General features: G+C 53.2%; 7 protein-coding genes, 4 long non-coding RNA genes, 1 other non-coding gene and 2 pseudogenes across 44 annotated transcripts; 10 read left to right on the forward strand and 4 right to left on the reverse strand.

Moving 5' to 3' along the window:
* The first annotated feature begins 9,282 nt into the window (after positions 1-9,282).
* On the forward strand, positions 9,283-28,939 carry PEAR1 (platelet endothelial aggregation receptor 1). 2 transcript variants are annotated; one of them, XM_077901161.1, is made up of 24 exons: positions 9,283-9,413; positions 16,480-16,606; positions 18,032-18,176; positions 18,776-18,880; positions 19,191-19,291; positions 20,169-20,261; positions 20,498-20,741; positions 21,386-21,506; positions 21,690-21,826; positions 21,907-22,119; positions 22,368-22,542; positions 22,618-22,738; positions 23,505-23,668; positions 23,778-23,880; positions 24,014-24,160; positions 24,290-24,415; positions 25,472-25,600; positions 25,695-25,823; positions 25,989-26,201; positions 26,407-26,495; positions 26,601-26,736; positions 26,915-26,989; positions 27,093-27,326; positions 27,775-28,939. In XM_077901161.1, the coding sequence occupies exons 3-24, from the start codon at positions 18,079-18,081 to the stop codon at positions 27,924-27,926; spliced, it is 3,105 nt and encodes a 1,034-aa protein (XP_077757287.1). In that variant the 5' UTR covers positions 9,283-9,413; positions 16,480-16,606; positions 18,032-18,078; the 3' UTR covers positions 27,927-28,939. The 2 variants fall into 2 exon arrangements, with proteins under 2 accessions (XP_077757287.1, XP_077757288.1); XM_077901162.1 differs by lacking the exon at positions 18,776-18,880.
* A 745-nt stretch (positions 28,940-29,684) lies between these two features.
* Positions 29,685-40,197, forward strand: LRRC71 (leucine rich repeat containing 71). 6 transcript variants are annotated; one of them, XM_077901181.1, is made up of 15 exons: positions 29,685-30,028; positions 32,860-33,009; positions 33,309-33,434; positions 33,508-33,583; positions 33,756-33,833; positions 35,483-35,551; positions 35,761-35,920; positions 36,150-36,233; positions 36,302-36,391; positions 36,819-36,968; positions 37,096-37,189; positions 37,507-37,595; positions 39,182-39,296; positions 39,604-39,725; positions 39,926-40,197. In XM_077901181.1, exons 1-15 carry the CDS (start codon positions 29,869-29,871, stop codon positions 40,043-40,045), a joined length of 1,683 nt encoding a protein of 560 aa, XP_077757307.1. In that variant the 5' UTR covers positions 29,685-29,868; the 3' UTR covers positions 40,046-40,197. The 6 variants fall into 6 exon arrangements, with proteins under 6 accessions (XP_077757307.1, XP_077757308.1, XP_077757310.1 ...); XM_077901182.1 differs by having other exon boundaries at positions 39,185-39,296; XM_077901187.1 differs by lacking the exon at positions 29,685-30,028 and adding an exon at positions 30,151-30,286.
* A 1,343-nt stretch (positions 40,198-41,540) lies between these two features.
* Positions 41,541-128,040, reverse strand: ARHGEF11 (Rho guanine nucleotide exchange factor 11). Of its 17 annotated transcripts, XM_077901164.1 has the most exons (44): positions 127,677-128,040; positions 126,126-126,223; positions 85,959-85,991; positions 84,933-84,947; positions 84,525-84,613; positions 83,829-83,927; positions 79,133-79,182; positions 78,416-78,473; positions 77,473-77,651; positions 76,664-76,735; positions 72,012-72,131; positions 70,079-70,124; positions 69,491-69,567; positions 68,042-68,179; positions 65,501-65,575; positions 65,185-65,286; positions 64,312-64,410; positions 63,311-63,353; positions 62,182-62,278; positions 61,894-62,016; positions 59,840-59,863; positions 58,672-58,816; positions 58,322-58,421; positions 57,517-57,546; positions 55,031-55,157; positions 52,382-52,561; positions 52,250-52,297; positions 51,886-52,073; positions 51,514-51,660; positions 51,145-51,224; positions 50,895-51,020; positions 50,238-50,355; positions 49,367-49,545; positions 48,665-48,740; positions 48,414-48,581; positions 47,947-48,037; positions 47,304-47,429; positions 46,926-46,987; positions 45,901-46,116; positions 45,325-45,651; positions 44,300-44,392; positions 43,412-43,644; positions 42,972-43,170; positions 41,541-42,598 (listed from the first exon to the last, which is right to left on the reverse strand). In XM_077901164.1, exons 2-44 carry the CDS (start codon positions 126,155-126,157, stop codon positions 42,540-42,542), a joined length of 4,689 nt encoding a protein of 1,562 aa, XP_077757290.1. In that variant the 5' UTR covers positions 126,158-126,223; positions 127,677-128,040; the 3' UTR covers positions 41,541-42,539. The 17 variants fall into 17 exon arrangements, with proteins under 17 accessions (XP_077757290.1, XP_077757299.1, XP_077757289.1 ...); XM_077901173.1 differs by lacking the exon at positions 85,959-85,991; XM_077901163.1 differs by lacking the exon at positions 127,677-128,040 and having other exon boundaries at positions 126,126-126,579.
* On the forward strand, positions 65,838-74,512 carry LOC144315892 (uncharacterized). The gene is made up of 3 exons (XR_013381633.1): positions 65,838-66,130; positions 66,235-66,496; positions 74,186-74,512. It is a non-coding gene; the product is annotated as an uncharacterized LOC144315892 (long non-coding RNA).
* On the forward strand, positions 101,080-105,948 carry LOC144315888 (uncharacterized). The gene is made up of 3 exons (XR_013381632.1): positions 101,080-101,177; positions 101,786-102,031; positions 103,286-105,948. It is a non-coding gene; the product is annotated as an uncharacterized LOC144315888 (long non-coding RNA).
* On the forward strand, positions 113,521-114,491 carry LOC144315173 (thymosin beta-10 pseudogene; annotated as a pseudogene).
* Positions 128,041-131,916: 3,876 nt separating the features above from the next.
* Positions 131,917-151,749, forward strand: LOC144315894 (uncharacterized). The gene is made up of 3 exons (XR_013381634.1): positions 131,917-132,153; positions 143,380-143,480; positions 147,570-151,749. It is a non-coding gene; the product is annotated as an uncharacterized LOC144315894 (long non-coding RNA).
* On the forward strand, positions 133,641-133,785 carry LOC144316634 (U4 spliceosomal RNA). The gene has a single exon (XR_013382569.1). It is a non-coding gene; the product is annotated as a U4 spliceosomal RNA (small nuclear RNA).
* On the reverse strand, positions 147,141-154,037 carry ETV3L (ETS variant transcription factor 3 like). The gene is made up of 5 exons (XM_077901188.1): positions 152,587-154,037; positions 152,256-152,493; positions 151,856-152,045; positions 151,350-151,452; positions 147,141-148,576 (listed from the first exon to the last, which is right to left on the reverse strand). Exons 1-5 carry the CDS (start codon positions 152,840-152,842, stop codon positions 148,098-148,100), a joined length of 1,266 nt encoding a protein of 421 aa, XP_077757314.1. The 5' UTR covers positions 152,843-154,037; the 3' UTR covers positions 147,141-148,097.
* A 16,993-nt stretch (positions 154,038-171,030) lies between these two features.
* On the reverse strand, positions 171,031-185,693 carry ETV3 (ETS variant transcription factor 3). Of its 3 annotated transcripts, none has more exons than XM_077901189.1 (6): positions 185,561-185,691; positions 183,730-183,788; positions 182,886-183,123; positions 181,517-181,632; positions 174,633-175,691; positions 171,031-173,927 (listed from the first exon to the last, which is right to left on the reverse strand). In XM_077901189.1, exons 2-6 carry the CDS (start codon positions 183,773-183,775, stop codon positions 173,830-173,832), a joined length of 1,557 nt encoding a protein of 518 aa, XP_077757315.1. In that variant the 5' UTR covers positions 183,776-183,788; positions 185,561-185,691; the 3' UTR covers positions 171,031-173,829. The 3 variants fall into 3 exon arrangements, with proteins under 3 accessions (XP_077757315.1, XP_077757316.1, XP_077757317.1); XM_077901190.1 differs by having other exon boundaries at positions 183,730-183,785; positions 185,561-185,673; XM_077901191.1 differs by lacking the exon at positions 171,031-173,927 and having other exon boundaries at positions 175,106-175,264; positions 185,561-185,693.
* A 12,620-nt stretch (positions 185,694-198,313) lies between these two features.
* Positions 198,314-203,268, reverse strand: LOC144315174 (uncharacterized). The gene is made up of 3 exons (XR_013380934.1): positions 202,892-203,268; positions 202,115-202,349; positions 198,314-198,540 (listed from the first exon to the last, which is right to left on the reverse strand). It is a non-coding gene; the product is annotated as an uncharacterized LOC144315174 (long non-coding RNA).
* Positions 203,269-218,134: 14,866 nt separating this feature from the next.
* LOC144315896 (uncharacterized) lies at positions 218,135-227,396 on the forward strand. Of its 3 annotated transcripts, none has more exons than XR_013381636.1 (7): positions 218,135-218,271; positions 218,903-219,031; positions 220,602-220,994; positions 222,147-222,443; positions 223,935-224,066; positions 224,259-224,350; positions 224,621-227,396. XR_013381636.1 is itself a non-coding variant. In XM_077901192.1 (7 exons), exons 4-7 carry the CDS (start codon positions 222,230-222,232, stop codon positions 224,711-224,713), a joined length of 555 nt encoding a protein of 184 aa, XP_077757318.1. In that variant the 5' UTR covers positions 218,135-218,271; positions 218,903-219,031; positions 220,602-220,994; positions 222,147-222,229; the 3' UTR covers positions 224,714-227,396. The 3 variants fall into 3 exon arrangements, 2 of the variants coding, with proteins under 2 accessions (XP_077757318.1, XP_077757319.1); XM_077901192.1 differs by having other exon boundaries at positions 223,932-224,066; positions 224,600-227,396; XM_077901193.1 differs by having other exon boundaries at positions 224,600-227,396.
* Positions 227,397-242,932: 15,536 nt separating this feature from the next.
* LOC144315897 (SLAM family member 9-like) lies at positions 242,933-249,896 on the forward strand. Of its 7 annotated transcripts, XM_077901200.1 has the most exons (8): positions 242,934-243,066; positions 243,699-243,827; positions 243,969-244,067; positions 245,402-245,794; positions 247,119-247,415; positions 248,897-249,031; positions 249,223-249,314; positions 249,581-249,896. In XM_077901200.1, exons 4-8 carry the CDS (start codon positions 245,485-245,487, stop codon positions 249,671-249,673), a joined length of 927 nt encoding a protein of 308 aa, XP_077757326.1. In that variant the 5' UTR covers positions 242,934-243,066; positions 243,699-243,827; positions 243,969-244,067; positions 245,402-245,484; the 3' UTR covers positions 249,674-249,896. The 7 variants fall into 7 exon arrangements, with proteins under 7 accessions (XP_077757325.1, XP_077757326.1, XP_077757324.1 ...); XM_077901199.1 differs by lacking the exon at positions 243,969-244,067 and having other exon boundaries at positions 242,933-243,066; positions 249,229-249,314; positions 249,586-249,896; XM_077901198.1 differs by lacking the exon at positions 243,969-244,067 and having other exon boundaries at positions 249,586-249,896.
* An 11,956-nt stretch (positions 249,897-261,852) lies between these two features.
* Positions 261,853-261,915, forward strand: LOC144316644 (U4 spliceosomal RNA; annotated as a pseudogene).
* The last annotated feature ends 16,443 nt before the right edge of the window (positions 261,916-278,358 follow it).

Here is a 278,358-nt window from a genome sequence, read left to right on the forward strand (position 1 = left end):
GAAGAGAGAGACAATGCAGAGACACGGCAGGACCTATAGACGTGGAGACAGCCAGAAAGGCTGTCCAGGGGGTGTGGGGACAGAGGAGAGAGACAGAGACAACCCAAAGAGACAGACGGACATTGATGGACAGACAGGGGACAGATGAGCAGCTGAATCAGAGAATGTTCTGGAAAACACCATGGGAGCCAGGGGCGGGGGCACTTTCTCTCTCATCTGCACTCCCATTCCCCCCTCCTCTAGAGCCCCTCCTCAGGGCTGGGGGGCGGGTAGAGGCAGAGGAGACCTTCACCGAGCAGGATTTGGGCTATTATTGAAGCAGAGAGGATAGAGGTTGGCATAGAAGGGACCTGCCAGAGCAAGAGGACCTTTCCAAGGTCAAGAGCATCAGGACATCAGAAACTCTAAAAACTACAGTCAGAGGTATTGCTGGAAAAGCTGGGCAGGTAAGGTAAGAGGTCCTGGGAGCAAGGTGAGGACATGGAGGTGGATATTTTGCAAGAGTGTGGGAGAGGGAACCGGACAGCTTTCATCCAACTGGGAACCAGAGCTGAAACCGATCACTCAGACCCCTCTAGGCAGCCTGAGCCTGGGGCCCGGTCCTGGCTGGCGAGGAGGGGGCTCATTTGTACCCATATGGCCAGTTTCATGGCCTGAGAGCCCCCCACTTGTATGCAGATGCGTCCACCTCCGAGACACACGTGTGCGATTGTGCATACACACCCCCCTCCCCTGCCCTAGCTGTCAGGTTCCTCTGTCATTAATGGTGCCCCCTCCCCTCAGTGAGCACATGCCCCTCCCTGGTAATTACCTCCTGGCTGTGCCAAGTCCATTAGCTGCTGCCCCCCCCCCCCAGCACCAGGGGCTAAGCACCAGCTGAGAGCTTGCCTACAGGGGGATCAATGGAATGGGACCCTGAGGACCCCACGGGGAGCTGGGACAGGGACAGTGAGACTGTCCTAGGCTGTGGGGATCAGACATCTGGGTCCCCTAGACCTACTGTAAGCCCCTCTCTCTACCCCTCCTTCTTGGGAAAATCTGTCTGGCGTGGAAGGCAGAGGCTCAGGCGTAGTGGTGGGCTCTGCAAGCACACCCGGCATTGGAGAGAACGTCCAGAACTCTCCTCTTAAGGGGGTTGTTGCCAGCTCCTTCCTTCCCAACTCTGCAGAGAGGGAATCAGTGGTACAGGAGCCAGTGGGGCTCCCCCAGGGCCACCCCAGTCAGGGACCAGGGACGGGCTCTCTAAAGAACCCAGGGGTCGGGCAGCCCTGGTGGCGCAGCAGTTTGGCGCCGCCTGCAGCCTGGGGTGTGATCCTGGAGACCTGGGGTCGAGTCGGGCTCCCTGCATAGAGCCTGCTTCTCCCTCTGTCTGTGTCTCTGCTCCTCTCTCTCTGTGCCTATGAATAAATAAATAAATCTTAAAAAAAAAAAAAGAACCCAGGGGTCCAAGCCATCGGACCCCCCTCCGCATTTGTAAGCAGCCTCTGCCTCCTTCCTGCACTGCTGCTCCCTCGGGAGCTGGGTTCCCGACAGGAGACAGGGCAGAGGGGCATCTGTCCAGGTTTCCAGGAACAGCATGGGCAGAGGGCTGGGGCAGCCAGGGGGTGGAGGACGTCCTGACTGTGTCTCTGTGAACCCCCGAGTTAAGGGAGACCTCAGAGAGGATCCCAGGCTCTGCAGGCCTGGGCTCTCTGTGTGGCAGCTTGTCTTGCCAAATTCCTATAATCTATTTTTTTAAAAGATTTATTTATACATTGAAAGAGAGAGAGAGAGAGAGAGAGAGGGAGAAGTAGGCTCCATGTGAGAGCATGACGTGGGACTCGATCCCGGGTCTCCAGGATCACACCCCGGGCTGCAGGCAGTGCTAAACGGCTGCACCACTGGGACTGCCCTCTTGCCAAATTCCTAAAGTGGCCTTGGACGGGCTGCCCAGGGAGGGAGGGGGGGGCGACAGTCTCTGGAGGAGCCAGGACCCAGGAATCCCGACTTTTCAGCCAGGCTGAACCCCCAGGCCATACAGCCAGCCCCCCAGCAGCTCCAAGCCTCACCATTTGTGCACCTCAGGCTCTGCAGCCATGGGGAGAGAAGGATCCAGAGCCAGGGAAGACAGGGACAGGACAGCCATGGCTGCAGGAGGAGCCCACAGGAGCCGAGTGGGAGGAGCCCCCCAGAGCAGAGCAGGGAAACGCTGTGCTCTGTGCACGCATCCTGCATCCTGCATCTCCTCCTGCATCTCCTCGGGTGGGAAGAGGCAGGGCCTGGGCTGCTGGGCAGGCCGCAAGCCGGGAGCAGCGCTGGGTGGGTGTTGTGCCCTGGGCCCTGGCTCCTCCAGTTGAGCCCTAGACTGAGGCGCTGCAGCCAGTCCCCAGCTAAACTGGGTCCCTTCCTCTTCCACCAGGTCTGGGCTCCCCCGACATTAGGCTTCTAGACTCCTAGACTCCGGAGCCCTAGTGGCAGGTTCTGCTGTGTGATGTTGAGCAAGTCACTCCACCTCTCTGTCCCGTGTGCCCTGGTCTACAGAACAGGGGTGACAGCAGCAGTAACCTCCCAGGGCTGTTTGGAGGTTTGAGCAAGTCCTCTGTGTGTGTCCCTCCCAGCAGAGACTGGCCAGAGGTGCCAGTTGGTTCCATTCCTCTCCGTCTCCTCTGACCTGCTCCTTCTCTCCATCCTTTGCATGGTTGCCAGGAGTGAGGTGGACAGGCTGGTAGGAGCCGTGTCCTGCGGGGTCATTGCTCACAGAAGACGAGCTCTTGCTGCCTGGTCCTGACCAGCCGTCTGGCTGCAGCTGTTCCAGAGAGGACTCAGGCGGCTGTGGGGCATGGGAGGTGAGGAAGGGGCTTCTTCCTCCCTCTGAGGTCCCTGGGCTGCCCCAACAGCCCTGGTAGAGGGAGGGAGGGCCAGAGCGACCCCTACTGAGTGACCCCATCAACTTCAACCCGCCGATTTTCCCCAGGGAGACCTCCCTTCCCTGTCTGCCTCCTCCTGGCAGCCCTCAGGGATTAGACATGGACCTTGGCTCACCTGTGGAGTGCTTTGGAGGTCACAAATCCTCACTGATTTGAGTCAGGTCTCCAATGTATCCATCTAGGTGTTAGGAACATGCTTCAGAGGCTTTCTGTGTCTTATCCCCGTGGCATCCCATTCCTGAATGTCAGGAAGTCCCTCTTGCTGTCTAGCCTCTTGCTTCCCACCTGGATCTGAAGGGGTTACTGAGCTCCAGGCCTGCCCACTGCAGGTCCCAGCTGCCCGGGCCTGTGGTCAGAGCTAATGTAGGCAAGAATCTGAGGACAAGAGGGGATAAAGTTATTAGCATCTTCATCTTTGAGGGATATCGATTGTCAGGTCTCCAGGCTCGCTTGGTCTTATAACGGGGCTCACGGGGGTGTTGAGAGGGACTCAGAAAAATCTCATGGAGCCTCCACCCCATATCCTTGAGTGGGAGCTAGGGTGCCTGTGTCTTCCCTGAGAGACATACGCAGAAACAGGATGTGGGACACAAAGGCTATGAGGAAGCCGGGGCTGGGGGCCTCCTCCCAACTTCATTCCAGCAGGGCAAGGAGCACACTGGGCAGACTCGGGCTTTGCTTTAGAGTGTGTGTCTGTGCATGTGTGTGTGACACGGGGGTGGGGAGGGAGGAGGAAAGGAGGAGAGAGGGAAGGAGGGGGAGAGAGGGAGGGAGGGGAGAGCTGGAGAAGGAAGGAGAAAGAAGAGGGAGGGGGAGAGAGGGAAGCAGGGGAGAGTGAAGTTGGGCTGGGGACATTCAAGGTGGCAGCTCAGAGGGGGAATACCAGAGGCCCAGGTGCACCTGCTGGAGGTCCCATCATGGGGGCGGAGCCTCCTCCACTCGCTCTGGGATGATCTGGGACACCTCGCTGCCTCCTCCTCTTCCGAGCCAGCAGCACCTCCTGCTCCTGGTAACCCGATGTTGCTGGTGTGGCCCTGCGTGTGGCGCTGGGTGGTGCCACGTGAGGGAGCGTGTCATCTCCTCACCCCCAGGGTGGCTTTGCTCCTGGTGTGTCTCATTTTATGTTTGCCGGTGACAGCCTCTGGGAGATTTGTGTAACATTCGCTCTCTGCACACAGCTGTGCGAATTCCTGTTCCAGAAGGTGGAATCAGAAAGGACGTAGGCAGGGGAAGGGGCTCTGGGGTTGGGCTGCCTCCCCTTGTCCAGCCGGAGGTTTTCCAGCCCCTGGCTGAACACCTCTAGGAGTAGGGCTCGTGCTCAAATTGCAGTGAGACTTGCAGGGGTGAGGGTCTGGGGGGTGCGAGGTGTGCTGGGGACAGAAGGACACTCTCCTCTCTTCCTTCCTCAGGATGCCTTCCTGCCTCTCTCCTTCTTCCCTTTGGAAGCGGGGAGGAGGGGGCAGGAGCAGCTTCTTGGGCAGGGGGTCAGACTCATTCTTTTTGCCCCCAAGGAGCTGGCTTCCCCTCTGCCCGGGCAGGGAGAGGAGGTAATTAATGACAGCATGGCCGGGGCGGAGGGTGGGTGGGGAGAGCATTCAGGGCTAATGTTGGTATTAATCAGGAGTTGGTCCCCAGTGAGGGATAGAATTCAGCTGGGGCAGTGTGTGTGTGTGGAGGGGTGGGCACGCGGGCATGTACACGCACGAGGTGGGGGTGGTGGTGGCTGGTGGGGGCGGGAGCTCCTGACTCACCCTGCCAGCCTCTCTCCCTCTCCATAGTGTTCCCCTCCCCCGCCATCCCCTCCCCCCTTGTTTTGCTGGAAGTCCCTCCTGCTATCTGTCCTCCACCTCCTGCTGACATCCTGATGGAGGGCCAGGTTCCCTCCCCAAGTCCAAGCATACCCCTGACCCCTCCCTCGCCCTTGCTGCAGGCTGGTGCATTAGGTGATTCCTGAGGCTGCCGGTCTGCTAATTGCCTCTCTCATCACCAGGGCGGCCCCCCACCAACTCCATTAGCCCCCCCTCTCCCCTAAATCAGCCCCAATTATTCACAGGAGGGGGTCTGGGCTGAGCTGTGATTACAGCTCCAGTGCAGGGGTGAGGGCTAGGAACTGGCGTGGTCAGGGCTGGGAGGGGCAAGAGGGTGGGGGCCTGTGGGCACATTCAGGCTGGGGGACCACCAGGGGCAGAGATCTGGGAGCCTGAGGAAGCAGGGGAGGCCAGGCCAGAAGGCTGGGGTTGTAGCTCCTTTTCCAGGGTTCCCTTCCCACTCACACCCAAAGACCTGGGAGGGCAAGGGAGGGGGCAGGTGGGCACGACCCCTGGGGGGGAGCACCATCCTGGCCAGTGCCCTCAGCACCATGGCTAAGCACCTAAATGAGCTTGATGAGCAGCAATGAGGCTCTGTCCTTCTGGGCTTTCCTTTGAGGTTCCCCCTACCCGCCCCAGCCCTACCCTGGATGGCCGCTGCGTGGGTCGCATGGGGCAAGGGCCTCTGTGCATCTGGGGTGTGCGGGGCATCCAGCCTGCGGCGGTGAGCTGTGTGCTCAAGAGGCCCAGAGCCCAGTCTGATGCTCAGCTGGCAGCACATCAGGGCACTCTCTACAGGCCTCTCCGATGTCCTCGATGCAGCCCCTAGGGCTCCTGGCAGCCCCTTCCCCACTCTTCAGCCCTTTCTCTCCGTGAGCACTGTCCTGGGTCCTGAGCCACCCATCACCCACTGCACAGCACTTCCCCTGGCAGGGCCACCACCACTGCACCCCCGGCTCAGTGTGGTGGCCTCCTCCCGTTTTCCTTGCTTCCACTATGCTCCCTGCATCCATTTCAGACCAACTCAACCCACAGTTATTCTCTTGAAGCCTGAATTGGATCTTGACCCTGCTCTGTACCAAATCCCCTAACGGCAACCCTTCTCAAAGAACAAGCCCCAGCAGCCCTAGCACAGCCGACAAGGCCCTGACAGGATTTGACTCACCCACGTCCCTGACACCCACCCCATTCCAGTCTCCTAGCTGGTCTCTGAACATGGCATGTGCTCTGGCCTCAGGCCCTTTGCACTTGCTCTTCTCGTGGCCTGGATGCCCTCCCTGCAGAATCTGCGTGGGTGCCTCCTTCATCTCCTCTAGGTCTTTACCTGGAGGTTAGCTTTTCAGTGAAGCCTTCGCAGACCAGCTTTCCAAAACCAGCATCCCCAGCTCTATCACCCCCGCCCCTGTGTTGCTTCCCTCTATTTGTTTATATTAGCACTGGTCATGGAATGCCTCACAATTTTACAGATTTTGTGTGTTTATCATCTCCCCACCAGCCCCACCACTAGGGTGTAAGCTTCATTTCTCCCTTCCATGTTTAGGCAGAGATTTTTCTCTATTTCGTTCATAGCTGTAGCCCCGATGCCTGCACACAGTAGGTACTCAATAAATCTTTATTCCACAAATTAATGAATAATTGCATCCCCAACTAGCTTGTGAGCTCTTGAGAACTGGGAACTTATATTCCTCACCTAAGTAAGTTATAAAATATAAAGATCTTAGACCAGTGCCTGGAAGTCAGTGGGATCTGTCCAATAAAAGTAGCTGCCATCATCATCACCATTACCAGGTAAGCACATGACCAGTGCCTGTGGAACAAAAGAATGAAGGAGCCAGGGCACGTGGGTGGCTCAGTCGCTGAAGCAGCTGGCTTCTGCTCACATGGTCCCCAGGGTCCTAAGGTCCTGGGATCGAGCCCCATCTCCCTTCGGGCTCCCTGCAGAGCTGAGAGTCGGCTTCCCCCTCTGCCCTTCCCCCCTGTTCTGGCTCGCTCTCAGTCTCTCTCAAATGAATAACTTCTAGAAAGCCTTAAAAAAAAAAAAAAAAGAAACACTCAGGCCAGGTGGGGCAGGTTTAACGTTCAGATGCAAGAGTAGGGAGGGAGGGAAGGAGTCGCTGCGCAGGGTCCTGGAGAAAGCGGCTTCGTGCTGAACCTGAACGTGAAGGGAGGAGAACACCTGCGCAGTTGGAGGAGGGCGGAGCGCAGGTCCCCCGTTGGCCCCTAGGAGGTGCTGCATCCCAAGGCTGAATTTCAGGGCCCCTCTGGCCTCAGGTGTGCTGCAACTCTGTGATCTTGGGCCTCCGGACCGGGAGCTGCGCGCGGGTCTCTGCTGCCCCCTCCTGGAGACTTTTGGTCTACCACCCGCAAACCTGTTTCGCGTCCTTTCTTGCGCCAGGTGCCAGGGGGAGCGGCGCCTGCTGGCGGGTGCCCTCCCCACCCCACTGGCCTCCCTCAGACAGGAGCCCCGCAGGTAGGAAATATTCTCAGGACGTATTTTTGGTAAAGGACTCGAAACCAGAATACATAACGGATTCGTCACTGTTAAACCCCACAATCCCACTCCAAAGAAACCACCAGGACGGGGGGCGCCTGGCTGGCTCAGAGCCTGCGACTCTGACTCCTCACTGTGGGCTCATGGGCTCCAGCACCACGGTAGAGTTTACTTAAAAAAAAAAAAAAACCTACCAGGACAAATGAAAACACATTCACATAAGACTTGTGCACAAACGTTCAGAGTACCTTTACTCACAGTAGCTCAAAACCGGAAAACCCAAACAGCCAGTCCTAGCAACGGGGGCATAAAGATAAGGCCAAATGTGGTATATCCATCAGGGGGATGCCACTCAGTGACAAAGAGCAATGAACTATTCAAAAGCCTTATGGTAAGTGAAAGAAGCCAGAAATAAATGAGTAAGTATGGCGTGCATGCATTTATAGGAAATTCTAGAACAAACAATTCTGCAGGAACAGAAAGCAGATCAGAGATTTCACAGAGCTGGCGGTGGGGGTGGAGCATTGTCTGCAAAGGGATGTGAGGGCAGAGGTAGAGAGACTCTGGAGCCCACTCCTCTGTGAGCGCTGAGCCCCAGGCAGGGCTCCATCCACCACTGGAGACCACCACCTGAGCTCATAACGTTGTGACTGAGACACCCAGGTGTCCCTGGGGACTTATGAATTATGTTGATGGCACCCAGCTGGCTGAGCCAGTGGAGCATGCCACGCTCGATCTCAGGGTGGAGAATTTGAGCCCCCCTTGGTGTGTAGAGCTTACTTTTAAAAAGCTATTTTGATGGAAGGGATGGTTACACAGGGTAGCACATTTGTCAAAATTCATTGAAGTAAGACATCAAACCAAATGAATAAGTCAGACACAAAGGACAAATATTGTGTGATTCCACTTAGGCCACCTACCCAGAGTAGTGGAACCCATAGACACAGAAAGTAGGATAGAAATAACGCAGGGCCGGGGGAAGGAGGCATGGGGAGTGTTGAATGGAGACTGGGTTTGGATGATGAAAACGTTATGGAGAAGGATGGTGGTGCCCCACATGGATGTATTTATGCCACCGACTGTACGCTTTAAAATGGTTAATATGGTAACTTCTGTTATGCAGATTTTGCCGTAATTTTTAAAAATCTTAAGAAGTGTCATCAAACTGTACACTTTTAAGGGGGTACGTTTTTTATTGTATGTCGTCAGTCATACCTCAATAAAGTTGATTTTTAAAAATCTTCAAGGAGGGGGTGTTCCTGCCCTGCTCCTTCTGAACTAGTGTGGCTTTTGCTGTGGCCAGTGGTGCAAGTCCGGGGAAGGGGGAAGCACAGAATTCTGCGAGGCCGCTTTAGTGGCATCCCAGCCGCGCAGCACAGCCGTCTCGTCCCGTAAGTGAACCCGATCTCGAGTTAAGGGTCCGGTGACGCAGTCCGCCCGAAGGGCTAGCGAGGATGGAGGCAGATGGTACTTGTCACAATAATGGTCGGTCCGCCCAGACTTTGGTCCCAAGCCCCGGGGGTGGTGGGGGGTGGTGGGGGGTGGGGTGGGGGGTGCGGGTGCGCGCCACGGCCGGCAGGTGGCGCCCGGAGCAGGCGGGTCGGCGCAGGGTCGCGGCGGGGCCCGGCTCCTCTGGCGGGCGCGGAGCCGGGGACACTGGGCAGCGGCCTGCCTCGGTCCCGCGGTCGCCGGGCCGCCCGGGGAAGGTGCCGCCGCCTACGGGCTCTTTGGCCCCTGGCACAGCCCCACTTTGCAGACTGGAAGGCTGAGGCGCGGGAGGCGGAGCAAGCCCGGAAGCTGCAGCTGCTGGGGAGCCGAGGGGGTCCCGGGTCGGGGACCCCTTCCCACCCTCTCCGCTCCGCTCCCGGCCAGGCTGCCACCCAACAGCGCTCCCTCCGGACCCCGGCGCCCCCCCTCCGACGCCTCCCGCCCCCGGCGGCCCCCTTCCCCAGCATCTCCAGCATCTCCCTCCCGGGCGCCCAGAGCACCCCCGGCCTCCTCCCCCGCTCCCCTCCGGCCGGGTCTCCCCCGGCGCCCCCTCCACACTTCCTGCCCCGCGGGGGCCCAGGGGCCCGCCCCCTTCCTGCCCCGCCCCGCCCCGCGGGCCGCGGGCCCCGCCTCCCCGCCGTCCAGCCGCCCCTCCGTCCCCTCCCTGGCGGGCGCCGGCGCTCCCCACCCCAGGCCGACGACAGCCCGAGTGAGAGGCAGGTGAGTGACCTGCCCCGGGGAGGGCCGCGGCGCGAGTTCTGCGTGAGGGTGGGGGCAGCGGAGGGGCAGGGGGCACCTGTGTCCCCCCACCGCGGACCGCACGCAAGTGGCATGCCCTGAGGCCTCTTCCCGAGCCCCCGGAGTGCCTTGGGGGGCGGGGGGCTGCCCCCCAGCGTGACTCCCGGGGGAGGGGGGATGCTGGCGGGAGAGTGGGGCACCGTGTCCTTTTCCTGGGCTGAGGGGAGCCTTTGGAGCACCCACCCGGGAATCAAGGCCGCTTGAGTGCCAATCTCCGCTGTGCGCCATCCTGGCCATCGTCCCCTGTGCCTCCCCCACTCTTTCTAGGCGAGGACTCAGAACACGGTGCCTACCCATGGACTGTTGGAGGCACAGATGGACAAAACTCACCTCCTGGTTAGCACAGCGCCTGGTCAGGGCTTTGTTAGTGCCCCGGGCTCCCAGACAGGCAGGAGGGTTAGGGAAGGACCCAGGTGTGCAGCGCCCTGGCGCTCATCGCTTGACCAGTTTAGGGCACAGGAAATTGGCCAATGGTCTCCTGTATCTGTAGCCTCAGAAAGCCTTGGGCTGGGCAGATCATTTGAGGTGGCAAGGCTGGGGTGAGGCTGGGGGGTGGTCACCCCCTAGAGCGGGGCCCCACCAGCCCACCCCCAGCCCCACCCTATTGCCTGTCTTCAGTACTGGGTTCTCACTCTCCTGTTTTGACCTTTACAAGTGGCCTCTCCCAGGGCTGGGCTGTGACCCCAATCCCCAGGGAGGGGAACAGCTTGTGCTGGGCCGAGGTTCCCAGGCTCGGGCTGAGCCGGACCTCTGCTCCAGGCAGGACTGGGCAAGGGGTCAGCTCTCACCCCTGGCCTCAGCTGGGCCTCAGCGGGGGGCTGGTGCAGGCAAGGGGCTATTCTCAGAACTCCACCCCAATCCATGCTCTAATATCTGTGTGTGTGCCCACATGAGCCAAGTGTGGGGGCAGCTCTCCTGTCTCCTTCCTCTGTCCCTAGCTGCTCCTCTCTCACTCCCAAAGTCCTCCAAAGTCATCCCAGCACACTCACCACTGTAGTTGGGGCTCCCTTCCCAGCACAGAGGAGCTGGGTGGAGGCCAGGCTTGCCTCTCTGGCCCCCTGTCTTCACTGGGAGGTGAAACCAAGGGTTGGCATCTGCTTCTTCATTCCCCCTATTCCATCCCCTATCAGACTTTCCCAGAAGAGGAAATGGGCTCTCCAGGCAGAGATAGAGGTCACTGGGCTGCTGTCTGCCTGCCCCCACCCCCAGCTGCTGAGGAGGGTGCAAGAGTCAGGCAGCGCCTCCACGCTGTGCTCCCCAGACTCTTTAGAGTGGCCTGGGAAACACTGAGAAACAGCCTCCCTGGATTCATCCCAGCCCCACCAACCCAGCCCCGCCATCCCAGCCCCAGCCCCAGCATCCCAGCCCCCAGCATCCCAGCCCCCAGCATCCCAGGCCTCTCATCCCAGCCCCGGCCCCATCCCCAGCCCCCTCATCCCAGCCCCAGCATCCCAGTCCTGTCATCCCAGCCCCGTCATCCCAACCCCACCATCCCAGCCCCGGCCCCATCCCCAGCCCCAACATCCCAGCCCCCTCCTCCCAGCCCCACCATCTCAGCCCTGTCCCCAGCCCCCTCATCGCAGCCCCGTCCCCAACCCCAACATCTCAGCCCCACCATCCCAGCCCCCTCATCCCAGCTCCACCACCGCAGCCTGGCCATCCCAGCCATCCCAGCTCCACCAGCTAGCTTAAGGAGGATGTTGATACCAAACCTGGCACATAATTGGGCAGGGAGAGGCCAGCAGGAGGAAGGGGAGACAAGAAAGGAGAGACAAAGCTGGAAATAGAGACAAAAATAGGGGAACAGAGATGGAGTGACATGGCAAACAAGAGCCAGAGGGAAGGAAAGGCAGACTTAGGAAAACAGAGCAGAGACCTAAAGAAAGAAAAGAAAGGGATGGAGAGAAAAGAGAATCCAGTCTGAAGACCAGAGGGGAGGCAGAGGGAAAGGAGGGTGCAAAGGGGCAGCATGGACTTTAGGGTTTGGTAGCCCTGGTGCCAATCCCTGCTCTGCCCTCACTCGGCTGTGTGGCCTGAGGCAAATTACCTAACTCCTCTGGGATATCTTTATCTACAAAATGGGAAGCATAATGGCACCCACTTTTCAGGATTGCTGAGAGAATGACTAGAAATCAACTAGCCCACAGCACACATTCAATAGGGGGTGGTGATAGCTATCACAGCACTCACATGTGTCAAGACAGAGATCTCCAGAGAGACCCGCAGGTGGGGGGCTCTGACACGGGGCCTTCAGGGTCCCCTCCCCTGCCTCGGCCTCCCACCCCACCCTCACAAGGCGCATCAGGAACCCAGTCCCTCTGATTTCAGGGAGGGGGGAAGTGTGGGGCTACCCCAGGGCCCAAGGCCCATGGCACAGGGTAACAGCTCAGGCGTGTGGGCACACCTCCTCTTCCCCAGGTGACTCAGGGCCTTGCACCATGGTGCACTCATCCCTTAGGAACTTGGAACTCCCGCCATGAGGGTGGAGGCTCTATGACCTTCAGGGCCCTGGAATGACGGCCCAGTTCTGCTGACCGAGGAACTGAGGTGAAGCCATGGGCACCAGATGCCTCTCCCTCACCCACGGTGTGCCCCACAAAGTAACTTCAAGGCTGGCGAGAGTCAGCAGGGGCTTCAGTATTCATCTGGCTGCCTGCCTGGCTGCTCAGTGTGTTTTCTGGAGCTGGCCGGTGCTGGGGACAGTGGTGAGAAAGGCAGGAGAGTGCACGAACCCCACAGAGCTCTATTCCAGTGGGGGAGACAATCCTTAATCAAAAGTGTCATGGCCAAGGTGTGTGGGGGCGGAGGGAAGGCCCTGGGAGAGGAAGGAGATGGAGGGTCCTGCAGCCTGCGGGGAAGCCAGGGCACAAACCTGCAGTCCCAACACTGACCCCAGATCCAGCCATCAGGCTTGAAGGTTTCCGGGCTAGGGACCCCTGGACTGGCCTGGGTCAGTCCCACATGCCCTCCAGAGGAGGGACATGTGTGCCAAGCCTTTGGCTGGGGTCCAGGGAGGTGTTGGTCTGTGTGCAGTTTTGAGCCAGCCTGGAGTGGGGGACATGACTGGCCCATGCCCTTAGGCCGGGAGGAATGGGGGAAGTATGCTGAATCCCGGAGGTGGTTGGAGGGTGGACACCTGGCGGGCCTGGCTCCTGTGTGCCCTTTCCGAGGTGTGGGGAGCCACAGAGGGCGTCAGAGGGTGGCGGTGTGGGGGCAGGCTGGACGGAGTAGCTCCCCAGCCTGTGTCATCTGGGGCTTCTCTGCCCAGTGCTTCGTTCTTTGAAATCGGTTCTGATCCTGCTGCAGCTGCTGACGACCCCTTGGCCCTGAGCACATCGTGCTCCCCAGCGCTTCCATAGTCCTCCCTTGGTGAGGACAGCGGTGGCTGGCACCCGCAGGCAGTGGCAGGGCTGGGAGCGGCACCTGGCGCCAGCCTCTAGTAGGCATGCGATGGATGTTGAGTGAATCAGAATCCCCACAGTTTCCCTATTTCCTGATGAGTAAACAAGTCGGGCTGAGGACCCTCTAGCTCCTGTTTCCTGAGCCACAGAGAACACAGGGCCAGCCCCTCACCCCTGCCCCCTTCCCGCCCAGCCTCTAGTGAGCACACAGGCTTCCTGTCTCTCCATCCGGCCGACATGCCTGGCGTGCCGGAGGCCTGGCGGCCTGGCTGGAGGCAGGAGGGGCCATGTGTGACATGGACACATGCACACGAGTGGCGGGAGGCACAAAGTGGCCTGGCTGCTGGTGCACTGGGGCAGGATGCGTCCCTTTGTGCAGAGGCAGGGAGGGGCCTGCAGACTGAGGTCTACCGGCTGAATTGGGGGGACTAAGTGATCCTGTCTCCGTAGCAAAGATGGGTTTGGAAAGGGCACGGAGAAACAGGCACAGAGACAGGAAAGCAACAGAGAGATAAGGGAGATAGATACAGGGCAAGGCACCCGTGGTTTCCGCTGCACACCCAAGGGTGCATGCCCTAGTGCAGTGAACGTACTACACAGCCCTACTATGCCTGGAAGCCTTGACTTAGGAAAGGAGAGAGAGGCAGAAATTGATGGAGAAAGGCAAAAAGGCAGAAGCAGAGAGGGCTTGTTTGTTTTCTTAAAGATTTTATTTATTAGAGAGAGAAAAGGGGCAGAGGAAGAGGGACAGAGAATCCAAAGCCAACTCCACACTGAGCATGAGCCTGACGTGGGGCTCGATCCCTGACTGTGAGATCACGACCTGAGCTGATCTACTGGCTGAGCCCCCTGGGCACTGTGAGGGCAGAACATTTTTGATGAAGCACAAAACAAAAACAAAAAGAGGCAGAGACTCTAGAATTTAGGGGATTCCTTTGTGTAGCAGCGCAGCCCCACCGGGCAGCTTCCGGGCTGAGGTCACTGGCAGTAGCGGTCCAACCCTCCCTGTACCCCAGGAGACGTGGCGGTCACACTCCCATTTTACAGGCAAGGGAATGGAGGCTCACAGGGCTAACTGACATGCCTGAGATCACACAGCTTTGAGTGACAACCTATAAGTCCTGGAACCTAGGGACTCCAAGATGGGAGGGGGACAGAGATAGAGATGAAGGGTGGGGGCAGTGGCACCAGGGGTTGGTGCTCAGGCTGGGGGCTGCAGGGGGAAGGAGAACATAGGCGTCCTGTCTCAGCAACTGCCTTTGGCTTAAGGATGTACCTGGCGGGCAGCCCATTGTTCTGAGGGATCAGGTTTTGTGGGGGGTCTGGCCCCCTCCCACTCCCACTTCCCTTCTCTGTGTCAGCAGCTAAGGCCCCATTCCCGGATCATCCTGGGGGTTCTTCAGAAAAAAACAAGAAACAGCTTTTCTTGGAATTAATACCCAAAGGGTATGACAGTGCCAAGGGCAGTGGGATGGGGATGGGGTGCAGGAGGCAGGGAGGCCCATCCTGAACACAGTGGATATTAATTGAGCACCTTCATCTGTATTAACTCCTGTATTGATCTGCAGGGACAGACAGTCCCACAGAGAGAAGTGCTACTGATCAACCCCTTTTACAGAGGAGGGGACTCAGAGCTGTGAGTCACTGCCCCCCCAGGGAAAAGTTACAGAGGGGAGCTGGTGGGGAGGCCCTCGACTCTGCCTCCTGTCCACCAGGAACTCTACCCCATTCCGCAGATTCATTTTCCTCCTCCTAAGAGGCTAGGGCACAAGAGGACAGGACTCCCCGCTGGAGGGAATCGAAGAAGAGCTGGGGCCAGGCTGTGGGTGGGCCTGGAGGCCGCGCACTCCGCACTCCGGCCCTGGGGGCTCTGGGGGCTCAGGGCCTGGCCAGGGGCCAGCTGCCTTGCATCTTGAGGTGGAGGAGAAAGCTCGACTCATTCCCGACTGCAGACACATCCCAGTTCCCACGCCTCTGATGTGTTTTCTTGGCAGCCCCCCTCCCCTCCCCTCCCCCTGTCCGCCCCCACTAACGGTAGGCAGGCTCTCCCCCTGCTTAACTGACACTGTTACAAAGAGATGCAAAGCCCCTGGGATTCCCCGCCAGGGCTGGGCTGCCGAGAACCACTGGGAGCATGTGCCAGCGGGTTTGGGTTCCTGTGGGCTGGGTGGCCCTGGGGCCGGGACCCACTGCTGCCAGCATCCTCACCTGTAAAACAGTGCTGCTGGCCACAGTGGATGGAGGTCAGCTCCCAGAGACCCGTATACATTGTGGGGCTCCCCCCCTTTCTGCACACAGTAAATGATGCCAGGGGCTATGGGACATTCTCGGATGGGAAGGTGACAGGCAGGAGTCTATGGTGAGGGGGATGGGGCGCCCCCCCCGCTGAGTGCGTTGTGTACCCCTGGGGCAGGACTAGGTTGGGGAGCCAGAGCTGTCTGATTCAAGCCATTGAGGGGTATGTTTAAGCAGGGATGCCCCAATGCTGGGGACCTTGGGGTATCAGGAAAGGATGTCTAGGACCTCAGATTCCCCAGCCCCTCAGGGAGTCTCAGATGGAAACAAGGCGGTGGGGGTGGGGCTCCGGCTTGGATCTGGTCTGGGTTCCTCCCTCCTCAGGGGCTGGGGTCAGTCAGGCCCTGCTGGGATTCACCTTCACCTCTCCCCTCCCTGCGGACCCCCTACCCCTGAATGGTCTCACAGATCCGCTGGGAACCCCATGCATTCCCTTTGGGAGAATATGATCTCCCCACCCCTCCTGCCAGCCAACTGATCACCAGGGTCAGCCCTGAGATGGGGGGGTGGTCAAGCCCTCCTCATACTCCCCTGCCCACCTCCTGAAGCCCCCAGGTGAACCGTTTCCCCTAGACGTTGGCCTAGGAGGCAGTGACTGGCTGGAGGGGCCATGTGAAGGGTGGCCACCTGCTCTCTGCTGCCCTTCACCCTGCCCCAGGTTCTACCTGCCACGGGGTGTGTGTCCCACTACAGCCTCACGCTCTGGGGACACAGGTCCCGGAGAGGGGGGCACGAGGGGGTGATCTGGATCCATTCAGACTAAGGCACAGTCTGAGGACAGTTGGGGGCTGGGCAGAGGACAGGGTAGAGATGGGAAGTGTGTGAAGGCTCAGGATCCTGCAGGGGCCCAGTCAGGGGTGGCCCTGCAGGGAGGAGGTCACCTGGGAGCCCACATGGGGGGGCCATGGAGGTGGGCCCTGGACCTGCAAAGGTGGCCATGCAGGGCAGGGGTGGAAGGGATAGTTTGGGGATGGTGGGAGGAGGAGCCAAGTCTGTTCAGGAGGGGAATGGGGGGATGCAAAGGTTGCTGTGGGGTGGTGCCCTGGAACAGACTGGGGACTGTCTGAAGGATGCTGGTGACTGTGGCCTGGCTCTCTGAGACAGGTTGAACCTCCCCCTCAGCCCTGCAGAGGGGGCCAGGGTGCTCAGCTCAGGAGGCAGCTCCTGGAGGAAGGCTTCTGGCCCTGCCACTGGCATCCCACCTTCTGAGGACATGGTGTCCCACGACCCCACTCCTTGCTGCCCTCCCCCACGTATGTTCATTCTAGCCAGCCTCTATTTCCTGTTTTCAGGCTCCATATCCTGAGCACTGGGATCCCCCAGGACACTGTCTGGCCCCCCAGGCCCTGGGGTCTGGCCGAGCTGCCCTGCCCCCAGCTCATCTGAGTGGCTCAGGCTGCAGGAAGCCGCAGAGGCCTGGTGAGTTACCTGAGGAGTGATGGAGGCTAGAGGGGGACCTGTGCCCTGGGCCTGCAGTAACGGGGCCACCGGCCAGGGGACTGCAGGGTGGGAAGCCGGGGCGACAGCAGCAGGAGGTGGTGGGAGGCAGTGGAGGGTGATACAGGTCCCATCAGGCATCTCTCTCACTTGGACCTGGAGGGTGGGTAGAGGGGTGGCTGCGGGGACCCTGGAAGTGTGTGGGTGGGGGGCAGAGGGTGGGGCCAGGCAGCACGCATTCCAGAGATTCTCAGGGGGACAGGGGGGCCAGCAACCACGACCTCTTTCTCTTCTTAGGGAAAATCACTAGCAGATGTGGGCGCCTCAGGGAGGCAGGGAGCAGGGAGCTCTGAACACAGAATGTGAGCTGCGGGGGTGGGTGCTCAAGGAGCTCAGCCCCTCCCCAGCTCAGGAGCAGAGCAGACCCAGCTGAGGTCCTGACCCGCTGCCTGCCCTCCCGGTGGGCTCCCCACCCATTGCGTGGGCAGGCAAGGCCGGTAGGAGGCCGGTTGGAGGCCGTGGGGAGGGGAGTGGCTTCCAGATGGTCTGGGGGGTGGGGGAGGTGCAGGAGGGGGGCTCTTAAATCTGAGGCAGGGTTGGGGACCTCCTCAGGCAGGAGATAGCCCTGGGACTTGGGGACCATGGTGTTCTGGCAAGTGCCACTGCCTCTGGCCAGGTGGGGAGGGGGGCTTGCCCCTGGTGTGTCTGTGTCCCTGGTGTAAATCACCCCCAGCCTGATTTCAGGCTGCTAGTGCGTCCTCTCTGGCTGGGGACTTTGGAAGAGGTGGGCACAGTTGGCTCCTGGGAGCCCGCTGAGCTACAGTACCACCAGCAAACCCCTCCTCCCCACCGGGGCTAGGAGGCACCCCTTCAAGGTTGTCTGGACCAGCCCTCCTCCCACCCATCTTTGCCATGGGCTCCCAGCTGCTTCAGAGTGGGTTTGGCCCCGCCTGCATGCCTGCAGTGACAGGAAGCTCCCCCTGCAGTGGGGTTCCATTATGGACTGCTGAGAGTGTGAATTCTCACTCCAGCTGAGCCCCAGTGGGCTTCCCTCACGACATCCCCACCCGCTGCAGTTTGGTACCTGGGTATACCAGTGGCAGAGTGCCGGGGGAGGGGCTGGGCTGCGCCCTGGGGCTCAGAGGTACAGGGCAGGAGCCCTGCCTCCAGAGGCATTGGGCTGGGTGTGAGCGAAGGGTGCCGGAGGGATGGGGGGCAGTCTGCAAAGGAGGGGCATCACTTGAGGGAGACTTTCAGGGGTGAGGAGTCAGGTGAAGAATGGAGGGAGGATGGCCAGGTGGAGGGAACAGCCACCTGGTCAGGAACAGGACCTGAGGGAGCAGAGCCCACGGGGCATGGGGCCAGGCAGCCTTGGGTCTTCTGCACACCTCCTGCTGGTCCCCCCAGGCTTGTAGCTGTAGTACCTGTAGCCCGCCCGGCGCCCGGCCTCCGCGATGCCACCACCTCTGCGCTCCCTCCTCCTGGCCCTGGGCCTGGGGCTGGCTGGTACCCTCAACCCCAGTGACCCCAACACCTGCAGCTTCTGGGAAAGGTGAGGGGCCCTCGCTGCTTCCCCAGCTCCCCTGTGGCCTACTGGGTCTCCTCTTCCCTCCTACTTCTGCCTCCCCTCCTCTGCGCTCTCTGCCCCCCTCATAGGCTGCCTCTGACCCTGTCCTTTCCTGTCCCCGTCCCCTGTCCCTGTGGGAAGCTGGGTGTAGGACAGAGCACAGGGTGGGAGCCATTCACTGTGGAGCAAGCAAGGGGGCTGGTCCAGGGGAGCAGAGAGGACAGAGTTGGGGGAATGAGGCCTGGTGGGAGGCGGGGGGCGGGGGGTCGACCCTTCTCCATCAGCTGGGCCCAGAAATCAGTTCTAGCTCAATCTCCCATGTAGGGATGAGGAGGAGGGCAAGATGAAAGGCTCTGGTCCTATAGGGTGAGGAGGGGGCAATGATAGTGGTGTCCCTGGAACATTCCAATCTGGGAGGACCCCCTCCAGAAGGAGGGGGCCAGGATCAGGGTTCACCCTAGGCTTAGGGCAACCCCAAATCTAGGGGCAGCATGCCCCACCATGGTCCAGCCCTCATACCCCTGCTTTCTGAGTGCCCTGTGTCAGCCCCCTACACTGGCCCCTTACCCCATCCTGTCCTGCAGCTTCACCACCACCACCAAGGAGTCCCACACCCGCCCCTTCAGCCAGCTCCCCTCGGAGCCCTGTGACCGGCCCTGGGAGAGCCCCCACACCTGCCCCCAGCCCACGTGAGTGCACGTCCGTTCCCTTCAGCTGGCCCTGGCCCTGGCCCTGCACACCCTCATCTCTTCTTAAGACTCTGGAGTGCAGAGGACACTTCTGGCTTCAAAGCACTCAAGGGGTGGTTTGGGGAGCTCATGTGGGGTGTGTGTGCATGCGTGGGGTATTGCATGCCTGTGTGTGTGCGTGTGGTCAGGGAGGGGGCAATGAGGGAGCGCTCCTGTGCTCCCCTGGGCCTTCCCCAGTGCCACACTGTGATGGGGTGGATGGCCTGGCCTCAGCGGGGGCACTGAGGGCCACCGTTGGGGTCTCCCCTAGAGTTGTCTACCGGACAGTGTACCGCCAGGTGGTGAAGACAGACCACCGGAAGCGCCTGCAGTGCTGCCAGGGCTTCTATGAGAGCAGGGGCACCTGTGTCCGTGAGTCCTGGGTGGGGGCAGGGTGGTGGTAGCTGGGGCCGTGGGGTGTGGGGCCCTGGCCCACCCTTCCCAGTTCTTCCCCGTCCCCTCTGGGTTTGTCCCCCTAGGACAGCAGCTGCCCTCTCTGCCTGGCTCTCCACTGTGTAGTCTCTGTCTCTGCATGTCCGCCTGTCTCTGGGCTGCCTGTGTCTCTCTGTCACCATGGGTCTGGGCCCATCTTTGTCTCTTCCTGGCCCTGTCTCTCTGCTGCTGTCTTTGACTTGTCACTGCCCAGGCTCTCCAGCCCACCCCGAATCCCCCCCCGACCAGAATCTGCTTGGGCCCTCTCCCCTTCCCTCAGTCCTGTAGAGACCCCTGCCCACCTGCCCCCTCTGCCCACCCTGCTCTGCACAGCAGCCATGTCTGGTCCCTACCTGAGTGTCCCCTCTCCATTTCCTTAACAAGATGCTTGGAGAATGTCACAGAGTGGGCCTGGGGAGCCTGCAGTTCTGAGCTCTGGTCCACTTCTGGCCTGAGATGTGGGCCCTCACTGTTCTGTGGCACCTCTTAGAGGCAGAGGTGCTACTGGTGTGTGTGGGGTAGCTGGGGGGCTCAGTTGGTGAAGCGTCTGCTTTCAGCTTGGGTCATGATCTCGGGGTCCTGGGATCTAGTCCCCCATTGGGTTCCCTGCTCAGTGGGGAGTCTGCTTCTCCTTCTCTTACTACCCTTGCTGTCTCTGTCAAATAAATAAAATCTTAAAAAAAAAAAAAAAAAAAGAAGAAGTGCTGGGGGGGTGATTACCAGGCCCCATGCAGAGGAGGGTGGGGTCGAGCTTCCAGGGAGGAGAGGGGGTTGGGAGCAGGGAAAGCGCTTCTCACTCGCTCCATCTCTGCCCCAGCACTTTGCGCCCAGGAGTGCGTTCATGGCCGCTGTGTGGCGCCCAATCGGTGCCAGTGTGCGCAGGGCTGGCGGGGTGACGACTGTTCCAGTGGTGAGTGCCTGGTGATAGCAGGGACAGAGGACCCTGGGCAGCACCCTCCCCACTGCTCACAGGTGCTTGGTCCCCTAGGACAGGTACCCCAAGAGCTCCATGGTAGCTAGCTGCCTCTTCTGGGGGTGTGGTACAGGGCATGGGTTAGGGGGCCAGCTGGGAGACAGAGCAGGGACTGAGTGGACGCTGGGGAGGGGGCAAGCCCCTGGTGACATCCTTCTACCTTCATCCCACAGCATGTGCCCCAGGAATGTGGGGGCCACAGTGTGACAAGCCCTGCCACTGCGGCAACAGCAGCTCCTGTGACCCCAAGAGTGGAGCGTGTCTCTGCCCTTCTGGCCTACAACCCCCACACTGCCTCCAGCCCTGCCACCCCGGCCAGTATGGCCCTGCCTGCCAGTTGCGCTGCCAGTGCCATGGAGCACCCTGTGACCCCCAGACTGGAGCCTGCTTCTGCCCCCTGGAGAGAACTGGACCCAGGTGCACAATGGGTCGCAGGGATACATGGGGATATGAGGGGACTCAGACTGGGTCCCAAACGGGACAGAATGGAGAGGCCAAGGTCCTCATCCCAACTCTGCCACTAGCTAGTTGAGGGACCTTGAACAAATCATTGACTGTTCACGTGCTTGCTTCCCATGTGTAAGAGGGCAACAGTGTCCTCCACCTAGAAGGCTCGCTATGAAGATGGCCTGAGCGTGCATGTGTGTGAACATGTGTCGCCAAGTGGGGCTGAGACAGGGTCCCACAGAAGCCCGTTGCAAGGAGGCGTGGGCGGTGTGAGGGAGAGGCACTAGGTAGAGATCCTGAGGGGCTCCTCTGGGACAGAAAGGCTATGGCAGGCAGAAGCATTCCCCCAGAGGTGACAGCAGGAGCAGGGGTGCCCTACCCCATTTGGTGCTGCTGGCTGTTCTGCGCCATTTCTGGTCCCAGAAACCTTTAGCTTTCTGACTCCTGTGGTCCCCAACAGGGAAGGGGGAGGGGACCGGAAGGCTGGATGCCTCACTGAGCTCTGAGGCCTCTGGATTAGCTCCCAGAAAAGCAGGCAGGTGGCAGCCCTTGGAGGCAAAGGGGAAGCAGGTATTGCTGTGGCACATGCTGACCTCGGCTGCTTTGCCCAGCAGCTGTGAGGTGGCCTGTCTTCGGGACACCCGTGGATTCTCCTGCCCCAGCACCTATCCCTGCCACAACGGGGGTGTCTTCCAGGCCTCTCAGGGCTCCTGCAGCTGCCCCCCCGGCTGGATGGTGAGAAGGCTGGGCCTGCGGGTATGGGGTGGTTCTCAGCAGGGCTGGGAGGAGGCTGTGTGAAGGGGATGGGATCCCTGACCCGCAGAGGTTTGGGGTTTGAGGTCCGGGGGAGTCAGGGGGTCCCCTTCCTGTTGGGAGGGTCGGGGCGCCTGGGGCTCTGTGCATTTTCCACGTCTCCAGGGCACCATCTGTTCCCTGCCCTGTCCGGAGGGCTTCCACGGACCCAACTGCTCCCAGGAGTGCCGCTGTCACAACGGTGGCCTCTGCGACCGGTTCACCGGGCAGTGTCGCTGCACTCCAGGCTACACGGGGGATCGGTGAGTGGCTTTGCGGTCGCGGGAGCGGCGGCGGGCGGGTGTGGTGTGGGCGCCGCCAGGCTCACTCAGCGGGCGCCCAGGTGCCAGGAGGAGTGCCCCGTGGGCCGCTTCGGCCAGGACTGCGCCGAGACGTGCGACTGCGCCCTGGGCGCTCGCTGCTTCCCCGCCAACGGCGCGTGCCTGTGCGAGCACGGCTTCACCGGGCACCGCTGCGCCGAGCGCCTCTGCCCCGACGGCCTCTACGGCCTCAGCTGCCAGGAGCCCTGCACCTGCGACCCGGAGCACAGCCTCAGGTGGGCCGCGCCCGAGGGTCGAGGGTCGGAGGCCAGTGGGAGCCGCCACGGGTGCTGAAGCCGCGGACGCTGGCCCGGGGGCGGGAGGGGCCTCGGGCACGGGTGCGGGGGCGCGCTCAGGACGGCCCCCGTCCCCGGTTCGGTGGAGTCCCGCGTCCGCAGCGCCGAGGGCCCGAGGGGCGGGGGACCCCGGGGAGGCCGGGCAGGCGCGCGCCGACCCGGTCCGACGGCGCCCGCTCCCGCCACAGCTGCCACCCGATGAGCGGAGAGTGCTCGTGCCTGCCGGGCTGGGCTGGCCTGTACTGCAACGAGAGCTGCCCGCAGGACACGCACGGGCCCGGCTGCCAGGAGCACTGCCTCTGCCTGCACGGCGGCGTGTGTCAGCCCGACAGCGGCCTGTGCCGGTGTGCGCCCGGCTACACGGTGAGGCCCGGCGATGGCCCGGGGGCGGGCGGAGGGGCCGGGCCGCCCCCTCACGGCCCCCTCCCGCGCCTTCAGGGCCCGCACTGCGCCAGCCTCTGCCCCCCCGACACCTACGGAGTGGGCTGCTCCGCGCGTTGCTCCTGCGACAACGCCATCGCCTGCTCGCCCATAGACGGCGCCTGCGTCTGCAAGGAGGGTAATGGGGCGGGGCCTCCGGGGAGGGGCGGCTTGGGGGCTGGGCCACGGGGACGAAGGAGGGCCCAAGGGCAGGGGCGGGCCCGGGGCAGGGGAGAGGCTGCAGGGTGAGGGTGGAGCCCCGGGCAGCAGCTGGACGGTGGGAAAGTAGCCAGGCTACTTCCTTCCTGGAATATCCACTTTGCTTTTCTTCAACCACAAAAATCCTCCTGGTGCTTAAAGGCCCAGTCAGAAGCCCCCTTTCGGGCGAGCATGCCTCACCCTCGGTCATCTAGAACCATACAAGGGCAGGGCCGGGAAGGGCTTCTGAGATCCGCCCCGGGCCCGCTGGCCACCTGGAGGCTGGATTCTGACGCGGATTTGTGGTACTTGGCTGGCTCTCTGTGATATTTAACCAACCTCCAGTCCCCACACCTCCCCGTAGTCTTACACGTGATCTGCGTTAACTCATTTAGTTACCAGGCTTGGGATTTGCTCTAAGCATTTGGATTTTCTGCCAAGCCTCCCCATTCTGCAGGAGAGGCAGGCCGCAGAAGGGGGTGATGCACCACGGGCAGCCACCTAGCGTCTTCGCAGCTTCAACCGGTGCACATGCTTGCCTCCTGCCTGGGCCCTGAACTTCCACTTCCCACTTCCACTTCCCACTTGCACTTCCACTTCCACTCCCAGCTCCTAGCACAGAGCCCCACACAGCCGATGCCCCGTATGTGTGCTTGTTCAGGGTCCGGGCTGGATCCCCATGCCTACCTGCAGGGCCCCTCTTCCAGGTTGGCAGCGTGGTAACTGCTCTGTGCCCTGCTCGCCTGGAACCTGGGGCTTCGGTTGCAATGCCAGCTGCCAGTGTGCCCACGAGGCAGCCTGCAGCCCCCAAACTGGAGCCTGTACCTGCACCCCTGGGTGGCATGGGACCCACTGCCAGCTCCCCTGCCCGGTAAGTGCTCAACAGCCTGGTCTGCCTAGGGGAGGGCAGGTCATAGCCACCCCCTACCCCAGCCCCAGCTGACTGACTGGCCTGCCCTGCCCTCTACTCGCTCTCCTAGAAGGGGCAGTTTGGAGAAGGCTGTGCCAGTCGCTGTGATTGTGACCACTCTGATGGCTGCGACCCTGTTCATGGACACTGCCAGTGCCAGGCTGGCTGGACAGGTGAGAATTGAGGGGTCCTGGCCCCAGTCCCGCAGCAGAATTGGGGGATATATCCTACAGGAAATGTATCCAGAAGAGCCCCTGTGGAAGTGGGGAGGTCTGGCCAGGCTCATTCTCCCCTTCTCTCCCACAGGTACCCGCTGTCACCTGCCCTGTCCCGAGGGCTTCTGGGGAGCCAACTGTAGTAACACCTGTACCTGCAAGAATGGGGGCACCTGCATCCCCGAAAATGGCAATTGTGTGTGCACCCCTGGATTCCGAGGCCCCTCCTGCCAGAGATGTGAGGCTCCCTCTCCTTCCTCCACTTGCCAGCAGGAGGGTGCAGTTCAACTTCAGATGCCAGAAGCCCCCTGAGGGTACCCCTCTTGGTTTCTTCTACCCCAAGTCACCACTGGCCTCTTTCCCCCAGCCTGTCAGCCTGGCCGCTATGGAAAACGCTGTGTGCCCTGCAAGTGTGCCAACCACTCCTCCTGCAACCCCTCAGATGGGACCTGCTACTGTCTGCCTGGCTGGACAGGGACCAATTGCTCCCAATGTACGTGGCGGCTTGTGTGTGAGAGCGCATGTGTGGGCAGCCGACAGGTAGGCTGAGGACCAGAGGCTTCTGTTCTGCTGCTTTGGGGTATAAAAGCCTCTGGGCCCACTTTGATTCAATAGTTTATATAAACAGTACAAGCATTATATAATCACCTGAGTACTCGGGGTACAGCAGTGAACAACAGGTCAGGAGGACAAGTCTTCTGCTCTTCTGCAGGGGAGCCTCGGAAGGGCATTATTTGGATATGGGGAGATCCCTAAGCTTGGTTTTGGACATGTTCTTTTTTTGCCTCTGCATTTTTTGATTTATATTTATTTTAAAGATTTTATTTACTTATTTGAGAGAGACAGAGCATGAGCAGGGGGGAGGGGCAGAGGGAGAGGGAGAAGCAGACTCCCTGCTGAGCAGGAAGCCCAAAGTGGGGCTCAATCCCAGGACCCCTGGATCATGACCTGAGCTGAAGGTAGACGCTTCATCGACTGAGCCACCCAGGCACCCCTTCAATTTATATTTGTATGTGGCTTCTTCCTCATGTAAATATATAAAGAACATCATGGAACAGATTAGTCCAAAAACCAAGTACCACAAGCATTAGAAAGGAGAAATGAGAAGCTGTGACCCAGAAAAGGCTGGCTGTGGGCTCGGAGGTGGCGGGCGGGGAGGTCGCCATAGAATTCGCTTCCATTGACCATTAGGGGATTCACTAATGTCAGGCATACCAAGGTTATACCTCAGATAGTATGGGTGCTTACTTCCCTCTTGTGTTAAAGAGAAAAAAAGAATCCAAGGCTAAGCAACGCAGGGTCGTATAGAAGAGTGGTTGTCTGGCCCTGGCCATGGGATTTTGAAATGGCCATTAGATAACCAAGTGCAGGTTTCAGTGGGCAGCTGGGCACATGATGAGCATCTGTGAATCATCGGTGTGCAGCTGTGGTTCAAAACCTTGGTGTCCCAGAGAGACCAACCCTGAGCAGATTCGGTGATGCTGGGGGCCGAGGATTCATCCAGTAGGGGCTTGCCCTGCCCCTCCAGACCATCACTTGTCTTCTGCAGCATGCCCTCGAGGCCGCTGGGGAGCCAACTGTGCCCAGCCCTGCCTGTGCCGCCATGGGGGGACCTGCCACCCTCAACATGGGAGCTGTTCCTGCCCTCCAGGCTGGACTGGACACCTCTGCTTGGAAGGTACCAATGGAAGGGGAACTCATGCCCTGCACCCAAGCCCCAAGACTGCAGGTTTCTGCCCCTTACCCCACCTGCCTCCTTGTCCCTCTCCCAGGCTGCTCTCCCGGGATGTTTGGTGCCAACTGCTCCCAGCTCTGCCAGTGTGGTCCTGGAGAGAGGTGCCACCCGGAGACTGGGGCCTGCCTGTGTCCCCCGGGATACAGTGGTGCCCCCTGCAGGATTGGTGAGTTTTTTGCTAGTCCCCCTCCTCCTCCGCGGTGTCCCCAGGGAACCAGGACCCAGATCCTTCATCTTCCCTGCCTCCCTACTGGGGCCTCTCCTCTGCACACGCCCTATGCTCACCAGCAGAGCCCAGACACCATGTTGAGTGGCCGTCCTATCCTCCTAGGAAGCCAGGAGCCCTTCACCATGATGCCTACCTCTCCAGTGACCTATAACTCGCTGGGGGCGGTGATTGGCATCGCAGTGCTTGGGTCCCTGGTGGTGGCCCTGCTGGCACTGTTCATTGGCTACCGCCATTGGCAGAAAGGCAAGGAGCACCAACACCTGGCTGTCGCCTACAGCAGCAGGCGCCTGGACAGCTCTGAGTATGTCATGCCAGGTGAGCTGGCCCGGCAGGGCACACGTGAAGGGCTGGCTTATAGGCTCCAGGAGGGTGGGGGCGGGGGGGATATGGGAAGTGGGGACTTGGAGGGAGAAGAGAAGTTGGGAGAGACCAACTGCTGATCTGCTGGGACAGCAGCTCTCCTGGGCTGAGGCCTGTTCTGCCCGGCCAGGTCACCATGCATCTGTATCTCTTCATGCAGATGTCCCTCCAAGCTACAGCCACTACTACTCTAACCCCAGCTATCACACCCTGTCACAGTGTTCCCCGAATCCCCCGCCTCCTAACAAGGTCAGTGCTGGTGGAGGGGATGCACTGTGAGGGGTGGGCACAGACCTAGTTCTCTGGAAAGTTCCATCCTGGCATGTTACTTTCCCTATCCAACCCTTCCACTAGGTTCCAGGCAGTCAGCTCTTCGCCAGCCTTCAAGTCCCTGAACGGCCAGGGGGAGCTCATGGGCACGAAAACCACACCACCCTGCCTGCTGACTGGAAGCACCGCCGGGAGCCCCCACCAGGGCCCCTGGACAGGGGTAAGAGCCTGGAGGCCGGGGCCCCTGGTGAGGGTGGCCAGGGCAGCCCAGCCTCCTGCCCCACTTGAATGTGGATCTCTGAAGAAGGGGTCTGGGCTCCAGTTCCAGAGGATGTGGGAGCCTGGAAACGAGAGCAGAGTCTGATCACCCAACGCTTCCTCCTCCTCCTCCTTCTCAGGTAGCGGCCGCCTGGACCGAAGCTACAGCCACAACCACGGTAGCAATGGTGGCCCAGGCCTATTCTCCAGCAAAGGTATGGGCACAGGGGCGAGGGAGGGGGCTGAGCTGGGGGTGAGGAGCCATGGCCTCCATAGAGCCTGACTTCCTTCCTCTCTCTTTATGGCCTGTCTCTGAAGAGGAGCTGGGGGCCAGCGTGGCTTCCCTGAGCAGTGAAAACCCCTATGCCACCATCCGGGACCTGCCCAGCCTCCTAGGGAACCCCTGGGAGAGCAGCTATGTGGAGATGAAAGGCCCACCATCAGGGTCACCCCCCAGGCAGCCCCCTCAGCTCCGGGACAGCCAGAGGCGGCGACACCCCCAGCCACAGAGAGACAGTGGCACCTATGAACAGCCCAGTCCTCTGACCTACGGTGAGCCTCCCTTCTCTGCTGGGGCAGGGGCTCGAGGTAACCAGGATGAGGGAGGGGGAAGGAAGGGTCAGAGGAGGAGAGCCCAGCAGGGGGCATGGTGTGGCAGCAGGAGCGTGAACTTTGGGCTCAGACTTGGGTTCATACCAGGCAAAGTCCTGGTTCCTAGGAGCAGTGGTTCCTACCTCACAGAGCTGAGGATTTGAAATGGTGGTCCTACAGGACCTGACTTGTAGGATCAGTACCCAGAAAAGGGGAACACAGTGACACAGGTTGGTGGCACAGTGTCCTCATCCTGTGAGGGGGGCAGGTCAGGGTGAGGACATGAACAATTGGCCTGCATCCAGGCACCATCTGTCTGTCTGTGGGCAGGAGAGGCAGCAGAGGGGAGGAGGGGGGAGGGAGGAGAAGGGAGGATCCACCTCCCATCCTATCCCCTCTCTGTCCCCAGACCGAGACTCTGTGGGCTCCCAGCCCCCACTGCCTCCGGGCCTGCCCCCTGGCCACTACGACTCCCCGAAGAACAGCCACATCCCTGGACACTATGACTTGCCTCCAGTACGCCATCCCCCGTCACCCCCACTCCGGCGCCAGGACCGCTGAGGAGTCAGGGTGGCACGCATACCATTCTTTGCTGCCCAAGGCTGGGGACAGAGCCTGCCATCCTGCCAGGAGCAGGGAGAGGACTGGCAGGCCGTGAACACAGACACGTTTACTAGAGGCAGTGGATGCTGAGGAGTCAGGGCCTGGCTCCTAGGTTACAGGATGGGAGACCCTGGTCCACGGGAAGCCCACATTCCCTTTCCTGTGTGTCCGGGCCTGCTGTTTCCCAAGGCCCCAGGGCCCTCGTACATAAACTGCTGGGATGAATGTTGCTAGAAAAGTCTGATTGCAGATTAATGTAAAAAATGTATATTGGGTTCCTTTTCTGTGCACTCCCAGGTGGGGCTGTGTGTGTGTGTGTGTGTGTGTGTTTTCAGAGGGCTTCTCGACACACAGCCTGTCCTGGGGGCACTCAGTGTGTAGTCGAGAGGCAGCCCAAACCCAGCTAACTGGCCTCCCTGCATCACTTGGTACCTGCTCCAACGCCTGCTCAGAGTACAAGGTGGTTAGGCAACCTCTGTCTGAAAGTCTTCATGAGTGGGCGCCCCATGGCTCTCTCGCTAGAGTCAAAACAGCCAAGGGCTTTAGGGGCTCTGCTGGCCGGGCCTGTTTCTTCAGCCTCACCTTGAACTGTGTTCGCTGTCACTCCATTGCAGTCACCCTGTGCTCCAGGTCCTCCTTCTAGCCACACTCCTTCCTACCACAGGGACTTTGCACACTCAGTCCTCTTCTCTTCCACTTACCTGTTAACTGCTGTTGGTCCTTCACCTCTCTCCTCATGGAAGCACTTCTCTTACACAGCACAGGTCGCACCTGAATGCATTCGTGGATGCCTGCAGGAGGCCTTCAGGTACTAGCCCTCTCTGGAATGGTGGTTTCTTTATGTGATCTTTTGATTAATCTCTGCCTCCCTCACCAGACTGTAGGTTCTCTGAAGGCAGGAATCATGTATTATGCTCAATATTGGTTCCCCTTGCCACACAGTAGGCACTCAATAAATGTTCCGCAAAAGACTGAGTGGTTGAGCGATCTGAAAATACCAGTGGAAAGTGCTGCGTAAGTGCTCCGGTGCGGGCAGACTGTGCACTCTGAGCGCATAGACCGCATAAGTCAGGTCTTCCCCAGGGGTGGCCTGTCCACGCGCAGCGTTGCAAAGGCCTGGAGGAGGGCAGGTGCTGGGAATGCCAGAAGGTGAGCAGAACCAGCCGGCTGCGGAGGCTGGAGGCGGCCAGGCAGAGAGGAGAGGGGGCCTGCCCATGTGGGACAGACTTTGATTCCGGATCCACCAACTGCCCGCACCTCCCAGAGGCTAATTCGATGGGCGGAGAGTAGAAATCCAGCGCCACACCTTTTCCAACAGGAGCCTTCTTCTTTCAGGACAGGAGGGCAGACCCCAGAAAGTGGATCTGCCCCCACCCAACTCTCCCTGCCTAGATCCCTCCGACTGACGCGATCTTTAACAGGATTCCCACTCTCTAGGGCTGTAGCCTCCTGCGTGCATTTGGAGGGCTCCCGGCCCCGCTCCTCCCTCGGGCTCCATCCTCGGCTCCGCTCCCGCCCCGACTGTGGCTCCGCCCCCGGGACGCCCCGCCCTGGCCCCGCCCCCGGGATGGTCCACCCCCCCTGCGGTTCCGCCCCGCCCCCGCGCAGCTCCGCCCCCTGCAGCTCCGCCCGCCCCGCCCCCGACTGTGGCTCCGCCCCCGGGCTCCCGGCCCCAGCGGAGGCTCTGCGGCGCCCCCAGGTGGCCCCGCGCGCTCTGCAGTTGCTCCCGCCCGCCAGCCCGCCGCTCACGGTTGTCGTGGAGGGGGACGCAGACGCGACGCCGCAGGGAGGGGCGGAGTAGAGATCCCCAGTTCCGCCATCCCCCGGGCGAACCCCACGGAGCCCTGTCTCGCCTCCTGGCCCCCTGGGCCGTCCCAGAGGCGCTGAGGACCGCACCGGCATGTCGGGGGAGGCGAGCGCGCCGGGGACCTCCCCCAGGGCACCGCGTCCCGGGACCCAGAAGGCGTCCGGCGCAGTGACCAAGAAGGGGGACCGCGGGGCCAAGGAGAAGCCGGCCACCGTCCTGCCGCCAGTGGGCGAGGAGGAGCCCAAGAACCCTGGTAGGCGGGCGGCGCGGCTGGGCGCACCGCCGGTGGGCGCGGTGGTGGTGCCGGGGCTGCCCCGGTGCGGAAAGACGCTGTGGTGCCGGGGGCAGCCGAGCCGGGACACGATCGAGGCATCTCTGGGGCTAAGGAGCGCTGTGCTCAGCGCGGGCGCGCACGAGACAGGGTGCTCTGCGTGGTAACCGTCCCTAGGAGTGTGGCCTTGCGCACCCTCTCTCTCTAGAGTGCGGAGATGTGGGAGCGGTGGAGACGCTGGTGAGAAAGTGTTTTGTAAACTTCAAATCCCTTTGGTCCTTCACAAATGCACGTTGTGCAGCTCCCGTGTGACCAGCTCTCTGCTCCATCTCAGGAAGCAAATCACACAGAACCCCAAGCCTGGCCCCCGAAACTCAGTTTGATAGATGTTTGAATTGAGCTTGATCCCAGAGAACTCGCACTGGGGTTTGGGATACTGACAAATACAATAAGATGTGATAAGATGTACTGAGAGAAGAAGAGAGAGTGATAGGACACCTGATAGGGAACCTACCAGGAGGTGTCTTTGACTTTCATTCACTCACTCATTCAACAATCACTTTCTAGATACGGAGAGAACAATATGCACACAGTCCATTCACATTTTCTGGGCAAAGAAAATCATTGGCAGAGTACAAGTAAGCATGTGGCTCTCTATTACTGCATGTGAAAGAACCCCAACCCAAATGGGTGATCCAGGCAGGGGATTTGTTGGAAGGCTTTTTTTTTTTTTTTTTTTAAGTAGGCCTCACACCCAATGTGGGGCTCGAACTCAGACCTGAGATCAAAGGTCACATGCTCTACCAACTGAGCCAGCCAGGCACCCCTATTGGAAGGCTTCTGGATTCAAATCCGTCTGCTTTGAGAGGGAAAGGGTTTGAGGTGATGTCAGCTGGACAGCTGGACACACAGATCGGGAGCACTCAAGGGAGGATAGGGCTGGAGATGTCGCTTTGGGAGCTGCTGAGGTCCGAGCCTATTTAAGGCCTGGGGAGGAAAGAGATTCCACTGGGACAGGAGGAAGTGTAACCAGAGAAGAGCAGAGCATGCAGGACCAAGCCTGGAGATATTAGGGGAGGCACAGCTGGCAGGGAAGTCCTATTGGCCTGGGGGTCTGGGCCGACAGGTGGGAGAGAATGGGGTGACCACTGCCCAGGGAGGCTGAGACAGGGCAACAGGACAGTCAGGGCGGCATTGTGTGCAGTGGGGGGGGGGGGGCGGTGATGCAGGGGGTAGAGGGTGATGGCAGCTGTAGAAGGGTTTATGGGTTTAGAGGAAATCCCATCTGCTGGCTTCCTTTTCTTGAGAAGTGCACTGAGAAGTGCACCGGCAAGGTCCGTGTGGGAGGGAGGGAGCAGGAGCAAGCCCTGTTAGAGCTGCCCTGTCCCCCAGGTAACCACTAGCTCAAGCGTAGATCCAGCCTTTCCAAGTCTCACCAACTTCCGTTAGGTATGGTTCTAGAGCAGGCTCTCTAGGTGCTGTCCCTGGGCCAGTAGCTGGGGCCTCACTGTGAGCTTGTAGAAATGCAAATTCCCAGACTCCACCTAGTTCATGGAATGGGGCAGGGGTGGGGGTGGGGGGGCGGTTTTGACTGCCTTTCCTGGTGTTGCTGGAGTTTGAGAATGCCTGTGTAGAGAAAGATGGTGTTCGTGGAGCCGGGAGGGTTGAGGGGCTCCCGCAGCAGGGGGAATGACCTGACAGGCGGGCAGTGCGTGGGAGTCAGCTGTGCAAGGGGGTTACCCCACCTCCCTGAGCCTCCTCTCCACCACCGTGTCCGTGGAGCTAAGGTGTCTTGTGTATCTGTGCTCCCCTGATGGCGGGGTGCCAGATTTTCCCTGGGGCCAGGGACACCCCTTCCCACCTCCAGGAACCACTTCTTCCTGGAATGCCCATGGGGAAGCAGAAAGGGACCTCTAGGGACCCAGCCAGGTCTGCATAGCCCTCAGGATGGGATGTGGTGGGCGGCTGTCTGCATTAATGTAACTCTGAGAATGAATTGATACTTCTAAAGCATTTAGAGAAGTGTGGGACAGGAGTAAGTGCTGTATGCTGCTTGCGAGTAAATAAAAGTGCAGGACTCCTGTGGGTGTTTGGGCAAGGGGCAGGAGGGGGGTGGGACTGGAGAGGTGCTCCTGGCTTCCTACCTTTGCTGGCAGCAGGCCTTACTTCTTCCCAGTGACCCTAGGCGCCCTGGGGAAGCAAGGGCACCAGAGGAAGCTGAGCGGGTGGGGTGGGCTTGGTGGGAGGCGGAGTCCGTTGTGGGGGGCAGGGGGTACGTGGGAGGCGGAGTCCGGGGCAGGCAGCTGAGGGGAAGCGGCCTTGAGCAGTGGCTGGGTGGAGGTGCCCTCACGGAGGTTAGGTGCCCCAGTTGTGTACACTCCCCATGCCCACTGGCCCCCTTTCTCCGGGGTCTGGACTTTCTGCTGTTTCCACTCAAGTGTTCTCAGCTGCGGGTCTTTACAACGCATCTCAGGTTTAAAAAGTGGCTGTAGGGGATCCCTGGGTGGCTCCGCGGTTTAGTGCCTACCTTGGGCCCAGGGCTTGCGTGGTCCTGGAGTCCCACATCGGGCTCCCTGCATGAGGCCTGCTTCTCCCTCTGCCTCTCTCTCTCTCTCTCTCTCATGAATAAATAAATAAAATCTTTAAATAAAAATGAAAAGTGGCTGTAAGAACGCCCGCGTTGGAGGAGGGGCCCGCGGGCGGGGGTCCCGGTCGTGGGGGGGTGGGGGTGGGGGTGGGGTCCCCGCCTCCCGCTGCTGCCCCTCGGTGGGGGGGGGGGGGCACAGCCACCCGACGCTCCCGACGCCCGGCAGAGGAATACCAGTGCACCGGGGTCCTCGAGACGGATTTCGCAGAGCTCTGCACGCGCTCGGGCTACGCGGACTTCCCCAAAGTCGTCCCCCGGCCTCGTCCGCACCCGGCCTCCGTCCCCTCGGCCTCGATGTCGGAAAAGCCGGCCCTGGGTGAGTGCCGGAGGGGCCCGGGGTGCCTGCCCGGGTCGGGTCGCCCGGGGCCACCCAGCCTCCCGTCTCCAGGCGGGCGAAGGGCGGGGGCGCAGGGCAGCCAGTGCGGCAGTGAGGGCGGCGGCAGCGGCTGAGTCTCTCGCCCTCCTCCCGAACCCCAGCCCAACTGGCCTGGCCCGAGAGGCAGCACCTCCAGGCTAGCGCCCCCCCCAACCTGAGGGGTCTTCCCCTCTGGCCCCCCCAGGCCAGGGGCTCTGCTTCCTCCGTCCTGACCCGTCTCCTCGCACCTCTGCCTCTAGACGATCAGCGCCTGTCGGCGTCTTGCAGCCTCAGCAGTCTGGAGAGCAAGTATGTGTTCTTCCGGCCCACCATCCAGGTGGAGCTGGAGCCCGAGGATAAGTCGGTGAAGGAAATCTACATCCGTGGTGAGTCTCTCCCCCCCACCCCCCGCCCCTCCCCCCTCCCCAGGCCTGAGGCGCCTTCCTCCTCCTCCTGCAGGTTGGAAGGTGGAGGAGCGGATCCTGGGTATCTTCTCTAAATGTCTGCCTCCGCTCAGCCAGCTGCAGGCCATCAAGTGAGGGGACCCAGGGGTGGGGAGGGCAGAGGCCAGCGTGGGGCTAGCCTCTGGTGCCTGCGAGGTAGAACTGAGGGGGCCCGGAAGCCTGCCTGGCCGCTGGGAGGTGCTGGAGGGGCCGGTGGGGCAGGAGGGGAGTCTCCAGCTCCGTGTCTGTACCTCCCAAGTCCAGCTTGTGGAAGGTCGGGCTGACGGATAAGACCCTGACGGCTTTCATTGCCCTCCTGCCTCTCTGCTCATCCACAATCAGGTCAGAGGGAAGTGGGCAAGGGGGAGGGCCCCAGGTTCCCCCCCCCAGTCTGGGGGCGGGGGGGGGGCAGGGCGGGGGGGGGGGGGGACAGTTTGGGAAGGGGAGTGGTGTACCTGGAGCTGGTTTTTGAAGCTCCAATCTGACCAGAAGAAGCACATCCCTTTTCTCCACACAAGCCTAGAGAGCTTGGCTTATGTGCCCTGTCACCCCACCACCATCCGCTCTTTCCCTGGAGTTTTTCCCTCTTCCCCACTGCCTGGGGCCTACTGGACTAAGGGCTGCCTCGGCTCCTCCAGGACCAGGCAGGCCGGTGAGGGAAGGAGAAGGATTTAGGGTAGGCACTGCAGGGCTACAAGGGCAGTGTGCACACTGTGGCAGCAAGGAGTGGGGGCAGAGAGGGAGTGCCACCCAATTTCATGGATGGAGTTCAGGGAGACAGGAAGGCTGCTTGGAGGAGGTGTGCTGAGCTGAGCTGTGAAGGAGGAATAGGAGGGGGTGAGAACAGGGTGTAAAGTTGTGTAGCTATAGGTGAGGTTTGCAAAGCTGGTTTGGACGATGCTTCTCCAGGCTCCCCCCAGAAGCCTTGACTTACCTGCTTCACAGAACAAACCCTCAGCGCCTCACATTGGCTTGCCCATCTTCCCCCGTGGGTGGGATGGACGCTTCTCCAGGGCAGGGATGGCTCTTCTGCAGCTGGAGGTCCTCTATACTCTTCATAGAGAAGCCATGAAATGGATCTTGTCTCCATCACGGGAACTAGAAACAAATTATCCAGCAGAAACAAAACTGTAGAATTCATGTTAAGATACAAAAATAACTCAGATCAACATAATCAAACAATTGAAAATGAATGTGATCAGGTTTAGGTGAAAGGTGAGCCAACCGGAAAGGATGAGCATTGATAATAAATCAGAGAACATTTTTAAGTAGAGAAATTTCTAGCCATTAGTTTGATTTTTGTTATGACTTAGAAAACATCCTCGAACCTCCCCGAGCTGTGGGAGGAGCCACTGCTTGTGGAGGGATCACAAATCACCTCTCAATGTAGTGGCTTAAAATAACCAATATTTATTATCTCATGGTGTGAGATAAATACAGGCACAGGTGAGCTGGGTGCCACCAGCTTGGGGTGGCTGGGGGCTGGGACTGCTGTGCCCTGACTGGGCTAGAGCATCTGCTTCTGAGCTCCATCCAAGACCCTGACCAGCTGCAGCACCCCCACACAAAGACTCTCCGAAGGCAGACAGCCCAGTGCGTGCCAGGGAGCCCCCAACCCCTAACGTGGGGACCACAATCTGTTTGTAATTTAAACTTAGAAGTGACATCTCACTGCTTTTGCCCTATCCCATTCATTTAGAAGTGAGTCACTAGGTTCAGCCACACTCAGGGGCAGGGACTCCATGAGGCATGGACACTGGAGGGTAGTGGTGACTGGAGTCATCCAGGAGGCCAGGTCACCATAGGCCACTAACGCTGGGGAGCCATCCCATTGGCATGGCTACACTTCCGTCCCATATAATTTCCTATGTGGGAGAGTCATCCTTGCACTCTTTCCAAGCTGCACCCCGGAGACCCACCTGTCCTCTCTGACCCCTTCCTCCTCTGGCCACAGTGGTGCCTCCTGGTTCTCAGACCTTCCTCCTCCTCAGAAAGGTGTCTCTGGAAGGCAACCCGCTTCCTGAGCAGTCCTATCACAAGCTCATGGCGCTGGACAGCACGTGAGGCTGCCTTTTCTCACCCCCTTTCTCTGGGCCTGGTTCCTGGGCTAGGTCAGCCCTAGTTCACCCTCCCCACCCTCCATCACCTCCCCACGGACCCTCGATTGCTGTCCCTCCACCCTTGGCCCTCTGGCCCTCCGGAGAGGCGAACCCCACCCCAAGTTCCCAGCGAGCCTGCTCTCCCCTCCCGCCCCTGCCCGCACACTCAGGATCTCGCACTTGTCCCTGCGGAACAACAACATCAATGACCATGGGGCGCAGCTGCTGGGTCAGGCTCTGTCCACACTGCACAGCTGCAACCGGACCCTGGTCTCGCTCAACCTGGGCTTCAACCACATCGGGGACGCAGGCACCAGCTACATCGCAGACGTGTGTGTCTGGTGGGGACCAGGGAGAAGAGATCCTGGGCTGGGGCCACAGAATGGGGAGCAAGGACCCCCTGAGCTGGGAGCAAGGATGGGGGTGTGGGGACCTGAGGCAGGGAGCAGGGATGGAGGGTGGGACCCAGGAGCGGGGATGGAAGGACAGAACTGGGAGTGGGGAGCAGGGCGGCCAGCTGGGGGCTCACGGTGTCCTCGTGTCCTCCCCACTGCCCCAGGGCCTCCGGCTGAACCGAGCCCTGCTCTGGCTGTCCCTGGCACACAACCGCATCCAGGACCAGGGCGCCCTGAAGCTGGCTGAGGTGGGTGCGGTGGCAGTGGGGTGGGGACCCGGGTCCAGGCTGGCGTCTGACCGGGCCCCCTGCCCCAGGTCCTGCGCCCCTTTGAGCTGACACACACCGAGGTGGTGGAGCGCCGCCGCCTCCTGCTGGAGAAGGGGTCGCAGGAGCGCTCACGATCGGTGAGCCCCATGGCCCCCGGGCATGTCTGCGCCCCAGCTGCCCAGCGTGTCTGCGGGCAGCCGTGCGTGGGTCAAGGGAGTGGACAGAGTTAGAGCTTTGGAGCGGCTGGGCGGCAGCCAGGGCCCTGGGGCTGTTGGCTCACCTGCGCACTGGCTGCTTCCCCTTGGAGAGGACTGACCCAGTGAATTCACCTAATGCACTTGGAGCAGTGCCTGCACTTTGTTCAGTCAAAGTGCCCTACAACTGCCTCCCTAGTCTGAGTCTGAGCCGCTACCCCAGCTTGTTCCCCCAGAGTGGTCCCCCACAACATGGGCATTTAGGCAAGGAGATGGGGCGGGAGCGCTGTCAGGCCCGAAGCTCCTCTCCCTCCTCCTTGAGGAAGGGATGCCAACGGCCTCTCCCATCTTCTTCCCTTTGTAAGTGCAGCCTTCCTCCTCCCGACATGGGGATTCCAAAACAGAGCGGGATAAGAACCCCCTGATGGGGGTCAGCAGTGCTGCGTTGGCAGAAAAGGCAGACAAGACCCAAACGACGAAGACCCCAAAAAGCCAGAGCAAGAAAAAAGATAAGTCAGGGGTGGGTATGATGCGAGCAGGGGTAGAGGGAGGAGGGCTCTGGAAGGGATCAGAGGGGGCCCCCTTCCCACACCTGCTCAGGCTCCAGGGAGGCAGAGCTTCCATTGCTTCTCTTGCACGCTCCATAGGAAGTGGCGAAGAAGGAGGAGAAGTCAGGGTCTGGGCAGTCACCCACACAGGGAACCCCTAAGAAAGAAGACCCTAGCAAGGCCGGCAAGGGCAGTAAGTGCCAGAGCCCATCTGTGCAGGAAGAAAGAGCAGTGGGTTGGCTGTGGGAGGCCTGTCCTCTGCCTCCAGAACAGCTTCTGGAGCCGTTGTCCCTCTTTGGGCCACATGTCTTCTTGGCAAGGAGACCCATGCAGGCCCACATCCCGCCCCACCACAGCAACATCCTGTTTCCCTGAACCACCCCGTGGCCCTGCCCTGAGAGGAGGGACCCAACCACCTGCTGGGCCCCAGTCCTGAGGTCTGAGGGGCATCTCTTGGGGCCACTGGGCAGTACTGCCCGGCTGCCCTGTGCTTTCTTGTCCCCCTACCAGAGGTCACCATCCCCGAGCAGAAGCCCAGCAAGGGAAAGGGACCCAAGACTGGGAACAAAGAGAAGCGCAGCTTCCTGCTGGAGTCCGAGGTAGGAGGGGAGGTGGGTGGTGATCCCCTCCCTGTGGCACGTTCCTGGCTCCCCTTCATGTCCTATTGTCCCCTTGTGCCCTCGCCTTTCACACCGGCTCACTGGGGGTTGGAACTGAGCACGGTCCTTTCCCTTCAGGCTGGAGGAGGCCCCACTAGTTGCCTCCTCTGTGCTCTCAGCTCTGCCCCCCACCTTGAGCACTGATGCAGGTGCAGGTGCTGGTGCAGATGCTGGTACAGGTGCTGATTCAGGTGCTGGTGCAGGTGCTGGTGCAGGCGCTGGTGCTGGTACAGATGCTGGTACAAGTGCTGGTGTTGGTGTAGGCACTGGTGCTGGTGGAGGTGCTGATGGAGGTGCTGGGGGGCTCTCCAGGGGCCGAGCCTGTCCCCTAGCCCCTGCCAGCAGCCTCCCAGGAAGGCAGGGCACCTTTACAGACCGGGTACCGCCCGCCCATGCATGGCCCCGGGGGACCTTCTGTCTTGCTACTGGAGCCTTCCTTTCCCCCTTCACTGCGGACCCACTTGCACCTTGCTCCGGAACCTTCCCGACTACAGATTGCACAGCATCTGCCTGCCCAAGCCCTCCAGCTGCCCCAGGGGCTGTGTCCTCACCTTCTGTCTCCTCCATCGGGAGACCTCCTGCCCTACCCATGGAGGGGTCTCTCCTCTTGGGAGTCCTCTCTGGCACCAAGACCAGATCTTGCCAGAGAGGAAAGTCGGGCCTCCATCTGACCTGGGGAGCCTTTAAAAAGGGGCTGGGGCTGCCTTAACAAAATTCTTTTTTTTTTGTTTAAAGATTTATTTATTTATTTATGATAGACATAGAGAGAGAGAGAGGGGGGCAGAGACACAGGAGGAGGGAGAAGCAAGCTCCATGCTGGGAGCCCAATGTGGGACTCAATCCCGCGACTCCAGGATCGTGCCCTGGGCCAAAGGCAGGCGCTAAACCGCTGAGCCACCCAGGGATCCCCCCCCCCTTTTTTTTTTAATAAGTAATCTATCTAATGCCCAATGTGGGGCTTGAACTCACAACCCCGAGATCTAAAGTGGCAGGCTTGTTTCTCCAATGGAGTGAGCCAGGCACCCCCATCCCCACCGTGGGGTTTGCTTTGGCCCTCCTGTCCTGACCCGCTGTTGCAATTGGCTGGTCTGTGGGCCTCCCCTATCTCCCCGGGGGTCAGGTCGCCCACACTGCTCTGGAAACTCCAGTGCCGAAGACTGCTTCTGCCTTTGCTCTGGCTGTTTTCTTGCCTGGATGGTCTTTCTCCCCCACCCCCTCCTCTCCCCTCCCCCTCCTCCAGTCTCGACCGCATGCCCTGCCAGCTTGAGTGTACTGGCCGCTGCCCCAGGAGACTGTTCTGGGCTGGGGCCCCCTCTGGGCTGTGTGCACTCTGTGCTGGGGTTGTGCCCATTCTGGTTCCCAGCTCACTTTCCCCATGGTTGCTTCCGGGGTGGGGGGTGCGCAGGCTCACGTCCATATCCCTGGCCCCCAGGGACAAAGCCTGGCCTGTAGCTGGTCCTCAGCGGGGCTGTGGCCTGTGGCCTTTCGGCGGCCTCCCTCTACCCGCTGCAGTCCCTCTTCTTTAGCAGCTGGTGGCTGAAGCATCGGAGGTGGTGAACCCTCTCCTGGAACCCGTGGAGCACCGAGACGGGAAGGTGTTCATGCCCGGGAACAAGGTCCTTCTGCACCTCAACCTCATGCGTATGTCTGCCGAGCACCCCCGCCGTCCTCGTCCTCCCCGGGGCCACAGGGGCCCTGTGCTGCCTCAGGGGTGTCACCAGCCCCGTCTCCATGGAGTAGAACATGGTTGTGCCACAGTTGGGCACAGTGAGGGTGGTGGCCCTCCTGCACTGGGGGTGAGGGAGGTGGGGACAGCAGCTCAGGGCCTGCTTCAGTCTGTTAGCTTTGGGAGAGAGAAGTGGGTGGGAAATGAGGCAGGAAGGGCAGAGGGGGCAGCAGAGAAGTGGGGGGAGGAGTGGGGCACCACCTGGGCCGCTCTCTCCACCAGGAAACCGCATCACAGATGTGGGGCTGGAGGGCTTCCTGGCCACCGTGCAGCACCAGGCTGAGTTCTCCAAGTCCAAGAGCCCAACCAAGGGCCCTGTGGGGCTGCTGTGCCTGTCCCTGGCGGTGAGTTCCCTGCTTCCAAGCAGGGCCAGGGTTTCCTTGATGCTGGTCCCCACAGCTGCCTCCAGGGCTCCTGCGGCCAGACGGGCAGCCTGGACCACTGTGCCTTCCCTCTGCCCCTCCCCACCCTGTCCCCGGAAATGTCTTCTCCCAGGGGACCGATCCTCATCCTTCCTCAATGGGCACTCCTTTCCCTCCTTCAGAAAAACTACTTCTCCCCACAATGTCCCACGTACACCATGATCCAGGAGCTGATGCTGTCAAGGGATCCCATCAGTAAGGCCAAGCCCAGAGAGGAGGACAGCATGGCTTCCTCCACCTAGCCCCCACCCACCTCTCCCCAGACCCTGGGCTGCTGCAGTCCTGCTGGCTGTGTGGTGGGCTGGCCTCCCTGGGGGGAGACCTCAGGTTCTGAACAAACTCTACGGCTCTACTTTTCCCCCTGAGGTGGTATGAAAACTTGGTTCCAGAACTATGTGGAATGTTTGGACTCCGTCTGTTCATGTCATGCCAGAAATGGCTGAAGGGTTTGCGTTCTGTTGGGGACACACTTGGCCCTTGGCCCCAGGCAGCAGGAGTGTGGCTCTCCTGCCTCCTCTGGCAGGCTTCTTGCTTGCTCTCTTCACCTGTGCTCCCCGGAGGACATGGGATGTGCCAGGATCTGCATTCAGCCTTTGGTCTCAGAGGCAGATTGGAGGGGTGCAGGGAAGACCTGGGATTGGCACCCACATGCACAAGACCAGCAGAAGGGGCATATGTGGGGCTCCAGTTCTGCCATTCCTGGCCTCCCCTCTCCCACATCTCCCCATGGGCCTCAGGTATTTGATTGGTTCGGAGGAGACAAAGACTCAGCCAAGGACATGCAGAATGGGCAGGCTATTTTGGAAAGGGTGCGAAGTCTCTCCGCATCTGTGTAGCAAAGGCCAAGCTCCACGGAAGCCTATACCTTCGGCCGCAGGTGTTGGCAGGTTCACCTGCAGTCTGAAGCAGGGACGCCCAGATGGTGGGTGGGCACGGAAGCCTGGAGAGCTGCCCGACCTGAGACAACCTGTGGATGGGCCCAGGGAGCACGGGGCTGGTCTCTGGGAGCTTCCAGAAGTGTCCTTTGTGCCCCGGCAGATTTAACCTGGCCACATCCCCTCTGCCCATGGATATCCGCTCACCTGGCCCAGATGCCCACCCTGTGAGGCTCCCCTGCTCTCACTCTGGGGGTCTCTGTGCCTCTGGGCACCTGGCTGCTGAGCTGCTGCAGGGAACAGAGATCAGCTTTGGAGGGCCCCCCCCCACCGAGCGTGCTGCAGGGCCCTTGTCCTCCTCCAGCTCCGATGACCCCTGTAGGAGTTCTGGGTGCCCGCCTGGACCCCAAGTTCATGAGGTTGGCAGGTCACATGTGCTAGGTCTGAGGGAGCAGGAGCCAGAGCTGAAAGGGAGTTTGTCCCCTGGTCCATCAGTGCAGGCAGACAGGTAGGAGGTCTAGGGATGTGGCTGTGGGTGCCGTGCTGGCTTCCAGGGCCGTCAGGAGGCCTTAGGAGGCCACAGATGGTGACGCTCAGCCTCTGACATGCCCCCTGTCCCCATTTTGTCCTGGACCATCTCCTGTGCGAGTTTATTCCATGGGTTCTGGGTCTTTTCCTGCTTTGGCCATGGGGCTATAGAACTGTCTACTCAACCATGGCTCAGTGTGTGTACATCAGAAGCTTTGGGGGAGTCTGTGGCCACAGGTGGGTCTGGGGACTGCCTTCTGTGCCCTCCACCCAATCCTGAGAGCCACCACAGGATCTTTTATCAGAGCAGCTCCAGAAATCACACACATACCACCAGAGTTGAAGAATATTTAACTTTTCTTAAAAACAAAAAACAAAACAAAAACAAAAACAAAAAAAAACTTAACCATGAGAAAAAGAGTATACATTATTTTAACAGGAAAACAGTCATTTCCATCTCTATATTTTATATATTATATATATATTTATATATATATGTATATATACACCTAGCACAGTGTGGATATTCTAGGGGGAGCTGGCATGGGACAAACGGCCGATGCTGTAGTGGCTCTGGAGATGGTCCTGGGTTAACATGGGGATTCCAGCATTCACACCCCCTGCCTCTCATCCTGGGGCCTGGTTTTTAGGGCCGTACCTGATATACTGGTTTCCTCTAGGGAGAGAATGGGGTGGGGTGGACAGAAGTAGGGTCAGGGATTCCCCCGAAGAAGATGCATCCTCAGAGCCCAGGCCGCAGGGACTGGGCTCTCAAGCCAGGTGGGCTGGGACCTGGGTGCCCAGGGCTGTGTCCCCCTTGGGGCCCTGACTCTGGGTGGGGCTGTAACTAGGAGATGTGAGCTGTCCCTTCTGTAACTGCCTCTGGCCCCCCAGGAACAGAAACAAAACAGGTCAAAGTTATTTACAAAGCAAGATGCACATACAGTACATACATATTTATAGGAAACCAAAGTGACAAAGAAGGGAGAGGCGGAGGTACCCCACCTCAGCCCTGGGGTCCTACAAAGGAGGGAGGAAGAAAGTGCATGTACACAGAGCCTCCTCCTTTCACCTGTGTGTCTGGGGGCCTTGCAGATGCAGTCCGCATGCTCAGGAGAGGCCCTGGTGGGGGAGTGGGGGGGTGGGAGAACGGCTGGAGGGAGAAGACACTGGAACTCAACCCAGACATGAGCAGACCAAGGACATGCGGGGCTCCCCTGGGGTCTCCCTGCCATGTGCCCCTCCCCTGGGGTCTCCCTGCCATGTGCCCCTCCCTGGGCCGGTCCCCAGAGGAGGAGTGGGGATGATGCAGGCAATCTGGAGGTTTGCACAGCTACAGTCCCGGGGATGAGGCTGCGTGTGTTGTGCCATCTTCCAGGGGGGTATTGGAGCCTGTGGATGCGGCGGGGAGGACTGTGAGGAGCTGGCCTGGGGTGACCCTCCCTCTAACGCCCCCACCCACTGTGGTGCTCGTGCGAGTGCCTCCTCCAGTGCCATCCCTCTGTGACAAGGTCATGGGTAGCTGTGTGCTGCGACCTTCACCCCCTGCATCTGGTTCCAGCCCAGAGCAGGTTTTAGGTGGGAGACCAGCTCCCCTGCTTCATTCTCTCTCTAATCCAAGGACAGTTTCCCATTTTTAGGGGGGGCTTCTGTAGGGTTTCCCTGAAAAGATCTCTTTCTGAAGTTGAGTATATGAATTAACTATGCTGGGGGGGCGGATGAGGAACCCCCCACTCGCCCCACATGGGTACCCAGAGGGCATCACCTCCCTCACCGTCCTCAGAGCATGGCCCTGGCTGATGGCTGTCCCTGGAGTCAGAGGCCAGAGGTTCCCTGGCTGGAGGTGACAGGGAGTGGTCTGTCCATCTGGCCGCCTCGGTGTGGAAGCTGCCCACAGGTGTGGTGCCACCGGACGACTCTCCTGCAAGCGACCTGAGCAGCTCCCTGTGGGCAAGCTCCATGTCCTGGAAGAGCCATGGGGGATGTCTGACCTCGGTCCTGTGCGTCAGGGCCCTGGGAAAAGGGCAGGGCTGCCACACCCTCGCTAGGCCCAGGGGATAGCTCTGTGCTCCAGGGGAGCTGGGGGTGCTGTGGGGAGATCACAGGCCAGAGGATATACCTTGCTCATGGGGGTGATGGGTCTAGGGACAAAGGACTGAAGACCCCCAGGGGCCCGAGGCCTCCCATCCCTCCGCACTCCCCCACCTTGAGCCTGTTGAGCTTGACGGTGAGTTGCTCGATGGTGTGGAAGATATTGCCCACGTCCCTGAGGGCCATGCTGGGTGGGGAGCGGCTGGGGCGCCTGCAGCCTCCACTGCCTCCCTGAAGCTGGGCCTGTGGTTCTGGTTCTGTCTGCCAGACAGGGAGGCTGTTGGGCTGGGAGGGCTCAGTGGTGGAGTCGGGGGGTCCTGCTGGCATGCTGACATAAAAGCAGTTTCCTGTCCCCATGGCAAAAGGAGATTAGGAGGCTGATTCAGAGGAAGTGGGAGCCACCCCACGTGCCCCCAGCAGCCCCCACGCGGACCCATGGGCCCTGGGGAGCCATCCTGTGGAGAAGCTCAGCATATGCTGGCCTCACCCTGCCCGCCAGTCCCTAAAGGTCCTCCTCCTCCAGAAAGCCTTCTAGGTGGCCCTTCTGCTCAGCCCAGCCTACATGGTGGCGGGGGTGGAAATGCTTAGGGCGGGAGGTCAGAGAGATGAGAGTGCCTTCCTGTCCTTGAAGGAGGGGTAGAGGGGGCCCAGGGAGGCCCCTTCACATCTGCCCCATCTCCAGCTCTGCCAATAAACTGCCACACAGCCCCTGCCCCAACTGCAGGATCAGAGACTCCTCGGTTCACACAGGAGATCAGATATACTGGAGGGAGAAGGAGGGGAGGCACCAAGGACGTGGCCAGGTCGTGTCTCCTCCTCCTATCTCCAGATTCAGCATCAGCTCCTGACTAGGCTGCCTGAGGCCTCTCCCTGTCCCCAGGTGCTACTCTTGCCTGGTCCAGTGACTGCAGGCAGGGGTCATGTCCCAAAGCCCACATCTGCCCCTACAGGCCCCACACTTGGGCCAGGGCCCAGTTCTGCCTCCCAGGGGAAGTTCATTACCCGCAGCCTTGGCTCCGCCTTCCACTTCGGGCGGCTCAGGCCCTGACTGGCTCTCTGGTAGCGCAGTGACAGCCCTGCTGCCCACCACCTCAGCTGCATGGGGGCCACCGCCACCAGGGAGGCAGAGGCCAGGAGAGGGAAGAGGAGCGGGAAGGGGAAAGAAGGCAGCAAGGGGAGAAAGAGAAGAAGGAACAACAAAGTGAGCACAGGTCGCACTGAAAGATGCCCAAGGGGCTGCAGAGAAGCTGTCCACCAGTTCACCAAAGGGCAGAGAAGGAAGGTCAGTTCCCAGAAACCAGGAGAGAGGGTGGACCTGGGGCAGAAGGGGCAAAAAGCGCTTGGGGTAGGGAGGCTGAGCCCAGCACCAGTGAGGATCCAGTAAGGATAGACCCCACCCACCATGGGAGCACCTATTGCCCTTCATCTTTCCCGTTGGTCTCCTCCCACCGATTCCCTGTCCCTGTCCCCGTCCCCGAGCTCACTGCTCTGCCCTCTGGAGCCCCCATCCTAGCAGCTCCAAAGGGCCCGATGCCGCCCACGCGCTGGGGGCCTTCCCACTGCCATGCTGGCTCACCATGCACCCTCCTAGCTTTGTCCCCCACCCCACCTTCTGCTTCCAGCCCCACACCACCAGTGCCCTCGCTGCGGCCACGAGCATCTGCTCTGTGTCAGGCCTGAGGCCCCCGAGGAGAGCACAGGGTCCCAAGGCAGGACTGGGACTTCTGTGAAGAACATGAGTGAAAGCTTTTACAGGCAGCTGGTTTGTGCCAGGCACGACTGATGTCCTTGGGTTACAGAGTGACGTTCAGAAACGGCACACAGTTTTGTCTATCGTGGGCATGAGGGAATGGGCTCTGAACCTCAGCTGTCCGACTCCAAAGCCTCTGTGTGTAGCAGCGTCTCCTGCTGGGACCCGGCATGAGACTGCACACTTGGCTTCCAGAACACAGAGCCATGTGGAAGGCTCGCCTCTATCCTGGGAAGCTGGGTATCTACCTCCACGGCGGTGTACACATTTGTCTTACCTTTTCTCACAACTTTGTAACTTCCTGCTGCCTCTGTCCCTGAAGCCTCTTCCTCTGGGTTCCTGTCCAACTCTGGGGACTCCCAGATCCCAGAATTCCTGGCCCGTGGGGGCAGGCGTTCCAGAGAACAGAGAGCCATGTCCTCCTGCTCTGGCCCTTCACCCCCATGGGGAGCTCGTCCTGGAGAGCTGGGGTCCCCAGTGTGACAGGCGCTGCTCACGAGAGAAGGTGTAGGTGTCAGGTCATCCTCGGGCTCACTGGTGGGCTGTGCTTCGGAGCGGTGACCAGGCAGCAGGCTGCATAGGATCAGGTGCCGCAGTCTCTCCACTGGAGGGGAAAGTGGGCGGTGGCTTCCGCGGCATGGGGGTGCTGCCCCTCTGCCCCGCCCCTCTCAACATTGGTGAAGCTGCCTCAGTCATGGGGCGGAGCTGACGGCGGGTACAGGTGGTCAGACCGGTCTCCACACCTTCCCTCCTCAAGCACAACCAGGGAGAGCCCTCTAGCAGGTGGGTGTACCAGTGTCTGGGGCAGCTCACCCTGGCGTGGCGGTGCTGCGGGGGCCCAGCAGGCACTCACCATCTTCCAGGGCTGAGTCGGCGAGCCCTTCCATGAACAGAGGGCCTGGGAGGGGCAGGAGGATGGGTCCCCGTGTCCGGCCACCCCTGCTCTCTCCATCCAGGGATGCAGAGGGGTGAGGAAGGGCACCCAGCTCCTCCTCTATGCTGCTTTCCTGCTCAGGATCCTCTAGCTGGCCCGGGTGCTTCCCCCTGACCCTCTGCTGGGGCCCAGGGCCTGTTTTGGATGGGAGGGCAGTGTAAGGCAGGGGAGGGGAGGCACATGGGGTTGACCCCACGCCCAGCTCTGGATTCAAGGGACTGGAACACTGGCTGGTTCAATCCATGAATGTCTACTGAGTACCTACTATGACCAGACACGGTCCCCAGGGTCTTGGTGTACATCGGTAACAAAACAAAGATCCCTGCCTGTGTGGGGCTTCACTACCAGTGCAGAGACGCCTGGAAATAACACTGTACCGTGACATGGGTAACCCAGGTGGGCAGGGCTGTAGGAAAGAAGCCAGAGCGCAGGCTCCTACATGGCAGGAGCGCCATGCATACTGCAGATAGAGAGCCAGAGAAGACCTGTGTGCCCAGACCCAGAGGAGGTGAGGAGGAAGCAGAAAAGGGAACCAGACAAGGAGCCTGGCAGATTTCTGTCTAAACCCAGGGCCCCAGAGAGACTTAATGAGATTCCTGTGCAGGACCCCTTGCCCCACCACCAGTCCCATCCCAGGAAAGGTGTCCCATGGGCATGTTGTTCTCCATGGAAATACCCAGCTGGATCCCCAGCGCTCCTCTCCCTCCACCGCTAAATACCTGTCCCCAGAGAGCCAGGGTGGGAACCTCCATCCAGGTGAGCCTGTCTACACGCTCTCAGGACCCGCTTCTCACTCACTCACTCCTTGGTTCACATTTCTGGCTCCAACGGTCTCTCCTCTTGCCCCACGCGCACCTCTGACCACATCCCTACCTGTCCTACCAACACTGGTGGGCGGGGGGGGGGGGGGGGCGGTTTCTGCAAAGACCATCCAGGGGATATACCTCCAGGCAGCAACCCGGATTCTGGTTCGCTGTGGAACACCTCTGAGCTGTCCAGACCTACCCTGAAGAAAGAAACCACCAGAGGTCACCTGCCAGAGGTCTGACTCCACCAGCCAGGAGGGTGGGGTCTCGGATGCCATCCTGGACTCCTGTGTCAGAATGGACAGCGAAGGAGGGTCGAAGGAGCCAAAAGTGAGACTTTAGCATCTGTGGAAGAGGGCGGATCCCAACCATGTATTCCCCTCCCTCTTCAGGCGTGGTCTCCAGGACAGCCAGGTTGGGGGCAGCAGAAGGGTCAGAGGGCAGAGGCTCGAAGAGCTTGGAGGCAGAGAACAGGTGGCTCTTGGTTGGGATGACCAGGGCCTCCAGGGTGAGTACCTGGTGGGTATGGGGCTCTGGTGTGCTGGCTCCTGGGCATCTGGGGGTGGGGGATGGGCAAGCACTGGGGCAGCAATGGGGCGCCGGGTGGCGTTCCGCACGGCCTCCTCCAAGAGCTCCATCCATCTGTGGCTCAGTAGGAGCAGAGAGGGCTGGTGGTGAGAACGAGGGCCTGCAGGCGCCCCTCCCCACACACCATGGCCCATGGCGTGTGACTTGTGACTTGCTGTCACTGAACACCAACCCTCTGCTGTGCCCCGGGCTAAGCATTCTCTAGCTACTCCCTCTCCCGAACAATCCCCCGAGGGGCAGGAAGACCCACATTCCACAGATGACAGTCCTGACAATGAGACAGCATCTGATTCAACCTGCCTGTGCTCTGAGTCATGTCACCGCATCTGGCTGCTGTGAGGGGACAAGGGGCAGGTGGGGGACAGACCTGAAGTGGGCGTCCGCCAAGCGTGTAAGGATGGAGAAAGCTCAGTGTGGGGGCAAGAGCTCGCGGCAAGGACGGCAGCCCCAGAGCCCCTACACCTGCCCTGCACCTGTTGCCCTACACCCCGGCCTGGCTGAGGACCGCTTGTACACACCGCCCTGGCCCCAGGGGATGGCAGCTATGCGGGGGGGGCCCTTCTATTCTCACGTGTTCTTGTCTGACGACGTCAATGCCACCAGCTCATAGATCTGGGGGGGGCCCAGCTCTGATGTGCAGATGATGAAAAAGGCCCGTTTATCTGTGTGGGAGAAGGGGAGGAGGGTCTGCATGGGGTAGGTCAGTGGACCACGCAGGACCCACGGTTGGGAAGGGCCCTTGGGTCACCTCCCTCGGCTCCCGACCGCAAGGGCTGGGGCACAGAGTCCCGTCACCGCCTGGGACCCTGGCAGGCAGGGCAGGGGTCTCCCCGAGTTAGAGATGGAGAGGGAAGCCCAGAGGCTCTCTTGCACACACTGGGCCTCTCATGGAACTGCCTCTGTCCACTGAGCTCGGCCTTCTCTACCCAGATATGCCCATCCCACCCACCATCTACCTCATCCTGGGCCACACCATCTGGCTCAGGGGGTCAGTGAGGCGGGAACGCGGTGGCAGGCAGGTTAATCCCCCGCAGGTACCTGTGGCCACAGAGCGGATGAGCACAGCATTGAGCTTGAGTACCGGGCTGAAGGTCTGCTTGTTGTCCGAGGTGCCCGCAGCTGTCTTGCTGTGGCACTTGAGCATCAGTTTCTCATCCTGCTTCTGCAACAGCACCAGGAGGTCCTCCAGCAGCAGCACGTGGAGGTCTGTGGGTGGGGGGGGTGCACCATCAGGAACCCCCTTGGCCCACCTGCCCCCTGGGGGTGTGTCCCCATTCCCTGGCACCTACCCAAGCTCTTATCCTTGCTGATCCTCCAGGTCAGGGGCCCCTCATGGACCATCCTTCTAGCTGTAAGATCCAAGCTCTGTCAGGGAAACACCATTCCTTTATTCATTCGTTCAACCATACATGAGAACCGTCTATGTACCAGAAGCTGCACTGAGAAGCTGGGTGCCAGCAGCAAATGAGAGGTGGTGTATGCTCTGATGGCCCAATAGGCGGCATGGGCAGGACTGGAGGCTCTCACCCACCTGAACACCTGTCTCATTCCCTCCCCAGCAATCTCCACTGGCACCCCAGGTTCCAGTGTCCAGCCCCACCAGCAGGACTGTCAGTCCGGGTCTGCGTGGGGTCCTGCCAGGGCAACCCTGCTCAGAGAGGCCCGTGCCAGGTAGCCCAGGTGGCTCAGTGGTTTAGTGCTGCCTTCAGCCCAGGGCCTGATCCTGGAGACCCGGGATCAAGTCCCGCGTCGGGCTCCCTGCATGGAGCTTGCTTCTCCCTCTGCTTGTGTCTCTGCCTCTCTCTCGAATAAATAAATAAAATCTTTAAGAAAAAAAAAAAAAAAAAAGAGGCCCATGCCGCCCACTCCGAGGCCCTCTGGGCCCCAGCCAGTTCTGCTCCCAAGGATGCCCCAAGCGTGTGTGTGTGTGTGTGTGTGTGTGTGTGTTGGGGGGTGGGGGGGCTGGCCATGCTGTGGTCTCTGTCTTCTACCTTGAACTCTGCCGCCAAGGGGTTGCTGGCCCTCTCTAGGGAGGTGGTGTCCAGGCGTTTCTGGTAGCCTTCTAGCCGGTGCTGGTTCTCTGTCTGCTTCACTGCTTCATTCACGTACTTGAGAATTTCCCGGCACTGATCCCGAGCCCGGCAGAGCTTCTCATGCTCAGAGGTACCACCTACCAATTGGGGCAGAGGCGGTGGTGAGGGGCTCCCTCCCAAGAAGCCTGTCAGAATCCGCAAGCTGGCGGGTACGGATACAGGGGTGCTGCCTTTGCCGGAGTTGAGAACCTCGGATGTGAGGAGCCCTGTCACTGAGGGCCCTCGGTTTCAGACCACGGGTCTCTCAAGACACCGATAGCTTCTGGGAATTGCCACCTGGACCACAACCAGCTCCATGGATGTCTGGGAGGGCAGGGGACTGGCCGGTAGCCACAATGGCCTCTGGGACAGGCGATGGGCCTCACACTCCACACCCAACTCCAATGCCCCAGATTCGAGGGCGGTGAGGGACACTCAGGACCGTCTTGTGCACTGCACAGAGGCACCCAGCAGGGGACAGATAGGCCTGAATGCAGCCTCAGCCCTGTGTGGGACCACGGTCATAGGGGAGTCTGCGTGCTAACCTTGGGTACACCCAGATGCTCCCCTCAGATTTGCACCAGGGCTCCACAAAGGCTGGAGGTGACCCTTCCCTCACCTGACTGCCAAACACCTTGTCTTCCGCAAACCACACTTATAATCACTTTCTCTGAGACTGACCCTGACAAGGAGGGGAACAAGACCCCAAGGATCACAAAAGTCTTGCAAAGGCCACAAAGCAAGTCAGTGCTAGAACAAGGCTGGGGGCCACCGCCCCCCTAGTGCCTACCCTCTGTGTGCTTGAGGACGCTCTCCAGCAGCAGGGGATACTTGGTGAGCCGCTGCATCTCCGAGATGATGAGGTCTCTGAGCTGCAGCCGCCGGCACTGAGGGTGGCTCTCAGCTTCCTGGGCGAGGGGCACAGACTGATTAAGGTCGACCCACGGTCAGGAGCGGGCTGATGGTCTTGAGACCCGGATGAGTGTGCGAATCCCATGTGGGTCCTGATCCCAGAGGGAACCCTTAAATATTTAGGGAAAGGCTAAGGGCAGGGGTGAAGGGAGAGAGCCCAAGGGCTGTGACTGCACAAGCCTCACTGAGCAGGTACTGTGCCCACGCTCCAGATAAGGATGCTCCCCCCCGCCGGCGTGCACACAGGTACTAGAAGGTGAAGTGGGCCTCCTGACTGCTAATCTGGGTTCTCTTCAGGGAGCAGCGGTCTGGCTAGAGAGCAGGCATGAGCCAGTGTTTCTGAGGAATGGTGTGGGGTGAGGGGGCAGGGGTGGGCATTGTGGGGGGCGGGGTGTCACTGGGCCACCCTCTGGGGTAGAGGAGAGGCTGGCATGCCTGCTGCAGGGGGCTAGGAGGGCAGCCCCAGAGATCTCTGCTTAACCTTCTTCCCCTCAGCCGTCCTGAGCCATGACTGCTCTAACTTGGGAGGATGCACCTGCATGAACAGCTGAAAGCGGCTCTCCTTGCGCTGCTTGGTCTTGATGAGTCCCAGGGCTATGGACTGGTAGGAGCAGAACTGGGCGGCCACCTGCTGGAGCTCCTCCCGGGCGGGGCCATCAAACTGCACCATAAAAGACATGGCCGCCATAAAAGACATGGCCCGGGTGTCACACCCCTGCCCCCCACACCCTCCCTCTGCCACTCCTGCAGCTGTGCGAAGGGGGACCCATCTCCTCCATGCCTACCCGAGCCAGCATGAGGTCGCCGATCTCTCTGATAATAGGGCCCTCCTCTCGGAGCTTCCTCATGGCCTCACACCAGGAATCTGGGACAAGGAGAGAAGAGACTCAGAGGCCAGGGGTGGAGCTGCAGAGCCGGACCCTCTGTGACCCGGAGAGAAGGGTCCCGACAACTGAGCCAGGGGGCTAGCTTGGGAGCCACTCTGCTTCTAGGGGAAGTTGAGTGCTGGTTTCAGGTTACACATCAAGCTTTCTGGCAGAGAGGGCTTGTGGGCTCAGGGAGGCCTTGGGGTGAGGGGCCAGAGACCTGAAGGCTGGGGGTGGAGGTGGGGGCGTGGGGAGGAAGGGGAGGGGCCAGGCTGGGAGGCCCCTCACTGTGGATCTCTATGAGCTCGGGCAGGTTGGGGAAGAGCCGGGCCAGCTCCTCCCGAGGCATAAGGTTCTCCTTCTTCATCCGCTGGTAGAAGATAAGGTCCAGTACCCGGAGCGTGCGCAGATGGGAGGCCTCTGTCACAAATAGCTCTGAGCAGAGTGGTCACAGAGTGGGAGCAAGACAAAAAAAAAAAAAAAAAAGAGGTCAGCAGGTATCCAAAGTGACGACCGCTTCACTTCTGAGGCCACCGAGCACTGGTGTCAGATGGTATGGCAATGTCCCCAATCCCAAGGGCAGGAATGGTGACCCAGCCTGGCCCTGTCCCTGGGTGCTGCCCGACTCACTGCCCACCCATCAGAGGCACGTGGCCTCACCGTTGATGACCTCCTGCCGGTCGATCTCCCTCTGGCTCAGGCCGGCCACCACGTCCTTGCCCACCGTGTGCTGCCAGTTCTGGGTGTCAGGCTCGGGCTCTAGGTCAGACAGCTGACCCAAGTCATCCTCCAGGAGGTGAGGGAGGAGGGCGTCAGTGCAGAAGCCCAGGCTGGGGGACTCAATGCTCCTGGGGGAGAAGGCGCAGCTTCACGAGGAGGAGGGACTCACACGAGGGTTCTGTCCCTCCGTTTCCTGTGTACTGCGCCGTTTGTCCTGAGCCCGCGGGAAACCAGTGGCCATGAGGAGGAGACGCACACCCACCCAGTCACTCAGGGACGGGAGCGTGGCTGGGCTGTCACTCACCTGCGGCCCATTTTGGGGGTGAAGGGAGGGGTTGGGTTCTCCAGAGACCTGTGGAGAGAGGTCAGTTCTCAGTGCCGTCGCACCCACCCCTCTGGGCCAAGCCCAGCCCCTGACTGCCCCAGCCCTGCCCACCTGGTGGAGAGGCTGGAGGCAGAGGAGGAGGCGGACTGATGGAGGCGGGCCGCCTCTGCAGCTGCATCCATGTCCACGTCGCTGCGAGAGCGGGGCACGTTCTCTGCCTTCCGAGACCGCTTCATCTCCTCCCGACCCTTCAAGCTCTCGGAACGGCCCAAGCGAATCTCTGAGCGGGAACTGGGGAAGTAGAAGAAGACACCCTGGGGCCTCACGTCCCCGAAAGCTTTTATCGGCTGCCCTGACTCGGGGTGCCTGTGGCCTCCTGCAGGGCCCAAACTTCTCAGTGACAACTCCCACAGCTGTCCTACCATCTCCTGCCTCTCCTCCTCCCTGTGACCCACCAGGAAGGTGAAATCTGGGATCAACAGATCAGATGCCAAAGACTCCAAACACTCCAGGAAAGCTTTGGACACCAGAGGCCCTTACCAGGGACTACCAGGTCCCTGGCTCTGCTCTGGGCCGTGTGGTGGCCAGTCCCTCTTGCCTCTGCTGGAGCAGGTCAGCTCCCACCATGGACTCTGCTAGAGGCAGAGCTCTCCTTTTATAGGATTTTCTCCAGGGAGCTATAGGTGTTACCCTCACACACCCATCCAGGCCTCCTCACAGGCCTGGCAGAGTGTCTACCTGCTGCCAGGCTCTTGCCCTTCCAAGCTGTGGTGTAGATTCTCCCATTCTTAACTTGTAGTATACTTCCTAGCTTCCACTCCCTTCCTGGGGGCAGGCTGGCTCGGGAGGGCCTGTCTACAGACTGGCAAGAACCTGCCTGTGGCCTGCCATGTTTGGCCATCAAGTGTCTCTGGGACTTGAGGTGCCGATGGCTGAGTGTTGCTCCTTTCTGCATCCTGTAGTGCATGAGGCCTGTGACAGCTGGCATCTCTGAGCCCTGGCTGCCCCAGGATGGTGCCTCCCTGCACGGCCCTGCTGGGTTGGTTCTTGCTGATACTATCACTGATCTACATCCTGCCCTGCATCTAGGACCACAGGCGGCCTGGGGAGCATGCAGGGTGCTTAAAAGCACAGCAGGGTTGCAGCGAAGGAGCCAAGCATCTCAGTCTGCATTTATAACGGTTCTCTGAACTGCGAAGGACTCACATGGAGCTGCCCCCCTGGGGTCCTGAGGGTTAGAAGCCACGCTGCCAGCTGATCCCCTTAGAATACCCTGAGGTCTGCTAGAATGCCTCCAACTGAGCCTGCTAACAGCACTTTCACCAGTGCCCCACAGCGGGCCACCTGAGCACTGGGACAAGCCACCTAGCGAGACTCTTGGAGCCGCAGAGCTGAGTGCCTCCCTTCCCAAACCCCTAAGTGAGTAACACTCCTCCCCATGAGTGGGGCACACACCCACCTCTGGCCCCTAGTCCCTAAAATACCACCTTCTGGAACTAAGGTGTGCCTTCTATCTGCTGGCCTCTGCCCCCTCTGTGCTGCTGAGATTGCCAGTGAGCCGGCCATGGGCCAGGCCAAAGGCTGCCACTGACAGGGGATTGGGAGTCTATTGAGTGAGTGTCTTAGGGTACAGTTATAACCTAGCAACTTTAAGACCACAAGTTTGCAAAAGGCCTCAAGTTATCCTCGAAATATTGTTATTCTGTCTATATAACTTCATTTGACACATCTTTAACTCAGGTTTCTATGTTTAATTCATTCACTAATATCAGAGCTCAAGCTCTCAGCTCAGGACAAATTTAGCTTTCCTCTTCCCTTAAATTTTTGTCAGTTCTCCCTACAGCAGTCTGCCCACACGGCCGAAGCTTACAGAGGCTTACTGCAACAAGAGGAACCCCGTGTATGCACAGAACGGCAGACTCATGGTGTGACGATGGTTTCACAGGTAAAATGGTTTGACTACCCAGGCCGCTACCTGGAGGCCGGGAACACCCCTGCGCTGTGGATCAGGCTTGGTTGCACGCGCGTGTTATTTCTGCACATGCAGGACCACATGTACTACGTACAGCTCGAGGGTAACTGAGGGAATGCATACGGACCTTTCTGACCAGGGGTGGTTTTTGCTAAGTGCTGGCTAGAGGATTTGAAACAGGACATGTCTGCTGTCACACCACAGTCAAGAGTAAGTCCAATGCCAGAAGGGGTCTCATTAGAACCTGGCCGAGATGGAGGCATGCGAGATGCCACAGTGTGCAGCTCCCTTCTTGTTTTCGAGAGGGGAAGAGCGGTTTGCTTTGAGGCTGCAGAACCCAGTCTCTAGCTCTCCTCCTCGTGTCCACAACCATCTCTGTGTGGCCTCCCTATCTCCCAGGATCTCCCCTGGCCACCCCGCCCCAGTCTTCTCCAGCTTGTCACCTAGGGTGTCTGGAGTAGCTGCTCTATTACACCATCTAGCTCATTCTTGGTTCTTGGGACAGAGGCTGCGGAGTAGCCCGGGGATCCAAAGGAAATGTTAAGGGAAGCAGTCCCTGGGCTGGGAGGTCAGGGGCCCAGCTCTGCCTTTTGCTGGCCTGACCACCAATACAGCACATCTCTTCCTAAAGATCTCCAGGCGGGAAGGTGGTGGGAAGAGTTGTGAGTTCTGCAGTGGGAACCTTATGGTGCAGTGGAGTCGATGAAGCAGCTGGGATTAACCCAGGCTCCCCTCCTTGGGAAGGTGGCTAGTGCCTCCCCCTCCCCCCGCCACCCCCAGCCTGTTACCTGTCACTTTCCAGCAGGTCCTCAGGAAAACTTCCTGTGGAGAGCCGCTGCGTCCCAGGCTCTGGGGCATCATACGGCTGGTTGTTCTCAAAGTGCTGAATGATGTTCCTCACGTTGCCTGGTTTGACTGGAAGCAGAAAGACAATGAAGGCTACTCTGCTTTCTGTTCAGGGATAGTATCCCAGGACCCTCGCTCCCATCTAGGCCAGAAGACAGAGCGATGAGCAAGCACGGATGACAGCACCACTGGGCTAAAAACCAAGAGACGAGGTCCTGGTCCTCTAGGCTAGCTCCTGGGCTTCTCCCACTAATCTGCAGGGAGGCATGGGCAGCCACACTCTCTCTCTCTCTCTCACATGTTTCTTGCTCAAAGAAACAGGAGAGCAGGTAAGAAAGAGACTCATGAGATGTCCCACAGAGGGTCTGCAGAGGGGTTCTCCTCCTCAGACACAGTGAGCTCAGCTCCAGTGACCTCAGGACAGGAGCCTGGCTCCGGGGCTGATCTGCGTGAGGCCAACAGCAGAGCAAGGAGGGTTGGGGAGGCGGGTGAGGCCCTGGTCTCACCTACACTAACCAGGGTCCCACCTATGAAAACTTCTAAGTCTCCCTAAATAGCTAAACTCAGGGGATGCCTGGGTGGCTCAGTGGCTGAGCATGTGCCTTTGGCTCAGGGTGTGATCCTGGAGTCCCAAGATCGAGTCCCACGTCGGGCTCCCTGCATGGAACCTGCTTCTCCCGCTGCCTATGTCTCTGCCTCTCTCTCTGTGTCTCTCATGAATAAATAAATAAAATCTTTTAAACAAATAAATAAATGAAAATAAAAAATAAATAGCTAAACTCATGTTTCGTAAAAAAGCGTCCAGGGCAGAGTAAGTAGAACAACTAAATATCCCTTAGGTGGGCAGTGGGGGTCACAGTTTTCCAGAACTGCGTAAGAGGTGGCTGTGAGGATGAATTAGGAAAAGGGGCTGTTACCATTGCCCCCACTCTGGAGACCAGGGCCATCTGCTCTGTCCCAGGGTTGGCTACACAGCCTGAGCAATGCTGCTGGGTGATGGCATGGGGCTTGGGAGCACCCTGTGACAGGCGGGCCCTGGCTGAGCCCACTGCTTCCTGTCCCCCAATGGTGGGCCACTTGTTCTGGGTGTATAGCTATACCCGTGATGAGGGACAGTTCAGGGGGCTGGTGTTAACTAAGGGTAACAGGGAAAAACAGGCAGGAAGGAGCACAATTTTTTAGAACAAACATTTTTTCACTGATGTCCTTTTGTTCTCCTTCTTCTGTTTTCTGGATGACAGTGAAACGAAAGAGAAGTAAACTCCATATTATTAACAATCAGATTTGGTCACTGCTAATTGGGAGTGACAGCTGATGACCCGAAATGGGCCAGCCCCCAGTGCTGAGGCATCTACCTGAGGGGGAATGGTGGTCTTCACATGTGTATACAGACTTTTCTGATGTTCCGGGAACTGGAGAACACCAAAGCTAACCATTAAACTACCATGGGAAGCTCTACTGGGCAGAGCTGGGGGCCCCTCACCCTGTACGAGCAGCTCAGCGGGGCTGCTCACTCTTGGGCAGGGTGGATGGGAGAACGTGTGTGGACATAATTAAGGGCCTGGGAGTCAAGGCCATTCTTTTATTTTTCGTTTTATAGACCTTTTCTCAGAATTAAAAAATTTTTCTTGTTTAAAATAGCATAATAGGGATCCCTGGGTGGCGAAGTGGTTTGGCGCCTGCCTTTGGCCCAGGGGGCGATCCTGGAGACCGGGAATCAAATCCCACGTTGGGCTCCCGGTGCATGGAGCCTGCCTCTCCCTCTGCCTATGTCTCTGTCTCTCTCTCTCTGTGTGACTATCATAAATAAATAAAATAGCATAATAGATCTAGGAAATTTAAAACTTCGAAATAATTTTGAACATCACTATTTTTAAATGCCACTTAACATAAAATGACTCTAGTGACTGGACAGTTTGTTGATAGCATCCCATACTCTGTAAACAGGTTCCTTGCAGGACCCAGACAATGAGTCACATGCCTGTATTTGTGGGGGCGGGGGGGGGGGCATTCTCTATAACGGCTGCAGGTATGCGGTGCGGGGAGGTGCCTTGCCCCAGGGCTTAAGCAGAACAGGTGAAACAAGAAAAGGCCCCAAGAACTGAAGAACTGTTAAGAGACCTGCTGTCTACTAAAGAAAGCCCGTGTGACCCTCAAAAATGAGGACTTCTATTATTTCAACTGAAATAAAGATTTGAGGAGCTTGTGTGGGATGTGGCCTCACATGTGCACCTGGAGCTCTGGACTTTTGGAGCCCATTCCCCGAGACGTGAGGGAGGGCCATGTCCCAAGGCACCTGGAGCGGCAGGGGGTACACGGAACACAGGGGTTGGACGGACGAAGGGGTGGACAAGGACAGAAGGAGAGACTTGAGAGATGGAAACTCAAAGCTAAAGCAAAGAAAAACCCACAAAAATGGTCCTTTTACCTTCCACAGGGGACAAGGGAATATGAAATGCTAAAAGAAAACAAACAAAAACAAAAGTAAACCATGAAAAGTCAAATTAATGTTTTAAGAGTCAAAACAAAACTTATACCAAGCTGGAAAGTGAAAAATAGAGACCAAGCTCAGGTCTGATTGAGGAAAGTCCCACCCTCACCCTCAACCCAGGCAGCAATGTCAGGAAAGGTCACTAGCTCACCTTGAGGCCTGCCCTTCCCAGATTTCGGAGACTCATACTGAGGTCTGAGGATTCTGACTGGGAGGCCAGCGGCAAGTTCCAGACCAATGACAGAGCCAGGAAGACCCATGACTGGCTCACCCAAGTTCCAGGCACACGACAGCATCAGGGGAGCCTCTGCACCTCAAACCTGCTGCCATCCTATCTGCCTGGAGTCTCGAGACTTCTGTCCCTGAGACTTCCCAATGAGGGTCCCCACGTGCTCCCAGCAGAGATGATGCCCACCGATGAGAGTAAAGCTCACGTTTACTGCCAGCAGAGCAGTGTTGCCAGGTGGGGCAAGGAGAGGGGATTCATCTGTGTGGCTATGCAGTAGCTACAACAGGCTCCGAGTTCCTAGACTAAAGCCCAGGGACCAGCACAGGGCCCAGTCCGGCTTCCTGGTCCCCTGGCCCTCCCTGGAGCCAGCACACAGAATGATGAGGGGACAGAGGGGACCACAAGCAGCACAGACAAGGCGTGGACTATGGGCACGTGGCTGCTGGGAGATCAGAAGGCCCTCTGCTGATGTGCCAGTCACCCCTGCCCAAGGCTGCAAACCCCTGTACTCACTGCTCTGCGACGAGCTTTTGGGCTTCCCAATGTACTTGAGGATCGGGTTCCGCCTCTTGTCCTCCAAGGCATCCTTGTCTTTTTTGGAGTTGCTACTCTGCTAAGACAGATTTGCCGAATTTGGGGAAGGCCCAATCCCCAGCCTTGGCCCCTGGCCCCATAACTTGCCCCCAACAACTAACTGGGAGTAGCACGGGTGCTTCTGGCCCAGGTTTGCACTTGTCTGTGGGTTCTCACGGGCGCCCCATGCACAGGCAGCAGGGGGGCAAGTGCAGTGATGGGGAGGGCTTTCCCAGGTTGTCCCCTGTAGACCGCTGCACCAGAAGATACTTTCTGAGTAGCTCCGTCACCTTCTTGGTCTTTGGGAAGAAGGGCAGCCACTTGTCCTTGTCAGGTGCAGCCTGGGCCTTTTCAGCCAGGCTGGAAGACCGCACATCTCGGACACGGAGCCCGGCATGGTTCATGTAGGTATTGAGGGCGAAGTCCATGGGGGCGCTGGGAGACAGAGGCAGGTGTGGGAATCAGAATGCTTGGGCTGCCCCTGCCAGCAGTCCAAGGGCCAGAGCCCTGCTTCCAACATCCAGGTGGTGAAGGACAGTCTGAGGTCGGGGTATTCAGGAGGCCTGGGTTTTCACATGGGGCACAGCCAGAGCTGCCTGAAAGTCTGGACTAGTGGAACTCCCAGGACAAACCTCATGCCTTCTCTAAGCAGAGCTCTTCCCAAATAAGAAGAGCGGTCAGCGGGGGACTTGTCGGTTCCCTACAATGTAAGCCAACAAGCCCTGGGCAGGCCTGGAGGACCGGCTGAGGCCCATGGAGGACGCCCTCCGTCATCCATGCTGCGGAGGCGTCAGAGAAAAGGGGGGAGATGCCAGCCTGGCTCTGCCTTCGCCACCCTTGCACCCAGGTATGGGGTGGTGGGAGGAAGAGAGAGAGATGGAGAGGAAGAGAGGGAGGGAGGGAGAGAGATAGCCACCATGTGCCACACGGGAAACCATCCAGGGCCCGTCTCTGGAAGCACCTCTCTCTGGCTCTCAATCCTGCACTTGTGGTTTCAAGGCAGCCAAGGTTTTGGCTGTGGCCCCCTCTACTCTGAAACAGACCTCTAGCCCACTGCCTCCCCTTCTGCTCAAGCATGTGCATGCTCACTTGCACGCTGGCTGCATACAGGCTGCAAAAAACCCTCAACGCATGCCTGAGAGCAGAGGTGCTGAACCCCAGCTTCCCTCTGCAGGGACTCCTGGGAAGCTCATCCTGTTACCATAACTTTCTGCAGTGGCTTAAGAGAAAGCAGTAGGGAAGGGGAGACATGGAGCGAATTCAGGTAGCGACAAGGCATCTTCCTATGGGTGCATGGGGGTGATGGTAGACCCTTGCCCCGGGCAGCGGTCCCCGAGCAGCTGCGGCCTGGACCTCATGACCCCTGCTGTGACCTGGGGCTACCCTCAGACAGTGACCCCCGATGCCTGCGGCACCCCTGTGACCGGAAGATGGCAAGCACTCCGCACGCTCACTCACCTTCTGTCCTCCTCATACTTGGACCTGGAACAAAAGAAAAGAGGTGACTCATGCTGAAAGGCACAGGTATGTCTGCTGTGCAAACACGAAAGATGGGGGCCAGAGGGGGAGGGAGGCCAGACCTCGACTCTTGGGTCTTAGTTCCAAGCTAGCGTGGGGCCTAGGAGGGGAGAGGCCTCATTCCCTCGGGGGCCTCAGCACAGCGACAGTGACGTCCTTCTGGCTAAAAGGAGGGGAGGGGGCAAACACAGCTACTGAAGGATTATGGAGTAAGGGGTTTGTACTGTGCCCAGCTGAAGGGCTGGAGGACAGATGCGGTTGCACCCTGAGACCAGGTCCAGAGAAACCCATTTACAAGGCAAATGGTAACAGCAACTAACAGTGATGGATCCAGTATGGGCCCGGTGCTGCCCAAAGATATTTACATGTATTAATTCATCGAGTTCTCAAAGTAACACACAGGTAGGTGCTAGATCTCTGTGGAGGAGACTGAAGCTTCACTGCTTCACTCCATCACAAGCGGGTTGAAGCAGTGACACCGCGTGACTCTTCGCTGTTAGGATCCCAAAATAAACGCAGCCAGGTTTTGCGCTCATCCCTGGAGCAGTCGGGTAAACAGGCCCAGAAAGGCCCAGGGCCTGGCTGAAGGCCGGGTGGGTTGTTTCCAGGAATACACCCACTGTGTGCTCTCATCCGCAGCCCACTCTCTGGTCTGCTGTCACATGTGTACCTGCGGCTGCGTCCCCAAGCCTCGAGGGTGAGGTCAGGTTGAACACATCCAGAGCAGAGTCCAGACTAGCTATCCTGAACTGCCCTGCACATGGCCATCGGTCTCGGCCGATGGCACCTTGTCCTTCTGGTGGTTCAGGTACAAAGCGTGGAGTCTTCCCCAACTTTTCTCTCCCCCACAACCTACACTCAGTTTTTAGGAAATGCCTGTTTGCGCGACCATCAAGATACACCTGGGACTGACCACTTTTCACCACATCCCCTGTCCCTGCTCTGGTCCAAGCCTCTACCACATGGGTTCCTGTGTGACCCCTCATCTGGGACTCTCCCTTGCTCCCACCAGCTTCCACTCACAGCCAATCCCCACTCACGCTTCCTATTCTCAGAGAGTGAAACCCAGGGTCCGCCTGACTGTCCCCGGCTCTGTGGCTGCCCTCCTGTTACCTGATGCCAGCACCTGCCTCCTCAGTGGGCTCTGGCCCTCCAGCTCTCTGCTCCCTGTATATGCCAAGCATGCACCTACTTTGCCTGGTCTCTTCCTGTGCCTGGGATGCTGTTCCCCCAGATGTCTTCAAGGGTAACGGCCTCACATTCTTGGGTTGCTCAGATGTTACTTTCTGGGGCGGCTCGCCCTGACCCCCTATTTAAAACTGCTACCCCCAGGCTCTGGTGCTCCTGAGCCCTTCCTTCCACCTGCTCTTTCCCCTCATTTTGAACATGTTATAGAACCTGCTTGTTTATTAAACACGGCTTTCTTTTCCCGCTATGACATCAACACCATAGAAACTGGTGTTCAGCTAATGTACCTCAGGAGCCTCGAGCAGACTCTGAAAATGCTGAATGGCAGTGCTGACAGAGGCCGTGGAGACCGTCTTGCCCAGGATTTGTAGCTGAGACCAGGGTCATGCGCTATGTAAACCTGACATGAGCCCAAAAAGTCACATGGTGGCCCTGAAGTTGGGACTGGGGAGGCACTGCCATCGGGTCAGACATTCTTTACTCAGGTGGGCCAGTCTTCAGATGCAATTAGAAATGGCCCACCCTCCCGCTGGCCAGTTTGTCTGCCTCTTGAAGGCAGCACCTGCTGGAGACCCAGAGTGTGGCCCACCTGCCGGGTCCATGTGACATCCAGGCCGGAGGTAGGGCGATCAGAAGAGGCCCAGAGGGGAGCCACTGGCCTCGCCTGGGAGGCAGCAGGAGAGCCGGGCTCCCTCCTCCTTCAGGGGGAGGAGGATCAGGCATTGGTGGGGAGAGTTCGACAAACAGACCCACAACATACTGGCATCCGTTCCACATGTCTGGGGGCATGTGGGGCAGGCACTCACAGGATGTCTCCCAGCGCAGCCAGCTGCTTCTCAGCCACATGGCGTTCTCGGAGAGGGTCCCCGTCCAGGTCCAGCAGGTCGTTCTCACCGTACAGACTGCCCAGCCCCAGGGTGCGCTTTGTTCTAAGCCAGACAAAGAAACAAATGTACACAGATGCCCGGCAGGTACCCAAGGAGATGAGGAACGCGCACCCACAAGAGGCACCCATCATGGGGGACGGATGGGCGAGGAGCCAGAGGGGGGACGGATGGGCGAGGAGCCAGAGGGAGGGGTGGGGGCCCGGCAACCTGTAGTCCTGGATCTGCTCCTGGATCTCAGGCATGGCCGCCTCCTGGGCTTCATGGAGGGCAGCGCGAATGTCCTCACTGCCGCGCAGACGCAAGTCTGGTGGGAACCCAGGGAAGATGAAAATAGGGTGTCAGGAGCAGGGGCTCGTGCCTGCTGAGGCCCTGTGGCCCGGAGGGAGGCTGGCTCTCTGCCCTCCCATTAGCCAAGGGAGGTGGAGGCCTGGACCCACCAGGTCACTCCTGAATCCAAGCCTGGAGCCCTGTCATCCAGGTCCCAAGGCAAGAACAAAACACCTGGACGTCCTAGGCTCCATGATGTGGAACGTTAAAGTCCCGTCATCAGATGTGCCAAGGGCTGCCCTCCGACGGTACTGTGCCAACCTGTCCTTGGTGTTGCCAGGCCAGTGCACAGGCTAAGGAGGGCAGGCACTTCACATGACCCTGGTCGGAGTCTGTCCTGTCCCTGAGGCAGAGTTGCAGGGTCACATGGTCAAGTACAAGGCCCCGGAGCAGCTCTGTTCACCCTCTGGCCGTGGGACACCTACATTCTTGAAAGCTGCCTGGGACCCTGGCTCCAGGTGGATGGCCTCTTATGCTGCCTTCCCCTCAGCTCTCCTAGTCACGACGTGAGAGTGAGACGGGAACGGAGCAACCACCTAGCCAGCGGGGTCCTCACAGGGTCAGCTGCCACCAGGTCTGGTGAGGAACTTACAGAAACACAAATGCTCCATCCAGAGCCCAATCCCGAGGTGGGATGGATCAAGTTCCTGGTTTCTGGATTTTTCAGAGTTCCCCAAGGGATACTGATGAGCGACCAGGCTTGGGAATTCCTCTAGTCTAACTGCCCCTTCATCCAGATGGCCTCGCTGGGCCCAGGAAGGTACTGGGGACGGCTGGCAGAAACGAGTGCAAGTGTGACAGGGTCACGTCTTTCTGGGACACGCTCCCCAGGTGGGGCCTGTCCCCAGGTGCTTGTCTGTCAGCCACCATGAGGCTTAAGGCGCTCAGGAGGAACTGCCCCCGCTCCCCGATCCTAGAGAAGGGGTACCCAAGGATGGGCTACGTGCCCTCTGTGCTCTGGAGCCCTTGGGGCCCAGGACAAGACTAACTGGCCCGTAAGCCAACTTACCAATTTCAGCTTGCAGCATCTCTGGGACCTTTACTCTCAGTGGCTAGAAGAGAGAAGGGGGAATGGTGAGGCCCACAGCCCAGGGCTTGCGGGAGACCTCAGCCCGTGCCAGAAGGGCCCCCAATACCCTCGTCTGCTTCCCTACCCCGCATCCTGTCTTCTCTTCCCCTGTGAGCCTGCAAATGAGGTTACATTTTGAGAAATAAACTCTAGAGCTATGGGGCCAGTGGGCCATCTTCTGGGGCAGCTGTGCAAGTTCCCCACTGGTGCCAACTCAGCAGCAATGAAGAAAACTTTACTGTGTCCTCAGGTCGCCGAGTTATCTCAGGGAGCACAGAGCTCGAGGACCAGACTGCGGTGACAGGCTGGGTTCACAGCCCCAAGGCACAGGCAGCAGTTGCTACCCCTCCTCCAGACCTACTTGAGGGGATAGGCACCAAATTCCGAGGAACACACTTTGGTCCTCAATCTCAATCTTGAGAGCTTACATCTTGGAACTGAAAGACTCGAGTCATTTGGGAATTAGTATAGCTGGTCTGACAGGCCTACAACGTGCTGCCCTGTCCACACACACAGCCCACCTCTTCCCGCACACTCTGGGCCTCCTCCCTACGAACCCCACTCTTGGCAGTACCCCAAGTCCAGCGAAGTATCAGAGCCCTGGCTCCTCTTGGCTCACTGATCTCAACCCCCATCAGGTGGCCTCTGGGCCTCTGCTGCTTTGTCCCCAGATGGGCGGGCAAGGAGGGTTGGGGGAAGCAGCACTGATCCAGGGGACAGGCCATGTGCCTCTACCTTGCCACACATGGAACAAATGGGTCAGGTGAGGAGCTCAGGGTTGAGAGCAGTCCCGTGAACAGGACCCGGGAGCCTTCAGCTCTCAGCTCCAACTTCTCAAGACCCTGTCTCTGTCCGGCCTCAATGTGTGGCTTCCTTTTCCCTCTGCTCCCATGTGGCCCTAAGAGACAGAAACACTGTAATTCAATCCATGGCTGCCTTACCGCATTCTTCTCCAGGAAAATATTCCAGATGTCTTTTCCTAAGCCTCGGGAATCCTTGGGGTTTGTCTGCTGATAAACCTCTGCGCACAAGTAAAAAAGCTAGGAGGAAAGAAAATGGGTTGGAGCAGGGGTTCTCATGCCCCCTACTCCAGGACTGATGCTGGCCCTGGAACGATGGGTGAGGCCTGGAGACACACATGACCCTTCTTTGGAGAGATGCCGGGGCTCCTGGTAGGTGCAGCCTTGTGATGTGCTGAGAACCAAGAGCACAGGACAGCCCCCCAACAGGAAATCCTACAGCTCAATGAATGTGGCCACACCAAGGCTAAGAGGCCCTGGTGTGGGTGCCGAGCCCTAGTCCCTCAGCTCCCAGCACGGTACCCCTGGACCCTGCACTCCCTCCGCACCTGCTTTGCCTCCTACTCATTTGTGTCTTGTTCTCTAAGGGTTTCTGTTTTACTCTCTGTCACGTGCCTGGTCTTTACTCAGGTGCTCAGTGTTGACTGTGGCTCCCAATGGTGGTCACCCCCGTCCAACTCTTCTGAGCACGGAGCAGATTGAGAGAAGCCGTGGAGGTCACTGGTCCTCAGCCCCATCCCTGGGCACTGTCTCCAACACCCTGTCATCACCTTTGTCACCTTGCCCCTCTGCTAAGCCTCCCCACGGTCACGTTGTGTACCTGCAACTCCAACTCTAGAAAGACCATGTGCTCTAAGCGGACTGAGCACGATGGCAGCTCCCCTGGCCTCCCCATGCAGGGGACGCGGCTGGTGTGTACAGTCCTGCCTGCCTAAACGGCACCTTCCGTGTTTTGTCTGTCCCTGGGCTGCCTGCCAGTGCCCGCAATGGTGAAGACGGATGCTTCTGACTCACCAGCGGACTGGGGTCTGCCTGAGAGAAGATATACCGCAGGAAAACACCCAGGTGAGCTGGCCGTGCCTTCAGCTTCTCAAGGTCTTGGAACACGATGTCGCTCTGGAGGGCAGAAGGACAGGGGTGGCTGGAGTGCACGGAGGTGGGGCACAGCAGCACGCCCTGCTGCAGCTTGGCCCCCATGGCCCCTGCCGCCGGGGCTCACAGGTTGTGGCACCCACCCTACGCCCCCTCACGGCTAGGGCGGCTCTAACTGCTTCTATTCAACAACAGCTGGCATGACCATGACGAAAGGAGAAAACCAGGAAACCGTTACCTCGTTGTTGAAATAACCCGGGTCGTAGTCTTCCTCTGGGCCAATGATTAAAGGCTTTGGGCTCTGGTCTGTGCCCTGGTGAGAGTCCAGGGGTGGGGGCAAGGTTAGGGGACAGGCGTCCAAGCCCTCCACGACACCCATGTGCCACAGCACCGGCAAGGAGGGCCACATGGGTCTGGTGGACGCTGGCATCTCCTCACCTCCCCCAAATCTCAGAGGACAGAACCACGATTTCTACTTGCAAAAGTCAAGTGCTCATGGGCAGGGCCGCTGCAGTGCATGTGCACGGGGATGGGAAGCAACAGAAGGCGCGTTCTTCCTGTTTGCGAAAGTTCGGTTGACTGCAGGCTTGGGGCTCTGCTGGCCCCTCGGCAGCCACGTCGCACCCACTACAGCGTCTACTAGGGCCTGTGGTCACACAGGCTAGGTCTTTGTGACAGGACAGCTGGAGGCCCACATCTGCCTCCTCAAGCAAAGCGGATGGAGTGGATCTCTCCCCATGGCGGGCTGCTCAGGGGTGTGTGGTAGATCTCCATGACCCGTCTCAAACCCACGCTTCTCAGCTTGGCTTTCTTCCTCACACCAGTTCTACCAAGAGCCTAACCCTAACTGGTGTGCCACTGACATCAGGTATGATGAGAGCATTCATACCGCACAGGCCTTCCAGATGCTTCCCTGGATAAGCTTTTCTCCCCACTACGTTTTCCACTCAACGTGTTTGACCTCATTTCCAGGGATTCCCCGAGAATGGCCTGCTCTGGAGCCTCCCTGGATCACGCTTGCCCACAAGATGTCCTCCCGCCCCACTCGCTCAAGTGGCTTCTCCTGACAGCGTCTCCCGGGTGCTCTGCACTCATCCTGTGCTCCTGGGTATTTACAAACTCGTCACTCAGAATGATGGAGTCACAGAACCTGAGGCCCAGGACGTCTGTCAGAGATCAGAGTCTGGCACTCACTCGCAAGCGCAAACGTGAGGCCCACAGAGTCAACGCAAAGGTAGGCCACAGCCTGGGCCTCCTCATCTCCCACTGGGAGACGCTGGACGGCCGCTCCTGGCTCTGCTTGGCCCCCTGGGTGAAACATGAAAACACCAGAATTTGTTTGTTGTGAGAGGGGAGGATTTTTTTAAGTCTTTACAAATATGCAGTTTTTCTCACTACAGAAGCAGAAGATGCTCATTATTGAAAACGATCAGATGTTGTACAGTTATGCAACAGAAAGTTTGAGTTCCCAAAGGTTCCATTGCCACCACTGAGAGTGGACTGTCACCCCAGCCCTGCCCTGATCAGCACAGATTACGATTCGGGATCGGAGGCCATGCTAGAGCTGCTCCTATGGTTCAAAGATAACAACTAAAACAGTTGTCAGAAGGAAGACAGGACTCCATGACAGAGTCCTTCTCACCTGCTCCTGTCGGCCACCTGAGGGAGGCCTCGCTGCAGAGCAGGATGTGCACAGGGCAGGACCATGCAGCAGCCCAGGGAGGGCGTGGGGGGAGGCAGCTCGTGTGCTCAGGAGAACACGCTCTTGCATGGTGCCCTGATCAAGCAGAGTCCTGGCGTGGCCCGTCTGCTGTGGCTTTCTCTCACCAAGTGAATTCAATGCCCACCTCCTCTCTGGGTGGGGAGACGTAAAGAGGCTTTTCCTCAGGGGTCCAGCCTGGCAGCTGGTACCCTGCCACCATGCGTCCTAGTACACATTGGATCCCTACCTTTTCTCCTGCAGACCCAAATTGAACTCACCTCTGCCTCTCAGATCAAATCAAAGCACTAAATAGTGTGTGACGCTGGTTTTAATTCAGGACCACGGCAGAGTTCAAATAACGTAGGCTTTAAGGAGTGAGTTTGCTTTAAAAAAGTACCGAGTAACGTTACAGAGTCAGTACAAGGATATAGGAGAAGCCACCATGGTGGTGGCTGCTGAATGCTAAGAAACATTGTACAAAATTAGGAGCTCTTGCCGTATTGCTCAGTGGCCTAGCTTCTGGCTCACCACTGACAGGCAATCTCCTTGATGGCCCAGGCTGCAAGCTCTGTGCCCTGAGCCAGAAGTGCTCCCCCTACTCCCGTCCCCACAGACCAGGTCTAGCTTTGTGGGCAGTGGCTTCCACATCAGGTTTTCAGGACCTGGGGGCTCCAGGGCAGCGCCCCTGAGGGTGGACTTGACTAGGCCCCATCCTGGGGTAGCTGAGCTTTTATTTGGTGCCTATATTAGTGTGTAAATAAGATTTTGTGCAAGAAAATAGATTTTGCTAAAGAAAAGAGAAAACTGAACATGAGCATTCTAGAGTCACGTAACCAGCCTATCTGCCACTCACACAAACCCTGTTTTCGATGTCCCTTCCCTATGGATGTGTTGTGTCCTCATGCAGAGCCTGCAATAGCCTTTTGTTCCCAAACCCCTTCCTGCCACATTCTTTCACTTTCATTCTCCAGGGAAAAGTTTCCTTCAAGGGGGTTCAGCTGGAGTCTTCAAAGCCGGGCCCTTGTAAGCTGGTTCTCAAGGAGGGGGGGAGAACTGCAGGGAGCTCTTAACCCTCACCTGCTCACTGGTGCTGGGCCCTGGTGCATCCGAGCCCTGCCGCCGGTGGTGCTGGGCCACCCTGGCCATGATAACAGGCGAGGTTCGGGGACTGTCCAGCCCAGGGTCCGACAGTGCCGAGTTCCGATTCATCAGTGCCTAGAGGAATAGAGAGCCCATTCACCCTCAGCTGGTCTGGAGATGCCCACACCCCGGGGCACCTACCCAGTACCTACCCTGTGCCTGCCACTATGCAGAGCCCTTGGCTGTGTGGCACCTGCTTGGGCTCACGATGGCCCTGAGGTAGATACCACTACTCCCACTCTTCACACTGGGAAAGGATGATTTGCAGGGGACCCAGTGATGGGGTCCTTCCCTGGACTTGATCCTGGCACCCAAGCCTGGCCCACAGCCTTCCCCTCAAAGCCAGGTCACCTCCCAGATGCCCAGCCCTCAGGACACATCAACTATGAATTAAGACCCTCTGTCTCTTCTTGGTGTCTCTCCCACAGATGGATCATTGCACATATGTTCACCTCCTCCCACAGACAGCAGCAGCGAGGAAATGCAATTCCAACTATTATTTAAAATTAGGGTTTATGGGACACCTGGGTGGCTCAGCGGTTGAGCATCTGCCTTTGGCTCAGGGCATGATCCCGGGATTTGGGATTGAATCCCACACTGGGCTCCCTGCATGGAGCCTGCTTCTCCCTCTGTCTATGTCTCTGCTTCTCTGTCTCTCATGAATAAATATCTTTAAAAAAAAAAAAAGTAGAAAAAAATAAAATTAGGGTTTAGTGGCACCTGGATAGCTCAGCGGTTAAGTATCTGCCTTCAGCTCAGCTCATGATCCTGGGGACCACGCCCTTTATTAGGCTCCCTCCTCAGTGTGGAGACTGCTTCTCCCTCTCCTTCCCACTTGCGTGCGCTCCCTCTTGCTACCTCTCTTTCAAATAAATAAATTAAATTAAAAAATTAGAGTTTAAGTGTGTTAATTAGCCTGGCTGAGCAGATATTTTGCTGACAGCGTTATTACTTCTTCCAACCACTTGTACTTTGCAAGTTTATATATGCAGACAGACAATAGCTAAGAGGAAATGTGGGGCTAAAACCTGAAATGTTTTTGACCACTCCAGAAAAGATGAGCTATTAGAGATCTGTGACGGACCTAGAGAGGCTGTCACTCTGATTTAGCTGGCTCATCGCATCTCAGATGGTGTGGCCGCAGCCAGGAAGCCCTGCATGTGCGGCCAGGTCACCGTTTCCCATGACTGAGGCCCGCTACTGTTCATACACTGCTCTCCCCGTGACTGTTTACAGAACAGAGCTGTGATAATACAGGTGCTGGGTCTGACGGTCCTGTGTGCAGGGCACACATGAAACCCCTTTTGGACCCAGATAGGAGTGATTAAAACCCTTGGGAACCGGGACGCAAGGGTTCAGCTGGGGCTGGCCCTTGTGGACACTCACCTCACTGAGGGAGGGGAGGCGTTCCGTCCCAGAGTCCATGCCACTGTCCCCCTCCTGGGAATCCAGAGAGAGTCGGCCTGGGAAGGAAACAGTTTACAGGGGAGGGGGGCTGCAGCCTGGAGGCCTGAGTGGGAGAGGAAAGCGAAGCTGCCATCCTCCCTCCTCTCCTGATTTCCCTCAGGTCAGATGCTCCACACCTGGCTTTCGCCTCCCTGTAGGCCTGTGTTCTGGCCACATCGCTTCCTAGAGACGCCACGGCTCCATGTCACCACGAGTCTGACCTTCAACCCACACCCACCACTCTTCTAGCCTGACTCACTTCTTATCACAAGAGCATGCCAGGGGCTGGGGGGCAAGGTAGGGTCTGGATCCTTGTCCTCCTAGGACCGCCCCGGTACTTACCAGTAGGTGCGATGGCTATGCTGTCATGATGACAGCAGAAGCTGCCCCCTCCCTATGTGTGGACATGCTTTGTCTCCCCAGCCTAATCCCTAGAGAGCCAGGGCTAGTCTGTCTTTTCTGAATCTGCCTCATGGGGACAACAAGTGAGGACCCTGGGTTGGAGACATGGGGTGAGGGGATACTTACCTTCTGATGCTCTCTGGCTGGTGTCACTGTATAGGGTGGGTATGTCCTAAAAAAGAAAAAGTCCCAAGGGTGGGCTTGGTCTGCAAAGCTCTCCCTCCTTGGTACCTCCTGTAGTCAGCTCTTCCCTCCGTCTCAGCAGATAATATCTGCTGCCATTAGGGGCTTTTTCTGCTCCATTGCCTTAAAAATGCCCAGAAGGAGGAGCTACTGCTTCGTTGGTCATTGGAGACGGTGACCCCTAATGGTGGAGAGGGAGCTTTGCCCTTAGGGGAAGTCTCGGAACTCATGGATTTATCCCCCCCAGACCCCACAGCACTCTCGGCCTTGGGGGGCTGAACACAGAAGGACCTTCCCATCAAGGAGTGCAAAGAACTCCAGCTGGACACTGAGGGGAGGGGAGGGCCCGCCTCTAGTGGCCTCAGGGCTTGGAGGACCACCTGCCTGCATGCTTTTCTGGGTCTCACTTAGGCTTTTGGCAGCTCCAAGGTAGGTACTCTGAGGCCTGTGTGACCAGTGAGGAAACAGGAGCCCAGAGACGGTGCATGACTTGCCCAAGTTGTACAGTGGGAGAACTGGAGCCCGGCTGGCGCTCAGGCCCGCAGCTCTCGGTAGGGGTTTTGGACTCTCTGCCCTGTGGGGCATAGGAGCGCAGCAGTAGGGGCAAACACGTACGGCCTAGGACGGGGGCACACTTCGCCTCCGACCATAACCCCACTGGCCAGGTCCTGCTGGGATTTCCAATTCACAAACGAAGACCCTGGGACTTCCAGCAGGACCTAACCTGCCAGAGAGTCTCACAGGTGGTGAGCTCAGGACCTGAGCTATCAACCACGTGACATGGGTGTGCCCTTCAGAAAACAGAACAGTTTAAATTCAATTAGCCTGTGGTTCCTAGGCATTTTGATCTGGATGTTCTAAAAAAGAAGTAGATAGGGGATCCCTGGGTCAGTGGTTTAGCGCCTGCCTTTGGCCCAGGGCGTGGTCCTGGAGTCCCTGATCAGGTCCCACATTGGGCTCCCTGCATGGAGCTTGCTTCTCCCTCTGCCTCTCTTTCTCTGTGTCTCTCATGAATAAATAAAATCTTAAAAAAAAAAAAAAGGGGGGCAGCCCCAGTGGCTCAGCAGTTTAGTGCCACCTTCAGCCCAGGGCCTGATCCTGGAGACCCAGGATCGAGTCCCATGTCGGGCTCCCTGTATGGAGCCTGCTTCTCCCTCTGCCTGTGTCTCTGTCTCTCTCTCTCTGCCTCTGAATAAATAAATAAAATCTTGAAAAAAAAAAAAAAAGAAAAAGAAAGTAGATAATCCTCAAAGAACCTCTGTTGGCTTTGGGAACTATTATTCTTGGAAACTGCACAGTTTCTGGAGAGTTCCTTACTTGCCCTAAGGACTGAGGCCGGATGGAGTTGGAGCAGCACACTAGGAACAAGGTCCTTGAGCAGACCAGGTAAAGACATCTCCTCTCTGGGGTTTCCCACAGAGAGGTCCCTGCCGCTACAGACCACCCTCCACGGCGGGGATCTGATATTCTGGCTGATGTGGAAGCGCCTGCAGTCTTCGAGAAGACCCACTGTCCGCAGAACACGCAGCCAAGTAAGATCGGTGCGGGAATAGGCACACCACCCGCAGGGAGCAGATAATGAGGAGACTAAAGCCAACAGTCTGATTGAATTTATATGTATTTTTTTCTACCGCTGTAGCAGGCTCTAGGAGGGCAAGAAAGGGCCCCCCCAGCGGCACCCACACAGCGCTCAGCCCCTTTGGCGCTACATGAAGAATTGCTGCCTTTTGTTGGTTTATTAAGTACTGAATGCTCCCGATTCAGCCCTGGGGTCCTGTATGACTCAGGAAGCCTCAACCCTGGCTTTCCTCCTACTGTGCCTGCGTCCACCTGCATGACCACCTGCCCTTCGTGAAGCCTGGCCTGCTTCACTCACCACGAAGCCACCCATCTCCTGCTGAATCTTCAGCTGTAACTGCGTGACGCGCCTCCGGGCACCTTCGATCTGCTCCTCCAGTGGGCTGGCAGGGTTCCGGCTGTACACCTCACAGATACGCTGGGGATGAGCCAGGACAGGGAGGGAAAGGCAGAAGGGGTTATGGTTAGTGGAGAATGGACAACTCACAGGGGGAGAACAGGCAGTTACCCCAGACAAGGAGGAGAGACAGGAGCTCTGCCTTTAGGAGATGCAGGTAAGCTCACCCTTGGTCAGAAGAGGGAGGTGTAGAGATGGTGAGAAACAATACAGAGAGTAACTGGAGAAAGAAGACGGGACACAAAGGCCCATCCAGTCTGAAGCACCATCCAGGCTAGGCCTATGCCTTATCCTACAGAGGTCTTCCTCAGCTCCTGCTCGTGTCAGATGTTCAGTGTCTGTGCAGAGCAGCACACACAGGGAGCTCACGACATCAGTCTCAGGAGCCCTCTCTGGCCTTGGGTGCAGGGGGAGCTGCTCAGATGCTCACCTGGAGCTCACCTGGTGTGCACTTAGAGCTTAGAGCCTGGGTTTTGCAAATGGGGAGGCCTGCCCCTGAACTCTGTCATCTGTGCTCACTAGCAGTGTAGACCCGACAAGGACGTTTCCTGCGTCCTCACGGATAACGGGGATGACGGTCCCTGCCTGAGGGACTGCAGGGAGACCTGAACGAGACTGCCTGTGAAGCCTTAGCAGGAGATAGCTACTATCGCACCACAGAAGGAAGTGCTCCATACGGCTGGCTTGTCACACAATGACATAAAGCCGGCGTGCAGACACATTCTCTAAGCTCATCCAGGGCCCCTCTGTTACCTGACAACCTCGGTTTACCAATCCCTCAGCCCTCAGCCTCCGCGGCGCCATCCTCTGGTGGAGCTTCCCAGCTGCACTGCACATACGTGTGGCCTCCCCACCCTGGGCCCACAGAGCAGCTCTGCCTCCAGCCGCCGGGGCTCTTCTGACACTGTTCGCACCCTCTGTCTCCCATTCGACAGCTCCACGACCTCATATTGCATGTAACGCTCCTTTCTGGTCTCTCTCTCTCTCTTTTTTTAAAGACTTTATTTATTCATGAGAGACAGAGAGTGGCAGAGACATAGGCAGAAGGAGAAGCAGGTTTCCTAAGGGGAGCCCGATGTGGGACTTGATCCCAGGACCCCAGGATCACGCCCTGAGCCAAAGGCAGACGGTCCACCACTGAGCCACCCAGGTGTCCCTCCTTTCTGGTCTTAAAACAAAACCAGCCATTGCCATGAAGCTCTTCCATCAACTCTGATTACCCTCTAAGCCGCTGCCTCAGTCCTCTCTTTCCTTCCACGGATGTGTCTCCAGCCAGGGCTTGACCCTCGGGACCCAGAGCCTGCGGCCTGCACACAGTCTCATTCCTCCACCTCCTTCAGGGAGCCTGATGACCCAGTGGCCTGGCCTCAGCTGTCACCTCTTGGGCGCCCCCTCCATGGAAGGCCATCCTGGTGCCCCCACCCTCCCTCATGGCCTGCCTGCAGCCTCACCCAGTCCCTGCACCCTGTAACTTGGGTAGGCCTCAGGTACCACTTGCATCCACAGGAAGCTTGTGTGCAGGGGACACGTGGCACGGTCCTAGCCTTCACGTTACTTAGTCCAATGGGGAGAAGAACAAGTAATTAAAATCTGAATGTAACAGCAAATACACAGGGATGGGAGAGGCAGCTGTGCTGTAAAGTGCTGGACTTCCAAAATTCTACCCGCTCTCTGTCCTGTGCACTGGTGCCCTTGGTGATCCCACCGGTCCTCAGTTCTGACCACCTCTGTGCTGAGGGCGCACCCGAGCTCTATCTCAACCCTGCCTTTCCTTTGAGGCTCCAACCTCTCACATCTACAGGGCTGGTCAACGGTCTTTATGTCTCAGTGTTCCCTGGGCTCCCAGAGCTGACCTCCATGTCTCTCCCTAGACCCCGCCCTGCCCTCCACGCTACCCCCCCCCCCAACAGCATCACAGCTGTCAGGGCATCCAAACTTGGCACATCTTCTGTTTTCTGCCCTGTTACCGCCCCCTGGCAGGCAATCTGTCACCCATCTGACCTCTGAGATGTCCCCCGTGGTCCCCCCGTGTCTTTCTGTACTGAGTCCTAGCATTCCTGTTCAATCTCCCACAGCATCCTGAAGATGGTCTCCTGGCATATCCATGCACTGAACACACTTCTCCGGAGAACACTGCTTTGGAGATGTGATCACTCCCCAGCTCAAAATCTTGACCCATCCCATGGTCTTCAAGATAAACTCCAAGCTTGGCAGGGAAGTCAAGGCCCAACGCACTCTCCAGAGTGAAACAGACTGAATCCAAATTCAAATGCCACCTCAGAAAGCCCTCCGGGATTACTGCATGATTATTCCTTCTTTTGGGATTCCTTGTACTTAAATGATATTTTAGAATTTAATGACCTGTAATTCACAGAAAATAAACCTCATCATTTCAAAATGTACAGTTCAGTGGTCTGCATGCATGGGCAGGGTTGACAACAGCCTCCACCATGGAGTTCTAGAATATGGCTACCACCCGACAGGATGGTGGTTATTCCCTACTTCTCCCCTCCTCCACTCCTGCAACCACTAATTTATGTTCTGTCCTCAGAGACTTACCTGTTCTGGACTTCTATTTAAAAGGACTCACATAACCTGTGGCCTTATGGGCCTGGCTCCTCCCACCGAGCCTCATGTGCTCAGGGTTCCTCTGTGTTGCAGCATGTGCGTCACTGCTTCACACCTGGTGGTGGCCGAGTACCATCCCATCATCCAGACAGACTACCCTGGTCTGCCTGTTGGGCTGCTGATTAACTTTGGGGTTGTTTCTGCTTTGGGCCTGTTGTGATTAAGACTATTAGGAATGCCCACCACTTATAGGTTTGTGTCTGGATGTATGTTTTCCATTCTGGGTTGTACCTGGGAGGGGGACTGATGGATCGGTTCTCTGCGCTCCTGTGTGCTGACCATTCTGAAAAGCTGCCAAACCGCTTGGTGCAGTGGCTGTGTGACTTCATGTCCTCACCAGCAATGGTGGGAATCCATTAGGATAATGAGCACACAGACAGAACATAAACAAGTTTCTCCGATTTCTCCACTCTCACCAACAACTGATACTTCCTGCTATTTTGGCTCTAACCATGCTGGTGGGTGTGGAGTGACATGGTACAGTTTTGATTAGCATCACCGGATGATTAATGATGGTGAGTATCTTGCCATGAGCTTCTTGGCCATCTTTCTTGCTTTCATGCTTCTTACTGGACTATCTTATCCAAATCCTTTGCCAACTTTTAAAGTGGCTCGTGTGTCCTTTTATTGTTACCTTTAAAGAGTCCTTTGCATATTCTGGCACTAGAACTTGATCAGATATAATGAGTTGCAACTACTTTCTCCCGTCCCATGGGTTGTCTTTTTTACTTTCTTGTGTCCTTTGATGCACAAAGCTTTTAAATTTGGATAAAGTCCAATTTATTATGTTTTGGTTGTTTCTACTTTGGTGCCACTAAGGAAAAACTGCCTATTCCAAAGCCATGAAGATTTACATTTGTGTTTACTTCTGAGAGTTTTGCAGTTTTAAAAAATAGTTCTGGTTCTTACATTTTGGGATTAGACTGTTTACTGTGTGAGGTACAGATCCACATTTGTTCTGTGCATGTGGATGGCCAGTTGCCCCAGCACCGTTTGTGGAAGACTACTTTCTCTAGGACATGGTCTGGACACCTTGTCAAAATTCAAATGACCATATTTGCATGGTTTAGTTTCTGGACTCTGACTTCTCTCCTCTGACCTACAGGTCTGTCCTGACCATTCCATGACACCTGCTGCTCCGTGAGTTATCTGCACTTTTGATAACGTGGTAGGAGTCTGTCTTTATCCATTCGATACCCGACTGGATCACAAACTCCATAAAGGAAAGCTCCACCTCTCACTTACCTGTATAACCTTTCTGCCTTCTGCCCCAGCATCACCTGTTCTATCCTGCCACAACACGAGCACCTAGCACATGGCAGGAGCTCAATGTCTGCCAAACACAGAAGTGTATTTTCACATGTCTGTCTTTGGCCTGTGCTGTCCACTTGCCGGTAGACCCTCCCCATCTGTTTTGCCCACAGAAGGCCCACGCTTCAAGGCCCAGCTCTCTGAAATACAGCTCTCTCCCTGAGTCTCCCTCCATCCCCCATCCTTCATGGATTGCTCTCTTCCTTGTCCCCTTACTGACTCTCCTACCATAGTGTGAATTTCTTCCATTACAGAATAGTCATACGGAAGGCAAGAACTGTCTAATCTTCCCACATCTGTGTACCACAGGACCTAGAACAAAGCTTTACATGCAGCAGACACTTATGGAAACATGCTGAACATTAAAGAAGGGGCCGGGACAGAACTTGGCTACCCTGCTGCACCCCCTCCACCAATGGGGGTCCCCCTGCTGGCAGCCTGCTGGCCTCCCTCAGCTCTCTGTTCCCTCAGAGTGTTCTCCCCATTCCGACACCTGGTGGCATGAGGCAGGGACAACTATTCCGTGGACAGCAAATTTGGGTGCTGAGGTTTGGCCACAATGGGCTGTGTCCCATGAGTAAGACTGTGGCTGACTGCCCAAAGCAGGACCTTACCTGTAACTCCTTTTCCTCCTGCCTCAGCATATTCCGAAGGATCTGGGTGGCATGTTTCTGGAATTCAGGATCCTGGGAACGGAATGGACAGTAGTAAGGGTGGGGGCAGCCTCCCAGATTAATTCTCTCCCACCTGCTGATTCTCAGTCAGGAAAAGCCAGCAGAGCAGTTGGGGGTGGTCTGTATGTTTGAGTGACACTTAGGTCCCCAGCCAACTTCAGACACGGAATGTTTCTCCCGAACTTCCCAGAAGCTGTGGTTGCAACCACCCCTGGTACCAAATCCCCTCAGGCTCCCTGCACCTGCTGGGTCCATCTGCCTGTCCAACGACAGATCCTATCCCCTTTCCTAACCACACCTCGTCTTTCCTCTGCCCTGTCCTGGGTCCGCCCCCTCTGCTGCCTGTTCTTCCTGGATTCCCTACCCTTTTGTCCCTTCAGGCAGCCTTTCCCCCACTGGTTGGTATTCCACACTCCGGCAACATGGCTGGCTGCAGTCTTTAGTGGATGCCTTTGTCCGTGCCTGGAGGTGTGTGCACTCTCTGCTGGTGAGCAGCACCCCTGAGGGCCTCCCTAGGGTTGCCCCCATTTAGGAAGCATGCTGCCTGCTGCTGTCTGGGGAGGCTGGATGCATTCACGTGGAAGGACACGAAGGATGGAGTGGCTCCTTTCATGCAGTCAGCCCTCCTTTGGTCTGGTTTTCTGATGCTTGTGTCGGACCTCTAGCTTGCCTCTGCTCACCAGCACACCTCAATACCACCTGCGTTCCTCCCCATGGGCTGATAAGCCAGGAAGACAGCAGGGCCATACCTGCAGAGGTCTGGGCCCCGTGATGCGCTGTGGGGGGGGCAGAGGTGGCGGCGGCGGAGGTGGTGGGACCACGGGGGTGACTCGGGGGGCTCCGGCTGGGGCAGGGTCCTGCTGCAGCCCAGAGACACCGACGGACAAGGGGGAAGAGCCCAGGAGGGTCAGTGCAACGTAGGCGCCAGCTGGAGGTAGGCAGACAAGGAGAGGCTTGCTCAGGGCGCACTGTCCTGGGTGGCGGACACTGAAGCTACAAAGCTGGGCGGGGAGTGGAGAGTCCTCTCCCCTTTCCTTTCATGAAGCTTAAAATCCTGCAGAAAAATTCTCCACATTTTAACGCCCCACCGTCCTCTAATTCCAGCCTGCCAGCCCTGTGTCCACACTGGTACCCCTTTGTTCCTCTTCACGCAGGATGCTCAAGTGAAAACCCACTGTGGCATAGGTCTGTACTCCCCAAGGGCTGCCTGGCCCTCAGGCCCTTCACTTCACTGAATACAGCCAAGCCCCTGGCACACAGAAGGTACTATCCTCCCGCCCTCCTCGGACCACCCATCCGCTCTTTCCTCAACATCTGTTGCTTCTGTTGGATTACCTGGGCAGCCCTAATGGCTGGGTCTTCCTAGCGGCAAACAGAGTGTTTTTGCTTTTTCCCCCAAATAGGAAACCAATGAGGAAGGCTATCCATGGAGAGGACAGGGGAGTGAATGGTCCTGGAGGGACCTGGTAGCAGCAGGACATGGTCTACATGGTCGTGCAAGGAGGTAGAGTCTGATGAGAGACCAGTGTCTCCATGTGCAGTGACCACAGGGAATGGGGCAGGCCCAGTGGATCAAGACTAAACATGTCACCCCAGCTGCCTCTCACCCACAAAGGAGGCTCGGGGTCGAAGGGCGTGCTCCCCCTGCCCACCTGCTCCCCTACTTTCTGTGCTCTGCTTTCTCCAACTCACATTTGATAAGCTTCACTACCTCCAGGTGTGAGCTGTTGGTCACCATGGTGCCATTCACCTGTTGGGGGACAAACCGTAGAGTGATCAGGATGGATGCAGGGGTTCCTCCCAAAGCTCAAAACACCACTCCTCACAAAGCCACTTCCCAATGCTACCTAGACACCTCTGGTCACCTGTCCCTCAAATTCACAATGTCAGTTTGTTCCTATTCACGTCTGCTGTGTATTACCTTCCCAGCTCCTGTAAGTGTTCAGCCACTAGCCCGCACCTGCCAACTGCCCTGTGTGCCTACTCCTCCCTGGACAGCTAAGGCATAGCCTCGCCTAGGATTCCCTTAGTGCTTCCAGGACACTATGCAGCATTGGCAGTGCTGGATACCCTGCATCAGGGCAGGTTCCAGCAGGCGGCAGCTGGCAAGGTGCTCAGGTCAGTACTGTGCAGACGCGGAGTCCGAAGGTCCTGGGCCCCTCACTGGTCTCAGCCTCCCTATTTTAAGTGTGTTTTTGTCATTTCTTAAATGGGGAAATAAAATCCATTCCAGAAGCTTGGTTACAGAGAGTCAAGAAGGGCCGAGGATGGGGCTCCTAGTAGCTGGCCCTCACTGGCTGCCACATTCCTGGGGTCCTCTCGCAGCACTGCCCCCCAACCCAGTGGCCGAGCACCGTGGTGGTGAGGGGGGAGGACCCAGGGTGCTGGCCAGAGAAGAGGGGCACTCACTTTGATGATCCGGTCTCCCTCTTTGACACCAGCTCTCATGGCTGCCCCTCCTGTAGGAAGAAGACCTGGTCAGCAGAGCCTGGCCACCCTCCCCTGAGGTCAATGACCCTGCCCCACTGTCCTTCCAAAATGTCTTCTCAGCTGTTCATGTTAGGACCTCCTGTCCTGGTTCAGTCACAACTACCTGTGAGCTGCAGGGGCTTTCTGCCCATGGCTCAGAGGCCAGGCTTCTGGTAGCCAGGCCAAGGTGCCAGAGGGGCAAGCCTGGCCCTGGGAAGAAGACATGTGCTTTACTGGAACGTGCCTGGATAGTTCCCAGGTCAAGTAAGAGCTACTTCCTATGATCTGGTGGGAAGAACGAGTTTATTTTTATTTATTTATTTATTTATTTATTTATTTATTTATTTATTTATTTAGAAGAACGAGTTTATTGCACTAAATGTAATTGTGAACATAATAGTAATTATTAAGAGAAAGAGCAAGAAGAAGGTGAAAAGAGTTTTCAAACTGCTTCCTGAGCCCTGAGAGGCTCGTTCTGGGGTTCACACCATGAAGATAAGAGTGATCACTCCTTTATCGTCTGTTAAGATTTATTTTAGACCTTTGGCAGTTTCTCCCTTTAAAATGGGCCAGAGGGATCCCTGGGTGGCGCAGCGGTTTAGCACCTGCCTTTGGCCCAGGGCGCGATCCTGGAGACCCGGGATCGAATCCCACGTCAGGCTCCCGGTGCATGGAGCCTGCTTCTCCCTCTGCCTGTGTCTCTGCCTCTCTCTCTCTCTCTCTCTCTGTGTGACTATCATAAAAAAAAAAAAAAAAAAATGGGCCAGATGCAGAGCTCCTGATGTGACCCACTGGAGGCTGAGGCGGCCGTGACCACTGTGTAGGTCCTAATGACTTAGTCCTGGTTTGGTTTATATCCAGAAAGCACGGAAGCATGAATGCCAGAGCAGGCTGACGAGCAGCATACAGACTGTTTCTGTCAATCTGCCCCAGATGATCATTCAGTCTGTGAGCTGTACTCATCCGATAAAACAAAACTCCCACAAAGCACATATAGATGCTTCTGCTCTGAAAGCATATTCTCCAGTGCAGATGCGTTCCAAGTTGGCTTTTCAATCCGGGGACTCAGGATTACACCCTCATCTATGGTGTGCTATTTACGGAGGAGCACTTGCAAGGAGCTAGAAACTCTCTAGGCTGTGTCTGAAAACCAAAGGTGGGCAAGTGCTGTCTTGCCTGGAAGTATGAGACACATGTGGTGATTTTGGAAAAAAGGCAAAGTCTCCAGAGTAAAGGAACCAGAGAAGTTCTCTGACTTTCGTGAGCTTGAGGACCACCAAAAGAATTTGTTCACAGCACCTCCCTTGCCCCCCTGGCCAGAGAGTGATCCAGTGCTTTTGGGCGTGGGCTCAGGACGAGGACAGCAGCTACCCCGGGGGTCCAGGTGACATTGGTGTTGGCAGGACACAGACCACATGCTGAGAAACAGCAAGCTAGAGAGGCCTCACATCAGGGAAAGACAGTAACAACCACTGTGTTACTCCTGTGATGTCAATGCTGATGCGTAAGTTGTCTCTTTATGTCTCCTCCCCCAGACATGCATGCATGCACAGAGACACACACACACACACACAAAGACACACACATCCATGCACACACAGATGCACATAGAAACACATGCACACACAGGGACAGACACATATCCATGTACACACAGATGCAGAGACACATGCACGCACAAGGAGAGACACACATACAGACACATGCACACACACACACAGATCCATGCACACACAGATGCAGAGACACACACGAAGAGACATGCTCACAGACACACCCACAGACACATGCGCACACATACATCCATGCACAGACGCACAGAGACAAATGCACGCACAGGGACAGACACACAGACACATGCACACATACACATCCACGCACACACAGACACATGCACATAGAGGCACACACACAGAAACACACACACACGTGCATGCACTCACAGACACACAGAGACACACACACACACACAGATGCATGCACACAGACACACACACTTTCCAAAACTCAGGTTTCATTGGCAAGCCACCTTTTGCCATTTTGTCTATGGGTCTGACTGTGCTCAGGCCTCAGGGAAGGGCCCCAGGAGCTGTACCTGAAGTGGGCTGCTGCAATCCTCCCACTAGTGCAGTCCCCCCAGCAGTGCCATCCTCCCACCAGCACCGGCTGCCCCAGTCTGGGAACAGGGAGAACAAAGAAGTCAGAAGTACGTGTCTTTTCAGCGCTCCATCCTCAGATGGGAAACGAGCACCGTCTAGAGTGAGCAGAGGGTGGTGTGTGAGGTGTGGGGAAAGAAGCCATCTCTCTGTAACAGAAAACTGCGAGGTGAAGCAGCACATTCTCCAGAAGATCTAGCTGAGAGAATCACTGAAGGTGCTACGCTAACCAACAGATTTTCGAAACAGCCTTCTGTGGGAAGAGTTGGCATCTAGGGCTTCTGTGGCTTGAGAGGAGAGGTCAGTGTCTGGCTTCCCAGCTTCAGAGGACAGGCTGCCTCTCTTACTAGGGCCTGACGTGGCTGGTGACTGTGAGCTGAAGCCGAGGCTTGTTGACAATTCCGAAAATCCCAGGAATGATGTTGAATCTACTCCATCTGTGCTCCAGAAAGGGCACCACAAAGCCTGGATGATGGCACGTCTGTTCACGACAGAGTTTACTGAATGTCTTAAGTCCACTGCTGAGACCTGCTCAGAAGACAGATCCCTTTCCACATGCTTCTCACAGAGGCATCTGGCTAGGAATCTTGATCCCATGGTAGTGAGTTCAAGCCCCATGTTGGACATGGAGCCTACTTTAAAAAAAAAAAAAAAAAATGCACCTGGCCACCCAAGAGCTCTGATGGAGATGGACAAGAGTGTTGTTCTCATGCCTGCTGACACAACACCCACTCTGCAGCTCATAGAGCAAGGAGTCATTTCGACTTTCAAGTCTTGTTATTTGACAAATATATTTTGTGAGACAATGGCTGCCATAGACAATGATTCTGCTGATGGATCTGGGCAAAGTCAATTGAAAATCTTCGGGGAAAAAAAAAGAAAGAAAATCTTTGGGAAAGGATTCTTCATTCTCGATGCCATTCAGAACATTCATGATTTGTGGGAAGAGGTCCAAAGATCAACATTCACAGGGGTTTGGAGAAGCTGATGGCATCCCTCGTGGAGGACTGTAAGGGGTTCCAGATTTCACTGGAGGAAGTCGCTGCAGGTGTGGAAACAGCAGGAGAACCAGAATCAGAAGGGGGTCCTGGAGGTGGAACGGAACCGCTGTGATCTGAGGACAGAACCTGAACCCACAAGGAATGTTCCTTAGGGATGAGCCAAGAGTGTGGTTTCCCCACACAGAATCTCCTCCTGGTGAGGATGCTGTGAAGACTGTTGAAATGACCACCAAGGATTTAGAATGTTCCATAAGCTTAGTTGATCGTGCGGTGCCAGAGTCTGAGAGGACAGGCTCTGGGGTGTAGTGCTATCCAGCTGTACGCACACTCAGGGAGACAGTTCACGGGAGGAGGGTCCATTGTTGCAGCAAACTTCACTGTCTCATATTAGGAAAGCTCCACGGCCACCCCAGCCTTCAGCAGTCCCCAACATCAAGGCAAAAAGGTTATGACTCACCAATCAGCAAGGAGGTACTTTTCATTAAGGCACGTATATCGTCTTTTTAGATGTAACACTACTGCATACAGTAAACCACAGTGTAAACAAAACTCTTCCAAGCACTGGGAAACCGAAACAACCATCAGACTTGCTTTATTGCGCTATCATGCTTGGCTGTGGTGTCTGGCCCAAGCCCACCATGTCTCCACGGGGAGCCTGTGACACTCTCCATGTCACCAGCCCCACCCCATCTGCCATCCTGACATTCGCTCCTACTAGAGACACCGGCCTCACAAACTTCCACACCCCCACCTCCTTCCTGCTTGTCAGCACAGCCCTGGTCACTAGCCAGTGTGACTCCACTGCCTGGCGGATGGTGGCTCTTCTGCTCTTGGGTAGTGGCAGGACCGACCGGCTTATAGGCCCTCCCACTCTGCTCCCTTCCCACCAAACTCCTATCCTGCCAGCGTTTTTTCATTCCCTCCTTCCAGACTACCTTGAAACCCTGGTTCTTCCAGAGAAGCTGCAGCCACAAACTGCCCGAATGCCAATTTCCCAGCACCTCCACCTCCCTGCCTGGCCCACATATGTCATTTCTCCTTTAGTCAGTCAGTATTTAAGGTAACCTGCATCTGCAAATGCAGGCAATCGCTCAGGCCAGTGTGCCATCCCAAAATGTAAAGTGTTGTGGGTAGGTATGAAGAAGGGGGTCTCTGTTTCCACCACAGCATCTTCTCATCCAGGGTGAGGGGCTCCCCTGGGCAGCAGGTGGGCATGTGCCTGACATCCTGAGGGCCACTCTGCTGCTGTTACACCTCCCAACAGAGAAGTAAGCGTGAAGTGTGATTCCTAGAAATTCTGTCTAGTGGTGTGGCACTGCGGTGACATCCCCAGACACCACTGGGGACCTACTCGAGTCATTCCTTCACGCCCAGAACATGCCGCGCCTCCACAGAAAGCATGCGCACATTCTCCAGCTCACACGGCACTGTCACACGCATGGCTGCTAAGTACGAAGTGTCCCTCGACCCTCCACTCACCAGGCCGCACAGACTGCACCAGAACGATGCGATCCCCGCTGACCGTGAAGCCAAAGCCATGTTGGTCCTTTTGGATGATGACACAGCGCTGAACAAGACCTGACAGGAGGTGACAAAAAAAGAAGGGGTTAGGTAGGCACAGTCACTGGAAGGTTAGTGCGTACACACCAAGACCAACCCAGGAAGGCCCCAGTGCTTCCTCCTCCTAACCAGATTCCCCAGACTCTTCCTGTCCAAACACTACGGCAACAACATGCCTCCCTTGGCAAGCAGCACAAACTTGCAACCTACTTTGTATTCTACCTAAGGAATCACCCTCTTCTGAGCACTGAGCTGTCTCTCTCTTGTACATGTCTTTCTCTTTAGGTCTGGCTGGGTGAGGCTGGCCACTTCCTGCGATGGACAAGGCATAAGTTCTAGAGTTAAAGGCCAATGGGTTTCAGGCCTTGCCTCTGTCCCCTCTGAGCTTCTGCACTTGGGCACGTTTCTGAACCCTTCTGTGCCTCAGCTTCCTCATCTGTAAAGCTGGATAATGTCTACTACTTTCTATCATTGATGGAAGGACAGATGAGGCGATTTATGTAAAATCGTGTAATACAATGCCTAGCATACATTGTGAGCTCAACGTAAAGGCTAAGAAGATCTGTCTGTGGGGGTGTTCACTTCTGTGTCTATGTGTTGATGTCCCCAATTTACCTGCTGTCTCAGAGGTGTCAGAGGGCTGGCGGAGGTGGGAAGGGGACCTGCGTTCAGGCGCTGGATCTCCCAAAGACAGGGTACTTAACCTGGAGAGTAAGGAAGGCACACTGGTTGAGTGGGGCAGGGAGGAACCAGTCTCAGGTTAAAAGGGGCCCTGAGTCTTGGGTAAAGAGAGGCCAACCCTTCCACCCTGTAACCCACTAAACCCGCTAAACCTGGCGGGAGAGTAGGCGTATCTACACCACTGGCAACACCACTTATTTTGAATCCTGGACTGGCAGGACAAGCATGGTCTCTTTGATACCCAGGAGGGCGTGAAGGGCAAGAGCCCTTCCTGGAGTCAGGAGACAAAGAGACAATGCGAGAACAGGATGCGCACAGACACACACGCTTGTTGGGTCTTACCAGGCTGCAATGGGGCTGATGGAACAGAACGAAGCAGCAGAGAAAATGAATGCAAGAAAAAGACAGGAAAAAACAAAAGCTAGTTAGTTTTAGGCGGTGATTTGCAAAGGAAAGGGAGACTGGAGAGCAAGATGGTGGAGGGTCAAAATCACATGGAGACCTGCGTGCACTGAGCAGGACGGTGGTGGGGCGGCAGACAGCCTCCCCGACCTGGGCTTTGTCTTGCTGTGCTCCCCACCAATCCAGCATCTCCAGGAGGGTAACTGGGCATTTAATACTAACCTGTTGGGTAACTAGCATACACTTCTCTAGAAAGGAGGGCAGAGCAATGGCCCGAGCCTCTGAACATGCCACTTATCCTGTGGGCTCTGGGAGGAGTCTGGCCTGTCTGGTGGTAGTAGTCCAGCCCACATTCACCCCCTGCTGGCAGCCAGCCTGAAGCACCTTGCTTAGCAACTGTTAAGACCCTAAAACTTCAAGGTACCCCAGGTTACTGCACCAGGACCCTTGCACGAGTAGTTCAATCACTGCCATGCCTCTCCTTTTCAGAAAAGCGTGCCTGCTGCCCCTCCGAGGGGGTCTCCCAGGCATATCTACAGCATATGACCAGACAGAAGGTTGTTCATGGAGGTGCTGTGTGTGGCGGCAAAGCATGGACTCGACGTAAATGTTCACACAGGTGGCTAGGTGGGGAAACTGAGTGATGGTGCTCAGCTGTGTGGGATGGGAGGGCTCTGAGCGGAATTATGTACACAGGAGAAAGTGGGTAAGGAGATTATTTGTCCCTATGTGCTCACATACTTGTTTGCATATGCATAAAATATCTAAACCACTTTTGGAGGGTACGAAAGACACCCACACACTGGGCTGGGAGCTTTACATCCTATTCTTGCTTGTACCCGTGAACTTCTCAATCATGTGACGGTGCTAGCTCTTCAAGTAATACATACAATACAACATAAATAAATTACCTCTAAAGTTACAAGAGGGGGTCTTCTTCCCCCCTCACCCTGGCACCCCTCTTACCTGGACAGGTGAGACTGCTTTTTACTGGCTGATCTTTGGATCAGAGACAGAAGGACACCGAGGAAGCAGAGAGCAGGGGGCCCAGGAGAGAGTGAAGCAAGAAAGGAGGAAGAAAGACAAAAACAAGACATAAACCAGACAAGACAGTGGAGATGGTGGGCTCAAAAAAAAGCCACAATCAAACTCAGCAGGGCGCAGGAGAGGAAACCTGCCAAGACGTAGTAGTCATCTGGCCAAAATGCCAATCCACTCATGTCACTTTGCTGCCCCAAACCTCGCAGAGCTTCTCTCTGGTACTCGGGACTGCTTTTGAGCTGGGCCATGGTGTGGAGCAGGGCCTCCTGCCTGGTCCTCCCACAGCCCCCGGGGCCCACTGTGCTGCCCCATGGGTGGCACAGCAGGGCTGCCTAGAGGCAGCTGTGGGCCACTAGGGTAGGACTCCAGCAGCACTAGTCTCTGCTCTTTGCTACTGTTGCCTCCCTTCACCTGCTCCGGGTTCTGGCTCTTGCCTTTGCCCACACTGTGCCCACTCCCCGTGCAGCGCCCACTCCCTAGATGTCCTTCCTACTCCATGGCCTGTAACTGCATCCATAAGCCAGGCTCCAGGGTGCACTTCCAGCAGCTCCAACTTCTGGTGTCTTCAAACTACTGGACTCCATCAGCTCGCCTGCCCTGCCCCCTCCACCCATGGCAGGCACTCGGCTCAGTCCAGCATTGGGGAAGTGTTCTAGAATCTGGATGAGAACCGTACTCACTGGGGTGACCATTCCACCTCACACGTATGTCATGTCACCACGCTGTAGCCCTGGAACTGACACAGCACCGTGTGTCAGTGACACCTCAGTGACACTGAAAAGTGTCCTGGCACCCAGACCCATGCCATCTAATATAATGGTCACTACCACATGTGGCTATTTATTTTTGAAATAAAATTTAAGATTCAGTTTCTTAGTCATACGAGCCAAATTCCAGTGCTTCACAGCTATGTGTAGCCAGTGGTTACCACAGCCCCTGGACGGTGTAGCATCCCTGCACACAGCTCTGCAGTGTTACTCTACACAGTGTGAAGGCACTAGGGCATAGAAATAAGACTTGGTCACTGCTGGCTGGGGACGAGGGCAGCGTACAGAGCTTCAGCACAAACGGGGCCATGGCTTGGTGCCAGCACCCCTCAGAGAGGGGTTCTCAGAATGGACCTTATGGTAGAGGTCTTCTGCTGCAGCTCCTTATCTGTCATCTTCCGTCAGATCGGCAGCACGCCTCACCCTGGGTGGTCCTGTTCAGGCGCGAACCCCTCCTCCTCCTCAGGAGAAAGCCCACGTCATCCCAGGAGAGCCTGGGCCTCGTCCTCGCCTCTGCTGGACTCTGCGGCCCAGTGGCTTCCCATGCCTGCATCAAAGCATGCAGGAGCAGGGAGTGCGCAGCCTGGTCTGCTCTGCACTTGAGCGGGTCGGGTGCTGTTGGCCTCGTCAAAGGCCCACAATGCTGAGGCCCAGGGAGCTGGCTGTGGAGGACATCAGGATGCACGAGAAACATTCCAGCAACAGGTAAACATTTTTTTCTCGCCAAGAGCTTCACAGAGGAAAACCCACCACAGAATTGGAGGAAGACATGCCTACAGCAGCAGCTCGGGCGCTGAGACAATATGCAAGCTGCCGGATCCCCTAGGGTCAGACCCCGAGCAGACTTTGAGGGAGACCGTGGGAAGGTTAAAATCAGACATAAGGGAGGAGGAGAGGAGGGAGGACATAGCCTGGCATGAAACAAGGGCCATCAGAAAAGAAGAAAGGACTCACATTTGGGTTCCCCTCTTCCTCATGATATTCCCATGGAAATGTGGAACCTGATGCGTGTGGGGAAGGCCTGGGAGAGGGGAGACACTTCACCTGAGTTTGTAGCTTGTTAAATGGCAGCCATGAGACAGATGGCCTGGCCCAGCTTCTCAGTAAGCCCTGTGCCATGGAGTCATCTTGTGTCACCAGCAAAGGCCATGACTTCCAGTTGCAGGTCTGGACGAGTATAGCAGCCCTGTTTTCTCTCCACTGCAACAGACTGGCCTCCCCGGGGCTCAGATGGACCTGTCATCCCTGGCTTGCTCCCGAAAGCCCAGGAGTGCATGCTGTCCCCTGGCACTGAGCACTGAAGGCCTCTTACCAAGTGCCTCCAAACACTGTGAGAATTCACTGGCACTCCCTGCTCTGTCACACTGGCCTCCACTGGATCCTGTGCTCACCCTGCTGCTGTTCCGTGATGGCCCCAACCCTCTCTCTCTGCTTCTCAAGGCTCTAGTCAAGTGGCAGCGACCCCACCACGCCTCCTGCGGTCACAGCAGCCTGCATTTCCTTTACTCTTAAGATTTTATTCTGAAAAATTTTAAACCTATATTACTGTTGAGGGAACAGCATGATGAATACCTATATACCCTTCATCCAGACTCACCAATTAACATGTCACACTTGCTTTTTCTATGATTATACATTTTTTTTCCATTTCAAAGCTGCAAGATGGCTTGATACTTTGTCCCTAAATACATCAACATAAATCCCCCTAAGACCTTGAGACTTATAAACAATCGCAGTGACAGCAGGACACCCAAGGAAGTTCATCTTTGATACAATAAGATTACTTCATACATAGTCCCCAGTCCGCCCCCTAAATGGCCATTGATCTTCTACATAGCTGTTCTCCAATGGCCTTGGTCCAATTGTCGATAGCACACTGTATTTACTCAGTCTCCTTGACATTCAAGTGACCCAGAACCCCCACCCCGGTCTCTCTAAACACTGCTGTGTTGATGAGCTCAGGCCAGTCTTCATGAATGGCCTGCAAAAGACCTGTCAGTTTCTGCATGATTAGAATCACATTAAGCCTTTTAAAAGAATATTACATAAGGGATGCCGATTTCCAGTTCTGCTAGGTTTGATTACGTAGGTGAGGTGGTGTTCCTGGGAGTTGGCAGTGGTATAGGCCCATTTCCTGTTTGAACCAGCGGGCAATCTGGGGTGATACTGAGCTGGAGGACCACCCTGTTCCCAGCCGCCACACCATCCACGGACATCCATGCTTGACCTACTTGCTGCGCTGAAGGCTGCCAAAGGGCAATCTGCTAATTCTGTCATTCTGTCTACATCTATGGGCACGCAGTCTCTTGTAGAGCAAGCCATCTTATCCCTCTTCTGGAGTGGTGTCGTGAACTAATGAATTTTTACCCAGTAAAATGCATTATAGTCCATTATCATCACCATTTTTTAAAAATGTTATTTTTAAATCTTTACTTTTTGTAATTTTTTTTTTTTTTTTTAGTAATCTCCACACCCAACATGGGGCTCGAACTCAAGACTCCGAGATCAAGAGTCGCATGCCACCAACTGAACTGGCCAAGTGCCCCTGTAATCATCACTTTTTAAAACCTGTGGGAGGTGCCCCATTCGGCTGGTGGGGGATCTTATTCCTTTTAAGTGTTACCATCTGTCTTGAAGAGCATCCTTGCCTTCTGGCCAGATGCTCTGGCTTACCTTGTACCTTCCATAAGCCAGACCTGCAATCGAACTCTCCTCTAGGGAGCCCTGGTTCCTTTCAGTGGGACACGTGTGTAGAGATGGGGCCTGGGTGCCAGATGCTCACTGTGACCAAGACTGTCATCCCTCCATTCCCTTCAGTGGGCAGGGCAGGGACATCTGTGCAGGAGGTGTGAGTTCCAAACGACAGGGTCCCTTGTCTTCCCCAATTCTGTACTGTAGCTTCTTTCTCCCATAGTGAGAACCTGGTTCCCACACAAAAGCAGCACATGTACTCATTTGCCCCATTTCCAAATGCATACGGGACGGCTGCTCGAGTGAACACACTGACATTGCTGGCAACAGCCAACTCATGAAGTGCCAGGTGTCCCTGTGGGTCCTTCTGTCCTCAGACCATGTCCTGCTGCAGGTGCATGTGCTATCCATCTGAAAAGTGTTTAGGTTTCTTTTCATATTTGCACTTAATTTGGGGGCTTGCTTTCCTCAGGCTTATTTATCTAATTTCATTCTTTGAACTTGCTAAGCATTTACATAGTTGAAAACTCAAAATCTAACTTTAAAAAGAGTATATTTAGAATTGTCCCTGTCCCATCCTCCCACTCCTCCAAGGAAATATTTTCATTTGCCTTCAGCTTCCTTTCTTTCTTCTTGTAAAGTTAAGCAAATAGGCAGAAATATTCTTATTTTCCTTTCTTGCTTATACGGCAGGTAGTATCTCACACGTTCAGACTTTGCTTTTCTCATTGAGCCTATCCTCAAAGTGCCTCCGTATCAGCTCACAGAAATCTGTCATTTCCTTGTCCTCCCCTTTGGCCCACACCCTGCACAGGTGTCCCTCCTCGACCCAGCTCTCTGTCACCTGGCGTCATCCTCCCTCTCTGCTAGAGGGCAAAGGTTGCAGTGTGTACCTTCCGGTATGCTCTCCAGCAGCACCAGGCACTGAATGCCCTCCTCATCCCAGCCTACAACAGTGTGAATGAGAAAGCATGGAAACGTCCGGTGACTTTCCAGATAGCAAAGTTGAAAACTGCCCATGTATCCCTCCTGTTGGCCTATGGGTGTGTATGTGTGTGTGTTTCCAAAAATTAGTTAAAAATTGAAAATGAGGCAATTTCGCATTAACAAAATGCAGGTTTCTGGGAAAAGGGTGGAAGTTCTGGTAGCACTGCGCTTCTAGTCTCACATGGCGACTATCAGCTGATGGGAGCCCCTTACTCCATCCCAGCCTATAATGTCCCTGTTCTGGGACACTAGCTCTTCCCACCTTCCAGGCAGTGTGCCATGCACCTAATGTTCATTGTGTGTGTAATCACCACAACAGCCTGGCGAGGTGGGTAGCACATGCTCATACTCAGAGCATACACGGAGGGTAAGTGGAGTTAGGATACACCTGACTTCAAGATCTGTGCCCCTAAATGAAGTTATCTGACCTGTGGCCATATGAAGTTCTAACTGGCCTTTACTGGACCTTTTCTCCTATTTTCTTTTCTACACATATGCATACATGTATGTACAATATATGTACATGTAAAAACACACACCTTACATGTGCATACACACAATACATGACGTATGTTAGCTCACGAGATGCAGACATAGAATACACACGTCACAAACATCTGGAAAGATAACACAATAAATACACAGATTAAAGCACCCCATATGTGTGCTGACCAACGTCTCTTACGTCTGGGCAAAGTCATATTCTCAGGCCCCTCCTCAAAGCCAGGAGCAGCAGTAAACCAGGAAAGAGCCTTGCCAGGACCTTCGTTCTAGATAAAGTCCACACTCATTGAACCCTGACCTGGTCTTACTGGTCTGGTTTCCCTTATCTTCCAGGGTGGAGGAGCTCTAAGCAGCCTCCCTGCACCCTAACTTCCCCAGGATTCTGCATCTGGGTAGAATGTTCCCCATGGTGGGAAGCTGGCAGATATTCAGGCCTGTACATCCCTGCAGTGAAGGGAAGAGACACAAATGCCCCTGCTTCGAGCTCACGTGCTTGAAAACACTAGAGCACAAGGGGCACAGATCAAACAGTTTTGATCACAATCAGGGTGCAAAGTCAACACTTCAAAGGATGCTATAAAAAAGGGCTGGGTTTGGAATCAAGGACATTCAGGAGCTATTCAGGAGCTAATCCCAGTTCTGTCCCCAGTTCACACAGGCCCTTGCCATCATCCGCTTGACTTGCATCATGGGGGTCCTGTCATCTCTAACACCAAAGGGCAGGAGCCCCTGGTAGTGCAGCCAGAGAAGGTTCCCACCTCAGTCAGGTCACATGCTAGCTGCAGAGCAGCGTGGGAACTACTCGAAGCTCCTGCCAGGGACCCGACTCAGTGGCGTGCAATCTATTTCTACTTCCACAAGCAGCCCAAATGGTCCTCGTTCAGGGAACCCATCACTGTGTGGAAGCCTGAAAGCCATCCCTTACTCTCTGCATCATCCCCAGTATCCCCAGAGACCTTACCCTTGAGGTCAAGGTCGCAGCCACAGCCCAGTGTGGTGCCTGGGGCATGCAGGGTGCCCATGCCACATGTTGAAGGACTGTGCAACACTCCTCCTTTTGGAGCTGGTGTGGGGGTCAGAGGCCCTGTTTGTTAGCTTCCTTGATGTTGTGAAGTCTGTGCAAATCCTTTCAAGGTCCACACTGGGTGACCGATGCTCAATGTGCCAGAGGTGAGGGACATGGACCAGTGAATGAATACAAGATGAAATGAGGACGACCCCAGCAGTTCTAGTCGTCTCTGCTTCCATGCAGTGTCTCAGAGGGCTGTATCACACACTGGGCAGACAGGTGTGTGTGCAGGGAGGCAGAAAACCAGCATGCTGAGCTTCAACACAGGGTGTTTAGCACACAGCCCATGTGGTATGGTTTGGAAAGCACACTTTCAGGGTGAAATATGGGCTCAAGTGCAGCCTTCTCCTGCTGTCACCTCATGGAACAGCCCTAGTTTCTCAACAACAAAAGTGGAGAACACTACTTTCTTCCAAGGGTGACTGGGAGTGCCAAATCACCCCCACCAAAACCTCAAAGCCAACCTGTCCAAATGGAAATCCACCTTCCAGCCCAGGCCCAGCTCTGTTCCTGGGTCAGTGTTTCCTCCCAAGGTCCAAATGCTGTGCAGTTGCTCACGCCAGGAGCCTGAGAGTTACCTCTGACTCCCCTGCAAATCGAATCACCGCCAGTTCCTATGGCTATTCCCCACAGCTAGCTCTGGACCTCACCTGCTTCTGCCCCTCCCTGGTCCTCCTCTGGGAGGACTGCTCCCCTCATATCTTTGCAGCTTCCCCTCCCTAGAATCCACCCATTCTCTACATATAGTCCGTGACTGTCACCTTGCAGTACTTTCCCACTGTCCTTGTATAAAGTTTCAAATCCAGTTTCAAACTGGTCCTCATGCCCCAGTTCACCACGCCCACCCTTCCTCGCTGCACCTCCACCCCAGAAGCCTGCTCCTCCCTCCACGGTGCCTTCTCTTCATCCTGCTTACATGGGTCTCCCCTGAAATCTTCCCTGTAGTGCTCACTCAGTGCTGACTAATCATTTGGTGCTTTTCTGGGTTGTTTCACGTCTACTTTCCCTGTTTACCAGTAAGCTAAGCTGTATTGTCTCTTATTCTTTCTAGTGCACAGCAGCTCCAGGACAGAGTAAGTAGCAGATATTCAATAAATAGAAGGTGAAACATAATATCAGATAATATATGCCAGGGACTCTGCAGACATGGAAATGTCACAAGCACACAGGGGTCATCAAGAGAGTTTGGGTGACCTCTGCAGTGCACAGAAATTAGGAGTAAATTCACAGCTTCCCGGTTTTGATGACTCAAAGTGGGAAGGTGCTAGCCCCTCCATGGATGTCTGCGGTGGGCACCACCAACCTGGCTGTCAGAGCTGTTTCAGCTCCTAAAGTATTCGGTCTCCCAGATTTCTAGAATTCCAGTCTGCACACAAAGTACTTCACAAGAACATGAATGTTAACATGTGTTGGTAAGGACACAATGGGTTGGGGAGAAAGAAGGCCAAAGAAGGAATGGGAGAGGCAGGCTCCAAGGGCAGAGCTGGGAGCAGGGGCAGAGTTCTGAGGGGTAGCTCTGGCATGGAAAGACGTGGGAAGGAGGAATAGTGCGAGACGGCAGCTCTGAGGCTGTCAGTGCAACCCAGGGCAGAGGGAAAGATCAAACAGGAGAGAGTACGATGTAAGCCTGCGAAGATTGTAGAAAGTTTCCACCTCTGCTCTGCCGTGTATTAGCAGGGAGGGAGGTTCTTAGCAAACTCTCTTAAATACTGGGTTTTTCCACCTGAATGACGTGGACGGTCCACCTGCCTGCTCCCCATCTCAGGGAGCGGCTGTGGGAATTAAATAGTGGGGGTGTTGGAAGGCCTGGGGGACACTGAAGCCTCTGGCAATGACTGAGGAGAGGCTGGGGCAGGGTCGCTGCCGAAGCTTCCCAGGGCTCACAGGATCAGAGCAAGCCTTGAGAAGGACAGCCTGAAGGGAGCGGCCAGAGTGGAGCAGAAGGCGAGAGGCTGAGGCCCAGAGAACAGGCGGGGCAGGGCTGATATGCACCTGAGCGTGAGCACTACTATAGAATAAACCAGAAAAGGCAGGTGGGAGAGAGGCCTGGGGGATGGGCTGCATGACCGCCTCCCAGGCTGTCCACACGGGAGACGGGAGCTACCACAGCACATCGCCAATGCACTAGTTTGAAGTGAGAAACTCACTATAAAATACACATGAGGGCAGCCCAGGTGGCTCAGCGGTTTAGCGCCTGCCTTCAGCCCAGGGTGTGATCCTGAAGACCCAGGATTGAGTTCCCACGTCGGGCTCCCTGCATGGAGCCTGCTTCTCCTTCTGCCTGTGTCTCTGCCTCTCCCTCTCAAGAATAAATAAATAAAATCTTTAAAAAAAGCAAATAGGGCAGCCCTGGTGGCGCAGCGCTTTAGCACCGCCTGCAGCCCAAGGTGTGAACCTGGAGACAGGGGATCGAGTCCCATGTCGGGCTCCTTGCATGGAGCCTGCTTCTCCCTCTGCCTGTGTCTCTGCCTCTTTCTCTCTCTCTCTCTCTGTCTCTCATGAATAAATAAATAAAATCTTTAAAAAAAATAAAAACAAATAAATAAAATAAAATAAAATACACACAGGTTTCAAAGATAGTAAAAAAAAAAAGAGAAATGCAAAATACCAATGCTTTCAATATTGATGCTTTGTGTGGCCTGCATTCTGCTTTGCCGGACAGCGCAGGTCTGGCCTCCTTTGGCCACACTCAGCCCCTTCCCCCATGGCTGGGCTTCCAGCCCCACAGCCCAGAAGCCTGCTCAGAGTCACCACTCAGAATTGGTACAGATGTCTGCCAAAGCCCTAGTGCATAGATGCTGACCTCTCTCCCTTGTACTTGTCCGCTGGGCTGTGAGCTCCTGGAGGGCTCCTCTTGGCACCATGGTGAGACAGGAGTGAGGGGTTCTGAGGGGTGACCCTCTTTTCACTTGGGACCCAGCATCCACCCGCCTCTCTGCTCATCAGTACAGGCACAGACGCATATCCGATTCACCTAAATGGTCACACATTCCTTGGAAAAAGCCCAGCGCCTGGGCTGCACCCTGGAAGTCACGGGAGTAATGAGGAGCGGGGTGGTCAAGTGTGGAGCTGGATGGAGCCCGTCTGCACCATGGCTCTGGCTCTGTCTGTGGGGTGGAGGCAAATTTACTCCCTCGCCATGACCCTTGGTATCCTCACCTACAAAACTGCAATACCAGCCACCTATGCCGCGGGCAGTCAGAAGAGCTGAGGTGATACAAGCAAAGTCATCTGGCACGATGCCCGGCACGCGGCCGAGCTCAAGAAATGGTTGCCGTCCTTGCCCCGAGGCCGGGGCAAACAGCTCAAACAGCTCAAGTGAGCTACTGTCTGGGCAACCCCATCATGGCTTGCGGCCCAGGAGAAACGAATGTGGGGTTATCTCACGTAGGTGCGACCAGCTCCTAGGCCTGCTCCGGAGTAGAAGCCCTCTATGGGCCGTGGAGCCTGCTCCCTGCTCCCGTGCTACTGTCTCTGTGTCCTCCACCACCGGTAACTGAGGGGAGCAACACTGTCTCGGGATGGCTGGAGGAGACTGTAGGCCCGGGCACTGGTGCTGGGCTGCCCTTCCATAGAACATCACTGTAGACGGGGTGGCCACAGCGCTTCGGGAGGCCTGGCCAGGGTGCGTGGGTTGGAGGCGGGGGCCGTCTAGACAGCTGGGTTCTGGACCAACTCTGCCCCCATCTTTCTGTATGCTCTTGAAAGAGGAGAAAAAAATTACATGGAATAAACACCTATTACAGGCCTTCATTTAATCGTCCCAACAACCTGATGAGGTAGACGTTGTTATTTTCCTTGACAGATGAGGAAAACCAGAGCTGGAGAAGTTCACTGAGCTGCTCAAGGACACAGCTATGGTGGTGCTGGGATGTGAGTTCAGGCCTGCCAGACGCGAGTCAACCTTACCTTCTGGGTGTCTTAGGTTCACCCCTACACTGCAGGGCGGGGCCAGGTGACCTCACCTCTTCTGTCTCCTCCTCATCACCACCATGCTTCAGCCCTGAGGGGGTGTCTGGGCATACCAGGTCTGTGCCCCAGAGGAGGGGGAACACATAGGAACTCAGTTTATTTAACTGGGAGGAAAACAAGGCACTCACTCCCCCAACAGTGACCTAGAAGCACATTAGCGCCTGCACTGGTGATGTCCACATGGTGGCCAGGGAGAGTTTGATTCCAGTTGCCTGGCTTTAATGAGAGCAAAGCAATACTGAAGAGTCAAGGTCACAGTCCAGAAGACACAGACTGAGCATGTGTCATTGGGCCGGAGGCCGGGAAGTGGGGGCAGAGGGCCTCAGTCTGGGGCCTAACGTTTCATCCTTGTCTGTGCAGTGCCTACTGTGTGACAGTGGACAAGACACAGCCTCGCCCCTCTCTGGGGGCCCTGTAATGACTCCATTATTTGGAAACACAAAATCACCCCGCATGCACATGTCATCTTCCCTAAGGTTTCCTGAAAAGGTACCTACACATCTCTGGAGTGAGTCCTCCTGAGGAGGGACAGCACACAGGGCACTCCTCGCCATACTCTTTGTAGCAACAGAACTGTCACTCCATGAGCTGACCAAATCAAGGACCGCCCAATCAAGGAAACAGTCCTGCCTAACAGCCAATCAAGTTTTCTTTTTGTCTCTAAAGAATCCTCACCTGGCTCAGAAGATTCACCTTTCTAATGTCCTTTGCGAAGGTGGATTTTAAATTTTTCATTCCCTAAGTTCCTATCAAAATTGATGGGAAAGTACTGGGGGGCCAGGGAAAGTTCGCCTTTGATCCTAAAACTGCTGAAATAAAGCCACAGAATGGTAACTCCGGCTGCTGCCCCCAACCCTGATCCTTAGCTGAGGCTACTGCAGGAAAACACATGGGGTCACAGGCTGGTGCCCTCAGCTGTACTGGGGAGGCCCTGGGTCAGGAGAGGGACGGGGCGGAGCGGGTGTCCCTCTGAATTCCTCTTCCACCCTTCTCCACACTGCCTGGAAACTCCCCGCCTTCCGGTACCTTCCTCAACAGACTTGCCAGTGACGGCCACTCCTGTTCTTCACACCATCCAGCCCTTAGGCTTTTGACTTGTGCTGTGAGCACATGTCCTTGCCTCTATGATACTGTAAAAGGGAGCTCATGTAGTCAAACAGCTGCTCAGCAGGCGGGACTTTTGTCTCTTTGCTGAGTTTCTTCAGCACCCCTGACCTGGGCCCCAGCCAAGAACCCTAGCTCCACACAGGACACTTCACAGACGGTGAACACAGCCTAACACAGCCGGTTAGGATGTGGATCGAAGGCCACCTGGGGGACCCCTGGTGGGGTGGGACAGGCCTGCTGGATAGGACAGCGGGTGAGGCACAAAGCCAGGCGCCGGCGGCTCCTGGCAGCCATGCAGCCACTCCCACTTCCGGGCAGGCCACAGACCAGAGTGTGGAACTGGTCCTGCCCAAGGGCTCTTCTAGAGTCTGACATACTTGGAGGCCCTTTTGCAGGGAGACAAGGGTTTTCAGCATGGCGGCTCCAACCACTTCCTACAAGGGCTCCCTCATACCCCTTTCCCACTAAATCAAACCCTCCATGTGGAAGTGGCTGCACAACAGTAAAAGGGTGTCAGAAAGACACTAGAACTGGAGACTGGACGCCCCCCTTCCCGCATGTAGGGAAACAGAAATAAGCATTTGTTCTGTGCAGAGATCTTTCTTTTTTTTTAAAGATTTATTTATTTATTCATAGAGACAGAGAGAGAGAGAGAGAGAGACAGAGACAGAGACACAGGCAGAGGGAGAAGCAGGCTCCATGCAGGGAGCCCGACATGGGACTCAATCCTGGGTCTCCAGGATCACACCCCAGGCTGCAGGAGGCGCTAAACCGCTGCGCCACCAGGGCCGCCCTGTGCAGAGATATTTCTAAGCACTTAGTCCAATTCAGAGCTTACGATAAGGCAATGAGCAGTGTTTCAGTGAAGCATCCTGGTGCTTTGAAGGCTTGCATTACAACCTTGTAGTGGGTCTTGGGCTCCTCACAAGCAGAGTGTAGGGCGTGTGCACATGTGCAGGTGGGGGCAGCACAGGGACCCTGTAGGTCCTTTCTGGGGACCTCGAAGCACACTCTCATCCTCCAGGCACAAATCACATCACAGGTAGGTTTATTGTGTCCACAAGGACCACCCCCCCAAGCAGGGTGGTAACAGTACTGCACTCGGAAATGGTCAGGCTGCAGAAACAAGCCTGGACTGACTAGAAGAGAGTCACTGGCACCCAGGGCAGGGCACCATGCCTATTCCTCTCTGTTGGGCCAGGCATGTACACCTGCTCAATGAAAAGGTGCTGAATGATGAACGACCAATCTTGAAATTCTTACTCCTCCCACTCCCCAGTGTCCTTGTAGTCCCCAGTGCCCTGTGCCAAGTGTTCTATGGCTGAGCTCATGTCCTTCCTGGCCCACTTGGTCAGCCTGCCCTGGGGCCTGTATGCCTGCGGGGCTTCTCTCTGCTACACCACCAGAGCCAACATGTATCAGTGCTTCATGGCTTCCTATCACTTCATCCGCAGTGGTCACGTCTCCCTCCCAATGGGCAATGTCACGCACGCTCCTGACTGACAGAGTGCATGTGAGCAAGTACGACACCAGGCATGCACTCTTTGTAGGTGCTCGCACTGACCCATGGCCGGGTTCCAACAAGGACACACACGCACGCACGCCTGGAGCACTTCCTGAGACAATACGTGAAGGACAAGGAGCGTGGGCTCCTGGTGCTCACCTACATGTGAGCGCTCTGTGCCCTGCTTGCTCACCTTCCCAGTGGGGAGAACATGCCCCTTTCCTGGGGCTGCCATTAGGACTGAGGAAGAAGCACAGGCCAGGCTTGGCATAGTAAGAACTCAAGAAACACGAGCCCTTCTTAGTTATTGTTTTTTTCTTTTAAAGATTAATTAATTAATTAATTTATTTATTTATTTATGAGAGAGAGACAGACAGACAGACAGGAGGAAGGAGAAGCAGGCTCCATGCCAGGAGCCTGATGTGGGATTCGATCCCAGGACTCCAGGATCATGCCCTGGGCCAAAGGCCAAATCACTGAGCCACCCAGGGATCCCCCTTCTTAGTTATTGTAATCACTCCTCACGACAACCCTGGGGCAGAGCTGTCGGTGTCATAACCTCACAGAGGAGGAAACCAGGCTGTGCAAAGCTGAGCACTAGGCTTATTAACCTCACGCCCCCAGTGAGCAAGAGGAACTGGTATAGACCCTGGCCAGTCCTGGCCTGCCAACACCGTGCCCTCTGGCTGGGTAGCATCCTCATTACCTGTACCACTTTGCCACAGACCCATCCTCTACTTACATCAGGGCTCTGATGCCACGGATCCCAAGTCCCAGATGGCAGAGCTGACTGCCTGTTTCTCCTTCCATGAATTTAGACTCTGCTAGCATTTCCTTAGCACCAGCTGGGTGGCAGGTGCAGAGCTGGGGAGTACCTCATTTGACCCTGAGAACAACTCTGCACACAGCTATTTTATAAACGAGGAAGCTACAGTTGTAGAAGATACAGGACTCATCAAGGTCCCAGGGTTGGTGACCCCTGGGCCCCATGCTCAACAGAGCCCCCACTAAGCCAGGCTGACTCTGGGTGTTTCCTGGCCCACATGTAAAACCCAACGTGGATTATTGTCTATACATGTGCCAAATGCTCAGGCTTTGGGATTAGCCCCCTGAGTTGGAGATCCTGACTCAGACACAGGCCTTGTGGCCTCAGGCGAGATAGCTCCCCTCAACATCGGGCGTCCTCACCTGTCAGAGTTAGGACTGCTTCACGGGATCATTAAGAGATTTAATGGTGCCACTACTTAAAGCATTCTGCATGGAGCACAGAGTAAACATTCAAAACATGTACTGCTATTATTACTACCACCACGGGGAGAGGGAGCTGAGCCCCCTAGTGAGGCTAGCATGTCCCCACCCACGACTGTGGCAGATCCAATAAAGCAGGTGGAGAAACAAAGGCGAAGGTGCAGAGACAGGGGTGCTTGCCTGCCCTCAGGCGGGGCTGACCTGCTCTCCCAGGCCCTGCTGCCTCGCTGAGCTCTTCAAAAATGTCTCGGATTTCAGGGGACACAACCTCTCACCCAAAGGAAGGCCCTGCCGCCCTACGCCTCTAACTGCCCCATCAGAGCTTTAGGATTCACTCTACCCTCAACTGAAAATGGGCACCGGGCACGCTGTTCCAAGTGGAAAATCCAAGCCCATTCCAGGCGGAAACCCCAAATCTCTGCTGCTCTAGCAGATTTCCAGGATGCGCTGGCTCTCAGAAACCACAATTACAGGCAAGCTTGAGGCTGAGGAGTAATTAGGCCCATACCGTGGGCTCAGCAGTCTCGGCCTCTCCCACCCTCGGCCAAGCCCCACAGCAGCCACTGCATGGTGGGCTAACACACCGTGGGGATTCCCACCCCTCTGCCTTCCAGCCTTCCTCATTTCCAGGAAACTGAAGATGGGGGGGGGGGCGGTGAGGAAGGAAAGAGGCCGCCTCACGGGGATAAGGCATGAGGAACAGCAGTAGGAGCTGAAAGATAACTTTCACAGAAAATCCCTCCCTCATTCCATCCTGTTCTTTCCATAGGGATGACATTGAGAAGGAGTTCCCTGGGTGAGACCCCCATCGTGGACAGGAAGAGCATCCTCAATGTCCCCACACTGGGAACACTCCAGGCTGCAGATGGGATGGGGAGGGCACGGGTCCAGGGGACCACAGGAGTCTAGGCCTCCGGCTCTTACTGCAGCATCCTGGGGGGGCGGGGTCCTGAGTCAATCCCCCTCCCAAAGCCCCTCCTCAACCTGGCCAGCAGGAAGGCAGGCCAGGCCTTGCCTTCTCTTCTAAACATACTGCTCTTCTGCTCTGACCTGCGGGACTAGGGTTCCCTCCGCTTCATAGTGCAGTACAAGGGTGCCTACCCAGAGCTTACTGCCCATTGCTCGGGTGACAGGTTTGCTTGACTTTGCTCAGAGGATGTTCCAGACAAACCGTTAAAAATGGAATGCTGTCCCTTGGTGCCCTCAGGGCTGTCCCCACTCCCACCCCCTTTATGCCGAGATTTTCAGGGAGTGTGAGTACCTGATATCACCCGCAGGGAGCCTCTGGAGGTGTGGTAAGAGCTGGATGGTGCAGAGGAGAGGGAGAGGTTTTCCCAAAGAGGGCGTGGACCTCAAAACCCTAAAGGGCTTTTGAGCAGTTATGTTCCAACCGAAGGCTGTCTGGGTGGTTTCTTGAGGCCAATCCAGAGGCCTCAGGACAGTGGCTGACAGAAAAGGCTGAGAAAAGCCCCAAAACAGACTGGTACTGACCCAATCCCACCCACCAAAACCTGACTGGAAACAGTAATCCCAAGAAGTTTTCCTTGATCAAATCTCTCCAGGGCAACCTCTCCCACTGGGCACGCATCAACCTCGCCCTCATAAATTCACTCTGTATCACTGGTTCCTTACAACAAGATCAGTGAGAACCATTCCACCCACTTATTCTGAGTTATATCTGACATTCTGGCACGATGGGAAAGACAACACCTCCCTGGAAGTCACTCTACAAAGACCTGATTTGTGGATTAAGTGACACTGTGCTGACACTTTTTCTAAGTAGTTTTAAATCAATCTGCCTCCACGTCTTGGGTTCCTCAGCTAAGCTAAGCCATACACACCTTGGGAGGAAGGGATGGATCTTCCACTTTGGGAATGTCTTTGCATCTCTCTTCCCCCACAGGCCAGCTGGATAAAATGGGTGTTTTTGCTCATGCATGACACAGACAGATACATGGACACACACACAACATCCACTATAAAAGCTGGGACTCTACGCACACAACACTGCTCGATCCACCTGTTGGGGAAACCAGCTGACAAACGCCACTGGCACAAGTCCAATGGACCAGAGAGCCCAAGAGAAACGAGATATTCAAGATGGAGCCACATGACCCCAGAGGCTGAGAATCACAGCTGGACTCAGGAGGTGACAGCAGGGATTCTTCCCAGCCCTGAGCTGGTCCTGATCTGGAGACATAGGGAGGTGGGGTGGGGGGTGGGGGTAACATATCCCATCAAAGGCATGGGAATCACAGGACACAAGTAATAGAATCTAGTTTCTCTGGGGCCCCTTGCAGTTCTTAGAGAAGACCCCTCTCGGATCCTGTTTGCCCTTGGGGGCAGAAGGCTGCTCAGGAGTGCCCCTCCAGGCTCCTGTTCTTGTCAACACCAGGGAAGTCGGGTGGCTCTGACCTCCTGGACACTTGGGCGGGGGTCAGGTCAGAGAGGGCAATGACCACGAAGGTTTCCACCAACAGCTGAAGCACGCTGAACCTTCAATGATTTGACTGACAGGTGAGCCCATCCCCATAATCCACTAGTTGGGACTGTACCCAAGCTTGAGCCAAAGGACACAGGACCCAGCAAGGCAGCCCCAGTTGCAACCTGAGCCCAGTGTCAAGGCCTAGCAAGGCTGGGGCTCCCGCAGGTCCTAACAGACTCCCCAGACTCCCTGCAGGTAGCTCAGTTAGAGGGGTGTGACCTGGCATGGGGAACGGGAGAGCCCTGCCCCTCTCCCCCGTTTGCCCTGTCCCCATGAGGGAGGACACAGGGGAGGTGAACACTTGAGGTGAAGGAAGAGATGCTTCTTTTTTTTTTTTTTTTTTTTTTTTTTAAATTTTTTTTAAGAGACGCTTCAAGAGTAAAACAAGAGAATGCCAGAATCAAGAGATCTGGGTGGAGGGCTTCACAGGAGGAGGTGGAGGAAGGAGTGAGCCAGGGCCACGGAGCGAGGGCCAGCAGGGGGAAGGGGCTCAGGGGCGTTCTCAGACACCCAACGATCTCAGGAGCAGGCTGAGATCCTCCCGTGGCTCCGGAGGCAGCAGGGGTGTGAAATGCAACTCATTACTGTCTTTGGGTAGAGATTTCTAAAAAGGCTAAGAAATCATTAATTAGTGTATAGTGTCTGGCACAGAAGTGGGTGACAGGGGAGCGGGGAGGAGGATCACGAGAAGGGGAAGCGGGCAGGCAGCAAGCAGGCAGCAGGCCTGCTATAGGAGTCTGGATAAGGTGTGTCCCTTAGCAGGCTCTCAGCCCCCAAGCAGAGTGAAACACTCTGCCGCCTCTTGCCTCTTGACTCAAACGGCACCTTCCAGAAAACTGTAGCCCCACATTCCTGACATTCTGTCTCCTTAGCAACTGTTGCCTAGTGCACTGTAATTTTATTTCTTTTTTTTTAAAGACTTTATTTATTTATTAGAGAGAGAAAACATGCAAGCAGAAGAAAGGGCAGAGGCAGAGGGAGAAACAGGCTCCCCACTGAGCACTGAGCCTGCAGGGCTTGAACTCATGACTCTGAGATCATCACCTGAGCCAAAATCAAGAGGACACTTAATGACTGCACCACCCAGGTGCCCCGATTTTCTTATTTAATTCGCCTAGAATGGAAGCTCTAGAAAGGCAAAGACTTCTGTCTGTGTTGTTCACCGCTGCAGCCTCAGAGCTTACAGGAGCACAAAGAGTGAAGTGAAGGAGCACACCTAGCTCCAGTGGACTCCACGCCTATTCAGTTCTGTGCTGCCTGGGAGCATGCAGGGGGAGCATTTCACAGAACTCAACACAGGAAATGGGGCAAGCACTCTGCCCACAGAGTCCTAACGTCCAGGAGCTAGAGAGAATCTCAATGCCCCTAGTTTCACAGACTAGGAGACTGTGGATCAGAACCTTTGTTATGGGTCGAACGTGTGTGTCCCTGCAAGTGACTGTGCTAAAGCCCTAGCCCCCAGGGTGGAACTTGGGCCTCTGGGAGGTAAAGAGGGTGGAACAAGGTCATGGGGGCCCTCACGATGGCCCTGGTGGCCCTATGAGAAGAGACACGGGGCAGTGGGCCCTCTCTGGGGGACCATAGATGGAAGACGGGCCTGGGGAGGGCACGATGAGAACACGGAGAGGGCTCACCAGAACCCAGACACTCTGCCATCCTGACCTCGGACTTCTAGCCTCCAGAACCATGAGAAGATGGCCCCCCAGTCTACGGCATTCATTACCAGAGCCTGAGCTGAGTAGAAAGACAGCCTTTCAGTGACACTTTCAGGGTCCCCTGGTGGCAGCGTGAGAATCAGAACCCAGGGCTCCTGACTCAGGTTGCTGTTTTCTCCTACACCAAGGCTGAAGGATGTGTTTGTACATCAGGCCATTCTAGAAATAACCACCCTGGGAGTCCCCGCCACCTCCCCGACCCCTCACAGCTTCTTGCTCTGTGCCTGTGCCTGGAGCCAACAGCTTCACCTCTGGGAGGTGCAGAGGGGGCTCCTCTCCCAAGCCCTGGCTCTGCAGGCTCCCCCGCCCCCCCAGGCACTGCCGGGCCACGAGGCTGCACTATGAGTGGCCCTCAGTAAAAACCCAGTCCATAAGAAGCAAGAAGTCAGACTGCCCAGCGTGTCACCTGTGGATAGCTAGGAATGAACTTACATAAATCCAAGGGGCAGTCTGGAATCATACTCCGACACGTCTTTAAAACCCAAGTGTGTCTGTATTAAATTTAAAAATCTTGACCTTCTTGTAACCTCCTTCATCTCTGCCAAAGGCTTATCAAAGTACAAAATGGATTTACATTTAATGTATCTCCCTGGTGGCTCAGAAGCCTTTGTCTTTACGATCACGGTATTTATCAATAGTTAATAACTATTGGTACACAGATGTGACTTAGATATTTGGGCACATAAACACGCGCAGGCATGATTCTGTCCTTGGGAAATTCACAGTCTTGAAAGCTTAGTGGTGCGGTGTGCAATGTAAGAGAAGTTAAGTGCAAATCCACAGGGCCAATTATATACAGAAAGCACCAAGTCACAGGTGCAGTGACCAGTAACTGGGGCTCTCCGGTGACGCTGCAGTTGGTGGATGGCGCTAACCTCTTAGAGTGACAGGGAAGGCACAAATGCCCTTCCCTTATCTGTCCCAGCTTCTCAACTTGTCTGAACCATGAACTGACCCAAACACAGCAGGATTCCTTATCAACAACGCAAATTCACTGGCTTGTCTAAGCTGGCTGGTGGAAAATTCTGTAGAGGGTGCAGCCAGTCCACCTGGCTGCGAAGTTCAAAACACACCAAGTAGTCCAGGACCTGTTATCTTAGCTCTGCGCCATTCCGTGCACGATAAGAGCACCCACCCCACCCCCAGGGTCAATATTCATTAGCTGAACTTCTCCTGCCTTCTCCCAGCATGACCTTGCTGCTGGGGGCACCTATCTGATTCATCTCACCCTTCCCCGAAACAAATAAAAAATACAACCCACAGCATCAAACGTTCCTACTCAAAAGACAACATCAAGAAAGTGAAGAGGTAACCCACACGATGGGAGAAAGTATTTGCAAGTCATGTATCTGGTCAGGGACCTGTAACCAGAATATATACAGAACTCTTACAAAACAACAACAAAAAAGTAAATTTTTTTTAAAGTAAATTTTTTTAAATGGGCAAAAGATCTCAACAGACCATTCTCCAAGGAAGACATACAAATGGCCAGGAAGCACATGAAAAATGTGCAATATTAGTCCTTAAGGAAATCAAAACCACAATGAGATACCACCTCACCTCCACTAGGACGGCTAAAACCAAAATAACGGTAAATAACAAGTGTTGGTGGGAGTGTGGAGAAATCAGGACCTCATACGCTGCTGGTGAGGATGTGAAGTCACGCAGTCAGGGCAGCCAGTGGTTTGGTGGTTCTTTAGAGCGGTGAGCTCACAGGAGTGCAGAGACCCGATCCATCAGTTCCCCTCCCAGGTACAACCCAGGAGAATGGAAAACATACATCCAGACACAAACCTATTAAGTGGTGGACATTCCTAATAGCATTAATCACAACAGCCCCAAAGAGGAAACAACCCCAAAGTTCATCAGCAGCCCAACAGACAGACCGGGGTGGTCTGTCGGACAGGGACACATTAACACATCTAATCTTTCATTTATTTATTTATTTATTTATTTTTACTTTTTATTTATTTATTCATGAGAGACAGAGAGAGAGAGGCAGACACATTGGCAGAGGAAGAAGCAGGCTCCATGCAGGGAGCCCGATGTGGAACTCGATCCTGGGTCTCCAGGATCAGGCCCCGGGCTGATGGCAGCGCTAAACTGCTAAGCCGCCGGGGCTGCCCACATCTAATCTTTTAAAGAAAGGAATAGGGACATCTGGCCGGCTTAGTTGGGGAAGCTTGGGACTCTTGATCTCGGGATCATGAGTTTGAGCCCCACCCCGGGCATAGAGATTATTTAAAAATAAAATCTAAAATAATATCTAACATAATCTAAACATAATATCAATAATCTAAAATAATATCAAATAAAACAAAGGCATGAAGCAGTGATACATGCCAGAACATGGAAGCACAGTGAACATGTGATGCTCAGGGAGGAGCCAGGCAGAGAGACCCCATGTGGTGGGGTTCTGGGATATGAGAGACATTCACAAGATGCATGTCCCTGGGCACAGACAGGACAGCAGGGGCTCTCTGGGGCTGGGGGAGGGCTGAGGGCAGGACAGATGAGTGACTGCTAAAGAACATGGTGCTGCTTCTCAGGGCACCAGAAAATCCTAAAGTTAGACTGTGGTGATGTCCTCACAACTCTGTGAATGGTCCCAAACACCTAACAGCATGCTTTAAATGGGTGAGTCTCATGGGATGTGACCTGTATCTCAATAAAGCCATAAAAAACACAGTGCTTTCCTGGTTTTACTAAGTGGAGGAAAAGGTCTTCCCTAGGACGCTGCTGGATAACTACCCTTCATCCATCCAAAGTAAGTAGTTGAATCTGGAATACAGCCTACTTGACGGGACAGTTCTGAGGACCTGGCAACATTCAGGGTGGCGCCACACTCCATGCTGCAGCCACCCTGGGCTCAGTGACAGCGCCAGACCCTCCAAGCCACTCCCTCCCAGGCATTGCAGGGAGGCGGCGTGGTTGGCAGCCCTGACTCCCGTACTGTTCAAGAGTCAACCATATTTATCTGATTAATGGCCTGTGACCTACAGGAGGCCAGGACTGTCTCCCCTGTTTATGCTGCCCGCAGGCCGACTGCCACCCTCTAGGTGCTCTGTAAGCAGAGGGTCTACTGTGCAGGGTCGTGAGGTCATAGAGGCCTTAACACACTTGGCAAAACAGGTGCGGGTGAGGTTTTCTTACCAACAAAGGGGCAAGAAGCACCAATGGAAGACCCATCACCAGACTCATGGTGGCCTGATGGCTGTGCTTCCCAGGATGCACGGGATGCCGCCTTCGTGGTCAAGAACACCAACTCATACCCCTTCTGGCACCAGCCACGTGGCTCTGTAGGTTCGCACCCTCTGCGAGGGCTCCATTCCAAAAGGGGGGAGACTCTTCTCGCAACAGGGTGGTAGGAAAAGGGAGGTCACAGCTAACAGGGTCTCAGACACCAATGAGGGGTATGGGTATCTGCAAGCTTCCCGTCTGTTCGAAGCAGAAGAGGAAGAACCTAGATCAACAGCACGAGTGTCTGCCCGGAGCCATGGCCCGCTCTGCCGCACACCACCCTGCCGCCCCCCCGACCCTGCCACTCACTGGCCTCTCATGCCTGGAGAACTCAGTGAAGCCCGTGTGCTCAGCGCCCAAACGGAACAGACCTACCCCTCGTGTTACTGGTTCAAAGATCTTCCTCTATAAGCAAGCAAGATTCCCCACCTGAGACGAGTGCTGATCTAGGTTAGCATCTCCTAAATTATCCCATTTTAACAATCCAATAAAATATGAAATTCTGTACCAAAAAAACTGCCTACTACATTTACTCCCTGGTGGCCTGTAGACATTCCCTTATCTGTACAATGGGAACAACCCTGTATTATTTAGAGGAACCCAAAGTATGACCACTAGGCTACAGAGAAGTTAAACCAGTATATGCACCTCCCATGCGTCAGATCCTGGCAAATACACTGGGGATACAGGGCAAAAGCATATCCCCCCAAATGCATGTGGTAGGAAAAGCATAAAGATCTCATGAGTTACGGGGTACCTGGGTGACTCTTGGGTGTCAGCTCAGGTCCCGACCTTAGGGTCCTGGGATGGAGCCCTCACCCCTGCTCTGTCCTGGTCAGGTTCTACGCTCAGTGGGGAGTCCACTGGGATATTCTCCTCCTGCTCCTCTCCTATCCCCCTGTGCACACACACTCTTTCAAATAACTAAATATATCTTAATTAAAAACCCCAAAGATCTCAAGAGTATAAGAATAAGAATTAAGGGAATTCTTATTATAAGAATATATAAGAATACAAATTAAGAATACAATTATACTATAAGAATACAAATTAAGAGATCCCTGGGTGGCTCAGCGGTTTGGTGCCTGCCTTTGGCCCAGGGCACGATCCTGGAGTCCCTGTGTCCCTCTGCCTGTGTCTCTGCCTCTCTCTCTCTCTCTATGTCTATCATAAATAAATAAAAATAAATCTTAAAAAAAAAAAAAAGGATACGTGCTACTGTGCGTTTGATCAAAACAGAGCCTTGCACAAATGGGCCAACAGGCCCCCGCTCACAGGGTCCCCCGAGGACAGCGGCACCAGGCAACAGTGGCTACCACGACATCAAGTACCCCTGTGTACGCTGCCCTTGGCCTCGGGTCAGGGAGGTTTTGGGCAGAAGCACAAGCTGCTGCCATAGGACGTAAGATTTTTAAAAAGAGAAAGGAAACAGGAAGAAAGACAAGAACTAAAGATGCCTTCTTCTCAGACTCTCCGTAATTGTGACATAAACATGACCAATCAGGGCAGGGAGGTTTAGATATTTTCCTGTAGACCATCTGAGTATTCCTTTGTCAGTTGTGCTATCTGGGGCAGGGGCCTGTGATGGCATGCCCCCCGCCCCCCGCCCCACCTCTCTGAGTGGTCCTGCCCCTAAGCGCCTGACCCGACCCGAGGACACACTGGGATCCTCAGCATGGCACTGCCTACTCTGCTCCTTGTTTACAAGTCTGTCTCCTCCCCTGGTCACTACGTGGTGTCTGACACACAGACACCTGATCCTAGTGCAGAAAAGGACTTAATAATCTTTTTACTTTCTTATTTTTAAAAATTTCCTAGTGAGGGCAGCCCAGGTGGGTCAGCGGTTTAGTGCTGCCTTCAGCTCAGGGCGTGATCCTGGGGACCAGGGATGGAGTCCCACATCAGGCTCCCTGCATGGAGCCTGCTTCTCCCTCTGCCTGTGTCTCTGCCTCTCTCTCTCTCTGTCTCTCTCTCTCTCTCTCTCTCTGTGTTCTCATGAATAAATAAATAAAATCTTAAAAAAAAAAAATTTCCTAGTGAGGGAGAACTCAACATCTACTCTATAGGTAGAGTTTACTTTACAAGAAGCAGTAAAATGCTGACTTTCTCCAAAATTCAAAAATACAGAGTGGACTCCAAGAGGTAAACTGATTTTAAACCCAACAAACGGATTCTAAAATCTTGGGGAGTTAATAAAAAATCTACAAGAACTAAAAAGTGAATTTTTGCAAGGTTGCAGGATCCGAGGTCAACAACCAACCATCTGTTGTGTCCACACGTATTGACAGAAATAGCTGAAAGGTGATACGTAAAAACTGCCTTTTAAAATATGAAACATGAAAAAAAAAATAATAAAATAAAATAAAATAAAATAAAATAAAATAAAATAAAATAAAATAAAATAAAATAAAAATATGAAACATGGGAGTGCCCGGGCAGCTCAGTCAGTTAAGCCTCCGACTCTTGGTTTTGGCTCAGGTCATGATCTCAGGGTCATGGGAAAGAGCCCAATGTCCACATAGGGTTCTGTGCTCAGGGGAGAGTCTGCTTCTTCCTCCCCCTGCTCTCTGAAACAAACAAAATATGAAACATTTAGAGACACATCTGACAGAAGATGTAGAAAGACTTGTTCACTAGAAACTATGAAACAGTGCCGAGAAAAATTAAAGACCTCCAAGTGAAATATGCCATGCTGATCCCCGGGAACTGGGTGATGTCAGGGCATCAGGTCCTCCACTGACCCATGGGGTCAACACACTCTCAGCCATAAGCTCAGGCTGAGGGGTGTGTAAAAACTGTAAAACTGACAAACTCATTTTAAAACCTATATGGAAATGAATAGGACCCAGAATAATCAAAACAACTCTGAACACAAAGAATAGCATTAGAAAAACTTGTATTTCCTAACTGTAAGACTTACTATATGGTTACAATAACAAAACCAGGGTCACTGAAAGAGATCGGCAGAATAAAGTGGAGTCTGGGCCACACACGCATGATCAAGTGGTCTGCAGCAAAGGTACCAAAGCAATTCAGGGGAAAGAATATACTTTCCAGCAAATGGTGCCTCAACTGGACACCCAGATGCCAAATACATAAATACAAACCCTCAGCCCTAATCTCACACGTAAGAAGTAACTAAAAATAAATCATAGCTCTAAATGTGAAGAGCTAGAACCAGACAATTTCTAGGTGAAAACACAGGAGAAAATTTCACTGAGTTTGAATTTGACAATTCAATGTACTTGTTAAACACAAAGTGCCCAAAGTATAGGAGGAAGAACTGATATATTGCATTTCATCAAAATTGAGAATCTTTTTTGCTTCAAAATACACTTGCATTTTACTGTATGCAAATTTAAAACAAGTTTTTTTTTTTTTTTTTAAGATTTTATTTATTCATGAGAGACACACACACACACAGAGGCAGAGACACAGGCAAAGGGAGAAGCAGGCTCCATGCAGGGAGCCTGACGTGGGACTCAATCCCGAGTCTCCAGGATCACGCCCTGGACCGAAGGCGGGGCTAAACCGCTGAGCCACCGGGGCTGCCCTAAAACAAGTTTTAAAGGACAGCGCTACAAAAATGAAAAAGCTAGTCACAGACTCGAAGAAAATAGTCACAGAACCATATCTGACGAAGGAACTGTATTTAGAATAGACAAAGAGCCCCTATGTTTCAATAACTGAGTCAAGAGTAGGCAATTCTATCTAATGAAAAATGGACAGGGCGCCTGGGTGGTTCAGTGAGTTGGGCATCTGGCTTCTGTTCAGGTCATGATCCCAGGTTCCTGGGATTGAGCACCGGGTCAGGCTCCCTGTTCAGCGAGGAGCCTGCTTCTCCCTCTTCCTCTGCCCCTCCCCCTGCTTGTGCTCGCTCTCTCTCTCAAATAAATAAATAAATAAAATCTTTTTAAAAAATGAACAAAATGCCTGAATGAACAGGTCCCTAAAGAGGACACATGCATGGTAAATAGGCACACACACAATGCTGACCACCATCAGGCATCAGGGATGTGCTGATAAGAACCACAGTAGGATAGCACTACACGCCTGCCAGAGACTGACGGTACACAATGCTGGTGGGAGTGCAGATCAACTGGAACTTCTGACAATTGCTAGTGGGAATATAAAATTGTAAAACCACTTGGGAAAACAGTTAAACATACACCTAGCCCATGACACCACTGTTCTCCCCTGGGGTCCATATAAGGTCTTATGCATGAACATTCAGAGCAGTTTTATTTGTAATACTCAAGTTATCCATCAATGGGGGAACAGACACACAGATGACCCACAGAATGAACTACTGCTTGGCAAGGAAAAGGAACACACAGCTGATCTGTACAAGACTGGGCAGCCTCAAATGATTGTGTTGAGTGACAGAAGTCAGACAAGAAAAGAGGTCACAGTGCAGGACACAGAAGTACAGACGTGAGCCAATCTACAGTGAAAGGATCCCCCAGGAAAGTTCCCTGAGGTGGGGGAGAAGAGAGAGACTAAAGGTGCACTTGGGGGTGACAAGTATGTTTGTTATCTTGATGGTAGCAAGTGTCACAGATGTAAATGTATGTCAAAACACATTGAGGTACATACTCCATGTGTGTACATTTTGACTGCATATCAAATATACCTCAACAAAGCTATTAAAATGAAAAAAACAGGACTAAGGGGAAAAAAGTATTCTGGGCCCACAGCAGAAACTAAATATTGCTTTTCTCAATTACAAACATGCAGGCAGATGGTTTTTACTGGTAATACAAGCCTGCCCCAATACATTCTGTTCATTATCCAAGTCACAGTGTTGTTAGATCACAAAATTAGGCAATGGCCTTTGGATTTAAAACTGAGAAAACCACAATACATACATACATACACTCTTGCATTCTATTTGTACATACACATGATTATTTAATCAATTAATACACAGGCAAGTCCCAAATACTCCCAAATAACCCCATTATTGGAGAGGCAGCACAAATAATCAGCAAAAACAGATAATCCAAAAAGCAATTTCATTTGTCTTTGTAATTTAATAAATGGTTTTGTTTTGCAGAAGATAAATTCTCAGGGATGTTGGGCTCTGCGCCTGACATTAAAATGAACGGTCACCCCTCCTTCCCATTTTACACTAGGGCAGGAGTGAAGGTGATCAGAGAAAGCAAGGATGAATCACCCTGACATGCATAAAGCAGCTGAGTTCCGTGTAGACAATGAGAGTTCCGAAGCGTTTGGAGGTATCTGCCAGTATTTCAGGTAATTGTCTGCCCATGTGTCCCCTTCTCACCCTCTGGAGCTGCCCCAGAGCTTTGCTAGGTCTCTAAGTGCAGACACCTCAATGTGAAACATATGCTCACATATAAGAGACAGAAAAAGCAAAAGATTTGATGCTGAGATTCTGTCAGTAAATTCTCAGTGATTATAGTCTTTGATGAACTAGTCGCTATATAGGAATGAGAGAGAGAGGAATGTATGACGGGGCATACAGTTCAGGTAGAGGACGACACCAGATGAGCGCCTGGCCAGCGGGTATGATAGGGACATCTAAGGGAGGCTTTCAGGCGGGCACTACAGACATGCACCCTTCTATCCTACGGCCTTTCGTAAGGCTTTATTATTTGGGCACAGCAAATGCGGAGTACTCAAACAGGAAAGCATCACACATATGTCCCTGTTGTGTAATGCTCCTGAATCCACAAAGAAACAAGGACACATTTATAATCAATCAATAACCATCAAGGATATAAGTTTCATTATCATCCAAAGTTAAGTCCTAACTGTATGGCCATGAGACAAGAGCATTAGTGAGACCACCCTCTGGGAATTTTCAATCTAAGCAGTAACAGTGAGGTTTCAAACAGGGACCACAACCCCAGTAAATGAAACCAACTGCTGGTTATCTACACCAAGAAGATAGGCAAGAGAAGCTCAAGACTAACTATATTTGAAGTCTTGCATTCCTGGTGGGTTTCTGACACCATGCAGTCCCAGGCACCCTGCCTACCTTGAGTCAGTCTCTTCATGAGGACCCTGATCTCAGAGGCTTATTATCACTATTAAATAAGACTCTAAGCACAAAAACTCATCAGAGTATGAGCAAATCCAATCCTCCGACATGGAAAAAGGATTCCGCACCATGACCAGGTGGGAATCTGTCCCAGGAATGCAAGGTTGGTTTAACATAGACATTTCTCTGGAGAAGATATGCAAATGAGCAGCAGGCACCTGACAAGCTGCTCAACGTATTCATCATTAAGGAGATGCAATGTCAGGGACCACGTGTCCCCATCACTTCCAAGGCAACAGGAAGACACACAAATGCACAGCACAGGGCAGGAGTGTATGCTGATGGAGAGGATGCCAGCCAATGTGAGATGGGTCTAAGTCTGGTGGAAGGGAAAGAACCCCAGATTCCTGTCAAGTTCGGGCTGCCAGGTTATCCCCCTCTTCCCTCCTCACCCCGTCTCCTGCATGCCTTCCTGAGGCAGTGGGCTGGCCCCTGAGCCGGCCATCTTTCTGCCCTACACAATTTATTTTCCAATCCTGTCACTTTCGTGTAAAAAGCTCTCTGCATGATGATGAGGACAGACTGGGCAGCCTTACAGACAAACAGGTCCCCAGGGAAGGAAGGTTCCCCCATTTGTGGGAAGCGAGGAGCTAAGCTGTATTGGAAGGGGGGCAATTCAAACATGAGAAAGAGTTGTCAGAATAGTGTGTCCAGTGTCTCTTGCTGCAACAACATGAGTGGGAGCAGCAGGTGCCGGGCTCACAGCGGAACTTCTCGATCGCTTTAAGAAAATGGCAGACAAGCCAGACATGGGGGAAATCGCCAGCTTCGACAAGGCCAAGCTGAAGAAAATGGAGACGCAGGAGAACACCCTGCCAACCAAAGAGACCATTGAGCAGGAGAAGCAGAGTGAGATTTCCTAGAACCTAGAGGATTCCCCACCCCTGTCATCTTCGAGACACCCCAGTCGTGATATGGAGGAAGAGCCACCCGCAAGATGGACACGAGCAACAGGCTGCACCGTGAACCTGGGCACTCCATGCCGACACCAACGGCCTTGTGGGTTTCTGAGGGGACCTCCCTCAGTCGGACTGCCAAATTCTCCAGTTTGCCCTGGGATATCATAGCAAATTATTTGTATGATTAATGAAAATAAAACACACCTCGTGGCAAAAAAAAAGAAAAAGAATAGTGTGTCGTCCAAGGGCCACCAAGTCTCAGGAGGGGGAGGGCGAAAGGGAAACCAGGTCAACCTCCCTTATCTACCCCAGGCTTCCTCACATACCCACGACGAGTGGAAAATGCTCTGCAGAGGGAAAGCACTGTGCATATGCTTGGGGTTGCAGGGTTATTACATTAAGTGGGTTCTTAGCCTTTGCCTGCTCTCCATCCTGGTTCTTGCCACAGCACCCTAATAAAACTCACCAACACAGGAAATGATAGGAAGCAGAGCCTTGGCAAGGAGCCCTGCTGACCGAGTACAGTTTGGAGGCAGCGCAGGTCACCAGCAGGTCAGATGCAGACAGAACATCAGTGGTGCACCTGCTGGGACTGCCCTCAGTCAAAAGGAGGAGATCTTCAGGTCACCACTTCTGGAGACTTTTTCTCTGCCTCTCCAGCTACCTTCCCATCCTTTTGCTCCTCTGTGCTTCCTACCCTACGAAACACCATCCCTCAGAGTGTACTCTGGGAAAATACATGCATACACGCACAGCGTCCCCCATCGGGAGCACACTTTTCCAGAGTAACAGAGCTCACAGGGCTCCCAAGCAACTCAGTCTCTGGGGTAAACAACCAAAGGGGCAATGGCAAGACCATGGGATGAAAGCAGAGCTTGGAGTCCCAGATTACCAAAGTGACTGTTCCAGGGAACATGAGGATGTGGGCTTCAGACACCAAATCCCACTCTCCCACTTTATGATGAATATGAGGCCCAGCAAGGTTAAGTGATCTGGCTTAAAACTGTATGCATTCCTCAACAAAGAGAAGTAATCCAAACAAAACAAGGGGTTTGAACAGACATTTCTCTAAAGAAGATGTGCAAACAGCCAATAAGCCCATGAGAAGATGTTTCATGTGGAAGGCCATCTGGGCGTTCCTCAACGTGCTGAACACAGAGCTACCAGGGGATCCAGCAATCCCCCTGCCCCAGGTCCCAGGTACAGCCCCGAGGGATGAGAAAACATGTCCCCGCAAAAACCCACACAGGAATGTCCTCAGTGGCATTATTCACACCGGCCTCAAGTGGAGAAAACTGAGCACCCATGAGACGAGGAGTGAGCAGAGCTGGCCTAGAGCATGACGGAATCCTCTTCAGGCACAAAGGGAACATGGCGCTGGCACATGCTGTGACATGGATGGACCTTGCCACACCAGACCAGTGGGAGGAAGCCAGGCACAAAAGGCCAAGGAGCAGAGGGTTCCCTTCACAGGAAATGTCCAGAATAAATGAATCCACAGAAACAGAAAAGAGATTAATGGTTGCCTGGGGCTGAGGGAGGGCTGGTGGGGAGGGCGACTACAATGGGCACATCTTTGGGGTGATGAAAGTTTTCCAAAACAAACAAGCGAATATACTGAACAACCCTGAATTGTATGCTCCAAAGTGGTGAGTTTTAGGTATGTGAATTCTTCTCTATAAAGCTGTTAATCGAAAAACTGTCGGGGAGCCCAGCTCAGTCGGTAGAGCACATGACTCTTTACCTCAGGGTTGTGAGTTTAAACCTCATGTTGGGTTTAGTGATAACTCAAAAACAAAACCATTTAAAAAACTGTATCTTGAATAGATAAGTAAACCTTCACTGAGCATCCACCCATGACATGGTCCCAGGTACCACAGAGGACACACAGGTAAGCCACCGACTAGCTCAGAGGTGCCACGTTGCATAGTGGAAGAGCACAGGGTGACTTCTGAGGGCTCTGTGTTCTTCCTGCCACCCCGGGGCCCCCACCCGCGTGCCAACCTCTCCTGCTCACCAACCAAGCAGGGGGCAGAAAGAGGGTGGAATTCTCTGCTTCCCAGATGGTCCCGAGGGTCCCAAGTGGGCAGCGGGCAGGGAGACCCGCCTTTGAAGAGGCCTGGCTCCCTTCTGGGGTGCATGGGTGCAACAGCCCTCCCGGAGAGGAAAAGAGAACAGCGCCCTGCTCTGTGGGGATGCTGGGCGCACTCTTATCCTGGTTCCATCTCTTTCAGGTTAGTTGCTAAAGCCTCTCTATGCCTGATTCCCCATCTGCAACGTGTGAGTGCAAATCCCTGCCTGCCTGCCTGCCTTCATAAGACAATGGACAGGAAGGACCATTCCACAAGCGACACATGGTTGTGTACAAATACAGAGGAGCACCGTTGGTGCGCGTTTTCCTGGGTCCCAAAACTTCCATCCCTGTCTTCATCAACTACGTCCTCCCTCCTTGAACTGCTGACCGCCCTCCCGACTCTGACCTTTCCTTTCATCCTGATGGCTAGGAACCCAGCTTTTACTATACTCACTTACGTTTGGATCACAAGCAACAAGCTCCTTAACTTGTTGCCTCCTTCCCCAACAGACTCCAGTCACAGTGCACCCCTGGTCTAGAGAATGCTGCCTCCCATCTGATACATATTTGACGAACGTGTTGAGTACATAAAAAATCGCCACATCCCAGACAAGGGGTGTGCAGTGGGACCTGATGAGGGGGCAGGCTCCCATGCCTTGTGCAGTCCTTTCTCAACTCTCCAGGCTTCCAGTTCAGAAGTGGCGAGAGGCCAGAGCTAAAGCAGCAGAGGCCCTGCCGGGAGAACTAGGATGTCCTCTGGGTTTCTGCTGTGTAATGAGGTAATCCCAAGGCCTGGAGTGAGGTTTAGGAAACCCACAGGGGCTGCCAGGCTTCATGCTGCACTGACTGTGGTCCACTGACCTACACCTATACCTCGGACTCCTGCGGCCATGGGTCTGGAGAACCTAAGGTGTTTTCTAGAAATTGAACCCACTGATTCAGAGGGAAAAGAGGAAAGCAAGAGAACAGGGTGAGACAAGGGTCAGAGGACCCCTGGAAACTCCCAACTGTGTGGTCCCCAAGTCCAATTTCAAGGGAAGCAACAGAAGCCCCAGAACGGCATGGCATTCCCTCAGCCCCCAGAGATGCGACCAGGGCTGCTGCAGGCAGAACAGCCACTCTGTGGAAGTCCCAAGACCCTGGCTCCTTCTCGCTGTCCAGGCTCATCCATCCACAGTTCTGTGGTCTCTCAAGAGACCACCCCACTCCTTCTAGCCGTTGACCCTCTATGGTGTGTGCCCTCTCGATCCCAGCTTTTGGTTTCAGGCCTTCATATAAAGGTCCCTTCCTCCAGGAAGCCTTCCTCAGAGTCCATCCCATGAGTTCCAGCTGATACCACAGAAGAGAGTTCGGGTGCCATCAGCCACCCCCTCCTCCCCCCACCTCCTTCTGTCCACCGGCCCCCAGCCCCAGGCTCCTGGAGGGCAGTGCATGCAGGTTGTTCACGCTGAACCCCAGGGCCTGAAGCTTCTTGAAGTGGACCAACCTTCTTACCTGAGGGAAGGCACAGACACTCCCAAACCTCAGCCCTGTTCCTGTGAAGATGTTGGAACCTGAGTGGTTCCTGTCCCCAGCCATAGGCCTGGAGGAGGAGAAAGGGTCTGCAGCTCCAGTCTCAGACAAGGTCCCATTCACAAAGCTACTCACTCCACTCTCTCCACCACCTCCCTTAGAACAACAGTGGCCTTTCTCTGCAGGGCAGTCTACTCTGGGAAATGAATGGGGCCAGCCTGGGGCAAGCGGGACAATAGCAGGGTGGGCCTGGTGCTGTCAGACCCGGGAGGGGAAAGGCAGCCCGGAAACTGGGCCACCGAGGGGGAAATCCCCCTTGCTCTGCGCCCCCACCGCCAGCAGCCCAACAAGGATGCTCTGTCCCTACAAGAAATACCAAGTGCTCAAGACCTAGTACCAAGAAGAACAAGGGGAATTCTTGGTCTCAGTTACCGGCAGCAAATTTAGAGCTGCCTTCTTAAAAACCCTTGGCAAGGCAGGCTGGGATCAGAAAGGTCCAGAAGGACCTACAGGTAAAAGCCAGTAGCAGCAGCAGGTGGGCTCTGGTCATGAAGAAACGGATGGGGCAGCAGGAAGGAACCCAGAAGAATCAACGGGCATCGCTTTGAACCCCGGGCAGCTGGAGAAGACACGACCACCAGCAGAAAACACGGAGAGAGTGAAAGAACACCAGCACTTAGTTACCACAGTGTACTACGGGCGAGGCCTTCTGCTGGAACCTGTACATTAATTATCCCACACCCAAAAGAGATAACTGAGCCCAACGCTCTGTGTGTGCTGAAGGCATGCTGGATGATGGAAACATGCCGATGTGGCGGTGTTGGCCAGGATAGGTCTCCCTGCGGCCGTGGGGAGAAAGGGAATGCCCGGGTACAGATGTGGAGGGAGGTGTGTGGGCCCAGGAAGAAGACCAGCAACTGTTCGATGGGGCTGAATCCAACGAAGGGGCCGTGAAGCCTGGCTGCTGAGGTCTGGGCTGGAAAGTAAAGACACCACAGGTGCCTAGCAACGGATGCCTTTAGGATGAGATCCTGCGTACCGTGTTTGGCGTCCCCAAAGCTGTGTCTGCTGGTCCCTAGTTTAGGGTGAGCACAGACCAGAGCCCCCTGAGTCCTTGCCCAAGCAACCACCTGCACAACACCCATCATGTCAGACACCAGAGGCCACGTGGCTAGTTAGCAGCCGAGCAAGGGTGCCTCTTAGACCTTCTCACTCAAGATCCTGGACTCTGGGACTCAGGTCCTAGCACTGCGTCTGCAAAGCACGCCTCTCGCCCTGGGGTTTGGTGGGCTATGTGGGGCTGGGGTGGGATTGGTTCATCGAGATCCATCAAATGCATGCCCACCTCCTAGATCAGGACCGTCTTCCTTAAGGATCTGCCAGACACAGCTCCTCTCCCAGCTCCCCTCAGAGTCACGGCTATTGTGGAGGGGGCCCAACCGATGGGTCATATTAGCAGGATGTCTCACTGGCTGTGCCATCGTCAGAGGACTGCATGGCACCACCAGGAGATGGTGGGCTCACCGGCCATCCTATTCTCTCTAGCCACCTCCCTACCTGCCTCCCAGCCAATCAGTCTCAAGACCTGGGGAATCAAATTTGATTCAGCCTTAACAGACCTTGTTGATTTTCCTCCCAAAATGTCTTTCAGATCCTGCCCCTCTTGTCTGTTCAACATTATCTCTTGCCAAGGCTGCCGCAAAACCTCCCTGGGGCCCTCCTGGCCCCAGGCTCTATCCATCTACATGTCGTGGAGGTCACCATTCTCTCTGTAAAGGCTGTTTTTACTACCCCATAACACAGAAACCTCCCTGGCTCCCAGCACCTTTACCCGCCCATCCTACCCCTCCACAGCCTAATCACTCTCTCCTCCACAAAGACCAACAATCTTACCACTATGTTTGGTCCCACCTGCGACCTTTGCCTGTGCTGTTCCCTGGTCTGACGATACCTCTCTTCTCTTCTTGATTTCAAGCCACCGCTCCTACGCGCCAACTTTCTGCTCTTCTCTAAATGTACCTTTGGGTAACATCGGGATTCAGCAATTACGTACTATCCCTTCACGGTTTCCTGCTGTTTCACTAATAACCTTTCCCAGCAAGAACGTAAGCTCCACATTCTTGCACATTATCTGCCAGAATGCCGAAAACTGGGCTAGGCGTGCGGCTCTGCGATAAATATCTGCCGCCCAACAAACTGACGGCAACTTGCCCGGATCACGGGGTATCACCTGGAGGACTGCTGGAGCCATTGGGTCCCCTATGTGAACGGAGGCGAGGCCATGACCGGTGACTACAGGTCTCATCAGACCATTTTATAGTAGCTTCAAATACTAATGGAGAAAGTACTAGAAATCACCACTCTGAAATCACTTACTCTGACTTTTCAAAGCTCCTTTCTGGTGCATTCATATCTTCATTTATTCTTCTTTAGAATGAGAAGGGAAATCCTGAGGAAGTCAGTAAAGATGACAGAGGTACACGCAGGACTTTAGGACCTATGCTGAAGTCAGGATTAAACTGTAGCAGAGGCAAGTCTGAGACCCTAAAGGAGCCCTAGCCACGGACAGTGTGGCACCGCCTTCCATGAGGGGCCACCCAACATGGGAGAGACCCTCCATCTGCAGTAACTAGCTCCAGAGGAGCCCCATCTAGAGCCAAGATAAACCGGCAAGGTGACCCTTTCAGAGCTGGGACACATGTGAGTTTCCTGCCATGACTCCAGGTGTTTCTCCAGCAGGAAAGCACGCCCCAGGTCCTACTGTGGGTTCATGAGGGGTCATGAGTTTGCAGCCCTTCCACGTTCCTCCCTCATTTCAGTGCCCAGCTCTGTTCCAGATTCTGATTCCAGAAGGTCAGAGCAAGACTCCTGGGGCAGTGGGGAGCATCCTGGCTCTGGAAAGGACATAGGCACGGTGTTCTCAGGGGAACCAGACCCGAGAGGTTGTAGCTGGCGCTCCAAAGGCTCTTCCCCTGGGGATCCAACGTGACTGTGAATAAAGTAATGATTCCCTTTTTCTTCTGAGATAGAACCTGCAGCTTCTTTACTGCTGCCTCCCCGATGGGGTGCAGGAGTGACCCTGGAGGCTGGAGCCGTCCAGGTATGGGTCTTTCCACAAGCCACTCGGTGACTGAGAAGAGGAAGCATACACTGTCCCTGGGGAGAAGAGGGTTTGCAGACCACAACATGAACCCTGGAATTAAGTTTTTAAAATAACAAACCAATCAAGTGGAGTTTTAAAGGCAGTGAGTGCCCCTGTGAAGGCCTGAAGCAGATTCAGCCAACATGGATAGAAACGGCCCCCTCAAGAGCAAAGCCCTTCCCTCATCGAACCCGAACCCCAGACCTTCAGAGGGTGAGCCAAGGTGTCCCAAACTCTACTAGTGCAGGCTAGGAGTTTCCAGGACTCTTCTGTTGGGAATTGGCTGTTGCCCTTCATAGAATCTTTTTAATTTTTTTTTTTAAGATTTTATTTATTTATGAGACACGCACAGAGAGAAATGTAGAAACGTAGGCAGAGGGAGAAGCAGGCTCCATGCAGGGAGCCTGATGCGGAACTTGATCCCGGGACCCCAGGATCACACCCTGGGCCGAAGGCAGGCGCTAAACTGCTGAGCCACCCAGGTGTCCCAGAATCTTTTTTTATTTTGATGAAATCCCAGTCATCTAACTTTTCCTATTTTTGACATATTTTCATAAATGGATGTCAGGGACTCTGACAGTAGTCTGACAGTTAATAAAAAGCTAAATAAATTTGTTAATCAAAGGGTGCTCTTTCAGAAATGTTTCTGAGTATCTGAAGTTAAACTCAACCTGCTCCTGCCCATTGTGGTGATTACCTACCAAATGTTTCATCTGCAAATCCACTGCCACCTCCCATCTCACCCCAGATAGGACAAGGGTATATTCTGGAGAAGACTCAGCACTGCAGGAGGCTTTATTATTTGTAGTTCTGAATGGGAGGTTAGCTGAATGAGGATTCTAGGGCCCAGAGCCCCATAAGAACCTGCAGCCAAGGTGGTAAGAGTTCTGGGAGCCACCTCCTTCCTCTCTAGATAAGCCCAGTGTGGGCAACCAGCATCTCCTCTCTACAGACTTTCCCTGAAGCCCAAGGCTCTTTTCAGGGCAACCCTATGACCAACCCTCCTTCCTGAGCCTTCCCCCTAAACCTTACCCAAGACGGTGCCTCTTCTAGAAAAAAAGGCTGCAGATGGTAAAAGGTTACATTCAACCTCAGATCCCTGATAAGGACAGTTGCTGGGTCTGGATTTACTTTGCACTGGGAACAGCCAGAGATTACTACACACATCCTTTCTATTCCTGTCCAAGGGAGCCAGAGTAGCTGCAGCCTCTCCCACTCATCAAAATTCGTGGGAAGGTGCTTCCTTTTCTCATCTTCTTCTAGGACCATCACCCAAGGCAGCCCATAGGAAGAATCTTCCTCCCTTCCAACCCCAGGTATTTCAGCACAAAAGGCCTGTTCACTCTGGTCAAATGCTTCAAAACAATGCAAAGATCCTTCCATTATCCAAAATCTGTTTTGGGCTAGTTCACAAAGTAGTGCATGAAGCTAAAACAAAGTCAGGAGTTTACAGCCTGAAATTACAGTTTTACAGCTTAGAAAGCAATCTGAAGTATATTATTTTTTTAAGTTTTTTTTTTATTGATTGATTGATTCATGAGAGGCAGAGACACAGGCAGAGGGAGAGACAGGCTCCCCATGGGGAGCCTGATCTGGCATCACACCCTGAGCCAGAGGCAGACGCTCAACTACTGAGCCACCCAAGCTTCCCTATATTATCTTATTTGATTTGCTCCTTCCAACAGCCCCATGAGATAGATGCAATGAATGTTATAATCCTCAAATGAGACACGGCATTAGTGTGAACTGGAAGGCCTTTCATATACAGGAATGCTTGCTTCGCCCAGGAAGAAATGAGAGAAGGTAAGTGACCTGCCCAAGGTCTTGGAGTTAAGAGGATTGCCAGGGCTCAAACCAGGACTTCTTGGCTTAAATATAGTGCTTCCCTATCTGTGCTGGCCCACAGGACTAAGTGACTCTGCACAGAGGACACCTGTACTATGGATACAGATACCTAACCCACCTGGCAGCTTAGAAATATTTGCCATCGGAGACAAGGCAGTGGATGTAGATGGTCTAGCAAAACTCATCACCATTTCCATAGAAATAACTCAGTGTCCTTACCTCTGCTTGCAACATCAAATACACTTTCAGAAACTCTCAAGAAGAGCATGTGTTCACAGGTAATAAGCTGTCTATGAACAAAACGGCCGGGCACTGGAGCAGCTGTGCCAGCCTGAGTGTCAGGGACAACTGACCGATACAGAAAGATCCACATTCATCACAAATACTTCTCATTCCTATGGAACCAGGTGTCAGTCCCAAGAGGGGGTTAAAGGTGCTTCTGAAGAAATATTCCAGAGGCTTCTTTACTTTGGGCCACACTTCTCTACATTCATGGCTCCTCCCTAAGAAATACACACCACCTCGGAGGCCTTCTCTGACCTTGTTCTGACTACGCAGGCAATCAACCAGGAATGCTAAAACACCCTGAAATGGAAGAACTGACACTTGCTGACATGTTTGCTCCTCCCAGAACTCGCTTGTCACAGACAGATGGAACATGCACCCCAGGCGCATCACTGAGCAAAGAAGATACAGGCCCTGCCTTCCTGGGGCTTACCACCCACTGTCACTGTCACACAGTCTTCAGGAATCCTACCCTTCCCTCACTCCCCAGTCAGACTACACACCCTTCGTGAGCGAGAGCCACGTACTTTAATTTTCTAAAATACTCATCTTACACTAGACTCTCTACACGGCAAACTGATGGGCTGTAAGAGAATCTCTGACTCTACAATCTGGAGCACTTCTTCACTCAATCTCTCCAGTGCCATGTAAAATTATAATTTAAAATCCACAGTCTTGAACCTGAGATGTCAAAAGGTCCAGGAGAATGAGCCTGCAGCCTAAGGGGTAAGATATCTGGAAGAGACCTGAGCCTCTGATGGGGAAGAGAGCTGGGGTAGGGGCAGGGGTGAGGAACGCTCTCAATCTGCAAAGCTCCATCAGCCCACAGGAGAAACAGGTGCTTTACTATAGGAATTATGGTGCTAGCCCCAAGACTGTTAAAAAGACAAGTGCAGGGACGCCTGGGTGGCTCAGCGGTTGAGCGTCTGCCTTTGGCTCAGGGCATGATCCCAGGATCTGAGGATCGAGTCCCACATCTGCTTCTCCCTCTGCCTGTGTGTCTGCCTCTCTCTCTGTGCCTCTCATGAATAAATAAAACCTTAAAAAAAAAAAAAAAAGACAAGTGCAAAGGGACTACCGAAGAGCATCTTATCCTACTGTCAAAAGGAGACACGAAAACCACATTCCACAGGACCAATATACAAACCCAGTTAGCCAGCATGGGGTTAGCAAAGAACCTGGGTCAGAAGACCCATAACTAGGCTCAGATTCTGCCACTAGTCCAGCCAGATGCCACTGGGCAAGCTAGGTGCCCTCCCTGAGCCTCAAGGACCCCCTCTGGACCACGGGAATAATAACCTCCACTTTGTCTGCCTCACAGAAATGCTGTGAAGCTCAGAAGAGACCTGTTCTGTGAAAGCACTTGCGGAGACGCCCCATACCATAAATCCCGAGCAGTCTAGGAGGATATACAAACTCCAGAGGAGCATCTCCCATCAGCCCCGGAACCCTCATGGTTTCCTTCTTGCGCCCCCAAACCTGGGTTTTCATCTGTTCACATCCCTGATTTCAGAGAAATCACTGATCATCCACACCTCACAAAAGGCAGGTAGGTACACGAATTTCCAAATTCCAGTGTGACAAAAAGAGAAGGTAGCTATGTAACCATGTTACCTCCCTGCCTTGATGCACCTTGGGCCTCCCTTTACAAGACATGAACTACAGGGAAACCAATGACAAGGGGAAGGGACACACACTTTACGTCCTTTGTGGCTGACTATCTTCTCCCCACTGCCAAGTCAGGTCCCCGGTGGGAGACTGCCAAACTGATCTAACAGGGACTCAGAGACAATACAGAGATTAGCGTTTGGGAGGGATTATACTTAGGCCACATTCCATAGCCTGAAAGAAATTACTACTAGCATGTATAATCAAAGGTTAACTGGCATAGAGACGCCACCGCTCCTTGCTCTTCCCTGCCCCTCCAGCAACACTGTCTCCAAGCCAGGGTTTTCATTTGCTTGCTCAGTCCTCTAACCACCCATCCATCCAGTTAGGATGTGTGTAGCACCCTCCAAACAACCCTCTCTCAAGATTCTTGAGAAAGGGTTGGAGTAGGGGTGGGAAGGCAGGTGCATCACAAAGTTGTAAACTGTGGTGGTACCAGTGATGCAGAGGCTGGGGGGAGGGGAGGGGTGGATCCTGGGCTCACACTCCAAGAACCAGCACCTCTGCCCATCAGGCCTGAGAGCCCAGCACAACCCGTTCTGGCTCTAGGCAGAGGGATGGCCCATCTTGCAGAGTCAAGCTTATTAAAAATGGCTTGGAAGATTAAACCTTAGAGCATCCACCGGTTGGCAGGTCTCAAGTTAAAACCCTAAGCTCGGAGAGGGAGAAATTCTAAGGCGACCGCGCATTTGGGGGCCATCATCAATAACTCACTGGCAAAAAAAAAAAAAAAAAAAAAAAAAAATAACTCACTGGCAAAAAGCCAGATCTGGATGGGCGCAAAGGGTGCTTCTGTCCCATCCGTCAAGCCAAGAACATCCTCTTCATTCTAGAAATGGAATCCACCCTATCACCAAACCCCACCATGTAGCAAAGCTGCGGGTGGAGGCCCACACCCCTGCCAGGCCCCTTCCCCCAGCAGCTCAACACCTAAGGCCAGTCCCAATCCACCCTGGGGACACACGTGATCAAGCGTGTGTGCCTCCCGCCCCCTACACACTGGTAAGTCACGGCCCCAAATTCAGCCTGCAGTAGGGCAAAAGTCAAAGACTGAGGGAAGCACTTCCCCCCTTTCTCCTCTCCTGGCTTTGCTGTGGATGGCTGGTATTTAAAAAACACTGAATCAGGACATGGACACACGGAGGGAACGTAAACACACATGCCGGGAGAGTCCCCGGAGGCCCATGCTCCCAGCCGGACCCTTCCTCTGCGTCCTTTTACCGAAATGCAGCACCCGCCGTCCCTCCCTCCCTCCCTCCCCCCCGCCTTTGGGTAAGAGAGTGTCAGAAAGCACGTCGTGAGTACACCTACCTGTCTATGCTCTGGGGCAACCTCACACTCATGGTTTCTCAGGGTCTCAGCAGAGCCAGGATCCTGCAGTTCTGACGTCCTGATCCGGGCTGGGTGAGCTGCAATGTTTAAGAACCGTGGGAGGAGGGCCTCCCACCTCCGGGCCAGATGCTCACGCTCCCTGCCGGCTCTCAGGACCCTGGGAACCGAGGCTCCATCCTACTTGTGCCAGCGAGCATGCTGTCCTTTCTCAGCCCCCGGCCCCTCCCCCGTCGGAGAAAAAAACCGAAAGAAAAAAAAAAAAAGAGGAAAAGCTATGACCTTCTTAGAAACCAAAAACCCAACCGCAAATCTCTTCAAGGTTAGCGCTCCGGGCTAAGGCATGAATCACCGAGGAGCGCGCCCTGCACCCGGCGGCCTTCAGGGCGGCCCACCGCCGCAGCCCATGCTCGGGGTCCCGGCCCGCGGGGCTGCTCCGGCAGGCGGGCCCCGGCCCCGCGCTGGGCAGCTCGGCGCCCGCCTCGCCAGGGCCGCGGAGGGCCGCTCCGGACCGGCGCGGGGGCGGGGGGGGGGGCAGGGAGGCCGGCGGATAACCGAGAGGAGGCACCGGCTCGCGCCGCGCCGCCACAGCCTTGCAAGTCCGGGCCGGGCCTGCGGCCTCGACAACCACCACCGCAGCGCTCACCGCGGAGCCCGCGAGGAAGCCCTCGGCGAGCCCACGCCCCCGCCTCACGCCCGCCGGGCCCCCGGCCTCCCCGTGCCCCGCGCCCCGGCCGCCATCAACCGCGGGCTCCGCTCTGCCCCGCGCCGCCCGCCTTCCCGCCCGCGCGGGGCCCGGCCCCGGCTCCCCTCCGCCCCGCTCGCCCGCCGCCCTCGGCTCCGGCCCGGCGCGCGCGGAAGGCGGCTCGGCGGCTCCTTCCGGGCCCTTCCCCCTCGGCGCACCGCTCCTCGGGGCGCAGGCCCGGCCGGCCGCCCGTGCCCGCGCCGCCCCCTCCGGCCCCGCTCCGGCGGCGCGGCCCGCAGGCCTCTCCCCCGGGCCCGCCCCCCGCCGGCCCTCCTCGCCTCCCCTCCCCTCCGCGCCCCTCCCCTCCCCTCCCCTCCCCCTCCCCCGCGCCACTCCGGACCCTCCCCCCTTCCTGGGGCCCTCCCCTCCCCTCCCCTCCCCCTCCTGGGCGCTCCCCCCTCCCTCTCGGCCCTCCCCCGGCCCTTCCCCCATCCGGGGCCTCCCCTCCCCTCCCCTCCCCTCCCCTCCCCTCGCCCTCCCCCCGCGGCCCCCAGCCCCTAGCGCGCCTGCCTCCCTCCGCGAGGCCTAGCCGGCCCCGGGCGCGGCGGGATCCCCGGCTTTTCCCGGCCCGGCCCGCCGGCCGCCCCGGCCCCGGCCCCGGCCCCGGCCCCGGCCCCGGCCCCGGCCCCGGCTCGCCCCGGCAGCGTGCGCCGCCCCCGCCGCCCCCCTCCCCGGCCCGGGGCCGCCCCCCCTTTGTCTGTGCCCCTGCCCCCTGCCCGCCGGCCGGCCCCCTCCCCGCGGGCGCGCCTCTCTCCCGCGGCTCGCTCGCTCCCCACCCCTGCGCTCACCTTCTCCTCCAGAAACCCGTGCGGCCTCCTTCCTGGGTGCCGGGAGCCCTTGAAACCGGCCGGCTCCCCGTGTTCTCCCCACGTCCGACAGCACCGCCCGGGGGGCTCACACCCCGGGCTCTGACCCTCCGCCGCTGCGCGGGGCACCTGGGTACCCGCCCGGGAGCGTTTCCCAACCCAATGAAGAGCCTCTCGAGGCCGATTCTGTTTTCATAAAACCCTCTCATAGAATCACAGTTCCTAAATCTTTCCAAGGAACATGACATTAGTCAGAAGGTCCCTGCCGTTGTAGTTAAAAACAAGATAAAAAGGAAACTTTTTTATTAGGACGGGGGGATGAGCTCTGTCTTCTTGCCTAGGTAGAGGCGATGGTAAAATGCTCTGCAGGCGGTGCTGTGTTTGCTGTGCTCTCTCCCTCCCACACCACCTTGACTGTTCCTGGGGGAAGTGTATGTACAGTACACTGTCCTGACCCGCACATGACCGCGAGCCGCGAGGGGAGAGCTCAGTGCCCCCAAATATGTTACCAGGGCCGGGTTTGCAAATTGCAAGAGGAAAAAAGAACCTAATAAGCATTGGTTGACCATTGGAATAACCCAGGAGATTCCCCTAAATTATACCAGGTACAAGTTGACAAATAAAAGGAAGACCCATCGCCTTCTCCCCATCCCCACCACCTCCTAGATCAGAACTTGCAAAGACAGGTGGTCCGCTGGCATCTGAAGCACCACGGTCCAAATTGTCATTGTCCTATTGTTTATTCTGTTCCCATACGACTGGCAGAGATGATTCTCCCAAGTGTGGACCCTCCCTCTGTGCTGATAGATCAACCAGTGATCAACAAACATTGATTGTGCTTTCTTAATACATGGAATATTTTTTTAAAGATTTATTTATTTATTTATTCATGAGAGACAGAGAGAGAGAGAGAGGCAGAGATACAGGCAGAGGGAGAAGCAGGCTCCATGCAGGGAGCCCGATGTGGGACTCGATCCTTGGACTCCAGGATCACGCCCTGAGCCGAAGGCAGATGCTCAACCGCTGAGCCACCCAGGCGTCCCACATGGAATATTTCAAAATAATTTTGTGCATGTGTTTTATTACATACCTTATGAAACATACCCTAGAGTAGGAATATTAAAAGATCAAAAGAAAGATGAAGTACATTTTTTTAAAGTAGGGTCCACTTGCAGCATGGAGCCCAGTGTAGGGCCTGAACCCTCAATCCGAAATCAAGACCTGAGCTGAGATCGAGTTTGGAGCTCAACCAACTGAGTCACCCAGACGCCCCACGATGAAGTACATTTGTAAATTCATACTTAGTGAATCTTATTGGCTGTCATAACTAGAAGAGATACTCTTCAAAGAGCTAGATTAAAATGGAAGAAATGCATCCTTGATTGTATTTATTAAATCATGGCATTCATTTTCCCATCCATTCACCACAAAGCAAAGGTTTTCATTGAAATTCAACTAGTAAATTAACATTTTAAGTCAATTAGTCCTTGAATGATAGGAAAGTGTTGGATTTTATAATTTTAACAAGTGGGACCAAACTCTCTAAGAAGTTTCATTTAAAACAGATTTTTAGGGAATCAGCGGTTTCGCACCTGCCTTCGGCCCGGGGCGTGATCCTGGGGTCCCGGTATCAAGTCCCACATCAGGCTCCCTGCCTGGGGTCTGCTGCTCCCTGTGCCTGTCTGCCCCCCTCCCCTCCGTGTCTCTCATGAATAAACAAATAAAATCTTTAAAAATTTTTCGAATTCTATTTCTTAGTTTTTCAAATGTGCACATAAAAGTGTTACAGCTAATGGGAGGGACACCTGCCTGAGCATGCAGCTCATGATCTCAGGGTTGTGAGTTAGAGCCCCACGCTGGGCATAGAGTTTACTTAATAAAAAAATATTTTTAGAAAGCTTTTACAAAAAATTAAAAAAAATAAAAAGCTTTTCCAGGTGACACACATCGTTTTTGATAAATAAATTTTTAAAATCACGATATTGGGAACATTGGTAGTCATACATTTTCTAACCATTTTCTCTGTATGTGTGACTTTCTTTAGAAAAGCCATGACTCTCACTCATTAAAAGACCATCATGTTCACTTTGAAGGAATAGATTAAGTGGATTGTTGTTTTTGAAATCAGTGCTACTAACCTCTTGCCAGCTAATCCTCAACACAGGATGTTGTAAAGTAAAGTGTATCTCCTCTGTGTTCAATATCTCTTGTTGGGCCTCCCCCTGGAGATAACCAGTGAATCTGCAGAACAAGGATTTTCATGGTCATTCTCCCTTTCTTTACCAAGAAATGTCAAAACAATAAAAATAAAAATAAAAGAAATGTCAAATTTGTAGCAATTAACAGGCTTGTTTTTATCTGGTGACTGGCATTACATTGTAAAGAAAATGAATGTCTGAACTGTATGTGGCATTACCCCTCGTTCCTGGAAACATCTCACTCACTGCACTGCACGTGACAGATGATTTCTGAAGCACTGGCCCAGAGAGAGTGCTAGGTCAGCCTGTAGGTTAAAGATGGGTATTGGTAAAGCTTAAACAATTATTTTTGCTCTAGTTAAATACTTCTGTGCATGCATTCTTAAATATTTTTCTTGTGCACATCTGAGCACCTCTTTGTACACTCTACTCCACTTTGAAGTCTATGGAGAAGGGGGATGGCTTTAGTGGGATAGAGTTCCCTGCAGTCAACTGGCCACTTAAGCAAACTGAAAGTCTCGGTTTAGAAATAAGACATAGAATATTAGATTGGGGCCAAGACAGACTATGTGGCAGGAATCTGGAAGCAGCGGTTGGTTAATGGAAAGAGCACTAGTGTAGGAGCCTAAAGAAGTGAGTTTTCGGGGGATGTATCCCTTTTTAGCTCTGGACCTACTGTTTGCTGGTTATAAGGATTGAATAAGATTAAGCACGGGCTCTGTAAACTATAGAGTTCTGGACAGAAAAAATCAGGATAAACATTAAGAAATTATGTCCTGAATTGACATAGTCCTCTAAACTTTTTTCCCACAGAACTCTGTTAACAAATGAATCCTTGCCTGTGCCCCACATCCTGTGGGATAGGCAGGATATTAGTTGTTATGTTACATTCATTCATTAATGCTTAAGGAAACTATGGCAGAGACAGGTTTTAGGTGATTTGCATGAAATTTCATTAATTGGTAGATTGAAGCTAGAATTTATACCTCTTCATTTTTAGCTGTGAGAAGCAAAAGAAAACCACAGGTATGGGCAGCTTTTATCTGGTGGGAAAGATTCTAGAAACTTAGTATTTAACTGAATAGCTGAGGGAGAGCCGTGATACAGAACCCTGCGTGGTTTGGAGCATAAGTTCTAGAGAATCATCTTCAAGGGCAGGTATCCTCAGTCCAAAACAGGTGTGTCCTCAAGAGTGATGGCTCCAGGTTGCAGCCATTCCTCTGGCGTGCTGTTAGAAGACAGGCCTAGCAAGACAACATCACCATGGAAGGCAGAGTGATGACCTTTTTTTTTTTTTTTTTTTAAGATTTCATTTATTTATTCATGAGAGACACACAGAGAGAGGCAGAGACATAGGCAGAGGGAAAAGCAGGCTCTCTGTGGAGAACCCGATCAGGACTCGATCCCAGGACCCAGGGATCACGACCCGAGCTGAAGGCAGACGCTCAACCATTGAGCCACCCAGGCATCCCAAGTACCACCGTTTATTTTAGGCCTTTTATCCCTCTTCAACCTTTGTCTACTGGAAAGATGATGTGCAAAGGCTTGCTTGGCTAAAGTATTGCTAGCCCTAAGACTGAGACTTATTTTTCAGCCGATCTAGATTCCTCTAGAGTGCTTCTGGGTGGCCAGAATAACCAATATTAAACCCGTGTGACAGAGAGCATTTAACTGTCACTCAATATTCTGTTCCTTCCACCTGATGTGCTCCCAATAACATTTTATTATAAAGTAACAATAATACCCAATCCATGTATAGTGCTTACTATAAACACCATTCTACACAAACTGCAAATCCTCTTGAGCAACCTTTTGAGGCAGTAATTATTACTCCCATTTTCAGATGGGACATGAAGCCCAGAGAGATACAATAGCTGGCTTAGGGTTGCAGAGCTGGAACCCAGGCGGTCCAGCTCCAGAGTCTGTGCTTCTCTGTCACCCATACTGCCTTGATGTCCTAGGCATGGTGCCAGCTCTGCAGAAAAAGATAAAACCAAAGGCAGAAACGCAGAGGCAGAAGCTTCTCAGGAAGATGGAAGAGGACAGCTTCAGTGAAGAGACTGGCGTGGGTGTTGCTGGACGGGGAGGCCCGCCCTGCACAGTCCCCTTGCCCACCGGGCAGTGACCAGCAGATCTTGCCTTCGGGCTCTCAGTTCTGCTGGCCCTTGAGACGTGACCCCCAGAAACTTGCCCACTTGTCACTTCTGAAGATTTCAAGGCCTTGAGTGAAGAAGGGGCTTCTCACCTTAACTCCCAGGGAGGTAGGTCAGTGTTGCCTGGGGGGTCACCTCCCGGTTGTGCACTCCAGCCTGCAAGCTTGGTACCTTGCTGTCTGTGGTTACCTTAGAGACCAACTCGCTCCCACTGACACCCCTGGTAACTGAGACGAACTGAATAACAGGGAAGGTGCCAAGATATGTTATAAGGGAAAATGTGTGAAAGAAAACCAGTTTTAGATTGAAGGCTAATATTTTGGGAAGTTGGGTGTGTATGTGTGTGTTTTTTTTTCTCTGTATAAAAAAAAAGTTCCTAGGATCAAAGATGAGCTACAAGAAAGGTGAGATTCCTGTGGGGAAGGTAATTTTTATTTTATTTATTATTTATTATATTTTTAGTTAGTTTTTAAAGATTTATTTATTCATGAGAGACAGAGAGAGAGAGAGGCAGAGACACAAGTAGAGGGAGAAGCAGGCTCCATGCAGGGAGCCCGACGTGGGACTCCATCCTGGGTCTCCAGGATCACGCTCTGAGCCAAAGGCAGACACTCAACTGCTGAGCCACCCAGGTGTCCCTATTTTTTTAATTTTAAAATCAAGAATAGATGTTGTTTGTATTTTATCAAATTCCTTTTCTGGATTGATTGAGATGATTATATTTTTTTTAGAGTTGCTTCATGTTGTGGATTTTCTTTTTTAGATTTTCTATTTTTTTAAAGATTTTATTTATTTATTTGAGAGAGAGAGAGAATGAGATATCATGAGCAGGAGGGAAAGGTAGAGGGAGAAGCAGACTCCCTGCTGAGCAGGGAGCCCGACTCTTGGACTCTTGCCGATCCCAGAACCCAGGGATCATGACCTGAGGCAAAAGCAGAGGCTTAACCGACTGAGCCACCCAGGCACCCTAGATTGTACATTTTCAATATTGAACCAGCCTTGAATTTCTGGGATAAACTTCACCTGGTTGTGATGTTAACCTTTTATTATTTGATTTGCTAACATTTTATTAAGAATTGTTACGTCCATGTTCATGAAAGATATTAGTCTGTCACTTTCTTTTATTGTAATGTCCTGTCTGGCTTCGGATAATCCTGGCTTCATAGAATGGGTTGGGAAGAATTTCCTCCTCTTCAATTTTCTGAAAGAGTTTGTGTAGAATTGGCATTATTTCTTCTTTATTTTTTATTTTTTTTATTTCTTCTTTAAATGTGTTATAGAATACCCCCAATGAAGCCATTTGGACCTGGAATTTTCTTTGTGGGACGGTTTGTACCTAAAAATTCAATCTTTTTATTTAAAAAAAAAGAAGAAGGGATCCTTGGGTGGCTCAGCAGTTTGGCGCCTGCCTCTGGCCCAGGGCGTGATCCTTGAGTCCCGGGATTGAGTCCCACATTGGGCTCCCTGCATGGAGCCTGCTTCTCCCTCTGTCTGTGTCTCTGCCTCTCTCTCTCTCTCAATCTCTCTCTCTGTGTCTCTCATGAATAAATAAAATCTTAAAAAAATAGATAAAATAAGAAATAAAAAAAAGAAGAAGCTTTGTGCAGTGGCATTGTTGTAGCCAATGAGGTTTATCCAGGGCACGATTATTGCTAATTGAAAAAAAAGAACAAGATGCCATGCTAACACCAATCAGAAGAAAGTAGGAGTAGCTATATTAATTTCAGACAAAACGAACTTCAGAGCAAGGAAACTTATCAGAGATCAAGAGGGGTATTATGTGATGATAAAAGAGTCAATATTCCAAGAAGCCATAACAACCCTTATATGTATGTGTCTAACAACATAGTGTCAAAATATATAAGACAAAAAACTGATAGAACTGCAAAGAGAAATATATTAATTCACTATTATAGTTGAAGACTTTACACTCCTCTGTCACAAATGGACAGATCCAACAGGCAGAAAATCAGTAAGGATATAGTTGACCTCAACAGCACTATCAATCAACTCGATATAATGACATATATAGACCATTTCATCCAACAACAGGAGATTACACATTCTTCTCAAGCTCATATGAGACATTTACCACAGTAGACCACATTCTGGGCCATAAGACACACTTTAACAAGTTTTTGAAGGATAAAAATCATACAATGTTTGCTCTTAGATACCAATGAAATTATTTTTTTTAAGATTTTATTTATTTATTCGTGAGAGACAGAGAGAGAGAGAGAGAGGCAGAGACACAGGCAGAGGGAGAAGCAGGTTCCATGCAGGGAGCTGGACGTGGGACTCAATCATCCCGGGTCTCCAGGATCATGCCCTGGGCTGAAGGTGGCGCTAAACTGCTGAGTCACCCAGGCTGCCCAATCCCAATAAAATTAAATTAGAAATCAATAATTGATAGGTAGCTAGAAAATCCCCAAATGTTTGGAAATTTAATAATACACTTCTATTTTTTTTAAAGATCTGTAAATTTATTTACTCATGAGAGAAACAGAGAGAGCGGCAGAGACATAGAGGGAGAAGCAGGCTGCCCAAGGGGAGCCCAATGCATGACTTGATCCCAGGCCCCTGGGGATCATGCCCTGAGCTGATGGCAGATGCTCAACCCCTGAGCCACCCAAGCATCCCAACAATATGCTTCTAAATAACAGATCAAAGAGGAAGTCTCAAGATAAATTTTAAAATATTCTGGATTAAATAAAAATACAATTCATCAAAATTTGTGGAATCCAGCAAAGGTGGTTCTTAAAGAGAAATTTATAGCATTGAATACATTTTTTAGAAAAGTATATCTAGAATCAATAATCTAAGATTTCACCTTAGGAAGCTAGAAGAAGAGCAAATTAAATCCAAAATGAGCAAAAGAAAATAAATAATAAAAATTAGAGCAGAAATAATGAAATTGAAAATAGGAAATCAGTAGAGAAAATAAACCCTAAATCTGGTTCTTTGAAATGATCAATAAAATTGATAAGCCCTTAGCCAGGCTAACTTAGGAAAAAAAGCGAGATGACAAAGTTACTAATATCAGAAATGAAAGAGGGGCATCACTACTGACTCCTGGACGTTCAAAGGTTAATAGAGGCGCCTGGGTGGCTCAGTGGTTGAGCATCTGCCTTTGGCTCAAGTCAAGATCTTCAGGTCCTGGGATCAAGCCTCATATCTGGCTCCCTGCTGAGCAGGGAGTCTGCTACTCCCCCTGCTTGTGCTCTCTCACTAGCTCTAGAATAAATAAATGAAGTATTAAAAAACAAATTCCTGTAACTAATAAGGGATTATAGAAAAGTTGCAGAAGGGCAGCCCAGGTGGCTCAGTGGTTTAGCGCCGCCTTCAGCCCAGGGTGTGATCCTGGAGACCCGGGATCGAGTCCCACGTCAGGCTCCCTGCATGGAGCCTGCTTCTCCCTCTGCCTGTGTCTCTGCCTCCCTCTCTCTCTCTCTCTGTGTCTCTCATGAATAAATAAATAAAACATTAAAAAAAAAAGAAAAGTTGCAGAAGATAGGGTTGATACATGAAAGCCAATTGCTTTTCCCTATACTGGCAATGAACAAGTGAAATCTGAAATTAAAAACACATTACCATTTACATGAGCACTCTCCAAAATGAAATACTTAGGTATAACTCTACAAAATGTGTACAAAATCTATTTAAGGGAAACTACAGAACTGATGAAGGATATCAAAGAAGATGTGTGTGGGGGTTGGGGGGAACCTTTAGATTAAGAGATTTTTAAAAACGTATCATACAATCATATGTGGGCCTTCTATATTCTGATTCAAATAAATAAATTGCTAAAACTTTAAAAAGAATATGGCATTTGTAAGTCAATTAGAAGTTTGAATACTTGGAGGGGCACCAGGGTGGCTCAGTGATTGAGCGTCTGCCTTCGGCTCAGGTCATGATCCAGGGGTCCTGGGATCGAGCTCGGCATTAGACTCCCCTCAGGGGCCTGCTTCCCCCTCTGCCTACGTCTCTGCCTCTCTGTGTTTCTCATGAATGAATTAATTAATTAAAAAATTTGAACACTGGATATTAGGAATTTTTGATAAAAGCGATATATTGTTAATACTATTGATATGCTAACAGTTACTGTAGTTATATTGAAAATAAATTCCTTATATTTTGGAGATACATATTGAAATAATTACAGAGGAAGATGTGTTTAAGGGATGATAGAATAAAACTGGTGTCTTTTTTTTTAAAGATTTTATTTATTTATTCATAGAGACACAGAGAGAGAATGAGAGGCAGAGACACAGGCAGAGGAAGAAGCAGGCTCCATGCAGAGAGCCCGACGTGGGACTCGATCCAGGGTCTCCAGGATCACGCCCCGGGCTGCAGGTGGCACTAAACCACTGCACCACTGGGGCTGCCCCAAAACTGGTGTCTTTAAAGGTAGCAACATTTAGGGGACCTGGATGGGTCAATCAATTAAGTATCTGACTCTTGGTTTCAGCTCGGGTCGTGATCTTGGGGTCCTGAGTTTGAGCCCCACGTTGGGCTCTGCAGTCAGCATGGGGTCTGCTTGTGATTCTCTCTCGCTCTCCCTCTACCCCTGCCCTGCAGCACATGCACCCTTACACACTCTTTTTCTCTGAAAATAAGTAAATAAATAAAATCTTTCCCCAAAAAGTGGCAACATTTATACTGATAGCGGACTTCTCAGTATCAACGATGGAAACCAGAAAACAGTGGAATGATGGCTTTCAGGTGATAAATACAGATACTTGCCAACAACTGAAGATACTTGTATTAGGATAATTCTAGCTATCATAAGAAATCCAAAATTTCAGTGGCTTAACCAGTGGGATGGGTGAACAGAGTAGCATGCAGCCAGCCCTCCTATGTTCACTTACTAAGTTATCCAGGCAGGCAGAGATTCTGCTGTAGTCATGTGGCTGCCCCACTGTCAATTATTTATTATGATCTGTTGGCTTCACAGTTCTTATCACACTTCGAGATTATGTGTGTAGTTTCCTGTTATCAGATGAGAAAACTTACCTTCTTGGGTCTTGGGTGATCATTTAATGGTTTATAATGATGGAGTTAGTAAACAACCAATGTTAGTTAGTCTACTCTACGCTCCTGAATGTAGAGTCTGTGAGTTCTGCTCATTGTCTAATGATAATGCTGAAGCCAGCATGTGCTGAGTGGGCTTGTACCTGCTCGCAAGAACCAGGTGTACCTGTCTCTTCCCAGTTCCACATTCAGTGATGCCATGTAACTGATAAGGACTATGCTGGGAGTATTTACACCATGGAAATCGACAAATGCTTTAATTCAGGGCTTTTTAGGTGCATCCAGCTGGCTCAGTTGGTGGAGCATGCAACTCTTGACCTCAGGGTCATGAGTTCAAGCCCCATGGTTGGGTGTGGAACCTACTCAAAAAAAAAAAAATCAGGGCTTTAAAAATTTTTTAATTTATTATTATTTTTAAAAAATCGTATTTATTTGAGAGAGCGAGAGAGAGCATGAGCAGAGGGAGAGTTAGAGGCAGAGGGAGAAGCAGCCTCCCTGCTGAGCAAGGAGCCTGATGTGGGGCTCCACCCCAGGACCCTGAGATCATGACTTGAGCTGAAGGAAGGTACTTCACCGACTGAGCCACCCACTCACCCCTATTTTTGTTTTTGGAGAGCTGGTTTACCAGCACCTGGCACCTGGCACTTAGTAAGCACTCAATAAATATTTATTGAATGAATGAACATGACCAGAAGAGTCTGTGGATTTAACCATTAGGGTCTTTTCAGCCCCACCTTGCACCAAGTAGGGCTCATTGTGGGATTTCACAGGAGACTCTTAGATATGGCTATTACTAGGGAATTATTCATGTGGTACCTGGCTGCTCTCCAAAAGCAAAGTCAGCATTCTTCCCTTCCAGTTCTGTTTTTTTTTTTTTTTTCATGTTTTATTTATTTAAATAATCTCTACACTCAACATGGGTCTTGAACTCAGGACCCCAAGATCAAGAGTTACCTGCTCTTCTGACCCAGCTGGGCGCTCCCCTACTCACCCCACCCCCGCCCCACCCCAGCCATGTTATCCTAGTTTCTTTGAAGCAAGAGGGAGAAGAAGCAAGAAGGCCATCGGAAGTGACTCATCCTGTGAGCTGGGCTCACTCAGGGTCTTGAGAACTAACACTCAGTATCTGTGTGGGGACGGGCCGTGAGGCTACTATCTTGGATTGGCAGCCCTGAGACTACTGTGAGTACCTCCCCATGAGCTAGGGAAGGTCATGAGACCTGGTGTGTGGATCAGGCTAACGAGAAAATGCTGTGGGTTGATGGTAGGTGTTTCAGATCATCTACAGAAGAGCCTGATTGTGTGGGGGCCGGGGAGAAGGTTAAGGTGAGACTGGGCCATGGGCAGGAAGGGCAGACAGTTTGCATGGTTTGCACGGTTTGCGCAGGCATGAGATCATGAGTCCAGCTCCCGGGTCCCTTCTTCCAGCCTCCCCACTTCCCTAACACGGTGTGGGCTTGGTCCTCCCTGCAAGCTGGGGGAGCAGTGTGGGGCGGGGCGAGGGCAGGCACGTGATGTTCCTCTTGTTATCATTGTTGGCAGCTCTGTAGTAGCTTCACCACAAAATTGCTGTTGTTGCTTCACACCTGACCACAATGGCACGTGATTTTACAGTTTTTATTTGGTTTTCCTACTCAATCCTGTGATGTAGTTAGGGCGGTAATATCATCATTTAGTCTTAAATTCATTTAATTTTTATATAAGTCATACAATCTTGTAACTTAAAAGTGATAAAATCTGTGCAGTGAAAAATCCACATTCACATCTGTCCTCTATCCATTTGCTTTTCCCCTGTGTAACCTGTCACTAGTTCTTGTTTATCTTTCCAGATATTTTAATGCATAAGCAAGTAAATATGAATATGGGTCTCCCCCTTTCCAGACAAACGGTAACATCTCATGCACACCAGTATGTTCCTACTTCCTTAAGACAAATCTCAGAAGTATTTCCCCATCAGTACAGAGAACTTCCTCTTTCTTTTTGCCTGTGCGTAGTATTCCATTATATGGATATGTCATAATATTCTACTCTGAAACCATGCTGCATCAAGCTTCCTTGAATTTTTCACCTGTTTTCACCAGTTTTTTTTTTAAATAGTTTATTTATTTATTTGAGAGAGAGTGAGTGAGAGAGTGCATGAGCGCAAGAGAGCACGAGCGCGTGGAGGGGGCATAGGGAGAGGGAGAAGTGGACTCCCTGCTGAGCAGGGATTTCCCCACCCAGGCCTTGACCCCAGGATCTTGGGATCATGACTATAGCCAATGGCAGATGCAGAACCACCTGTGTCACCCAGGTGTTTCCACCTGTGCCACTTTATCTGTATTGTTACTGTGTCATAGATGCGGCAGCTGAGGCTCAAGGTGGTGAAGTGATGTGTCCGAGGTAACAATGTCCATCATAACCATTGGGCAGCTCAGTCACAGCGAGGGCTTCCCTTCACTATAGCATGGCTCCTGGATTGAATTCTGGCAGCAGTGTTTCCATGCTGTTGAGGTGAGGCCCAGTCTGGGGGCAGCTCTGAGAGCTCCTGTTTGACCCTGCCTAAGAGGTCAGGATGAGCTTCTAAGCGAAATCCCAAAGGACCAGGAGAGGTTAGCTTGGTAAGTGGGCAAGGCAGGACCTTTCCATCAGCGGGATGAGGACGCGCCCAAAGCCCAGAGACCCAGGCAATTTGGTGCCATGGGATGTCAAGTGGGTGGTGGGACATGGCTGCAGAAGTGTCCCAGAGTTTGGGTGGGGTGCAATGGGCGGGGGGTAGAGTGGGGGACTCCTGGCTTCCATGCTTTCTGGAACTCTGACTTGGTTCTGTAGGTTTCAACCCAAAGTCCACAAATCTTCTGCAAAAAGGGTAACTTTCCTGTCTTACTTTTAAGAATAATAGAACAAATGAATGAGCTAATTATGTTTTGGATGACCTGGGAGGCACTCTATAACCTGTGTTGCCAAAAGATTTCAGCGCTGGCATTTGCCTTTGTGTTTGTGATGAGCTGGCATCGAGTAAAGCTGCTTAGTGGGCTCAGCCCTGAACAGAGGAGGACTCACAGGCCCTTGTGCGTGTGAACAGGGCATTAGCGGGAGTTCTAACAGAGAATGGTGGGTGGTGGGAGAAGTGACTCATCACATGCCTGCTGAACACTGGGGACCCTGTGCTGGAGGGACCTGCTTTGCAGTGACACTTTGTGCAGCAGTCAGTTTCAGCAAATACCATCTGTTGCAATAAATTAATGTTATTATTAAAAAATGTATTGGCTTGACGATTTAGTCTCCATTTGGTAAATTGCCACTGCTTTTATAATTTGATGTGCCCTAAGTATACATTTATACCTAGTTTTATGTCTCTATCTCTTTAAATGACATTATTGTACAAATCAATTAACCCTCCCTGGGAGCACAGAGGACTTTTTTTCCTTTCGAGGAGCTACCAAAGGGTCTTAAGTCACATGATCAGATTGGCATTTTAAATAGCAACGTATGGAATATGAAGGGTGGTCTCTCTACAGGCTGGTGAAGGCCTAACTAGGTCAGCGTAGGGTTGTCCAGGAAAAGATAGATTGGAGAAATGTTTAGGAGGTGAAAGTGGTAGAATTGGTGACAGAGTGTAGGAGGTGAGGGCCTGACATCTGAGTTTCTCCTTGGGTGGAAATGGATGTTTTGTGATGTCATTAATGAAAGCAAAAACAGAAGGGAAAGGGGAGTGAGGGGCAGCCCCGGATGTTGAGACACAGAGCTGCACCCACAGCATGACAGGTTCCAGGTGCACTGGGGGCGTCTGGACAGAGGTGCTCGGTGAGCCCTGAGGCTCAGGGGAGGTGCGGGCCGGCTGTCCAGGTGTGGGCAGAGTCAGCATGTAGACGGTGGGCAGGGCGAGGAGAGAGGACAGAACTGAAGCCGCCCAGGAAGCAGGTGCAGAATGAGCAGAGCTGTGGCCAGTGCCCTGGAGACCCCTGGGGGTGGGGTACGGAGGCAACCCTGGAACAGAGTATGAAAGGGACATCTTAGGGATGGGAGACCTGGAGGGGTGGAACCAAGGTCGTCCACAACGACAGGATGGACGAGATAGGGACCAAAATGTGGTCATTGGATCACGGAAAAAATATTGCACCGCCCCCTCCTGAATCCCCAACATGGCCTTGGACTCCTTCTCAACTGCCTGCTTCTCACTAGTGCAGCCCCAGTCACTCCTGTGGAGTTGGCATGACAGATGACACCTGCCTGACCTTCCGCATCTGGTGGGGGGGAGGGAGGCTGCATTGCTGGAGACAACCCCCAGGACTGGAGGAGAGATCCAGGAGGGAGGGATGGCATGGGAGCCCGAGGGGGGATTTAGGCAGCTGCTGCTGGTCGGCCTGGGAGGTGGGGCAGCGGGGGGCTCTTGGCAGCACCTGGTCCCGCAGGCAGGAGAACTTCTCCATCAGCCCACAGAGAGTGAGCAGGAGACCTGAATGGGGCTGAATGGGATGGGATAGATGGCACAGGTCCTGACACATGGGCTTTGCTGTTCCTCATGACTCAGGACATCTGGTGCTTGGGGACCTGGAAACCCCAACTGGAAGCCCACGGACCCGGCCAATGGCTTCATCTCTGAGGACCTGGCAGTGGTCTGTGGGAACTGCACTGTTTGGGTCTCATCTGTTCTTTTGGAAGAAAACCTCTGGCCCAATGCCGGATCCCAGCCACTGAGATCTGCACTCCGCGTCCTGGGGATCAGGAGACATCGAGCAGCCTGACTGGCGGGGGCCAGAGCTGTAGGATGGGACAGCAGAAGGGGGAACAGAGAGTATCGATTAGCTGCAGTAGGAACACTTCACATGGAAGTCCCAGCTCTCATCCCAAGTGTGTGTCTGTGTGTGTGTGTGTGGCGGGGTGGAGGGGTTGCATCATAGAAATAACTTCTCTTTCTAACAGTAAATGAGGTAGGCAATGCCTAGCCTGGAAGTATTATTTCCTTTCTTCAAAGCATTCTGAAGAGCTCTCTTTTTTGTTTGCTCTCTCTCTCTCTCTCTCTCCTTTTTAAGTAGGCTCCACACCCAGCATGGAGTCCAACACGGGGCTTGAACTCCTGATCCCTGATATCAAGTCCTGAGCTTAGATCAAGAGTTGGACACTTAACCAACAGAGCTGCCCCAGTGCCCCTTTCTCTCTCTCTCTCTCTCTTTTTTTTAAAGATTTTATTTATTTATTCATGAGAGACACAGAGAGAGGCAGAGACACAGGCAGAGGGAGAAGCAGGCTCCATGTAGGGAGCCCCATGTGGGACTTGATCCTGGGTCTCCAGGATTACACCCCGGGCTGAAGGCGGCGTTAAATCACTGAGCCACTGAGCGACCCAGGCTGCCTGCCCCTTTCTCTTTCTTTACCTGTTTCTTTCTTTTTTTTTTTAATTTTTATTTATTTATGATAGTCACAGAGAGAGAGAGAGAGAGAGAGAGAGAGAGAGAGGCAGAGACACAGGCAGAGGGAGAAGCAGGCTCCATGCACCGGGAGCCTGACGTGGGATTCGATCCTGGGTCTCCAGGATTGCGCCCTGGGCCAAAGACAGGCGCTAAACCGCTGCGCCACCCAGGGATCCCCTCTTTACCTGTTTCTATTTCCTCTCTGTCCTGACTTGGCCATATATGAACTTAAAATATCTTCTATTTCTTTTTATTTTTTCTAAAAATTTTTCCCTAAATTTATTTATTTAAGTAGTCTCTGCACCCAGCATGGGGCTTGTACTCACAATCCTGAGATCGTCACACACTCTACCAACTGAGCCAGCCAGCCAGCCCTAAAATATCTTTTAAATATTGTATAAGACAAACCATGAGAGACTCAACCCTAGGAGAAAGTGAGGGTCACGGGAGGGGAGGTGGTGGGGGATGGGGTAACGGGGTGATGAGTGTGAAGTCGGGCACGCAATGTGATGAGCGCTGGGTGTTATATGAAACTGATGAATTACTGAACACTATCTCTGAAACTAATGATATACTATATGTTGGAAAATTGAATTTAGATTAAAAAAATATTGTATAAGCAGGGCACTGCTTGTTCCTGGTCTTAAAGCAGGAGCGTATGGAATAGAACTAGCAAGCAAATGTAATGACGTTCAATGATGCTCATGGTTTAATACAGACCGGAGAAGACCAGAGAGATGGAGGTTTATTCCTGCTAAGAGAAGCGGAGGCAGGTGGGGCAAGGCCGGCCTGCTGAGGCTCCAGGAGCACCTGTCCCTTGCACTTGACACCATCGGCCAGCTTGGGCCTCGGAGCCTGCTGCCAGTCTACACCGTGGCTCTGAGCAAGTGCTTTGTCTCTTTGTGCCTAGGTCCTTGTCTGTAACATGGGATGACAGTGACGCCTCCCCCACTCCCCCTTTGGTCGAGCCAATGTATGTGAAGCACTTATGACAGATGTGCCTGGTTCATGGTGAGTGGTATGTCAATGTGGCTTTTTAAAGTATTCTCATCCTTTCTGAGGATAGCAGGGCCATATGTGTCTATAGCCATTAAAATGCCATGATTTTGAGCCCATTATTTCAATGCTTAGGGTGTATCTCAAGGAATTAACTTAAAACAAGAAAAACAGATTACAACTTTGGACAAAGTTCTTGAAACCATTGTATTTACAAAGCAAATAACCAGAAACAACCTAGAAGGCCAGTGAGAGGCTGATGATCAAGCTTATGCCCCATCAGCATGACCAAACATTCCATCGCAGTAAGAGGGCCAATGTCAATTGTATATGTGCACCACAAAGCGTTTGGGAAGTAACACTTGATGAAAAACGTGGCCACGGAACTGTGTGTTTTGGTAAGTTTTATAACAATTGGCACATATTGCCTGGCTGTTTGTGTTTGGGGATTAGAAATGCCTTCTGGGGCAGCCCGGGTGACTCAGCCGTTTAGTGCCGCCTTTGGTCCAGGGCGTGATCCTGGAGACCCGGGATTGAGTCCTACGTCGGGCTCCCTGCATGGAGCCTGCTTCTCCCTCTCCCTGTGTCTCTGCCTCTCTCTCTCTGTGTCTCTCATGAATAAATAAATGAAGTCTTAAAAAAAAAAATAGAAATGCCTTCTTAAGATTTACTTTTAGGTGTTTATTTTTTTAAGATTTTATTTATTTATTCATGAGAGACACACACAGAGAGAGGCAGAGACAGAAGCAGGCTCCATGCAAGGATCCCGACGTCGGACTCGATCCTGGGTCCCCAGGATCAGGCCCTGGGCTAAAGGCAGCGCTAAACCACTGAGCCACCTGGGCTGCCATTTTTTTTTTTTTTTAAAGAGAGTTTTTTTTTAAGATTTTATTTATTTATTCATGAGAGACACAGAGAGAGAGAGAAAGAAAGAGAGAGAGAGAGGCAGAGACACAGGAGGAGGGAGAAGCAGGCCCCATGCAGGGAGCCTGATGTGGGACTTGATCCCTGGACTCCAGGATCACAACCCTGGGCCAAAGGCAATTGCTAAACTGCTGAGCCACCCAGGGATCCCACTTTTAGGTGTTTTGAAGTAGGTTGATTACTAAACAAAATTCTGCTGGACGTTATGTAGAAAGCTTGCTGCTCCAGCACTCAGTGCTCAGAGCCCTGCATCCCTCCTCGAGTCCACCTGCAAATGCGCCCACCTCCCCTGTGGGTTACTGGCGTCTGAAGCTCTGACACTTCAGATGAAAGCGTCTGAAGGGCAGTCACTGGAACCTCAGTGCCGGGCAGCACATGGTAGGTGTTTAAGAAATGTTTATTGAATTATTATATACATGTGTATAGTGTATATGTGTGTGTGTATAGCACATATATACTGCTTGAATATCCTTCTCTCTTAGGTAGGGTCCTCATTTGGGGGGAAAAAAGGAAGAGGGTTGAGATTATCCTCGCTGCCACTAACAGCTGGGCAGCAGATGATTTGCTTTTGTTTTTAAATCCTAAGGCCTCTTGCACATTCGAATCAAGGGTTCTAGGGCCAAACACCTTCCCTTTCACGAGTGTGTGCTGTACCATCCTGAGAATACTGCTTCATCGGGGCATGTCACATGAGACAATCAGATGGCAGCACAAGCCAACGTAATCTAGTCCCCAAATGCATACAAACTGGGAAATGTCAACTACTATTTTCATATTAAAAATCTCATGTGAGGGGTGCCTGGGTGGCTGAGCAGTTGAGCATCTGCCTTCAGCTCAGGGCATGATCCCCGAATCTGGGGATCAAGTCCTGCATCAGGCTCCCTGCATGGAGCCTGCTTCTCCCTCTGCCTGTGTCTCTGCCTCTCTGTGTGTGTGTGTGTGTGTGTGTGTGTGTGCGCGCGTCTCATGAATAAATAAATAAAATCTTAAAAAAAAAACTCATGGGAATAGCAGGAAATTTCCCTCTCGATATGTAATATACTCTTATTTCTCAGGAGTTTGAGGGCCTCTTAGACTCTCAGTCCACATGATTATGGAGAGGTGGAGAGAAGACTCCCTGCTCACCGGAGCACCCCTGTTCTACATGTGGCCCTTCCCCACGCGTCACTTTGGAAAGCCCCTTCCTCCCTGTGGACCATGACCACAGAGGTCCCTCTGATCCCAACAGTATAAAGTTCATGAAACCTGGGTGCATGACTTTCAAAAACTCTGCTTGAACCCACGAGTGTTCCTGTCTTTGGAGTGCCAGAGTGCCTGGGAGCAGGGCTCGTCGGTGCACTGACTTTGCATGTCTTGTCTTGGTTCTGCTGCTCTGGGGGCGGGGAGGCTGAGTATCCACTCTGTGCCCCTCACTGGGTGAGGCTGACGGCCTCGGGCAGCCGGGCAGCTGGGGGATGTGGTGTCCAGGGCTGATGACTGTACTCGGTTGTCCCAGGGGAGCTGGTAACCTGCTGTCTGTGCTCACAGACCTGTGGACCCTTTGGTGGCTTGTCCGTGATTTGGAAAAGGGGTTTGAAATGGAACGTTTCATAAAGCGTTTTTGTCCTGGAACGCCCTTCCTCACCTGAGAAGACCCCAGGGTGCCTGTCACCCTTCCCCTCAAACCCACCCCCACCAGGGTCCTGCGGGGAGCGAGTGCGCGGCCAGGGGAGGCTCTGGCCACTAGAGGGCACTGTCATGACACGGAACCCCCAGGGCTTTGCGTGGGGCTGGCCATTCGACTTGCAGAAGCCACCCTCTCTGCTTGAGTGATTCTCAAGCGGGGACGTTTCCTCCCCCAGGGACAGTTCACAGTCTGCTGGGGTGGGAGGTGACATCTGGAGGCCAGGGATGCATGCACTAAGCATCCTGGGATGGCACAGGACAGCTCCCACAGCCAACACAATGCCCCGGAGGGCAGTGGTGCCAAGGCTGAGAAACTGCTTGACCACAGAGCGCGCTGCCCAGAAGCCTCTGTCTCCTGGAGCTGACCTGTCCGTGTCCTGGGTGCACCCACCTCGGAGGGGGATTTTTTTTCGCAGTTTGAACTCCAGTTCACAGCTGCCAGAAACCATGGCAGGGGGGGCGGGGCTGAGGCAGAGGGTGGGGGGGTCTCCAGATGGGCACCCTGTCCCTGGGGTGGGCTCTCTGAACAGGACCCAGGCTCAGGACCCTGCGAGCCTGTTCCTTATGTCCAAGGGACAGCAGTAGCTCTTTGTCTCCCAACTGGGCAGGATGAGGGGACACCCTGGCCCAGGGGTTCCTCCTTCCCACAGGCTGCAGATAGGCCTGTGGCTTTGGGAGCAAGTGAGAAGCAGCCCATCTCCTGTCCTGGGAGGGAGACCCCGAGGCATCTGGAGAGGGAGGGAGGTGGAGACCATGCTCCCTGGCCAATACCCAGCCTGCAAGCCCAGGGACTGGCTCCCTGCTCATCCCAACCTCTCTGTGGGGTGAGGGCCTAACCCCACCCTGCCCTGGGCCTCTCCTTCTTCACCCTTTGGGCGTCATGTCGCCTTTGTGACAACCACACAGCTGCTATGAAGAAGGAGGCAGCAGAAAGCAAGATGCTTGCTGTGCCCCCAGCCTGGAGCGGGGCGGGGCGGGGGGGTGGTGCATACACCTACTCCTTGGATGAGGGATGGGGCTTCTGTGCCTCCTTAGTTCCCGCTCCACATCCTAGAAGGGAAGTAGACACAAGTCCTAAATCTGTGATTGGCAACCCACATGCAGGAGAGCAATTTTATTCACTCATCTTGGCTTCTGGAACATTCTCCCCCATTGGCTTTTCACTTGTTGAGCAAACACCTCTCTCTCATGTGTCTCCCTCCCCAGCCACATTCTGGGAACCAGGGGAGAGAGGAAGGTGACTCTGAGAGGCCCTGCTTCACTCCCAGCCCCTTGGACTCTGCTCCAAGGGATCTGAGGGTCATTTTGGGAAGGCGTCATCTCCCACATGGCTGGGGCAGTTCCTCGCCACCGCCTCTTTCAGCCTCTCTCTCTGGGGGATGCCGGCAGCCCTCCTCCTCGAGGACTTCAGTGGTGTTTCACCCCACAGCAGATTGGGGCATGGGAGGCATGCGGCAGGAGTGGTCAGCCAAGAGGGCAGTGTGTCGACGGCGTTTTATTCCCTTTATTCCACAGCACAGAATTACAGATCTGAGGAGGCCAGTCCCTCCCTGTCCCCCTCCCTCGGGTCTCGGAGGAACGGAGACAGAAGGAAGCACCCACCCCGGACAGGAGCTGCTGGGGACGTGTGTGTGGAGGGGCAGGAGAGACACTGGAGCCTGGGCTCCTGGCCTCCCAACCCAGACGCCCATCATCTCCCTCCTGAGGGCAGGGGTGGGGGGTGTTGCTTCAGGCAAGGGCCCCTTATTCCCGGCTCCCTCAAAGAAAGTGGAGATTAGGCCAGTCTCCTTCATCTGATGAACAATTCCATGGGAGGAGAGGGGAGGGGAGAGCAGGAGAGGGGAAGGGAGGGGAGCCCCCCACCTCAGTCTTCCTTACCCCTGCAATATCCTCACCCCTTTTTATTCGGCTCTACCCTTTCAAAGCCTCCTGCAGTTTAAACCTGTTTCCAGGCTGGGCCAGGCACAAAGCCAGAGAAGAAGTAGACAGGAAGAGGGGGAAGAGGGGTGGAGTTTGGGGGACTCCCACTTCCCATCTCCCCACCTAAGGAGGATCCAGGGGCCACACTGCCCTGCAGTTCTCCGAGTGGGGGGATGCAGGATGTTTGTCCCCTGTTTTGGGTCCATGTATGTCTAAGGAGAAGCCGTCCCTGGGACTCGGGCGTCCCTTCACCCCCATCAGGGGGTCAGGCTTGACCTCCAGCCACTGTGGCCTCAGTGACAGGAGCCGCAGCCTCTCGCCTGCTCCTGGGCCCAGCCCAGCCAACAGGGGGAGCCCCGAGAAATGGTGGGTCACTGGGGGGCACCCAGGCCCTGGGAACAGGGGGTCTGGCTTGGGGGCCCCCAGGAATGGCTGCTCCAGGGGAACAGGGGGCAGGAAGGGCCCTGAGAGGCGGGTCCAGTCAGAAGGGAGGGCGGGCAGGAGGGGAGGGGTGAAGGCAGCAAGGCCAGGCAGCTCATCTTGGGGGATCCCCAGAAGGCAGCAAGGGCCAAGCTGGCAGGGGGCCAGGAGAGAGCCAAGGCCTGGAGAGAGAGAGAGAGAGAGAGAGAGAGAGGATCAGGAGGGATGCCCCGCATGTCCACCCAAGTCCCATTTCCTTCTCCTTTCCCCATGTGCACCTTCCTGTTTTCTTTGCTTCCAGTCTATTTCCTAGGGGAGGCCACAAGACTCAGGTGGCCTGAGTGTGCCCCGCAGGGGCCCTTGGCCCGGTTGAGGGGGGCCGTTGGTGTGGTCACCCCCAGCTCTGAGGGACAAGACCCCTGCCCGTCTCCATCTCCCTGGACCCAGCCCCACCTGGCGCTTATCAGGAGCTCATAACACAACTTCGATGAAGACAGGGTTTGCTGTAACTTGTGAATCCTGTCTTCGCTCTAGTCGAGGCCCCGAGCTTGTCCCCCTGCTGGCCCCCCTAGGGTGCAGGGCCCCTGCCCGGTAGGATGAAGTGACAAGGCCAGTGCGTGGGGACACGTCTTGCCCTTCTCAGGCTGGTTGGGCCCTGGCTCTGCTCCCCTAGGAGCCTCCCCCACCCCTCCTTCCAGATCTGCCCTCCAGTCCCCCTCATGCCCCCCTGCCCTCCTGCTCCGCAAGCATCCTGCAGTGGGGTGACCCGCCCTGGTCTGGGGCCCAAGGTGACCAGTGGAACCTCACACCACTGTCTTTATTTCCAAAGGTCCAATTCCCATCTCTCCAGGTCCTTTCTTAGCAAGGCCACATCATTTGACCAAAGAGCAAGGCAATCACATCTGTCAGGGGGTGGTGGGGAGGGCTAGTTAATAAAAACTGGAAAAATGAATTCATTATCGCCTAACACATCCAGTATATTTGAAAGGAACAATGTTTCTGAAGCGGGATCTCTGAAGGGGAAACAGTAGACATGGTCCTGCTTGAGGCAAAGGGTGCCCTCCCCGGGTCACTGTCCTTCCCTTCGGGTCCATCCAGGACTCTGTGTCCTGGGGGCTCCCGAGGCTGTGGCTGGTCTGCCCTTGGAGCGCGGCTGAGCAGCTCATGTAGAGATGGCTCCCAGAGTCCTTCTGTCTCTTCCTCGCTTCCCTGCACCAGCCCCGCACCTGCCACCTCTGGTTCAACAGCCTTGGCCTCTCTTCAGCCCAGGATCAGCTTCCTCTCTCCGCATCAGTGCTCTGAGTGGACGTGGAGGGGACAGGCTCCTCTAGCTTTCTGGACCCCAACCCAGAAGTGGGCCCTGTGGCTGTCACTAGCCTTCCGGTGACCGAAGCCATGCAGGGCATGTGTGTGCAACCCATAGCGGGCAGGGAGGTGCCAATAGCCCACTCCGGGCAGGGGGGGGGCGCTTACTGGGGACACATGGCTTCCCAAAGAGAAAGCTCTGTGCCTTTCCCAGAGCCAGGAGGGTGAGCAGGGCTGGAAGAACAGGGGTGCTGTGCAGGCTCTGTCTATCTCCAGAGGCAGACCAGTGGCCCTGCGAGTCCAGGCATGCCCTGGGCTGCCCTAACCTGCAGCCTCAGCGGCCCTCCAGGGCCCATAGCCAGGGCCTCTGGGCCCCCAGCTACCTACACGGGGGTAGGGCAAAGGCCAAGGGTCTTTATCCCGTGAAACGGCCTGGAGAGGAGCGGTGGTAGGTCTGGGACCTCTGTATCAAGCCTCGGGCTGCTCAAGTGTCTCTGTGACCTTCTTCACAGAGAATCTGATTTTGTCACTTCCCTATTTACAGCCCTGGGAGAGCTGGCCTCTGCCAACGTTTCCACAGTCTCCCCATGGGATTGCTAGAGCTGCCATGCTGGCCTTTCCCACAACCTTCTTCCTGCCCCAGGGCCTTTGCACACACCATTCTCTCTGCTTGCCATGCTCTCCTCTCTCCCTCTTCTGCCTGGAAGATCTTCCCAAGCCTGCCAGTACCAGCCACGCACCTCCTCCAAACCAAATTCTCTATACAACCAAGTCATCTTTGTGACATGAAAATCTCAACGTACCTCTTTCCTGGGTGCCTCCTGCCCATGGGGTAAAGTTCAACTCCTCACCTGGGGAGCAAGAGGGGCTTCTGAGCCCTCTGTGACTGGACACCTGCTGCTTTGTCAGCTTCACCTGCCACCCCTCCTGCCTGTCCCCATGCCTATCACATCCTTTCCTCTCTGAACATGGCAAGCCACCAGTGGTCCTTCAGCTTTGCTACACTTGCCCACAGCTGTCAGCCTTTTTTTTTTTTTTAAGAGTTTATTTATTGGGGATCCCTGGGTGGCTCAGCGGTTTGGTGCCTGTCTTTGGCCCAGGGCATGATCCTGGAGACCCGGGATCGAGTCCCACATCAGGTTCCTTGCATGGAGCCTGCTTCTCCCTCTGCCTATGTCTCTGCCTCTCTCTCTGTCTCTCATGAATAAATAAATTTAAAAATCTTAAAAAAAAAAGATTTTATTTATTAATGAGAGATGCAGAGAGAGAGCCAGAGACACAGGCAGAGGCAGAGAAGAAGCAGGCTCCCCACAGAGCCCGATGTGGGACTGGATCCCAGGACCCTGGGATCACATCCTGAGCCGAAGGTGTCCCCAACTCTCTGCTTTACACTATTCCCTTTGCTGGGCGCTTTCTGCACCTGCTTCACCTGCCCAGGGGCGGCCTTCTCCGGGACACCTGCTCCTCTGCATTCCACCAGTCACTGACTGTCTGAACCCCACACCTAGGAAATAGCTGGTACTCGCTTTGTTGAGGATGAATGGTTTGTATTATCCCTTCTCTCCAGCCTCCCACCCATGCACTCGGCCTGGCAGGTCATCCCGCCTCTGCTTCTGATTCCCTGGGGCTCCCCCAGTTCCAAGCACTCACGGGGGGCACTGCCGCCGCTCCCCTTCTTGTCCTCAGCGGCCTCTGGCAGCCCTCGGGGGGTCTCCTGTCCAACCCGACGGGCAAACAACATGCTGTGCAGGAGCTGCCGAGTGAGAAGCTAGCATGGGAGTGGGATGGACCCGCCTGGGTTCCCCCACTCACGCTGCCTTAAAAACCACTTGTAAAACAATGAAACATTCTCATAATGATTGTTACACGACCACTGCCCAGATGCCCAAGGTCCCTCCGAGGCTCCCCCCCACCTTGTGATCTACCACTGAAGGAGTGATACCTAGCAAGGAAGGAACCCCTCTTGCCCCCCAGGTGCATGCTGCATCATGTGACCTTGGTTCAACCACGCAGGGTGATTCAGGGGCCCCACCCCTGCCCCTGGGCGCTCAGGGACTAGAACGGGGAGAAGGATGGGGCAGCTGACAGGCTCCAAGGCAGGGGGGCGGGGGGCTGGGGGCCTCCTGGGGCAGGGGCAGGGGTGCCCTTGAGCCTACCTCACTGGGCATGCCCATGGGCACCAGAGCTGGCCGAAAGAGGGCAGGGGCCCCCAGCAACAAGTGGGGGGAAGGCGGTGCCCGCACCTCCCACAGAGGATGGTGGATGACAATCAACTTGCTGAAGTTGAACTTATATGTGAACCTCTTGCCTTTGGTCTTGTGCAGGATCCTCTTATTGTAGTAATACCTGTGGAGCCCAAGGTGGAGAGCATGGAGCTGGCCCGGGGGCAGCGAACACAGCCAGAGGCCCAGCCGTGCTCCCTCCCCCAGGCCAGAACCACCAGGGGTCCTGCCACACTCCGGGGTCTCTCCCAAGCCTCGGGGGATGGGGGTGCTGGCAACCACAGCCCCATCTTTGAACTCTGACCTCTCCGGCCCCCTGGCTGCCCCTTCTCACCTGAGGGCCCGGCTCAGCTTGTCATAATTCATCTGGGGTTTGCACTTCCTGCGGCCCCAGAGGCGGGCCACCTCATCTGGATCCTTGATGACAAACTCCCCGTACTCTCCCTGCTGCCAGGCGATGACATGATGGAACTCCTCCTTCTGCAGCAGCTCTAGGATGAAGTGCCACAGCTGGATCTGCCGGGAGCCCGGGGATGACTCTGCTTTGTAGGCCCAGTCGGGGAAGGCCATGCCTGGAGGGAGGGGTGAGTGCCACTCGGTGCTGCTGGCTCAGGAGGACCCCGGCCGCCCCTTCGCAGCTGGGTAAGGGGCTGGCGGAGGCTCACCTGAGATCCAGGAGTTGCCCGGGACGGCAGGTGCACCCTCGGCCACGCAGCCACAGTGCATGGTCTTCTTGGGGCAGCGAGGGCCATGTCTGGGCCTCGGAGGGAGACTGTCACTGCCGAGGGGGGAGGCCAAAAATGAAGGGAAGAGAAGCAGGAAGACATGAGGGGTGAAAGGCAGGGGACACGGGACTGCAGGAAGCTCCCCGCACCCAGGGCAGGGCCTGGCCTCCTCTGGGGACCTCCATGAGGCCCCCATGCAGCCCCCTGTATGGCCGGAGAGGAATGCACAGGGTCCTACATCCTGCCCCCACTCCGGGGTGGTGGTGGTGGTTTAGACAGATGAGATCTCTGCTCAGGGCTTAAGGGGATTGGAGTTTATCCCAAGAGAAAATGTAATTAATCATTGGCTCTGGGTGAACCCCGAGTGGGAGGAAGTGGTAGGTGCAAACCCCGGCTCTGTGGTGCCCACACAGTTGAGTTTTGGGGGATAGTCGGGATTTGCTTCATCACTCAGGAGTCTGCAGCACCTGGTGGTTGCCCGGCATGGTGCGGGTGTTGGAGAAGTGATTGGCAATAGAATCCGTGAGTGGTGGGCAGCCCGGGTGGTGCAGCGGTTTAGCGCCGCCTTCAGCCCAGGGCGCGATCTTGGAGACCTGAGATCGAGTCCCACGTCAGGCTCCCTGCATGGAGCCTGCTTCTCCCTATGCCTGTGTCTCTGCCTCTCTCTCTCTCCGTGTCTATGAGTAAATAAATAAAATCTTAAAGAAAAAAAGAAGAAGAATCCGTGAGTGGTAACGAAGTTACCAATGGTGCCTTTATGTGTATGTTTAATGTCTATCTTCCCCCTTCCCCCCAGAGTGGCCGGCCCCTGACTGTCTGGCTCCTCCACTCACAGGTTTTTGCCGAGTTACCGAAGGAACCCCGGGCTCAGAAGATGGGATCAAGGTTGGTGCTCCAGGCTGGCTCCCACTGTCACTGAGGGAAGAGGGCACAGAGGCAGAGTGTCCAGAGCAGGGTGCAGGGTGTGGGCCTGCTCCTGGGGTGGGCGGTACCTGCCTAATCAGGACAGTGAGTGAACAGGGATGGGCTCAGGTAACCTGGCTCTGGGTTTCCAGCTCAAGTGAAGTTGGGATGAGGTGAGCGCTGCTCTCAGCCAGAACTTACTAGGCCGGCAGGTCTGGAGGGCATGTGAAGGCTTGTCTGGAGTATCCGCCGCACCTTCCAGCACCTTCCAGACGAGGCTCACAGAAGGAAAGCCACTGACACCTGGGGCTTAGCCACCATCCCTCCACTCCTAAGGCTTACAAACCACTGTCTACGGAGGTGCTTCTCAAACGCCAACCTGTTAACGCGCCTAAGGATCCCCTGAGAATCTCTCCAAAATGCAGATTCTGATGCTGCCGACTTGGTGATGCCTGAAATTCTGCATTGCTAACAAGCTCCTAAGTCCGTGGACCCTGCTTGGAGTAGCAAGAACTGGTGGGACAGAGCAGAAGGAGGTGGGGGAGGCAGGACAACTGGGCTGGTGAGACCCTCCCAGGACCCCCCCCCCCACCCACCAGAGGTCATCGGGTCTCCTGCTCTTCCTTTCCCAGGGGGTCAGCTGACAGCTGACAAACCGGCAGCTCCTCAGGGGCAGCTGCTTCTGGGGGTCCGCAGTGTGTCCACCGTCACCTGGAGCCTGGGAGTAGGCTACCCCCCACCCCCAGTCCCTCTGCCAGCTGACATTCTGGGACTTCCTCTCCTTTCTTCCCTTGAAGCAGCCATCCCCACTCCTACCTTCCTTTCTGGCCTTATCCACTGGGAAATTCCTCCTGTCTAACCCCAAGTGGGTTGGAAAGTGGGGGGAAGGTGCAGGGAGGGGTGCAGAGGTGGGAGGTCCCAAGGGAGGAGGACTGTTCCTCCTTGGAGGGAGCTGCTGGAATTCCCATAGTGGCCCCCTGCCCCAGGTTCTGACGGTATCTCCTGGTCTGGAGGATTTGAGACCAGGGTAGATCTAGGATCTGGTGAGAGGAGAATGATAAACCCACACGGGAGCAGACCCTCAGTGCACCATGCACCCTGCCCAGGAACTGACGTACCCAGAAACCTCACCAGAAGTATTCCAGAAGATGGAGCTAAGAGGGATAGAGGAAATTCTCTGAGGCCACACAGCTCTTAAGGGAAAGAATGGAAAGCAAGACCTTAATTCAAGAAGTGTAATTTCTGCCACCCAGGTAGGTTGCCAACACTCCCTGTCTGGCCTCCAAAGGGAAAAAACCCCAAATGTAAAAACCAAAGTGGCATCAGTAGTGGGGGTCAAGCCCTACTCCCTGCCCCTCCCCATTTCTCCAGCCTTCTCCCTGTTTGTGGGAGTCCCTCCCGGACCCCCACATCTTAGAGGAGCTTGCCGCTTGGATGTGGAAGTCCTCCTGCCAGACATCTCCCCTTGAGCCCTTCCTTTTGTGCTGGAGCCCTAAGTTGCTGACCCACCCTCTCTCTTCACTCTTGGCGTTTCACCCCAATTCTTGGTGCTCTGCTTTACCCCACGCTCTGGTGGTGATGCTCCTGGGGCTGAGGGAGGCCGTCCCACTCTGTCCCCCAGCCCTCCACCCCAGGCTCCCAGCCCCCTCCCTCCTGCATAGGAGCCCAGCCCGCAGTGCAGGGCTTGTGGGGCCGGGCCAGGCTCCCACAGCTCCTAGGGCTCTGGGTACAGAGGGCTCTGAGGGGGCCAGCGTGGAAAACTGTAAATCAGAAAGGGTCATAACTAATCCGGAATGATCAGCGCGGCTGCTCTGAAGCGCTTTGTGTTGTTTGAAGGGTTATAGCAGCGAGCAACTATTCTTGTCCGGCCACCAGTGTTCTGCTTACTGAGATTCCAGAAGCCTTCTTGGCTGGTACAAGTGCTCATTACAACACATGTAGGGTTTAGGTCACGATTTAATAAAGCAGCACAGAAAATGCTGCAAACAGGAGAGAGTAAGCCTTACTGGCTGGGGCTTGCAGCCAAAGGAAATGTCCGAAGAAGATCTTATCTTCTTAAGAGTTGAGTTAATGTGAATTGGGCCCCTATCCTGCCCACGTGGGGCTTCATTTCCCCCCCGTGCTACTTACTGCACTGGATCCTCACAATAACCCTCTGACCTGGTGGCCATGCATGTCCCCCCTTGTACCAGCAGAGGAAATGGAGGCTTGGAAGAGTAAGGAGACTTGCCTAACATCCCAGGGTAGGTGGAAGAGCGGCCTGGAACGGGTCTGACTCCGTGCTCTGGGCTGTGATCAGTCAGGGGGGCGAGGAGGGGGGAACTCACAGTAAGATGAGAGGGACGAAAAAACACAGGGACACACTCAGAATAAAGAAAAAAAAATTGAGAGTTTAAGACCAATGCTGCCTACCTATCTGATAAGCAAAACTTTTTTTGTCAAAAGTGACTTTGTTGTTGGGCCTTCTAAGAGGGTGGCCTGGATTGACTGCAGACTCTCGTGATTGACCTCTACTGGGTCCTCTCCGAGAGTCCCTCCCTGACCGATGGGGGAGTGGGGGGAGCCACAGAGAGAGTGGGGGAGCAGTGAGAGAGCCGGCTGTGGGGACCGTGGGCTGTGGACACAGGCCAGGCCGGGAGGGAAGGGTCACGGTGGGGAGACCAACCCAGAGGGGGACAGTAGAAGCACAGAGATGACAGCCTCCAGGGGCTCAGCACCCCCACCCCTCCGCCAAATCCCCAATCTGATTAGAAGCCTCTGGTCTGTCCCCTTGATCTCAGTCCCAAGTGGAGAGTAGGTAGTCCTGAGACCTCCCCTAATGCTATTAGCTAAAGCCGCTTAGGTGGGAGGGCAAGAGGGGCTGGGGGCTGGGGCAGGCCACCTTTTCCCCTGGGGAATTTGGGGGAGGGGCAGGGATGCCTGTTCTTTCTTTTCTAAGACCCCAGGGCATCTTGTCCCTCCTGCCCGGTCCCAAACCCAAGGAGCCCTTCCCGATGCTCCACCAGCTGAACCCACGTCTCTCCCCTGGGCATCAGCCAGCACCCCAACTGGGAGAGGCGCCCCTCCTTGCTGCCCCCCCAGGAGGGTCCCTAGGCAGCCGCTTCCTCCTCCAAGGGCCCTCAGGTCTCAGGTCGTTGCCCCCCCAGCCCCAGCCCCTTGCAGATCCTCTGCCTCTGGTCTCTGGGGGCCTTGGGCTTTAAAGGGTTTGTGCCGCTGGGTGACTTGAAATGCAAAGCCGGACATCCCGGGAGCCCCAGCCCAGACCTGCCTGGAGGCTGGAAATTGGGGGAAGGCGGCAGGGCCCTGAGGCCCAGGGTTAGGGGAAGGCCACTGAGGGTCAGGAGGCGGGATCCCAGCCCCGCCCCCACCCCTCACTGTTTTGCTTGGGTTGACCTTTGCCTCTTCAGCTCATTTCCTGCTTCCTGACAGTTTCTTCTCCTCCGTTCCACTCCCCCGTCTACCAGTCTTCCTTCCCCCGGCATCTCTGTGGTCCATCCTCTTCTGTCTCGGTTTCAAGGCTGTTCCTTTTCTGTCTTTACTTCTCACATGTGCCCTGCTGCCTGCCTCTGTCCCTGTCCTGCTCCTGTCTCTCACCCATGCACAGAATGCAGGCCCCTAGCTCCCTGGCCCCCGGGCACCTGCAACCCCCTTGCACGCCTGCCTCCGCCTTACACAAGCCTTTTGGTGCTGCACCCCTCCCCGGGGCTACCCCAGCCCTGGTTCCTTCCACCTCATTCCCGGCAGGCAGCTGTATCCTGGGGATCCCCCTGTCTGGACATCCCCGGTCCTTCCCTCTGTACCCCCCCACACCCGGGTACAAGAAATCCCCTCCAGCCGGTGCTGAGGAGCCCGGCCTGCCGGGGGAAGTGAAAGCTCCCAGCTGAATGCTAAGCTGGGGCGCTGGCAGCTGGGTCTGAGCAGACAGGGATGGGGCTTCGGGACCTCGCCCGCCAGCGGGGGCTTCCACATTCGGACGCCCCCCATCCCAGTTCACCTGCAGCCTCTGCCTCAACCCGTGCCCTCACCTCAGTCCTAGTGAACCCTGACTTCCACTTCCACTGAGCCCCAAGCTGAGTGAGGCTCCTCTCCCCCTACCCAGCAGGGCCAGAAAGGGGCTTGGGGCCAAGCGGCAGGGGCACCGTACTCCTCCCTGGCCCTTCTCATCTGGTCCTTCGGGAGGGCTGGGGACAGACAGCGGCATCACTTCACTGTGTCTCTCTAGCCTCGCAGAGCCGCCACCTGCCCTAGGGCCCAGGGGGTGCTCAGACTTCAGCCTTCTTGGTCCTAGTCCTTGGGAAGGATGCCAGGAGTCTGAGCAAGGGAGACAAGCGGGCACAGGGCGCAGGCACATCCCCCTGCCCTGTCCGCTTCACCCCAGCCTGGCTCGGGTCGGGGCACGGTCGTCACTCTGCCACCCTCGGGACCTCTGCCCACGCCCTGCTCCTCAGCAGACCCAGGTTGTGACGCCCAGACCCTTAGTCAGTCCTGAACCCGCAGCCAGGTGGGTGGTGCTCGGGGAGCTGCTGCAGCCACAGGCGGCCAGGCGCAGGGAAGCCTGAGCCCATCCTCCATTCAGCCCCAGCCCGACTCAGACCCCGTTAACGCCCCCCCCCACCGCCCCGCTGCCGCAAGTGGACACCCGACCCCCCCGGTGCCCCATCTGGGGAGAGGAGGCCAGCTGTCTCTGTGAGGACCCCGCTTCTTCCCGCCCTGACGGCCCAGCACCTGGCTCTGCGGCTGTCCCGCACCCAACGGGGGAAATCTGCCATCCTGGGGCTCTCACCCCCATGGTGCCCCGTCTCCCAGCCAACCCCCTACCCGAATGCTCCACAGCTGGATCCACAGCTGGGGGGGTGGGGGCCAGCTCAGCTGCACACCTGCCACCCAAGTCCCTTACCTTGGTGCAGCGCTGTCCCCTGCTCCGTCCCCTGCTTCTTCTGGCGCGCTCCTCGCGCAGCGGCCCTCGCTCATCACACACGGAGTTAGGGTTACTTAAAATGAGAGCAGGATCTCCAAGCTCCCAGGGGAGCTGATGTGGTTTTCAGACAATAGCATTAACCCTTCGGGGGCCAGTGGCACCATGGCCCGCGCCCCCCCATCCTCGGTGAGGGCTGGGGTGGGAGGGCGTGTCTCTCAGCAGGTGCTTAGCACCAGAGCCTGCCTCTGGGGCCGGTGGCTCCTAAAACATGAGGCCAACGTAGACACAGTATGAAGACGCCTGCCGTCGGTTGGAGGTTGGAGGAAGACGGACACAAAGTGTGGGGAAGTCCTACCAGATGTCTACCCTTCCGTAATAACCAGTCCTTTCGAAGGGAACTTTTTGTGGAGCTAGAGCCGGGGCCCCAAGAGAGTCCCGTGTGAAACCTGGGCTTCTTCCCACCACCTGATCCCCGACCCCCTCTCCCCCGGGGTCCTAGGCCCCTGGCCTGCACACAGGGAGCAGGGATCCTCACATCTAATGATTTCTCTGAGTCGTGAGTATTAGATGATATGAATGGTTTACCTCATGCGTTTTCTCTGAGGATTTTCAAGCACCTATTATATATCTTTCTTCCTGGAGTTCTGGAAAATGATTTTTTTCTTTTTTCTATAATATGACTCAAAGCCAGACGGCAGGAAGAACTTCCAACCCAGGCATAACACACCAGACAAGAGGAAGTCAGTGCAGGGGGTGGGTGGGTATCCTGCTACAGAAATAGTAGGATGGGGGAAAGGGGTAGGATTCCAGAATACTCCGGGAGGGCATGTTTTGGGCACCTGACCTCAGGAGGGGCTTCTCAGGGGGAACCAGAGCCTCTGTCTTGAAAGTCCTGGGGGCAGAGGACCCTGGAGGACCCTGGAGACCATGGGGCCTCCAGCCCTTCTCCCCAGGCTCCAGTGGGGAGGAGGACGTTGTCAGCTGTCATCAGGGAATCAATATGATTTTCTTGTTTTCCTCCCTGGCTCTGGGAGGCCAAGTTGCCCTCCCCCCTCATTACACAGCCCCTCCCAGCCCCAGCTGATGGAGGGCCATAGAATTCAATTCTGGGGGTTGTTTTCTGGTTAAATCAACCGAAGCTAACATGACAGAAAGAAAGGTGAGAGAGGGATAGGATGATTGATGGGAGAGATAGGCTGCTGGGGGCCACAGCGAGAGGGTCCTGGGGGGCACCAAATGTGTGTCTTGGTTGTTGAATGCAGGCCGAAGGGGAGCAGGATTAGCAGGGACCAGGCAAGCTGGAAGTCCGTGGGGGATGCAGAGGTGCCGCAGGGGAACTGAGGCTGGCCCTGAGACGTGGTGCCCCGACTTCCCTTAGGTACCATTGGCCTGTGCTCACTCCAATAAGCGTCTCAGCCATATGCACCATCACCCCATTCCAGCTCCCTCCATTGAGGACGCAGGACTGTTAGAGTTAGGAGCCAGAAGCCACTGAGGCCAGGAGGACAATTTGCCCCTCTCCTCTCCATGAAGGCCTTGCCCTATCAGAGGATCTTCCTGGGGCACAGACCTTGGAGGGGGGACTGAGACCTTGGTCTGGGGCCTGGACTCCACAGGGTCGCCTGTGGACCACCCCCTGCCTCACAAGTTCCCCCGAGAGGCAGCATCTGGGTGGCCTCCAGGGAGGGAGGCTCCTGGCTTTTCTGCTTTCCCACTTCCTGCCATTGCCCCAGCTCCCAGGAAAGTCCCCCGTGTCTCGAACTGTAAGTCCTTGCGGGAACTGACAAGCTGCCTCTGGGCCTGTGAAGGTTTTCACCTTTCCTCTTGTGCTGCTCCACATACTTCCCTGCCCACTTCCTCCCATATTCCTGTAAAGCTGATCAACGCAGCAGCCCCTCTGCCCCATCCGGGTCACACCCAGGGGGCTGGGCCAGGCACCAGGAAGCCAGGAGGTGGGCACAGACACTGGCTTCTGGGGTGGCACGCTGGGCCTCCTGTTTCTTCCCCAAGACAGGTAAATGGCCTAGCACCCTCTGGGGATGGGGGTCCCCCACTCAAATCCAGCCCTTTCCTTTGCTCTTGTGAGCACCTGTGGTGCATGCCTGGATCGGGGGCTGCTCTACCAACGATGGCTGAGTGAATAACCCAGAAGGCACCCAACCAGCATCTCACACTAGCCAATCCCACTACCTTGTTCAGAACGGCCCTCAAAACCCCTAACTTCATTGCCTTTAATTTTACGCTGCTTGCTCCAGCTCCCTAATTTTCCTGACACAGGGACACAATAATGGGTGCCAAGTGAGGGGCCGTGGAGACCTCAGTCCCATCTGGAGGCGGCAGCCCTTCCCACTCGGGGCTTGGAGCTGGCTCTGGGGGTCTCCCAGGGTCTACCTGGAGGGGAGTCTCCTCCCCAGGCCTCAGCTTCCCGGCCGACCCCGGGGCTTGGTGGCACAGACTCAGACAAACCAAAGGATGCTCTGCTGGAGCCTGAAGGACGAGCTTCCTGTTCCTACTCGAGGAACCAGCACGAGCCTACGGACACGGACACTTTGGTTCAAGCCCTCATCACCCCGCACGGTTCTCTGAGGCCTTCCTTGGGCTTTGTAACCACCTGACTCCGAACGGGCAGGACAGGAGACCTGGGGCGGCTTAGACCCAGGGGGCCCTGCTCCGGGGCTGCGCAGGGTGTGAGGTGGGGCCGCAGTCGTGAGGACCGGGCAGAAGGAGAAGGACAGGCCTCTCCTCCCTCCCTGCGGGGTCCCACCCCAGGTCATGGCAGCTGATGGACTGGAGCTGGGGACGGGGCCGAGGCCAGGATGGGTCTGCTGGCCGGTCCATTGTGACAGTCGTGACAGAGACTAGACTCGGCGGGGAGAACAGGAGAAGGGACACCCCTGAATGGAGGGACCGGGGCACAGGGATGCTCCCGAATGCAGGGGTCAGGCTCCCTGGTGGCCACGATGGAGGAGGACTAGGGACCTCAGGAGTGGAGGGAGGACAGGAGGAGGGGTGCAGGCCAGGCTGGGCCCCTGGAAGCAGCCTTAGACCTGGGTGGGGGAGGGGCGGCGGCGCGGGAGAGCCCCAAGTCCCTGGCTGTGGTGTCGGTGGAGACTCTTCATGTCCCATTAGTGGCAATGGAAGGTGACATGCGGGATCGATACCAATCGAGGCAACAGACTCCCAGTAATAAACCCATTTCACTCTTGCTCCCCAGCCCCGCCGGCAGCCCTGAGAGGGAGCCAGGGCCTCCCACGCCTGCCCCCCTCCCCGGAGAGGCTGCTCCTGGCACTGGGCAGGGCCCCCAGGGGGTGTACTAGTCGGTTCTGTTGGGCCCAGTTTGGGGGCCCCCCCGGTCCTCCCAGGGAGCAAGGGTGGACAGGCCGGGAGGAGCTGGGCTCACCTCCCAAATCCCAAGGCCAACCAGGGAAAGCTCTGGAATGTGGAGAGCTGCTCACTCGTGGGCACCGGTGAAGGCGTCTTTGTGTCTCTGAGTGGGTGTCCGCCCGTGTCTGTCAGCAGGTGTGCGTCTGTGTGTCTTGGAGGAACCGGGGAGTGAGTGTGTGTCTGTGTGTCGGCCATGTGGTTTCACGCGTAGGTGTTCATCAGGTTTTGTACTTGCAGCATGCGTTGTTAGCCTGCTTATGTGTCCATCTGTGTCCATGCACACCTGTCTCTGGGAACGTGGGTGTGTGAGCCTGGAGCTGTCTGCGTGTCCGTCTGAGGGTGTGTCTGCGTTTCTGTGGATGTCTGCTCCTGGTGTGTGGGTTCTGCTTTGTTTCGAAGCCTGTCAAGGAGCGTCTCGGTGCATATGTGTGCAGGTGTCTGTGTGTATGTCTGTGTGTGTGACTGTGTGTGTCTGTGTGTGTATGTGTCTGTGTGTGTCTGTATGTGTCTGTATGTATTTGTGTCCGTGTGCTGTGTGTGTCCGTGTCTGTGTCTGTGTACAGTGTGTGTCTCTGTGCGCATGTGTGCGTTCTGTGTGTGCATGTGTGTGTCTGTGTCCATGTGTCCGTGTGTGTCTGTGTTTGTGTGTCTGTGTGCTGTGTGTGTCCGTGTGTGTCTGTGTTTGTGTGTCTGTGTGCATGTGTGTCCGTGTGTCTGCGTTTGTGTGTCTGTGTTTGTGTGTGTGTCTGTATGTGCCTGTGTGTATGCGTGCGTGCCTGCCTCTGTATCCTTGTACTCGGGGCAAGTGCTGCTCTCCAGACCCTGCCCGGATCCAGGCCCTTGAGCTGGACCCGAGGCACGAGCGTCCCGCCCTGCGTGGGACCCAGAGGTTGCCCCCCGGATTTGGGAGCTTCAGCATTGGAACGGAGATGGCCCCACACATGCCAGGACAGTCATTCCTCCTTCTCCGGGCCTCACAGCAGGAGGCCAGAGCAAAGGGCAGGGCAGGGGCCTGGCTGGTGGATGGAGAGGCTGGAAATGTGGAGACATTTGAGTGGAAGAAGAGTTGGGGTGGGGAGGCTGTAGGAACGGCAGGAGGAATGCCGGTGACACAGAAACTTCCACACAGCATGAAGACCAGATACGGGGGAAGGGGGCGGAGGGCTTGTCCTCTGCCCTGGAGCACCTATGGAGAAGAGCTGTGGTGGGCTCCGAGGGCACTGCTGGCAGAGGGTGCTGAGGGAGGCCTGCGTGTTTGTGGTAGGGAGAGCGCACCGAGAGGGCCCAGTGGGGGCAGTCACCTCTGCACACCACCCCCCACTCCCCAAACCTGCCTTGCTCCCAGGCCCCTGCGTGCAGAATGCATGCGGATGCCCTGCTTTCCTTGCAGGGGCCAGAAGGGGCCTGGGTGGCCCTGGGTGGTAGGCATGGGTGCAGTCAGGGGTTGGGAGGCTGAGCTGCCGTCGGGTCTCTAAACTCCACCTAGGGGGATTCCAAGCCATTGCCTTCACCAGGAATCCTGTGCCCGCCTTCCCGCCTGGCACATGGTCTCAGAAAGTTCTGTTGACTAAATCTGTAGCTTTGCCCCTGTTCGTGAAAGTGCTGGCTGCCCTCTTCTCGGGGGGCTGAGGCAAAAGTGGCCCTTCTGTTCCCTTCCATTCCCTGGCCGCTCCTGCCCTTAGCCCCCTGTCCTGCTCTCCCTCCCACTACTTAGTACTTAGGCTGCACAGGGGAGCACAGGGGAGCAAGGGCCGCCAGCCAATCATCCCTGCAGCAGTCTCTGCTCAGAGGGGACCTGGGCGCGCTCCAGCCCGCCCACCACCGAGGCTCCTCTAAGAGAGGTCCCCTGCTGTTCTGTCTCAATGCAGTGCTTTTCAAATTGCCCTGACATTGGCTCTTTGGCACCTAGGAGGCGTTTGAGGGGTTGAGATTTCATTGTCTTTGGAGGTCACATAAGGCTTTTATCTGTTTTATAAACCAAGTTCTCAGTAGAAGTTTTGCAGACAGAGCTCCAACATTAAGTACTTTTGCAGCCTGGTCCACTCCTGGCATGGGCAGGTGCTTGTGGGGGAGAACAGACAGGCACCTGCTCCCCAAATCCCTGCTCCGCGGGTACATCTGGGACATAGACTCCTCACCGTTCCAGTCATCTGGGCAGGGATTCCAGGGTGACAGGAGCCCAAAGTGAAGGCAGGATGGAGGACATGGCTGCTGGTGGATGTGTCCCCTTGGCCACAGACTGCAGATGACCTGACTCCAGGGGTACCATTTGCAAATGATAATTTCAGTATCAGCTGCCCCCCTCTGCTCGACCGGTCTGTGATTTCTGGAAGATGGTCCAGGCCCCTTTGCTGCTTGCTCCCCTCTGGGTCTTGTCTTTTTTTTTAAAGATTTTATTTATTTATTCCTGAGAGACACACAGAGAGAGGAAGAGACACAGGCAAAGGGAGAAGCAGGCTCCATGCGGGTAGCCCGACATGGGACTCAACCCGGGGTCTCCAGGATCACTCCCTGGGCCAAAGGAAGGTGCTTAACTACTGATTCACCCTTGCGTCCCTGGGCCTTGTCTTTTCGTCTTTTGTGTGGGTCTTCTGGTCCTCAGATGGGTCTGTGTCCTCCTGCAGATGGGGGCTCAGGAAGCCAGGAACTGTTGCTTCTCAGACTGGGGGCTCCCTGGGGAACCTTGTCCCCCCGCCCCGCCGCCCCTTCAGGCTGTAGACCCCTGGGGGGGGTGAGCTCCCTTCCCTGGTTCCTGTTCCCCAGGCTGCCTGGGCCTAGAGGGTGGGGGGCTGGGCAGGGGGTTGCTGGGGAGGGCAGGAGGGGCTGTAGGGAGGCCAGGGCCCTGTGGATTGTAGTTGAAGAAGTGGCAGGAGGCAGCGAGGGGGGCAGGTAGGGGGCATCAGGTCCTAGTCTGGGAGCGATGGGTGGAAGGGGTGAGAAGAGGCAGTGGAAGCTGGAGCCTGGGACTCTATTTCCCCAGCTCTGTCCTGGACCTTGGAGCCCAGGGGGCAGATGCTTCCACTCTCCTGGGCCAGGAAGGGTTTCTTGAGAGCACAGAGCTCAGGGGCCAGGTCCCCTCCTCCGTCTGCCCCAACACCAACCCAGGGCAGGCTAACCAAACTTCTGTCTACACATGCTGTGTGTTAAGGAGCCTGTGTCAGGCTGCTAGAAGAAACAAGAGGGAGAGAGAAGGGGAAGCCAGGAGAATGCACAGCTCAAATGAGACCCGAGATAAAGCAATTACCTGATCAATACGGGTGAAATTGAGTAATCTAGCAGATCAATACTGCGGGCAGGCAGCTGGGGGGGTTCCCTGCCCACCCTCCTGCCCTGTGTTCCCTGCCCACCCTCCTGCCCTGTGTTCCTCTCCCCATCCCCTCCCTCCCCCATCCTCTCTCCCAAGGGGTACGCCACCCTCACCAGTTCCTCTAGGCTGCTGTCCTGGATGCCATCTCCTCTTCCTCCATCTCCCCCTGGGGGCCCCAATCCAAGCCAGCTGGGTAGCCAGCTGCCCACATCTGTGTCCTGGGGGCATCAGATAGGACTCTCTGAGGACAGAGCTAGGTCTGCAGGGACCAAGGCCCCCCATCAGCCAGATCCACCTGGAGGGAGCTGTGTTCTGGTTACTGGGTCACTGAATATACACACTAACCTCTCCAGAGCCGAGCACCTGCCCTGAACCCATGTGGGAGGGGGGAGCAGGGAGGAGCCCTGGCTGCAGCTCCAGCTCCAAAGGTGACCTGCAGGTGTTGACAGCGAAGGGCACTAGTCCCTCTGGGGACTGCCCAAGGTAAGAAGGGGGACTTGGGGCCCTGTTTTTTTTCCAGAAGGGGCGTGGGGTGAGTGGGAACTCCTTGAGGATGGTGGGAACACCAGAGCTCCTGCCTGCCCAAGTCAGCATTGAAAATTCCCCAGAACAGGAACATTGCAGCTTGCTGGAGATGCTTCAGTGCCAGAGAGGCCCTGGCCCTGGAGGGACGGGGGTGGGGTGGGGGGTGTCCTGATTACCCTACGGCCTGCAGGACTGAGGCTCCTGGTGGTGCATAAGGAGAGTCTTTATTTGACTCTGAAATCCCAGGACAGAGCCTGGCATGGGGGCAGGTGCTCAAGAAATGCTACTTGAATACATGAATGACCATGGTCACCAGGCCACCATGGGTCTGGCATTTCAATGCATTACGTGGGCATGTTTGTCCCTACGGCCTGAGTCCCTGGAAAGCAGGGACCTGCTGTCTATAGGCACTGCGTGTGGCCTGGAGGCTGTCCCCGCAGAGCACCCCCTCCCCAGGTTCTTGCTTCCTGACTCCACAAGGTGCCCTGAGGGAATTCAGGGGCCTCTTTCCAGCCATTGAGCCTTCCTGAGGTGGGGGTGGGGGGGTGGGTTGGGGGTGCTGTCCCAGGTCTGGGTAGTACTCTCTCTGGTGGCTGAGAGGCAGGGAGGTGCTGGGGAATTCAGGAACTCGGGCTGGGGCCTGGTTTGGCTACATACCTGCCCACTAGTGGTGTTGACCTTCCTTGGCCTTCTCTTCATCTGCAGAATGGGGGCAGTAACAGCGCCCGCTGCAGAGGGTGCATCGGGGTAAGTGAGCTCAAGGTGAGTACTTTCAACGTGGGGGTGGAAGCAGCTGGCTAGCCGACAACACACAGGACTCAGTTTCCCCTCCCCTCTCCTTCCCATCAGTTGCTAAGAAGACAAAACCATACAAAGAAGATGCCCTCCAAACAGCAGATTAAGCCGGTTGCCCTCCCTGAGGAATGGGGGTGGGGTGGGGCAAGGAAGTCTTAAGGGCATACCAGAACAAGGGGTCCGCCCCCCCAACCAGTTCAAGGCTGATCTCTGCTCCCTGGAAGGAGGGGTCCCTCCATCCTCTTGCCTCCGCAGCAACCCCCCCTCTGCGAGGTCCCTGCAAGACTGCAGGTAGAGGCCAGAGGTGGGCCTCCACTCTGGGACTGAGGCTGTTGCAGAACAGCGTCTGGGCTGACGTCTGGCTGGGGCCAGCGTCTGCCAGCCGAGGCAAGGCCCTGCAGCTTCTTGGGTTCCCAGGCTCAGCCCACTGCTCGGGCTGCCCGCCCTGTCACCTGCCTAGACCTCATCCCCAGATCCTGGAGGCCACCGCCCCCTGGGGGTTCAGAGCCCCTGGGGACCCCTCCTGGGGGGGGCTGGTCTGCACTGGTGCAGGCTCTGATCTCTGATCTTTATCCCTCTCAGGTCAGTCAGCCCGGTCCCTGCAGCCTGTTTGACCAGAGCTAGGGCCCCTCCCTGGGCCTGTGGCAGAGGCCAGCTTCCCCTCTTGGGCTCCGGAGTGGACATGGGGCCCGACAGTGTTGACACATCAAGGCTAGGGGCCCCCCACTGCTCCCAGTTCTGTGCATCTGATCCTTACAAGTGCTTCGCTCTTGCCTCTGAGGCCCAAGGGCCATGAGTGGGGAAAGCAAGGGACCCGGAGTCAGGAGGCTGGTTTGAATCAGTTGGACAGGTCACCCACCCTGGGCCTCATTTCTGTCTGCTGTGAAACAGATATCCTAGCATCTCGGTGCCCTCTTGAGAGGGGCAAGAGAGGGAGGCGGAGGCACGAAGCCCAGCAGCACAGGAACAAGCTGACAGAATGGACCTCAGAGAAACATCCTGTCAGTCCACCGAAAATTTTGAGGGGCACCTGGCTGGCCGAGTTGGTTGGGGGAGTGTGTGACTCTTGACCTTGGGGTTGCAACTTTGATCCACATGGTGGATGTAGAGATGACTTAAAAATGAAATTTTTAGGGGCATCTGAGTGGCTTGGTCATCCAATTGGGTCACCTAGTCGGTGAAGCATCTGCTTCAAGCTTAGGTCATGATCCTGGGGTCCTAGGATTGAGTCCGCATCAGGCTCCCTGCTCAGCGGGGGTCTGCTTCTCCCTCTGCCCCTGCTTCTGCTTGTGTGCTCTCTGTGTGTCAAATAAAATCTTAAAAAAAAAAAAAACTTTAAAAGATTCTGAGTACTAAGTGCTTTATGTGCATCATTTCATCTCCACAACCACCCCATAAAATAGGGAGGTTGAGGCACAGAGAGGCTCTGTAATCTCCTAGCCAGTAAAATGGCAGAGGTGGGACTGTGGGAGCAAGGCTAGCGCCAGTTTCTCTCCTCTCCTCAGAATGTCAGCACACCCTGTGCTGGGACAAGGGCCCTGGAGCCTGACTAGGGAGGAGGAACTGGAGTGAGGGGCTGTCTAGACAGCAGGCCTTCTTGGGGGTTTTCAGCTTACTGCACATCCTTTATTATTTGTATTTTTTATTATTTTATTTTTAAAAAGATTTTATTTATTTATTCATGAGAGACAGAGAGACAGACACACAGGCAGAGGGAGAAGCAGGCTCCTCACAGGGAGCTCAATGTGGAACTTGATCCAGGACCCCAGGATAATGACCTGAGCCAAAGGCAGATGTCAACCGCTAAGCCACCCAGGAATCCCTATTTTTTTTTTTATTTTTTATTTTTTAAAGATTTTGGGCAGCCCTGGTGGCTCAGCGGTTTGGTGCCTGCCTTCGGCCTTTGGCCCGGGTCGTGATCCCGGAGACCCGGGATCGAGTCCTGCATCGGGCTCCCTGCTTGGAACCTGCTTCTCCCTCTGCCTGTGTCTCTGCCTCTCTCTGTGTCTCTTATGGATAAATAAGTAAAATCTTTTAAAATAAATAAATAAAAAGTAAAGATTGTATTTATCCATTGGAGAATGAGGCAGCCCGAGCAGGGGGAGGGGCAGGAGGGAGAAGCAGACTCCCCACTGAGCAGGGGACCTGACCTGGGGCTCAATCCCAGGATCCTGAGGTCATGACCTGAGCTGAAGGCAGGCGCTTCATCGACAGAGTCACCTAGGCACCCTTGCACACACTTTAAAAACATTTTTTTGGCCGGTCCAGGGGCAGGTGAGTGAAACTGGACCACGTAGGTAGATCCCAGCCGGGGGCAGGACGGGAGAGACCCCAAAGGGGCTGTCTAGGAGCACCCTTAGTGGGAGGGGTGTTGGCTCATTTCCCTCCTGCCCACATCTCCGTGTGGACACTGATAGGGAGCACAGGCTGGGTGTGCCTGGGGGCAGGGGCAGGTGTGCAGCGAAGAGGGAGCGTGGCCCCAGGAGGGAGACAGCATGAAGGTGGCGGTCGGAGGGAAACTGCAGGTGCAGCAGTGGTGGGGGAGACAGGGGGCCAGGGATCAGTGTCTTCAGCACGTGGCATGTGAGCTTGCCACAGATGCTGGATACAGGAGGGCCACTGCCCCCCAGTCTCTTCGTCCAACTCCAATCCTGCATTCCGACCCCACCCACCAAACCCACTTTGCTTCTCGTCACCCATCCACCCCACACACGGCTGCTTGGTGCCCTCAGGCATCAGCATCGTGCTGGACACTCAGGCTCTCGGCTTCCTGAGTGGCCTGTGAGCAGCTGGAGCAGCAGGGCGCCAGTGGCATGAAGGTGGTGGTGCTGAGGTCCAGGTGGGCACCGGGGCAGAACCCGCCGGGGGGTCGCGACAAGCCTGGCCTTGCCATCTGAGCCTTGCTCTGGAAAAGATGTAACAGGCCAGGTAGAGGCGAGGGACAGAGGGCGTTCTGGGCAGTGGGCCTTGCACCCCAACCACACCAGTGACACAGGTACTGGGCCTTGCACCCCAACCACACCAGTGACCAGCTGTGACCCAGTCTGCTCCGTAAAATGGGGGTAAACGGCACCTGCCCCAGGGTCATTGCTCCCCCTGCAGCACAGGCTGTGTGCGGGTAACCTGGAGCCCAGCCCGCAGGCTAGTAGCCAGCCAGGCGCCTGAGGGGCTGAGCCTACCTTCTCCCCTCCTGCTTTCCCTGTGCACCGCCCCCCCCCCGCACCTGGCACCTGCATCGTCACCACACAAGGTGGCACAGCTAGACGCTTGCAGCTTGGTCTCAAAACTAAGGCCCAATTTTGTTCCTAACCCATCTGTCTTATTTTGCTTCCAGCAGTGAGAGGCTGGGGGTGGGTGGGGGATTGGGGAGCACTCCAGGTACGAAGGTCTGCATCTGAGCTCACTCCCAGCTTGACTTGGGTGGCTTCAGAGACTCAACCAGTCTGTCACTTTATTTGTACTCAAGCAGTGATCTTTTTTTTTTTTTTTTCAAGCAGCGATCTTAACAGGCTGGGTGGCCCCCAAGGCTGTGACTGCCATGCTCCTCACCAGCTAGCCCAAGTTCTTATAAAGTTCTGGGGCCAGCCACTGCTAGCAGAGTAAACATGCCTTCCCTGGGAATCTACTAAACCTTCTGTGATCTGCCCTAGGTTGCCTCTCCAGCTTCACCCCACATTGATCCCAGACTTTCTGAACTCACAGGACCCCTCAAGAGGAGTCAAATTGAACATCTGGGCTGTGATTCTACAAACGTGGGGACCTTAGGAGGTGAAACGAAAGGACAGCCTGGCACCATCTTTCCTAGGCTGGGTTGGGGGGCATTTGACATCACAGTGAGGACCGCCCCCCCAGGGTCCCTCTGGATTCCTGTCCTCTACTGGCTTCCCTAGTACTGGCTTGTCACATACCACACAAAACCACCTTTATTGAGATAGAATTCACCCTTTCAGAGTAATTGTGACTCAGTGGTTTTTATCAGCACGAACTGCAGAACATACCCATCCCTCCAAGAACAACACATGGCCCATCAGCAGCCCTGCTCTCCTCAGCAATCGCTGGGTTTAGGTTCCGTCTCTACAGACTTGCCAGTTCTGGACATTTCCTAAACAGAACCATACAAAAGCATGGCCTATCGGGTCTGGCTTTGTCACGCATGGTTTTATTTTTAGATTTTTAATTCTAAAGTAAGCTCTGTGCCCAATGCGGGGCTTTAACTCACGACTGTGATATCAAGAGCCCTGTGCTCTACCAACTGAGCCTGGCTGGCACCCCTCTGCCGTGTACCCTTAAGCCTCAGAACAATCTTGAGGTAGAAATTTCCCCCACGCACTCGTGTCCCTGGCTTCAGCTGTCCTTTATCTAGTAGTGGCCACTGACGCCAGGATGTGGACAGTCCCCCAAAGCTATCAGGAGACCTGTTTCCTCACTGTGCTGGCACCTGTGCAACAGGACATAGGGTGGGTGGGGTGGGGTGAGTGGGCACAGGCTCGGCAAGTTCTTGGCCACGACCATCCTGGAGCAGCATGTCAACACCATCAACACCCTGCAAACATTACTTAAAAGTATTTTTTTATTTAACTTTAATTTCTGAGGTAAAATACTTTTTTTCTTTCAACTTCCATAACAAAATACAGAGCTATCAGATACCCCTGGAAAAAATATGTATATTATACATATATTTCTATAACATTACATCATATATATATATAATATATATGCAAAAATCTGAAGACTTTATAGAAAGTGGAACATCTAAAAGGCACTGCACAATGGAGTCGATTACTTACATCTATGTACATATACACACTTTATTCTGCTGAAGCGGATAACTAGTGAAGTCTTTCACATGTGAATGTCTCACTCACAAATCCCTGCCTCACAATTTTTTAACTCAAAGAACACCCAGATATTTCAAAACAAATTAACTGATTAACCACCCCCCCAATGAAAAATAGAACAGTTCTTGAAAGATTGGGTCAAATTTTTTAAGCAAAATTAAAATGTATGTTTCATTACCCTTTACAAAACAAACAGTACAAACATAATTATGGAATAAATAAAACACAAGGGACAAATAGCCAACTGACTACCCGCATGGTGAGAAGTGATGTACTTCAACTATGTTTTAATGCTTCTGGAAGTTTCTTGGCCCATGGAGGACTAGGGTGCAGTATTTCCCTGTGTTAGCTAGCGAGCTGGTTTAATGCAGTGCAGCCTGAAGACTGGGTTGGAGGGACCTGGGGAGTCATTTCTATTACACTTCTAGCTGTCCTCAAAAAAAAAAAAAGGGGGAGCTCAGCCATGCTGGATGCTCTTAAGAGATCTCTACTGTTTTTCCTATAGTCAAAAAAGCGAACTGTTTACATGAACAAGTTCTGATTAATGAAATTTCGAGATTTGTATCTGCAAAGTTTTAAAGATTTGGCACATTGAAATTTGGAAAAAATGGGGGAGGAAACAGGTCTGGTTTTGTCCCCCTTTCCCACCTGCCACCGGACAGTGGTGAAAAGTGCATGAGAAAGGCCTGGCTCTGTGCCGGCTGGCGACAGGTGCTGCCAAGAGCAGGTCCGGAAGGTGAGAAAGTCCCCTCCCCCGCACCCTGGTGCCCCAGGAACTGCAATGACTTCCACATTCCCGCCCCGTTCCTGAGCGAGCCCAAATCTGGCTCTGTGTAAGGACCCCTGCACCCTCTGCCCCAGCCCCAGTGTGCAATGCAAATCAACCAATGATTTACTGGTGGAATGGCAGTCAAAGGAAACAGTAAAAACACCAAATAAGTTCTTAAAGCCGAAAAACAGTTTTCATGGAGTTGAACATTTTTCGAGTGTGTTTTTTCAAGTGTAAAAGCAGTGGCTTTTTGTTCAAACAGAAGCAGCATCTAGGAATTAATTCTGGCACTTGGGTTCCAGGGGGTTACAGGTATGCACTGCGGATTTTTCTCCCTCTTATTTTAAAGGCCTCGAGTTTCTATTCCTGAGTTCATACTGACACATGCTGGCCCTCGGCTCTCATGGACAGACGGGGGCCGGCCAGCCTCCCTGGTTAGATTGGGCAACGCCAAGCAGAGAGCAGTCCTGCACCTGCCTGGGCTTGCTTTCTGATCCGAGGTAAGAGGTGCAGAGAGAGAAATGGACAAAAACAACCAACCAGAAGGAGCCTGAACAGGGAGCCCTTTGCAGCCTGACCAGAGCCTGAGGTGACAAGGACTGCACTCCCGATCCCTTCCCTATGGAAAGACAAGTCACTATGTGGAACTTGAATTGGATGAGGAGGACTTGCCAGATGGATGCAAGTCACCCCAAGCCACCTAACAAACCACTCACCTGATCTGACCTTTTCTGCCCTCGCTCATGCACTCCTTTCAAAAAGAACTCCCCAGCCCGCCGTAAAAGACAACCCTTGAGTATTTATCAGTATAGACTTTATTTAGGCTAAGGTGGAGTCGGGGATCTCTCCAATTCCTAGATGCCACCCCTGTGCCCACTTCTTGCCTCCATCGGATACAAAGCCCTCTACTCTATCCTGGTCTCTATGTCAGGCAGATATGAGCCACTTCAGCATCTCCTCTGTATACCACAGAGATGCGTGCACACACACTTGGGTGGTAATGGCTTCTCTCTGCCCCCTCCCAGGCCCCTTTTGCTTCACGCAAGAGCAATACCTGCCTGTTCCTTTGTGCTGATGGGAAAGGGCTTTCCCATGGAGAAACAGCTCCTCACTGTAAACTGGAGTCTCATGTAGGATGGTCAGCTGATCACGAGAATGAGAACAATCTAGGGGAATGGGTACGGCAGGAATGGCACCACCACGACCACCACGGACAGATAGCAACTCTCATTCCTACCAGGCTCTGGCATCTGGCTGCCTTCTACTTCTATCCATCTCTGCTTTCAGCCTCGACAAACATCCACTTGCAACCCAGCTACTTTCTGCGCTTCCAGGTAACATCTGCCCCGAGCTCCCACAAATCCCACCTTTCTGCTCCCCATCCTCATGAAGTCACGAGGGGACAACTAAATACCAGCTCGAAATTTAACCATGTTTCAACATTCCTGGGTCATCTGAAAAGTTGTCCATGCCCTTTTACAGGTTTATGTTGACAGACCCGTATCACGTGAAAGTGTGTTCATTGTTAAGGCTTGACTTAGGAAACGGTCAGAGAAGCAGACACAACGCAGACATCTCCAGGGTCGTGCTGTCCGGTGAACTCACAGTCACATTGTGGTTTGGCTTTCCAAACCCACAATGGAAAAGGAAAAATGAAGATCATTTTTGTGTTTTTGTTTTTAAAGGCATTGGGTTACTTCCTCCTGCCCTCTTCTTTCTTCCCTGAATGAGAGCTTACAACTCCTCATGGCTTCTTACCAGGTGAAGGAGGGGAAAGTCCAAGGAGCCTGCAGCAGGGCTTCCCGCCTCCCAGCCCCCGGGATGGGCGCTGTGGCTCGTTTCCTGCAGACGGATTTTTAAAAAGGAAAGGAAAAAATGCCAAACAACAAAGGAAGAAAGAAAAAAAAAAGCAACATCTGAACATCCCCCTGTCCCAGTAAGACTGAGATTACCTTATTCCTTCCCGAAGGAACTACACAGAAACATTGCAGGCAACACACTCCGTGTTCATGGTCTCTCGCTGCTCAACCTCCCCACTACACCCTATCCCCCCCTTCTCCCTCTCTCAATCCGAGCAAAAGAAATTCATTAATGGCTTTTCATAGATAAATACAATAGAAAAGAAAGAGGTCTGGAACCTGAACTATAACAGGACCAAGTGAACCCTGGCCCCCTGGGAGTTTGTCAGAAAGTATAAGCCTCCCCAGAAAGCAGAGGCTCTTTCCTCCTTTCAGTTCATGACCCTTCCCATGTGCTACTCACCAGGAAAAAAGTGTGTTCACATCCCACCTAATTTACAACAGAAGATACCCATCCCATCCCCCAAACATAAAAATACAAGTCTATGCCCCTAGAATGATCAAACCAGTCTAATTCCCTCCCTCCCTCCCCCCCACCCCCGACCCTGAAATCTCGCTACATAAATACATGTATGCATTTGATTATAGTATAAACAGCTCCCGATCCACTTCCAGTTCTAAGCATCAGCAGCTGCCGTGGCCAAGCCCTGGGGTCCTGACCCACTCCAGAGGAACTTGCCGTTCTTACTCAGCTCTCGAGCTTCAGGGTCATCATTCCAGCGCCGCTTCAACCGGAGCTTGGGGGGCATCAGGGCATCTTCTTTCTTCTCAGGTGCGCTGGGTTCTCTGCCGGGCCTGTCCTCACTGTCTTCAGTCACCTCCAGGGGTTCCTCACTTGGGGTGCTCATGGAGAGAGAGGGCCAGACTGGTGCAGCTGGGCGGGCAAAGACAGTGCCCTTCTCTTCATCTATGGTCCTACTTGGCACAGCGCCCTCCCCATGGGAGCGCTCCTCCTCTCGCACCAACTGCCTGAGACTCTCGGGATCCTTGTCAGAGGCTGGCTCCACCTTAATTCTTGGGGGGACAGGAGCCATGGTGGGAGCAGTGACGGGGGCTGACTCCTCACTGCTCTCTACCCTCTCCCTGTTCTTCCGCCCAGCTGGCGGCGGCTGCAGCTTGATAGAGAACTGGGCCGACTCCTCTGGGTGCATTTGGCACTGCAGTGGCGGGACCATGAGTCCTGGGTAACGGGGAAATGTCCGGGGACTCAGATGGTAGTTGAACACGGAGCAGGCTTGAGAATGAAGGTAGTGTTTCATTTCCTCAGGGTTGAAGGAGAAGCAGCTGCTGCTGGTGAAGGGGCTCAGGCCTGGGGACGGGCTGTAGGAGAAGATGGTGGGGGTCAGGGACAGGGCCGGTGAGAGGGGGACGTTCAGAACACCTCCACGGCCGGGGAGCGGAGAGACAGCAAAGGGACTGTGGGGGTCAGGGTACATCCCTGGCCTGGTGAACAGAGGAAGCATTATGTCGGGCTTGCGTTTCTGATGGCCAATCCCTCCACCAACGGCACTCCGGGAGGACAGAAGATCCACACCCCGGCGCCAGTCGGTGGTGGAGCCATCCTCCAACTCCGGAAGCTCTGCCTTTCTATCAGTGCCGTTACCCGACTCCTGGCCAGAAGCAGTTAGGGAGCTGGCAGAGAACCGCCCCGGCTGCACATCACTAGTTGGAGAATGTGTGTCCAGAGGTGGGAAATGGAACCGGGAAGAGGCGGTTGGCACTGGTGGCGCACTCTGGGGAACCACACCTGTGAAGGTGGAGAAGACGAAGCCACTTTAGAAGACTGGTCACTCATTGTCAGCACACTTACTTCTGCTACAGTGAGTCCAAGATGTTCCCATCTCAATACGACAGGAAGCAAATGCTCCAGCCGCATTGGATCCCTCCGTGCCCCATCTTTCCAGAGCTCCCGCTCAGCTTCCTCTCCCCAAGCTGGGTGCCGTCTTTCCCCAGTCTCTGCCCACTCTACTTCACGGCATTCTGTGCTGCCTGAGATACCTTATACCTGTTCATCTGTACTCTACACCATCAGTTCCATGAAGGTGGGGACTTCCTACTACTGTTCACAACTAGTCGTAAAGCAGTTCGTGGTTAACAACTAGCGGGTGCTCCGGACAGATTAGCTGAATAGATGGATGGGCACACTAGCCTTCTCTTCCTCTCCAATCCTAAATACCATGCATACCTCACCTCTTGCAATTCTTAGCTTGGTAAACAGTCTTTTTTTATTTTCATGGTTTTGGCTTTATCTATCAAGCAAGCAAACAAACCAAACACAAATAACACTGGAAATGACATGCCACGTAAAGCAATGCACTAAAAGCCCAAAGACTGCACCTCACATTCACGGACACAAACAAGACCACGCTTAACAACAGAAACAGATTAAAAAAGAAAAGGCCATAGATTTATGAGAGTAAGTTGTTATGGTAGACCTTTTATCATTTCTGATATAAAATCACCACAGATCCAAATATTTTTCGATCTCTAAATTTGTTTTCCTCTAACAAATTCTATATAGTGATCTCCACTCCCATCTCACTTTAAGTGCTCCTCAGGCACTGAGGAAGCTGGACCCCTTCCCCCTTACTCCCTCTCCCAAGTCTGCCTGCTAAAACTGATACTTGAATCGCAGAAGAAACCAAAACCACACCAAACATGTTCAATTCAGAGGCCCACAGCTTCTCCACTCCCCCAAAAGGTCCTTTTATAAACAAGGAATAAGAAAGGTGTGTCCTCAGGGGCGCCTGGGTGGCTCAGTTGGTGAAACATCTGCTTTCAGCTCAGGTCATGATCTTAGGGTCCTGGGACTGAGTCCCATGACAGGCTCCCTGCTAATTCGCCTCTTCCTCTGCCCTTCCCCCCTGCTTGTGCTCTTTCTCTCTCAAATAAATAAAATCTAAACAAAACAAAAAAACCCACCCCAAAAGGTGTGCCATCAGGGGCCTCAGAGCCCCTCTGGGTTCCTGGGACATACCGGTGACTTACAATTAGTGATGCTGTCAGGACAGCTCTTTATACTCTGAGACAGAAATAAGGGAGAAGGAAAAATAAGAAAACCCTAGAGGGTATGAAGCCTGGTATGGCTAGGGACTGCCCCCATCAGCAGCCTCCTTTGATTTCTGGGGTAATGGGCACCCTCAGCCAAGTCTCTGGAGTCGGCTGCTATGTACACCGTGGTTTTGGAGGCACATGCAACTGAAGGACACGACCAGAGCAGCACATCCCGAAGTGAAGTTCCACAGAAACTGCTCTGCAGGGCTTTGTCCCCCTAAAGCCCATGACTTGATCTTACAATGACACATCACTTCAACTTAACCTCAAAAAAAAAAAAAAACCTTAGCATATATAAAAGAAAAAAACACATGTATCAACAATGCCAATCATTAGTGAATCTAGAGAGGGCACACGGATGTTCACAGTTCCATTCTTTCTCATTTTTCTATAGGCCAAGAGTATCTCTTCTAGCAGTGTATTACAGCGGCTAAAATTCTATCTTTTTTGATACATTTGGGTCTTGATTTTATATTAAGAGCATATCTCTTGAAAAGCAAGAAAGCATTTTCAATGTGTTCTGAAGGACTATAGGAGTATAATGGAATAGGGGCAGGGAGGGTCCTGTCTCCTGAACAAGCTAGTTTTTTTTTTTTTTTTTAAGATTTAAAAATTTACTTATTTGACAGAGAATGAGAGATCACAAGCAGGCAGAGCGGCAGGGAGAGGGAGAAGCAGGCTCCCCGAAAAGCAGACAGCCCAACGTGGGGCTCGATCCCACGATCCCGACCGAGATCATGACCTCAGCCAAAGGTAGATGCTCAATTGACTGAGTCACCCAGGCACCCCTAGTTTTGTTTTTTCAAACTAGAGGGTATTTCCTTCTTTACACAGGTTAAGATACACTGTAATTCTGTAAGAACACAGAACACACAGCACTTTCTAAATGAACTTAGGAATGGTGTAACCTATGAGCAGTGCTGGAGGGAACACGCTGGACCCTCATCTCTGACGAAGTACAGCAGCTCTACTGTTACATGGGATATGTTAAGAGAATAAATCTGAATCTAAGATGTTGTTTGAAAAAGTAAGCTTCCTGCTTCAACAACTTTGAATAACACTGCTTTGGAAGACAACCACCTTCAAGGAGCCACTATGAAATCTGAGTAAGGTTAGAAAATCTGGGTTTGAATCTCAGTTCTGGCACCTTCTACCCCAAGGCCTGTAACCAACTGGCTTCTGACCCTCCTTTGGCAAAATGGAAATAACAAGACCTTTGCCTAGGTTCAAACCCTGGCTCTACCACTTATTAGCTGGGTGACTCTGGATAATTTACTTACCTTTCTGTGCCTCATTTTCCTTACCTGTAAAATGGATAGCAACAGGACTAATACTCATGTTATAAAAACTAAAATGGTTAGTATTTTTATAAAGGCCTTAGAATAGTACTGACACTCAGCAAATTTCATGTTAGGTATTTATTAAAACAAGTAATTTTTTATTACACAATAATCACAATTTAAAAACAAAAACTATAAAAGGCACATACCATTTGAATATGTACCATATGTTAGACAAGAATAGTAGAGCCATGTTAAATTTCCCGGGTGTATTAATGTTACTGAGGTCATGGATGAGAATGTCCTTGTAGTTAGGGAATGTGCGGAAGTACACAGGGGAGAAATGTCATGATATCTGAAACTTAACCTCAAAAAAACTTAGAAAGCATATATAAGAGAGAAAAACACATGTATCAACAATGCCAATCATTAATGAATCTAGAGAGGGCACATGGATGTTCACAGTTCTATTCTTTCCCATTTTTCTATAGATTTAAAGTCTTCCAAAATAATGAGAAATATAAAACACCAGGGTGGCGATGGGGAGGCAGAGAGAGAGGTGTCGAACCCATTTCTGAGCTGGCCGGTCCTACCCTGCCAAGGTAAGCACTTTTCCTAGTATATTCTGTATTTTCCCAATGTTTCTTATCCCAATAAATGTTAGAAAAAAAAATATATATATATATATTTTTTACAACATGCTTTTAAGAATAAAAACGAAATACCTAGTATCTTCTATACCATTCAAATGCATTCTACCCTAAACTTTGACAGTGAGGAAGATGGTAGGGGAGGAAGGGAGAGCACTCATTGTACTTTTTACTATAAACCTCTGAATTAGGGATTCCTGGGTGGCGCAGCGGTTTGGCGCCTGCCTTCGGCCCAGGGCGCGATCCTGGAGACCCGGGATCGAATCCCACATCGGGCTCCCGGTGCATGGAGCCTGCTTCTCCCTCTGCCTGTGTCTCTGCCTCTCTCTCTCTGTGACTATCATAAATAAATAAAAAAAATTAAAAATAAATAAATAAAAAATAAATTAAAAAAAAAAAAAACCTCTGAATTATTTGGGTAAGTATCACCATCATCTACACATAATCTCTCTGACCTCCAGAATCAAAATCCACAACAGCTCTGTTACTTAGAAAGCTTGTCACATTCCACAGTTATTTAGAATTGTGCTAAACCTCATCTATCTTATCTCTCCTGCTAAATTTTAAGTTCCTTGAGGAAAAGAACTCCTCCATAATCTTTTCTTTTTGTCTTTAGGACTTAACACATAATCTGTGGAGCAAATGAAGGAATCCTAATTCAGGGTAGGAATGTATGACCTATTCAATAAAAGCCAGGTTTCAAAAGCTTCATCTCTCAGGAATGGCTTCCTGAGAAACCATTCAGCAGGTAACTGGACTCAGCCTGCCCATGTCAATCTTTGGTTTAGTTATTCTCCATAATTTTCTCATTTGCAAAATGTGAATATTGAGACACACACTTTATAGCAGGCTGGGAAAGTTGAATGTGGTAACTCAAAAAAACACCAAGCAAAAGTACCTCCATGAAGTAGATGCTCAATAAATGTTATGTTTCTTTGTTATCATAAAAGTTAAACCCAAAATAACACTTGGCCTCTTTGCATCAAAGTTCTTTATGAACTAACGACTCCCGCTCTTTGGGGTTATCTGTACCTAGGATGTGAGCAACCAAGTATATATCTAAACGAAATGCACACTGTTCTGTTTTCCCTATGACTTCATTCCTTTAGGACCTTGAGCTTTGTTAAGGATCAATGATGGTCCCACTGCTTTCAGGCAGACCAGGCTGTGCTAGGCCATTACCATTAGGCTAGCAGACCAGAGTCTTCCCAGAGTGAGGATCCAGGTTTTCTCCCCCTGGAAGGGCATGTTACTACCAAGGGCTGATGGGCATGCCCTGTTCCAGGCTGCCCAAGTGGCTGGACTTCTGGGTTTAACAGACGAAAAGGGGTCAAAGACATAGAACCAAACCAATGAAATCCTTTTTGGGGCAGAGGGTAGTGGTATGAACACCAACATGTTCTTCAAAATTGCTGGTATACCCATGTAGAGTCCCAATTCCTTTAGGTACACAGGAAGGGGGCCAGAATGAAAACTAGAGGAAACGAGATTCCAGTGGCTAGAATAGGTCTGATTTCCTAACACCTCTCCCTCAGGCACAAGGAAAGAAAACAGGTTGTAATTAGAGAGATGCATTCCAATACCATTTTTTTTAATGCATGCCCCAGGGACAGGAGGGAGTGGCTATGGAAGAGATGGAACTGTACCGATAGCAGCATCAAGCCCAAACTGCCCTAACTTGTTGTGTGTAGTTAATTACCTATCTGCAGTGGATCTCAGCATTATATTCTCAGCCACACCCCCACTCTGATTTTTCAAGTTTCTTCCACAACTTTTCTCTGAGAAGTTAGAATATTGCAGCATCACAATCAGATTTCTTGGCCTTAACACACAATAACACAAAAACAAGAGTACCAATGGACTGGTCGGAAACTAGTTAAATATAACCTATATTCTTACGGAGGGAGAGGTCTTGCCTCTGAAACGAAACAAAACCAAAATCCTTCTAGGAGACTGGACAGAGGCTGATCTCATACCTTTGTGAGGAGCTGGGATGGCAAGCTATCTGTGGAGAGCCTGAAAGGAAGCCTGGCTGCCCTTAAGAGCAAAGAAGGTCAAGTAACCCCAGATCTTACTCTGAGGAGGTGTTGGTACAGATCAAAGACACTGCTTTTCACTGCAAACATATGAACCTCCCCTTCTGTGATTAAGGATGCTGTGGTTTTGATGATATTCACTTGATAAGGGAGAGCTTGGTAGTTTCATAGAAATTCGGAAGTGTTTGTAGAAACAGGTTCTTGTCTATGAAAGAGCCGCTGGGCAGGGTGTTAACGCTGTGAGTTCTGAACTGAAAGCTGAACACGAACCTATGGAACATAATTCCTAAAGAGGACAGCGGAAAAGTACCTGGGAGACACCAATAATATGCACAAAAGAGAACCAAATAAACAACTAAACAAATCTCTTGACATAGCAGAGCCTGTCACTTCCCATATGGGGCAGAGAAACCTGAGCAGGACCCTGGGGGCAATCCCCATGACTCTAGTGTTTCTAAAAATTCTTTAACATGCTAGGTCTCAGACTTGGGTTTTTAAAGTTCTTTCTCAACTCAAAAAATTCATTCCCCACCAAAAGAATTAGCTTCTTACCACTTGACCGAATGTTGATGAATGGGTAGTTGGGCATCACCAGCTTGTTGAAGTTAAATTTATAAGTAAACCTTTTCCCTTTTGTTTTATGAAGGATCCTCTTGTTGTAATAGTATCTGTAAAAATAGGAACATGTGTCAATTTGTCTTCTGGCTACTGACAATTTTTTTTTTTACTGACAATTTTTGATACATTTAGGTAACCACTGAGATCTACAGTTCTGTGCTCTTAGTATCATTCTTTGACAGCCTGGCCTTCATGTTAGGGCTGGGAGACTTATTAAATTTTCACACTAAGTTCTAGTCCTTGGCTGGAGCTTTACAAAGACAATCTCACTTTGAGATCCTAAACACCTATCCTAGCCCCAACCGCCCTTCTCCTCCATCACTCTGCAGTTTCAATTCCATAATCCATTTCCTTCCTGTTTCCCTGTGTGTCACTGTCCTGCCCAGGTGGGGGCAGACAAGTATCTTGGGAGATCTGATATGGTAGGTCCAGAGGCCTGAACACAAAGAAACACAGAACTGTTTTGTGGTGGCAGGTCAAACAATCATATACCCCAATCTGAAAAACAGATTGTAGCAGTAAAGTAAAGTAAAGTAAAGTAAAGTAAAGCCTGGCCTGCTTTACTTTCACAAGGTGTGAGAGGCTCCGGCACAGCTGCTGCCCGGATCTGACATTCAAGGTCACTAAGAATGAAGAGAGGCAGGGGACTCTGGTGGACCTAGAGCCTCTGGCCTGGCATCTATTCAGCAGCACCGCTTACAAATGGCCTCCTGGCCCCTAGAGGGCAAACAGGTTATGAAATGTAAAAACGGACAAGGGGGAAAAAAGAACCTGAGAAAACCTTAAGTGGTCAATTTTTAGATGTGTCAGAGCAACCTTTGGACCGACAACTGAGCTCACAGATATGGTTCCTGAACAGTGAGGTCAGAACCATTCAATGAGCCCTCCTCCTGTATGCTTTGCTTGCTTCATTTTGCCCACTTTCTTCCAGAAGAGCCTAAAGAGAGAAATTCTAACAGATTTCCAACAGAAAAGTCTAAACTAATCTTCTAGATTATAAACAAGCTCCAATCCATGTTTCACTACACACCCTCGCCCACTATAGAGCAGAATCAATTGTCTGTCAGGATGCAGTGCCAACCACGCTGGAATTCCCTCCTCCATATATCCAAAGATATGCTTTTCCTTCTGGATCTATGCTAGTCAGATTCAGCAGCTCTTCGACTCCCACTAAGCTATACGTTATTCACTTAGTGCAGTCTCTTACCACCTGATACCCTTTCAACCCAACATTCACCCCAAATGCTTAGTCTCCCTCTGGTCTGTTAACACAGTGGGTCTGGGAAGAATCCTTTCCTCTCACCTGAGGGCCCGGCTCAGCTTGTCATAATTCATCTGGGGTTTGCACTTCCTGCGGCCCCAGAGGCGGGCCACCTCATCTGGATCCTTGATGACAAACTCCCCGTACTCTCCCTGCTGCCAGGCGATGACATGGCGGAACTCCTCCTTCTGCAGCAGCTCCAGGATGAAGTGCCACAGCTGGATCTGCCGGGAGCCCGGGGATGACTCTGTTTTATAGGCCCAATCAGGAAATTGATACCCTTTAATGTGAAAAGGGCAAGATGAAGGCAGTCAGGAGTTAGGTGCATACATATCAGGATCCCTGACTTCACATTCCAATGCTCAGAATCCCTAGAGTGCTGTGCAAACATGTCATAAACACCTCTTCGGTCAGCCAGGGCTAACCACAACAGGGGAGAAGAAAGCAGAGAAATGTCACCTTTCTTGTGGCAATCATTTGATCTGCTAGAGCTGGACAGCAGCACCCAGGTGTGCCAATGTCTCACTCTTTCCTGCATTACTAAATCTTACACCTACTTTCCATGAGGGCAGGAACGTTCCAACAGAAACAAACAGGAAAAACGAACTAACATTTTAGGGAAATAAAGCTGAAAACTCCTTACCCCTGAGGGTGGAACTGTGTTTCTAACAGGGAGGAGACTCTAAAGCTTGGGATAAAGGTGTGGTGACTTGACATGTTAAATATACATCCATAAGAAACAAGCCTCCAACTGTGCTAGCTGTATCCACCCAGTCAAGAGGCTGTCTAGTCATGGACTGACATTGGTGAACAGAGCCCAAGTGGAGAGAAAAGGAACCCCTGAGGGACATTCCTGGTACATCAGAGATGATTAACTTCTGCTCACCTCCACCTCCTTCTGGCTTTTCCACGATGCTACAGCCTGCTTTCATTTTCGCCCTCCTGCTGAGAGACAGAACCCACATCAATTACTTTAAGGTGCTATTTATTTACTCATTCTCCTCCCAAGGTTTTCTCGCACAACCTTTCCCCAAACTTCCTTTCCCTCCTTATGTAACCCTCTTTCTTTCAAATATGTCACCTCCAAACTGCTAATCCTCAAATCATCAAATGATGGTCCTCAGGTCATCAGCTTCAAGGGCCATAATTATCTCTCACCTGACTTTAAACCACAAAGTGTAAACACTGTCCTTAATATTTGCTTTCTTCCTCCTGACTAGCCTTTTAGATGTAAGAAAGGAAGAGCGCAGTGAAATGGGTCCACAAAGGGAGCCAAAACAAGCCAAACAAGCCTGTCTATTACTAGACAGGCCCAGATGCCAAGACACACATGCCTGAGTTCACCCAGATGTGCCAGTTTTAAAAGAGTGGAAAAAAAAAAAATCCAAGTCCATCTGATGGCAACTCAAGAAAACATATGATTTTGATTTCTTTTGCTGAATTACACGAGATCAGAGAAGGAAAACTCCTCCGAGTCAGAAACGAATCCCCTCCTCCATGAAAAACACCGTGGGATACAGGAAGTAAACAGATCACATGTACAGTTACATTACTTTGAGAAATACTTTTACATTTTCTCCTTTTAACAGGAAGGAAAAAAGAGGCAGGCATTTCTGAGAACCTTCTGTTCAAAAAGTGCAGGGAGTCTTGCTGTGATCTGAATTCATTCCATCCAAATTTACAGTTCCTCAATAAATTTCCTGTTCCTGGCAGCAAGCAGCTTTATATCAGTCAATCCTTTAGCAAAAACGGAGGGAGAGGCGGGCAGGGGAGGGCAGATCTAAGCTCACTGTTCCCTAGGGTGGATGACAGGGCCGCAGCACCCACATTAGCGAGAGCGCTCCTGGACGGAATGTAGGTGCCTCAGTGGCCTCAGGCTGGGGTGGGGGCAAATTCCTAATCTTGGACGTTTCATCTAACCTCGGATTCCTCTAGATCCTTAGAGCCTTTTTTCTCACCATATACATTAAGATAATCAGCGAGTTTGTCTATAAAACTATGAGGACGACATAAACAGCCCAAAGGAAGAAGAAAACAGACGCACACAGAGACACGCAGTCCCAGACACAAGACGCACAATCACAAGGCCTCGAGCCCGGGCGGGAGCTTCCTGCGCTGGCTGCTCCCACCTCCAGCTCCCCGCCGCTCCGGGAAACCGCCCGATGGCTCCGTCGGAATGCGGGGCCTCCACTCCGCCGCGGGAGTGCCCTCCAAGCGCACGACCCCGGGGTCCGGACCGCGCCGCGGCCAGGACTGGACCAGGAAGCTTCCTCCCGACGCCCCGGCTCCCCGATCGGTCCCTCGCCGGGGCCCGCAGGCGCCTGTCCGCGCCGCCCGCAAATTCACCGCGAGGCCGCTCGCCTCGAGTCTGCAACCCCCCCCGGGCCCTCGCCCTTTCTCAGTTCGCAGCCGCTCCCGCGAGGGCGAGGCGCGCCGAGGCCGGCGCTGTGGCTGCCCCGCGGCGGCCTGCGGCCCGGCTCCCAGCGCCCGGAGCCTCCCTCCCCGCTGCCTCCCGCCGGGCCGGCCTCGCTCCGGGGCCCCGCGCAGCCACCGCACGAACGCGTCCCGGGTCCCCGCCGCCCCTCGCACCCCCGTGGCCCGCCCGCCCCCGCGCTGCCCGTGGCCCGGCCGGCCCGGGAGGCGGCCCGACCCCGGGGACGCCGCCCGCGAGGCCAGGGGCCGACCCCGGAGGGCCCGGCGACGAAGCCGGGACTCACCTTTCCCCGGCGCGGCCCGTCTTCGCTCCGGTCTCCGCGGCGTCTCCGGCTCCTCCTCATCCACCCTAGCAGGAAGTGACCTCCGCGGCCGCTGTCGTCACTTCCGCCCATGGCCGGGGGCGGGGCCGTCCGCCGGGCTCCCCGCCTGGGCCGCGCCCCCGGCCTGCTCCTCCTCGCCGCAGAGGCCGACTTCCGCCGCCCGGTCCCCGCCCCCGCCCCCGCCCCCGCGCTTCCCCCGCCGGCGCCGCGCTACGTCACGCCGCGGGGGACGTCACGCACGCTCGCGGACGGCGGTGTGGCCCCGACGGCGGGCTGGAGGCCGGGGGCCCGCCGCGCCGGGGACCTCTAGTCGCCCACCTCCGCGGACGTCGCAGCGCTCTGCGCCCCGAGGGCCTTCCGCGCTGGGGGAGCGGCGCTGCAGGTGCCCCGGGACCCGGCCGCGCCGCCCGAGCCCTCTCCGTGGTGTCCCCCGTTCCTGCGCGCAGACCCAGCAGCAGTTGACTCGCCTTCCCCCTGGGTCGCTCGAAAACATCCTTTCCTTTTCTTCCGCTGTGTTCTCCGCGCGGGCGGTCGCCAGGGCCAGGCCCTTGCCCGGAGCCCGTCGGGGGGGCGGGGGGCGCCCGCAGCACCGGCCCCCTCCCCCTCCGCAGGCCCAGCGCAGCCCGGGGCACCAGCCTCCCTGGAGGGCGGGGAGGAGCCGCCGCCTTGAAGGGCTGGCGGGGCCCCGGGGGCACCGGTACCTCCCGAGGCCGCGGCCGGTGCGAGAGCCCCCCCCCCAGTACCCCCCGTCCGTGCTGCTTCCGCTGGCCGCTCTCTAGCTGCTGCTGGCTTAGCTAGCAACCATTAACTAATAATGGTCGTCCCCTCTGCACTTCAAGCTGTCCTTGTGTGAAAAAGAAAGGATAATGGAATCAGGGATGTAGGGGCTTTTCTGGTTAGAAAACAATACAATGTAGGTGAATAAAATGAGCACCATTTTAGTGCCATGGAGGATTACCGGCATCCACAACCGTGCAGTGAGCCTGGTAGGAAGTCTTCGGTGTCCTTTGTATCTTACGCATATAGTGCCTCGAACCACTAGTGCATTCTGTGTAAATATCACGTGTGTGGATGAACATCTTTTGGAAAGATTTTTAAAAGATTTTATTTGACAGAGAGGGCACATAAGCAGGTGGCAGGGCAGGCAGAGGGAGAGGGAGACGCAGCCCACCCACGCTGGACTTGATCCGAGGACCTGGGGACCATGACCTGAGCCAAAGGCAGATGCTTAATGGACTGAGCCACTAAGGTGCCCCTGGTTGAACATTCTTGTTAAAATACTGGGATTTAGCTGAATGATGTAAATGGATCCTCGTGCCTTCAGTTACTTGTTGTGTGACCCCATTAAATTGCTTGACCTCTCTGAATCAGTTCCTATAGTCCCTGCTCATGTGGTTGTATGAAACCCATTAATACATGTAGAGTGGTTAAAAGGGAAGAGCACATTGTAAATACGGAAAATGAACAGATATTAGCAAAAATAATCATAAGAATCATTATAAAAGTCCTTGAATTCTTATACCACCCATGCAGATCTTACTGGATGAGTCAGTTCTGAAACCAGGGTGATCAAGAAGGAGCAGCTTCCTCTGAAAGTCTGAAATTGCTAACCTTTGGCTCAGGGCTTGACTTGTTATGGTTGGAGCCAGCACTTTGCCTCCAGGGACCCCGTGTTTTACAAAGGACCAGCAGCCAGAGCCTTGGACCCTTGGCATATTCTTCGCCCTTGTCTCCTAGTGGTTCTCTACTGCTGCTGCTTCTCTGACTAATTAGGGTCACAAAGCATGACTTGTGTAAGTAAAGACTGTTAACAGAGGTAAACAGGTGTCTCCACCTGGCTGGGGTCTGAATTAATGTATCGAGTCGTGTTAATGTACCAGCAGAGCTCAATACAGTTTTTACATTAAGAATCCAATCACTGGCCTCAAACTCAACAGGCAACTTTGCGTTTGATAAAGCAAACTGGGAATTCCCTAAGAATTACTGGGTCCAGATGAATAAGTTTTGCATTGGGAACCTCTCCCATGGTGGTACAATCTGGGAAGATTGGGATGGTTAGGGACTCCTTGTCCAGTGCACACAAGGTCCCTGTCCTCTCCTTCCTCATGGCACTGCTGCCTTCATCTGCTCCAGATAGGCTTCCCCAATGTGGAGGTTCTTGCTACTGAAATACAGACAGCATGAGCTTTCTGAAAGCATGGGGGTGGGAACGCCTAGGCATAGTCTAGGAGTCAAGACAGGTTGTAATCTCTTGAATCTCCACTTGCTCCAGGCCCTCTGTCCACTGCCACTGTGCTCTGCCACCCTTCTCACCCGTCTTTGCAATTACTGCATGTGATGGAATTAGGTTCTGTTCTAAATCTCAGTCTCCGGCAGCCTGGGTGGCTCAGCGGTTTAGTGCCACCTTCAGCCCAGGGTGTGATCCTGGGGATCCGGGATCGAGTCCCCCATGTCAGACTCCCTGCATGGAGCCTGCTTCTCCCTCTGCCCCGCCCCCGCTCTGTGTCTCATGAATTAATACAAATCTAAAAAAAAAAACAAAAAACTCAGTCTCAGCTCTGCTCTTGCCATAACACAGCTACTCCATTGCTTCTTAACTTTAAAAAAGAAGAAAAAGAACTCCTAAAGTTTGTATTTCTTCTGGGCAACCTGTGTGGCTCAGTTAGTGAAGTGTCTGCCTTTGGCTCAGGTCACAATCCCAGGGTCCTGAGACTGAGCCCCACATTGGACTCCCTGCTCAGTGGGGAGTCTGTGCCTCCCTCTGCTTGTGCTCTCTCTCCCTCTCTCAAATAAATACATTTTTTTAAAGTTTACTTTTCTTCTGGAAAACCTTTCCTGGATTGAGGTAGGGGTGTGTGTGTGTGTGTGTGTGTGTGTGTGGGATTGAGGTAGGGGTGTGTGTGTATGTGTGTGTGTGTGTGTGTGTTTCTTCCTTGCCTGGCTTGCTTTTCTTATTGTTCCCATTTTTAGTTATGCACTTATATGCTCCACATCCCAAATTTACCTGGCCATGTATATGTAGTAGGTTACTGTGGTGGATCAACTGCAGTAGATGCCATCGATATAGAATGCACGTATTTATTCTGGGTGTCTGTCTTAGATGGCAGGCTCTCAGAGGAAGAGCTGCAGTGGATTCCTCAGTGCCCAGAGCAGTTCTGTGCCATCATTTCAAATGCTGGATAATTTCCTTCTTGGCCAACATACCAGCCAGTGTGCTGCCGAGACTAGCTTCTTCCTACCTCCTTTAATCTCCTCTCGGTCTCCCAGTAAAACTCAGGCGGCCTCTTTCCCCCAAAGGGTGTTCTCACTCCCAGTTCTGTGCTTTGCTGTGTCCTCCTACAAGCCATCAAATGAGTCCTGGCCTCCTTGGCCTCCTCATCTGTCAAAGGGGGATGCTGTCGATGTCCTAGGTGAGAACAGAGCAGCTGTGGAGCACTTGTGAACTCTTTATGAAGGTCAAGGGTCACGATTACACTTGCTACCACCCCAGACCCCACACTGTTCTTGAGAGCAAGAACTCAAACTTCATAGCCTTTATCACCTAATTTCACAAACCTTGAGTGAATTGAATGTTTCAAACTTGAGTGAGTCTAATGGAAAAGAATTTTGCTTTGAGAATTTGGGTTCTTGAGTGTCTCATCCAGGCACTCTTTTGTGAGGCATACTTTTCGATCACCCTGTGCCTCAGTATCCCTGTCTGTGAAATGAACCATGATAAGAACTTTCAGAAAGAGAAATACTATCACATTAGAATATTATTTACAAAAAAAAAAAAAAAAAAAAAGAATATTATTTACAGGAGTGCCTAGGTTGCTCAGTGGTTAAGCATCTGCCTTCGGTTCAGGTCATGATTCTGGGGTCCTGGGATCAAGTCCTACGTCAGGCTCCCTGCATGGAGCCTGCTTGTCCCTCAGCCTCTCTCTGTGTGTCTCTCATAAATAAATAACATCTTTTTTTTTTTTTAAAAGAACATTATTTACATTGATGAAGTAAAAAACTGGTGTCCATGAAATCAAATCACTTCCTTGCTTTGTGACTCAGTTTCCCCTTCAGTAATGTGAAGATTGATTATGAGAGAATAAACTCTGGCTACGGATTATTTTTATTTTACCACATTGAACTCAAGTGGATCATATGATTTTTGTGTTTTGGTTTATTTTTCCCAACAACCTCAAGTTGCTGTGAAGTTGGAGGAGTTAATGTCAGTAACAGGAGTGGGGATCCCCAGATTAAAGGTTAAGTGAGTCCAAAGCAGAAGTAACTTGGCTCAGAGTCGCAGCTCAGCCAAGAGGGCCAGAGCCCGTCTGTTTGTTTAGTAGTGACTTGGGGACTCAAGGACTCTCCCTGATTCCACATCTATCACGGTCCACAAATACCCCTTCCTCTCATTTCCCGTTTTTCAAGTGTTGCTTCCCCCATCTCATATGGGCACAGGGGAGATGGTGGTGAGAGATCTCAAAGGAACAGAACAGGAGGACAGGATAAACAGGAGGAAATGGCCACTTAAGCTGTTTGGGCTTTTTCCCCCTTGTTTTCCTGGCAGCTTAGGAGAAAAAGGTTCCCCTAACCAACTGTATGATTGTCAGAATCTATATATTTCTAAAAGCTCTCTTCTTCTAGGAAGTCTACAGAAGTTAATTGGAGCTGGGATGCCTGAATGGCTCAGTGGTTAAGCTCTGCTTTTGGCTCAGGGGGTGATCTTGGAGTTCAGGGATCGAGTCCCACATCGGGCACCCTGCATGGAGACTACTTCTCCCTCTGCCTGCGTCTCTGCCTCTTTCTCTGTGTTTCTCATGAATTAATGAAAAAATCTTAAACAAAAAGTTAATTGGAGCAGAGGGCTAGCTCCCCCGATCTTGACCCACCTAGGGTTTGTTTCCCAAGGCCCTTGCGTATTTATTCCCCATTCTGGTAAGACCTGAAACCTTGACTTTTCTGCTACATGAGCTTTCTTCCTGTCTTTTTATTTAATCACTGTTTGTGTCCTGCTCTACATAAAGACTGTATAGTCTTTATGACTGTCCACATCATATGTCATCCTAAGAGGGCAGGGACTGCCTATCTAATTCTCATTATATAATGGCCAATAAACATGATAATCACTGTAATAGAGACTTGGGATCATAGTCTAACAAACGCTTGTAATAATTGTAGTGAATGATGGAAGGGGGCCTCAACTTGAGTTAATTAAAAGGCATCGCCTTGGAAATATTTTAGAAAAGCTTCCCTTGGGACACCTTGGTGGCTCAGCGATTGAGCATCTGCCTTTGGCTCAGGGTGTGATCCTGGAGACCTGGGATTGAATCCCACAGGCTTCCTGCACAGAGCCTGCTTCTCCCTCTGCCTGTGTCTCTGCCTCTCTCTCTCTCTGTCTCTCATGAATAAATAAATAAAATATTTTTTTAAAGAAAAACTTCCCTTTAATAATTGTCCATGCATTTTTGGATGTGTAGAATCTTAGAGATGGACTGAATGTCAGAGGTCATCATCCCATCCCCTTGCTAAGTGATATCAACCTCTCCTTGAACCCTCACCATGATGAAGAGCTCACTACTTTGTTTACCACCTAGTCAGCCTAGTTTTCTCATTGTAGCGTATGTCATACCCACTGAAGAGCATATGGAAACTTATATGTGTCAGTTGAAAAACAACAATAAAACAAATGTACTTAAGTACCTACTGCTCAGGCAAAGAATAGAAGTAACCACATCCTAGGATTTTCTTTACTTCTCCCAATTTTATCCAAGTGCAATGTTTAGATCACCCTGACTGTGGAAGACTGTGGAAAGCTCTTCCTTATATGGAGCTGAAATGTGTCCTCCTGACACAACTACCCACGATTCCCAGTTCTGGGCGCTGGGGCTCTGCAGATTACATGGAGTGTTCCTTCCATGTGACAACCCATCAGCTATTTGAAGACAAGCACTATGCCTTCTATGAGGAATTACTGGAAGAAACAATCTTAATTCCTTTCCTCTTCAAATGTGGCTTCAGTAACTAAACACAATTGCCCACAGAGCCAGTGTGATTAGCAAAGGACAGAGTGAAGCTGCCTCTTCTTTGTTTGGACACTCTCATCCTCTCTCTCCCTCTCTCTCATTCCCTCTTCCCTCCCTCTCACTCTCTCTCTCCCTCTCTCTATCAAGATAGCCTTGGGTAGGATTGACTGTTTCAGAGGCCAGAGTCTACTACTGAGTAGAGAGTCAAAATCCGTATGGTTTTGTTATGAAAACAGTCAGGGTCTCCTGTTAAGTAGTTTCAAAATCTAAATGCCAGAGTTTACATTAACTATATTAATTTTTGTCAACATCATTTGGTTGGTTTTGATCTGTTATTCATTCCAGATCAAATATTAGAATATATTCTTGATTTATTAGAATATATTATTAGACTATATTATTAGATTTATTAGAATATATTATTGTATGATTTACTGGTAGAGAGACTCTACTAGGAGCAAGTGTGAAAAAAAAAAACTTCTGTAGAATACATTAAAACACCCACGTGGGCAGCCTGGGTGGCTCAGCGGTTTAGTGCCGCCTTCAGCCCAGGGCGTGATCCTCGAGACCCAGGATCCAATCCTACATTGGGCTCCCTGCGCGGAGCCTGCTTCTCCCTCTGCCTGCGTCTCTGCCTCTCTCTCTCTGTCTCTCATGAATAAATAAACATCTTTAAAAAAAAAACACCCGCGTGAAACTCTTCAATACAATCAAACATTTTCTGGCTGGTTCAGAAGTCATTTCAGGAGCTCGTAGTATGTATCCTTAGTTATGGTACCTTTCATCTGTGGGATGCCAAGTAGTTGAGCTGTAGGTAATGGGATTCCAAATAGTGGAGTGCTTAGTGCAGGAGACTCACACAGAGTGAAAGCTGCTGTGGAAAGTAGGGACATCTAAGCCATGTTACTTATTATGCTGGCTGCAGGGACAGGGGAGGGGAAGTTCACATACAGCAGTTGGACATTATAAGGAACTGGGAATCTGTCATATTTTGGCATCAATTCAGAAGGGGGTACTTCTAGATACATGTACTACCAGGACATTTTTCTCTGGATAATAGATTATTGTCATGGGCTGGGCTAATGTGCTTGTATTAATGCTTTCAGACCATGTTCATTAACACAGTTAAAAAAAATCACTATCATTATAACAAATCTTGATTTTGCAGTGAAAATCTGGGCTGCCCATACTTTAAGGAAAGAAGAAAACTCAGACCTAGGAAGGAAAACACTCTAGCACACACCTCCTCCTCCTGGCTGTTGGGAAAGCACCTGGGGCACAGAAGACAGGCACCCCAGAAGTGTGCGCATGCACACATACGTGCACACATACATGCACACACACACGCGCGCGCACATACACACACACACACAGACACGCAAGCACCGTCTTGTCCTGCTTCGACAGTGTACAGACCAAGCCCTCTCCTGTCTCTACATGCCAATCTGGTCCAGAACAGTGCTACTTTCTCTCAAGTGCCTGAAGCCCTAAGACGCTAATTGAACCGAACTTTTTTTTTTTAAAGATTTTATTTATTTATTCATGAGAGACACTCAGAGAGAGGCAGAGACATAGGCAGAGGGAGAAGCGGGCTCCATGCAGGGAGCTCAATGAGGGACTTGATCCTGGGACTCCAGGATCGTGTCCTGAGTCAAAGGCAGATGCTCAACAGCTGAGCCACCCAGGCATCCAGAACCCAAATGTTTTAATTAAACCTCAAGACTTGAACTGTATGAAGGACTGGTGGGTCCCTCGGGTCGGCAGCGACGTGGGAGGAGACTCAGCTCTGGGTGGCACAGTTGTCTCGTGGTGCCAAAAGGCACTGCCTCTGGGAGCCCATTTACTTGTGGCAACTTTCTCTGGCCCTGGTTCTTATTCACTTCACATACTTCATGCCCTCACTGCCTGAGTCCCTCACCTTGATGCAGAGGGAAGTAGCAATTAGATGGGAGTCACGAGAGGCTTTTCAACATTGGGGAGGCCAGAATTTGGGGAACCTCCACCAAACTGGCCATTTACTCCCACAGTCATGCCATTCATTAGTTAGGCGCTGGCTTCTTCCCTATTCTGCAGAACCTGAAAGGTCAGACACGTGGGGTTTTGTGGAGCAAGAGTGACATCCCAGTGTCCAGCATGCTTTGCATGGATCGGTAGTGTGCTTCCTGCAACTCTGCAGAACCAGAGTCAAACACCACCTCAAACAGCTCAGCTTATAGTGACTGGTGTAGCTTTACTTCCCAGATGAAGTTGCTCTGAGCACTGTGGGACTGTTGGCCAAGTTCGTGAGGACCATTCTTTATTAGTAGAATAGAATAGAATGAAAATAGGTGACATAGGGCGCCCAGGTGGCTCAGTCAGTTTAGTATCTGCCTTTAGCTCAGGTCATGATCCCGGGGTCCTGGGATCAAGCCCCATGTCAGGCTCCCTGCTCAGTGGAGAGTCTGCTTCTCCCTCTCCCTCTCCCCCCTCCACGCTCATGCCCTCTTATGTGCACGCACTCTCACTCTCTCCGTCAAATAAATAAATAAAATCTTTAAAAAAAGAGAAATAAGAGAAAAAGGAAAAGCTGAATCAGTTGTGCCCTCTATACATTCTTTATAAAAAAGATACATGACATATACCTGGTGATATAACATCTATGCAATACCAGCAGAGCAGAATACATGCCCAGTTCTGGAAGACATTTATCTAGAAGACAAGGTAACTCCTTCAGTTCAACAGCATTTTTTCAAAGCATTTTTTTTTTGGGGTAATCTCTAAAGCCCAACGTGGGTCCTGAACTCAACACCCCAAGATCAAGTATTTTGTATTTTACCAACGGAACCCTCCAGGTGCTTCATTTTCTGTTTTAATTACTCGTTTATCCATTATTCATTCCACAGAGAATTCGTGCAACAGTTACTATGTGCCACGGATTATGCCAGACTCTGGAGGGATGAAGCTCACGGAGCTCTGTTTCCTCTGACTATAGAAACGGCTCCATTAGCAATACTCCCTATAATTATTCAGAAGTATGAACTACAGACTATGTAAGGCAAACATATAGACTGAGTTGAATGTCGTAATCAAATGTAACCTAAACAGGTTTATCTAGTTCATTAAATTCTCTGCGTTCATTCCTTCAATAGATATTGGCTGAGCACCTATATGAACTGTGCTAGTCATTAAGGGAACACAGATGATCAAAACACTGCTCTGTTTCAAAGAGCTGAGAACCTCACGGGAGAAGTAGACTCAGAAGCAGACAACCCGACTCACCACAGTGCCGTTGCCGGAGGCGGGCGGCCTGCACTTGCCTTCTGGCTGGGACAACTGTCTTCCCATCCTAACAGTGAAAATGCTTTCCTAGCTTCCCTTGTAACTGCGGAAAGAGCATGGTACCAAATCCTCTGTGAACTTACCAGAAGGATTCTGGCAAAGATTTTCACTTGAAAAGAGAGATTCCCAGAGAGGAATTCCGGACCTTGCATCTCCCTCTGTCGTGAAGGAATTGTGCCTACCTCCCCTTGTGTTGAGGTCCTCATGCCCAGCACCTCGGAATGTGACCACATTTGGAGACGGCATCTTTAGAGAGGTAATTAAATTACAGCGTTAGAGCCAAGACAATTGCAACGTGCTAACTTAGAACCCTGATATCACTGAACCAGCTCTGGAACCATCCGCTTCTGGGCTTCCGGTGAAGAGACAGTAAGTCCCTGTTGTTGAAGCTGCTTCAGATGTGCGAGTCCTGGTGTCACCCAGACCACAGCATCCTAATTGATACATGCAAGGCCAGAGGCCTTGTACAGAGATACACATCGCAGGGACATCCAGAAGAAGCGTCAAGGTGGCGACTCAGCCTGGGTCTTGAAAGATACTCAGAATGTAATCAAGGAAGTGCCTAGACAAAGGGCATTTCAGAAAGGCAGGATCACACAGGGAGCAAAGCCACCAGCTTTGTGGGAGAAACTTAGTAGCTACAAGCCTTTGTTTGGTGTTGTAGGAGTCCCAGCATGGAGCCGGAGGGGTGGGGAGTGAGGCCTTGAGATCCTCGCAGAGCTGAGCCAGGTTGCTGCTGCGGTGGGTCGTGTTTTCTCCGGGGAGTGTGTGCTCCCTAGGGCCAGGGAGCCGCACCACTCATTCTGTTGGTCGGGTGCCGAATGCTGTGAGCAGAGGCAGGGATCCCAATAGGGAGTTTCATGAGAGAGTTCAGGAGAGAGAGGAGGGAGCAGAATTCAGGTGGAATAGAGATGGCCGGGGGGTGGGGGGTGGGGTGGGGGGTGGGGGGGTGGGGGGGTGGGGGGAAGACTGGTAGCAGAAAGTTCTGGAGACACACTTGGATGGTGTTGCATACAACCTTATTGGGGGTACAACAATTAGGCATAAATGGCAAGTGACTATGCTTTATAATGTAGCTGAGAACAGAAAGTGAACCTTATCCCAAATGCCAAAACTTTGTCTATTTGTATCACTTTTTATGAAAAATTTAAAAAGATACTACCTACTTCCCTGTCTTTTTCAGCAGAGTCGACGAACTAGATGTCACCCAGCCTTTTCTCGATGACTCATGGTTGTCACCACAAAACAAGCATCATGGTGCAGAGGGAAGGATGTGCTATACATCGTCAGATCTGCCTTTATTCCTGGCCCCATGCTTGCTGATCTGTGTGGTCAGGGAAAAGGTCACGAAAGCTTCTCTGAGTATTTCTCTTTTCCTTGGCTGCCTACTTCACAGGCTTACTGCGGGATAACTCAGAGAATCAGTGTGGAAGGGCTCTATGAACCAGCAGAGACAGACGTGTTAGGGTCCTTTCTCGAGAGCCAAGTGGCACAGGACATGAGGCTGGGCCCACTGTTAAGTCTTACTCTCTTTGGCTGTTGGGTCATTGGCTGTCTTTTCCCTGTCCAGACTCCAGATACTTCCCTTGGTGGAAGGCCTTTTACCCATGCCCCACCTTGACCTCTGAGGGCCATGGGCTGGGAAGCCAGAGGTCAGTCTCTGAATATGTTGTCAGGTGTAACCCAGTGAGGCTCTGTGTGGGGGCCTTGTTCAAGAGATTTGCATCAGCTTGGGCGCTTACAGGACTTTTTCACTTCTGGATTCAGTACTATGTTCCAAAGAACCAAGGATGCTGCAGCCATACCTCCAGTGTGCTTGGATGGCCAAACAAGGAGTTCAGTGTCCACCCCTCCTACTCCATTCTTTTCATGAGGCCAGGCACAGATTCGTTCTTACTACTGATGCACACACCAGGACAGAAAGAGGTCCGAATCCTTGATTGCAGCTGTTCCACAGAGCTGTTCCTTGGATACCCCCCTTGAAGGATGGAGGGTGGGCAGCCCTAGTGGCACAGCGGTTTGGCCCCGCCTGCAGCCTGGCGACCTGGGATCAAATCCCATGTCAGGCTCCCTGAATGGAGCCTGCTTTTCTCTCTGCCTCTCAGTCTCTTATTTATTTATAAAATAAATAAATCTTTAAAAAAATTTTGTTTGAAGGATGGAAGGTCCTTGACTTCCTCGTTCCCTCTCTTGCCTCCTAAGGGGTCCTTGATCAGTATGTTCAGGGGCTTCCAGCCTCTCACACTGACTGTGGGGACTTGGCATATACTGCCCAGTCACAGGACATGGGCACTTTGCTGAAATGGTAGAGAATTCAACAAGTAGATGTACAGCCTGCTGCTGGACACCTGGGCTTCTGTCAGAGTGCTCAGCTCAGGTGTACTCAGTCTTCTCACCTAGAGTGTGAGGCCAACGCCTTGATGCAAGGAGCCACTGTCATAAAGGCCTCTAAAGCACTGAGCATGGACCCTGGTACGAAGTCAGCCCATTAAACAGAAGGTGGTGATGCTGGTTGGAAAAGCCGGTTCTGGGGAGTGGACACAGTCTGAGCTCCTTAGGGCAGAAGCACAGGAGCTGTTAGGACACAGAGATGGGGTGTTCAAAGAGGACGGCTAGGAGTCTGCATCGAGCAGGTTCTAGACCACAGGCTGGATTTTGAATGATCCAGTGATGGTAACTCCTGTGATCTGGGAAGGTTACATGTGGGGTGCAGAGAAGTAGGGTGACACCTGGGAGGCTGTGCTGTTTGGGGGCCGCAGCCAAGTCTGAAGCTTTAACTTTCATATCAAGGAGCTCTCTGTGGCCGTGTTGGTCCCAGGTCTCCTCCCCAACATTGCTCCTACGGGGTCCTCATCTGTTTACCTTGTGCACCAGGTTAAAGTTGGCCAAAGATTCTCTGATACACCTCCTGCAGAGGTGGGATCTATTTCCCTTCGCCTGAATCTTGGCTGGCTTTGACTTCTGTGACCAATAAAGGACAGCAGAAGTGACTTGGAGTGAGTCCTGGTTTAGCCTTCAAGAGGACCTCCAGCTCCCATGGTTTTCTTCTGTAGCCTGGAGCCACCTCTTCCCAGAAAAAGCACATAGAAAGACCCCAGACTGCATGGGCAGGAGAAGGCACCCAGCCTTTGCACCATCCCAGGCAAGATGCCACACATGAGAAAAGTCATCTTGGACTGCCAGGCCGGGCTGAGCCATCACTTGAGATTGCCGGGTAACTCCAGTCTGAGCAATGGGTTGCAAAAGAATGGCCCCGCTGTGTCCTGTCCAAACTCCTGACCCACAAAATCATGAGATATAATAAAATAGCTCTTGTTTTAGGCCAGACATTTTTGTCTTAAATGTTGGGCTGGTTTACAGCAATAGAAAACAGAACAGATAAGGACAAAATGAGGTTTATTTGCAATGTTTTGAATGGGAACAAGGAATTTCAGGGATCAGAAGGGCTTCCCATGATGTCTCCATCAAAATATTCCTAGAGGTGGGGGATCCCTGGGTGGCTCAGTGGTTTGGCGCCTGCCTTTGGCCCAGGGCGTAATCCTGGAGTCTCGGGATTGAGTCCCGCGTCGGGCTCCTGGCATGAAGCCTGCTTCTCCCTCTGCCTGTGTCTCTGCCTCTCTATGTCTATCATGAATAAATAAAATAAAAAAAAAAATCTTAAAAAAATATTCCTAGAGGTAATGATTCGAATACAGAATACAGTCAACCTAGGCAGCCCAGGTGGCTCAGCAGTTCAGTGCTGCCTTCAGCCCAGGGTGTGATCCTGGAGACCTGGGATCGAGTCCCATGTCAGGCCCCCTGCATGGAGCCTGCTTCTCCTTCTGTGTCTCTGCCTCTCTCTTTGTGTCTCTCATGAATAAATAAGTAAAATCTTAAAAAAACACACACATACACATAGTCAACCTCATCACTGTAGCTGACTCAGGACGGGAGCTCATTCACCTGACAAAGCTCACAGACCGACCCATCTCAGGTCCACAAGGGTGGGCTCTACTAGTCAAATGATCTCTTGTGTAGATGGAAGAATTCAGGAAATATTCTGGAGAGGGAGACCCTCCCTTCTCCTCCTACTGAGTATTAGAAGAGGGCAGAAGTCTTCTGAGCAGAAAGAACTAGAAGCAGGATCACCAGACATTTTCCAGAACTCAGCCAGTTCTGTTTTCCTTAAATTGTAAGTGGACAAGTACAAACTCTGCCCTCGGAGGGTTAGCCATATACATAGCCTGGAATTGGCAGGCACTACCCTGTGGCACAACCCCAAATCCCAGAGGGCTGAATCCCGGAATCCCTTGCTCAGGTCATCCAGCATGATAGTGGTGGAGCTGGACTTGGGATCCTGGCTCTCTGGGGCTTTTTTTCTGGGGGGATTTTTCTACTGTACCTATGATGTTTCCTTTAAAGGACTCTTATGGCTGAGCACAGGAGCACGTTTATTTTTTTTTTATTTTTTATTTTTTAAAAAGACTTTATTTATTTATTCACAAGAGACACAGAGAGGGGCAGAGACACAGGCAGAGGGAGAAGCAGGCTCCATGCAGGAAGCCCAACGCGGGACTCAATCCTGGGTCTCCAGGATCACACCCTGGGCTGAAGGTGCCACTAAACCCCTGAGCTACAAGGGCTGCCCAGGAGCACGTTTAAAGAATAATTTATCTTGCAATTCTCCGGGACCCTGACACCCTGGGTGCAGCCTTCTGTTCTGAGTGGTTACCTTCTATCACTCTAAGAAGGTAAGAAGGGGTAGGCATTCGTTTGCTGCCTTTGACAAAGGTGAAAGCAGGCCTGGAGCAGTGGGCTTGTGTGGAGCTCATAGCTTAGCAAGAGGCATTCTGATGCAGTGGGGAGAATTTCAAAGGGTCAGGATTCAGTCCTCAACGGTTTACATTCTAGGTGGGGATGTGGCATCTGCTTCCTCCAAGTGGGTGGGGGAAGGCAGGAAGCCATGAGTAAGCAGGTCTGAGCCATAGGGCTGCTCCTGGAATGGAGGGGAGAGGGAAAGGGAGAGAGAGAGAGGTGCTAGTCATAGAAGGCCTCTTGGAGGAGGTGATAGGCCTGGATTGGGAAGGAGGAGTGAGAAAGAATATCTAGGAGCAAACGTTTTGTGCAAAGTTTCAGAAGCAGAGACAAGCAAGCTCATGTTTGAGGCCTGATAAGAAAATTGCCAGAGATAGAGCACAGGCCCTGGCAGAGGAAGCAGGAGAGGTGCCATCAAAGAAATGGAGGGAGGTCTGGACCAGGTGTCCCATCCCAAGGCCAAACCTTTCACTCTTTCTGTTCCATACACATTTCCAGCTTCCCTGTGCATCTCTCAGGCCTCTGAGGTAGTCACAGCAGCACAGCTAATACATGTTCTCTGATTCTGCTTGCGGTGTGCAGGGCACAGTGGAACCTCCCTGTGCATTTCTCATGTGACCAAGGGGAATCTGCACTTTATCCTAGGAGAGTGAAATGTGAGAGCATTGGGAGCAGGGTGACAGAGGCTTGGCACCTGGCCCCATGGAGCCCTGGTCCTTCAGGGTGTTGGGGAGGAGAAAGAGTTCAGGCTGCCGGGCCCCAGGCTGGGTCTGCTTTTATCTGCATGGGCTCCGGTTCCTGGTGTCATGGTGGAAGGGATTGCATGCAGGGGGCATAATTTGTGGGGCCCAGTGAGAAATGAAAATGTGGGGGCCTTGTTCAAGAAATATTAAGGAGGGCAGCCAGGGTGGCTCAGCGGTTTAGCGCCACCTTTGGCCCAGGGTGCAATCCTGGAGACCCAGGATGGAGTCCCACATCGGGCTCCCTGCATGGAGCCTGCTTCTCCCTCTGCCTGTGTCTCTGCTTCTCTCTCTCTCTGGGTCTCTCATGAATAAATAAATAAAATCTTAAAAAAAAAAAAAGAAATATTAAGATGTTCGGGACACCTGGGTGGTTCAGCAGTTGGGCGTCTGCCTTCAGCTCAGGGCCTGATCCCAGGTCCCGGATCGAGTCCCACATCAGGCTCCTTGTGGGGAGCCTGCTCCTCTCTTTGCTAATGTCTCTACCTCCCTGTCTCTCATGAATAAATAAATGAAACCTTTTTTTTTTTTTAAAGAAATATTAAGAAGTTCAAGACATGGATGGCAAGCACTTACTTCCCTGTAAGTGCAGGACCCAATGCCACAGTCCCTGTCCCTCTGAGACATAGGAAGTTCAGACCTGCATTTAGCCAGTACTCCTCTCCTCTGCTCAGGGAAATCGCTCAGCACCCTCCTTGGGGGATGGAGGAAGGACAGGGAATTGTCGCTGCCAGTTGGGAGCCCGGGGTAAATCTGTCCTTCGGGTGACCCATCCTCAAAGGACATGGGGGGAAGCCGCCCCTCACCCCGTAAGTTCGGGCTGTGTGCAGCCAGGGTACCATGCTGTGTGGGCCATGTCCATACAGAAGGTATGAAAATGGTAAGCAATCTGGGAATTTCTGCCACTCTAGTGCTCTGTAAGTCTGTCCACTTAAGGCACCCCTGTGTGCCTAGCACTCTGCTCAATAGAAAGTCAATGCTCCTGGGCTCCAGGAAGTTTTGCACTCTGATTGAGGATAAAAGATTCCTAAACATTAAATAATTAGAAGACAATGCCAAATGATGCATAATTACACTGTGAATTAAATACGATTAAGTGCCAGAATATACGCCACAAATGTGACTTGCCGGTGCTGCCTGGAGAGAACCCCGGGCAGCTCTGGTGACAGAGCTGTGCTGGGCCTTGAAAAAAATCAGAGAAGTGGAGTGGGCTAGTCCCAGGTGGTATGGGAAGAGGGCGGGAAGGGAGAACAGGCCTGATGACTGCGTGAGCCTGGCAGGTGAACAGACAGGCTGAGCCAAGGGAGAATGGGTGCTGGGAGGGTGCCGTGTGGGAGACAGGGCGCAGGTGACTGCAGAGAGCCAGGTGCGTGAGCTTCACCTGGGCAGGTGCGGCATCACATCACCTGGGCAAGTCTTGATTTTCTCCAGAGATGGTGATCTCTGCTGTTTAAGGTTGTTCTAAGTGATGTGGAGAACAGAGGCAAAAGAAATGTAGATGAAATTAAATGTCCTTATAACCTGCAGCCCATTGGCAAATACTCAGGCGAGCAGAATAGGATGCTCCTCCAGGAACTCCCCACCTCAAAGTTAATGCCTTTCTGGAGGGAAAAACAACCTTAGCTTGACAATAGCCAGGCCTCTAGGATCCTGTGGGTCTTTACCATATGAAAGTCCTTTTGCGAACTTCCTTTGTCTCCACCTCCCCCAGTTCCAACATCTGTGGTCCCAGAGTGGCTCTTTCTGCCCACGGGTCTTGTCCTGAGCTTTAATAAAAACACCATTTTGCCCCCGAAAACATCTTCAGGATTCTTTCTTGCCCATTGGTGTGTGGATCCAAACTTCAAACCACATCACTGAGGATCGAACAGTCAACATAGAGCCTGGCACAGGGTAGAGCTAAAAACAAAAGGTTGACTGTCAGGACAGTTATTTTCACCCAGGTGCTTGGCAGAGTAGCATCAGAAGGTTGCCTGCATCACATCCTGTCTCCAGTCCACTAAAGCTTCGAGCCTCAGTCTCTTCATCTGTACCTAGAGATGATGGTGCCCCCGGCTTGGCAGGGGAGCGAGGGTGAAAGGACACGCGGCCCACAAACACCGAGGATGGGCTGGTTCCTGGCGACCAGGAAATGTCAGGTGTTGGGGTGGCAAACCCTTTACACGCCCTGCAAGGGCTTCTGTCATTCCCACACTGTCATGGATGGAAGTCTCAGAGGTTGAGTGACCAGTCCCTGGCCCCCCGGGCAGTCACCACCTTGAGTCAGAGCTTCATCTCTTCCATGAAGAGAAAATACAATCAGTCCAGTCTGCCTTCCTGGGGCCCCAGGTGGACACGCAGCAGTCTGATTGCACAGCTCTGTGCTTCCAGGATCTTACCTGGTGCGGTGGGACCTGCCCTGCGGTGACTCCCTCCAGGGCAACTGCCTGTGTCTTACTTACCCGTGGGGGAAGCAGTGCCCGACTTCAACCAGCTTCCAGAAGGTGCTGTCACCTGAAATGAAGGTGCCTGGGGTTGCAGCCCCGGAGCAGGACAGGGCTTCGTGTGAACCTGTATCCCAGTGTCAGAGGAGAGTCAGAGACGACTCCACTCCTGGGACCTGGGTCTGGGCGGGGAGGAGGAGGGCAGGGCTGTTGGCACAGAACAGTAAGGTGGGAGAAGCTGACCGGTTGGGTGGAGAGGAAAGTGGGGGGCGGGGAGACACAAAGGTCAGGTTGAGGCAGGTGGTGATGGAGAGACAAGGGCCATTCACTTAGGATTCTGGGCTGTGAAAACCCGCTGATGGCTCCCTACCCCGAGCCTGAGGACTGGCTGGTGACTTGGCCTCAAGGACCCTGCCCTGGAACTGCCCCTACAGGAGAGGCCTGAGACACACCCAGGAAACCACAGTGCTTAGAACACGTGTACAGTCACCTGTCAACGCCCAGAAAAGGAAAGGGAGTCTGGTCACTGTGAGGATGAGGAGCTCTGGCCGGGAGGTGGGGAGGGTCAGTCTAGGAGTCCTTCCTGGAGAAAGAGGCGCAGGAGGAGGAGGAGGAAGGGGAGGAGGATGCTCAGCTTTGGCCAGGAGGGGACAGTGGGCTGCAAAGGAGGAGGAGGGAATCAGGGGGTGATCATCTTTGAGGAAAGATGAGGCTTCCTGCCTGTGGCTGGGGTGCTGGGCATGATCCCCTAGCCCAACTGCAGGAGTTGGGGGGAAGGGACCATCACAGCTGTCCTGAGGGGGCCCAGAACAAGATCTCCAGGGAAACAGGACGAGAATAACCATTGTAATGCACCCTTCCAGCTCAGCTGCCTTCTCTCCCTGCGGGGGCTTTGCTTTCTGCCTGGAGGACACCCCGCTCTCCCACTGCCTCCATCCTCCCTTCCCCGACTCTCCACCTGGCAGACTGTTGGGGAGGAGGGTTGGTCACCTCCCAGTGGGGGGGGGGGCGGGGGGATGCCAGCTTGCCAGCTGTCTGCGCCTTCCCCTTAGCCCATCACGATCCCTTCCTCCCATCTCTTCCTCTGGGGCAAGCAGCACCATCTCTGGGCTCCCACCCGCCCCAGCTCTGACCCTCTCCCCTGAGCCGACCGAGAGCCATGTCCACCTGGTGTCCGTGAAGTGAAGGCCTGGAGGAGGCCACCTCTCTCCCTCCTGGGCTGCTGGCCCTCGCCTGTCCCCGGGTATCTCCCAGGGTCCTCTCCAGCCTTGCACCTCCACCTCCCTGGTGCACCTCAGCCCCAACCTCTGCCCCAAACCCCTCTGCTCTGCCCTCAGGGGCAGACAGCAGCTCCCTGCCCTGACCAGGTGGCCTGTGAGTCCTGGGGGGCCGGGGCAGTTCTGCTTCTGGGATTTCCCCAGCCCACACCAGCAGGAAGTCTGCATGGACAGGGAAACCTGATTCTTGGCCTCAGGCCGGGGACTCAGCCAGACCAAAGTTCAGGCCAGGACCTGTTTCCCTGGTCAGCAGGGGACTCCCACGGACCTCTACTCTCAGGTCTGGGGGTGAGGCCTCAGAGGCCAGGGAGCAAGGTCGGGTGTAGGGCAGGAGCTAACATGAGGTGCAGGGGCTCTGGTGGGAGAGACCTCATGCTGACCCCGCCCCCCTGACCCTGCCCTCTGCTGACCAGTAGGGGGTGGGGGCTCTGTGGGCTGCCTCTGCCCTCCCATCAGGCTCCGGGTGCCAGGCGGGTGTGGCCAGGGCCCAAGGAGCTGATAAGGGGTGTGTGGCAGCCCCACCCTCCACCCTCCTGAGAACCCCCATGTGTCCCTAGAGCAGAGCGGGTAGGTGGGCATTCTGCATCGAGTCCCATCCTGAGACACCCCGGGATGAGGGGCAGAAAAGGAGGGTGACTGACTGGTAGCCGGCCTGAGCTCTGCTGCCTCAGTTTCCCCTCCCTGGGCCGTTGCTGTTGGAGAGGGACAAACCCTGGGGGGGGGGTGGGGCATGGTCTCCTTTCCCAGTGGCTCTGGTGGGGGGAGGGCGGCCAGTCACCCCCTCTCCTCCCTGCTTGTGCTCTGCCCTCACCCCACCTCCCTGCCCAGTTCGCGCTTCCAAATGAGCCCCCGGGGACCCGGAGCAGCAAACACAGAGGGACAGGCAGGGGCCAGCCCCAGGGAGGGAGGCAGACACGGTGACTGCGCACTGCACCTGCCCAGGCCGCCCTCGGGGCCTTCCTCCCGCCTCCCTGCAGACCCTGCAACCCAGGCTGGCCGCCCTCGGGGCTCTTCCCGGGGCCCAGGCCACAGAGACACCCCGGGACCCGGCAGCGAGGCTGGGAGGGGCCGCGCCCACGGGCGGGGCTGCAGGCAGGGCGCGGGGTCCGGGGCTCCCCGGAGCCACAGCCCTGGGCAGGGGCCGGGCCTGCGGGGGAGGCTGTGCCGGCAGCGCCCCCTGGTGGACGGAGCAGCAGCGGCAGCCGCCCGCAGCCAGGGGTCCCAGCCCGCCCTCCTGCACCTCAGGGAGCAGGTGTTTCCTGGACACTTGGAGGGAGGACAGCACGGCCCGGCCCCGCCCCGGGCCCGCCCGGGACAGCTCTGCTGCGGCCACAGTCAGGCCTGAGAGAGGCTGTTCAGGATGCTGCTTACGTTCCGAGGTCTCAGGGCATATCACACACACCTGTCCCCTGGTTTTTCTCACCTGTCCAGCAAGTTATGGGACAGAGGCTGAGGCCCTTCTGGCTCTGGCATCCTGGGATCTAGGTCAGGATGCACCTGAACTGGCTCCCTGTTACCTCTCTGACCTCAGTCTCCTACCTGTCTTTCCTGGGCTCACATTTGCACCAGCCACAGGACCCCTTGCTCCTGGAACAAGCCAGGCAGGGTACTACCTGAAGGCCATGACAGGGGTTGTCACCTGTGCCTGGAAAGTGAATACTCCAGATGCCCAGGGCTACTCCTGATCTCTTTCCAGTCCATTCTAGAAGTCTACTTCCTGATGAAGCCTGTCCTGACCTCCAGGTGTAACCTGGAAACACACTCCCAGGTCCTGACCCCCCACCCTCTCATCCAGAGCCCTGCTCACCTCACTTACTGTGGTTACCGTGCACCGCCTTTCCCCTCCTAATACAGGGAGAGTTTGCTGGGTGCATTGGTGCATGTATGTAAGCGCCGGGAGCAGGGGCTGGTACAAAGTAGGAGCTCATAGTAGGCCTGCACACAGTAGGGCTGGCACATAGGAGGAGCTCGTGGCCTGTTTGTGGGAGGAATGCATCTACCATCAGGGAGGATCTGGGTTAGAGGCTGAAGGGTCCACCTAAACAGTTCACACTTACTGCATGGATATAGTTGTGCAGCTGTGACCACATAGGGATTCAGGAAAGGAGCCTGTGGCCCATGAACTGCCCTGTGGGGAGAGGGAGAAGGGATCAAGGGCTCCTGGGGAGAACCCAGCCCAGGTCGGCTGCTGTCACTCACCGAGTCCACACTGGCACCTGATTTCCCTGCATCAGTGATTCTCAGTGGGATCCATGGAGCATCTGCTGTGAGAGAAGCTCCTCAATATAGGGGTTGGGGGCAAAGATCAGATAAACATGGAAATGCTACAGAAAAGATCCCTTCTGAGATATTCACAGTCCATACTCTAGGGGGACCATCACTTTAATGCTATACTCTGCTTTTCACAGCTTGTATGACCAGGGGATTCATTTTCCTTCTTTTGTTTTTCAGCGAAAGGCCCTATGGAGCTCCTGCTAACTTAGCATCTGAATCACCCCCCAATCTGGGAAATGCCTACTTAGAAGATGAAACTGAACTCTGAGCCCGGTTCCCAGGACCGAAGGTCCCTTCCAGCCTGCAGTGGGTTCCAGAACTGGGCATGTTGGGCAGGAGGGAAGCTGGTGCTCACTGGGTTAGGGCAGGGGTGGTAGGAGCAGGAGGCCTTCTCTGGCAGGACATCTGGGAGCTGGGCACGGGAAGGCCGAGGAGCAGAGCCCAGCAGGCAGGACCCCTGAGCCAGGCCTGGAGTCTAGAACACCTGACAGGGTAAGTCTGGGCAGAGCCTGAGGCCCTTCATCTCTGGTGATGCCTGTGGAGGAACCCCAGGGTGTTCCGGGTGCAGTGAGTTTCTTACATCTAGCTGAGTGTCCAGAGGAGGATTGTCCCAATTCCACCCCAAAGCTTGTGGAAGCAGAATCGGCCTCACATCAGCACATGGGCATCAGCACCCACTGCCTGGAGGCCCATGTGGAGCCTGAGGACACAGGATGGAAAGTCTGTCCTTGGGCTCAGGAGCCTGGATTTCCTGGGGAGGCCCCTGACTTCACCCCCAGGAGGTTAGAGACCCACAGTCTGGGAGGAGGGAGATCGTGGTCCTGCTGCTGGTGTGCGTGTTCATGATGCTCACGGGGCCTCTGACCTGGATCTGCCCACATTCCTGGCTCCCAGGGGCCGTGTTCTCCTGGCCTGAACCTGGGTCAGCATGGCCTGGCTCTGTCTCCCTCCTGTGGGCTTTCCTGGGGCTCCCCTCTACCCTCTGGACTTGTTCTCAGGATGACAGACCAGGACCTGGCAGCTGCTGAGTCATGCTGTCACCCAGGTGTTCAGACACCTGTCCTCAGAGTCCATCCTCTTGGGGCTGGGCCCTGTGACCCGCAATCCCCATGCTTAGGGGGGCCATGCTTTGGCCCTGGATCAGGGAGCTGGACGGGGACCTCGAGGGAGTGGGCTGTCTCTCCTCTGTCCTGCTGGCTCCCCTCCCCCATGTGAGGTTCCCACCTCCCTGACCCCCTGGAGGCCTGTGAGGAGAGGCCTGGACCCAGCAAGGAGTCCTCGGGCTCCCTCCCTCCCCCATGCCTCCTACCAGGCTGTCACTCCTGGGGAACATTCATGTATAAGGAGCCTGTTTTCTCATTTGCAGTGAACTCAGGGCCCTTGCAGGGCATCTGCTGACACCCTTGGAGGTGCTCATGCAGACTCCGGAGCAGGAATCCCCCCGCCCCTGGAGCAGCCTCCTCTGGTCACAGCTGCCTGGGCCTCAGTCAGGAGCAGAGACAGGGCCACAGGCCTACTTGGCAGGACGTCTCCATGGCAGTTGGGTCGGCGGCCGCCAGGTGGCGCTGGTGCCCGGTGCTCAGGGCGGGAGGGGGTGGGGTGGCAGAGAGGTGCGCAGGGAGGCCTGGGGGTGCAGGTGCTGCTGGGGGAGCGGGGCCACGGAGACTCTCCCTTTCCTCCCACACCACCAGGGGGGCCGATCCGATGGGGAGCGCCAGGGTAACTGGGGGGGGGGGGGTCGCAGGTGGCCAGGGGGCAGCAGTACAGACATAAAGGTGCAGCCAGGAGCCTGGGATGAGGAATCCACTTGGAAGGGGACACTCTGGACTGGAAGGAGACAACCAGATAGAGACACTCTTAGAGGAGGGACCAAGATCTGGGGACCCTGAGGGCACCTCCTGCCTGGTCCCCACATGAGGACTCAGAGCTGTGACCCTTCCTGACCTCCCCTGAGGGCTCTGTGACCGTGGGCAAGTCACCCAGTTTCCCTGTGCCTCCTGCTGACTCCAGTGTGGTCACTGACGGGACTGACCTCATCAAGCTGTTCGCAGGATTAAATGCAAATCCAGAGGAATCGGTGCCTGCTTTATGTCCTCACAAGTCATACCTAATTTATAGAGGGGGTCCCGGGGCCTGGCTGGCTCCGTCAGAAGAGGGGGTGATTCTAGATCTGGGTGGTGGGTTCGAGCCCACACTGGACGTAGGGCCTACTTCAAAAAAAGGAGTCTGAAGCTGGCAAACTTAATTTTAAAAAATCATTGTCACTGAGAAAATAACGTGCCCTGTTCCCTCTGGCAGGAGCTCCTGACGATGAAGCTCATGTTACATGATTGAAAGTGGGGGCAAGTGTTTCCAGCACAGAGCCTCCTTCCCCCCGTGTCCGCAGCCCCCTGCTCCAGGGGAGCCCGTCCCATGTGCTCCCAGTTCCCAGGGGCCGCTGTGTTTTATCACAGCTACACCGCGCGGATGACCTGCTGCCTCAGGACTGTCTGTACCACTAGGTAACATCAATGCAAACGAGGGTCCTGATCTCAGAGATGTGGGTGGTGGTGGGGGACCTGTGCCCGAGGGTTCCCATGGAGTGGGAGCCTGCACACCTCTACTGTGAACTCCAGAGGCAGCTGCTGGCCCACAGCCTCCTTCCCAAGCTTGCCCTTGACTCTCTCCTGGTCTCTGCTCCAGCTGCCTCCCCCCTTTCATTACCCCCGCCCCCGCCTCCAGGCCAGTGGCTTTGTTCCCCCCACTCTTCCTGCCCTGGTTGAAGGTCTCACTCCAGCCCTCACTTGTCCTCAGATGCCCAGAGCGTTTCCCTGACCTCTCCCTCCTTAATGATGTCTGGCCCTTGAACTGTGCCTGTCCTCTGCATGCCCCCTGCTGGACTATGACACCCTGTGGGGTGTCTTCTGTCTCCCACACCTATGACCCCTGTGGGGCCATGTCCATAGCAAGTTGCAGGATCTGAGCTGCGAGTGACCTTGGGGGCTCCTGGCTGCCTGGCTAGGGATCTACACCTTATTTGGGGCCATAGACCTTCTGGAGGATCTGAGGAGAGCTCAAGAACACCTTCCTAGAGAAACGCTCTCATTTGCCAAACAATGCAGGAAAGAGACCCATGAGAACGAGACCTTTCCCTTAGAAATGGGGGTAAGGACTCAAAGCAGTAATGACACTCTGATGGGCAACAGGCAGCGCCGGGGGCAGATGGTCAAGGGTAAGGTCCATGGTGACAGGTGGTTCTTCCCCAGGTAAGAGTTGGGTTCCTTTGAAGAGGCTCCTGACATTGGCTGCCATACGCTGCTTCATGTCAGAGTTCCTTGACCTTTTTCTGGAATCTGGGTTGGGGTGCAGTGCAGGGGTACTGTTCAGCATCTTCTCCAGAACCTGGGGAAGTTATCCTTGAAACAGCCCTCCCGGGATGCTCCCGCACTCTCCTGATGTCGATGGGGCCTCCAAGACCGTGGAGATGGAATTCCCAAAGTTTTCCAGATTTACCCAGTCTCCGCAGGCTGCTGACATGTTCCAAGTCATGAGAGTCAAGCCCCTTCCTTAGGCCTGAGGCCAGCAGACAGCTGCTGGGGGAGATGCCAGGACTGCAGAGCGTCCCTGGAAGCCCCAGGGCACAACTCTTCCAACTCCCTAAGGGTCACCTGGAGGGACCGCCTTCTAGAAACTAAACAGACCAGATCCACAGTTGGAGCTGGAATCCCAGGGTCCCCAGAGTGCCAAGGCAGGAGCTGAACTGCAGCTGGGGGTGCTTCTTGGGGAGCACAGCTCATAGGCCGAGGCATCTTTATTTGAGGGGAAGAAGCCACACAGGCCGAGCCACCTCTCTGCCTGGGAGAGGTTCCCATCCTCCAATCCGGTGTCCGGGGTTCGGAAGGACTCGCTACAGTTTCTTTAGACTGTGGGGTCACTGGGGCCCGGCCTCCTCCTGCCTGCCGTGTCCCCGTGTTCCCCCAGTCCGGTGTTCGGGACAACTCCCAGTTCTCCATAAAGTTCCGGCTTCCTCCCGAGAGCGCGTCCTCCCGTCCAGGCCATCGCACCCTTCGGGCGGCAGGCTGGGATGTCTGGGCCTGGCCTGGGTGGCGACTGCACTCAGGGGCGCCTGCGTGCGGGGCAGGCCCGACTCTAGCGTCCGCTGCGCAGCCTCTGAGGCCCCCAGGAGCTGTGTGGTCAGAGCCTCATATTCCAGGCTACAGAGCACCTCTTCTGGAAGCTGCCACGCACCCCTCTCCCTGTGGACCTGCAAACCCCCTGCCTCACCTGCACACACGCCCTCACCACCTTCCCTCAGAGCGGGGCGTTGCGCACAATCACGGCTTCCCTCCCGCTCTTCCTCCTGCACAGCTGAGCACCACCGGTGACCTGGGCCAGGGAGGCTTCAGCCTGAGACGCCCTCCTCCCGGACGGACGTCCTTCCCGCAATCCTTACCCCGGATCCTGCCCTGAACTCCCAGGCTTGTGAGCCCTGCGAGGCCGGGATGGGGGACTGGCGAGGGGACACAGGAAAGGGACATGTTGCAGCACCGGATTCGTGCACATAGAGGAGGCCGAGAGCTCACGGCCACCCAGCAGCGGGAGCTCCGACAAACGTGAGCAAAAGACCAACAACCCAATGGATACGTCTGGGGAGACCAGGAAGCGGCAGAGAAGAGACACCTGTGGCCACATCACCCGTCAGAGAATTTTTCAATTTGCTAATACGGAAGGCAGGGAAATGAGGACCACTAATGAGTGTCACATAGACTGGTCAAGGTTAAATAGTCAGTCATAGGGAGGGTTGTGAAGGGTCAGGGGCGGGCGCTCTCTCACACTGCTGGGGAGCTTCAGGTCATTCGAGTTGGGGAAAACGGGACAGTACCCCTGAAAATTCGTCATGGACATACCCTGTGCCCCTGCAATTCATCCTTCTGGAAAACTCCAAAGCAAACAGTCATACACACACACCTAAGTTCGGTGCAGCATGTTTTGAGGTGAGAAACAGTCCAAGTGACCATTGGCAGAAACTGGTTAAAGAAGGAAGGGAGATCAGTGTTAAGAGCGATGAGGAAACCTGGATCTGTCCCCAGATGAGCACGTGCGACATCCGCTGATCCCGGGGAGAACCTGCAAACCTATGTGCTCTCTGAGCTCAGTTTTGCAAAACCATTAGATGGACAGGCGTGTTCACAGGAACAATCTAGACTCTACTACGGAGGAACCAGAGTTTGCTGTGTGCAGAGTCGATCAGGGTGTGCTTTCGTCACTGTCCACAATGTCCCCTTCTCTGCTGCATAGATCTGTCCCAGTGCTCAGTGCCTCCCTTTAAGAAGCAGACTTTACTTTCTAGGAGCAGTTGTGGCTTCTCAGCAGCACCAGCAGAAGGCACAGGATCTCCCACATGCCTTGTGCCCGCACACATGCGCAGCCTTCCCCCTTCTGAACATCCGCCAGCAGAGGGGGGCATTTGTCCCAGCTAATGACCCTCCATCCACGTCACCACACTCAGAGCCCATAGTTTACTGTGGCATCACTCGTGGGGTGTTTCATCTATGAGCTTGGACAAACATACAAGGACGTGCATCTACCATGCTAGAACCATACAGAATATTTTCTCGGCCCTCACATCCTGCGGTCCACCTGTTCGTGATCCCTCCCCCAAGCCCTGGCAAACACGGAGGATTTCACTATCTCCATAATGTTACCTTTTCCAGAAGGTCGTGTTAGTTCGCATCATACTGTATGTATTCTTTTCAGATCGGCTTCTTCATGTAGTAATATGCATTTCGGTTTCCTGCCTGTCTTTTCGTGGCTTGATAGCTCGTTTCCGTCTAGTGCTGAGTGATAGTCCACCGTCTGGATGGACCCATTTATTGATTTATTCATCTCGTGCAGGACTTCTTGGTTACGTCTAGACTTTGGCCATTTTGGATGAACTTCCTAAAAACATCTGCATGTAGGTTTTAGTACGAACGAGGTGTCAGTCCCTTGTGTTATTACTAAAGAGTGAGCTTGCTGGTTCGAATGGCAGGAATATGTTTAGTTTTGTAAGAAATCCCTAAACTCCCAAAGTGGATGCTCCATTTTGTATTCCCAGCAGCTGAGACAGAGAACTTCTGTTGCAGCATCTCCTCGTCGGCTTTGGGTGTTGTCAGTGGTCCAGATTTTGGTCTAATAGTTGTGTGATGGTTTCTCATTGCTTTAATTCGCTTTTCCCTGAAGACATGGTTGAGAGCATCTCTGCACATACTTAGTTCCCATTTGAGTTTTTTCTTTGGTGAAGTGTCCGTGAATGCCTTTGGCTTTTTTTTTTTTTTTAAGATTTTATTTATTCATGAGAGACACACACAGAGAGAGGCAGAGACACAGGCAGAGAGAGAGGCAGGCTGGGCTCAATCCTGGATCTCCAGGATCACACCCTGGGCTGAGCTATCTGGGCTGACCCCCTTTGGACTATTTTTTAATTGGGTTTTTCTTTTCTTCTTGTTGAGTCTTCAGAGTTCTTTGTGTATGGTAAATAACAGTTCTTTATTATTTTTTATTTTTTTATTATTATTTTTTATAACAGTTCTTTAACAGATAACTCTTTTGCAGATATTTTCTCCCAGTCTGTGGCTGGTCTTTTCTTCTTGTGATATTGTCTTTTATAGAGCACGTGTTTCATTTTACTGAAGTCCAGCTCATCTTATCTTTCATTAATTATGCCTTTGGTGCCTTTTCTGAAATATCATCACTGAACCCAAGGAAACCTGGATTTCTGCGCTGTGTCTTGTGAGAGTTTCATAATTCTTAATTTTACATGGAGGGTATCAATTCACTGACTTAATTTTTGTGAAGGGTGTAAGGTCTGTGTCTTGGTTCTTTTTTCTTTTTTTTCCCACATAGATGTCAGGTTATTCCATCACCATTTGTTGGAGAGATGGTCTTTCTTCCATGGTGTTGCTTTTGCTCCTTTGTCAAAGATCAGTTGACTGTCTCCATGTGGGTCTGTGTCTGGACTCCCATTCTGTCCATCCTTCTATTGGCTCTTCTTTCACTGAGACCATACTGTCTGGATTACTGTAGGTTTTTAATAGGTCTTGCCATTCAGTGGTGTCAGTTGCCCACCTTTGTTCTTCTGCAATATGGTGTGGGCCATGCTGGGCCTTTTTCTCACCATACAAACTTTATTTGTTTATTTATTTATTTATTTATTTATTTATTTATTTATTTATTTCATACAAACTTTAGAATCACTTTCTCCATATCTACAAAATAACTTGCTGGGATTCAGATTGCGATTGCTCTGAATCTCTGGATCAAGTTGAGAAGAATTGATATCTGGACAATATTGAGTCTTGTTATCCACGAACGTGGACTATCTCTGCATATATTTAGTTCTTCTCTGGTTATGTAGTTTTCCTCATGAAGTCTTGTGTGTGTTTTGATAGATTTCTACTTACATAGTTCATTTTTGGGGTGTCAGTGTAAACAGTACTGTGTATTCAGATTCCAATTCCTTTTCTTCATTGCTACTGTGTGAGCAGATGAATTTGTGCAGTGACCTCATGTGTCCTGCAAACTTGCTATCATCACTCATCAGATCTAAGACTCCTTCTCCCTCTTATCCTCTTTCTTCTCTTCCCCATCCTTCTCCTCCTTACTCTTCTTCCTCTTTTTTGTCTGTTTTTCTTGGATTTTCTAAGTAGAATATCATGTCATCTGAGCATAAAGATTGTTTTAATTCTTCCTTCCAGTCCGTATGCTTCTTATTTAATTGTCTAGTCTTACATATTAGCTGAGACTTCCATTCCAACACTGAAAAGGGTGGTGATGGGGGTCATCCTGCCTTGTTCCTATTCTCCGAAGGAGCACTTCCCATCTCTCATCACTAAGTATGCTGTTAACAGTGGTGTTTCTGGGGATGATCTTTATCAAGGTGATAAACTTGGTTAAACTATTAATAGTTCACCGTGCGTTTATTATCACGAGTTGGTGTTGGGGCTCAGTCACTTTTGGAGTCAAGTAAAATAATGAAGAAAATGAATTTTGTAGAGGAACGCCATTTGGGCAGCTAACACTCATCTGCACAGGTGGGCCTGGTCTTCCCCTGCTTCTTAGGACACAGAGTAAAGACCAGACTCTATTCCACTTACACAAAGACCATATATACCTTTCAAGAGCAATTTGGAACGACCTAGTTTACAGCCAATGGATTCATATCTCTTTTCTACACATATGGGAGGCAGAGCAGCTAGCTCCAGTGCAGACCATGTCTCACAATCAGGGCAAAGGCATAGCTTCAGAAAGGACAAGCCAAGGAGCTTCAGGAGGAAAAATGATTGTCCTGAAATGAGTGCTTGGCTTGTCCAAGAACACTGGCTAGTTGTCTGGAGACCAGTGTGAGCTAATGCTGAGCCTCAGGCATCTCTGTGAGGATTAGACAGCTGTGTTCTCCTTCCCCACCAGGCTGTCATTGTTCATACTGCTGTTTCCAATTGTCACCAATTCCTGGAGGTGCAGGTGCTCTGGATTCCTGTCAGGACCCCGATCTCTTACAGCACCCCCAGCCCCAGACCCAATCCCCAGTAGCAGATGTGTCTCCAGGCTTGGGGAGAACTTCCTTAATGAGCTCAAGCACCTGGTGCCTATGCCTACCTCTGTACCTTGGCTCCCACTGTTCCCTGTTTCTGGAAAACAGTTCCCTTTTCCACTAGTGTGAAATTAGTGGACACTTAAGTGATATACTTGCCACCAAGATGATGTCAGATGCTGCACATCTGAAGAAGCTTTTGTGTCTTTTTTTTTTCATTCTCACTGTGTACTTTATGAAAAGAAGTAAAATGATGTCCTGCCCTTTCTGTCAGCCAAACTCCTCTGCGACTCAATTACTTCTAGCTCTTAACTATTTCTTACGGCATTTACATCCGTGTTCCTAAAAAACGTTCCTTTTTAAAAATACTCTTCTTATATTACTATTTTCAGATCAAATTTCAGACACCACATATTTTCCAGTGTGAAAGATGAGGATCTTCCTCCTCCCATGACTCTCCTACACTTTCCTCCCTCCAACTAACATATAAATGGCAGGTTTTTCGATAAATCAACAGTATTTATAATCTATATTTTATAAATAGCTCAACCATTTAGCATTTCTTATAGGCTAGACACCATTCTAGGATGTGAAGATATAACCACTAGTTCATCCTATAATACTATAGTTATCTCATTTTATGGATGAAAAAGTAGAGTACTTCTTGCTGAGATCTGCAAGATCCCGAAGCCTGTAAGGGGCAGAGCTGGGACTTGAGGCCAGATAGGTGGTCTCCCTCTGGAATCCCGGCTTTCCCCTCTGGCGATCCCACCTCCACAGCCTGTTTGTGGAGTGCTCACTATGGTACTCAGTGCTGGGCCCACAGGTGAACAAAATTAATTCCCAGCCCCAGGTACTTGTATTTAGGGGGAGACACTGGAAATAAACTAGGGACCAAGTAGATGTATAAGGTCAGGTGGTGCCAGTGGGTGACCCAAGAGAAGCAGCGTCAGGCAGGGGAGCTGCTGTTCTAGGTGGGCCTCCCTGGGCAGGGGGCCAGTGGCAGAGGCTAAGCAGGTGTGAGTGGGAACTGTGTAGGTCCAGGAAGGACGCTGCAGGCAGAGGTGCCGGGAGCCACGGTGCGGAGCTGGGAGCCTGGCTGCTGGATGAGCGGCCACAGGCTGGGCTGGAGGGCGTGATGGGTGAGCAGGGAGAGGCATAGGGGAAGGCCTGAGCCCCGAGAGCGCTGGGTCCTATCTAGGTGGGATGGGGGTGAGCAGAGCATCTGAGGGGCGCAGGGGCGGGACGTGAGGCCGGCGGGGAGGCCACGGGGCTGTGTGCAGAGGACACCCTGCAGGGCCGCGCAGCCAGGGTGGGCCTGGGAGAGGACCCGGCACAGGGCTGCGGGGGGCTTGGCCTAGACTTAGAAGTGGGGGTTCTGGAGCTGAACCACTGGGCTTGGATGCGGCTCTGGCACCTCCTGGCTTCAGAGCCCTGGACAGTTAGCAAGAGGTGCTCCTGGTGCTCTGGGTAGAATGGAGACCCGCTGGAGGTGCTGGGAACTCCTCGTCCTTCGTGAGCTACATTGGAGCCCACGGGACTTGCTGGTGGGTCAGAGGTGGGGTTTGCAGGGAGGAGAGGTCCGAGGTGTCCCCAGGACCTGGGCCTGGGCTCCGTGGAGGGTGCTGGTGCACTCCTGAGAGGGGGAGTTCTGGGGGAGGAGCAGAGTGGGATCAGGGCTGAGGGCAGGCTGGAGACCCCTGGGCCTCCACGTGGGCCTGTTGAGCAGGCAATTGCAGGGTTGAGTCTGGGGTTCAAGGGAAGGTGAGTGTAGACAGGAAGGGGCCCAGGAGCCAGGCCCAGGAATGGACAGAGTCAGGACGGGGAACCCGAGGAGGAGCGGCCAGAAGGGCAGGAGGGTCAGGAATGCTGGAGGCCTGGGAGCTCCTGACCCGGGTCCCTTGAAGTGTGCCACAGGCTGTGGAGGGTGCAGTCAGTGGGGACAAGGGGCAGCCGCTGGCTGCCGCAGCCCAGCCTGCAGGCCTCTGCCCACCAGTCCCATCCTATCCGATGGCCTCACAGGGATCATTCACTCCAGGGTTTCATGTCCTTTCTCTCTGGTGGGTGAAGACCCAGGGCCCCTGTGGGGGAGGATGTTCTGATTCACCCTGACGTCTCCTCCCTGGATGAGAGCTTCAGGCTCCTGTGGGGAAAGGCAGAGGGGAGCTGGCTGAGGGAGGGAGTTTCTACCCTCGGGGCTGCCTGTCCCCAGGTCAGGCCTGTTTCTGAGGGGACAGTAGGAAATGGAGAGGCAGGAGGGGGCTCCTGGGAACCTGGTAGCAAAGCCAGCAGGAAATGGAGAGGCGGGAGGGCTCTCCTCCAAGGGCACTGTGGGTCAAATAGGAGTCTCCTGGGCCTTTGGATATGCTGGCCCGCACATCTGTGACTCCCCCAGCGAGTCCTGAAGCAGCTCCACGTCCCCATTGTGCGGAGAGCTCAGGGGCTCAGGGCCGTGCAGCCATGTATCCAGGGGACACGCAGGGAAGGGGTGGGAGGGTGAGATGCAGCCTCACTGTGTCTGGTCCTAGAGCCCGGGCTCCCCTGGGGGCGGACTGTGGCACCTGCTCCTCCAGGAGGGTTTCTAGTCTGAAGCCACTGTCAGCACAGAAGTCATGTTGCCCTGCCTTTGTCCTCGGGCTCAGGGTCCTGAGCTCTCTGCCCACCAGGGAGCTGTTTCTGGGTGGGTTAGGAAGTATTCAGATTGTTCAAGAGTGAGACAAGCAACCCCTGCCTGCCTGGGGCTGGAGACACTGGGCTGTGGGTGATTCAGCCAGTGTGGCGGGTAGCTGTGATCTGCAAAGGGCTGGACGTCAGAAGCTTCGAGATTGCAACCACAGGCTTGTATCCTCTACTTGCGGGTGTGAGAATGAGAGAGGCTGCCCTGGGTCAGGCCTGGCCTCCCTCCCCCTCAGTGTGGCACCTCAAGGTCTGCCAGGGACTTGGGTCAGGAAAGACCAGTGGCCTAGAGCTGTAAAAAGTCCCTGGTGCTGGGCCAGCATGGAGGGCGAGGTGGCTGACCTTCCAGGGTCCTTGCCCAGCAGGTCCTCGGGGCTCCCTCAGGGCCCACAACCCCACCCCAAGCTGTGGTTTCCACAAGCAAACAGTCCTCACCCCAGGAGGGCTTGGCCAGGGCTGTGGGGATGGGGACGGGGACGGGGACCGGGACGGGGGCAGAGCCACTGGTTGCCTCTCCCCTTGAAGTGACCAGGGACTGAAATGTCCAGGTCTGGACTCCAACCAGGGGTTTGTACCCACAAGGCTCAGGGACGCCCTGGGAAGGAATCTCCCAACAGTGGGTAGGAGCGGGGGCAGGGCTGAAGGCTCTCTGGTCTGAAGGTGCAGAGCGGGTTGGGGGAGCCCAGAGTGGATGTGGGGACTTGCAGGAGGACACATGGTGGGACAGGACAGGCTGCAGAGCCTGTGGCAGGAGGAGCCCATCCTTCTGCACCCCTGCCTGTGTCGGAGTGTGGGCCCATGGCCGGCAGAGCCTCCCAGGGAAGTGCTGGTTGGGGTGCTGCTCCTGGGGGGTTGTGCCCTGTGTGTGGGGGCAGGGCGGGCCCTGGGTGCAGACAGAGCCCTGGGGTGCCAGCAGGACGGACAGCAGAGCCCAAGGCTGAGGGGGAGCCCAGGGACACAGGTCAGGAGCCCTAGGGGTTCACACTGGGGAGGTGAGACCACCAGGCTGCTTGTAAGCTCAGGGTCGGGGCTTCTCCAGCACCAGGGCTCCTAGACGGGGCTGTTCCTACATTTGCTCTGCAATGATCTCCTGAGCCCACTGCAGGAGCTGAGGTAACAGGAGAGACCTGAATGGGCTAATCTACTGGACAGTGAGGTCCCAGGGCTAACAGTTGGCCCCGCCCTTGGGGTGTGGAAGAGCCCAAGGTCTCTTGAGTGACGTCTTTCATCCTCTCTTCCTCTATGTTCTAGATGCTTCCCCTGCCTCACTGTAGGCCCAAATGGATCCAGCAGGGAGGCAGCCTGCCATGGGCCCCTGCTCAGGGGACCCCCAACTGGGCGGGGCCTCCTGGCTCCTGGGACTCACCCTCCTCCTCCTCAGTGAGTGGCCCGGGCTCCCGGGGAGGGAGGACCCCCGGGCGGGCAGGGAGGCAGGAGCTGCGGGGCTGTCTGGTGTCTCTGGGGAGGAGCAGAGGAAGCAGCCCTGTGATATGGAGCACACGCGGTGCGTCTGGTTTCCAGCCCCGGGGGCAGCGGAATGAACACAGGGGCTTCTGGCAGAGGCCAGGCTGGGAGCCCTGACCCTGGCTGCCTGGCTGCAGGACGGAACCCCCAGCAGGGGTGAGGCCAGGGGAGCCCGCAGCCCCCTAGGGAGAGGGATGGAGGAGACCAAGCGGGGGCTGCTGGGACCCAGGGTGGGGACGGGCACCCCCTGGCCTGCGATGCTCAGGGGACCGGGCAGCCCCTGCAGCTGCTGTGCCCGGGCGGGGCCGACCCAGAGCCCAGGGCTGAGCTGGAGAAGAAAGCAGGTGTCCTCTGGCTCCTGGGGCGACATGGCCCCTGACTATGGTGACATTCTGTTGGAAAAGGAAGGAAAGGCGGCCTCCAGAATTCAAGGGGTCTGTGCCTCTGCTGCATGTGAGACTGTGCCTGGAACAGGAGACTGAGGACAGGGGCTCCAGGTGGGGGTACCCTGGGGGGTCAGGAGGGAAGCAGAGGGGGCCCCAAAAGGGGACTGAAAGAAGGTCTGTGCTAACCAGAGTGGGATTTTCCAGTTCTTACTTCATCAGACCACCTGCTTCCTTTTTTTTTTTTTTAAGATTTTGTTTATTTATTCATAGAGACACACACAGAGAGAGAGAGAGAGAGAGAGGCAGAGACACAGGCAGAGGGAGAAGCAGGCTCCATGCAGGAAGCCCGATGTGGGACTCCAACCCCGGGTCTCCAGGGTCACACCCCAGGCTGGAGGCCAGGCTAAACCCCTGCGCCACCAGGGCTGCCCAGACCACCTGCTTCTTTGTAACAAAGTAAATGAGAACGAAAGAGAACGCAGTAAGATACAGAGAATTGTATCCAGGGCAGGTGCTTTGCAGGACAGCATGTCAGGCCTAGACCTCCTCCTGCACGGGGTGTCAGAGGGGAGTGAGTGTGTACGAGGTGACAGAGGAGGAGCCTTTGAGGCTGAGGAGGAATCAGGTGTCAGTGTCCTGGCTGGCCGAGGCAGGGACAGCATGGATACCTGTCCTGGGGACCGGTGGCCATGTGAGTAAGGGGTGCTGGGCCCCATGTGGGGTCCCCAGGCCTGGAGAGAAGCCATAGGGACTGGGTAAAGGCCAGGAAGGGAATCTCCAACAGGTGAGCAGCTCCTTTCTGCAGAAATGCTCTCGGTACGGATGGTAAATGTGCCAGAGCTGTTGGTCCGAGTCCCCTGCACTTCATCCTCTCCCTGTTGGGGGTCAGGACCCTGCAGGTGAGTGAGGTCACATGACCTGGTCAAGGGGACGCTGCCCTGGGACAGGAGTGATTCCAGCATCGCTTCACACTCATGCACTCTCCTGCCTTCCAGGAGTCACGGAGCACATGGGAGGGATTTAATGGCAAGATGGGTTCTGGGCTTTTCTCCTTCATTCCTCCTGGAAACCACCCTCACTTCCTGTGCCCTCTGCCCTAGGCGTCTGCAGCACTGGCACCCAGGGTTCTGAAGCCCACGGTTCTGGAGTTGAGGATTCTGGAAACCCCGTTTCCCTGAAGGGGATGCAAGGAGCTTCTGTGTTGTTTCAAGTGCTCAGAAACCCAGACTTGCCTGCAGGAGTCGAGCTGGAGAAGATGACCTGGGGGATCTCCTCCGGGGCAAACTACACAACCCTGCTGCAGGTCTCCCCTGGGGCACGCGATCCAGAATGGGTCAACTTCCAGGACAAGTTCCAGAAGAGGGTCCGTGTGCTCAACATTACGACCCTGAGGATGAACAACCTGACCCTGGAGGACACTGGGCTGTACCGGGCTCGGGGCTCAAACACCAGAGGGATATAGTATGACCGGGATTTCCACCTGACTGTGTATGGTGCGTGGAGGCTCCTCCCCCAGCCCCAGAGCTGACCTCTTTCCTCTGTCCCTGGAAGGTCCTCACACCCCACTCATGGGGTTCCCTCCAGATCCCAGCCTTCAGACTCTCTCTTCTCCCCTGGAATCAGATGCAGGGTGTTCACCACAAATGCAGGCAGAGCTGAGAGTCACCCCAGGGATGGAATCACTTTGGTGCTTCGGGAGGGGAACCCTTGTGGGGGGAAGTGGGGATTTTGCCTTAACACTACTGTCCCCACAGGACTCAGGGTCCTCAGGCTGTCCCTTAGCTGTCTGTGCTGCTGGGACAGGTGAGGACACCTCAGGGGCTCACCACACCCCACCTGAGGGTCCTACTGTGCAGTCGGGCAGGAGTCCGACCCCAGAGCCTGTGCCCTGAGGTCCGGGTGTGGGCAGGGCTGTGCTGGTCTCTGGAGGCTCTGGGGAGAATCCATTTCTTTTCCTGTCCCCCCTTCTGGTGGCACCTGTATCCCCTGAGTCCTGGCCCCTTCCTCCACCTGCACAGCCAGCACTGCTGGGATGAGTCCTGCTGCAGAGGGAGCATTGCAGCCTCAGGCTGAGAGATTTGCAAGACCGATTAGGAGTCTGTCCCTTGTTTTTCGGGGGGACCTCGAGTTCAGTGCATATTCCTACCATATAGGGTGTCTATTCCTAGGGACCACACTGTGTCCCCCACTGCAGCTCCTCTGCTGAGAACCTGGGCTAATCTCTAAGGCCCTGATCAGGCCTGTGACTTCTGTACCAGGGGTATGGGGTCCTGACACCATCCCAGCAGGAGAAGATGGGCAGGGTCTACCAAGTTAAATTCTCCTGTTCCAACTTCTCCTTCTTCTATGGGACACCCCGCTTTCGTACAGTTAATGGAGTTTGGGTAGGTGGTTGCTGGACCAAATTTCTCCATTGAGATTTTTAAGAATTGCTCAGTCTAGTGAAATCCCATAGAGCTGACTCAGTGGCAACATCCTTATGGCACCTGCTGTAGTTTTGGTCACTTCTGTTCTATTTGTAATATGCTTTCACCATCCTGAGGGGGAAGGAAACCAGAGCTTCAGGGAGATTCCAGAGGACGAAGCCTGAGCTGTGATGTTCTCTGCACACGTGACGCTCTGTCCTCTTGTTCCTCCTGCCCCAGAGCCCCTGCCCCTTCCCCAGATCTGGGCCAAGGATCGGTTCATCACCCCAGGCTGGTGCAATGTCACCGTGAAGTGTGACACCATGGGAACCAGGGAGGACCTGACCCTGTCCTGGGAGAGGAAGAGACTCCCCAGGGAACTGGAACAACGAGTTGCCCCAGGACCAGCTCCCAACCCTTGGACCCTGGCTCTGAGCCTGCCTCTCAGCCAGCCCAGGACCAGCCTCACCTGTGTGCTCAGCAACCAAGAGGACCAGAAAACTGTCACCTTGGACCTTGGGGACATCTGTGGCCACGGTGAGTGCATCCTGCAGAGGGGAGGGGCTCCTGGGGCTCAGGCAGCCCTGGGTGAGGGTTCTCGGGTCTGTCCCCTTGTTTATTGCACCACCCTCCACCTGGTCATCCCATCCAGAGTCTGGCAGGCACATCCACCTGCTTCTGCCCTTGGGTGTTGCTCCCGGTCTCCTCTACCCCCACCCTCACCCCTGCTGGTCCAGGAAGCACCCAGCGGTGACCTCTGCACACCCTCATCCATCATTCCTTGTGTCCAGGGTGGTTTTCAGGAGGGGAGTTGGGGGGTGTCAGGGGTCTGTGCCACCAGACGGGGTATGAGCCAGCGATCCCTCAGGATTGAGGGCCGGGAGCTCCTCTGCCCAATTGTGGGCTGGTGGACACAGGTCACCCCACCTGTTGGCCTGGATCCCGGATGTGTCCTGCTGTCCTCAGCCTCCAACCTCTGGTCAGGCTCCTCTCTCTTCCCTCAGTCCTTTCACGTCAGGATCTGCATTCCCCCTACTCCCATCCAGGGACCCCTTGGCTCCAGCTGGCTCTGGGCCCTGACACCCAAGCAGTCCCCGGGGCTGCCGCAGGGGGCAGGTCGAGCATGAAGAGAGTTTGACCCCGGGGTCTGGGCCTCAGGGGCTCAGGCCCCGCAGGAGCTGCTGCCGTCCTGCCCTCACACCTGCGTCCTCTCAGGAGCCGCCAGGGGCCCCCACACTGAGAGTGAGGCTCTGCGCCAGGATGAGCCTCCTCTGCAGCCCCAAGCCCTGGACGGCAGCGGCCACGTCTGCTTCTCCTTGAATTCCTGTCCCAGCTCGGCCCCGGGCTGTTTGCTCACAGTCTGTGTTTCCCTGATTGAATGAGAGACCCGGTGCCCCGTGTGCCCCCTCGGCCCTCCCACCTCCTCCACCAGCAGCTGGAGCCCCGCTGCCTCAGTATCCCCGATTCCAGAGGAGCTTATCACTCAGACACTCACTGTGCCCTATGGAAAGAGGCCCCTGCCTCCCTCTCACCCTCCTAGCTGGCTCCTCCCTGCTTGGTCCCCCTCCCACCTGCTCCAGTGGGTGCTGGAGCTCCAGGGCTGGCAGGTGTCCCCCTCCCTGTTCATGGCCATCTTTCCTGGCAGGCGGCACCCACCCTGCCTGTCTGCTCCCTGCACTCATTCCTCAGGATGAGGTTTCCCATCACCTCCTCCAGGAGGCTCTCCCTGACCACGTGTGTACAGGCTGGGAGCTCCTGTGCCCTGGGATGGCTCTGGCTGGCTCCCTCTGGCACCTTCTCACCCTCCTCCCACTGAGGTGTCCTCAGGGGTGGGCACCGTGTCCTGTTCCTCTCAGCACCTGGGCTTCAAGCAGGAGCTTGGGAAGTGTTGAGTGAAAGCACCTGCCTTGCTGCTCCCTCCTCAGCTTCTGAGCAGGTGCCTTCAGCACATGTCCATGTGCTGGGCAATGGGCGTCTGTCCTTCTCTCTGTCCTTAACTTTCTCCATCTCTCTGTGCGGGGGAAGCAGATCCACAGGGACAGGCTGATGCCTCCCAACTACCCAGCATCCTGGGGACTGTTGTGGTCCTGCTGCTGATCCTGGGAGCTGGACTGTTCCTCTGGAGGACACGAGTGAAGAAGAGCCTGGAGCCTGGGAGAGGCAGGTTGCACTTCTCCTCCCCGGGCCCATACACCTCCCTCCCCTGGACCCTGGGCTCCCTTCCTCCTGCCTTTACTGCTCAGGGGATGTCCCTGCAGGAGGCTGGTGGGGGAGGCCATGGCCTTGGGGTCATGGAGGGGAGGAGATAGGGTTTCAGGGCTCACACTCCAGCTCCCTGTGTTTATGACCCAGGTGCAGGGTCCCAGGAGGAGCACAGGGACCCAATGGGTGGCATCCACTATGCAGAGCTGAGCCAGCAGGGTTCTGGAGACAGCAGGGACCAGGTGAGGCTGGGAGAGGGGGCAGCCTGAGTCCTCCCACATCCCTGTGTGCCTGGGTATGTGTTTGTCAATCCTCTTCATCCACAGGGTCTGACCTCGACGCCCCTGGAACTCTTTCCAGACAACACAGTATTAGTTATGAAATACACCTCAGGACCCATGCAGTGCTGAGTGATTAGGGGAGGTCATCTCAGTAGCACTGGGTCTGGGGGGGGGGTCCCTCTGAGACTCTCTGTCCCTCTGCTGTTACAGGACCCTCTGTCTGCATTCCAGGGTAGGGGTGCAGCTCGTCTAGAAGGGGAGACGCCCCTCACTACTGTCTACAGTGAGGTCCGCAGGCCAGGCAGGGCCCTGATGAGGATTTAATTGGAAGAAGCAGGAGAATCCGGCCCCCTGGGGACACCTGTCTTGGGACCATGATGCCTGCAGCTCTGGTCTCACCTCTTCCTTCTCTGACTCCTCTGGTGAGGGACTGGCTGGTCCAAGCATCAGCTAGTGTCTATGCTAAGTGGTTCTGCACACGTTCACCATGAGACACACACAGTGGTAGAGCAAGCGGGAAACTGAGTCCATGAATTGGTACCAACATGTTCCAGGTTGGCTCAGCCTCAGCCCGGACACCCCTGGATGGACTCTGCTCTCCTCCTCATCTATAGGACAGCAAACTACCTTCGGACCCTCGCCCCCTGGACGCACCACTGTGACTCACAGCCTCCCACCGGGACAGTCTGAAGAGCAGCCCGCGGTCAGGCTGGGCCGAGAGCTATTCAGGGACGCGATGCGTCCGTGGCGGTCAGCGCCGGCTGCGTGCTGCTCTGTGGCCCGCACTGCTCTGACCTCGTGCAGGCTGGGACCTCCCGGGCCTCGTGCACACGCCGTGACGTGCGGGTTTGTGCGCAGGGTCGGGTCAGTAGAAGGAGGCCTTGGGGGCTGACTCTGGAGGCCGCGCAGCTGGGAGCGCTGGGCCGGGACCCAGCCCGGGGATCGGGGCTCCAGGGCGCGGCTCCCCAGCCCTCGGCTGTCTGTCCCGAGTCCTGGCAAAGCTCCCTTCTGTCCTGTCCTGCCGCAAATGGCAGAGCCTCCTACTGTTCAGGAAGAAATGGAAGTTTCTGGGTCCTACCAGTTAGCTTTTAACAGGCTGTGTTGATTGACACCTGCCTCCCTCCTTCTCCTGCCTCCGGGAAGGATGTCCTGGGGTCTCAGTAGGACTTTCCCCTGCACTCTAGAGACCTTCCCTGGGGACGAGCCACCCGTGCACTCTTCCTCAGAGCAGAGTAACTTTTTGGTTTTTTTTAATGCCGTTTGCAATAGTAAAACAGCCAGAGGCGAAAGAGGAAAACGGATGAGAGACAGGGACACACGTGTGCCCTGGAGCCGGGGCCCAGCCACAGCCTGGCTCTTCACTTGCCCCACACCCAGAGGCAGGGGACGGAGGCTTGAGGACACGAGAGGAGCCGAGTCCCCGGGAAGGCCAGAGCCGTGGTCCCCGAGAGCTGCGGCCCTGACCGTCCACCTTAGAGGCTGCAGGAAGGGAACCTCAATGCTCCACGATGCAGACAAACCCAGGGGATGAGACCTGAGGCTCCATAAATCTCTCAGTGGATCAGTCCTTCCACTGCGCCCCCATCCAGGTGCAGTGGGGGGACCCAGGAGCCTCGGGCACCTCCACTCCCTCTGCCACGTGGCTCCCTTCTGAACCTCCACGTTCGAGGGCATCAGTGGGACGGACCGACGCTGGGTCCTGGTCGACTCTCCTCCCGCAGAGACTCTCTGAGCCTGTAAAGTTCCTGCTTCCTGACTTGGTTTGCGAAAGCGAACGGATGGAGCGTGTGTGAGGATGCATCTGTCCTCTGCTGGCTCCCCCTTCTCAGCTGCCGCCCCCCGGTGCTGCTCACCAATGCTGCTCGCTCAGGGCGGCCCTAGTCCCAGGGCTGTTTCTCCCTCAGAGCCTGTGGCAGCCTGAGGGCGGAGGGCGGCCCGGAGCCCCGAGCTGGGGGCGGCACAGGCGTGCCTGGGCCCGCTGGCCCTGGGCTCGATGGCCTTTCTGTCCTTCAACACTGACCACGAGACTCTTTCCGGAACACGACTTGGTGTCAAGCAGAATATGGCAGTATGGCTTCATCATGGACTCATTTTTTAAAGATTTTATTTATTTGAGGGAGAGAGAGAACAAGCATGTGGGGGTGAGGAAGAGGGAGAAGCCGACTTCCCCTGAGGGGAGAGCCCAACACAGGGGGCTGCATCCCAGGACCCTGGGATCACGACCTGAGCTGTAAGCAGATGCTTAAGTGACTGAACCAACCAGGTGTCCCCACGGTGAACTCATTTTTATTAAGAATCAAAGTTGACTGAACTAAGCTACTGTATTTTATTTCAAAGAATAATTCTTGGATTTTCAGCTGGCTCAGTTTGTGACCCTTGCTCTCAGGATTGGAGTTCAAGCCCATGTTCTGTCTAGAGCGATTTGAATTAATTAATTAATCAAAGGATGGGATGCCTGGGTGGTTCAGTAGGTTAAGTGACTTACTTCATCTTCAGTCATCATCTCAGGAATCTGAAATTGAGCCCCGCCTTGGGCTCCCCACTCAGGGAGTGTCTACTTGTCCCTTCCCTCTGCCCCTCCCCCTATTGTGCGCGTGCTCTCTCTCTCTCTGTCTCCCTCAAATAAATAAATAAAATCTTAAAAAAAAATAAAAAGGTAACTTTTAAAACAATCAAAGGTTATTACATCACATCGTTGTATTAAAGTGTGGGTCCTTATGAGTCAGTGAGGGAAGCTGCCCTGGACATATGTGTGCTCCTGTCCGCCAGGCAGGACCCAGGATTGCTGGCAGAAGCCTCCAGAATGCAAGCTCTCCCCCAGCCTTTCATGGGATTGGACTGGGTCCTCCTCCTGTATGTTTCGTGTGTCCAGAAGTGCTCGTGGAACATGAACACCAGGAGCCTGGATCCCACAAGGACTGTGGCCCCACCTTCCCTCTAGTGGCTGTTCTCAGTTTTCCTGAGAGCTGGAACTCATCCCTGTTCAGAGCAAAGAGTCTCTTCTGTAGTCTGTGTGTCCTCGCCTCATAAATTACTTCATATGAGAGAGACAGACAGACACAGACAGACCCACAGGTGCACCTGTCACCTGCCTGCTGGGGGAGCTCCTGCCTGCGCCTTCACTACCTTGTTGGTCTCTGGGAATTCCCTCAGTCCCACTTTGTCCTGCCCCCCCCCCCCCCCCCCCCCCCCCCCCCCCCCCCCCCCGGCCACCTGCCTCTTCTTTTATCATGCAGTTCTCTGCTCAGCACCCAACATCGCTGTGGGGATCCTACTGTCTCCTGCATCAGGGGGTTTTGTCTGGAGGATGAAATCCTGCCTCGGTGGCACCTGGGCTCATGCAGGTTCTGGTCTCTGCAATCTTTCATCCCTCTGCCTCGAAATCCTGAGTGCCCAAAAGATGAAATGAAAAATCAGGAAATAACCACAAATTCAAAGTAAGTGAAACAAAAATTTTTGCTTCACTTTTTACAAATACATTGAAAATGTAGATGAAATGGTTAATTTTCAAGAAAGTGTGATGTAGTGATAGGAGAAAGGAGAAAGCCTCAGGGCAGGTACGGTGCCTGCTGGGTGAACAAGCGCTGCTGCGTTTCCCCGTCGCCCGCAGACCCCCCACCACACCTCAGCTGACCCTGGAGGGAGTTCTTCCCTCACACTGAGCTCCTTGGTGATTTTCGGGTCCCCAGCTGGGCGTCCTTGGATCTGAGGCAGTCCTGACACTGTCTACCTGCAGCTCAGGTCAGACCCCATGGGGGAGGGTTCAGGCCACCGCACCTGTGCCTCCACTCGGACCCAGGCAGCTCTGGTCTGTGCCTCTGAGCACCTGGCTGTGCCTCACAGGTTCCCATGAGCGGCCTGTCAGGCTGCTGATTTCCTGGGGCAGCTCACCCGGCAATGGGACCCCGAGTCCTTCCTAGCTTACGGGTCGGTTATACAGGGTATAAGTCACGAGCAGCCGGGGGCAGAGGGGCCGGGGACAAGGCATGTGGGGAGGGGTGTGGAGCTGCCATCCCTCTAGGTGAGCCCCCATCCTGGATTTTTCTTTTCCTCTGCCCGTGAGTCTGAGCCTCCTGCAAGCCTGGTTTCCACATCCACCCTTCTCTAGGGGCACCAACCCTCTCTCACTGCACCTGTTCCAGGACCTACTTCCTGAGCTCCCTCATCCCTCTCCTGTCCTCTAATTCATCTTCCACACAATGTCTGTCTGAAGTGATCCTTAAAAGTGGGAATCACATGAAATCATTGTCCTGAAAACCATCTAGTGGCTTCCTTTTGCAGGTGGATTACTCCCAGCTTCCTACCCAACCTGCAGAGCCTTCCTTCCCCCATCCTCCTGTCTTCAGACCTCGTCTTGGCTCATTCTGTTCCAGCCTCACCTCCCCATAGGTGTCCATGATCACGATCATTGCTGCATTGGGACCTTAGCATATGCTTTTCCTCTCCTCGGTGTAATTAATTCTAATTGTCACCACTCTTGGGGACCTTTCTTCACAAGACACCCACGCCCCACACCCCCAGCAAACCACCAGCATAGTGTCACATTATTGCAAGTGTCACTCGGGTTCCTGGTTCCTGGCAACAGAGATGAACTGGTTGAATGTATATATTAGAGGAGTGCAAGTGGCCCTGGACGGTGAAGCCCCTGACGACCAGGACCTGCCCTTCCAGGAACCACACCAGGAGTGACACCTCGGTGAGCTGGTCAGTCACAGGGGATCTGTGACTCGCAGGGACGTCACAACTCCTACCCCAGCACCACTGATCTGGACACCTGCTTGGCCCAGGACTGCTGCCACCTCCCTAAATGATGGCTACCCTTAGAGGTACAGGCCGTGTCCCATGGCACTAGCTCCAGGTATAAGGTCCAGGGTGGGACATCTGACCCCAGAGCCCAGGTCCTGTGTCATCTCAGCTGCAAAGATGCAAGGCAGTGGGTACCTGGCATTTCCAGCTTCTCTGGGGGGATGTTGGCTCTGGTTCATGAGGAGACAATTCCCCAAATGTGGGAAGTAAGTTCAGAGGCCGAGCAACAGGTAAGGAATCTGTGCCAGCCCCTTTCTGTGTTCTTTATGGAACTTATAATGATTTGAAATCATGTGGTGTTGATGCTTCCCTGCCCTGGCTCCCTGACTAGGATGGGAGCTCCGTGAGAGCAGGTACTGGTCCCCACTGTGTCCTCGGTCACCACTGTGTCCCCCATACCCTCAGCCATGCCAAGCTGGTCCAGCATTGATTGCCCAAGGTGGGCTAAGGCCCCAACGGAGTACAGATCTGTACCAGACAAGTAGAGTCAGGAAAAATACAATGGTAACATGTCACCTGGCATGAGAAGGTCTGTGACCAGCGCTGATAGTGACCACTGTGTTGCCTAATGGTAGAGGGTCATGAATGAACTACTCAGAAGCAGTGTCAGAGTAGTGGTGAGCCTGAGGCCCTGCTGCCACTTGCTGAGGAACACAGGGCAGTAGCAGACATGCTGAAATGGTTTTCTTGTGTCATAGATGGCCAAAGGGAAACTTGAAACTTGGGTCATAATTTATCAGCTTCCATATTGTCCAGTGTTTCCCCAGATTAGAGCAAAGAGCACGTTGGGTATCAGGTGCAGGGAAAGAGTGTGCCCGAGCTGGGAGGGTGACACACATGTGCCTGACCCAACGCTGTGTGCCCTAGGCAAGGCCCGTGCTGAGCAAGCACCTCTGTAGCTTTGCTTCCTCGGCTCTGAAACAGGAGAGGCTCCTCCTCTTTAAGCATGCCAGTGATGTGATGGGACAGCAGGTGCTACAGCAGCGTCACTCCTGTCCGCTTCTTTTTTCTCCATCTTAGCTATTCCCTCACCAAGCTTCCAGACTACAGCCGACCGCAGCTCCTCCCACAGCCCTGAAGGGACCATTTCACCTGACCTCCTCCTTGTCCCCTAATGTCCGAGAGGTTGAGTGGAGTTGGCGTTCTGAACCCGAGTAACAACATTTGCTGGTGTCCTAGAGGCCTGATGCCTCTGGTCCTGACTGTATGAGCTTGAAGGAAAATATAAGAGCTACTTCTCCCTGACAGAGATGGCAGTTTGAGCATCAGGAATTTCACTACGGAAAGGAGTGGGTGGTATACAGCAGGTATCCTTTTCTCACAGGAAAATCCCCAAAGGAAGTCTTTAAATTCTGTGTAAATGGTAAGGTGAGCCCCAGTCAGGAATTCCAACACCTTTATCAAAGTATGTTGAACTACATAAGTTTAATAATGTCAACTCTTCTTTAGGAATAGTTGCAACTTTTTTGATGCTCTAACAATAAAAGCTTAATTTTAAAGATCTCATCTTAGAAAAACTTAGTGAAGATGTCTTAAAAAGCATAAAAACAAATGAAAGCCATCCAATTTCTTTTTCTTTCTTTCTTTCTTTCTTTCTTTCTTTCTTTCTTTCTTTCTTTCTCTTTCTTTCTTTCTTTCTTTCTTTCTTTCTTTCTTTCTTTCTTTCTTTCTTTCTTTTCTTTCTTGATTTTATTTGTCCATTCATGAGAGACACAGAGAAAGAGAGAGAGGGGCACAGAGACACAGGCAGAGGGAGAAGCAGGCTCCATGCAGGGAGCCCAATGTGGGACTCGATCCCAGGTCTCCAGAATCAGGCCCTGGGCTGCAAGTGGCACTAAACCGCTGAGCAACCAAGGCTGCCTGGCATCCAATTTTCAATTGCAAATTGTTGCTGAGTTGATTATTAGAAATACAAAATTCCATCAGAAACATTCTTAATCAGTTAGTTCGAAAACTAATTAAAAATTCCTATCATCCTCAATAGGGAAAAACTCAGAGCTTTTCCCCTAAGTTCAGGAACACAACTAGGCTGTTCACTCTCACCACTGCTGTTCAACACAGCGCTGGAAGTCCTAACCTCAGCACCAGACAATAAAAAGAAATAAAGGGCGTCCAAATCAGCAAAGAAGTCAAAATCTCAGTCTTTCCAGATGACGTGATATTCTACATGAAAATCCCAAAATGACTCCACGCAAAAATTACTAGAACTGATATAAGAATTCAGCAATGTGTGATATCAAATTAACGCACAGAGGGCAGTTGCATTTCTACACAGTAACAATGAGGCAGAAGAGAGAAATCAAGGAAGGACCTAATTACAATTGAATCAAAACCATCAGATGCCTCGGAATAAACCTAACAAAAGTGATATAAAGGATCTGTACTCAGAAAACTATAGAGCACCTATAAGAAGGATTTTAAGGAAGACATAGAAATGCAAAAATATTCCATGGTCATGGATGGAAGAAGGAATATCGTTAACGTGCCTATGCAACCCAAAGCAAACTATACATTCAGTGCAATCCCCATCAAAATACCAAGAGATTTTTCATAGAGTTGGAACAAATCATTCCAAAATTTGTATAGAACCAGAAAAGTCCCTGAAGAGCCAAAGGAATGTTGAAGAAGAGAACCAAAGCTGGTTGCATCACAATTTTGGACTTCAAGCTCTCTTACAAACCTCTAATCATCAAGACAGTGTGGTACTGGCCCAAAACAGAAACAAAGATCAATGGAACAGAAGAGAGACTCAATGGTCAACTAATCTTCAACAAAGCAGGAAAGAATATCCAATGAAAGAAAGTCTCTTCAACAAATGGTGTTGGGGAAATTGAACAGCCACACACAGAAGAATGAAACTGGACCACTTTCTTACACCATATATAAAAATAAACTCAAATTTGAAAGACCTGCATGGGAGACATGATTCCATCAAAATCCTAGAGAAGAAGGCAGGCAGCAATCACTTTCACCTTGGCCACAGTGATCTCTTTCCAAAGGAAAGAGAAAGAAAAGCAAAAATGAACTACTTGGACTTCACCAAGATAAAAGGCTTTTGCACAGCCACAGAAAGAGTCATCACAACTAAAAGGCAATTCACAGAATGTCAGAAGATACTTGCAAATGTCTTATCTTATAGGACTAGTATCCAAAACCTATAAGAACTTATCAAACTCAATGTATAAAGCAAAAAGTCCAGTCAAGAAATGGAGAAAAGACATGAACAGACATCTCTCCAAAGAAAGGAAATGGTCAAGAGACACATGAAATATTGCGCAACATCACTCAGCATCAGGGAAATGCAAACCAAAGCCACAATGAGATACCACCTCATGCCAGTTGGAATGGCTAAAATTAAGAAGTCAGGGAAGGACAGATGTTGGGGAGGATGCAGAGAAATGGGAGCCCTCTTACACTGCTGGTGCGGATGCAAGCTGGTGTAGCCACTCTGGAACAGTATGGAGGTTCCTCAAAAAGTTAAAAATTGAGTTACCCTATAACCCAATAATAGCATTCCTAGGTATTTATGCAAACATAAATGCCTAGTGATTCAAAAGGGCACATGCAACCCAATATATATGGCAGCGATGGCCACAATAGCCAAGTAATGGAAAGAGCCCAGATGCCCATCGAAGGATAAATGAATAGAGAAGAAGTGGTATATCAAAGGATACAATGGATTATTACTCAGTAATACTCAGTATTATTATTACTATTAATAATAATAATTATTATTATTATGCCATTTGCTAGGACATAGATGGAACCAGAGGGTATTATACTAAGCAAAATAAGTCAGGCAGAGAAAGACAAAGAATATACGATCTCACTCACATGTGGAACTTAAGGAATAAATAGATGAACATAGGGGAAGGGAAGGAAAGCTAAAAGAAGATGAAACTTGAGAGGGAGGCAAAGTATAAGACTCTATGGAACAACTGAAGGTTGCAAGAGGAGAGGTGGATGGGGTAAGGGATAACTGTGTGATGGGCATTAAGGAAGGCACTTGAGGTGATGAGCACTGGGTGTACTGGGTGTTGTATGCACCTGATGAGCCACTAAATTCTACCTCTGAAACTAATAAAGCTCAATAAGTAAAAACCAATTTTAAAACACAGACACATCTCTACATTTCTATGTTGCATTTGGCCACTCGTCCCTACAGGGGCCAAGTCTTGTGATCAGGACACCATGGCCCGATAGCTTAAATATGTATGGTTTGACTCTTTACAGTAAAGCTTGCCTCCCCCTCCCTGGATGGTGCTGCTAGCACAGTGGATGCCTGTAACTCTGTAGGTCATCCTGGAGATTAAGGAAGTTAATGGAAAACCCTTGGAGCCATACCTGGGAATATACACCTGCTCCATGACTGCTATTTTTTCCATTTCATCTGCAAATGGAGCAAATTCCACTAATAAATGTTCTCTTTATACTGTCATTATATTCCTTTAATAAATCCAAAGTGATCATGTATGTGGTGTGATTTCATTTGCTAGTATTTTATTTAAGAATTTTAAGTTTCCTGTGTATGACTGACTGTAACCCATGGATTAGCAGATGTGCTTGTCCTGCTTTAGTTTGGGGATTCTTCTTGTCTGATGTGAGTGTTAAAGCTGAAATACACTTTCATGACCTAAGAAACTTTCTTTTTCTAAGCTGAAACACTGTCTGTAACATAGGAATGTTATTTTCCTTGGCCATTTGGCAGTACTCACCCCGACAACTGTGTGCCCCTCACGCCCTTAATGAAGACAGATCTTTGGCCACCTTACTGATTTCTTCTAAGTTGCTGGGTACATCCCGGTTGTCTACCTCTTCTTAATAGAATTTTGATCACTTTCCCAAAAAAGACATTACTTCACTTACATTTTTAAGTTTTATTAATGTGTAGTTGTATCCATGTTTCCTTATAATTTGTTTTCACGTTAATTTTTAAAATTTAAATTCGATAAATTACCATATAATGTAGTATTGGCTGCAGAGGTAGGAGTCAGTGATGCATCAGTCTTATAGAACACCCAGTGCTCATCACATCACGTGTTCTCTTTAAGGTCCATCACCCAGTGACCCCATCCCCCCATCCCCTCACCTCCAGCAGCCCTCAGTTCATTTTGTATGATTAAGAGTCTCTTATGCTTTGTCTCCCTCTTTGATTTCAACTTGTTTAATTTTTTCCCCTCTTCCACTATGATTCTCTGTTTTGTTTCTTAAATTCAATTATGAGTGAGATCATATAATTCTCTTTCTCTGATGGACTTACTTCACTTAGCATTATACCCTCTAGTTCCATCTATATCATTGCAAATGGTGAGTTTTCTTTTGATTTTATTTTCTTTTTTGAGACTGAGCAGTACTCAATTGAATGAATATATATATATATATGCCACATCTTCTTCATCCATTCATCTATTGATGGACATCTGGACTCTTTCCATAGATTGTATAGATGTGTTTCTTTAGTTTTATTATTAATTGGCTTATGTAATTGGCTGTTCCCATGTTAGGGGCATAAATATTTACAAATGTTAGATCTTCCTGTTAGGTAGACACTTTAATTATGATGCAGTGTCCTTCCTCATCTCTTGGTCTAGTCTTTGGTTTAAAATCTAATTTGTAAAAAAAAAAAAAAAAGAAATCTAATTTGTTGTGACGCCTGAGTGGCTCAGCAGTTGAGCATCTGCCTTCAGCTCAGAGTCTGATCCCAGGGTCCCGGGCTCTAGTCCCTCACTGGGCTCCCTGTATGGAGCCTGCTTCTCTCTCTGCCTATGTCTCTGCCCTCCCCATGTCTCTCATGAATAAATAAATAAAATCTTTTTTTAAAAAACAAAGACTGTCTAAAAAAAAAGATTTTTAAAAAAGAGTTAGTAAAATAAGAGATTGATTGAAAAAAGAAAGAAAAAAATTAAAATCGAAGCCTAAAGAATTGTGAGGGAAAACCATGAATTCTCTAAGCTATATTCCCCTAGTGCTGGAGTTTTGCAGTTTCCTTCTTCTTCTTCTTCTTTTTTAAAGGCTTTTTAAATTTATTTATTCATGAGAGACACAGAGAGAGACACAGGCAGAGGAAGAAGCAGCAGGCTCCATGCAGGGAGCCCGGGTCTCCTGGATCAGGCCCTAGGCTGAAGGTGGCACTAAACTGCTGAGCCACCCAGGCTGCCCTGGAGTTTTGTAGTTTCAAGGAGATATGAACTTGGCCTTGGCTGGATGTTATTGCTGATTTTCTGGGGGAGGGGCCTGCTGCACTGATCCTCAGGTGTCTGCCCTGGGTGGACTCCCACTGCCCTTGCCAGGGGCCAGGCTCACTAATGTGATCTGGAAAGCTCTAGGTGGCTTTTGTTCCCTGAAGGCCTTCCCAGCCACTATAGAGGAGGAGAGTGAAATGGTCACTTCCCAATCTCCATTCCAGAGCCAGAGCTCAGATCCCCACTGCTCAGTGCCCTCAGGGAAAGCGGTCCATCACTCCTGTCCCCAGGGTCCCCGTGGACATTCTGTACTCTTCCGCATGGGACCCGGCATTTCTACCTCAGGAACGTGACCTCATTTTGAGTCCCCAAACCCTGCAGACTGTTGCGGTGCATACGTGGACACCGCTCCTCCTGGGGGAGGAAGGGAGGTCTCCCAGTTCTGCTGTTGCTGGGCCCCTGCTCAGAGGAGGCTTCCAGGACTGTGCCCCAGTTCGTGGTTCATGGTCACCCGGAGCTGAGAGCCCACTCCTGGCCTCAGTGGTTGCAGGCAGCTTCCCTGCTCCCAGGCCTGAAACTGGGCCGCCCTCAGGCACCCCCATCTTTCTGTGACCATGGGGACCCTGAGACCACAAGTCCTACCCAGGATCATGCCCCCGCTTCATCACCTGAGCACCTTTCAGGCAGGGATGCCCCTCATCTGAGCGTACTTCTAAACGTTCTGATGTTGCGTTCTGCGGCTCCATCACTCCCCGGAGCCCCTGCTGGACACTGCCCCCCACCTTGGGTCTAGCTTCCCATGTAGCACCTTGGATTCCCTTCCCCGCACCTCCTACCTTGCAGAAGGTATTTGTAGAGTTGCAGCTATTCTCTTCTTGCATCTCTGGTTGAGGTCACCGGGGTTCAGAATGATGTCATACTGATCTAGCTGGATCCCTGGGACCAGATGGAACTAAGGTCTCCTCCTCCTCCACCATCTTAGACTTTCCTGTAATTTTTAAAAAATATTTTATTTATTTATTCATGAGAGACACAGAGAGAGGCAGAGCCATAGGCAGAGGGAGAAGCAGGCTCCATGCAGGGAGCCCGATGTAGGACTTGATCCCAGGACCCCAGGATCACGCCTGAGTGGAAGGCAGATGCCTAACCACTAACCACCCTGGTGTCTCGACTTCCCTGTAATTTTTAATGTTCTTTCTTATCTGTATTTATTACTTGATCCTTTTCCTAATGACAATTACGTAGAATTTCAACTTTTTAACGCATCCGTATTTTGCATTTGATTGAAGTATTTTTAATTTTAATTTTTAAAAAAGATTTTATTTATTTATTCATGAGAGACGCATAGAGAGAGAGGCAGAGACATAGGCAGAGGGAGAAGCAGGCTCCCCTTAGAGAGCCCAATGTGGGACTCGATCCCTGAACTCTAGGATCACGCCATGAGCTGAAAGCAGAGCTCAACCCCTGAGCCATCCAGGCGTCCGGATTGGTGTATTTTTTAAATCAACCTTTGATTTTTCTGATTAAATCTCCTTTTTTATTGTCAATCATTTGATTGCACAGAAGTTAGGGGTAGTTCTGAGGTCTCGAGCATACACCTTGGCTCTGAGGCTGAAGTGGTTGGGTTATTGTTCTCTATAACAGGAGGTCAGGGGATGGTGGTGGCTGCGTTCGCCGCAAGGGCTCAGCACAGTCCCGGGGCTCCCACGTTCCCAATCTTTGTGCTCCACCATCCTGAGCATGGGGTCTGGTCCTCCTGCTTGTCCCTTCTGGTCCAAGTTGGCTGTGGCTTCAGACAGCAGCCTACAGGGAGGATCGCGACGAAAGGCAAAGGGCAGTCTCTCTTGACCGAAGGCTGTCTTTCCGGGTCTGAAGACCCTCCCTCCCATTCAGCGCAGGTCAGTCCGCAGGCAGCTGGAAGACTGGACCCCACCCCTGAGCTTTCTAGGTGGCCTTGTGCAAAACTGTGTGGACAGCGCCTCCTGGTGGACGGAGCAGCAGCGGCAGCCGCCCGCAGCCAGGGGTCCCAGCCCCGCCTTCCTGCACCTCAGGGAGCAGGTGTTTCCTGGACACTTGGAGGGAGGACAGCACGGCCCGGCCCCGCCCCGGGCCCGCCCGGGACAGCTCTGCTGCGGCCACAGTCAGGCCTGAGAGAGGCTGTTCAGGATCCTGCTTACGTTCCGAGGTCTCAGGGCATATCACACACACCTGTCCCCTGGTTTTCTCACCTGTCCAGCAGGGGGTGGGTTATGGGATAGAGTCTGAGGCCCTTCTGGCTCTGGCATCCTGGGATCTAGGTCAGGATGGACCTGAACTGGCTCCCTGTTACCTCTCTGACCTCAGTCTCCTACCTGTCTTTCCTGGGCTCACATTTGCATCAGCCACAGGACCCCTTGCTCCTGGAACAGGCCAGGCAGGGTCCCCCCACATGAGGGCCTGACAGAGGCTGTCATATGGGCCAGGAAAGTGATTCCCCAGATACCCAGGGCTAGTCCTCACCTCCTTCCAGTCCTTTCTAGAAGTCTGCTTCATGATGAAGCCTGTCCTGATCTCTGGGTGTAACCTGGAAACCACACTCCCAGGTCCTGAGCCCCTCATCCTGCTCTCTCTTCCAGAGCCCTGCTCACCTCACTTCCTGTGGTTACCATGCACTGCCTTTCCCCTCCTAATACAGTGGGGAAGGCAGAGAGTTTGCTGGGTGCATTGGTGCATGTAAGCACTGGGAGCAGGGGCTGGTACACAGTAGGAGCTCACAGTAGGGCTGGCACACAGTAGGATTGGCACATTCTAGGAGCTCATAAGCTTATCATGGGAGGAATCTTTTGGGTTGGGGGCTGACGGGTCCACCTAAACAGCTCACACTCAGTGCATGAATGTGGTTGTGCTGCTGTGACCAGACAGGATTTCAGGATCCTGTGGCCCATGAGCTGCCCTGTGGGGAGAGGGAGAAGGGGTCGAGGGCTCCTGGGGAGAACCCAGCACAGCTTGGCTGCTGTCACTCACTGAGTCCACACTGGCACTTGATTGCCCCTGATCAGTGATTCTCAGTGGGATCCATGGAGCATCAGCTGTGAGAGATGCTCTTTAATATAGGGGGTGGGAGCAAGGTCAGATAAATATGGAAATGCTACAGACCAGATCCCTTCTGAGATATTTACAGTCCATACTCTAGGGGGACCATCACTTTAATGCTATAATCTGCTTTTTGCCACATGTATGGCCACAGGATTCACATTCCTTGTTTCTCCTTCAAAGCAAAGGCCCTATGGAGCTCCCGCTAACCCGCAGGACCTCTGGGAGCTGGGTGGTGGGAAGGCCGTGGAGCAGAGTTCGGCAGGCAGGGCCTCTGAGCCGGGCCTGGAGTCTAGAACACCTGACAGTAAGTCTGGGCAGAGCCTGAGGCCCTTCATCTCTGGTGATGCCTGTGGAGGAACCCCAGGGTGTTCCGGGTGCAGTGAGTTTCTTACATCTAGCTGAGTGTCCAGAGGAGGATTGTCCCAATTCCACCCCAAAGCTTGTGGAAGCAGAATCGGCCTCACATCAGCACATGGGCATCAGCACCCACTGCCTGGAGGCCCGTGTGGAGCCTGAGGACACAGGATGGAAAGTCTGTCCTTGGGCTCAGGAGCCTGGATTTCCTGGGGAGGCCCCTGACGTCACCTCCAGGCAGTCAGAGACCCACAGTCTGGGAGGAGGGAGGTCGTGGTCCTGCTGCTGGTGTGCGTGTTCATGATGCTCATGGGGCCTCTGACCCGCATCTGCCCACATTCCTGGCTCCCAGGGGCCGTGTTCTCCTGGCCTGAACCTGGGTCAGCATGGCCTGGCTCTGTCTCCCTCCTGTGGGCTTTCCTGGGGCTCCCCTCTACCCTCTGGACTAGTTCTCAGGATGACAGACCAGGACCTGGCAGCTGCTGAGTCATGCTGTGACCCGGGTGTTCAGACACCTGTCCTCAGAGTCCATCCTCTTGGGGCTGGGCCCTGTGACCCACCATCCCCACGCTCAGGGGGGCCATGCTCTGGCTCTGGATCAGGGAGCTGGACGGGGACCTCGAGGGAGTGGGCTGTCTCTCCTCTGTCCTGCTGGCTCCCCTCCCCCATGTGAGGGTCCCACTTCCCTGACCCCCTGGAGGCCTGTGAGGAGAGGCCTGGACCCAGCAAGGAGTCCTCGGGCTCCCTCCCTCCCCCATGCCTCCTACCAGGCTGTCACTCCTGGGGAACATTCATGTATAAGGAGCCTGTTTTCTCATTTGCAGTGAACTCAGGGCCCTTGCAGGGAATCTGCTGACACCCTTGGAGGTGCTCATGCAGACTCCGGAGCAGGAATCCCCCCGCCCCTGGAGCAGCCTCCTCTGGTCACAGCTGCCTGGGCCTCAGTCAGGAGCAGAGACAGGGCCACAGGCCTACTTGGCAGGACGTCTCCATGGCAGTTGGGTCGGCGGCCGCCAGGTGGCGCTGGTGCCCGGTGCTCAGGGCGGGAGTGGGGTGGGGTGGCAGGGAGGTGCGCAGGGAGGCCTGGGGGTGCAGGTGCTGCTGGGGGAGCGGGGCCACGGAGACTCTCCCTTTCCTCCCACACCACCAGGGCGGCCGATCCGGTGGGGAGCGCCAGCGTAACTGGGGGGGGGAGGGTCGCAGGTGGCCAGGGGGCAGCAGTACAGACATAAAGGTGCAGCCAGGAGCCTGGGATGAGGAGCCCACTTGGAAGGGGACACTCTGGACTGGAAGGAGACAACCAGATAGAGACACTCTTAGAGGAGGGACCAAGATCTGGGGACCCTGAGGGCACCTCCTGCCTGGTCCCCACATGAGGACTCAGAGCTGTGACCCTTCCTGACCTCCCCTGAGGGCTCTGTGACCGTGGGCAAGTCACCCAGTTTCCCTGTGCCTCCTGCTGACTCCAGTGTGGTCACTGACGGGACTGACCTCATCAAGCTGTTCGCAGGATTAAATGCAAATCCAGAGGAATCGGTGCCTGCTTTATGTCCTCACAAGTCATACCTAATTTATAGAGGGGGTCCCGGGGCCTGGCTGGCTCCGTCAGAAGAGGGGGTGATTCTAGATCTGGGTGGTGGGTTCGAGCCCACACTGGACGTAGGGCCTACTTCAAAAAAAGGAGTCTGAAGCTGGCAAACTTAAATTTTAAAAAATCATTGTCACTGAGAAAATAACGTACCCTGTTCCCTCTGGCAGGAGCTCCTGACGATGAAGCTCATGTTACATGATTGAAAGTGGGGGCAAGTGTTTCCAGCACAGAGCCTCCTTCCCCCCGTGTCCGCAGCCCCCTGCTCCAGGGGAGCCCGTCCCATGTGCTCCCAGTTCCCAGGGGCCGCTGTGTTTTATCACAGCTACACCGCGCGGATGACCTGCTGCCTCAGGACTGTCTGTACCACTAGGTAACATCAATGCAAACGAGGGTCCTGATCTCAGAGATGTGGGCAGGGGGGGGACCTGTGCCCGAGGGTTCCTGTGGAGCGGGAGCCTGCACGCCTCCCCGAGGACAATCACTTGTAGTTCTCAACTTTTTGGCATTTAACTCCATATTTGTAAATAAATTTCTTTTTAATAAATAATGATGTTCTATTAGTATTTTCAGATCAATTGCAGATACCATGCATGTATTTTCATCATAGAGATGAGGATTTTCCTTTCATGACTCTCACCATCCTCCATCCAACTAACAGATATATGGCATTTTCTTTTTGATTAAAGTGTTAGCATTTATGTTCTATAATTTTATTTTTTTATTCATTTTTTAAGATTTTATTCATTCATTAGAGACACACAGAGGGAGGCTGAGGCATAGGCAGAGGTAGATGCAGGCTCCTTACGGGGAGCCTGATGTAGGACTTGATCCCAGGACCTGGGATCCTGACCTGAGGTGAAGGCAGATGCTCAACTACTGAGCTGCTCAGGCATCCCTAAAATCTATAATTTTATAAAGAGCTAAACTATATAGCATTTATTAGAGGCTTGACACTGTTCTGAGATTTACAAAATCATGAAACCTGTAAGAGGCAGGCTTCTAGGGAGGGAGGGGTCCTTTCACCCCCGTGTAGGAAGGTCTTGTGGGTTTGGTAACAGAAGGAAGCATCCCACGTGAGGTCCCAAGGCTCTGAGGGTCACGGGCGGAGGCCCCTGGGCAGGACAGAGCTGGTGTCCTGAATGGTGATGGTGCCAAAGGCTCTGCTCCCAAACAAATCCCATGTAGGACAGACACCTCAGTCCTGGTAGGGTTTGCCTTGGATCACTGCGTCCAAGCAAAAATAGTGGGGGGTCTGTGGGTGCTGAGACCCCACCCCAGCGGCTGACCCTCGGAGCACGGGTCACTCTGTTGCCCCATATTTGTTCTAGCGCTTGTAGGCAGCAGGTGCATTCTGACTTCTCTCCCATCCCCACCCATCCGATGGCCTCACAGGGATCATTCACTCCAGGGTTTCATGTCCTTTCTTTCTGGTGGGTGAAGACCCAGGGCCCCTGTGGGGGAGGATGTTCTGATTCACCCTGACGTCTCCTCCCTGGACGAGGGCTTCAGGCTCCTGTGGGGAAAAGCAGAGGGGAGCTGGCTGAGGAAGGGAGTTTCTACCCTCGGGGCTGCCAGTCCCCAGGTCAGGCCTGTTTCTGAGGGGACAGTAGGAAATGGAGAGGCAGGAGGGGGCTCCTGGGAACCTGGTCTAGTAGCCAAGCCAGCAGGTTCCTGAGGCGGGAGGGCTCTCCTCCAAGGGCACTGTGGGTCAAATAGGAGTCTCCTGGGCCCTGGGATGTGCTGGCCCCGCACATCCGTGACTCCCCCAGCGAGTCCTGAAGCAGCTCCATGTCCCCACCGTGCGGAGAGCTCGGGGGCTCAGGGCCGTGCAGCCATGTGTCCAGGGGACAAGTAGGGAAGGGGTGGGAGGGTGAGACGCAGCCTCACTGTGTCTGGTCCTAGAGCCCGGGCTCCCCTGGGGGCAGACTGTGGCACCTGCTCCTCCAAGAGGGTTTCTAGTCTGAAGCCACTGTCAGCACAGAAGTCATGTTGCCCTGCCTTGTCCTCGGGCTCAGGGTCCTGAGCTCTCTGCCCACCAGGGAGCTGTTTCTGGGTGGGTTAGGAAGTATTCAGATTGTTCAAGAGTGAGACAAGCAACCCCTGCCTGCCTGGGGCTGGAGACACTGGGCTGTGGGTGATTCAGCCAGTGTGGCGGGTAGCTGTGATCTGCAAAGGGCTGGACGTCAGAAGCTTCGAGATTGCAACCACAGGCTTGTATCCTCTACTTGTGGGTGTGAGAATGAGAGAGGCTGCCCTGGGTCCGGCCTGGCCTCCCTCCCCCTCAGTGTGGCACCTCAAGGTCTGCCAGGGACTTGGGTCAGGAAAGACCAGTGGCCTAGAGCTGTAAAAAGTCCCTGGTGCTGGGCCAGCATGGAGGGCGAGCTGGCTGACCTTCCAGGGTCCTTGCCCAGCAGGTCGTCGGGGCTCCCTCAGGGCCCACAACCCCACCCCAAGCTGTGGTTTCCACAAGCAAACAGTCCTCACCCCAGGAGGGCTTGAACAGGGCTGTGGCGATGGGGACGGGGACGGGGACCGGGATGGGGGCAGAGCCACTGGTTGCCCCTCCCCTTGAAGTGACCAGGGACTGAAATGTCCAGGTCTGGACTCCAACCAGGGGTTTGTACCCACAAGGCTCAGGGACGACCTGGGAAGGGATCTCCCAACAGTGGGTAGGAGCGGGGGCAGGGCTGAGGGCTCTCTGGTCTGAAGGTGCAGAGCGGGTCGGGGTAGCCCAGAGTGGATGTGGGGACTTGCAGGAGGACACTTGGTGGGACAGGACAGGCTGCAGAGCCTGTGGCAGGAGGAGCCCATCCTTCTGCACCCCTGCCTGTGTCGGAGTGCGGGCCCATGGCCGGCAGAGCCTCCCAGGGAAGTGCTGGTTGGGGTGCTGCTCCTGGGGGGCTGTGCCCTGTGTGTGGGGGCAGGGCGGGCCCTAGGGTGCAGACAGAGCCCTGGGGTGCCAGCAGGACGGACAGCAGAGCCCGAGGCTGAGGGGGAGCCCAGGGACACAGGTCAGGAGCCCTAGGGGTTCAGACTGGGGAGGTGAGACCACCAGGCTGCTTGTGAGCACAGAGTTGGGGCCTCCCCTGCACTGGGGCTCCTAGACGGGGCTGTTCCTACATTTGCTCTGCAATGATCTCCTGAGCCCACTGCAGGAGCTGAGGTAACAGGAGAGACCTGAATGGGCTAATCTACTGGACAGTGAGGTCCCAGGGCTAACAGTTGGCCCCGCCCTTGGGGTGTGGAAGAGCCCAAGGTCTCTTGAGTGACGTCTTTCATCCTCTCTTCCTCTATGTTCTAGATGCTTCCCCAGCCTCACTGTAGGCCCAGATGGATCCAGCAGGGAGGCAGCCTGCCATGGGCCCCTGCTCAGGGGACCCCCAACTGGGCGGGGCCTCCTGGCTCCTGGGACTCACCAGCCTCCTCCTCAGTGAGTGGCCCGGGCTCCCGGGGAGGGAGGACCCCCGGGCGGGCAGGGAGGCGGGAGCTGCGGGGCTGTCTGGTGTCTCTGGGGAGGAGCAGAGGAAGCAGCCCTGTGATATGGAGCACACGCGGTGCGTCTGGTTTCCAGCCCCGGGGGCAGCGGAATGAACACAGAAGCTTCTGGCAGAGGCCAGGCTGGGAGCCCTGACCCTGGCTGCCTGGCTGCAGGACGGAACCCCCAGCAGGGGTGAGGCCAGGGGAGCCCGCAACCCCTGGGGAGAGGGATGGAGGAGACCAAGCGGGGGCTGCTGGGACCCAGGGTGGGGACGGGCACCCCCTGGCCTGCGATGCTCAGGGGACCGGGCAGCCCCTGCAGCTGCTGTGCCCGGGCGGGGCCGACCCAGAGCCCAGGGCTGAGCTGGAGAAGAAAGCAGGTGTCCTCTGTCTCCTGGGGCGACATGGCCCCTGACTATGGTGACATTCTGTTGGAAAAGGAAGGAAAGGCGGCCTCCAGAATTCAAGGGGTCTGTGCCTCTGCTGCATGTGAGACTGTGCCTGGAACAGGAGACTGAGGACAGGGGCTCCAGGTGGGGGTACGCTGGGGGGTCAGGAGGGAAGCAGAGGGGGCCCCGAAAGGGGACTGAAAGAAGGTCTGTGCTAACCAGAGTGGGATTTTCCAGTTCTTACTTCATCAGACCACCTGCTTCCTTTTTTTTTTTTTTTTTAAGGTTTTGTTTATTTATTCATAGAGACACACAAAGAGAGAGAGAGAGAGAGAGAGAGGCAGAGACACAGGCAGAGGGAGAAGCAGGCTCCATGCAGGAAGCCCGATGTGGGACTCCAACCCCGGGTCTCCAGGATCACACCTCAGGCTGGAGGCCAGGCTAAACCCCTGCGCCACCAGGGCTGCCCAGACCACCTGCTTCTTTGTAACAAAGTAAATGAGAACGAAAGAGAACGCAGTAAGATACAGAGAATTGTATCCAGGGCAGGTGCTTTGCAGGACAGCATGTCAGGCCTAGACCTCCTCCTGCACGGGGTGTCAGAGGGGAGTGAGTGTGTACGAGGTGACAGAGGAGGAGCCCTTGAGGCTGAGGAGGAATCAGGTGTCAGTGTCCTGGCTGGCCGAGGCAGGGACAGCATGGATACCTGTCCTGGGGACCGGTGGCCAGGTGAGTAAGGGGTGCTGGGCCCCATGTGGGGTCCCCAGGCCTGGAGAGAAGCCATAGGGACTGGGTAAAGGCCAGGAAGGGAATCTCCAACAGGTGAGCAGCTCCTTTCTGCAGAAATGCTCTCGGTACGGATGGTAAATGTGCCAGAGCTGTTGGTCCGAGTCCCCTGCACTTCATCCTCTCCCTGTTGGGGGTCAGGACCCTGCAGGTGAGCGAGGTCACATGACCTGGTCAAGGGGACGCTGCCCTGGGACAGGAGTGATTCCAGCATCGCTTCACACTCATGCACTCTCCTGCCTTCCAGGAGTCACGGAGCACATGGGAGGGATTTAATGGCAAGATGGGTTCTGGGCTTTTCTCCTTCATTCCTCCTGGAAACCACCCTCACTTCCTGTGCCCTCTGCCCTAGGCGTCTGCAGCACTGGCACCCAGGGTTCTGCAGCCCATGGTTCTGGAGTTGAGGATTCTGGAAACCCCGTTTCCCTGAAGGGGATGCAAGGAGCTTCTGTGTTGTTTCAAGTGCTCAGAAACCCAGACTTGCCTGCAGGAGTCGAGCTGGAGAAGATGACCTGGGGGATCTCCTCCGGGGCAAACTACACAACCCTGCTGCAGGTCTCCCCTGGGGCACGCGATCCAGAATGGGTCAACTTCCAGGACAAGTTCCAGAAGAGGGTCCATGTGCTCAACATTACGACCCTGAGGATGAACAACCTGACCCTGGAGGACACTGGGCTGTACCGGGCTCGGGGCTTCTACTCCAGAGGAAGACAATACGACCAGGATTTCCACCTGACTGTGTATGGTGTGTAGGCCCCTCCCCCAGCCCCAGAGCTCACCTCCTTCCTCTGTCCCTGGAGGGTCCCCGCGCCCGGCTCACAGGGCTCCCCCCAGACCCCAGCCTTCAGACTCTCTCTTCTCCCCTGGAATCAGATGCAGGGTGTTCGCCACAAATGCAGGCAGAGCTGAGAGTCACCCCAGGGATGGAATCACTTTGGTGCTTCAGGAGGGGAACCCCTTTGGGGGGAAGTAGGGATTTTGCCTTAACACTACTGTCCCCACAGGACTCAGGGTCCTCAGGCTGTCCCTTAGCTGTCTGTGCCGCTGGGACAGGTGAGGACACCTCAGGGGCTCACCACACCCCACCTGAGGGTCCTACTGTGCAGTCGGGCAGGAGTCCGACCCCAGAGCCTGTGCCCTGAGGTCCGGGTGTGGGCAGGGCTGTGCTGGTCTCTGGAGGCTCTGGGGAGAATCCATTTCTTTTCCTGTTCCCCCTTCTGGTGGCACCTGTATCCCCTGAGTCCTGGCCCCTTCCTCCACCTGCACAGCCAGCACTGCTGGGATGAGTCCTGCTGCAGAGGGAGCATTGCAGCCTCAGGCTGAGAGATTTGCAAGACCGATTAGGAGTCTGTCCCTTGTTTTTCGGGGGGACCTCGAGTTCAGTGCATATTCCTACCATATAGGGTGTCTATTCCTAGGGACCACCTGTGTCCCCCACTGCAGCTCCTCTGCTGAGAACCTGGGCTAATCTCTAAGGCCCTGATCAGGCCAGTGACTTCTGTACCAGGGGTATGGGGTCCTGACACCATCCCAGCAGGAGAAGATGGGCAGGGTCTACCAAGTTAAATTCTCCTGTTCCAACTTCTCTTTCTTCTATGGGACACCCCGCTTTCGTACAGTTAATGGAGTTTGGGTAGGTGGTTGCTGGACCAAATTTCTCCATTGAGATTTTTTTTTTAAAATATTTTATTTATTTATTCATCAGAGAGAGAGAGAGAGAAGCAGAGACACAGGCAGAGGGAGAAACAGGCTCCATGCAGGGAGCCCGACATGGGACTCGATCCTGGGACCCCAGGATCACACCCTGGGCCAAAGGATGCGCTAAACCGCTGAGCCACCCGGGCTGCCCAAGAATTGCTCAGTCTAGTGAAATCCCATAGAGCTGACTCAGTGGCAACATCCTTATGGCACCTGCTGTAGTTTTGGTCACTTCTGTTCTATTTGTAATATGCTTTCACCATCCTGAGGGGAAGGAAACCAGAGCTTCAGGGAGATTCCAGAGGACGAAGCCTGAGGTGTGATGTTCTCTGCACACGTGACGCTCTGTCCTCTTGTTCCTCCTGCCCCAGAGCCCCTGCCCCTTCCCCAGATCTGGGCCAAGGATCGGTTCATCACCCCAGGCTGGTGCAATGTCACCGTGAAGTGTGACACCATGGGAACCAGGGAGGACCTGACCCTGTCCTGGGAGAGGAAGAGACTCCCCAGGGAACTGGAACAACGAGTTGCCCCAGGACCAGCTCCCAACCCCTGGACCCTGGCTCTGAGCCTGCCCCTCAGCCAGCCCAGCGCCAGCCTCACCTGTGTGCTCAGCAACCAAGAGGACCAGAAAACTGTCACCTTGGACCTTGGGGACATCTGTGGTCATGGTGAGTGCATCCTGCAGAGGGGCTCCTGGTGCTCAGGCAGCCCTGGGTGAGGCTTCTCGGGTCTGTCCCCTTGTTTATGGCACCACCCTCCACCTGGTCACCCCATCCAGAGTCTGGCAGGCACATCCACCTGCTTCTGCCCTTGGGTGTTGCTCCCGGTCTCCTCTACCCCCACCCTCACCCCTGCTGGTCCAGGAAGCACCCAGCACGGACCTCTGCCCACCCTCATCCATCATTCCCTGTGTCCAGGGTGGTTTTCAGGAGGGGAGTTGGGGGGTGTCAGGGGTCTGTGCCACCAGACGGGGTATGAGCCAGCGACTCCTTCAGGATTGAGGGCCGGGAGCTCCTCTGCCCAATTGTGGCCTGGTGGACACAGGTCACCCCACCTGTTGGCCTGGATCCCGGATGTGTCCTGCTGTCCTCAGCCTCCAACCTCTGGTCAGGCTCCTCTCTCTTCCCTCAGCCCTTCCAGGTCAGGATCCTCACTCCCCCTACTCCCATCCAGGGACCCCTTGGCTCCAGCTGGCTCTGGGCCCTGACACCCAAGCAGTCCCCGGGGCTGCCGCTGGGGGCAGGTCGAGCATGAAGAGAGTTTGACCCCGGGGTCTGGGCCTCAGGGGCTCAGGCCCCGCAGGAGCTGCTGCCGTCCTGCCCTCACACCTGCGTCCTCTCAGGAGCCGCCAGGGGCCCCCACACTGAGAGTGAGGCTCTGCGCCAGGATGAGCCTCCTCTGCAGCCCCAAGCCCTGGACGGCAGCGGCCACGTCTGCTTCTCCTTGAATTCCTGTCCCAACTCGGCCCCGGGCTGTTTGCTCACAGTCTGTGTTTCCCTGAGTGAATGAGAGACCCGGTGCCCCATGTGCCCCCTCGGCCCTCCCACCTCCTCCACCAGCAGCTGGAGCCCCGCTGTCTCAGTATCCCCGATCCCAGGGAAACTAATCGCTCAGGGACACAGTGGACCCTCTGGAAAGAGGCCCCTGCCTCCCTCGCATCCTCCTACCTGGCTCCTCCCTCTTGGTCCTCCTCCCACCTGCCCCAGTGGGTGCTGGAGCTCCAGGGCTGGCAGGTGCCCCCCTCCCTGTTCATGGCCCTCCTTCCTGGAAGGCGGCACCCACCCTGCCTGTCTGCTCTCTGCACTCCTCCCTCAGGATGAGGTTTCTCATCACCTCCTCCAGGAGGCCCTCCCTGACCACGTGTGTACAGGCTGGGAGCTCCTGTGCCCTGGGATGGCTCTGGCTGGCTCCCTCTGGCACCTTCTCACCCTCCTCCCACTGAGGTGTCCTCAGGTGTGGGCACCGTGTCCTGTTCCTCTCAGCACCTGGGTCCCAAGCAGGAGCTCGGGAAGTGTTGAGTGAAAGCACCTGCCTTGCTGCTCCCTCCTCAGCTTCTGAGCAGGTGCCTTCAGACGTGTCCACGTGCTGGGCAATGGGCATCTGTTCTTCTCTCAGTCCTTAACCTTCTCCATCTCTCTGTGGAGGGAAGCAGATCCACAGGGACAGGCTGATGCCTCCCAACTACCCAGCATCCTGGGGACTGTTGTGGTCCTGCTGCTGATCCTGGGAGCTGGACTGTTCCTCTGGAGGACACGAGTGAAGAAGAGCCTGGAGCCTGGGAGAGGCAGGTTGCACTTCTCCTCCCTGGGCCCACACACCTCCCTCCCCTGGACCCTGGGCTCCCTTCCTCCTGCCTTACTGCTCAGGGGATGTCCCTGCAGGAGGCTGGTGGGGGCGGCCATGGCCTTGGGGTCATGGAGGGGAGGGTACAGGTTTCCAGGGCTCAGACTTCAGCTCCCTCTGTGTATGACCCAGGTGCAGGGTCGCAGGAGGAGCATAGGGATCCCGATAGTGGCATCTACTATGCAGAGCTGAGCCAGCAGGGGTCTGGAGACAGCAGGGACAAGGTGAGGCTGGGAGAGGGGCCAGCCTGGGTCCTCCCTGATCCCTGTGTGCCTGGGTATGTGCTTGTCAATTCACGTCATCCACAGGGTCTGACCACTGTATCCTGGAACCCTTTCAGGACAACACAGTATTAGCTACGAAATTCATCTCGGGACCCATGCAGTGCTGCGTGATTAGGGGAGGTCATGTCAGCAGCACTGGGTCTGTGGGGGTCCTGTTGGGGCTTTCTGTCTGTCTGCTGTTGCAGGACCCTCTGTCTGCATTCCAGGGTAGAGGTGCAGCACATCTGGAAGGGAACAAGCCTCTCACTACTGTCTACAGTGAGGTCCGCAGGGCAGGCGTGGCCCTGATGAGGATTTAATTGGAAGAAGCCGGAGAATCCCGCCCTCCGGGGACAGCTGTCTTGGGAGCATGATGCCTGCAGCTCTGGTCTCACCTCTTCCTCCTCTGACTCCTCTGGTGAGGGACTGGCTGGTCCAAGCATCAGTTAGTGTCTATGCTAAGTGGTTCTGCACACGTTTGCGATTAGACATCTGTAGGTCTTTCAAGAGGGGAAACTGAGTAAATAAATTGACAGAAACATGTGTCATGAGTGCTCAGGCCCAGCCACCTGGCACCCCTTGAGAAACTCTCCTCCTCACCCTTTATACATCAAACTGCCTTTCAGACCCTCACACCTGGGACCAACCTTTGTGACTCACAACATCCCACCTCCAGCTGAGTCTCGAACTCAGTCCACACTCAGTTATGTGCGGAGAGCTATTCAGAGACACCATGAATCCGTAATGGTCAGCCCTTCTCTGGGGACGTGCTGTCTGCGCATTCCTCTCTGTGGTTCATCCCCCTGACCTGTTGCCCCTTCCCTGCAGCCCTCACCCCGTCTCTCTGCCCCCTGCCCAACACTTGAGCCCACCGTGGGCCTCACCTCACAGGGACCCCTAGAGCACCAGCAGGTGACCCGAATGTGACCCTGGTGACAATGTTTCCTGCTCCCACTCCTGGGCCAATAGGGTCCCTGCTGGCCACTCCCTGGACCCCTCACCCCCTGCCGACTTCCCAGACTCCTCTGGGGCCCCTCTAGCGCTCCTCCTCCCTCATCTGCTATGCTCTTGAGGGTTTAGGCAGGGCCTCTTCCTATCTCCGGTGCCCTTCTCTCTCTGGTGCCCCTGTCCTGGGGCTCCTGGCCTGTTCCAGCGGTGATGCCCAGACCTCCGTCCCCCTGCCTCACGCCCTTTGCTCAGCCCACACCCCGTCCCCACCTCCCCCACAAGGGGGTCCTGCCCAGCCCCCGACCTGCACTTTGTACCTACTCCCTCTGCCCTGTGGGGCTTCCCCCTGTAGAGAAATGCCCTCCGCCCCCCCGCCCCGTGGTGTCTTCCTCCAGCTCAGGACCAGTGATCCAGCGCTCCCAGCTGGATCCAGCACCTTGTGTGCAAGGACTTTATTCTATTGTCACGATCGTCAGAGTGAGGACAGAAATACAGAAGCCCAGAAGTGCACGTGGAACATGAACACCAGGAGCCTGATCCCACAAGGACTGTGGCCCCACCTTCCCTCTAGTGGCTGTTCTCAGTTTTCCTGAGAGCTGGAACTCATCCCTGTTCAGAGCAAAGAATCTCTTCTGTAGTCTGTGTGTCCTCGCCTCATAAATTACTTCATATGAGAGAGACAGACAGACACAGACAGACCCACAGGTGCACCTGTCACCTGCCTGCTGGGAGAGCTCCTGCCTGCGCCTTCACTACCTTGTTGGTCTCTAGATATTCCCTCAGTTCCACCTTGTCCTGCCCCCCGGCCACCTGCCTCTTCTTTGATCATGCAGGTGCCTGCTCAGCACCCAACATCGCTGTGGGAGACCCTACTGTCTCCTACGTCAGGGGGTTTTGTCTGGAGGATGAAATCCTGCCTTGGTGGCACCTGGGCTCATGCAGGTTCTGGTCTCTGCAATCTTTCAACCCTCAGGCCCAAAATCCTAAGTGCCCAAAAGATGAAATGAAAAATCAGGAAATAACCACAAATTCAAAGTAAGTGAAACAAAAATTTTTGCTTCACTTTATACAAATACATTGAAAATGTAGATGAAATGGTTAATTTTCAAGAAAGTATGATGTAGTGATAGGAGAAAGGAGAAAGCCTCAGGGCAGGTACGGTGCCTGCTGGGTGAACAAGCGCTGCTGCGTTTCCCCGTCGCCCGCAGACCCCCACCACACCTCAGTTGACCCTGGAGGGAGTTCTTCCCCCACACTGAGCCCCTTTTTCGGGTCCCCAGCTGGGCATCCTAGGATCTGAGGCAGTCCTGACACTGTCTACCTGCAGCTCAGGTCAGACCCCATGGGGGAAGTTTCAGGCCACCGCACCTGCGCCTCCACTTGGACGCCAGGCAGCTCTGGTCTGTGCCTCTGAGCACCTGGCTGTGCCTCGCAGGTTCCCATGAGCGGCCTGTCAGGCTGCTGATTTCCTGGGGCAGCTCACCCGGCAATGGGGACCCTGAGTCCTTCCTAGCTTACGGGTCGGTTATACAGGGTATAAGTCATGAGCAGCCGGGGGCAGAGGGGCCGGGGACAAGGCATGTGGGGAGGGGTGCGGAGCTGCTATCCCTCTAGGTGAGCCCTCCCCAACACCTGTGGGTGCTCCCACTCCGAAGCCCTCCTAACCCTGTCCTTCTGGGGTTTTAGAGTCCTCATTACATGAACACCCTGATAAACCCATGACCACTGGGGATGGGGGATCTCACGCTCCAGGCCTCCTCCCTCCCAGGTCGTCAGTGAGTGGGTCCCTGGGTTCGCACCTGGTAACACGGTTGATCCCCTGGCAGCCACCCCCGTCCTTGGCAGGTTCCCTAAAGTCTGTCACACATGTTCAGGTGTGGTCGGAGGGGCTTGTCATGAACCATAGAGCACCCATTGCACCCTCACTGCTCTGGCCTGATTGTGGGAACTGGGACCAATCCTAAATACAACAAGAGACCTCCCTTGGGCTCTTCTATAGAAATTACTAGATTCCAGGATCTGAGTGCCAGTGATCGTGCATGAAGGCAAATATCTATAGCTTACTATGAATTACAAGAGAGCATTATTTTAGAGATTGATGTCTTTGTGTAGCCTACTCTTTACTTTTTATTATAATTTTAATTGTATGAATTTTTCCCCATGGCTTCCTTGACTCTGCACTCAGCAAATGATCCCTTGGCCGCCCCCTCTCTGTCCCTTCCTGGACCCCATCCTCTGCTGGTTAGCACCAGGTCCTCAGTTCCCTCCTTCTGACACTCCCTCCCTAGGTGATCTGAGTGAATCCCAGGGCTCTAGGGATCCTGGCTGTGCTGAGGCTGCATCTCCAGTCCTGAGGTGACCCCCACATACCTCCACCTCATGTACTTCTGCTCTTCAAAGCAAGAGTCACCCCGTAGAACACTGGGTTCCTGTTCTCTGTCTCCTCACCCCAACCTGCTCCTTCCCAGGCTTTACTTGTATTTACAGCTCAGTCCACTCTCAGCATCCTCCCAGCTGCCTCAGCAAAACACCTGGACGTCACCCTGGATTCATCTTTTCCTCCATCCTGGGTCTGAACCTCCAGCAAGCCCTGGTTCCCCTGTCCACCCTTCTGTCTGGGCACCAACCCTCTCACACTCTACCTGTTCCAGGCCTTACTCCCTGAGCTCCCTCATCCCTCTCCTGTCCTCTAATTCATCCTCCATACAGTGTCTGCCCTGAAGTGATCATTAAAGTGGGAATCACATGAACTCACTGTCCTGAAAACCCCCCAGTGTTTCCTGTTAGGGTAGATTACTCCCAGCTTCCTACCCAACCTGTAGAGCCTTCTTGCCTCCATCCTCTTATCTTCACAACTCACCTTGGCTCATTCTGATCTCACCTCGGTTCTTCATCTGTACCCATGACGACCAAGATCATTGCTACATTGGGACCTTAGCACACTTAGACCTCTGTGGGAGCAGGCACCTGGTCTCGACTGTGTCCTCGGTCACCACTGTGTCCCCAGCACCCTCAGCTTTGCCTAGTGCAACCGGCATTGTTTGCATGAGGTGGGCTGAGGACCCAACAGAGCACAGATCTGTACCAGACAAGGAGTATTCAGGAAAGAGACGATGGTCCCATGTCACCCAGCACGAGAAGGTCTGCTTAGTGACCTAAGCAGGAACAGTGTCACAGGATTTGTGGGCCTGAGGCCCTGCTGCCACATGCTGAAGAAAGGGTGGTAGCAGACATGTTGAAATAGTTTTCTTGTGTCATAGACAACCAAAGGGAAAGTTGGGTCATAATTTATCAACTTCCATATTGTCCAGTGTTTCCTCAGATTAGAGCAAAAACCACATTGGGAATCAGCTGAGGGGAAAGAAAGTGCCCGAGCTGGGAGGGTGACACACATGTGCCTGACCCAACTCTGTGTGCCCTAGGCAAGGCCCGTGCTGAGCAAGCACCTCTGTAGCTTTGCTTCCTCGGCTCTGAAACAGAAGAGGCTCCTCCTCTTATAAACATGCCAGTGATGTGATGGGACAGCTACTGCTACAGCAGCGTCACACTGTCCACTTCTTTCTTCTGCATCTTAGCTTTTACCTCATCAAGCTTCGAAACTGTGGCTGACCCCAGCTCCTTCCATACCCTGAAAGGATCATGGGGGACTCTGTCCAGCTGCACCTGATCTCCTCCTTGTCAGAGCTTGAGTGGAGTTGGCATTCTGAGCAACAGAAAGAACATTTACTGGTGTCCTGGAAGCCTGATGACTCTGGTCCTGACTTGTATGAGCTTGAAGGAAAATACAAGAGCTACTTCTCCTTGACAGAGATGGCAGTTTGAGCATCAGGAATCTCACTACAGAAATTAGTGGATGGTATACAGCAAATGTCAAATTCTCACAGTAAAATCCCAGAAGGAAGTCTTTAGACTCTGCATATACGGTAAGGTGAGGCCCAGTCAGGAATTCCAGCAATCATTTGATTTGAAGTATGTTGGCCTAAACAGGCTTAAAAAAATCAAGTCTTCTATCAGGGTATTTGCATCACTTTAGATACCTTAATCATAAAAATTAAATTTTAAAGATTTCCTCTTAGAAAAAACTAGATAAGATGTCTTAAAAAGTATAAAAAGCAAATGAGAGCCATCCAAAAGGATTTAAACAAAACCATCTTTCTTTGCAAATTTTTGCAAAATTAATTATTAGAAATGCAAAAATGTATCAGAAATGTTCTTAACCAGTTGTTTCAAAAACTAATTTAAAAACTCTTATCTTTCTCAATGGGGAAAACTGAGAACTTTTCCCCTAAGATCAGGAACATGACTGGGATGTCCACTCTCATCACTGCTGTTCAATATAGCACTGAAAGTCCTAGCCTCAGCATCAAACGATAAAAAGAAATAAAGGGCATTCAAAGTGGCAAAGAAGTCAAACTCTCACTGTTCAAAGATGACATGCAACTCTCTGTAGAAAACACAAAGGATTCCATACAAAAATTCCTAGAACTGATATAGAAATTTGGCAAAATCTGGTATCAAGTCAATGCACAGAAGTCACTTCCATTTTTTAAAAATTTATTCATTCCTGAGACACACAGAGAGAGAGAGAGAGAGAGAGAGAGAGAGAGACAGAGACAGAGACACAGGCAGAGGGAGAAGCAGGCTCCCTGTGGGGAGCCCGATGTGGGACTTGATCCTGAGTCTCCAGGATCACGCCCTGAGTCCAAGGCAGATGCTCAACTGCTGAGCCACCCAGGTGTCCCGTCACTTCCATTTCTATACACTAGCAATGAAGTAGAAGGAGAAATCAATGACTTGATCCCATTTATAATTGTATCAAAAACCATAAGATCTCTGGGAATAAACCTAACTACAGAAGTAAAGGATCTGTACTCTGAAAACTATAGAACATACATATGAAAGAAATTGAGGAAGATACAAAGAAATGAAAAATGTTCCATGGTCATGGATCAGAAGAAGAGATATTGTTCAAATCTCTATGCTACCCCAAGCAATCTTCACATTCAATGCAATCCTTATCAAAATACCAACGGTATTTTTCATAGAGCTGGAACAGATATTCCTCAAATTTGTATAAAACCAGAAAAGACCCTAAAGTCCATAGGAATGCTGAGAAAGAAAACCAAAGTGGAGACATCACAATTCTGAACTTCGAGCTCTATTACAAAGCTGTGCTCATCAAGATAGTTTGGTCCTGGCACCAAAACAGACATGTAGATCAATGGAACAGAATATGGATCCCTGAAATGGATCAATAAAAGTATGGTCAACTAATATTCAACTAAGCAGGAATGAATATTCAATGGAAAAATGACAGTCTCATCAACAACTGGTGTTGGGAAAACTGAACAGAAACATGCAGAAAATGAAACGGGACCACTTTCATACACCATATAAAAAATAAACTAAAAAATGGATGAAAGACCTATATGTGAGACAAGAATCCATCAAAATCCTGGAGGAGAATGGAGGCAGCAACCTCTTTAACCTTGGCCATCACAACTTCTTGCTAGACACATCTCCAAAGGCAAGGGAAACAGAGGCAAATTAACTATTGGGACTTTATCAAGATAAAAAGCTTCTGCACAGCAAAGGAAACAGCCAACAAAACTAGAAGGCAAGCTATGGAATGGGAGAAGATATTTGCAACTGTCTTACCAGAAAAGGGCTAGAATCCAAAATCTATAAGGAACTTCTCAAACTCCACACTCAAAGACAAATAATCCAGTCAAGAAATGAGCAGAAGGCATGAACAGACATTTCTCCAAAGAGGACAAATGGCCAAAGACACATGAAAAATTACTCAACATCACTCGGCATCAGGGAAATACAAATCAAAACCACAATGAGATACCACCTCACACAGATCAGAATGGGTAAAAATTAACAAATCAGGAAACACAGATGTTGGAGAGGAGTAGAGTAAGGGGAACCTTCTTACACTGCTGGTGGGAAAGCAAGTTGGTATAGCCACTCTGGAAGACAGTATAGGGTTCTTCAAAAAGTCAAAAACAGAATTACCCTATGACCCAGCAATTGCAGTACTAGGAATGTATGCAAACATAAACAAATAGTGATTTGAAGGGTCACATGCACCCCAATATTTATAGCAGCATCACCCACAATAGCCAAACTATGGAAAGAGACCAGATGTCTATCGAAGGGTGAATGAAGGTGTGATATAACAAAGGATACAATGGATTATTAACCATCAAAAAGAATGAAATCCTGCCATTTGCAAGGACATGGATGGGATCAGAGGGTATTATACTAAGCAAAATAAGTCAGGCAGAGAAAGACAAATATCATATGATTTCACTCATATATGGAACTTAAGGAATGAAATAGATGAACATAGGGAAAGGGAAGGAAAGCTAAAAGAAGATGAAAATTGAGAGGGAGGCAAAGTATAAAACTCTATGGAAAAACTGAGGGTTGCAGGAGGAGAGGTGGATGGGGTAAGGGATAACTGTGTGATGGGCATTAATAGGTAGGCCCTTGAGGTGATGAGCACTGGGTGTTGTATGCACCTGATGAGCTACTAAATTCTACCCCTGAAACTAATAAAACTCAATAAATAAAAACTAATTTAGAGAATCTTAAGTGACCCAAAAAGTTGGCAGAAGGAAAATAGGCAAACTGGACATCAGAACAATGAGGAACAATCCTAGGAGGGAGAAAGAGTGTTAGAACTTGACATTGGGTAAAACATTTTTCTACCATTTGCCTTGCACCCACCACCCAGGAGGACTGTGGGATGAAGCCTGTCCTAGAGCAAGTGGAGGACACAAGGGGACCCAGGCCTGGCTCCTGGAGCCCCAGGACCAGTGAGAACCCCACCACCAGTAGCAGAGATCTGGGCACACAGGGCAGAGCAGGATAGGAGCAGAGCCTAGGGTGGCCCATCCCACCCACCCAGTCTCTTCCATGGGTCCCCTGTTTAGGCACCACAGCAGTCTCCTCACTGGCTTCCCTGGCCCCAGTTTTCTCCTCCAAACCCCTCCACTTACTGCTCTGTTGATCCTTCAGAAGCACAGAACTCCTTCTGTCCTTTCCCTGCTGACATCCACCCTGCTCCCGCCCGTACTCCTCAAGGTAAACAGCACTCAGGACAGGAAGTCTAACCCACCCAGGATCTGGTTCGTGGCTGCCCATCAGCCTCCTTTCCATCACTGCCCTCCCCGTGCCCCCCTCCACCTGTGCTTCCCTTCACCACACCTGGCTGGCTCTCTCTTCCTCCTTTACAGATGCTGGGGGCTCTTGGGGGGCTGCCCATCCCTCACCCCTCCCTGCACGTGGATAGATGTTCTTGTCTCCGGTCCTTTCCTGGACCATCTTTCTCCCCCTCTCACTGGAATTACTTGGATGTGGTGGCCTCTCCACCTGGCAGCCCCGTGGCCTGCCCTGCCCTCTGTGGCACCTGCCTGAGGCTTTCCACAGCTCCCAGCAGGCACTCAGCAGGTGTCTCTTCTCTAGGGAGATGTCAGCAATGTGTAAAGGAGACCTACAGAAATGCTCCTCAAGTTTCTCAGAGTTTTGATTCTTCAAGCCTGATTCACATTCCCTCATCTGTTGAAAAGAGCGTGTAACATTCATATAATCCAACTGCTGAGAAAATTCATACCTAAAAGCATAAGCTTCTCTATGTCTGTGTGTGCCCCCAGCACTTGGTAACAGACATTCTTTTTTTTTTTTTTAAACTTTTTTTTATTTATTTATGATAGTCACAGAGAGAGAGAGAGAGAGAGGCAGAGACACAGGCAGAGGGAGGAGCAGGCTCCATGCACCGGGAGCCCGATGTGGGATTCGATCCCGGGTCTCCAGGATCGCGCCCTGGGCCAAAGACAGGCGCTAAACCGCTGCGCCACCTAGGGATCCCGGTAACAGACATTCTGTTTGATTTTATATTTAAATATTTATCTGTTAATTCAGCTGTTTTAAAGAAGATATATATATAAAAGTTCGATTTGCTAACACATAGTATAACATAGTATGCATAGTATAACACCCAGGGCTCATCTCGTCCAGTGCCCTCCTCAGTGCCCGTCACTCAGTCACCCCAATCCCAACCCTCTGCCCACCTCCCCTTCCACCATCCCTTGTTCATTTCCCAGAGTTAGGAGTCTCTCATATCCTGTCACCCTCACTGATGTTTCCCACTAATTTTCTCTCCTTTCCCCTTTATTCCCTTTCACTATTTTTTATATTCCCCAAATGAATGAGACCATATAATGTTTGTCCTTCTCCGATTGACTTACTTCATTCAGCATAATACCCTCCAGTTCCATCCACATCGAAGCAAATGGTGGGTATTTGTCGTTTCTAATGGCTGAGTAATATTCCATTGTATACATAAACCACATCTTCTTTATCCATTCATCTTTCGATGGACACCGAGGCTCCTTCCACAGTTTGACTATTGTGGACATTGCTGCTAGAAACATCGGGGTGCAGGTGTCCTGCCATTTCACTGCATCTGTATCTTTAGGGAAAATTCCCAGCAGTGCTATTGCAAGGTCGTAGGGCAGGTCTATTTTTAACTCTTTGAGGAACCTCCACACAGTTTTCCAGAGTGGCTGCACCAGTTCACATTCCCACCAACAGTACAAGAGGGTTCCCCTTTCTCCACATCCTCTCCAACATTTGTTATTTCTTGTCTTGTTAATTTTCACCATTCTCACTGGTGTGAGGTGGTATCTCATTGTGTGTGTGTGTGTGTTTAAGATTTATTTATTTATTCATAGAGAAAGACAGGGGCAGAGACACAGGCAGAGGGAGAAGCAGGCTCCATGCAGGGAGCCCAACGTGGGACTCGATCCCGGGTCCCCAGGATCACGCCCTGGGTGGAAGGCGGTGCTAAACCACTGCGCCACCAGGGCTGCCCTCTCATTGTGGTTTTGATTTGTATTTCCCTGATGGCAAGTGATGTGGAGCATGTTCTCATGTGCTTGTTGGCCATGTGTATGTCTTCTTTGGAGAAATTTCTGTCCATGTCTTTTGCCCATTTCATGATTGGATTGTTTGTTTCTTGGGTGTTGAGTTTAATAAGTTCTTCATATATCTTGGATATTAGCCCTTTATCTGATATGTAATTTGCAAATATCTTCTCCCATTCTGTAGGTTGTCTTTTGGCTTTTTTGACTGTTTCTTTTGCTGTGCAGATTCTTTTGCTGTGCAGAAGCTTTTTATCTTGATAATGTCCCAATAGTTCATTTCTGCATTTGCTTCCTTTGTCTTCATAGATGTATCTTGCAAGAAGTTGTTGTGGCCAAGTTCAAAAAAGGTGTTGCCTGTGTTCTCCTCTAGGATTTTGATGGAATCTTGTCTCACATTTAGATCTTCCAACCATTTTGAGTTTATCTTTGTGTATGGTGTAAGAGAGTGGTCTAGTTTCATTCTTCTGCGCATGGCTGTCCAATTTTCCCAGCACCATTTATTGAAGAGACTTGTTTTTCCAATGGATAGTCTTTCCTGCTTTGTCAAAGGTGAGTTGGCCAAGGAGTTGAGGATCCATTTCTGGGTTTTCTATTCTGTTCCATTAATTTATGTGTCTGCCAGTACCACACTGTCTTGATGATCACAGCTTTGTAGTACAACTTGAAATCTGGCATTGTGATGCCCCCGGCTCTGGTTTTCTTTTTCAATATTCCCCTATCTATTTGGGGTGTTTTCTGATTCCACACAAATCTTAAGATTATTTGTTCCAACTCTGTAAAGAAAGTCCATGGTATTTTGATAGGGATTGCATTGAATGTGTAAATTGCCCTGGGTAGCATAGACATTTTCACAGTATTAATTCTTCCAACCCATGAGCATGGAATATTTTTCCATCTCTTTGTGTCTTCCTCAATTTCAGAAGTGTTCTGAAGTTTTAAGGGTATAAATCCCTTGCCTCTTTGGTTAGGTTTATTCATATGCTTTTGGGTGCAATTGGAAATGGGATTGACTCCTTTATTTTCTCTTTCTTCAGTCTCATTCTTAGTGTATAGAAATGACACTGATTTCTGGGAATTGATTTTCTATCCTGCCACATTGCTGAATTGCTGTATGAGTTCTAGCAATCTTGGGGTGGAGTCTTTTGGGTTTTCTCTGTACGGTATCATGTCATCTGTGAAGAGGGAGAGTTTGACTTCTCCTTTGCCAATTTGAATGCTCTTTATTTCTTTTTGTTGTCTGATTGCTGAGGCTAGGACTTCTAGTACCATGTTGAATAACAGTGGTGAGAGTGGACATCCCTGTCGTGTTCCTGATCTTAGGAGAAAGGCTCCTAGTGTTTCCCCATTGAGAATTATATTTGCTGTGGGCTTTTCACAGATGGCTTTTAAGATGCTGAGGAATGTTCCCTTTATCCCTACACTCTGGAGAGTTTTGATCAGGAATGGATGCTGTGTTTTGTCAAATGGTTTCTCTGCATCTTTTGAGAGGATCATATGGTTCTTGTTTTTTCTCTTGTTGATGTGATTTATCACATTGATTGTTTTACGAGTATTGAACCAACCTTGCATCATGGGAATAAATCCCACTTGGTCATGGTGAATAATCTTCTAAATGTACTATTGAATTCTATTAGCTAGCATCTTGTTGAGAATTTTGGCATCCGTGTTAATCAGGGATATTGGTCTATAATTCTCCTTTTTTGGTGGGGTCTTTGTTTGGTTTTGGAATCAAGGTGATGATGGCCTCATAAAATGAGTTTGGAAGTATTCTGTCCCTTTCTATCCTTTGGAACAGCTTTAGTAGAATAGGTATTATTTCTTCTTTAAATGTTTGATAAAATTCTCCTGAGAAGCCATCTGGCCCTGGACTTTTGTGTCTTGGGAGGTTTTTGATGACTGCTTCAATTTCCTCGCTGGTTATTGACTTATTCAGGTTTTCTATTTCTTCCTGTTCCAATTTTGGTGATTTGTGGTTTTCCAGAAATGCATCCATTTCTTCTAGATTGCCTAATTTGTTGGCATTAGCTGCTCATAATACGTTTTTAAAATTGTTTTGTTTCCTTGGTATTGGTTGCGATCTCTTTCATTCATGATTTTATTAATTTGAGTCTTTTTTCTTTTCTTTTTTTAATAAGGCTGGCTAATGGTTTATCTATCTTACTAATTCAAAGAACAAACTCCTGGTTTTGTTAATCTGTTCTACAGTTCTTCTGATCTCTATTTCATTGAGTTCTGCTAAAATCTTTATTATCTCTCTTCTGCTTGGCATTCGTTTTATTTGTTCTTTCTCCAGTTCCTTTAGGTGTGAAATTAGCTTGTGTATTTGAATTTTTTCCAATTTTTTGAGAGGTGCTTGTATTGCGATGTATTTCCCTCTTAGGACGGCTTTTGCTGGATCCCAAAGAATTCGAATGGTTGTATCTTCATTTTTGTTAGTTTCCACGAATCTCTTTAATTCTTCTCCCATTTCTTGGTTGACTCATTCATTCATCTTTTAGTAGGATGCTCTTTAACCTCCATGTGTTTGAGTTGCTTCCAAATTTCTTCTTGTGATTGAGTTCTAGTTTCAAAGCATTGTGGTCTGAAAATATGTCTCAGATAATCCCGATCTTTTTAGCTTTGCACAGTGGCAGTATCATAGCCAATGAGGTTTATTCGAGGTATGATTACTGCTAATCCCGATCTTTTGGTATTGGTTGAGACCCGATTTGTGACCCAGTATGTGGTCTATTCTGGATAAAGTTCCATGTGCCCTTGAGAAGAATGTGTATTTTGTTGCGTTCAGATGGAAAGTTCTGTATATATCTGTGAAATCCATCTGGTCCAGTGTATCATTTAAGGTCCTTGTTTCTTTGGTGATGTTGTGCTTAGAAGATCTGTCATTTGCAGAACATGCTGTGTTGAAGTCTTCTACTATTAGTGTATTATTATCTAAGTATCTCTTTAATTTGGTTATTAATTGACTGATGTACTTGGCAGCACCCACGTTAGGGACATGAATATTCACGATTGTTAGGTCTTCTTGTTGGACAGACCCTTTAAGTATGATATAGTGTCCCTCTTCATCTCTTACTACAGTCTTTGGGATAAACTTTAATTTATCTGATATGAGGATGGCTACCCCTGCTTTCTTTTGAGGACCATTTGAATGGTAAATGGTTCTCCACTCCTTCATTTTCAGGCTGGAGATGTCCTTAGGTCTAAAATGAGTCTCTTATAGACAGCACATAGATGGGTCTTGCTTTCTTATCCAGTCTGAAACCCTGCGTCTTTTGATGGGATCATTTAGCCCATTCACGTTCAGAGTTACTATTGAAAGATATGAATTTAGTGTCATCATAATACCTATTCAGTCCCTGTTTCTTTTTTTTTTTAATTTATTTTTTATTGGTGTTCAATTTACTAACATACAGAATAACCCCCAGTGCCCGTCACCCATTCATCAGTCCCTGTTTCTGTGGATTACTTCCTTGGGCTTCCTCTTTCTTTTACAGGGTAACCCTTAATATTTCTTGCAGAGCTGGTTTGGTGGTCACTTATTCTTTCAGTTTCTGCCTATCTTGGAAGCTCTTTATCTCTCCTTCTATTCTGAGTGAGAGCCTTGCTGGATAAAGTATTCTTGGCTGCATGTTCTTCTCATTTAGGACCCTGAATATATCCTGCCAGCCCTTTCTGGCCTGCCAGGTCTTTGTGGAGAGTTCTGCTGTTAATCTGATATTTCTCCCCATATAAGTTAAGAATCTCTTGTCTTTCACTGCTTTAAGGATTTTCTCCTTATCTTTGGAATTTGTAATTTTCAGTATTAAATGTTGAGGTGTTGAACAATTTTTATTGATTTTTTTTGGGGGGAACCTATCTCCTGGATCTGAATGCCTGTTTCCCTCCACAAATTAGGGAAGTTCTCAGCTATGATTTGTTCAAATATACTTTCTGGTCTTTACTCTTTCTCTGCCTCTTCTGGAATCCCAATTATACATAGATTCTTCCTTCTCAGGCTATCATTTATTTCCCTTAGCCTTCCCTCATGGTCTCTTAATTGTTTTTCTCTTTTTCCTCAGCATCCTTCCTTACCATCAACTTGTCTTCTATGTTGCTCACTCTTTCTTCCACCTCATTAACCCTAGCCATTAGGACATCCAGTTTCGATTGCATCTCATTTGATTTATTTTTACTTTTGGCCTGATTAGATCTAAATTCTGCAGTAATGTAGTCTGTAGAGTCCTTTATACTTTTTTCCAGAGCCACCAGTAGCTTTATAATTGTGCTTCTGAACTGGCTTTCTGACATCGAATTGTAATCCATATTCTGTAACTCTGTGGCAGAGAGTACGGTTTCTGATTCTTTCTTTTGTGGTGAATTCTTCCTTCCAGTCATTTTGTTCAGTGGAGAGTGGTTGTATGAGCAGGCTGAGTCAAGAATATCAACCATGAACTAAGTAAATTTCAGCCTAGATGATTCTGATGAGGTCAGAGACCAGAAAATGAAAACGAAGGTCAGAACAAAATAAAACAAAATGACCACTAAGGTGAAAAACAAATTTTAAAACAAAGTAGTAAAAAATAAAGGCCAAAAATCCCAAAAAAGAAAAAAAGAAAGAAAAGGTAAAGAAGACAAAGAGAAAAAACAAGAAAAAAAGGGGGGGGACTGGGGGATGGTGGTGGTGAAGATGTTGTAATGGAGGGAGAATGTAGTCTACCTGAGGGGTCCTAGGAGGTGATCCTCTTGGTTCTGAATGTATTAAATTCTGTATGTTAGAAGATGCTCAATCCTCAACTTATAAACCAGTAATTCTTGTAGAGAGCCCCAATACTGACCGCCAAAACATAAACAAGATCAAAGAGGGGGGTAGAATGGGAATGAAGAGAGAATATAATCTCACAGAATGAACCAGCACAGTATTCCCCTTGGTTTTGGGTGCATGCCTCCCATGTTTTAGAAGGTATTAACTTCCACTGTTGTAGAACAAAATGAGGCAGAGAAAACCAAAAACACAAAAAAACCCCATATCTCGTATATACCCCAAAATTGAGTATGTTGAAGGGAATCCAGAAGTGAAAAATATACCTAAGAGACATAACTGTAGAAATATGAAAGTCAAAAAGGAAGATACTTAAAAATGAAGAGCTGGTAAAATATTGTAGTGAAGGTGGGAAAAGAGGAAAATATTGGAAAATTTTAGTCTGATATAAAAATGAGTTGTAATGGAAAAAGGAAAAAAAAATTTAAAAAAAGGGGGGGGGAAGCAGGGGACCCTCTAGTTCTATATACTATATTCCCTTGATTTTCCCTTGGTCCTGGAGCTTTCCAGCACTGCTTGGTCCAGAATTTGCTCTTCCCCTGTTCTTCCAGCTGGTCTTCTGGGGAAGGACCTGTTATGTTGACTCTCAGGTGTGTGTACCTGGGGTTGCTACCCCGCTCTCACTAGGTGCCAGGCTCAGTGGGAGCTGTTGACTTCGTGAGGCCCCTGTTCCCTGGTGGCCCCGCCTCTCCCAGGCACAGGGTGAAACAAGAAGGAACAACAACACTGGTGGCAGCCGGGTCTCCAGCTCTGGAGTCAGCTCCCTGCAGTAACTACCGCAGTTTCCCAGTCCGCACTGGCCTAGGTGCTCCGGGGCCAGTGTGGGTGCACTGATCCACACAGCTTGGGGCGCCCAGAGGCAGGAGAGTTCTCGTTATCCTGTGCCCTCCCTGCCTCTGCCTGTCCTGGGGGGAGTGCAGGACCGTGGGCTGTGTCTGCTAGGTGCCCTGGGATCTGGGGCCCTGTGCTGCTGGAACTGCGCTCCCAGGGCCGTGGCTCCCAAAGGCATGGGGCACAGACACCTCCATCTGGGGCTGGCCCGGCTGACTGACTGGCTTCTCCCAGATGCCCCGCCGGGTGCCCACTCCAGCCCTTTACCGAGATAGGTCCTCGGTTTGCGGGGCGCTCTCCCCTGGGTGCACTTCCTCTATTAGTGACTCCAGGAAACTGGAGGCTTCACTGCCCTTCCTGTGATTCTGCCCAATTTCCCTGCCAAGTACTTTTCTTTTCTTTTTAAGATTTTATTTATTCATGAGAGACAGAGAGAAAGAGAGAGAGAGAGGCAGAGACACAGGCAGAGGGGAAGCAGGCTCCATGCAGGGAGCCCGTTGCAGGACTTGAACCTAAGACTCCAGGATTACACCCTGGGCTGAAGGCAGGCGACAAACTGCTGAGCCACTCAGGAATCACCCTAGGTACTTTTCTGTCCAGGAAAAATCTGGTGTGGAGTTTTAAAGTTCCCATTTCTCCTGGGCTAGGCTTTCCTGTCCCTGAGGCTTTTGCTGCTTTGCTTTAGCCCGGCTCTTCATGGGGGCCCTCCCTCATTTTATTATTTTTTATTTATTATTGTCTGCATTCCTACCTTGCTAGAAGTGAAAACTTTTCTCTCTGTAGCATTCTGGGCATTCTCTTATTAAATCTCAGGTCAAATTTGTAGGTGTTCAGGATGTTTTGAAATTTATCTAGGTATATTGGTGGGACCAGGTGAGTTGAGGACTCTACTCTTCCACCACCTTGCCCCACCTCTAAAGAAGCTATTTAAAAGGATTATTTCCCCCCCAAAAAATAAATAAATAAAAGGATATTTCCCTAGTCACATGTGCAGTGAGTTTTGGGAAGGGTCATTAATTTATATTTTTAATAATCCCCTGATCAGGGGTTGGCAGACTGGTCAAATCTAGCACATGTTTGGTTTTAGAAATAACATTTTACTGGAGCACAGACACATCTTTACATTTGTATGCTGTATTTTACTACTGGTCCTTATATGGGCCAAGTTATATACTTGTGACCAAGACCTTGTGGCCAGTAACTGTCTGTCTATATTGTCTGATCCTTCATAGTAAAGCTTGCCTCCCCCTCCCTGGATGGTGCTGCTAGCACAGTGGATGCCTGTAACTCTGTAGGCCATCCTGGAGATTAAGGAAGTTAATGGAAAGCCCTTGGAGCCATACCTGGGAATATACAACTGCTCTGTAAATGCTATTTTTTCCTTTATTTTGCAAATTGGGTAAAGTCCACTAATAAATGTTCTCATTATCCTGTCCTAGTATTCCTATGATAAGTGCAAAGCTATCATATATGTTGCATGATTTCATTTGCTAGTATTTAAGAATTTTAAGTTTCCTGTTTATGACTGACTGTAACCCATCGATTAGCAGGTGTGTTTGTCCTGTTTTGTTTTTGGGATCTCCTTGTCTGACGTGAGTGTTAAAGCTGAACAATATTTTCATGACCTGAGAAATTTTCTGCCTTTTTCTAAGCTGGAACACTGTCTGTAACACAGGAATGTTATTTTCCTTGGCCATTTGGCCGTGCTCACCACCACAACTGTGTGCCCCTCACAGCTTTGATGAGGACAGATCTTTGGCCACCTTCCTAATGTCTTCTAAGTATATCCAGGTTTTCTTCCTCTTCTTAATTGAATGTTGACCACATTCTTAGAAAGGCATTATTTCACCTATATTTTTAAAATTTATTAATATGTAGTTGTATAAAGTATTCCCTATAATTTGTTTTCACATAATTTTTAAATAAAATTCAATTAATTAACATATAATGTATTATTGGTTTCAGAGGTAGAGGTCAGTGATGCATCAGTCTTATAGAACACCTGGTGATCATTAGTTCATATGTCCTCCCTAATGTTCATCATCCAGTTACCCCACCCCCCATACCCCTCCTCTCCAGAGAGCCTTAGATTGTTCCTCTGATTAAGAGTGTCTTATGGTTTGTCTCTCTGTTTTCAACTTGTTTTATTTTTTCCTCCCTTTCTCTATAATCTGTTTTGTTCCTTAAATTCTACATATAAGTGAGATCCTGTGATAATTGTCTTTTTCTGATTGACTTATTTTGCTTAGCATAATATCCTCTAGTTCTATCCACATCATTGCAAATGGCAAGATTTCATTTTTTTTATGGCAGAGTCATATTCCATTGTATATATACACCACTTCTTCTTTATCCATTCATCTTCCATGGACATCTGGGCTCTTTCATTCACTTGACTACTGTGAACATTGCTGCTATAAACATTGGGGTACAGGTGCCCCTTCAAGTCGCTATCTTTGTTTCCTTTGAATAAATACCTAGCTGTGCAATTGCTGGGTCATAGGGTGATGTTGAGCGTTTTTTTTCATGTGTGTTGGCAATTGTCTTCTTTGTAGAAATGTCTATTCACATGTTCTGCCCATTTCTTGATGGGATTTTTTGTTTTTTAGGGATTGAGTTTAATAAGTTCTTTATAGATTTTGGATACTTGTCTTTTTCTTTAAAGATTTTATTTATTTATTCATGAGAGACACACACAGAGAGAAAACAGAGATACAGGCAGAGGGAGAAGCAGACTCCATTCACGAAGCCCAATGTGGGATTCGATCCCAGGTCTCCAGGATCACACCCTGAGCCAAAGGCAGACGCTCAACCGCTGAGCCACCCAGGTGTCCCAGATACTTGTCTTTATATAATATATCATTTGCAAATATCTTCTACTTTCTATCGGTTGTCTTTTGGTTCTGCAGACTCTTTCCTCTGCTGTTCAAGAGCAGTTTATCTTGATGAAGTTCCAATACTTCATTTTTGCCTTAGTTTCTTTGTCATTCGAGATGTGTCTAGCAAGAAGTTGCTGTGGCCAGATTACAGAGGTTGCTGCCTGTATTCTTCCCCAGGGTTTTGATGGATTCCGTTCTGACATTTAGGTCTTTCATCCATCCTGATCTATTTTTGTGTATGGTAGGAGAAATGGTCCAGTGTCATTCTTCTGCATGTGGCTGTCCAATTTTCAGCACTATTGTTGAAGAGACTGTCTTTTATCCATTGTGTAGTCCTTCTTGCTTTGTTGAGGATTTAGTTGACTATAGAGTTAGGAGTCCATTTCTGGGTTCTCTATTCTGTTCCATTGATCTACATGTCTATTTTGTACCAGTATCATACTCTCTTGGTGATTACAATTTTTTAATAGAGCTTGAAGTCTGGAATTTGATGACACCAGATTTGGTTTACTTTTTCAGCATTCCTTTGACTATTGTGGGTCTTTTCTGGTTCCATACATATTTTATAATTATTTGTTCCAACTCAGAATAATAAGTTGATGGTATTTTGATAGGGATTGTATTGAAGGCGTAGATTGCTTTGGGTAGCATAGACATTTGAACAATATTTGTTCTTCTAATTCATGAACATGAAATGCTTTTCCATTTCTTTGTGTCTTCCTTAATTTCTTTCATGAATGTTCTAGTGTCCTGAGTACAGATTCTTTGCCTCTTTGGTTAGGTTTATTCCTAGGGATCTTATGGTTTTGGGCACAATTGTAAATGGGAAGGACTCCTTAATTTCCCTTTCTTCTGTCTACTGGTTAGTGTAGAGCAATGCAATGGATGTCTTGCATTGCTTTTATATCCTGCCACTTTGCTGAATTCTTGTATGAGTTTTAGCAATTTTGTGGTGGAGTCTTTTGGGTTTTCCATATAGAATATCATATCATCTGCGAAGCCAGAGAATACAATTTCTTTGCCAATTCAAATGCCTTTTTAAAAAAAGATTTTTAAATTTATTTATTCATGAGACACACACACACACACACACACAGAGAGAGAGAGAGAGAGAGAGAGAGAGAGAGAGAGAGGCAGAGACACAGGCGGAGGGAGAAGCAGGCTCCACGCAGTGAGCCGGCCCTGAGACTCGGTCCCGGGTCTCCAGGATCATGCTCTGGGCTGAAGGTGGCGCTAAACCGCCGAGCCACCCGGGCTGCCCTGCGTTTTATTTCTTTGCGTTGTCTGATTGCTGAGGCTAGGACTTCTAGTACTATGTTGAACAGCAGTGTTGACAGTGGAAATACCTGCAGTGTGGGTGGCTGTAGGAGGAAAGCTTTCTGTTTTTTCAGTTGAGAATGATATTCAATGTGTACATTCACATGTGGATTTTATGATTTGAGGTATGTTCCCTCTATCCCTGCACTGTGGAGAGTTAAACAATAGGATACTGTACTTTGTCAAATGTTTTTTCCACACCTATCAAGAGGATCATATAGTTCTTGTCCTTTCTTTTATTAATGTAGTGTATCATATTGTTTGTCTTGCAGATGTTGAACCACCCTTCCTGCCCAGGAATAAATCCCACTAACTTGTGGTGAATAATCCTTTTAATGTACTGTTGGATCCTATGGACTAGTATTTTGGTGCGAATTTTTGTATCTGTGTTCATCAGGGATATTGGTCTTCAACGCTCCTTTTTGGTGAAGTCTTTGGATTTGGGATCAAGGTGATGCTGGGCTCATAGAAGAGTTTGGAAGCTTTCCTTCCATTTCTATTTTTTTGAGACAGCTTCAGGATAATAGGTATTAATACTTCTTCCAGTGTTTGGTAGAATTCCCCTGGGAAGTCATCCAGCCCTGGACTCTTTTTGTTGGGAGATTTTTGATGACTGCTTCAATTTCCTTGCTGGTGATGGGTCTTTTCAGGTTCTTTTTCTCTTCCTGTTTCAGTTCAGTAGTTTATACATCTCTAGGAATGCACCCATTTCTTCCAGATTGCCTGATGTATTGACATATAGTTGCTCACGATATGTTCTTAAAATTGTTTCTATTTCTTCAGTGCTACACACTGTCCTCTTCAGACCTCCTTTGCTGCATCTCACAGGTTTTGAACAGTTGTGTTTTCATTTTCATTTGTTTCTTTGAATTTTGTAATTCTCCCTTAATTCCGTGGTTGTCCCATTCACTCTTTAGAAGATTGCTCTTTATAAAAAAAAAAAAAAGAAGATTGCTCTTTAGCCTCTACATATTCGAGTTCTTTCCAAATTTCCTCTTGTGATTGAGTTCCAGTTTCAAAGCACTGTGTTCTAAAAATATGCTGGGAATGATCCCACACTTTTGGTACTGATTGAGACTTGATTTTGATCTGTTCTGGAGAATGTTCCATGTGCATCAGAGAAGAATGTGTATTTTGTTGCGTTAGGATGAAATGTTCTTAATATATTTGTGAAGTCCATCTGGCCCAGTGTTTCATTCAAAGCCCTATTTCCTTGTTGATCTTCTGCTTAGATAATCTATCCATTGTAATGAGTGGAGTGTTACAGTATCATACTATTATTGAATTATTATGGATGTGTTTCTTTAATTTTATTTTTAATTGGCTTATATAATTGGCTGCTGTCATGTAAGGGGTATAAATATTTACAAAGTTTAGATCCTCTTGTAGGATAGATCCTTTAATTATGATATAGTCCTTCCTCATCTCTTTTTAAAGTCTTTGATTTAAAATATAATTTATCTGACATAAGGATTACCACCTCAGCTTTCTTCTGATATCCGTTACATGATAAATGGTTTTCCACCCCCTCACTATCAATCTGTAGGTGTCTTTGGGTCTAAAATGAGCCTCTCTTGGACAGCATATGGGTGGATCTTGCTTTTTTTATCCAATCTAATACCATGTGTCTTTTATTTTTCTTTTTTAAAAGATTTTTTTCATTTATTTATTCATGAGAGACACAGAAAAAGAGGCAGAGACACAGGCAGAGAGAGAAGCAGACTCCATGCAGGGAGCCCAAAGTGGGACTTGACCCTGGGATCATGCCCTGAGCCGAAGGCAGTTGCTCAACTGCTGAGCTACCTAGGCTTCCCCCCTGTGTCTTTTCATTAGGGCATTTAGTCCATTTACATTCAGAGGAACTATTGATAGACAGGAATTTAGTGCCATTGTATTACCTGTAAAGTCACTGTTTCTGTATATCATCTCTGTTCCTTTCTGGTCTATGTTACTTTTGCATTGTCTCTTTGCTTAAAGGATCCATTTCCATATTTCTTGTAGGACTGGTTTGGTGATCACAAATTCTTTTTGGTTTCTGTTTGTCCTGGAAACTCTTTATCTCTCCTATTTTGAATGACATACTAGCTGGATAAAGTATTCTTGGCTGCATGCTTTTCTCATTTAGCACCCTGAATATATTAGGCCAGTCCTACTGTGGATAGATGTGCTGCCAGTCAAATGTTTCTACCCTTGTAGGTAATGAACCTCCTATCCCAAACTGCTTTCAGGACTTTTTTCTTTTTCTCTGAGATTTGTAAGTTTCACTAAAATATGTCGAGGTGTTGACCTATTATCATTGATTTTGAGGAGCATCCTCTGTGCCTCATGGACTTCAGATTAGGGAAATTCTCCACTATAATATGCTCCAATGTACCTTCTACCTTTCTGTCTTTCATTCTTCTTCTGGGATCCCAATTATCCTGATACTGTTTTCTTTATGGTATCCCTAATCTCTTGAATCTCCCCTCATGAGCCATTGCTTGTTTATCTCTTTTTCTCAGCTTCTTTATTCTCCATCATTTTGTCTTCCAGATCACTATTTCTCTTTTCTATCACATTTATCCAGCAGTTAGAGACTCCATTTTTTAATTGCATCTCAGTAATAGCCTTTTTGACTTCAACTTGATTAGATATTAGTTCTCTTATTTCCCTTAAAAGAGATTCTCTAATGTCTTCTACGCTTATCTCAAGCTCAGCTATTAACTTTATAATCTTTATTCTGATCTCTGGTTCTGACATCTCATTTATGTCCATACTGATTAGGTCCCTAGCAGTCAGTACTGCCTCTTGTTCTCCTGTGTGCGGTGAGTTTTTCCATCTTGTCTTTCTGTCCAGAGAAGAATAAGTGAATGAAAGAACAAAATATTAAAATGGCAACAACATCCCCAGAGAATAGTCACTAAACAAATCAGAAGAGAATGGAAAATGAAAAGAAAAAAAATTGAAAAACAAAAAGAGAGAGAGAATATAATTAGAGAAGTGAACAGAATAGAGCGATACACTGGATTTCTGCATGTAGTTTTGTCTGTTTTAAAACTAGATACCAAAATTGTAACAAAGGAAAAACTAATATATGGACAAAAGATTTTTAAAAATACAATGAAAGGATAGAAGTTAATTATAAAAATGAAAATTAGAAGATAAAAAAAAGAATGTGAGCAGACAGGTGAACAGAATAGAGCAATACACAATATCCTGAACATTTTTGGTTGGCAAGTTATAAAAGACTACATCATGAAATTATAAAGAAAGAAAAACATATATAAAGAAAAATAAGATTAAATACATTGACAAGATGGAATGTAAGTGTAAAGATAAAATTTTAAAGGACTTTAACAAAACAGAAAAAGAAGAAGAATAAGCATATATAATCATACAGGTGAAAGGAAAGTACCATAAGCTACATTTTGGGTGTCTTTTGGTCTGTTAGAAAGAACTGCATCCCAAAATTGTAAAGAAAAAAACCTTATATATATATTCAAAAATAAAATTAAATACAATGAAAGGATAGAATGTAACTGTAAAAAGGAAAATGTAAAAATTGTAGTATATATGCTGCTGAAGTGAGCATGAAAATGTAAAAATTTTAAAAAAGAGTTGATAAAATAAGAAATTGGTTGAAAATGGAAAAAAAAACATTAAAATTGAAAGACTAAAGAATTGTGAGGGAAACCCATGAATTCTCTAAGTTATATTCCCCTAGTTCTGGAGTTTTGCAGTTTCAAGGAGAAACTTGGTCTTGGCTGGATGCTCTTGGTGATCTTCTGGGGGAAGGGCCTGTTGAACTGATCCTCACATGTCTTTGCCCGAGTGGACTCCCACCACCTTTGCCAGGGGGCCAAGCTAACTAATCTGATCTGGAATGCTCTGGGTGGCTTTTGTTCTCTGAAGGCTTTCCAGGTCACTTTCGAGGAGGAAAGTGAAAATGGTGGCCTCCCTGTCTTCAGCCCCAGAGCCGAAAGCTCAGATCCCCGTTCCTCAGTGCGTCCTCAGAGATTGTTCCCTTGGACTTCCTCTTTCTATTACAGAATCCCCCTTAATATTTCTTGCAGAGCTGGTTTGGTGGTCACATATTCTCTCAGTTTCTGCCTATCTTGGAAGCTCTTTCTCTCTCCTTCTATTCTGAAGGAGAGCCTTGCTGAATAGAGTATTCTTGGCTGTATGTTCTTCTCATTTAGGACCCTGAATATATCCTGCCAGCCCTTTCTGGCCTGCCAGGTCTCTGTGGAGAGGTCTGCTGTTAATATAATAGTTCTCCCCATAGAAATGAGAGATTTCTTGTCTCTTGCTGCTTTAAGGATCTTCTCTTTATCTTTGGAATTTGCAAGTTTCACTATTAAACGTCGAGGTGTAAAAAAAAAAAATGTTGAGGTGTTGAGCAGTTTTTATTGATTTTAGGGGGGAATCTTTCTATTTCCTGGATCTGAATGGCTGTTTCCCTCCCCAGGGTAGGAAAGTTCTCAGCTATGATTTGTTCAAATACATATTCTGGACCTCTGTCCCTCTCGGAGCCCTCGGGAACTCCAATGAAACGTAATTTTTCCTTCTGAGGCTGTTATTTATTTCCCTTAACCTTTCCTCATGATCTTTTGTTTTTCTCTTTTTTCCTCAGTTTCCCTCCTTGCCATAAACTTGTCTTCTATGTCACTCTCTTGTTCTTCTACCTTGTTAACCCTCATCGTTAGGACCTCTAGTTTGGATTGCATCTCATTTAATTAATTTTTAATTTCTGCCTGATTAGATCTAAATTCTGCAGTCATGAAGTCTCTTGAATCCTTTATGATTTTTCCTAGAGCCACCAGTAGCTTTATAATTGTGCTTCGGAATTGGCTTTCTGACATTGAATTGTAATCCAAATTTTGTAACTCTGTGGGAGAGAGGACTGTTTCTGATTCTTTCTTTTGAGGTTTTTCCTTCTAGTCATTTTGCTCAGTGCAGAGTGGCCAAAAACAAGTTGTACTGGAAAAAGGAGAAAAAGAAGAGAAAAAAGAAAAAAAAAAAAAAAAGAAAGAAAGAAAGAAAAAAAGCGAGGGGAGGGGGAAGCAAATAGAAAACAATAAACAAGGGGGTGTATTCTCTGATTCTATATAACCGTAAATCCCTCAACTTCCCCTGGAACTTTCCAGTGCTGCTTGGTCAATAACTTGCTTTTCCCCTGTCCTTCTAGCTAGTCTTCTGGGGGAGGAGCCTGCTGTGCTGATTCTCAGGTATGAGCACCTGGGGGAGCTGCTCAGCCCCCTGCCTGGTGCCGGGCTCAGTGGGAGTTGTTTATCCGGTGAGCCCACTGTGAGGCTCGGTGGGGGTTGTTTATCCTGTGAGGCCCCAGGAGGAACAACCACAGTGGCGGCGGCCAGCTCCCCAGCTCTGGAGTCAGCTCCCGCAGTAACTACCGCAGCTCTCAGTCCGCAGGGGCCTGGATGCTCTGGGGGCGGGGCTGCCAATCTGCACAGCTTGGGCCAGGCGGCAGGAGCGTCCTCGCTGTCCTGGGCCCTCCCGGCCTCTGCCTGTCGGGGGGAGCGCAGGATCTTGGGATGTGTCCCTGGGTGTCCTGGGCTCCCGGGCCTGTGCCACTGGAATCGCGCTCCCGGCTGCACAGCCCCCTCCGCGCGGAGCCGCCACCTGAGCCCCTCCGAGCTGCTCCCGCCCCGCCAGCGCCCTGCAGCCCTTTAGGGAGCACAGCCGCGGGGTGTGGCGTGCTCTCCCCGGGGCACTGGTCCTCTGTTAGTGTCCCAGGGAGCCTGAGGGCATCCCCGCCCCTCCTGGGATCCTGCTCCAAGTCCCTGCGAGCGCCTTTCCGTCCAGGAAGATTGGTGAAGCTCCTGCTTCTCCGGGACAGGGCTTTCCTGTCCTGGGGGCACTCGCTGCAGGGCCTTAGCCCGGCTCCTCGTCGGGTCCCTCCCCCTTGGATGCCTTTTTATTTCTTTAATTTTTTTTTTTCCGTCTTCCTACCTTGATGCACAACTCTTCTCACTGTAGCATTCCAGCTGTTCTCTTTTTAAATCTCAGGCCGAATTCGTAGGTTTTCAGGATGATTTGAAAGTTATCTAGGTAATTTGGTGGGGACAGGTGACTTGGGGACCCTACTCTTCTGCCATCTTACTCCCTGTGTGCATCCTTAGGGAAAAGCAGTCCATCACTCCTGTCTGCCTGGTCCCCCCTCAGCACCACATGCTCCCCTAGCATTTCTATGTCATGAATGTGACCCCATTTGGAGCCCCAAACCCTGCAGAACCCTGAGGCGGGCGGCCTGTGCTATTCTTCTAGGGAAGGAAGGAGGCTCTTGCAGGTTTGCTGCATACTGGACCCCTGCTCAGAGCAAGGTCATGCTGACTGTGCCCCAGTTCAGGGTTCATGACCACCCCAAGCTGAAAGCCCAGTCCTGGGCTCAGTGATTGCAGCCGGCTTCCTCGCTCTGATGCCTGGGAACTCTGCTGTACTCAGGCACCCCTATCTTCCTGTGACCCTGGGGATCCTGAGAGCACATGTCCCACCCAGGATCCTGCCCCCACTTTGCCACCTGAACACCTTTCAGGCAGGGACGTCCCTCACCTGAGCAGAATTCTAAATGTTCCAATGTTCCCTCTGCTGCTCCATCACTCCTGGGGCCCCTGCAGGAGGCTCCCTCCCCTCACGTCTAGCTTCCCATGTAGCACCTCGGATTCCCTTCCCTGAGCCTCCTACCTTGCAGAACGCGGTCACTTTTCTATTTGTAGAGTTGCAGCTATTCTCTTCTTGGATCTCCATTTGAGTTTGCAAGTGTACAGAATGATTTCATGGGGATCTCGCTGGATTCCTGGGACCAGAGGAAACTAAGGTGTCCTATTCCTCCAATATCTTGGACTTCCCATAATTTTTTAAAAAGATTTTTTATTTATTTATTACACACACAGAGAGAGAGAGAGAGAGAGAGAGAGAGAGGCAGAGGGAGAAGCAGGCTCCATGCCGGGAGCCTGACATGGGACTTGATCCCCGGTCTCCAGGATCATGGCCTGGGCTGAAGGTGGCGCTAAAGCGCTGAGCCACCAGGGGTTGCCCTTTCCCCATAATTTTTAATGTTCTTTCTTATCTGTATTTATTCCTTGATCTTCATTCCTAATGACAATTATGTAGAAGGTCAACTTTGGCCAGACATCACACTTTTGCTTTGGATAGGGGTCTTCTTTAAATCAAAGTTTGATTTTATGATTTAATCTTCTTTCTTGTTGTACATGCATAGAAGTTAGGAAGTCTGAGAGCAGCAAAAATAAAGCTTGTTTCTAGAGGCTGAATCAAGTGGGTTTATCCTCTAAAAGGAAGTCAGGTGATGGTGGTGGCTGGATTCTGGAAGAGGGCTCAGCACGGTCCCAGGGCTCCCAGGCTCCCTGGGCACAGGGGCTTGTCCTATAGCTTGTTCCTCGTGGTCCAAGTCGGCTCTGGCTGCAGACACCAGCTGGCTAAAACCATCACAAAAGAGCGGGTCGGGGTGGTGAGTGCCAGGGAAACTGGGAGGGGTCACAGGTGGACAAGGGGGCAGCGGTACAGACATAAAGGTGCAGTCAGGAGCTCAGGATGAGGAGCCCACCTGGAGGGTAGGAGCCCAGGGGAGCCATCCAGGTGGAGGTTCTGATGTAGGAGGGGTGCTGGCTCACAGTTAGGGTGGGGTCTGGCGGCCTCACCTGAAATGGGCTGGGTCCCGGATGTTTGGGGCTGGGAGTGGGCTGGGGTACCATTGGGAAAGGGAGAACCTTTGAGATTCCTAAGTCTGCGACCAAGCTCTGGATGCAGGTGTCTGGGTTGAAACATCCTCAGGAGGACAGAGGAGCCCCCTCAGTCCTTGACACCGACCTAGAGACCAGTGGACAGAGCACCTGGGGAGTGGGGTGGGACAGGCTTTCCTGGGGTGGCAGGCATTCGGGGACATATGTGGCCCTGAGCGAATTCTGGACCCTGGGCCTTGAGCAGTCCTTGAGGTACCGAGAACACTGCCCAAGTCAGCAGCACAGCGCAGTCCCCAGTGAGCTGCCTGTCACCCTGTCCCTCCCTGCAGATTCAGCTCTCTGGGCTGGCTTTCTGTTCTGAGGAGTGGGCGGTCACCAGGTCAGGCAGGTGGAGACACTCTGGGAGGAGAGACCATGACCTGGGGACCCTGAAGAATCCCCCCCTGCCTGGTCCCCACATGAGCGCTCACAGCTGTGACCCCTCCTGACCTCCCCTCAGGGCTCTGTGACCCTGGGCAAGTCACCCAGCCTCTCTGTGCCTCCTTCTGCTGAGTCCAGTGTGGTCGCTGACGGGACTGACCTCATCAAGCTGTTCGCAGGATTAAATGCAAATCCAGAGGAATCGGTGCCTGCTTTATGTCCTCACAAGTCATACCTAATTTATAGAGGGGGTCCCGGGGCCTGGCTGGCTCCGTCAGAAGAGGGGGTGATTCTAGATCTGGGTGGTGGGTTCGAGCCCACACTGGACGTAGGGCCTACTTCAAAAAAAGGAGTCTGAAGCTGGCAAACTTAAATTTTAAAAAATCATTGTCACTGAGAAAATAAAGTGCCCTGTTCCCTCTGGCAGGAGCTCCTGACGATGAAGCTCATGTTACATGATTGAAAGTGGGGGCAAGTGTTTCCAGCACAGAGCCTCCTTCCCCCCGTGTCCGCAGCCCCCTGCTCCAGGGGAGCCCGTCCCATGTGCTCCCAGTTCCCAGGGGCCGCTGTGTTTTATCACAGCTACACCGCGTGGATGACCTGCTGCCTCAGGACTGTCTGTACCACTAGGTAACATCAATGCAAACGAGGGTCCTGATCTCAGAGATGTGGGCGGGGGGGGGGGGGGGGGGGGGCGGGGACCTGTGCCCCGAGGGTTCCCGTGGAGCGGGAGCCTGCACGCCTCCCTGAGGACAATCACTTGCAATATTAACTATTTCTTAGGGCATTTACCTCTATGTTTCTAAAAAAATTGATTTCAAAAAATAATGTTCTCACATTAGTATTTTCAGATCAGTTGCAGGCACTCTGTACTTTCCATCAGAGAGATGAGGATTTTCTTCTCTTCCATGCCTCTCTCTCACCCTCTTCCCGCCAACTAACAGATATACAGCCTGTTTGTTGATCAAGGATAGCATCTTAATCTACAATTTTAGAAGAGTTAAACTCTATAGCATTTATTACAGGCTCGACACTCTTCTGAGATCTGCAAGATCCCGAAGTCTGTAAGGGCAGAGCTGGGACTTGAGGCCAGATAGGTGGTCTCCCTCTGGAATCCCGGCTTTCCCCTCTGGCGATCCCACCTCCACAGCCTGTTTGTGGAGTGCTCACTATGGTACT

The sequence above is a fragment of the Canis aureus genome, chromosome 6 (genome assembly GCF_053574225.1).
Source record: "Canis aureus isolate CA01 chromosome 6, VMU_Caureus_v.1.0, whole genome shotgun sequence".
Lineage (NCBI taxonomy): Eukaryota > Metazoa > Chordata > Mammalia > Carnivora > Canidae > Canis > Canis aureus.

Bases quoted from the DNA above. Each gene is read 5' to 3' on its own strand.
- PEAR1 (XM_077901161.1), top strand. From the start codon at position 18,079: ATGCCACCACCTCTGCGCTCCCTCCTCCTGGCCCTGGGCCTGGGGCTG. The intron at 26,737-26,914 runs GTAAGAGCCTGG...CCTCCTTCTCAG, and splicing joins ACCAGGGCCCCTGGACAGGG to GTAGCGGCCGCCTGGACCGA. The intron at 27,327-27,774 runs GTGAGCCTCCCT...CTCTGTCCCCAG, and splicing joins GCCCAGTCCTCTGACCTACG to ACCGAGACTCTGTGGGCTCC.
- LRRC71 (XM_077901181.1), top strand. From the start codon at position 29,869: ATGTCGGGGGAGGCGAGCGCGCCGGGGACCTCCCCCAGGGCACCGCGT. The intron at 33,010-33,308 runs GTGAGTGCCGGA...CTCTGCCTCTAG, and splicing joins GTCGGAAAAGCCGGCCCTGG to ACGATCAGCGCCTGTCGGCG. The intron at 36,969-37,095 runs GTGGGTATGATG...CACGCTCCATAG, and splicing joins AGAAAAAAGATAAGTCAGGG to GAAGTGGCGAAGAAGGAGGA.
- ARHGEF11 (XM_077901164.1), bottom strand. From the start codon at position 126,157: ATGAGTGTGAGGTTGCCCCAGAGCATAGACAG. The intron at 63,354-64,311 runs GTAAGGCAGCCA...TCTCTCTTCTAG, and splicing joins TTTTCCTGGAGAAGAATGCG to CCACTGAGAGTAAAGGTCCC. The intron at 42,599-42,971 runs GTGATGCCCTCT...CCGCATCCACAG, and splicing joins CTCTGAGGACGGTGAGGGAG to GCTCCAATACCCCCCTGGAA.
- ETV3L (XM_077901188.1), bottom strand. From the start codon at position 152,842: ATGGGGGCCTCATGGAGGTCCCCAGAGGAGGCCAGGCCCTGCCCTGGG. The intron at 152,494-152,586 runs GTGAGCCTCCGC...CCCTCCCTCCAG, and splicing joins GGGCAACTCCTGGATCTCAG to GCATGGCCTTCCCCGACTGG. The intron at 152,046-152,255 runs GTGAGAAGGGGC...TGGGCTCCACAG, and splicing joins AAGCTGAGCCGGGCCCTCAG to GTATTACTACAATAAGAGGA.
- ETV3 (XM_077901189.1), bottom strand. From the start codon at position 183,775: ATGAAAGCAGGCTGTAGCATCGTGGAAAAGCCAGAAGGAGGTGGAG. The intron at 183,124-183,729 runs GTGAGCAGAAGT...TTCACATTAAAG, and splicing joins AAAGCCAGAAGGAGGTGGAG to GGTATCAATTTCCTGATTGG. The intron at 173,928-174,632 runs GTAAGAACGGCA...ATCCGTCTGCAG, and splicing joins CCCTGAAGCTCGAGAGCTGA to GAAACGAGCCACAGCGCCCA.
- LOC144315896 (XM_077901192.1), top strand. From the start codon at position 222,230: ATGGGAACCAGGGAGGACCTGACCCTGTCCTGGGAGAGGAAGAGACTC. The intron at 222,444-223,931 runs GTGAGTGCATCC...GTGCGGGGGAAG, and splicing joins TGGGGACATCTGTGGCCACG to CAGATCCACAGGGACAGGCT. The intron at 224,351-224,599 runs GTGAGGCTGGGA...CTGCTGTTACAG, and splicing joins CTGGAGACAGCAGGGACCAG to GACCCTCTGTCTGCATTCCA.
- LOC144315897 (XM_077901195.1), top strand. From the start codon at position 243,728: ATGGATCCAGCAGGGAGGCAGCCTGCCATGGGCCCCTGCTCAGGGGAC. The intron at 243,828-245,401 runs GTGAGTGGCCCG...CCTCTGCCCTAG, and splicing joins ACTCACCAGCCTCCTCCTCA to GCGTCTGCAGCACTGGCACC. The intron at 249,315-249,580 runs GTGAGGCTGGGA...TCTGCATTCCAG, and splicing joins CTGGAGACAGCAGGGACAAG to GGTAGAGGTGCAGCACATCT.